Source organism: Gambusia affinis, linkage group LG15, assembly GCF_019740435.1.
Source record: "Gambusia affinis linkage group LG15, SWU_Gaff_1.0, whole genome shotgun sequence".
In the NCBI taxonomy this organism is placed as follows: Eukaryota; Metazoa; Chordata; class Actinopteri; order Cyprinodontiformes; family Poeciliidae; genus Gambusia; species Gambusia affinis.
In genome coordinates, this window is record NC_057882.1 from 1,559,597 (window position 1) to 1,847,954 (window position 288,358).

The window sequence follows — 288,358 nt, forward strand, 5'->3', positions numbered from 1 at the left end:
GTGTGAAAATATCAATTCAGTTAGGTAAAATCCAGCTTTCTGTGATCCATTTAAACACTAAGGTGTGACTCTGCCATAAAGTATGTTCAGGCATACTGAGCTAAACAGTAGTCCAGTATGCCTGAGTAATACTGTAATATGTAATATGTCTGACATTTAGGTCAGTCCTTAGCCTAAATTTTATTCTATGTGTTTTTCTGCTAATTTGATTATACTGTTTATAGTCCAGACTTATTTCCAATCAAGCCAAACATGTTGTGTGTGATTGTTATGAATTTTATCAACACTTTGGTAATACCTTAGTAACATAAATCGTCGTTCAGTACTTGGCTTAATATATACTAAGCTAAGTACGTATTAATATAAATTTCTTCTAAAAAATCTATTCACAAAGCTAATCAAGAAAATTGTTATTCTATTTTTTAAGAAAACCACTAGTTTTGACGAACTTCCTTTTGCCTTCAGTTGGAATAACATACAGCACAGCAGCAGCCTTGTACCGTAATTTCCGGACTATAAGCCGCGACTTTTGTCTCACGCTTTCGACCCTGCGGCTTATTTATGAATTTTTTCTAACGGCCAGTAGGGGCGCTGGAGCAGAAAAGGTAAGCGTGAGACAGCTGGAATATATCTGTAGAGGAAGACTAATGTAACATCGTGCTTTGTGCATGAATAAAATTAGCTTGAACAGACCCTCATGGAGAATACAAGAAGAAATGCATATGATGCAGTTTTCAAGTTAAAAGCAATCGAGCTGGCCGATAAAGAAGGAAACAGAGCTGCTGCACGTAAACTGAAGACTTCCATGGTTTCAGTGCAAGGGAGGAAGAGGATGACGGCTTTCCGTGACTTTTAACCGTATGTTAATTAAACCAGCCCTGTTAGTTTTGTTTTGCTATATTGCTGCTGTTCAGAAAGAAAAGCTACAGCATATTATTATCCGTTTGTTATTTAAACCAACCCTGTTAGTGTTGTTTTGCTATATTGCTGCTGTTCAGAAAGAAAAGCTATGGCATATTATTAAAACTTTAAAAACACTTTCTGTGTACCGACTTTCTTTGTGAATATCTCATGTTTCAATGTAGGCAAATGCGGCTTATACACCGGTGCGGCTTATGTATGTACAAAAATGTGTTTCCTTTAAAAATGTAGGGGGTGCGGCTTATAATCAGGTGCGCTCTATAGTCCGGAAATTACGGTAATTGTTGTTTCTGGTGTATCACATGGCTTAGTCCTCAGTCTTTGGTTGAGTCCCACACTTAATTTTTAAAATCGTTTCCCTCAAGAGGAGGAAAATGTAGATAAACTAGAGAAATTTAGTAAATGAGCACCATGTTTGTGTAAAAATAAATTCTGACATTTCCCTGACATCTGGTACTCAAAGCAGCTTAAAGAATATAAATAAAAGAAAAAAAAATCATTGTTGCCCCACACCTGCTAATATTGTTTTGTGCCAAGACAAAGGAACCACTTCAGTATTTTGTTATGTTTGGTTGCTAAGCAATGACTAGTTTGGTTGCTGTGGAAACTGGGTTTAAGGCGGGGCTTGCGGAAGCTGTATGTGTTTTTAATAACCTGTCAATATGTGTGATAGAATCGATTTTCAGGTCCCCTTTTTGGATTTTGGCACAACAGTGTTGATCTGTTTGCTGTACATCCCTGTAGACAATAAAAAAGCAATAAGAGCAGCTTTGTGTGAGTCTGTGATTGTCTGTGGAAGTCCATGGCACGTTGCAGCCTAATCTTAAAGTGATAAAAATGCTGGTTAAAGCAGCACTTGTTGAACTTTTATCTATTATATTTTATAAGCAGCTAAAGTGTCTTTTGACAACTGACAAATCACAGTCACCATTTTACAGTCATTACAATATTGTTGAACATTTATTAAATAAATCTTTATTAACCAAAAGTGTATAAAACAAACAGGTTTTGCATTAAAGCACACATCAAAAGCAAAGACAAGATATGATGTATAAAGAACTCTTTGTGAGACATTCCAATGATAAATGTAAGCAAAATAAAGTGAGATGCACAATTTAATGAATGGAAATACAAAAATACTGAATCTTAAAGAAAAGAGAGAAGTAAAATCACGGACAAAAAAACTTAATAAAAAGCAAAAAATAAATTAATAAAAACATCAGATTTCGGGAAAATATTTTTTTACAATTGGAAACAAACTGCTCTTTTTATTATTAATCAATGACATGAACACAAATAAAATAACACAATTATTATGTCACGTGTTAAAAAACTTAATCCCTTCTCAATTTTCTCCAATCTGTAATTCTGTTAGCTCAGGTTTGCAGAACAGAGTTTCGTTCCCCATGTGAAAAATGTATTTTCCGCTCATGTCGCAAACTACAGAGAAAATGAGTCTGATTAGTTTATTCATAATTTCCATCAAAGCCACTCAACTTCCTTCAAATCTTTTAAATGCTCCTCTTCATCAACACTTCTTGGATTTTTTTTTTAAATGTCGGTAGATTTTAAACTTCTCTTATACCGCAGTTTTAAACTTTGTTTCCCCTAAACGGCTTCTTTTCGCAACATTTTTTAACTGAAGCAGTCGCTACAAGTCCCGGCTCTGCCACCAGGTGTCGCCTTTGTCTGTACTTTAGAACAAACAAGCCAAATTGGGAAAATTTAAAACTTCACCAAACACCATGCCTCCAGCAAGCAATAGTTTTTCAATAACCGAGGGTCCATAGAACAAAGGCGCTGAACAAGCTACGTTACAATCTGCAAAGAACTTCAAACTGGGGAGGAGATTCACCTTCCAGTAGGATAAGAACAACCAGAGTGACGGAATGCATTAAATCGGCGGTTTTCAAAGTGTGAGGCGCGCCTCCCCTAGGGGGCGCCAGAGCACTTTTGGGGAGGCGCGGTGCGAGGGAAAAAATAAACCGGAAAAGAAGCTATCTGCTTGCTGTTTTGATTCTTGTTACCTGTAAAGGTAACAAGTATGATTGTTACCTGTTAAAGTATGATTCTTCCTTAATTTTGAGTAAGAGTCTGTATAAATGCTCTCTTATACAAAATTTTTTTTAAAGTGAGCAAAATAACAACAAATAACATAAAAAACAGATTTAAAGAGGTTAAATCTCTGCACATTGTTAAAAATATAATTCAATTGTAATAAGTTGAAATTCTAACCTTATTTTTTAAGATGAGACTGAATAATATTAAATGAAGGCATTTCCTCCAAAAAATACATTAATGTAAAAGCAGAAAAATTAGATTCCTGTTATTTTAATAATAACAGAGTGCTTCTGTTCGCCCTACTACTACGATGTGAGATCATCGACATCCACCATGATGTGCTCTTCACTGCTTGGTAAAACCTAGCACAAATAGTGCAGTATGAAAGAGTAAACAGTTTTGGAATTGCTCTACTAACTCCAACATCTTTCATGTAGGACACAAATTTGTTTCAATGTCTAAATCAAATGGGTATGAAATGATATCAACTGATTTGTTGGCTTAGGACAAAAGTTGGATTCATCCTCAACAACATAATGTTACATCAAAGTTAGATTAAATTTTATTCAGATTAAGTGTCATTTTAAAAGATGAGATGGTTCTAAAATAAAAGCAATTAGAAGGTGTTTTGTAGTGGCATTTGTTTGTGTGTGGGTTGATTATTGGGGGGGAGGAGGGGAGCGCAGCAGGCATTGTGCTCCTTGGAGGGGGGCTCACCCTTTCATACTTTGAAAACCCCTGCCGTAAACGATAAATATTGCTGTCCCCTTTGCTCCTACAGTGCCAATGTCGTACAAGGTACAGAACCATATAGCACAAACTGCTATGGTTCAACATAACTGTGATGGAACTACCAGGATTAAGATTGTTAGATACTTTGGTCTGATTATACTCCTGTGTGTTGGAGGCTATTTTGGTTGTATGTTCTGAAGGTAAACGAAATATAACAATTCGCCATTGGTGGCGCCCACTCTCTGTATACAAGAGAGTGGGCTGGACCTGTGCAGAAGAAGAGAGAAGGTTCCCGGTTAGAGAATAAACGTTGCCATGTGCTGTTCCAGTTATCTGCTTGGACATTATTTATTTTAACCTACTGTACACAACAACGGTATGTAAAACTACACTTGAAAAATATGAATTTTTTTTTTACATACTTACCAGTTTTCTAATATTTTTCTTTTATTTTTAAAGGTTAATCTTTTTTTAAATATGTTTTGTACACCAATGTTAAATTTCTGGAAAGTCTAATATTTTTTATAAACTAACAGCTGCCATCATAGGTGGGTGTAGTACCCAGATGTGATACTCTGATGACGAGTCGCACTACTTCAACATATTTTAAGTAAGTAACTGTGCAATAAACGACACAAGTAAGAGTAACAAAGTATTTGGTGAAATGGCTATTAATAAGTACTGTTTTACTGATCATAATGTGCAATGTAATATTACCCATTTATTTCAGCAGACATGAATAAAACGGTGCACATAAAAAGTTATATGCACTGTTAGGTATTTTAAAACCAAAAATGAAAAATATTAATACAAGACAACAAATTAAGGTTAGAAAAAAAACAAATATAAACAACATTTATCTGCATTCAATTTGATAAAGACATATGAAATATGAAACAATAGAACATGTTATATTACAATGTCATAAATATGAAAAAGAGAGAAGATAAATAAGGAGAGAGTTTGAATGTATTAGGAAAAGGTTAATTTATTAGATATTTTGGGGAAGAATTTGGGGAGTAAACATATACAAATAGTTATTCGATTAAAAAAACAAACAAATTATTTCATTGAATTTGATTATAGTAGGTGTGTTTGTGAATGTGTGTATGATATAGATGGGTAGAATACAAAGTTATGTATAAGTATGTATATTTGTGTAGAGAAGTGGAAAACGGTCCAAAGACCATCTGCATCCCCCTCGCCATAAGCTATAGGGGGCGCAATGCACAGGCCATACTGTCCCGAGGACCTCCAACGCCACCGCGCTCACCTCTCGTTCAGACCCAAGGGTGAGTAGGTGTCCAATTTGGCGGCCCAAATCAAGGCCGCTTTGTTCCTCTGGCCTAAAGTCCAGTTCGGATCATGTTCCAAGATCATGATCCTCACGGAGCTCCACCCATGCTGCATAAAATGTGCATTAAGCAGGGCAAATGGCTTCCTCCTCAGCCGTCGGGCTACATCTCGTCCATGTAAAACCAGTCGGGCCAGCATTGTATTTGCCGTATGACCCACAAACCTGGTTCTGCAAACCCGGCATCTTATTAAATAAACACAATTTTGTGTTTGTGGGCCCCCGCTGGGCGGGATAAAATAAACTTTGTGGGTATGGTGGTTCAGCAACCATTTCTGGTGTCTGAAACACCATCCCTGTCCAATTGTGCTCGGCTCAGTCTGTGATCTGAGTTTGGCATGAACGAGATGGTCCTTCAGGTTTCTGTTTCGTCGGAAAGCAGGTATGACCCTCCTGTCGGTCAGCCTTCCACTAACAGATTGGAACCCTACAAAATTTCGTCTCAAACCACAGGCCAGATTGACATTAGTGGGTGAGTAGGTGCTGATGAAAGGAAGTGTCATGGTCTCATCCGGCTGCTTGGATTCAGAAAAGGCCTTCAAACACCTCCGTAAAAAGGACCTTTGGTACCCCCTGCTGGACAAAGCCGAAAACAGCACCCTAACTGCCTCATAAAAATCAGATTCTTGTGTGCAAATCCTATGAAATCGAATTAATTGTGATTTAACTAATCCCGCAAACTTGTGCTTTGGATGAAAACTGGATTTAAATAACAATGCATGCGTATCAGTGGGTTTGAAGTAGACTTTGATGTCTAATTGGCCGGTGTTGTTAAAATTTCTCCCTTTAAAGGTGGTGGTATCCAAGAAGTCCACTGCATTAAGGCTGGTGGACGACTTTAATTTAATCGAGGCATTATGATTGTTTAGGGTGTGTAGAAAGTGGTTAAACTCCTCCTCTGAATGAGTCCAAACACCCCAGATGTCATCCAAATACTTGTAATAATGCAGCGGTTTCTTATTGCAGGCATTTAGGGCCGACTCCTCCCACTCGGCCATGAAGATGTTCGCGTAGGCCGGCGCGAACCTCTTTCCCATGGCAGTTCCCTTCACCTGCAAGAACCACTCACCGTTGAACTGGAAATCATTCCTGAGCAAGTTGATCTCCAAAAGTTGAATGATTTCCTGGTCTGGCCTCCCTCCATCAGGATTCTTACGAAAGACATTTTGGACGGCGTTTATACCCTCTGCAGTGACAATATTTGTGTATAAGCTGTCTAAGTCAATGGTAAAGAGCAAGGAATGTACAGGAATTTTGATGTTTTTCACTTGATGTAACTTTTTTGCAATTTAGATAGGGATTGAAATAAAAATCAATAAATTCAGCCGTCCCATACGTCTCGCTGCTGCAATCCGAGACGATGGGCTTGATTTCACTAGATCAAGAAAAGGCATTCGACCGCGTCGAACACGGCTTCCTCTGGGAAACCATGAGGAGGTTTGGGTTCGGCGAGGGTCTTATCGCCAAGATCCAGGTTTTGTACAGTGACATTGAGAGTGTGCTGAAGATCAACGGCAGCCTGTGTGCTCCTTTTAGGGTGTGTAGAGGCGTTCGACAGGGCTGCACGCTCTCGGGGATGCTCTACGCACTCTCCCTGGAACCTCTCCTCCAGAAAATACGCTCGACTGTCCATGGTCTGGTTTTACCCGGTTTTAAGAACAATATGGTTTTATCTGCCTATGCTGATGATGTCGTTGTTTTTATTAAAGATCAGCGGGATGTCACTGTTTTAACCGAGATCACAAAAAAGTTTTCAACTCTGTCCGCTGCGAGGGTGAACTGGGGAAAGAGCGAAGCCCTGGCAGTCGGCGAGTGGTCCGACGGGCTCCCAGTTCTCCCTCAGGGTCTTTTATGGAAAAAGGATGGTTTTAAGTATCTCGGTGTGTTTTTAGGAGATAAACATGTTGTGAAAAAGAACTGGGAAAATATTGAAGAAAAAATTAAAAACAAGTTATCAAAGTGGAAATGGCTACATTCACAAATGTCCTACCGAGGCAGAGTGCTGGTTTTAAACAATCTAGTCGCTTCACAGCTGTGGCACAAACTTGCAGTGTTAGACCCACCATCTGGGCTACTTGTAAAAATCCAATCGGAGATGGTTAACTTCTTTTGGAACGGTCTACACTGGGTGCCACAGTCTGTTTTGTTTTTACCGAGAGAGGAGGGGGGCCAGGGCCTCGTCCACCTGGCCAGTAGAACGGCTACTTTTAGATTACAGTTCATCCAGAAGTATTTGACAGGTTCCCCTGTATGGAGAGACGTGGCCAGTTGCATTCTCAGACGTGTTAATTTTCTGGGGCTGGATGCTGCTCTGTTTTTAACTGATTTTAGTTTTTTAAAGTTAAAGGGGTTGCCTCAATTTTATCAGGGTGTTTTTAAATCCTGTGGCCTTTTTAAACTATGTCGTTCGCAGGCACAGAGCTCTCTGCATTGGCTTTTAAACGAGCCTTTAGTCTGTGGGTCCAGACTGGATGTATGTCGTGGCACAATACCTGGACTGTCAGAGGCGCTGTGCAAGTCCAAGACGACAACACTGAATCACCTGGTGGAGACGGCTGGACCGGACTTTGCCAACGCCCAGGCCGTTGCTCCTCTGCTTGGAGTCCGATCTGCTAGACTGGTGCAGCGCTTCTTGAGTCTGGTGAAAGAAAGACTGACAGCTGGGGAGAGGCGTCTCCTGCAGCTGCTCAAAGAGAGAGAAGCTTCACCGGACCCGACAGACCCGATCCCTGAGGTGACCTTGAATACCGGCTTCACAAAAGATAGCGGTCCTCTCCTAGCCACAGAAAGTTCACAGATGAGCCTTCAGAGTACAGGCCCAAAAGTACTCTATAAAAACTGCGTTAAAGTCCTGAATGAAAGAACTCTGCGAAATCGAGCCATGAGCGTGTGGGTGGACCGACTGGAAGGGCAAACCCCTCAGTGGAGGACCCTTTATAAACCTCCTATAAGAAAACGAACTGGTGATCTCCAATGGAGAATTTTACATGGTGCCATCGCTACGAACTCGTATTTGTCAATTATTAGTCCAGGGGTTTTAAACAAGTGTCCTTTCTGTGGTCTGTCTGAGAGTGTTTTTCATGTTTTTATTGATTGTAGGAGACTGACGACATTTTTTAGTTTATTGATGACTGTTTTTAGACACTTTGGCATTGTTTTTACCAGTTCTATTTTTATTAATGGACTGCGTTTTAACAAAGCCAATAAGTCAAAAGGTCAGATTTTAAACTATTTAATTGCTGAAGCAAAAATGGCTATTTATTTATCTCGTAGAGACAGACTCCAGGCTGGACCTCAACTCGATGCCGTGTGGAAGGTTAATAAAAAGGCCAGATTGAGACTAGAGTTTTGTTTCCACAGAGCCACTGGGAATATGCAAAATTTTATACAGTTATGGGGTTTTAATGGGATATTGTGCAATATATCAACTCAAGGAAAATTTGAATTTAACCAGCACCTTATTTAATTATTTTTTTAAAAAACTTGTCCTGATGTGATACCTTGTGTTTTTTAATTGTATTTTGTGCATTTCATGAATTGTAAATAAATGTATTGTTAAAAATCAAAAATCTTCTTCTTCTTCTTGATTTTATTGGCGGTTGGCCACAAACTTTAAGCAGCATTACCGCCACCTACTGGTATGGAGTGTGGTTCGAAATGGACTATCAACTTATATAAGTATTTGTCTCTTCCTACTCCTACCTTTAATATAATTTAACTAAATGAATTTCCTATTTATATATACCTACATACTCTCATCCATTTATATATATCTTTATAATCCACCCCCCTAGATCATGCACCCATTCACACACACACACCTATTTTAATCGTTTTCTTTAAATATCTAATAATTATATGTATATGTTTACACCCCGAATTCTTCCTCAAAATATCTATCAAATTAATCTTTTCCTTAATACATTCAAACTCTCCTTTCATACACCTTCTTTCTCTTTCATACTTATGGCATTCTAACATAACATGTTCTATCGTTTCATATCTGTCACAATAATCACATTTTCCATTATTATGCTTTTGTATTTTAAAAAGTGTATAATTAAGACCTGTATGCCCTAATCTTAATCTTGTTATCACCCTTCCCTCTTTTCTATTTCTTCTTTCATTTCTTTTCTCTCCTACTATCTTCTGTATTTTATAAAACCATCTTCCTGTTTTTTCTTCATCCCACCTTTTTTGCCATTTTTCCATCAGTTTTTCTTTAACCATACTCTTTCCCTCAGATTTACTTGTTTTAACTTTAAAAGTAATATTATTATGAATTGCCATTTTTGCTATTTTATCTGCCCTCTCGTTTCCTTCTACCCCTATATGCGCTGGAATCCATACAAATACAACTACCAGCCCCATATTCTGTATTCTATACAAGGTATAAAATATTTCTAATAATATATCCATCCTACTATCTGATTGAAAATTTTTTAAACTTAATAATGCTGAGCTTGAATCTGAACATATCACTGTTTTTAATGGTTTTATTTCTTCCACCCATTGCAAGGCTAACAATATTGCCAACATTTCTCCCGTGTATACTGATAACCCATCTGTACTCCGTTTTCCTATTTTTACGTCGAATTCTGGCACCACAAAAGCTACTCCTATCTTCCCATTTATTTTTGACGCATCTGTATAAATTTGAATATATGTATAATAATTGTTTAAATGTATCTGTACTGAATATCTATATACCGTGTATGATTTATCTTGTTTCTTTTCTATTATTGACATGTCTACATTTGCTTCTGGTAAAATCCATGGCGGTATTATTGACATTGGTGTTTGACTTATTTCTAAACTATCAATCTTGAATTCTTTTATTTTATTTCCAATATTCCATCCAAAACTCCTCATTTCTTTCCTTTCTTTTTCCCAATAATGGACCTAAAATTTCCCGAGTTGGATGATTAATTTTATTAGTTTTTAAATTTAACCAGTAATTTATTTCTAGTTTTGTTCTTCTTAAGTTTAATGGCATTTCTCCCATTTCTACTTCTATTGCAGCTGTTGGTGTGGTTTTAAATGCTCCAGTACATACTCTTAATGCCTGATGTTGAATTATGTCTAATTTATTCAGATGTGTTTTAGCTGCTGAACCATAAGCTATGCACCCAAAGTCTATGTTAGATCTTATCATTCCATTATAAATCTGCTTCATTGATTTTCTATCTGCTCCCCAATCACTGCCAGCCAAGCATCTTAAAATATTTAAGATTTTCTTACACTTATCAACCACTTTTTGAATATGTATATTCCATTTTAGTTTTTCATCAAACCATATTCCTAAAAATTTTATACATTTTACTTGTTCTAGTTTTTGATTATATAATTTTAATTTTATTTCCTTGTTTATTTTTTTTTGTGAATATCATTACTTTTGTTTTTTCAACTGAAAACTTGAATCCCCATTGCAACGCCCATTTTTCTATTTCAATGATAACCTTTTGTACTTTCTTTACAATATGATCTACATTTTCCTTCTTTTCCAGACCGCTCCATCATCTGCAAATAGTGAACATCCTATTTCTTTTCCAATACCATTAAACACGTCATTTATCATAATTAAGAACAGTAAAGGACTTATAATGCTTCCTTGCGGAGTTCCATTTTCTACCTTATATTTTTCTGAATACACTTCCCCTATTCTCACTTGTATTTTTCTATTTGTTAAAAAGTCTTTAATCCATTTAAATAATTTTCCTTTAATATCCAACATATATAGTTTAATCAATAATCCCTCCACCCACATCATATCGTATGCTTTTTCTATATCAAAAAATACTGCCACCACACTTTCTTTATTTACTTGTGCTCTTCTAATCTCATGTTCTAAACATAACGTTGGATCATTAGTGCTCCTCCCTTTTCGAAACCCACTTTGATACTTTGATATATATCCTTTACTATTTAAATAATAAACCATCCTATTGTTAATCATTCTTTCCATTATTTTACATAAATTGGATGTTAAAGCTATTGGTCTGTAATTTCCTGGGTTTGAATTATCTTTTCCTGGTTTTGCTATTGCTATTATAACTGATTCCTTCCAATTCATTGGTAATTTTCCTTCCTCCCAAATTTTATTATATACTTGTAATATTACATCTTTTGATTTCTCACTAAGTTGTCTTATCATTCTATAACAAATCTTATCTTTACCTGGTGCATGTTTCTATGCGACATTATATCGGTGAGGAATTACCTAATTGCTTACAGGAGATTTTTATCTGAACTTCTGGCTTTCCTAGTAAGTCCTGAAGCAATTCAGTTTGCAAGAGACACAATAGATGAGATAGACGACGAGCTACTTTTTCTAAACCGACTTATTGAAAATTACGGGAATCGTTGAGATTTTTTCATAGTTCAAGTGCCAGGACTATTCCACAGAGTAACTCAAATGGGTGCAGCCTATCACGGAATACTACACCTCGAAGGGGTTTACAGAGAACAAGAAAATCTGTAGGAGAGGAATCCAAGAAATTGGGTAAATAATTGGATTTTTCTAGGAATCGCTATTGTTTTGACTTTGCTAATTTATTTTTCTAGTTCAACAATTAATAAAATACTGAGAGATTATTTAATATTTAGAAATATAATTTATAAGGTTTTCTTGTGGTTGGACTGGAAAAATATGACCCTATGAGTGAGAGCAGCGCCAGTTGGTGTTTGTGGCTGACAACTGGTCATAACGCTAACTGCGTCTTTTGTTTTTTTCAGCTGTGGACCAGTTGTGTGGAGTCACATTATTTCTGTGACTCCACACAACTGGAGTCACAGAAATGACTCCAGTTGTCATTTTTCAAATTTTGTCAAATTTTCCTAAAATAAATTTAAGAAAATTTATTTTCCTAAATAAATTTAGGAAAATAAATGAATAAATAAATAAATAAATCATTTTGTGAATGTAACTGACAACTGTCAACTGCTATAGCAGTTGCTTTACTGCTATTATCAGTTACATGGAATTGTAAGTCATTTTAACAATAGGTTTTCTCTGGGTGCTCCAGCTTTCCTACAAAAGCGAACGAACGACAGATAAATAGATTTTTTACATGAAAATAGAACAATAGAAGCAACACCACAATTACATATGAACGTAACACTTCTTTAGGGTGACCAGACGTCCTCTTTTTCCCGGACATGTCCTACTTTTCAGACCTAAAAAAATGTCCGGGGGGAATTTAAAAATCGTCCGGGATTTTGGTCAACTGCCTCAAAACACATTACATAGCTTACAGTGCATTGTGATTACATTGCCACTCCGTTCCACTACTCCATTCCAGGTTTCTTTGTATGGCAAAGAAATCGGTAGCACATGTGTGTCCGCTGGTTCTTTCTCTCCCCCGCCAACAAAAAAAGAAGTGTCCTCCTTTTCAGAAACCCAAATCTGGTGACCCTACACTTCTTCATCACGGCTGCTTCTCCTACAGTTTACAGCTGTCCCACCTATGGCAGTCTCATCATAAGCCTTCTATAACAGTACAGAGGCTTTTTTAAGCCACCAACATCTTTATCCTTATCCGCTTTCCTTTTTTTGTTTTGCACCCCGGACAGCTTTTTTGCTCTGCCGCTCCATCTTGTTGCCACTACATAAACATGATATTTTCGACTAACGTTAGTCCCAGGCATCGCTAAATCATTACACATAAAGTTAACCTCAAAACCTGGACTTACAGATGAATTATATGGCCGAGATAACGAATATAAGTTTGCTAAAAAACAGTGGGATTACCGTTACAAAACTTAGCTGCAGCAACCGCCGTATTGTTGACAGTTTGGCGCTTCTTTCAAACACGTCGTCACTCGTCAGTGTCCAATGCGCATGTGCGTTCAACGAGAGCTGCCGAATGATGCCGAGTTTTCTGCTGGTTATGCAGATGCGTTTGGCTCACTCATAACTCCAAGTTCGGGTTACTTGCTGCTGATGAGTTTGATTACTTGCCTCAGTAGAAAGTTGTCTTTGCTAAGTTTAAGTTAGTATAGTCAACAGAGTAAGCTGGAATGAGTTCAGGTCACTTTTCTTTTTGAGTAAGATATACTTTTACATTTTACAGTGTGGTTGATCCGTTTATTGACCAAATATTGGGAGATTTTATGAGTTTGCAAGCATTGGATATGAAAAAAATAATGTTTTCATACTTGGGTAGTCAATCATTGATTAGAGTCAATCAAGGAAAAACTTGTTGATTTGGATAGCTAGCTGATTGATTTATGCTTTTTTGCATTTAGTTCTATTAAAGGAGGTGTATATAGTCACTTTTCCCTTTGTTGCTCCCTAGACAAAGGGAAGAAACCTTGTTGATGAGAATGTTTTATTACACAAGAAAAAGGGCATTCTGACAATGTTTCAAAAATTGTCTTTCATGGCTGTACATGAAAAAGGTCCTTTTTATATCAGAGATCCAGCTGACGTCATGTAATTTAAAAAACAAATCTTTACTAACAGTTAAGACAGCACTGAAAATGACAAAGCAGTTACAAAGCAACAATCAAACTTCACTTGATTCTGATCAGTTCTCCGTTCTTAGAAGAAGCTCAGCCTTCTGTTTGGTGTCACACGATGTCTGGGTCCCACCGAAGGTCACCGTGTGCTCTTCACCTGCGCCTTAATTCTCACAATACTTGAGAGGATGCAAGCTGTGAGCCGAGTGATACAAAGAAAATCAGAGCAGATAAAGGAAACAGGCAGTTCTCTGGAGCCATGGCAACAGCAGGCCGGTACAATGGGTGGCTCTGAGACAGAAGCAGAGATCAGGGATGAATGAGAGAGGAGGTGGAGATGGAAATAAAGACCAGGGGAGGTTGGATTTGCAGCTCGTTTGTTGCACATCTTTACCTCATTATGGCTTCTTCTTCTCTCCTCCTCTGCACCTCCAAAGTTCTTCAACTCTGTCAGCCACAAAAGTGATGGCAGAGCACCGCTGTAGCTCTACAGCAGTAACTGTGTTTCAATTGTAAAGTGTGCAAAACTGTCAATATTCTGCTAATGTCGAAAAAACACAATTTTGCAATTGTGTTGTTTCCATTAAATAAGAAGCACAATTCAAATCACATGTGAGTAAGTTTGTTCACTCGATAAGTTATTAAAAACATGTTAGTATCTTCTTGTGATTAGCACTAGTGGCAACATCCAGTTGTTGATTGTGACTCATGCGATGCCAAACCAGTTTCCATTGCAGTTCTGCTAAATAAACCAATTTTGATATGGCCAAAAAACCACTTCATCCTAACGGCAAAACTTTTTATTGAAAACAAGTTTTTTTTTTTTTTTTAATTGGTGAATTTCCCTATAGCAAATGTCAAATTTCAACAGAAGCACAACTACTGGTACAAACTTGTTTGTGTTCTCCTGTACTCACACATCAGCTCTGCAAACTAAGTAAGTTCACTCCTGAGTTCATTTGTAGCTCCTCTTACTGGCTGATATGATGCTCCCAGTAGGGATCCAGGCTCAGACTGCAGTGCTGCGACCCAGCAAAGGGAAGGCGGTTGGCATACCGCAGCTAGGCTCCAGACTTCTCAGTCTATGAACCCCCTGAATACCTTGAAATCCTCCCTGAAATCCCCGCATGCTCCCCTGAAGTCCCTGTATTTCACTTTGCATACTCTCATAATGAGTCCTAGACTCCCTGCGTGGCATGGTCGCCATGGCGGCGGCGGTGGCCGCCTGAAGCGAGCGAGCCTCAGGTGGGGTCAGGCTGTTGTTCAGGTCCATGTTGGACAGGAGATGACCCAACGAGTCCCAGCGCTGGGATGAAGGCAGGCGGATTAGCGAGGAGTAACCCCTGTCAGGGAACACGGTGGCCACTGGGGGCTTACTGGTCTCGGATGTGACGACTGGAGGCAGGTGGGGGTTTTCCCTGGAAGGCAGCGGCGCTCTACGGAGTGGGCCGGGCTTCAGGTACGTCCCCCCTCGAGGGTCAGCCAAGACCTCGCTGTAGGGTGGAGGGGGATCCTCCATCAGGACTGCATCCTCATAGCAAGGCGGCTTCCCAAATACATCTGTGTCTGGAAGAGAGAAAAAACTGGCTTAGAGACGGATCAGGCATAAAATTCCTCAATATGGCTACTACTGACAACTATTTTAGCCAAATACTCTGAAAGATTAATCAAATATAAAAATTTGGCACAGTCTGCAGTTGTTTCATTTTGCCACTTAAACTTATTTTGTACAATATTAGAAAAACATTAAAAGATACCAAGAAGTTAATTCAGATCCTTTAAACATTTTATTGACTGAAATGGCAAACCCTAACCCATATACAACAAAATAAATACTTCTAACATTAATATGTGAAAAGCAAAACTCTTTCTGCTTGATTCAACATCAACAATGTAGGGTTGATGGTGATTCTTTTTAATAATTGGATAGTAAAAGGTGCTTAATAAGAGATAAAATATATATGTATTTTTACCAAATTATAAGTAAAAAAAAAACTCGCTGATAATTCAGTTTTTTTTACGGAATTATTTGGATAATGGAAAAATAAAAATGTTTTACCAGTTTCATTTTTCTGGCCAATCATCCATTCTTAAGAAGCACCAATTTGTTTCTGTGTTAAATAGAGCAGAAAAGTTGCCAAGTTGGCAACAGTAGGCTGAGTATTGTGAAACATAGCCCTCTCTCAAACCCTTGTGGCTGAAGAAAACATCAGTGGATTAGTTTGGGTTCACATGTAAGTATCGATCAATCATCAATCACCCAAAATTAAAGAAATGGGGGCGAGCAATGTGGACATCCCTAAAAGTCCCTCCCACCCTCCACTCCAAGGCCAAGTCCCTAGAGGAAACTGAAGAGCACATGGATCACTCTTCTGAAGTGTTTGGAATATTTGGTCAGGTTTAATGAATATGTGCTTTTGAGTAAAAATCACTGAATGGTCGAGATGAAAGCATAAAACTTAACGATGTTTGATAAATGATGAATACTTTTGTTGTACCAAACATAAAACAGCAAAAAAGTTCTGCTGGACCAAATTCAGAGGACTGCAAATGGCGCCCCAATGTTGCTATTTGAAGATCCATTTGCCTTATTACAAGACATTTTAAATGTATTTTTTCTGCTTTAAATTTTCCAAATACAAAACTCCATGATTGCAAAGTGAAACAAGTTTTCCTGAGGTGATAGAAAATGAAGAATTGCGTGTACCGAGAATGAGGCTGCAGTGACATCCATGTGCAAACATGCTGTGTTTTTGGGACACCGATCATAAACCTGTTGCCTGCTGGGTTACACATGACAACATGTTTATTTGCTGCTCTGATCTCAAGCTCTCCCTGCAACTTTCCTAAGCCTCCAGATTTGTTCTTTGTCTCATCACTGTAACTGCACCTCAGCTCTTCATATTCCTTTGGTCTGACTGTTTGTTTAGCAGTTTGTCATCCAGTATTTTTCTGTGGCGCACACTCAGATATTCCCACGGCGGGAGCAAAATGCCAAACAAAACCCACACGATATGGAGGTGAGAATGCGAAGTTACGAAACGGCTCGGTGCTGATGATGGCTGAGATCTCCACTTATTGCTCATGACTGACTAATACTGTTTATTATACACAATGGAGTGTAGTGAATGAGTGACAGAGGCTGTGATTTCACGTGATTTTTTTTCTGCGCTCTGACAAGATCAAGAAAACAGTGTTCACAGATTCTTTTTATTTTTTGCAGAGCTCTGTCGGGGTTTTGTGTCATCCTTTTCACAGGTTAATGAAGTTTTTTTATTCTGTCCATGTCTTTGGGATATGACTCGCTTTATACTGATCTTAATTTATTTTTGTTTGCTTGAGCCAAGTTGGATCTTTTCTTCCTGCTTCCACACTGTAAGTCCTGGCAAGGAGTGGCAATGTGCAACATGGAGTTCATAAACTCTCATGTGTTTAACAAATTCTGCTGTGCCACACTCATCACCACCCCTGCTGGTAAGTCTTTGTACAGCCCCAGTAGGACAGCACTTAGTCTGGTCCTGGAGCATTTCACATGGTGAGAACACACAAAGAGATGAATCCATGGCTAGTTCACTTCTCACAATGTTTCTAAACTGTAGAGTCCTGGTCCTTTCTTAGGTGCTATTCTTTTCAGCTCAGCTCAAGGGCTTTCTGCAGGATTTTAGTGTGTGGAGTCAGATGAACATAGAATAAGGTTGATTATTGTGCCTGAGCTGTGGTTGAAGATTCGATGAAGTCATTTGCAAAGGTGGCTTCAACTGTGTACTAACACTGTCTAAAATTTAAATGAAGGTCTGGAACCCATGCAATATTATTTTTCCTTTATTTTATTTAGACATATGTCAGTTAAGATTGGAGCCTAAAATGATGCTGCAACTCATCATCCATCTGGATGTTGTAATGGTTGACTTCAACAAACCCATTTAAAGGGGCGGTATTACATATTTCTCCAGGCACATGGTGCCATTTTACAGCACCATAAAGTATCTGTGTTACCTTATAAAAATTATGTCCATATTTATTTTGACTTAAAAGAAATTTGAGTTCATAATTTAACACCTTGAATTTGGGTTCTCCTATAAAGAGCTACTTCTCATTAAAGAAGTAGCTATAAACATATGCTAATTAGCAAACACTGGTAGCACGTGTTTGCTAATTGCTGCTGGCTAGTCTGAATGAGCTGAGTGGGGTTTTGAGGGAATCAACAATTTAGTCCACGTCAGTCTAAATTTTCAACTTTATCTACAATCAGAAAACAACACATGGAACAAAGAACACATTTTAAAGGGAGATATTCTTTTGAATAAGTCTAATTTTTGTAAAATGTTTGGAAACCAAACATGAGGATAAATCGCAGCAGCTTCAACCTACATGAGTTCTCTCAGGACCTGTGCACAGTTACTGTACACCCAGGCATCACTGTTGGAAACTAACAGCTGTTTGCTGAACTGTTGCCATGGAGCTGGGTGTATTTATGGATGCAAATGTGTTTTGTGTGTGTATGTGTACCTGGCTGCAGTCCATCACCTCCCCCGTCAGGGCTGACAGACACCTACAGGAAACCAGCCTCATTGTTTCTCATGTCAAACGTGCCGCAGCGAACAATATGAGCAGCTTGAAATAAACATTAGCATGGAGACATCAGCAGCGCCGCCATCAAGGTGGACGTTTGTGTCCACAGGGACAATCACAGATTTACTCTGATGGACAGATGATGGCAATTCTAGGAGCTACTGTTAATGCAACCTCGCCTTGTTGTTTGTGTCTCTCTGAAGTAGAGCTGCAACTAATGATTATTTTAGTAATTGATTGTTCTCCTGGCTAATCAATTAAACAGACAAAAAACTGGCACATTCTGCAGATTTTTCATTTAACCAATTAAGTCTTTTTTATACACTGTTAGAAATACATTAAATAATTGTTTTTCACATAAGGAAATATTATGTGGCCTGAAATGCTATAATGTAGCATTCCTGTAGTGTACACTTAACCAGATACAAAGTTGAAAAGCTCAACTTTGCTTGATTTAATATCAGTACAGGTGGGGCTGAGCTGCTGACTGTTTTTTGGATTAGTAAACAAATAATGGGAGAGCAAAAGGTACTTAATAGATTGTTTTTTTGTTTGTTATTTTTTACATATTTTGAGCCTAGTGGAGCTAAAACTGTCACTTGATGAGTTCTTTTTTAGAACATATTTACAGATTATTTAGATTTTTATCTTAACAGCACGTGTATCAATATTTTTTAAAAAGTTTAGGTTTAATTACTGCTCTTACTGTCCTTTCCGCAAATGACCTTGGTGAGTCTATACTACACCCATCCATCCATTATCTGAACACCCTTCTTCCCTAAATGGGGTCGGGAGGGTTGCTGGTGCCTATCTCCAGCTGCGTCCCGGGCGAGAGGCGGGGTTCACCCTGGACAGGTCGCCAGTCTGTCGCAGGGCGTCTATACTACACTTAACAATTAATTGATAATGGCATTGAACATGACATCATATACCAATTCAACAAACCCACTGTCATCTGGACAAAGCAGGCAGCCCAGAGGATCATGTCCGTTGATTTCTCCAGAACATTTAATATAATTCCTCCTGATTTACTTTGTCAGAAATTCCAGAAGACACAGGTGGAGGCCTCAACAATCACCTGGATGAACAGACCAAAACTTTGGGTGTGTAACCAGGTGGTCAGGAGCCCCACAGGGAGCTGTTCCTGCCTCATTTCTTTTCACTCTGTACTCCTCAGACTTCCATTACAAAACAGACTGCTTTCATCTGCAGATATACTAAAGGCACCCAGGAGGATTCTTTATAAAATCAAGGAAATTACGAATGACGCTGACCATTCTAGTGTAATTTACAACAGACATTCTTCAGTTAAAGGCTTTTTCAGAGCCACTGTAATACAGACTGCTACAAGAGATCCTTCCTGCCCACAACCATGAGTATCTATGAAGAAGAACCTTGGACAGTTTGAGTTGCATTTCAATCCCCTTTTGGATTAATAAGTGTTTTCTGAAATTGTTTTGAAAAGGATGAAATCACCATAGCAACCAATGTTTTAGCCACACTCTTCCATTACTAAGCAGCTTCTTCTTTCTTACATTCTTCCATCATGAATTCACTTCCACAACCAGGCAGCAGGAAGTTAGTTTGTTCACTGTTTTCAGGCAGCAGCAGCTGCATGCTTTTAAATTTAGATTTTTTTTCATCTTTTTCTTCTTTTTTTAATGTTTTTTCCTTATTTCCATTTCTTTTGCATTTTGAATGACTTTACAGTCCAATAACTTCTGTTGTCTTAATCTCTGCAAGGAAAATCACAACTTCCTTCCCTTCTTCCTTCCCCTGCTGGCCGATTAACTATGAAGTGTTAGATATTAAGCTGTGGGGGCATTAATGTATTTCTTTGCTGATTTAAACCAGCTCACTGGAGCCTTGAACATCAGCGCTGAAATAATATACAGAGGAACAAGATGCCTGATTTCCTCAGAGGTGCAGATTTCCCTCTTCCCCCCTAAACATTTGAGATCAGAGCATCTCCACAGCTCTCTTTTTTTCCCGTTATCTACGACTGAATTGTGCAGCTTTATTCCTGCTGCTGCCTGGTTACTGAAGCTCTTCATCAGTCTGCCTTGTGAGCAAGACTCCAGCCTTTTGTTTTATCCTCTTTGTGATTCTCTGCTCATTACACGCCTCTGACAGGAGTGTCTTTAAGTGTTGCATTTCCTTTTTTTCTTCTTGTTTTGTTAGTATCACCCAGAGTTCTAAAAGGATTAGCAAGTCTTCCTTTATCAGCCTGTTTATTTCTGTTTTACTCTTTAGATGACCGTAAATTCATCAGCATTTAACATATATTTTGTCCGGTGATGAAGAATGCTGAATGATTAATTATAAATGTATAAGCTGCTTTGTAGTTATTGCTGCACACCAGCTATTTAATTACTTTTGCTACATCTCTGCGTTTTTATTTTCTGGGTTCTTTGCACGCCAGACTGCTTGGGATTGTGTTTTTTTTTAAGGTTGAATTCCTTCTGAGAAACAGAGTTTTTACCTTTGTGAGGAAGGGGAAGGTAAAGCAGCACCTAAATCTCATGAATAAATTTAGATTAAAAAGCTGCACAGTTCTGCTTTAGGCTGTCAGGGAAAAGGAACATCTCAGGATTTAAGTTTTCTAGGAGATTGGCTACTTACTGCTCATGATTCTGGTGTGTGAAGGAGGAAAAATGTTCTTATGAATTGAATTGTTTGTCTCAAAGTACCTTAAAATGACATTTGTTTTCAATTGGTTAAAACAATTGAAACAACAATCTCAGCAGCCGAGAAGGTTCTCATTGAGAGAATAATAAAATGCTTGAGAGGTTTCAGTGGTGGCACTGGTGCAAATCTGCTCTGCTGACTCCCTGATACTTCCTACATCAAATTGGGGTTCAGACCATGCTGTCACTCACTCTGTCAACGGTCAGCATCCACAGCCGACACCCACACCTCGGTGGCAGCTCTCATCATGACAGGGGGCCTGAGACACCCAAAGAAACCAGAATCTGATTGTGCGTGATGGGGCTTTATTACATGTTTAAAGTTTAATCTTAAAGAGGCTAACATGAACTGACGGTAAACTGGAAATGTAAGGTTTGTGGGTGAAATTCTGATCTTGTCCTCAGATAAATACACCTAGCAAAAGTTTTCAAACTGCTCAATTTTAGGACATTTTGTCTTGTTACAAACACAACTTTGAATGTATTTTATTTACACTTTTATGTGATAGTTTTATAACATTTTCACAAATAAAAATGTTAGGAACATAGCCTCAATTTGCTGAATTCCTTTCTTTTAAAGGGACACTATTATGTATATTCCAGGAACATAGTGCCATTTTATAGCATGATCAAGTAACTATGTTACCTTCAGTTGAAATAAAAATGCTTTAAAGATCAAAATAACGTAAAATAAATCTGCAATTTAATGACTTAAATGTGGCCGGCTCTTTCCAACCCCTCGTTTTCTGAACATCATCACAACATTCCTCTATTAACCCTTTAACTATTTTTTTTACCAGTGTTTACTGAGAATTAAATTGTATGATGAGCTCCGCAGATGTGCAGTTCCACCAGCTGTTTTCTAATTCCTGCCACTAGTCTAGAGGAGCTGATTGGGAAAGTTGTGGGAGAGGAATGACCTGGCAGAGGACTGCAGCTCCAAGATGGAGCTTTAGATAAGTAGACGGTGGAAGCATTAAGGCCCCTCCAACTGGTTGTAAGTCACCAGACATTATTTCTCAAGCATGCATGAAAGAATCAAAGCAACACTCTATATGTATGTTTGATGAGGGAATAAAATTATGATATGACATATAGTTCAAAAAAGTTGATTTTACACAATAGTGAACTATTAAAGTGGTTGGGGACCAAATTTGCAACAATTGTTAAATTATCAGCTACTGCGCTCCGCTTTCACACAGCACTATGTCCAATGAACCAAACACTTTGAAAAGCCTGTTCCCCTCCTTGCCTGTGGGGGCGCTACATCAAGACGCCACAACATAAAAACCTCTAGAGAGGACACTGCGCACAATTTCCTTTATCTCTAAATGTAAACAAAAACGGAGTAGTGTCCGATTTTAGCAGGCGTAGGATTTCTCTAGTCATTGGCAAAACGCCACAAGCCATTTGTCCCACTAGCTCTAGACTTGCATGTTTGCTTTGGTTGTATCTACCCAGAATGCCCTGCTATTTAATTCGCCTCCTGCGTTTGTAGCGGTCTCCGTTTTGCTTGACGTTCACATATGCATTCGAACCACACCAGAATTCACTTCAACCAAACCAAGACCCAAGCTTTTTGCCAGACCAGAGTTCACTCTTTTTGCATTTACACCTCCTGAAACAAACCAGACTTTCCAGACAAATGAACTAGAGTTCAAGTAATGTGGATAAACAAGGCTGGTGTGAATCCAGCCTAAGAGAGCTGTGTTGAAACAAATTTATGGACATAAAACATTGTTTTTAAGTTCTCACTCATGCCACTCCTTGAAACATTACCTGGCATGCTGACCCAGTTGGCTTGTGGCATCGGATGAGGAACCGGCAGAGCGACGGGTGCCGCCAGCATCTGGGAAGAGCAGATCTGTGGTGGCGGCTCCCTCTGCACCTGCGGAGGCTGCGCCGGTGGCGGCACCGTTGGGTATCCGGCAGGATGAGCAGAAAGCGGCTCCATCTCCACGGCCCGCAAACATTGTTCTCTGAGTCTGTCCTCTCTGTGCCGCTTCAGCCGGCGCTGTAAAAAGCTGCAGAAGCAGCACAGCATGACGATGAGGGCCCAGACCAACCAGAAGCCGGCGAAACAGGCCAGGAAGGTGTAGGTGCCCTGGGACATCACCATGGCGGTGACAAGAAGAGTAGTGACTTCTCCACCCAAGGAGATAAAAAATGTTCTTCACAACAATGAAAGGGAGAACAGATCATCCAAGTTCATAAAGCTTGAGACAGATTGAAAAATACCCAAAATGTCACATGTTTGAAGACTGATATAAGTCAAAGTATCAAATTAAGAATAAGGACGAATGTTTGTGATGGACATTATCATAACAACTAAAAACAATCCATGTTATAGTTTTAAATGTGTTAACAGCTGATCAAATTCTTCAAAGCAGTCGAGGTACAAATGCAAATGTACATATTTTGTACAGTTTTGGCTTAATTACTGAAATTGCTATTTCAGCAAATAGCCTTTTTCTATACTTCAGTCAATGATTAATCAATTACTACATGAGTTGCTCAGTTAATCATGATTAAAATGATTAATTGTTTCAGTTGGACTATTTCTAAAGAATCAAAGACAAAATCTGTCTTTTCCTCCTCGTTTCCGCAGCAAACATCCACTCAAAGCCCCCACGGCGCTCTGCAGGATCCACACGACTGAAAACATTTTCCTGTCAGGGAAAAAAACAAATGGTCTTCTTCCAGGTTGTGAGTTTTGGAGGAAAGAGTGGAGGCGACATCCAATCAGAAGCGCCAAAACCCACAGAGGTGATGCCTTCATCGGCACGGAGCCCAACAGCTGGTCCCTTCAGGGAGTCGGGGGTCCCCCCCCCGCACCGTCGGAAAGCCGAATTCCTCCCTCCTAGATCCCTGCGGGACTCTTCATTCTCCTGCCGCTCTGCGAACAGAAACAGACATTTCTGATATAGCGAGGAATAGAGGCAAACCGTTTAGCTGCTAGGATGAGATTCATGCCCACAGAGCAGCTTTGAGATAAAATAACCAAAGTGAAGGAGGGAATTTGAAGCTTACCTCTCAAACTTATGATGTTCAGGTATTACTTTTAGGTTAAAAACAAATCTGGGTTTTCTCTGGTTACCTCAACTTCCTCCCAGAGTTCAAAAACACAACTGTTGACTGACTGATTGTTGCTCATCTTGCGTATTTCTGTGTAGCATATTAAACTGGTCATAACATTAAAACATGATGTAAAGCTCAAAAAAGTCAACTTTACACAATACTGCCCCTTTAAGGGGAATGGAGATCAAAATTGCAACATTTGCTGCGGTTCGCTTTCCCACTATCTAACTATTTGAAAAACCTGTTCCCCACCCTCACCTGTACCAAGAACCACTGAAGGAAACAACATGAAAACCTCTGAAGTAGACACTGAGCTCAACATCCCTTAACATGAAATATAAACAAAAATGGAATGGCGTCAGACTTTAGCACCTGTAGGGCTTCTCTTTTGCATTTGGCAAAAGACCATGAGCCATTTCTCCCAGTAGTGCTAGACTCTTGCGCTTGTTTTTGTTTTATTTAATTTTATTTTATTTCAGAATGCCCTGCGCTGTAGTCCATGTCCTGCTTTTGGAACGTGTTCCAGTCTGTTTGATTAATGGATTAATCCTTATGAGTGTTGCTTGTCTTGTGTGTTTCTGTGTTGCTATGGATTGAACTGGCAATCTGTTTGGCTGTACCCCGCCTCCAGCAGGAAATGGGCACCAGCAACCACGCAAGGAGAAGCAGATATTGACAACAAATGGATAAACGTTTTTTTAAGTCATAAAAGCACATAACTAAATGTAATGAGCAACAGCAAATCCTGAGATTTCTGTCCTGTTTCTCCACAGTGATTCACAGACTCTTCTGTTCGGTTTAAGGATTAATTCTGAACACGGAAGTTTCCGCAGGGCTCCACGTCAACAACCCCAAACAGACAGACGGTAATTAGGCCGTAGACCTCCATCTGTCCAGTTCTGACTTTCTGTGGAGGCGGTGGTGTTAACATTTGTTTCAGATATTTTTACACCAAACTCTTTGTGTGTGTGTCTGGTTTCTGGGAAAGGTTTAACATAGGTTAGTCACTCTAGCAACAACCTATTGAGTAACTTGTGCAGTAGCAGCTTTGCCACTGTGTCTCGTAACTGCTTAAATATAAAAACGGAGTGAAAGGGGAAAATAAGTACAACATCTCAAGAGGAAACTGGATAAAACAGTTTATCTGAGTAAACAGTTTAACAAAAAAACTATCAATAGTTATTGATATCAACTGATATGAAAGGCTTATCAGTCAAATCATTTTCTTAATAAGTTAAATGTTTTTCTGCTATATTGTCCAAAGCTAGTTAGAAATGTATATACATGGGGTGTTGCGGTGGTGCAGGGGCACAGCACGACCCATGTACTGATGCCTTAGTCCTTGTGGCGGTGGTCGCAGGTTTGATTCCCGGCCTGGCAACATTTCCTGCATCTCTTCACCCTCTTTCTTGTCAAATTACTTTCAAATAAAGGCCACAAGAGCCAACAAACGCTTAAAAAAAGAAATGCATATGTATTTTTTTATCAGGATCTATCTGTTCCACAAATTTGTATCTTTTGAGCCTTTGTCATAAGATAGTTTTCTGTGAACCTTGACCTGAAGTGGAATTAAACCATGTCAAAATACAAAAAAAAGAACAATAAACATCTACATGTTAGATAATGTTTTCTTTCAGTCCGAAGAAAGCCTGATGTGCCAGTGGCATTATATTTATTGTAATTATGTTCTTAAAACAATAAAAGTTCTCAAACTCATTTTGTTAGAATCTAAAAAGTATTTTTGCAGACATAAGTGCCTCTGATCAAATAAGTATACCTGGCATTGTTTTTTTTCCCACCAGTATTTAGTGAATGTTGCTGATGCTAATGAGCCATGTGCTTACTTGTAACTTGTAACTTATTGCCTGAAAGCCAAACAAAACTATGCGATACATACAGTAAATGGTAGAAACTATAGAAAATTGGCATACGATAGAGATCTGCAGTCTATCAGCTAACAGTGGTAATGCTTGTTGATGACTTAAGTGGCCGACATCAAAACAGAGAAAGCAGGAAGCAGTGTGGCTGAGAGTGCAAGGGAAGAGCTTGTTTAAAAGGCAGGTACAAAAACATCAATTATCTGGACCTGGTTCAAGTTTAACCTCTTGGAGCAATGCACAGGAGGAGCATGACATCACAGTCATGCTCCTCCTGTGAGGGGAGAAAGCGCACGTGAGGTTGGTACAACCCCCGTCAGAATTTGAAGAAGGTAAAGCTCGCTGAGTCCAATGGACTCTGTGTCTTAACACTCCTGCTGTCTTACCACGATTCTCAGGAGGACTGCAGCAGATATCACGGTTAGACAGCGGGACAGCTCTGTGGGGAGGGTGATGGCCTGACGGTCTTTCTGAAACCAAACGCACAAAAGAAACTCGTAAAAGAATGCAGTGTGACAGTTCACAGAGTAAAAAACTCATGAGAACCTAATAATTAAAGCATGGATTGATTTTTTTTTTAACTTCAAATAATGCATTTTGCAAAAAATAAAACAGAAATTGCTACTTTCTCAGAAATTTGAAGATTTTATCTTTTTTTTTTCTCAGTTTCTAATGTGGCAACTTGTTCCTGGTTTTGCCACCACATTTTGGCTGATCTCAGAAGATATCTGCTTAAATTTACCTATAAAAATAATCTGCTTGACTTTTTTGAAGAATTAAAAAGACACGGCAGGGTTACAAGAAGCAGCAGAGACAATCAGTGTATGTGTTGAACTGTTGCTAGTGAATTATTCCACATCCTGAGTGCAGGTTAAGCTGAAAATATGACATTTCATCAATCTGAAGCACATTCATCTAACTGAAGTGTTTTCTCCTCTGGACTGGACTCTTCCACTGTATTACAGATACACTTATAGCAGGAGTGGAAGTGTTGGTGTCATTGCCCATCCCTGCAGCATCCCTAAGGACTCGTATGGCGGTGCCCGTTGTACTTTACAAAAATTGTGACTCATCCTGTGAGGTCGAACAGCCGCTGGTATTTCAATCTGTAGGTGCTAATGTGGAACGGAGCTTCTGTTTATTTCCTCTATAACCCTCAGCGTTCTACACTCGTAAACCTACATGTGCAGCAAAACTGCAGCTAAGCCACATGTTGAGGCTATTTATATCAGCCTTGTGTCCCCCCTTTACCTGATGTGTCTCAAGTGAACTGATAGAGACTTGAGTTTTCAGAGATGTGAGGAGTTAAATGGGGTAACAAAAGTGTTTTGGTGGCTCCTCCATATATGTGCTTGAAATGACAGGACCAGTTTGTATCAAATCCTTTCAACAAATTGGTTGAATTAAATATACAATTGGTTTTAAGAAGTAGAATTTTGAGTATTACATGTACTACAAACTATTTGTTTATTTGCATTTTTAATGTATTTCTAATATTGTATAACATTTGCTGAACAGGTCAAATGAAAAATCTGTTACATTTCACCATTTTTTATCCGATTGTTCAAATAGTTGTCAGAATAATAATAATAATAATAATTATTACTCAAATAATTTTTAGATGCAGCCCATCTGAGATATTTTTTTGTCTTCCGCGAAACTTATTTGACCTGATCCCCGCTCCCCTTTTTAAAAACAAATGTTTAAAAAGACAGGCAAATTTATTACTCTGTTGAATTGCTAATATCAGTATAACTGCCCCCTGCTGGTCAGGGAAGGGTATTTCTGGATGTTTTCTTTGAGCTCACGTTGCTCATGAAACAGACAGACATACCAATTAAAAAGCAATTCTACATCTGTTTTAGAAGGATTTTGACAGGGTGTGCTTTAATTTCACATTGATTGCTTGGGATGTAACCAGGTTTTAACACAAACCATAGATCTCAAATATTTTGTTTATAAATAAGGTTTGTGGAATCCCTGAAAAGGCTTGAATTTGAATGAAGTGTTTTCAAGGTTTAATTTCTGTATAAAGTAGGGCTGCAACTAACAGTTATTTTAGTAATCGATTATTATATTGATCATTTTAAAGATTAATACGAAAAAATTGGCACAATCAGCAAATATTTCAGTTAACCTTTTAAGATTTTTTAGACAATATTAGAAAAACATTAAGAAAATGCAAATTAACCATTTAATTCCTTTTTTAAAAAACAAAATAAACACTTTGTTGCCTTAAGTACAGTAACATGGCATTCCTTTAGTGTGTGTTTAATCATTTGTGAGGTTTTTGTGTTTGTTTGTTTGTTTCTTTTTACCTAAAATGCTAAATGTATATGTTTTTGCACAGCTTTGGCCTAATCACTGTTCTGAGTGTGCTCTTTAAGCAAATTGCCTTTTTTAGTCTGTATGCTCTAGTTAACAATGAACTACATTAACTAAATTAGTTGACGATTATTTCATGAATAGATTAATCATGATTAATTGTCCTTGAAAGTGCTTGATATTCTATCTGCAGTTTTCTAATAAAGTTGTAATATTTATTTTAGGAGAAAGAACTCCTTACAGAAAGTCAAGTGATTATTAATATTGCATCTAAGTATTTAGTTTGAGCAGGAAGGTAATTTACCTGAACACAAACTGATTTGTTCAGTCTAATGAACATTTATTATACTCAGTGAGTTATTGATTTGTGTAAATGAAAATAGGTGGTATTATGTTTTATATATTAAAGTGATTGAAAATGGGATTTTTTTTTTTTTTTTTTTGTTAAATTTGTTTTGTTCTCAGGCAAAACAAATGTGGTGTGTGAGAGAAAATTTTCCAAATTTTGTTATATATTAGCTTATTTTATCCCTGCTATGTATGTGATATCACAAGACATTATTAATAACAGTAATAAATTATATCAAATAAGTGAATTGAAACTGGTGAATAAAAAAGATACAAATAAACTAAAGAAGACAAAGTGTGGTGCTGTAAAAGTTTGAAAACTAACTTTGGAAATGCTTGAATGGTGCTTGAATTTTAATGTGGGGAAATGTACGAACCCTGTTAAGAGTAAGAATGCTATCAAAAAAAACTCTGCATAGATTAATTTAAATATTTTTGAATTGTTTAGAAAATAATAACAACTTCTAAATAATTGTATTTAATTGTATTCATATAAAAACACAGTCAGTGGTGGTTATAAACAGGAAGTGGGCCCCAAATCAGATTCTGCCTAAGGCTCCATACAACCTCAGATCAGCCCTGCCTATAAGTCATATAATAATATGACTATGGAATATGGCATAAATTCATCCTTCAGTCAGCCTGGTTGAGTTTTTTACATTATGTAACGCTCTGAGACGCCTTTCAGCGTCTCTTCTTCACCTGCCATCCTGACACTGAGAGCAAACATGATGATGAGACGGTCTGATAATGAGGCAGCTCAGGTAATAAACCTCCTGTTACTGTGGAGAAACTCACCTTGAATCCCCCCGCTGCTCTCGACGGAGTAAACCTCTCAACTCATTCCATGGCGGCGAACTTTATGCCCCAAAATTTCCACAAACACGCGGGGAAAAAATTGAAATAAAAATCATGCGTCCTTCCAGCGAAGACGGCTCCGTGTCTGTGAGGTTATTCCAGCGACTGCACTCTGACCGTCACCCCGGGGACAGGCGCGCGATCAGCGGCTCCGCTTCTGTTCTGCACGTCCGTATAAACACGCAGCTTTAAGGGTTCACCTTGGCAGCAGGACTCCTCCCCTGCCTCTGCTTCATCCAGTCTGTCCGCTCCTCTCTCATCAGTGTTTCGTGACTCTGACTTTCCGCCTGCCTGCCTGCTGGATGGGAATACAAATCAAACCGCCAGCAGGGGGTTTTCCAAGGACGCACGAACTGACTGAGCAGCACCAGAGGTGCAGACTGGTTTAAGTTCACATATGAGCTGATTGGTCTCTTGGTATGTGTCTCCCATCATATATAAGTTATATATACTGCATATATAAGTTATATATACTATATATATATTTTTTTAGAGAATACAATTACGGAAACTACTGTATAATGAAATCAAAATATTAATAAATTCGAAATTAATATGATCTATTTTAGTATTAATAAAGGCAAATAATTACAAAAATAATTACTGATTTATGAAAAATTATTTTGTATTTCTAAAATAGGTTTAGTCCATATTGTGATCTAGTCAAATGACGTTTTTATTATGATATTAATAATAATACGGATAAAATAAGAAATAGAAAGAAATAATCAATTATTATTAATGATAATTCTAAGGAAAAAATTAAAAAGCAAGAAATTATAAATAATAAGCTAAAAAATAAGTTTAAAACAAAGGGAAAAAACAATAATCTGATAAGTGCTAAAATAGTTTTGACAACTAAACAGTCTTTTTTAGATTAAATTTTATAATTTTATTTTTTTAGGGAAAAACTATTGTAAAATATTTGAAAAAGTTAGAAATATTACTTATTATTATTGTTTGTTATTTACTAATAACAAAGTAGTTCTTATTAATAGTAGTTTCTATATAAATAAAGTAATAAATAACAAGGTTGTTTTATTTAAAAGCCAATTATTCTGGCTTTTTACTGATGGAGTTGTAGACTCGCTGTTTTTAGTAGAAAGAAAATAACTTATGGATTCACTAAATCGCAAAAAGGCAAAGAAGGTAAATCAACACATTATTGGCATTTCTTACAAATATCAATCAACATTAAGAAAACAAAATATTAGCTGCAGTCAGTATCAGGTAGATGCTAATAGTAAGTAATTGTTTCCAGTGTCCTGGTTTTTAAAGTCCAAACAACATGCTGGATCATCCAGGCTGATCAAGGTTGGTATTAGAACCCAGAACTCAAAATAATTTCTTCAAAATAGAAAATAGACAGCAACAAAAAAAAAAAAAAAAAAAAAAAAATCATGCATGACTAGGTCCATTCTGCAAATTTGATCTGTCAGCTGCTATTTAATGAAACTAGGGTCATGCTGGAGGAGGAATATTTCTCATTGGTAAATTAAATTCCTAAAATAACTTCAGCTTCCTGATAAGCAATTGGATAAGTAAAGTACTGACTGTGATGTTTCTTTTACTTTTTCTGAACTCTGTTTCCATAAATGTTTTCTTTGACTTGATCTGTAATCAAAACATCCCACTCATAACAATAATGTTCTTTCATTTATTAAGTATCTCAAACTGAGACTGTTTACCGTAAGATAAGTAATGTTATACCTCTCTTAAACTCTTATCCATGCTTTTTGTAAAATACTTTAACATCTATAACCTACAACCTTCATGGGTTCCTTAAAGTAAAGAATTATGAATAACTTCAAGCTTCTTAGTGATGATGAATAAAATCTTTACATACATGTGAGTCTCTGGTCAGTCCAGCAGTTAATGTCCAAACTGGTCCAGTGCAAGTGACTGAAGTTGGTTTCATCACCTGATCTCAGTTTACCTGCAGCTAATTTGACTTTTAAACATCTCCAGTATGCAGCATTCAAATTGTGATAAAGTGGGTTGTATCTGCAATCAGTTCTCTTGGTACAGCATGTTGAATAAAATGTTGCTTTTTGATGTATTTATAGGCTAGTGGTTTCTATTTTCTTTTGCAACAATTGTGTGAAGTAGGTAGGGCTAGTCAATATGTTACCTTTAGTAGAAAGCAGTCAGAGATGTGAGGGAGAAATTATCACTGAGGACACAAGCTGGCAGCTATTAAAATTTAACCTAACAACTACTCACCAGAAAGATGAAAACTATTAATTTAACCCAGAACACAGTTCTGCATAGGAGACAGAGGTGGAATCTCTTTCAACATTAGACGCATTTCCATTACAAATGTGTGCAAAGCTTAGTCAATATTCCGCTGATGTCAAAAAAAACTATTTTGCAATTGTGGTGTTTCCATTGAATAAGAAGTGCAATTAAAATCACACACAAATAAGTTTGTTCCCATGATAAGTTATTAAAAATCCCTCAAACTATTTCATCTTCTCCTTTGTGGTTTTGTCTAGTGGAAACATCAGAGCTAACATGATCAGCTGTTGACCATGTTACTCATGTAATGCGAATAAAGTGTTTCCAGTGCAAATTTGAGAAATAAACCAATTTTTTTTTTTTTTTATTTGCTGTGTACATTTGGTCCATTAAGCAAAGGTATTTTCCAAATCTCAAATTGTGCAATTATATTTTTAATGAAAGGAGCACTAGATTTGGCTCATTTTTATTTAGCTGATTATGCTTATGGTACATTTGACTTGAAATTTGGATGACAAGAGCTGTTGCCTTGCAGCAAGAAGGTCCTGGGTTCGATTCCCGGCCCGGGGTCTTTCTGCATGGAGTTTGCATGTTTGCATTAAGTTAACTCCAACAGTCTTCAAACTATTTTCCTTTTATAACTGTTGTCACTGCTTGTTATGGCGAAAAAGGTTCTAATATTTATTTTTTACATTTTATTTTATATCTAGAAACATTGTCATGGCTCTCTACTCTGTGTTTAATGATACTGAGCTGTGACTTTAACTTTGGCTCTCATTTGCAGTATTAGTTTCTATAATGTGAACATGTATACACTGTGGTGTCTTTGCAGCAGCGCCAGCTTCTGAGAAATTATTTACATAGTCACTGCAGGAATTCATTAGCTCCAAATTACTGTCAAGTTGGACTGAGCCTTCTGGATACTTAACTGTTGAAAGGAAAAGACTTTCTGACACCAAAATATGTTGGATAAATTTAACTGAGTTTGATATGAAGAGATTGTTGCTCTCGGGAAAAGACACGTCACTGTTACCACATGTTTGAAACAGACTACAGATTATTAATAAGCAGCAATTTTCTTGCTGTAGAGCTTCAGTAGTTCTTCTGATGAATGACCATGCCTATCATGTTTATTTCCCAGGAGGCTTTGCAGCAGCTCCTGAGCAGGATGTAGGTGGTGGATATTATAACTGGCATTCGGAGACAGGAGGTAATTAACTATTCTTTTGGTAATACACATTAAACATGACTATCATTAGCATTGTTGAGCTGGCTAGCTATTATTTTTTGCTGCGGTTGTTTGTTTTTTACTATATTTAAGTAAAATGTTTATCCTGGTAATAAAAACTCTAACCAATAAATCTAAGCATACAAATGGTTTGATCAGCAATCATTGCAGTTTCTCAGTCAGTAATGCCTCTTCTCAGGTTTGTGTTGAGTCTCCATAGCAAACAATTGTCCTAGAGGCCAATGGGCGTCAACTTCTTCATTAATGCAGTCACATTCCAGAGAAGCCAGATGAAGGTTTTGTTGGATTTCCATTTAGTTGTTTTTAATTGTTAAAATTTTGCAGATTAAAATTCTTTTGCTGATATTTACATTGTTGAAATTATGTGAAAAACATCTCATTTGTATAGAAGAAAGCTCTACAATGTGTTTCTTTAGAGAACATTTATGACCCATTTCTTTCCCCTTTAAGCTTGACTTTTTTTTCTAGATTTATAAGATATTTATAAGATATTGGAAAAAAAAAGTGCTGATGTAAAGCCTGTTTGATGTCCAAAACATGGACTTCACTGGTGGGAAGTTTTAAGGATTTTGTTTTCATTTGATTCAAAATTCATTTAAACATTTGTGACTATAATTGTGGTAATTTTAGTCAATTTAAGAGAATTAATGTGTAAATGGAGACACTGGTCTAAGTGCTGTTTCTTGTCTTTATTGGACATTATGTCTAACAGAATTCTAATCTGACTGGTTTTGAGTTTCAATTGGAGATCTCTAATAAATGTCAACAGGATTCTGAGGGTGATCTAGTACTAAAGCTTCCTATTTTGCAAGAAACAGAAAGGAAACTATAATTTTCTTTAATGTAACAAAATTCTTTTTTAATCAGTATAAATTAGATTTTTCTGTAAGTTAGAGCTTCCAGTTGTAGCCACGTCAGCTGTAAACTGAATGACACTTCAGGCTCACTGCAAACATCAGCCGTTTTATGACCATTCCTGGGAATCATTTAGGATTCTTTCTAACATCAGAGTTTTTTTCTCTGTTTTATTTGCAGTCATTTCTCCTCCAGCTGAGACGAGAAGCAGCGTAGTAGCAGTTCATTTTCAGGCTGACAGCGTTTCTAAAAATGTTCTGAGCCATATTTGGTTCCCAGCAGGTGGAGCGAAGCTCCGAGTGGAAACTGCTCTGAAGTGGTTTTACAGCTGACGTGGCCCCACTGATAGGAGTCCACCTACACAGAGGAGTTTATGTGGAGCTGCAGGAATCAGATTGCAAACTGGTTTTAATCCTAAAGACATGAGCTTAGAGACCGCTCCGACACTTTGGTCCAGACTGAAATACCTCAACATGACAGCTGTTTATGAAGAACATGAATATGATTAAAACCTTAAAAGTATAAAACATAAATTTTGAGCTGCAAATAATGACAGTTCAATTAATTGATTATTCAGTTGAGTGTTCTGATAAGTAACCTAGTATTCAAATGTTCAAATTCACATTTTGCAGGTTTTTCATTTAACTACTAATTATTTAATCTTGTAAATAATTATTTAATTTTTAACAATATTAGAAATACACAAAAAAGGAAACAAAATAAATATGTTATTGCCTAAAGTGTAAGAATATAGCATTCTGTACACTTGATCATTTGTAGCAAAGTATTCATCTGCAGCTAAAAATAATGCTTCATGTTAAAGTTCAACCTAACAACACACATACGGCTGATCTGATGACTATTTCTTTAAAATTCAAAACTGAATTGGTCCAGTTTACTAGCTGTCTGTTTTTTTTAGTGTGAATGAGATCTGTGGGGAATAATACCATTTTGTAGAAAGAGTTAGAAACTCGGCTCACAGGCTCACAGCAAATAACAGTTATAATGATCCCAGAAGATGACGGCATAATTAGCAAAGTAATAAAGAAGGGATTATATGGGTACTGACAGGATATTTAGAAAATAAGATCGTAGTTCTTGATTTAACAGAGCAAGCCGTACTGATTCAAACTAAATGGCTCTGTTGGGCTGCAGTTATTTCTGTATCTATTCATTTTTAGAAGTAGTGTTTACTCTTTACTGTCCTTAAAAAAACAAGAAGAAATAATAATTAAAATTTGGACCAGGTAAGTATATAAAGATAATTTGAGAGACATACATGATCATCCTGGTTCTGTTTAAATCATTCTGCTTTTACCAGCTTTCCAACTTTCCTGTTGTAGTTTAGATTCTGACTTTAGAGCACATTTTCTTTTCACATTAGTAGGACTGAAACGATTAATCAGATTAATTGTGATGAATTAATGAGGATTAATGAGGATGAGTATTATTGAAATAATAGTCAACTGATTTAATAATGGAGTAATCATTAACTGGAGTATACAGACTCAAAAAGGCAACACACTCAGAGCAGTCACAAATAATAGTATATTCATTCTACATTAAAAATAAAGAAAAAACTGTGTTTGTATGTTCTACCCAGAACTCCTCTGGTTTTATCTTCACCAGGTTAAAATAATTTTTTTAATTATTATTAATTTTGAGCATTTGTCCTATCCAATCAATAATCAACAGGTTAGCCCTACTCTAAGTCGAAGAAACATGGCAGAGGTTTTTATATAATGATGTTAGAGGTCATTTTGTTTTAGCTACAGATCATCCTTTGCTTCGAATGATCAAGCATAAACTAAAGGAACATTAAGTCATTGCATTTTAGGCAATAAAATGTTTATTTCTCATTTTAAAAAGCCACTGAATTGTTTATTTGGATCATTTAATGTATTTCAAGTATTGTATAAAAAGTTTTAAGTGGTTAAATAAAAAATCAGCGGAATGTGCCAATTTGGTTTTATTTGATTACTCCATTAGAATGATCAATCGATTACTAAAATAATCTTTAGTTGCAAACCATAAATGTATTGTGATAATAATAAATTAATTACTGTAAGCCTCCAACATCTCCACATGTTGGCACAGTTACTTTATTAAATCTCTAAAAGTAAATGGTTTTTGAAACATTTCTTGGTGGTGGTGCTGATGGTAAAGTCTTTACCTTCCATCTTTGTTGTTGTTGTTGTTTATTTGTTCATTTCTGCTTGCATTTGTCAGTATCCGAGAAGGTCGGTTCTTCTTGTCGAGGCTATTCTGACGCAGAGAAACCTGACCAGTGAGCAACACCGGAGAGTGGCGTGGGTTCTGACCCAGCAGGTGGGACAAAATGTCAGAAAGGACAATGAAGGAGGAAAGGAGCGAGCAGCGGCCGGAGGGGTCAAAGGTGACGTAGTTGCTCTGAGGTTACGGGACGAAGTGACTTTATACTGACAGCAGCAGACTACTCAATGCTGAGAAATGTGTGTGTGGGTGGGAGTGTGAGAGCATGACGTCCGATCCAAAAATGACACAGCGACACACAGTGGAGGTCTTTGTGCGGGATGTTCAATAAAATCTGTCTCATACACAAAGTTCAGCCTTGATTCAGTCGGTAAATGAGCTGATTCATCGTAGATATGAAGCATTAAGCTACATATTTACTAGATTCTTCTCATTTACACAACCTGATATTAAAGTTTCAGTAAATGTTTATGTATATTATGAAAAAAACCCTTACAGTTTATGCCTCTTTCATTTCTCCTCACATCTAAATGTTTCATATCATTAAAGAAATGATAGGATTAGACAAAAGAAACCTCAGTACATGCAGTGTTCATACAGGAGCTTGAAAACCTTGAAAGGCTTGAATTTTAATTTGTTGGTTTCAAGGTTTGAAAAGTGACAGATTTCTGTATAAAGTCCTTGGAAGTGCTTGATATTCAAACTGCACCGTTTGGTAATAAAATGAAATAAAACATTTGATTAAAAGCATAAATGTGAAAATTGTTATTCACAGTTGAAACCAGATGTTTTCATACACCTAATTAAAAAAAAAACACAGAGACATTTTATTCTCTCTGTCAGAAGTTAAGTAAGCCAAAACTTTTCTTGATTTAGGAAAGTTTTTAAAAAAATGTTTCTCCTTGTTGAATGCTTTAAAATGTAGCAAGAACATTTTTTTAGAGATTTTTTTATTTTTCCTAATATTTGAAATAGATGTTGGCTTATATTTGTTATGTTAGACAACGTTATTGAAATTGTCTTTTTAATATTATTTTTTAATCGTTCTCAGAACATTGAGGTGTATGAGGTGTGTGAGAGAGAGGCATTTGGAAACATTACATTTTGCTATATTCTGGTTTACCTTGCCCCTGCAGTAGAATACCATCAGAAGACAGTAATGAATGATATCATATAATAGTTAGTTGAAAGTGTCTTTTTAGTTGTATCTTTATCTTTGTTTTTATCTTGAAAGTGTGGTGCTGGAAAAGTTTGAATCTTACCTTGAAAATGCTTGAAAAGTGATTGAATTTCACTGTGGGAAAAGGCGTTTTTGTAACAATTATTTGCATTCTAGGATTCAGAGTTTTCACCAACCTCCTATTTAGTCTCTGTATGTAGTTCAGTAGTTCTTACAGAGGCCTTGTTGTCTATAGCTAGGCTCAAATTATGACTTAAATATCTGGTTTCATTCATGTGTTAAAACCAGGCTTTTCTTTCCAACTTTAAATGGGCAAAAAATATCTTACTTGGTTGGAAAATTGCATGTTCTCTCCACAAAACTGACGGGATACTTTAGATGGTTTGTGTTACTGACAGTGAGAAGTCTCCTCCCTGCTGGTTGAATTCCTCAAAGCTCCCGTCCTGACAGGTGGAGGTGTTGGCCTCCTCTCGACCTCCGCCGCCTCGCTTCATTTTGATCTTCTTCATGATGGAAGAGTCCGTCATCAGGAAAAACAACCTGCAATCAGCACCATTGTTGCCGTCATGATTCATGATGATGATTCAGATTCTGAGTGTAGCACAACAGCAGAGAGATAAAGACAAATACAGTAAAAGGTGATGAATGACAGCTTTATTATGGATTTTAAGGTGTTTGTGTAGGAGTGACCATCAGTGGGCGTCTGCTTTTATACTTTTGTCTTCCTTTTGTGTTGAATTGAACTATTGGAACTAATAGTTTGCTTCAGTCTAACAATAACTGACTTAAAATGTATTCTAAATTGTTAGCTAACTCATTCTCTCCAAATCATCTACACTAGATGCATATTTTTGTTATGTTTCCATGTTTGTATAACATTATAATGCATCTTGGCGCCAACACACTTCAATCAATAAATAGTAAACAACCAGGCCTCTACAACATGCAACAATATCACAGTTGAAACCACTTTAGATACGCCAAACACAAACAAGCACCTTTTCTTCTTAATGTCTGAAGTGAAATCAACCAGCTGTCTTTAAATATTTTTTGAAGTAAAAACTATTTTTAAAGTCGACAGAAAATTTTTAAATATCACTATGTAATTATGTGTTATTGGAAGACATTATTAACAATGCCCAACACCAAGTATAAAGTTTTTAAAAAGGAAAACATAGAAAAATACAATTAAATTAAATCTGAAGTTTTTGCAATCCTTCCAATTAAAGTGGCCAAAACGTTTTGGTCCTGTATCTTTGACATGCCACTTTATTCACAGAAGTTGTTAGCATGAAACAGGCAGTAGCTATGGAGTTACAGTGAATAAAAACACAACTGATGTCAGTCTTCCTAAGTGTTCACATATTGACCATACTATGATGCCATTGTTCTTTCAAACGTTTGACAAAAGAGACTCTAATCTGTTTAATCTATAAAAAAAAAAAAGCATATAATAAATCAACAAACAATGCTTAGCCTGGTGGCCTGCCAGGCTTATGATACACTGGAGTAAAATCTAATCTTCATCCCGGCCGCTTCACACTCAAACTGCTCCAGTTAAGATCTGGTGTGAGCAATAGGGCCATATCATCTGAAAAAACCCAGAGATTTGATCTCAGTGATGTAGCAAGCTTTTAAAAAGTGCAGGTAATGGGTGTTTACTGGAAAGGGATTGTGGCAGAGGATCATGAAGTGTTCAAACTCAAAAAAAATGGAGCAACAATAACTGAAATGCACAGAAAATTTTTTTTTTTATGTTCAACTACACATTATTAGTCTACAAAATTCAAGCATAGTTTTGTTTTGTAAATTCTGTCAAGTCCTGGAATATTTTTAGCTGTTAGTTAGGATTGGCTCTTCTTCACCCAAGAAATACACTAATTGGATGAAAACAATTTATCCTTTGATGACGGTGTGGTTCGTTTTATGCTGGTTGGTTGCTTGCGTGTTAACAACGTACTTTGCAATGAAAGACACATGAAATTTCACATCCTTTTGGCCTTCTTGGTGTTCCATACATGAGGAGCAGGAACGTCAGATAAAAATTTCGCAATATAGCGTGACATATAAACGCTTAAGACCACAAAATGTTGTTTGCTTACAAAGATAGAAGCAGTCACATCAGTTTCATTGCACACTCGCCACAGAAATTCAGTGTCTGTGTCCCTGCTACAGAAAGAGGAAAAAAGCCAACCACACAAACAGTCAGAGGTATCTCATTTTAATAGCTTACAAACAGACACCATATTCTTTGAGGGTTTTCTAGCAGAGGAATATAAATGTCTGTTCAGACCCACCGCAGTTTGAGGATTACACCAGGATGTCTCAGTCATTATTCCAGCTTCAGGGTGACTTGTGATTGGATGGGGATGATGTGGAGGAGTTTCTTTACGGAGGCACAACAAGAGGTTAAATGTCTGTCGAATAATATTGGTGCTATTTGTTTAAGACAGAGGAAAATAACAGCAAATCCATCTGAAATTGTTAGAAGGAATTCCAGATACAGACTGGTTTATAGTGGTTAAGCGGAAATAAACAATAGGTTAAAGAAAAGAAAAAGTTTTATGACTAATGGATCAGTGAAGGCACATTTGATTCAAACATTTCCTAAGTTTTCCAGCCAGAAAGTGACCAGAAAAATGCACATTTATTCAACTTAAACTACAATAATATAAAACCATATCTACATGGTAGGAATAGACAGCAAATTAAAAGGTATGAATTTAATCCAAACAGTAACAATAAAAAAATCAGGAATTTCGAACAATAATTTTCTGGTAAAGCCAACTCATTTGGTTTAGATCAGCATTTTTTTTTTACTTATTCTGGTTTTTTGTTTAATAAATAATGACAGCATGGAATATGTTGTTTTCTGAACTTGAGATCAGACTTAAATAAGGTTGAAGAGGAATGAAAAGGCTACATTTATACAGTTTATATGTATACAGCCCCCTTAACTCATAAAGTCCAACAAAATCAACTTATTTAAGAAACACCAAATTAGTAAACAGTCCACCTGTGTGCAATTTAATCAAGTGACAATCATTAAGAACAACATATATTTTGCAAGAAAAGAAAAATTTGTTCTTTTCAAAGTGAAGAGAACCATGTGTCATTTTCCTCCCTCCAATCAAAGTTTGCATTACTGTGTGTCGGCTTATCACAAAATCCCAATAAAATACTCTCCAGTTTGTAGCTGTAACATATGGAATTGTGAGGAAGTTCAAAAGGTGTCAATATTTTGTTTGCAGAGAACTGTATCATGTTTTTTTAAAAAAAAAAACAACAACATTTTGAAATATCATTGAATGTCTTAGAAAGGATCTCGCTCCTTCTGGTGTTTTAAGATGAATTCAAGTTGTCTACTAACAAACTGCAAGGAATAATCCGTTACTGTGGTTGTTTCTTATAAAACCACTTTGAGTTACAAGAAAAGGCACAAGTCTGAATGCACCTCTGTAAAACAATGAGTTTATCTGAAGCTGCTCCGAAACGAGGAGCCGATTGTCTCAACAAGGAAGAAAAAATAAAATATGCAGAAGCAGATTTGTACATGACAAAAACAGTAAAAAAACAAACAAAAAAACAAAACAAAGCAGGGATGTGGAGGGCACGTGTGGTCACAGTTCATGGGCTTAAAGTCACTGGCTTCCCCCTCAGCGTGGGAACGAGAGAGGAACGTCCAGTCCTCCCTGAGTAATCACTGCCACTGTGTCCTAAAGCAAGGCACTTCTACAGCAGGAGCTGCTCGGCAGCAGCGGATGAAAGCAAACTTCCCCTGGACAATAAAGGTCGAAACCATAATAGTTTTCTGTCCATCTGTGTTCCCAGTTGGAAACGTGTCCACAGCAGAGTTTTCACACTTTTAAATAAATTCAAACATTATGACTATGTTGAAAATATACATTCTGGGAAACGTTGTGCAAAAGTTGTAAACAAAACATATTTCATTTGGGTGGGTGGGGGGTGTTCACAGCCTGGTGGGCTCCTCATCGCTGTCGCTGCAGTTACCACAGCAGTCCTGCAGGGGGAGGCAGAGAGAGTACAGAAACTGAGAACTCATTTGATTTATTCAAGCACCATATATATGCCTGCCTCAATATGCATTAATACATGCAGTGGGAAATGTCTTAGCACTGCAACAGAGGCTGAATCTCTGCTCTTTCAGGATTCAGCCAATCAGAGGCAAGGAGAATGAATACCTCTCCTGGATTGGCTGCTTTGCAAGTGCCAGCCACAAGAGTATCAAGCTTCACAAGCTGGATTTTCACTCTAGACAAGCTCTACAAAAAAAGTCTTTGAATAAGTGGATTTTCTGTGAATTACTTTGAGTTTTGTTCCACTGAAAAATTCATAAATAACTGAATAATGAACAGGCAGGGGTTCACTGCACATATTCAATTGGGAAATCTTTTCCATCTAATGTATGGTTCACATTTTAAAATTGCCAGACAATTTTTTTTTAAACCTGAGAAAGTCCATAAATAATTATAAAATATCTTAGCTTTTGTATTTTTGATGGTGCGTGGTATCGAGCCAGACACGAACCATTTTCACTCAACAACATTCAGATGTCAAATGGGAAATAAATAAAAATTAAACCAAACGTGAGTTCAGAGTAAACAAACATGGTGAACAGGGAAGAAACAATGACTGTAGTTGGTTGACTATATTTTAACCGCATAGAGTTGAAAGCAAGCAAGTAGTAACAGTGGAAAGGAACCACTCCCTTTTAACATAAAGAAACCTCAAGAAGCAAGACCGGCCATTTAGGTTTTGCAGACTAGACTAGAAGAAGGTGTAAACGCTAAAAAATTCTAAATTTTTGAATGAATGTGTCGTCATTCAGGAAATGAAAACCAAAAAACTGATGGCTAAAATGTTAAAATCAATGTCTATTGTGGTAAATATGAGATTAAGCATATCAATTTAATCAAAATCAATGTAAACACATTGTCCTTGTTCACTTTTCCATACTTATCCAAGCCTGAATAATGATAAAAGCAATCTCCTTATTTACTTTTCCAAACTTTTAAGACTTCTCACCTGCCGTCCGAAGAGCCGCTGCAGCAGTCCCTGTTTGGGTGTCGGAGTCGGCTGTCCTCTCCAGTCCAGGTCTGGAGGAATGGCGCCGTCCTCATAAAACACATTCAGCTCAGAGAAACACTCCGTCTCAATCATCTGTACAAAACAAAGCACAAAAACATCAGAAAATACGATTTTAGATAAATATTTTGCTAACTGTAGCAAACAAGCATATGAAACTGAGCCGGTCCTTTCATTAGATCCACCTGCTGTCATCCGTTAAAATTATGTTTATTTGTTTTAAGGGGTTTTTATATGTACAAAGATCACTTAAAACATGAAGCTTAATGTCAAAACCTTTGCCTTACATATTGAGGAGAGTGGGTGGAAGTATAACTTTATCATTAATAATAAAACACACACAATAAAGTAAAAATATTACATATCATATCCAGCAATAATAATATGTTTATGTTCTAGTTTGAACGTTTTTATGTTTAGATGTTGTCTAAGTTCAATATTCAAATTATTCCACTGTTTCACTCCACTTACTGATACTCAAAAGTTTTTTCTAGTAGTTCTGAATCTCAATAGGTTCAACTCTGATTCCTTCTATTTCTTAGAAATTTGCTCCTGTAGGTTTTAACAGTTTTTGAGTCTTTTCTACTAATTGTTTCTTTTTAGCTTTGTAAAGAATTGGAACAGTCTGTAATTTTACTATGTCAATTAATTTTAATACTTTAGATTTTACAAATACCATGCTGGTGTTTTCTAACACACTGTTTTTAATGTATTATTCTTATTGAATAATGTTAGTGGTTGATAGTGGAGCCACACAAAGAGTCAGCTGCCTGAGCATCTGTCTTCTGGCAACCCAGATGGGTACATGCTGCCGTTCATAGTAATTTTGGCCAATATTTAACACTTTATAAATGCTTCGGAAATAAATTCACTACTTGTAGTATTTTGTTGTTTATTTCTGTCCAAACTAACAAGCAAGAAAAGAAAAAGAAGAGTTTTGGTAGATGTTAATAAGAAAACTCTCACCCTCTCCTCATGTCACACTGTGCTGGTTGTTTCATTCTGCAGTGTCATTTCTCATATGCTGCAGGGAGAAGGGGATTTTTTGCATCTGACTCATAAGATGGGTAAAATATATTTTTTCCCTCTTCTCTAGCTTCATTCAAATGTATAAAAATATTGTTTTAGATTGGTTTATTTTAATTGCTTTTATTTATTTATATTTTTGTCTTGATGTGAGAATAATCTTTATTTTTTTAACCGTTTTTGTTTAAATTGGCCTCAACAACTGGTGACATAAATGGGATATTTCTCCTACATCTCCAGAAAACCACATGAGGAATATTTAGGATAGAGCCTTTGAATATAGTTCAGTTTATAACAACATCAACTATTGGTGCACTTGACCATTTTTGTCTTTTTGATCTGGACTGAGCCAATTTTGTTCCAGAATGAAAGAAAAAGTATCTCATGAAAATATTGTTTTGATGTAAACATGCTAACGAGACACAAGCTGTGGATTAGGTTCTCCAACCTTTGAAGTTTATTCATGTTAGCAAATCTGAAGGTAGTCCAAAAACAACAACTTTCTACTGAACTACGCTTGTGAAAATCAATCTTTCAACAGTTTCCTCATCATTGTGGTGAGTGCTGTTTTGACCTCATTCTGCCAGGGGATGGAGACACTTCCTGTCGACACTTTGCTGTAGAAGGATTCATCTTTCGGGTCCAGCTCCACACCCTTTACCGTAGAGAACTGCTCGATGTCCAGCACATCTTTAGCATAAATAGCCTGAGGCTGAAAGCATAAACATGGACAGAAACGGCAGCATTAACACATATGAAAGCAGAGTTTAGACACAAACAGTTTGAAGATGTGAATAACAAAAGAAAATCCCTTCGCAGATCTGAAATTTTGCTTTAGGACAACATTACGTCTCAAATTAACTTTAATTTTACATTTTAATCTCTCCTGAGCCCCTGCGACATTCTGATTCAAACAGATTAATTAACTCCACTTCCTGTGTCTATTTAAAGAGCTTCTCCTTCTGTTATATTATTAGCCTGATCTCATCTAAAATCACTGACAGTGATGATGAATGAGAAGAGTATTTCAGTAAAATAATTACTTTGCTAAACCAGAAACATGAACAAAATAAGTTAAATAAAGTTTGCAAAAACTATTTGTGCAATTTGAAATTTTGAAATGAAAGCAAACACTGAAGCAAACCAATCAACATAACTCAACGTGTTGTGCAGTTTCTCTCCAAAAAATCAGAGGAAAGTTCCTGTTTCAGTATTGAAGGCTACGTTCACAAAGAAAGTCTTAATGTTCAATTCCGATTTTTTTACTTTTTTTTTTTTTTTGCATGACTGTTTAATTTGTTATTAAACCCAACTTTTGTGCAAGTGGTTTACGACCCCAAACGACCCACATTCGCAGAAGAAAACTGTTGTCACAGAGCAGCACACTGACTAGTAATAATGGATGGAGCCACCTATGGATCAATTTTTTACATTTATTCAGCAATACCAGCCTACAGTTTTGTCACTAAATCATAACAAAACATAGGAAGCCAAGAAAAAGAAAGCACAACTAGAGTAAAGTCGCTTTGTGAAGCATTGACTGCGCAGTCAGAGCCACAAATGGAGGGGTAGTGATGTGATGCGCTTCACTGACTCACACTTCATTCATGATTTCCTAATTACAAGTTTTACACATTGTTGACATTCAGGTTTATCGTGTCTGGGTTCTTCTGGTGCAGAATTATTACACATGTCTCATAACAATGACAAAAAAAATCTGATAAAATAACTGTTCAGATTGCAGACACTTTTAACGTTATTGGAAATGTGTCTGATTTTATGCCATATGTGATGACTCAAATCAGTATTTTGGGGTTGAAGTTTGAAATTAGGCTGTTCAGACTGCAGTGAAATAGTCGCATAGGGATCTCATATCAGCAAAAATAGCGGATTTATCTGCTGTGTGAACATAACCTTATATTCCTCATTAAGAGCTGGAAAGTGTCACTTTAGGAAATTTTAAGCTTCAACGCTATTAAATGTCTGAGAAAAATGATCTTTACTTATAAAAAGAAATCTTCAAAATATTACAGAAATCCTGGAGAAAATGGTCCAAAGTGAAATTAAGAAAAAGTCAAATAGACTCAAAACAGTACAGCTCTGTGAAAAGAAAGATGCCAGAGGAGAATTATTTACTATCATTTACTTTATATTTTGCTGCTGCAAATATTTGCAGTAATTCTGACGGACTTACGTCAGGGATGAAGGGTGGTTGTAGCATGCCGGCCTCCAGCCGTTTGAAGTTGATGGGGCGGAAGATTGGGTGACCTTTGACCTCAGAAGCCCCACCCCCGAGGGAGCCCAGCCTCTTTGTGGGATCTTTGGTCAGCAGCTGAGGAGTTTACAATATCAAGCATTTCAAAAAGTCTGCACATGTAAACATAAAAAAACTCTTTTCAAAATAAAAGCCTGAAATCTTAGCTACATAAACACTACAATTAAAGGATCATTACGTAGTAGAGTCCCAAATAGAAGTAATGAAATGAAATGAAGGGAAAATGGAAATCTTACCATTTTACAGATGGACTTGGCTTCTTCAGAGAACTTACTGGAGTATTCCTCCTGCACCTCCTTCACCAGTCGCTCCACTTCCTCCCTTTTGATCTTCTTCTTCCTCTGCTGAAATGGTGACTGGCCCTCGATCATCTCATACAGCAGGCAGCCCAGCGCCCACCAGTCGGGGCTGAAGGTGTACCGCTCGTTCCTCACCACCTCCGGAGCTGAACGACACGAGGAGGAAAACTGCTAAAGCTGTGGCGACGCGAGAAACTTGAGAAGAGCTTTTTTATGTATTTATCTTTTTTACTTTGGCTGTGAACATTTGGTCAAAACAACATGGGAATGGTTCAGCAGAAACAAAATAAATAAACAAAACAACAGACAAATAAAATGGATACTTCTGTCATTCAGTCCTTGGTAGAAAGAGAGAGACTTGAGAAACACAATGATGCAAACGGAAGTTATTGAGCTTATTTTAATTTATCATGCAATTAATTAATTTACTGCTTATTGTGACAGGTGTTTTAAACATTTTTTGGTATTGGTACAGTAACTGAACAGACACTTTTCGAATTGATGATTGGAAGTATTGAGGTTGCAATATCTTGGATAAATGTCAATAAATAAATAATTTTGCTTTCTGAATATGAAAATTTGGAAAAATCAATAGGTTTTCACAAAGAGACATAATTAAAAATGTGTTGCATACTCAACAAATAAGATTAAACAGAAAGTACACTAGTAGACATACTCACCCATGTATCCAACTGTCCCCACCCGGCCCTTGATGGCTTCTCCGTCTGGCACATGAACGGCCAGACCCAGGTCTGATATTCTGATATGACCTAAAGACAAAACCAAGGAAACATACAGGACAGAGACATTGACTTAAGCATGTGTTCTCAAAATAATAATTGCTTTAAGTAACACCTTTTTTTCCTTTTTAAGCTTGGGTTTATTATCTGAACTATAACTTCGGCCTCTCTGGAGTAATTTGTTCTCATGTCTGTGGTATAATTTATATAATTTAATATTTAAATGAAAGCAGCACTTATTTTAATCACATGAACTAATGTCTGACCCAGAGGGAAATATATTTCTTGTTTTTATGCATGTCAAAACAGACATTTAATTTTTAATATCAGCTCTCACATCAGTGCTGATAGAATCAGATCACCCTCTGGTGTTCAACAGCAGAAAATGTATTTCACAGTCATCTAGCATCAAAAATAATGTGGAAGACAAATATTCCAGGAAATGTTACCATGTAAGAAATTTGTTTTATTAAAAGTGAAATAGACTTGTTTATATTCAAAAAACGGCAAATGCAAAAGAGGATAGAGACATTTTGTCTTAAATTAATTTGAACCATTTTTGTTCAAATAAGAAATTGGTCTAAGAATGAATATATTAAAACTCTTACAAATTTTTTAAGATTTTTTTAATGTAGATAACTATTGCAAAATAAAAGTTTGTATTTGTTGTTAAAACCTCAAGCCTAATAATACCTTTTAGGACTTAGTTTTGCCCATTAAAACCCATTAAAATTATCTGAAAAAAGGTGAAGTCTCCATTTTAAGAACTATAAAAAGAACTTTCAGCCTCTTTATCAGTGGATTACAGCTTGATTTACAGGATGTGTATGCTCTCTGTTCGTCTATCACAGTATATAAGAGAACCTGTTGAGTAGACTCACCATGGTCATCTAGCAGGATGTTTTCTGGCTTCAGATCCCTGAGTGACGGAATGAAACATTGCATCCAGAGTCAGCAAGAGGCTGAATGAATAAAATGAAGTTGGTTTTAGTTTTTAAAGGAGCTCACCTGTAGACGATCCGCTCTCGGTGCAGGTCCTCCAGACCGCAGCAGATCTCTGCAGCATAAAACACGGCTCTCTTCTCATCAAAGCCTGCATCTCCCATGTGGTAGATGTGAAACTTGAGGTCTCCGCCGTTCATCAAGGTCAGCACGAGACACAGCGCATCCTTCGTTTCGTAGGCATACGCTAAACTCACCTGGACAGAAACCAACTCTGATTTAGAGGTTATGTCATGTGGAGACTTTGATAGTTTAGTGGGCCATAGAGGACGACCGAAACTTAACCATCAATTAAATTTTTAAAAATCATATCTTCTGACCACGACTGACAAAAGAACAAAGAAAATTGAAGTTATAAAGTACACAATTAAAAAACAAAAACTAAACGGCTTAAGTGCTAGCAAAACATCTAGTGATAATACTAATGATGTATATAAACACAAACAGTGGTTTTGTTACGGGGTTGAACGCTGGACTGTTGTTAAACCAGCCAATGTGTTCAAACCCTTTGCGGTCTGGTCAATTTTTAAACTGGGTTCAACCCCATTACTTGATTCATTGTTCTTTTTACATTTTTTTAAATGTAAAAAATGTACTTTCAGATTTTGTAGCTTTTGTACATTTAAACAAAATTCAACTCAGCAAGTTGTGATCTTTTCTAGTGTTAGTTTTTTATAGTTGTTTAAAACAACAGTATTTCAATCCACGATATAGAAAGAATAGAGAAAAGATAGTAAGAAAACTTTTAAGGCCATGTTTTATTGATTTTTACAGTTCAAAGCTCTCTTTGTCTATGAACATAATTGTTCCTGTGGTAACTTCATTTTGCCTCGGTGTGGCAGTATTTCACTGCATAAATAACGCGGTTGTTCAGAGACACTTACAACAAATCTGCTGTTGACTTTCTCCAGAATCTGCTTCTCGTTGAGCGCCATCGACTCTCCTTTTCTCTTCTTTATCCTTTTCTTTTCCAGCTTTTTGCAGGCATACATTTTGCCAGTGGCCCGTACCTGACACGCACACACCTGTGAGCAACGGAGAGAAAAGCAAGAAATCTATTAGACTAAGCAGAATCAAAAGCATTAATTAAAAAGCAGAGGTTTGATTAGTTGCTTTGGGGCTGACAGGTATTTGTGTTACCACAACAACGCCACACAGGAAAAACAACAGCTATTCCCATCATCTAACAGCTTTAGCTTGACCCAAACTCAGTAATGAAACTGGCCAATGATTCACCACAATCCTAAATATTTGCAACCATTTGCAGCGCAGAAGCCAACACAGAAGCTTAACCCTGAACCCCTGTGTCTTTTCATGTCCCTCATTATCTCAAGACCCAATGCTGTTACATTTAATCTGCTATCGCCCTGGGACCAGCATGGAATCAAAAAGACCTCTGCTTATTACACAAATATGCTATACAGAGATGCCATTCATCAGAGTCTAATGAGATTCAGACGTCAGTGGTGGAGTTCCTCTTTTCAGATGCCAATGACAAGATTTGGTTAGAAGTGCTGCACCTCCCTGCACATTTATCGAGACAAGAAAACATTCTGGAACCAGCAAGAGAGAAAATTTTGGTTGCTTTGCTTTTAATTTAAAATATAAAACAAACTCATACTGAATATAAATATATAAACTGGGGACGTAAAAAACCAGCATTTCCCTGTTCTGTATAACTCAACACACAAGGACGAAATGTGGTGCTAAATTTTGTGTTTGACCCAAATCTAATAGAAAACAATCAGTACTCACCTCCCCGAAACCTCCTTTTCCTAAAACTCTGTACTGTCTGAATGTGTTTTTAGTCACCGGCTGCCTGTTGGACAAAAATAGACAATTACTTATATTACACAAGTAGTACACAGCAGTGAATCCCAGGTATTTGTGGAGTTAGAGACCACAGGTACCTACAAATTGGCACTTGAAACCCCCTCTAAGAACAGAACAGCCTATTTTAATAGTTAAAACAATAAATATACCATTCTATGCATTAAAATGGCATTACAGCAGAAGCTAACATCCACAGTCTACCTTATCTCTGCTCTTGGGTGTTTAGCCAATCAATGTCAGGAAAAATAAATGGCACTTTGATGGGCTGGTTTGCAAATACCAGCCAATCAAGTAGCATTGTCTGAGTATCTCAACTCGCCAAGCTGCATTTTCTTGTAAAACCTTCAGATTTGCTTTACGAAAAGAAAGCTGCAATTAGGCAAGTTTTCCAGAAATACTTGAAGTCACGCATCACAGAAGATACCATGAATAGGCGGTGGTACCACTGTGTAGTGTTTTCACTTTGCTTGAGATGGTCAAAAAAACTTTAGGGTTGTTGCTGCCAAAGGTTGGCAAAAACTGTTTCTTGTACTTACGTATGTTATCTTTGTGTGCTAATAAATTTCCTTTGATGATCTGAAACATTTAGGTGTGACCAAATAAGTAAAAACAGGAGAAATCTGTGGGGGGGTTCAGATACTTTTTCCTGGACAATATGTTCTGATTATCCAGAGCAAAGGTCACCTTCATGACAAAATCTGAAGTCACAACTGGAAACTCAAAGGGCGAGGTTTAGACTTTCATACTGTTTTATCATCTTTATCAGCCTTAGAAGATTTTAGTTGCTCTACAACCAGTTTTTTTTTTATTATTATTTCTGGCAGAAATCCTCACAGGTAAATGTCTCTCTGCTTAGCTGTGATTTCCCTTCAGTGATGATGAAGTATTTCTGAAAACATGCTGATACATGAGTCAGCGTAATTGTGGGTAATTGTTTGTGGAGCCAGGCAGCTTTAGTGTGTGCACATCAAACATTCAGCTTTTGAGCTACAACAAGTGATTCTGTGGAAGGTTTTATGAACCGCATCAGTCAGCAAAAGCTTTAATTATGAGTGTTTTCTAATAAAGCACAATGACCAAACAAGCAATTTAATGTTGCAATTTTTTTTCTGATTTTTTTTTTCTTTGATTTTGTCATGTAATCTGTTTTTACTAGCTTTGACTTTTTTTTTATTATCTGAATTTGTACACAACTTTTTTTAGATGACCTAATTTTCACAAAACTCCTAATTCTTAGTATTACCATTTGTTTTTGTTGAAAGCTGATGTAATTCTGGTGTTTTATATATGGCCCTACCTTTGTAACCCTTGCATACAAAGGGTAAGCTTGTGTTTGTTGATGCTAACAGGCTACCCTTCCAACTCTTATTGGAAGCTAAGTTTAACCTAGCCTCTATCCTAGATCTATTCCTCCTTTGAATTCATATTGTTTTATTTTAGTTGCCAGACAGAATCAAACTAAAAGAAAGAAACAGTCAGAAAACAGGCAGCCCATGTTAATGTTCAGGCTTAGAACAGACTGTTGAGACAGACTGCACTGTATTGGACAAACTGTAAAGAATTTGGACCATGCTTCAGTATGAATGTCGAGGAAGTTATCCTCTTGTGTCTGGCCTCGCTCTATAATCAGAATTTCTTTGTGGATGAGACGCTGCAGAGCCCTACCTTTCTGCAATACCTAAACTTGTAAATGTTTATTACTGTAAATGCAACTGTCAAAAACCCAGATACAGGTACTTGAGAGATTCATCATCTATTGCTCTTTGGGAATCACCTTGTTATAGTTATAATGAGAAAGTGTAAAAAACTCTGTCCTCTGTGGGATATTTTACTCCACTAACTCTGAGGACATGGATCTCAGTAGGAAAAGAGTGAGATTCTCTCTCCACTTCAAGGTTCAGTTTTTTCTTGTTCAAGAGACAAGCAGATGATAAAGTGATTGGGGTTTGGCTTGAGTAGAGAGAGCCTTACTCTGTGGTAAAGAATTAGCAGAGCTGAATGGTGAAATTCTTGATTTATTGGTCTGTTTATGTCCCAACCTTCACCTATGGTCATGGGATATGAATCATGACTAAAAAACAAGATCCTTGATGCAAGCAGCTAAAAAGAGTGGCTTGGCTCACAATTAGAGACCAAGTAGAGTTGCTGTTCCTCTGCATCAGAAGCAATCAGTACTGGAGGTCAGGGATGCATGCAGGTGAACTCCCTTTGAAGGTTTTCCAGATCTCTCTGAAGTGACTAGATATCACTTATGGGAAGCTGGGGAGTGTTGCTGAGAAGAAGGATGTCTGCTACATGTAGACTGGCCATTGCCTTTTTATGCAATTCTGCTCGATTCCTCAGGATGGAGCTCATGCAGGCCAACCAGCATAGAAGAAGTTGTGAACAATGTTGAGTAAATAAATATAGTCATTCCGTGTTGGCCATGCTTCCAAATACTGAGCAATTAATGCGGGAGTGAGAGGAATGTTTAAGCCATTTTACTACTGGCACAGTTGGTCCTACTCCTCATGAGATGCTACAATGCTCAGAACTCTCTGGAGGAACCACATGGACCTCCTCAAAAGGAAACAATTTTGGATCAATCAGAAGGAGCTGAATAGTGACCCTCAGTATAGAAATTATGATGTTTACTTTTTGGACATAATAATTATATGATTCAACTTCCAAAACACAGAAGTGTTTCATAGTCATCTGAAGCAGGTTGTCCATTACAGTGGAAATCTTCACATCTCTATGGTTCTTGTTGTAAGACGTTTGAAAGCTTCTGATGTAAAGAAACAAAACTTGTCTTTGTTAGAGGCCGCTGAAAACAAGGAGTCAAAGGAGCAAATTTCAACTCGTTTTTCTGGTAAGTTGTCTTTGGTTGAGATCTTTGGTGAAAGATGAAACATTCCAATGAGCATGTTCAGGCACTGGTCTAAAACTGAGCAAATAAAAACTTGTGGATAGCTGTTGATCAAAACCAATTGCTGGACATCTTGAAGCACCAACAACTCTTTTGGTCCGTATGTTTTCAAATTTAAATTTCATGCTTGGTTTGAAACTTGATTGGATTCATGAAGACCAATGATTCCCTTAATCAACATCAGCCACCAATCTGGTTCCTCCTGGGATCATGCCTCCCACTTCATCCCCCTCTGGACCAGTTTGATCATTCAAGCAGGTGAATGAACAGGTCTCTGGGGTTTACGCTCATTAACACCATGACTCATTTACTGATAAAGCAAGCCTGGGACTGGGAAACTGCTGCTTGTTACCAAGTATTTTTTCTGTTTGTTTTGTTTTCTATCCTGATGCCTGCGAAGCTCTTCACGTTTAAACTGCAGCATTAAAGCTTTCTGTTGCCAACCAGAATCAGCTTTTAGTCCAGAAACATGTTTGGTCTTGTTGGAGATGCTTGGTAAAACCAACACAACAATGAGGTCAGGCACAACTCTAATCCAGTATTCCTGGATTTTTGTCATTACAGAAAATCCCATAGCTTCCATCCAGACTGTTAGCTTCCAGGTGTCACTGGATATCTGAAGTCACCCGTTTTCATATGATGTTCTAGTTTTTTAAGATTACTTACAACTCTTGTTCTCAACACCTGAAACTCCAAAAATTATTTTGTTTGTCCTTCAACCCACAAGTCATTACTGCACAGTTGGAGACCCCAAAAGAATAACACAAGGAAAGACAGTCTTTGTGTTGTATTTGGCTTCAGACCAACAGACTGCAGAATAAGCAGGTGCCTGGTTGGATCATGACCAACAGACGACCTGAGACTTAAGTCACTGAACAAGCTTCCTTTGTAGAAAATGGTGAGGAGATTGGAGTAGAACCTCGGCTCAGGATCAATTTGAGGCTGTGAATTAGGGGATTCAAAGTATATTTTCCAGGTTCATCCAACTACAAGGAGAACCTCAAAGAGAACTAGGACTTACTGGAGGAACTGTACAGTCACTAACCACTTTATTGGGTACACCTGTTAACATAGCCTCCAAATCAGCCAATCACGTGGCAGCAACACTTTGGCATTTAGATTCAACATAGACATCATGCAAATCAGCCTCAGAGTGAAAGGAAATTTAAAGCCCCTTCTCCATTGTCAAGTCTTGCTCTAGCCAGTTAATGTCTGGTTCGGTTCTAGCCAAGTTGGGTGTATCTGCGTTTGCAGTGTGTTCCTCACTATGTGGGCGTGAATTTGGCCAGGAACGTGTGCCGTGGTTTCACGTGTGCTCTTGGGCAACCGGAGTATCCAAAATATCTTGGTATTAATAATTTTGCCCCTATTTTATATTTTATATAAACCAAAAGCCCCTGCAAAACTGAGTAGTAATTTTTGCTGTTTCAGTGCAGAGCCTTCTGCAGGCAGGGAATGAGACCATTAGTAGAACAGCAGTCTTAATGAACTGCAGTTTTTATCAAAATCTCACTTATTTTCCAATATAGCAATTAAATTAGGCAACAAATTCACAATTTATCCAGGTAAGCAAAGAGATCTGAAGAAATTAATCAGATCTGTTAATAAGGGGATTAGTATTAAAATGCAAAACATCGGCATCATCCTGCCAATTGATGCATTAAATATTGAGCTATTTATTATTAACAAAATGATTTAGTGACAATAAAGTTATTCATGGCTTGTAGATCGATTTAATTCAGAATGTGCATTTGGTGAACCTGAATAAATTCACTTGTAATGGACTAGTTATTTAGCTATTATATATTTACCTCTGTCTGTATTGATGGATGTTGGATAGCAAATAAAGTTTGGAAAAACTCATTTTCCTAAAGTTTTCTTTTCACATACTTTTCCATATGTGGAAAGTACTGAAAAGTAAATTCAGAAATCTTTTCTCCGTTTTCCTTAAAGGTCATTGCAGCTGGTGGTTTTAAACTTGCTTTTTTAATGTTTTCAATTACAAATCAAATGAAGTAGGATTACTTTAGGTATCTCTCATAGACACATAGAATTGAATAATAACCCAACCTGCTGGATCACTTTCTTATTGGTAAAAGTAAAGGAAATCCATCAGTTGTTGTTCTATTACCTTCAGACTGCTGCAGCAGTAGGAGGAACTCTTACTGCCGAAGTTTAACAGAAAAGTGAATGCTTTCCATTAGGCAATTTCCAACTTGTCTTTTGAAATGTGTCATGGTGGTGTTGTTGTAACCCGGAGGAGAACAGGAAGCTGTGAGGCAACTTTCTCTGAGCGTGTTGCTACGCGTACCATGTTTGGGAAAGAAAAAAACAGTTAGAAAGCCTTACCTCTCCAGCCACTTCCACTGCAGGAACCTGTTGTAGTACATGCTGTCAAGATAGTCAGCGAAAGGCGCCACGCTCAGGTAGTCATGTATCAATCTGAAAGAAAAACGAAAAACCAAAAAACAAAATGAGAATTAGTGAATTCAACTTTTCTTACAAAAAGGCCGGGCCCCTTCAGGTGTTTAACCCGGTTGTTTCTGTGGAACAACCAAAGAAATGGTGATTGTCTTAACAAAAACATTGAAAGCAAGCAGACATAAATTGCTGTAGTTTTCATTCTCATAAATGCAACATAGACTACATTTAGAAATTTTGAGGAAACTGTTTATAGTTTCCTTTATTGAAAAACATTCCATACACTTTGTGGCTTTTGTAAAATTCTCAATTTATTAAATTTTTTTTTTTATCGTTTACCAAATCCGGTTGCAAATTATTGTTTTTTCCTTTTGTGTCTCTACTGGTTTCAGTAAATTCTCATATTTTCCTCTACCCAGTCATCAACTTGTAACCAACCATTTTTCATTCTCTGCTAATCCCTTAACTTTAACTTTTGCCAGTCCTCTTCATTCCAGCTGATTCTGGTTGGACTTTTTTTTTTTTTTTTTTTTTTTTACAGCAGAAAAACATTGTAACCATCTAAACAAGATGTAATTCCAGGAACTGAGATCAAATTATGAACATTGTTAATACATTTCATGTGAGACAGCTTCATTCAGCATGACTAATTAATGGCCTGAGAGTAATGAAAAAATGTGATTCTCACTTGGCATTTGGAGTCATGAGATCCCCAGATGTAATAAAATGTAAAGACCACACACACAGTGAAAGGAGTTTGGGTGACTCTTTAGAAACAGGAAGTTTTTCTTATTTTGGTCTTTGTGGACAGTGGCTGTTTATCTGGTTGCTGATATAAATGCTCTAAATTGATTTCTGCAAGGCCGTGTGTTGATGTAAAAGAAATAAGAAGATAGGTTTGAAGTTAAGCCTGTTGCAATAAACAATCAATTAATCGCATAATGAGATAAGATTAGTTTGATCATTTCCATTCTGACAAATATTTTTTTAAGGGCAATTTTATTTATAGAGACTTTATAATCCATTTCATTTATGGTTTTGGTCATTTGTGGTTTTAATTAACTTTTTTGTTGTTTTTGGTTGGTGTGTTTTATTATGGATATTTAAAATATCTTCCAGTTCCAGTGTTAAGTGTTCTTTAAAAAATTTAAGTTTATTAATCTTTGAAAAGGTGAATTTGTCTTATTATGCCATTATCAAAATATTACATGAAAAACATCTCAAAACAATATTATTATTTACAGCAATTATTTTGGGGACAAAAATTGTGAGCTTTGTTTGAAGTTAAACTGAATATTATTTTTCTCTGTTGCATTTTTTAAGGAATTAGGACCAATTTTAAACATTTTAGAACAGGTTTTAATTTGAACATTGTGCATCATTTAATCTGTGAATACTTCTGCCAGAAGAAGAATTTCAGAAGTATCCACAAGTCAAAGTTTAACTTCTTGTTAAAGACTATAAAAAATCTATGTGCATTTATCTTTATTCAAATGTTTTTGTTCTTAAAGGTCAAACTGCTTGCTACACACTGATTTTCAAGTCAAATTACAGTTTTGTCATTTTTTCAATAAACAATCAGGAAAAGTGATATTCTGCATTTTTCCTGAATATTGACATAAAGTTAATATTCAAGTCTCTAAAACTGTTGTTCATGTTTTTAGGTTTTAGATACAGAAAGAACTGTTTCAAAAGATTTAGAAAATTATTTTCAAAAAGTTCTTTGAGTCTGTACTGACACAGCTGATAACAGCCTTTGCATAAACAAATAATTTCCTCTGACATCACTCATGAGCAAATACTGTTGGAGTTGAACCTCTCAAACAAATGTTTTCAAAAGTATTTACAAGATATTTGTACATTTTGCTCATTAAACACTGGAGCAGGCCAGAGATCAGTGATAAATCATTGTAAATTAGTCTAATTTTGTCTAATTCTCAAAAGCAAGAACTATTTGTGACTTAAAGTTAGAGTCTTCATGCGCCAGCAGCACCTTCCCATCCAACTGCACATTTCCATGTTTACTCTTTAACTGATTGTCAATAAATTGGTTTTCATTGAGCTAAGAATAAATTATACATTTCCTATAATTTGCTTGTACTTGTGTGGTTTGTAATCGAAAGGAAAAAAAAAACAGTGGCTGGTGAAACGTCTGAGAGGCCGGTAAAAAATTTTCTCTACCAGCCACAGCGGCTGATAGAGAAAATCTTTAATTTCCACCCCTGGCTGTATATCAAAGGAAGACTACAGATGTTAGCTTCTGCAGTAGTGCTAAGACGATTTCACTGAGCATATTAATGCATATCAAAGAATATTTTATGTTTGTACTATTAAATTTGGCAGTTCTAAGCATTTTAAGATTTTGTCTCAAGTATTTGCAGATTTCAACTATTCACTGGCTCTGTGACCTCTCGTCATTGACCGCTGGAGCTGGGCACCAGCACCTTCCTGATCTCACTAGGGACAAGGATGTATGATAATGGATGGATGGAACTAATCACTGGTGGTCCCTCATATCCACAAATGTTCATAAAAAATAATAATATGTAGGGAAAGGCAACAGTCTAAGGACATATCTCTGGGGGACACCAATAACTACAGTAGTTCATCTGAAAGCAAAACCTTCTGCCCGTATACAGTGTTCTCTTTAACAAGCTAGCAAAGAGTCTGATCAGATGTCAGTAATAGTTTTAGGGTTTCTCAGATACATTTTCCAGACGAATTTTAAATATTTCTAATATCTCACAAACCAAATGGTTACCTGATTTTGTTTTGTATCGAAAGTGGATGCAGAAAATATCTTCAGACATGATTATTTTCTAGGAAATAAGCAAATAATTCCCGGTTGCTTCAACATTCACTGTGACCTTACTTGGTGCAGTCCTTGAAAAGCTCTTTGCAGGCTTCCTGCTGCAGCCTCTCTGTACACTGAGTCATCATGGCTGCCTCCACCTCAGAAAGATGGCTCCCTGACTGCAGAAAAATACAAACAAGTGAGATTTACAACAAAATAATTGCTGTGAAACAGCTGCAGGAGATTCTCAGTGACACTGAAAACATCTCCGAATACAAAAACAGAAACAAATCATAGTCAGCAGAGAAATGTCACTCTGTTTAAGACAACAGACAAGTTATTTAGATGACTTTTTTATTCATAACCATAATTCTGTTGTTAGACTAGAACTATTTGTGGTGGCAAAAAAAGAGGATGTGATTGTTTAGTTATTTTTATTTCAACCCATTTCAGATTTTGTTTCTGCTTTTAGGCAATTAAAAAAAAAAATTGGGACAAACATTTAATCTACAAACTAAACACCAATAATTAGCAATACTATTTATAAATCACATTACCTTTTCATTTAAGCTTACCGTTTCTAAAATCATCTTATTTAATAATTATTTTGAGCTAATAGTAGACTTTTCCATTTATATTTTTAGACTTTCCTGAATTTGTCCATTTGAGTATTAATTAATACAATTAAAGTTATTAAAGAACAGAATGTTTGTTATTTGGTCAGCCTATATAAAACAATATAATTAATAACAATATTACACATGCTAAAAGTTAGCATTTATCAATAAAAACTACTTCTGAAGAGTAAAATTTATTTAATTGATAAATTATGCAGATAATAAGAATTATTCATTCAGTTTTGGTTAAAAAAGTTCAAAGCCGGGGCGTGCTCCGGTGGCGTAGAGGCTAGTGGGCCCCACGTTTGGAGGCCCTCAGTCCTCGACGCGGCCATCGCGGGTTCGACTCCCGGACCTGACGACATTTGCCGCATGCCTTCCCCCCTCTCCCTCCCCCCCTCCTGTCAGCCTACTATGAACAAAGGGACACTAGAGCCCACAAAAAGGACCCCCTGGTGGGGAAAAAAAAAAAAAGAAAAAAAAAGTTCAAAGTCAATTATAAATGAGTGGTATGACACTTTAACTAGTGAAAAACAGTCAAAATTATTTTTCCAAAAATCTGTTTAAAAAATCATTAATTTAAAACATTCCTGAATCTCATGCAAATCAACAGCAAATACATGCAGTCAAGTTGAGTAAGATTATCATTTCTACTAAATTGATCAATTTCCAGTTTTTAGATCCATCTAAAATCAAGCATTGAATGTTGGTTTGTTTTAAGTTAACAGATTTTTGTTATACTGTTACAAATATTAAATTTTGATTTATAGAATCAAAAGCTGAAGGGCATACTTTCGGGTTGAAGTATTTGTCGATGAGTTCCTGTCCGCACTCCTTCCTCTTTTCGTCTGGAGTCACCTCGTACTCCGCCTGTAAACGTTTGCAATGAGTTTGACATTTAGTGGTGTTGGAATAAAAGATGAGGATTAGAGCTTCAAGGGTTGACATTTTTGCAGGATTAAAAGAGTTTTTCAGGAACCCTTTGCTCAAAAACAGCACTAAATGCAGTCTGCAGAGCTCAGGATGTCCGATTATGTTCATGTGGTTTGTGTAATTGTGGTTCAGTCACAAACAAACCGAAAATTAGCCCAGTCCTCCTTATATGCAACTTTGGCATACAATTACATTTGGAAACACGCAAATGCAAAGGTTATGGCCAGAACATTTATTTGTTTAAAAGAAGAAGAAAAAGAAGTAAATAATTGCATAAAAATTGTTATGCATAAAATTTACATAACTAATTAATAAAAAATGAACCCGTTAAAATCCCAGCCCAGTGGAAGTTGGCGGGTGACCCATTTTCAGGCAGCACTTTACATCTTTAAATCTTAAATTTTTCCTAATTTCACTTTGCACAATTTACATTTCTGGAATGATGAGAGTAATATTTTGATCCACCTAAAGAACTACTTAGTTTTATGAAAATGTCTCCAAGAAATCAACCCGTCATATTTATGGAGAAGGGTCCAAACCTTTTGTCACATGGACCAAAATCATTGAGTGAAAAGACAGAGATCAAGAAAATAAACATAAAAAATAAATAATCAAGCAAATAAAGTAGGTTTTTGTAGGAAGGGGATACTATTCATTTTAGGTCTAAAACTTAAAACAAATTTTGTACATTTGCTGTATTGGAAGAAAGACATCAAGTTTTTAAATTCTTTTAAGCTTGATTGAACAAATGTACTTACAGGATTTTGTTATATTTTAGCAAAGTTGCTAGGTAACCAAAGAGTGGGTGAGTTAGTTCAGGACACCATGCTTGTTTAGCAGTCTGTGAAAGGTTGATCTGATACAGCCTTTCCTCTACCTAATTCCCCCAGAATGCAGTGCAGTTCTGAATTGGAGCTCAGAGAAATTGTTGAATAGTCTATTGATATGAATTACATGTCTATTACGATATATATTATTATGGATTTATTGTCCAGCCCTAGGTTGCACTTATTATAAAAGCTTGGTTATAAAAAGCCTCATAGTTTGTGTTGTATCTAACATGCTCCATTGTGAGAAAATTATGCCGGTAATTTTACCCCGATTGCAAACAAAAAGTCTCTATGTGCATGAAGCACCTGTGTTGGACGGGCCAAATTTGCATCATTCCTGGTTTGACACAACCATACTGCCAGTTTTGTTCATCTTGATCGGTTTCAAATATTTAGGATAAAATTTCTACGGTGCTGTGAATGTCGACGCCACAACCTTTTGATTTTCCTCCTCCACACATAAACGGATCATATCTCCTCTGTCGACCTGCAGTAAGATGAGCCTGAATGGAAACATTCAAAGTGCTTCCTCTCACTGGGAGTGCTGGTAAATGCATGCTAAGTGACAGCAGAGCCTGTTCAGATCCAACTCTGCCTCTCCATCTCGCCGTTCTCCAAGAGAAGAGCCTGGAAGCGGTTGGATGGGTAGAAATAATTGCCGGCTGGAAAGCTGCAAAGCCATTTGGACGAGTCAGTGAGTCAGAATGGAGCCGGCTGAAAGGGGGACCGATAAGGTCTTCATTAGCTGTTGCATGTTGTCAGATTGGACCATGGTTCTGAAAAAAGCCCAGCTTCCTCTCATTTTTCTGTGACGTCAACAAAACCCCAAAGTAGCAGTGAAAACAATACTCTTCCATGAGAACGAGAACAAAAACCATCAAAGCAAAGACGTCAAAGTCCGTCCGAGTTAGAGTTGGGAATTAGAGGGAAAACTAAATGCATAGTTTGTTTCTGCAACATGGGAGGTATGGAACGCTGACTCACAGACAGTGTTTGCTCCAAGAAGTGAAGAGTTCCTGTATTTCATTAAACACACATTAAACTCCACTTCCTGAGGCTCTCAGCAAGCTTTGAGTGCTTCATTCAGGCATTTCAGGATAATTAAAGCTTCCTGCATTGAGGCAAACATGAGAACCAGGTTTTATTTTCAGCTGCGTACTGTTATATGTCCTTTAATAAAGTATAAAACAAGCACATTTTCTCAGAGTCACAATTCTGATGCTGGGTTCAACTTGTCTTTATGTATTACAATGACATATGTGTCATCTATTCATGCAGTGATACCTGTCTATGGCACTCATTGGGATATTTAGTGAGCAAAAACTTAGTGGTAAACAAAAACTTTTACAAATCAATCATTTTAAGACCTTTCTTTATGCCATTACAAATGAAAATCTGCAAAGTTTGCCATTCTCCTCAGCCCCCTTCACTCAAGTACCCCTAAATAACATCAAGCGCAACAACTGCCTTAATCTGCAACCTATTTAGCATCTAAGAGTCCAGCTGTGTTAATACAATTTCAGTGTAAATAAAGTTGAATGTGACCAAGTCCCAAAACTGGGAAATAATTTTTAATATTGTGTTATTGTATTATTTGTAGAACTTGTCATGTTGCACATGACATTGTTGGACATGTTATTGCATGTCTAATAATGTAATAAATAATCTTTTCTCAGGAAAAGATTATTCTATTAATTTGGACCAAAGGAACATAAGCTGGGAATACCAGGATACTTATTTCCTCCTCTTTTTAAATTCAGTAACAAGAACAGAGGATTTCTCCAAAGAAACATTGAACTCTGTAAAACCTTTTCATAGCGTGTTACCTTAACGTAAATCCCTAATACCTTAAAAAATACCATTCTTTGTTTTGCAGATAACCTCCAAATGTATTGTCTCTTCCAGCTGATAATGAGATTGTCAAGGATTGTCTCGAAATTATAACAAGATTATGTAACTGCGTCTTGTGAAACATTGACTTCAACTTCTGTTGAGAAGTCTGGCAGGGTGTCTAGTGAATTGGTGTTTCAAGGACTCATAATCATCATTGTTTACATCTGGATTTACTGTGTCTGACTTATTCTGGTGCAGAATTATGATGTAATGTCTCACAGAAATGACCTAAAATCAGGCAAAAAAGGGATAAAACTGATCTGACTCCAAATGCTTTGAAAACAACCCAAAAACATCCAATTCAATACCATATATGGGAGTGGCTCAAATCTGATATTTTTGGGGGGTGAAAAGATTGGAATTGGTTTGTTCAGACTGTGGTAAAAAAAAAGTATCATATCGGTCACATATGGGCAAAAACAAAAAAAAAAAGAAAAGTCAGATTTGGGTTGCATTCACCTCCTGGGTGAACATAGCCTTTGAGACCCACAGATCCAAACTAACCCCAAAAGATAACCGAGTCTTTTCTGTGGTGGCTCCTAGCTTTGGAACTTCCCGCCTTTGGAAGTCAGAGCTAACAAAAAAGCAGACTATTTAAAATATCTGCTAAAATCAAATACATTTTATTTAGCTTCCAGTTGAGTATGACATCAGTGTTTGTATTTAGCTAGTGTGTTGATCTTTTATCACATAATGGGCTTTGGTTAACCGTAGTTGTTTTTAGATCAGTTATAGTAGTAAAGCCAACTTGACCTCAGCTGAAATACCAGTTAAACCTTAAGGTATGAATCTTCTAAGGAACAGGACAAACACAAACCAATCATAAAAATGTCTCACCACAGCATCCAGGAACTTGACGCAGCGTCTCAGCTCCGGTCGGGTATCGCAGAACTGTCTGAACAGTAACCGTCCGATGGGCTGCCGCTCACACAAGCTGCTGTAGTCTTTCTCTGCACAAACACCAAAGGGATGAAGGTTACAAACAACTCGGGACACATCATACACACTAAACATCAGAGTTTTTCACCAATATCTTGTTGAAAACATCAGATGACTGGGATTTCTTGCTGTACCAAAAATCCAACATAATCAATACAAAAATATATGGAAAGCATTGTTGACACTCTCTAAGAGAAATTTTACGTTTCAGAATTTTTCTAGAAATTTTCTTATGGTTGATAGTAGTTGCAGGTGGTATGAACCGGTTGTTGGTGAGTCTGTCATAACGAGTGATATCAGTTCTTTGACTCAAACCCCAACAGTCAGTTCATGGTGATTTTAAAATATAAACATACTTAGTCAGCAAAATGGTGATTCTGGCTCACTTTGTGTGTGACTCTGTAAAAGTTTCTATTCAAACTATGTTTTCTCAACTGGACTGTCTCTCATGGTGTTGATCAACAGTTTTCTTGGCTTTCTGAAGTTTCTTTAGATTTTTATTTTGTTTTTGTATACCTTGAGTGATTTTAAGTCGTCTGTCCAGTTCTAGTACATTTCAGACATGTTTTTCTATGATTTTTGGACAAACTAGACTGCTGTGTGACATAAGAAGTAAATGTTTTCGGCCTAAACATGTAGGGTGCTGTGTTTCTTTAATCCAAAAATACCACATATTGGTTAGAACAGGAAATTATTTTGAGTCAGGGCTATTTTTAGATTCAAAGGTTCAAATGTACTCAAACAGAGATGTGAATACCATATCTTAGTTTAACCCATATGTTAGTTCATTTGTCCATTAATTTTTTTTCTGTGTCTGACATGTTTTCCCATTTCCTTCTCAACACAAATCACCACTGAAGCCTAAAAACAAAAAATTATAAAAAGTTTCCATGACATTCATTCGAGTCTTACTTTTTCCTCTTATGTCTTTTTTTTCAAATCATCCGATAATCCACCATTTATTAAACTTAGTAAGCATCCAATGTTCCTGTATGAGACTGAAGGTGTATGCAAACATCATCACAGATCTATGCAAATATATCATATCTGTTATACAGCAGATCCTATCTGTGTCCCGTTTCACCACAATGCTGATAACTGTACATATTGCAAGTTTGGTGGCTTGGATTATGCTAGTTTTCTTTTGCTCATTTGGGTGTCAAATAACAAGCATATGAACCTCTGTTAAGGAACTTAATACTACCAAAAATACCAGATATTGATTTTGTAAAACCAATCAATTGGTTTTACAGTTTTTCCATTTGTTTTGCTATTTTTTAATTTGGAATAAACATTTTCTTGTGCTGCAATAACCTCAAAACAGTATGTTGGTTGATGTGCTGCAAAAGTGAACTAGCTATTATTTCCTGTTTCAACCCAGAAAGGTGACCGTCTTCCAACTTAAACACAAACTGGATGTCGACAGCTAAGCACACTGCAAATCTTATTGACGACTCCTGATGACTCCTGTTCGATGAATGATAATATGCCCCCTCATGAACTAAAATGCTGTCCTTTATTGGGTTTCAATTGTGTTTTTCTGATAAATTCCAGATTTTTTAAGTCTTTCTAGATTTCAAATGAATGAAATTCTTCAGGGTTTTGTATTTGGACCAGCATGTTTTGCTCTTATTATTTACCTATGTGGAATGCACTATGTAGATTATACTTATCTAAGCTAATCCATAAAATAAACAAAGCTAAACACCAGATAAATTACAACAAATCTTGACTGTCTTTTAGTCATTGGAGAACTTGGAATCCATTTGTCTCATAGATTTCTGTTTCTTTTCTAAACCCCTGGTTTCCGATTCCCGTCCTTTATGGCCAGAGTCCTGGGTCTTTTAGATGAACCAAAACTGGTGCAGTTGTTCTAAACGGAGAGTTATCGTTCATGCCTTTGGAAATCACATTAATGATCCATTAGATATGTGGACGTGCAGCAATAAGATCCTTTTTTTTCCTTAATGCACATATGATACTCAACACTTATTAATAAAGTAAAGAGATAATCTGGAATACTAAATTGCTTAGCTATATTACCACTCCATCATAGCACAAATCTAAACTGGAAGTTTTGTTTCAGGTCTTTGGAGCTGGTTATTGGGTTCCACTAGGTTTTGTACTTTGCCACTACTTCACAAAATATCTAAAGTCTTTGAATCTCATAACATTGTAGATATTCCTTCCTTGCTATCAGTTTTCAATAGAGGAACTAGTCAACTAGTCTAGAGGAAATACAACTAGTCTGTTAGGAACATCATCAACATCCTGTCTTGTCCGTTGGAGCACAAAACCTCCTCTAAACCACCTTTACAGAGAATCTTGATAGGATCTGATAAGTCTTCTCAAGTCTTTTTAAATTTAGAGGACAAGCAAGGAGCAAAACATTTGAAAACGCAGGAAGAACTGCAACCAGTCTCTAAGGCAGACACAATGATTCACCTATATCTCACGCATCGTTTCATAGGAACTTTTTTTTGTTGTTGTTGGAAGTCAGGTTGTTTGGGTTCATGTGTGTTGAACTAAACATCAAGGAGAAAAAGATTTGCATTTGAGATGCAGACAGATGCAAAGCAGCAAAATATATTTTACTCACAAATAAATGTTTCAGTGAGAACCATCCCTTCCCACAAAGCAGCTTAAACATATCTCTGCAATCCATATCTCACAGCTCTAAGGAAAACCCAACAATGCAATACTTTTTCCATACAATAAAATAAAGAAAACACTCAATTATGTCGGGTTTATTTCATCTTTTAAACAAAAACACATGCACCTGAATACAGGGTCTTTAAAATCCATCTATAATTTACAAATCAATGGGGAATCAATAATCTCAAATGCAATCTTAAAATGAAGCCCCATTATAAACATTCTAAACAAAAAAATGTACGTAATTAGTCTCACTGTTATGGGTTGAGTGCGTGAGTTCTTTGGTGTTCTGTTTTTCATAACTTTGCATTTCTGGACCAGAGATGAGATTTCTTCTGTTCGTGTTCTTGTTATTTGTTGTGTTGGTTTCCTTTTATGCAGTTCTCTTGTATCATATCTGTTCCATGAGTTGTTTTTGTTGGTTTTGATTTGTCGCTTCTGAACATAATGAGTTAATCATCACACCTGCTTCATATCTAGTCAGTGAGAACCTTTTGCTCTTCTTTGGTCATAGACTCGGTTTTGCAAATAAGTTTAGATGAATCTAGTAAAATCCTTCTTGATAACCACTCATATAAATCCTGAATAATTGCATCGAGGAACTCGGCTGTTTTATTAAGGGTTCTAATGTAACAGAATTAAGAAACGCACAGACGTTTAGGATCATTTTTATCTGATCATTAATATTTGGCTAAACCTTTCCCATCATTTTAGTTTTTTCTTTTTTATTTGTAAAACAAATACAGAAACAAGCGTCACCACTGCTGTCCATCTGAGCTCAGATGAGGGTTTAAACAGGCCCCAGAAGGCTGGACTTCTGAACTGGCATTTTGATACATTTGCCAGTTTTTCACACAATTGAAAGTTTCAGTTTTTTCAATTTTTATATTTCACATTTACATCTTAAAGTGTAAATCTAGAGTTAAACTCAAAGAAACATTTTAAGTCATCCTATCCTAAGATTTTTTGCCAGAGATTTTAGTTCTTGTAAAATTTCAGCAACTCATAGTGAATTAAGTTATGAATAAATTAAGAATGTCAGTTTTATTAAATACATCCACACACTAAGTGAAACATTTTGTGATTAAATACACACAGACTGATGTTACTTATAATGATCTTCTGCTTGCAGCTAATAAAAAACTGAAAAAAGATTACATCAAATTGCACTAATTAAAACAGAAATATCTGAATGTAAAGTATGTTCAATACCTGCTTATACATCCTTTTTAAAAATATATATTTTTATTTAGTTTATTAGTTAAGTTTGATCATGTGAAATGTTACCTACCCCTGAAAATCACTATAGCAATCAGCCACTCAGAAAGTTTACTAGGTCTTCTTCTTTCTTATAAAAAATCCATCCCAGTTTCTAGAAAACCTTCAGACATGCTCATTCCAAACTTCAATCATTAAAGTTCATTAAACCTTTAAAGACATACTTGCTGGGAAATGATTTTGGAACTGTTTGAACTTTTTATCATGTTAAACTTTATGAAAGCAGTTCAGAATTTGTAATTCTTGTTTTTTAATGAATTGTGCTGGGTTCAAACTGGAACAATTTAACTTTCTTGTCGATGATATTAAAATAACCTTAGATGCCACTGAAAATGCTTGATGGTGGGTAAATGTTAGGCGTCTGCAACATCATTTCTCCATCTCTCCCTGATGCAGTCATTAAATAAAACTCAGCTGCAGCATCACTTTCATTTCTGTCCTAAAGCATCTAGTGAGTCATTTCCCCTCAATGATCTTATAACTTGTGTTTATCCAGATAAAGTCTTGTTTTCTCTCTCTGCTAACTGTTTTCTACTCTAGTTGTCTTCATCCTCTTTGTTCTCCTCTCTTTACTCTAATTATCGCTCATTCCTTCCACCTACATCCTGTTGCAAAGTGAGCTGAAAGGTCAACTCGAAAGGAAGCAAAGGCTGGAGAAACAATGACAGTCTGAGAAGAATCAGAAAAAATAAACAGAAAGCCAAAAGCAGCTGAATACATGGATGGTTAATCAAAAAAATCTGTGCAACTCTAACATTTCTAGTCAATAGTCCACTTCGCTCTAGATAATTCCATAAACTATGGGTGTTTTTCCTTATAATTAGCTTCATTATACATCATAAAGCTGCTCAGTCTGTCCCACATTAATTACTCATGCATGAAATATGACATTGATTGGTTCTGGAATCTGTTCGTGGTTTCTCAAAAGATCAGTGGAGGTGTGATGTTCACAAAAAGAAGCTCCAGAATTGGAAGAACCAACACAGAATTCAAACAAAGAGGCTGCTGCCCAGCACCTGTTGGCTCTGAGGGCCTCATGGTCGCCACGGTGAATGATATGATGCCAGTTGTTTGAAATCAGATCAAGGCTTTTTGCAGTTCCTCTCTTATGTAAATCAATTTAGAGAATCTGCTGGGCACATAAAAGCTTTCTGCAGCTCAAATGGACCAAAGGACTGAACCTAACAGCTCTTAGGGGTGGAGTAGATTTGATTTTATTCACCTCGATGATCAAATGACCTGCAAATGCTGACACAATGTTCATGTTTGAGTTTTCTCATTAAAAAGCTTAAATTTTGAAATTAAGGGAAATTTACTTATTTAATTAATTAATTAATTAATTAATTAACTAATGCCTAGTTCACACCAGTCAGCTGATTTTCAAAATGTGAGAGATGACAAAATATCTTTGCTATAACAGGTTTGATCTTGTGGTGTGTGGTGTCAAGCCACCTGGCAATTACAACACACCACACACAATCCAGTTTCACTGAAAAATGTTCAGCTGTTACAGAGGAAATGTCTCAAAAGAGACCAAACGTGAGTTCAGGCCAAACAAAATAAGCAATGGTGATGGTTTGCGATAAATATTTAGCAAAAAATCTCCGACGTCCATCAGACTTTCTGGTGCACCAGGGCAGTTGTTTTGTGTTCTGTATTTTGGATTCCCCTCCATGTCTCCGGATGGCTACACATTATATTCGACAGGCTGCGTTCTCATTGGTCCTCAGAATAACACACAATACTGCAATATCACCCAAGACAGTCCAACATGTTTAAATGCTGTTTAAGAAGAGAACATAATACAATACAGAGCAGACCAGGCTTTTTGTAGTGGTATTTGAAAATTGAACTGTACTTTGTTTTAATCCACTACACCATATAGTTCACTAGAAATGGTTCCAGTCAAACAGTAAAATCTGTAATAGGGAAGTTGGTTAAAATGGAAGTAGTGCACAACGGCTGTGTACACTACCTCACAACCTCAGAGTGCTCAGAGGTTGTACTATGCATTAGTCAGACTTGCTAGTGTTAATATTGGTAATCTGAAACTTAGTCCTCAACTAATGTCATTTTGAGTCTTGTTAAACTGGTACAACTGTTCTACATGTAGAGTGATTGTTCATGCTGTCCTGCTAAAACTATTGCCCTCAACAAATCAGGTGATTCTCAGCCTATTTTATGGACTAGGATTAGTAGATTTAGTGAGTTTGGTCTTTTGTGATTGATGTCTAACGGTGGAATAATTGTGTTTTTTTCCAGTTAATTTTGATTAATAAAGTGCTATCCATGTATATCTATGTTAATAATGTTATTGCTTGAGATAACTTATTAACCATGTTAATGGTTAATGAATCAGTCAAATTCTGATTCAGAGCCACCACTGACATCCACTTAGTTCTAATTCCCAAAAGCAAATAAAGATCCGTTCTTTCCTTCAAGACAAAAGACAATTTTCAACTTGAGAAGAAAAAGAAAGCTACTAAGGGCAAATGTCACAAGACTTCTGCATGAAATCTTAACCAATTGCATTTTAATTTGCACCCAAAACAGACTCAAAGGCACCAAGGAGAAAGATTCCACTTTTACAAGAATGCATTTGTTCAATTTTGTGGTAAATGACTGTGTAAAGGCTTCAGGACATGCTGCAGACCTTTCACGGGGTTAAGGATGTTTAATTTTCATTAGGCAATAACAAAACGGCAAGCTTATCACACGCAAATTGAGTTAAAGTGCCCCACTTAATTTGATTTATGAATGAATGAATAAATAAGAAAATCCACAATAGCAGATTTTCTTTTCTTGGCCTAAACTCTCATCATTTATAAAATAAAGGGTAAATAATAACCTACTACTGTTTCCTTTTCCATTGTTTTGCTTTGCTTCTTTAATAAAAACATTTGACAATTTAACAGAAATTTCAGTCTGAAAAAGATAAATTCATATAAAATTTGGTTTTGACTAAATAATGAAATTTATGTAAGTAAATTTATAAACATGGTTAGAAAAATCTTGCATAACCCAGCTCAGGAAGTAGCAAGACCATCAAATCTTTGATCAAACTTAAACCTTTAACATTTTTCATAACCCTCTTTCTCTTAGTTTCAGTAGTAGAATTATTGTTTGTTTTATTGTCTTCATGCACGTCTGACTTATTAAATCAGAAGAAACTGGATCTTACTATGAAACAGGCTCAATATTTCCTCCTTGGTAGTTTCACATGTGCGGTCAATTTCCTGCACGGGTTTTGAATCTCAGAGCAAAATCTGGCATTCTCTCATTTTCTGTCACTATAAACAACCCCATGTTTTGACACAGGATAACCAAATTACATTTTGAAGCAACTAAAGATCTGTTTTCATAAAGTTACAGTCTTGAGTTTTATTTTTTTAGAAATGTGGCTGAAGTTCCCAGTTTAAACTTAGTTTAAAGTGAGGATGAGGAGCCTCAGGATGTTTCTTAACAAAGGAAGAAAATGTGTGGCACAGCAGGAACAAGACATCATTGTGCAACAAACAGAAGTAGGCTATTTCTTTTAGGCCGATATGTTTTAATCTGTGTTTGCAAGATTGATGGCGGAAAATAACAAATTGTTTGATTAACAAAGAAGTCATCTTTCTGCAAATCTATCTGGTTCTTGTTGCATTTCAAATATTGACAGCTTCTGGTAATTCGTGCATAACCTTTTCATGTGAAAGATTGGTTTCTATCTCCAAGACAAGTCATTCGAAAACACGTTTTTCTTTCGGGATTTTTTTCTTTCACAGCTACAACTTCCTGCCTCTGTGGGAACGAGTTCAAGTTAACTCATTCAAATTAGAGCTTGCAGCATATTAATAGAAACCTTCTGGGGGGGGAAGCTGCAAAGAGATCTTTTCAGCTTATTTGTTTTTTACATTAATATTTTGTTTTCCTCAACTAAATAGAAAACAAGTTCTAAAACTTGACCGTTTCTCAGTGATTTTGACTATGGTCATGTCAGAATGAAGCTAAGACCCTCTTTACTGTATGTAGGGGTATCTAATATGTAACGAAAGCTCCTGCTTTTTGGTTACAAACCTTAAGACCTTTATTGAAGTTCTTTATTAAGGTAATTACATCAATGAGCCTTGAAAAAAAGACTTTACATCTCATTTGTGTAGAAGTTTAACAAGTACAGTACAGAAAATAATCTTTTTCCCAGATTTAATTGAATTATTGTCTATCTGTCGCCACAGTACTCCTCGAGGCAAACCAGTTTTATCACAGGTCATAATCTTCTTCTTCCCAACAATAAGGCCTGTGTGTTTGCTCTGTTGCTATGTATGGATATATACGGCAAACCAAATGAAACCCTAAAGCTAGGAAAACAAATGAAGGGAAATTGTCCTGTGATGGGCGTCAAGGTTCACACCATGCTAACATCACATGTCCTTTAGGAGAGGTAGCAACACAACATGGGGCAAATATTACCATACATACTGTTTGGATTAACAGGTTAGAGATAAACCTCATTGAACAAGAACATAATCTAACAAGGTAGAAGTAAATCTAAGAATGCTGGTTAATAATTTTGTGAACACTGACTAAATAATCTAAATGAAAATGATTGTAAAGACTCTGTTTCCACCTCATTTTTACGGCTAACACAGTTCAAGCATAATTAAGAGCAATAAATCTCTTCAGAACGAGGTTAAAAATAAAAACAGAGGAACAAGGCCATCAGTATGTGGTACACAGGTTTATCACTGGAACTGTTAAAATAAATGTGAACCGGAGACAGAAATAGAGAAACAAGTGACCCTGGTGATGTTTGTTTCTTCAAAAAACAGCCCAAGGAGCCCAAACCAACAGCTTCCTCAGAAGAAACTCAATCCTCTCTTTGTTTTGCCAACAACAAACCTCCTGTACATAAAGACCGAATTCCAGAGAACAGGGGTAACAACAGCTTCTAATGCTGGTGACTTACCATATACACAAACCAAGTGAGGCTTTTCAGCTTTGGAACACAGAAAACACTGAATTTTCTTTTTCTTATTTTTCTCACTCCCAGTTTTCATGGGGTTTTGTAGGTGGCAGAATTTAAGTGCTTAGTGTGATTTACTCCGAACTTTAACAGAGGACCCACGCCCACTCACAGATTTATCTTTTAGTGAATTTTTCTGTGGAATGTGATTCCAAATTATTTACGGAAAATTAAGATATCTCACAATGTTTTTGTAGATGATAACTAAAATATTTTAAAGAAAATGCAGCTTGAGAAGCTGAAGTACCAACTGGACATGGGTTTGAGTGTCCAAGGCTGTTCCTCCTGTTTTTCGGTATTCCACATTGCAGAAATTCACTCAAAATCAACAAATGCCTGCATTTTTCCCACGCTATTTCTTTCTTCTGCTACACTGCTGCTGCTTGATGTCAACTCATAGTGTGTGATCAAGATGGTGAAGAACGAAAAGGTTCTTGTTAACTTGAGGAGCTATTAGCTTGAGACAGAGTAGCTGTTAGCTTCAGTGAAGCCTTTAGTTTTAGGAGTCATAAGTTGGATGCTGGGTAGCAGTTAGTTTAAAAGCCATTAGCTGGACAGTAAAAAGCAGCTATCCTGAATAGCTAAGATGGTTAGTCGGTTACATGCAGTAACTGGCTTTTTTGTATGTTATAAAGAAAGCAACTTTGCAAAGGCAGCAGTCAGCTTCCTCTTTCTACTGTGCCCACAGTTTCCTCTGTGGTATCTTTTAAAGACGTTTTTCTTGCCTTAACGTATGAATTCAGTGTTGTTATGCAGATAAACACTGAATGGGGCAAAAGTTGGTGCAGAAGCAGATTGTTGAGGGCCAGTTTTTAGCTGAAACCTCTATAGCAAAGCTAAAATCCTAATTTTTGTCTGTCAAAGTTTGGCTTTGATAACTGATGACTCAGTTCCTCTAAGACTGCACTGCTTTCAAGCTTGATTTGAGTTTAACACTGACAAACTCTTAAAGCAGAGTTGCCTGTAAAGTAGTAACACCTCAAGAATGTTGTTCCCATTTTGTCACATTACAACCACAAACTTTAACCTAATTCACTGAGATTTTGTGTGATTGACAGGGAAGTCAATAACTTTTAAGGAGTAGGACAACAATGCATATTTTTTAGTTGTCCTATTTAACTCAGCATACGGACGAGTCATAAATCTGTTTTTTACTGAGGATGAAAATATCTGAATATCTGTTCAGACTGCCATGAAAAAGTCAGATATAGGTTGCATATGGGCAAAAAATCTGATTGATCACATTTGTGATCATAGCTTAACACAAAAGACTTTTTACAAAGAAGGAATTTGGATGTAACTACATAGAATTTGGAGAATCTAGAACCATCCCATGTTGTAGAAATGTGGAGAAATTTAGTTTTCTGGCAGTAACCAAAGCAACCAAATGTCAACAAAAACAATGTGGAACACCACAACCTGGTAATGCTTTCTAATTTGTTGGCAAGCAATTTTCTCTACTGAGACTTCACTGACTGTTTTAACTGACTGTTGAATGTTTTGGTACAGTAGACCTGTCTTGGATCTGATAAAAGGTCACTTTCAGGCCAGCCATCTTCAGGTTGGCCTGGAAATGGTTTCAGAGGCATTTGACTCAACTGGCACATAAAGAGGACAGAGATGAAGAGCCCTGCAGCGTAAGATGCAGACAGGAAGACCAGGCCAGCTTTACCTGTGGTCTGTCGCAACTCCTCGCACAAACTTATGTGGGGGAACTGCAGCATCTGCTTCCATTTCTTGCTTTTTCCTTTTCTGTTGCCGCCACCTCCTGAGAAAAAATAAACAAAACATAAAAATGGTTACTTTTTAACTGAACACAATGAAAATGATGAAAATGGAGACAAAAAGCACACTTTCACTTTTAAGCTTCCCACCAAGCACTAATATTTAAAGTTAAAGTGAAGCATCCTTGTAGCTCAGGCATTGAATCTAATTTTCAAAGCACAACACTGTGATAAAGATATAAATTTGTAGCTTTTATTTTAAATCTCAATCTCTAATAAATGTTAGCTTGACAGAAAAAGGTGTTTTTTTAACTATTGGTTAATAGCTTTTAGGTCACAAGATCAATTGTTACTTTCAGGCTTCCGGTGCATCTTAGCTTGTGACGAGGTTTAAACTGTGGTGGCCCTCCAAGCGATGAATAGCCTGAAACACGGTGGGAACCAGAGAAGACAGAGGAAGTTCTTGTCCTTTCTGCGTTGATGTTCTGCCTGTGACTCGTTAAACAGCGTTTCTGGTGCAAGTTCACTCACCACAAAGCAAGAAGCGGGACATGAGCTGACACGATGCTCGTTCTGCTACTTCAGTTTTGAGAGGGTTTCAAGTCTCTGCAGGCTCATTTTGTTTTGGTGAGATTAAAAGGAAGCAGCCAGGATTTTACATTTTAAGGCTCTTTTAGCTTTATTCTTTCTCTGTCTTTCAACTAAAATGACAACTTTTCTTAAGGAATAGAAAGACAATAATCATCCACGTTCACAATTGTTTTGTTAACAGTATTGCATATCAACCCTGTTCTAATAGAGAAATATTACAATTAAGTTGCAATATGTACATGGGGCTACACAGTAGATCTATAAATTATCAACATGTTTTCAACTTGATGGAAAGAACATAAGAAACTTGGGGGTGTAAAACTTTCATTTGAAGTGTCTTTCTTTTTTCTAAAGCTTACAATGACCTATAAATACCCCGTCTGACATTAAAATTGAAGAAACATTTTGATGAAACTAAAAATCCAAACTGCCATCCATGCAAGGACAGTTGATTAATGTCTGCAGGGTTCAAGACTTCACATGAAGATGTTTTCTCACATTATTGTCCCTCCAGTCTACTTATACCTTCAATTCTAACCACAACCCACAAAAATAACAGAAAATTTTTCCACTGTCTGGAGTGAATTTGAAGGTTTTTCTGTTTCTACTAGAAGTTAGCTCACTGATTTCATTAGCTGCATTTCCATTGACCATAAGATGATATTATTAGATAATAGTAAAACAAATACTTATTCATAGTACATGTCTTCTTTTCTACTGTCGTTTACAAATCTTTCTTCTTGATCACACTTACTTTGGACCAAAACGTCATGGTCCAGAACCAAGTGTGCAAAGTATGTGTTGATAGCATAAAGTTGTTTTGTACTTCAATGCGTGTTTATTTCATCACTTCTCTGATGGGGAAAGAAATCAACACAACGCTCCAGTATTTGGGTGTTCAATACTACAAAGCAGCTGCTGTGCTTACAAAAATCAATTATTGTCATAGATACACTGCAAACAAGATGCTTGGTGCATGTGTCCAGGAAACAGAAGATAACATCAGTCACAGACAGGCTGATTGATGATCATGCCTGCTGTGTACTCAAGTGACAATGTAAATGAAGAGAAACGGGGGGGCAAAGCCAGCCTGGCATGAAGACTGAGATCAGCCACAAACACAAAGAATCACATAAGTTTCAAAAATAATTAGAGGTGTAGCTGTCTGTTTGGTCAGTATTATATCAATATTATTAACTACAGGGATGATATGGCTAAACAATTACAAAACAAATGGTTTGGAAAACCCCAACTCTCTGCAGGTTTAAGTTAACTCATGCAGTCACTGCCTTTCGTGCTTTTGTGATGTTTCCCTGCTGCCACACTTTAATAGATGGGTGACCAACAGACTTCTCATTTTCATGCTAAGAAGGCATTGAAAACATAAAGACACACTTCATTTCAAACACTTCTAACACTCATAATAATAGATTCCTTCAATCGGAATTTGATTTATTAAGGTCAAGGTTATTTAATATAACATTTGCTGTGAAATAGCACTGTATAAATAAACTGAAATCAATCTAATTTAATAGATTTGTCCTTTTTAAATACTACTGGGTAGCAGAACACTTGTTTAACATCACAGTCATATTGGTTTGATCTAAAATATATTATTTGTAGAAATTGCATACAAATAATATGCAATAATAGCCTTCAAACTTTCCAGCTGAAGACCACGAATGATAAAACACAAAGAAGGAAATCAGATGTTTCAAATAATTACTATTTTTGCCAGGGACGCGACACACAGATACAAAATCTTTGTATCAATGTTCGATATATTGCCATTATGTCAGATATTTACCAATATTACATATATTTTCATACACAAACAGCAACATGATTGAAATAAACATTGATTGTTAATATCAACCCAGCTTTACTTATCAGACCAATACTGATAAATTAGGAAATGACTGATGCTGATGTTGATGGCGATATATTGTCTTCTTGTCCCACAGTGTTAAAAATAACCAAAAAGATTGTATTGGCTGTCAAGATGGACATCTATGATCATAAAGGAATAGAAAATACTGACATTTTGGCTCTAATCTCCCCCTAACATGTTTTGTTTTTCTCTTTGCTTGAAAAAAGTAAGATGTAATGAAATGTTAGTTTGAATAGGTTACCATGGCACAGCATTTAGTTAGTTAACCATGTAGGACTATACACAGTGATCACCCAATGAAAATAAAAGTCTTTTCTGATTGTCCATCAAAAACAAAAAGCAGAAACTATCAAACAGCAACAAGTGTTGCCAATAGCTTTAGTTTGGACCCTTAATCTGCACAAAGGAGGTTCTTTTCATTTGTCCTTTATTTTGTTGTCTTGTTGAGATTCAAGACCTCATTTACAAGAGACCTGTTTTCATAAAATAAAAATAAATTAACAAAAATAAAATCAAATGTACAAATTACTAAAAAAAAAAAAAAGAGAGAAAAAAAAACAATGTAAGAAAATGTGTTAACTTTTCTTAACACATTTAAGAAAAACTGTTACAAAAACTGCTGTTTTGTAACAGATTATTTTAAGACCTAATATAGTTCTAATCTTAAATTTCCTACAGCAGACAAAAAGGCATAACCTTTTCTCTATTATATGGTTATGTAGGAAATTATATTTAGCTGTACCAATGGCCAAACATCCTTTTTGAATTGAAAGTTATTGACTCATGGTCTTTGCGGAAAATGTTTGCATATTTTTGAGTCCTATGGTTGATTTTGTAAACAACCTTAGGGGTTATCTACATTTTTCTTTACATTGTTTGTTCAATTATGGTTGCACCCTATAAATGTAAGGAAAAACAGTTTCGTATCCCATCCAGATACAAACCCAACTGATTCTTATACAAGATCTTTATTACATATTCCCATTTCTAACATGTGACTGTACTTATATATTATACAAAAATGGCCCCCTTTTATTTACCAAAATTAAAATACTTGAGGATTGTGCTTAACTGTCAAACATCTGCAGCCATTATCTAATGCTTTTAAGTGTTTTCTTGGCCTGATATTGAAAGCTTTCACAGCCAGAGAGCAGAAATGTGAGTAACCAGAAATCATGAAGCGTGATACGCTCCCTGAAGGCGTTGATGTTTTCAGTTGTGGCTTCATGTGTGTCTTCCTGTGAGCAGTTGCAACAGAGGTTTTCTTTGTGTCTGTGGTCTCAGCTCAACGTGATACATTATCTAAAAAATTGCCAGCAGTAGGAAGCTTTTTTTTTTTTTTTTATTCAATCTCATTTAAGAGGATGTGGTCGGCAGCATGGTAGACAATAGAAAGTACAACACTGTAAAGACTTCTCCAGTCCATAACTTTTCGAGTCCAACAAATACAAATGTGTAATAATAAGTTTCCTTTGAAATGGGAAATGGGAACGCCGTAACTTTCTCTGTAAACATGTCCTCCAACTGTTTGTTTAGGCAAAAGCCTCCAGGAAATTAATATTATTTTATGCAAAGATAGCAAAAATACAATGATCATAACTCCCTTGTACAATTTCACAATGAATAAAGATGGTGAGTGTTCAAAAGCTGTTAACGAGAAGGTGCCTCATTTGGAAATAGTAGGAAACAGGACTCAATTCGCACACATTTTAGAAAAATCTAAACGTTTCGAAAGTTTGTGGTTGTTCTGGGTCAAATCAGTTACTAATAGCCCCATTTCGTACCCACGCATTACCATTTTGTTCCTTCTTACTTCCATTTTATACCTAAATAAATTTATATCGTTATCGGTATATTTTGGAAATAAACAGAATATTTTTCACCTATAGTTTACGCACTGTACCCTATTATTTTCTCCCCAGATACAACCAAAATTGCTCTAAGTGGCCTCTTCCTGCTAACTTTTATTTATTTAACCAAATTTTCTTGCAGTAAAATATGAGTAGAAAGTACAATGTCACTTAAATCACAATTTGCCAGGTACAAAATGTTGAAATTGCCACCAAGCGTCATGTCTGTATGGTATATAAAAACAACTTTTCATGCATCTTTGAGCAGTTGTTCAGGTGTAGTCTATCCATTCTTATCAAACTGAATAAAAAGGCATGCAAATGATGTGTCTAAGACATAAAAAGTCAAAGGTTTTTGGTCCTCCTTGCTTTCCATAGACTCTGTAGTCGGTTTGAATTGATGCATAGTCAGTTCGAAACTTCCGGTAGCAGAATGCTACATTTCATATCAGCAAAGTTAGATGCAGAACTGTCATTTCATACCCTTGTTGTTTTGGCAAAGTAGTGAAATGACAAACAATTGCTACAAAGAGTCTATGTGAGCAAGACATTGAAGACATGAAAAGACAAGTTTTGAATTGACCTCCACTTGGGTACAAATTGATGCCAGTAGGAAACATCCTGAGACAAATAGCTATTCAACTTACTTGGTTGAATACCAAAAGAGTCAGGCATCTTTGAGTCTGTGGAGATGAAAAACTCTGAACAAACATAATGATCAGCAACCTTTAGGCAAGTGAAAGAAATTGGTATCTGAACTGTCAATATTTCCAGTTCTATAGTGATGAATGATGTTTTTACAAACCCTGAAGCTAATATTTTTGCGCTTACAGCTGTGCAGACTGACCAGATGGCAGGCTAATTCATTAGAAAGAGTTTTAGAAACCTGAAGAGTTTACTGTATGACAAAAAAATACTTTCACTGTTTATCCAAATGGCTTTGCTAATTTTATGTCAATGGAGTGACACCATCAGTCCGGCAGAAATCAGTTATGTATGAATTGCTGACGGGTGATTATAAAATAGGGACAGATGTCCATACTGCGGATACCATTATGGTTTTTTTCCTGCACAAAATACATGCAAATTATTTACAGAAAATTTGTCTATTTTGGATCTTTTTTAAGTAGAGAACATCTAAAATAATCAAAAGAAAACATTATCAGATTTTTGTGGTTGGAGAATATGTCTTTTGACTTTGGTAAAAGACTACGAGCCATATGTTTTGTTTGTAGTTACCCAGAATGTAGTAAACTTCCTGCTTTTGCAGCAGCCTCCAGTCTGCTTGGCATCCACACATGCAGTCAAACTGCACCCGAGTTCACTTCAACTCAGACCTAGGTTTTTTTATTCGGACCAAAATTCACTTTTTTGGTTTGTGTCAGACTTTGATTGCGCATTCACACCTCTCCAAATGAACTGGACTTTCTAGGCAAACAAACAGGAGTTTGATTAAAATTAACTAAACAGGGTTGATGTGAATGCAACTGAAACCTATAGCTGAAAGAACAGTTTAACTGAATCATCAAGATGTCCAACATCATCATGTCTAACAGTATCCAGTAAACTGCAGAATTGTCTTCTACCCAATCAGGCTGCCACCACTGCAAACATCAGTGGTGCATCTGTAAACAAACTGAGACAACATCTTCAGGATTAAAAAAAATGGAGCTCAGAACAAAGGTGAAAAGTCATTGTCTCTGATGAATCCTCCTTGACGACTCAGCTGTGGAGCTGCCTTAGCTTCCTGCCCAAAAACACAGCTACGAATAAAGATTTAGATTAAATCATCCTCCAGGGACGATTTGGTAAAAATTGCAATATTTTTAGCATAATTGAGCACAAGGTGAAGCTCTTAACAAAGTGGCACAAAGATCAGAACCATGTCTGGGAGAAAGGAAACAAAAGGCACTGGGTAGTTTTCAGGCCAGACAAACTCTGACTTTCAGTCTCATTAAAAAGGACAGAAGCTCTGTTTTTGCCTCCCGTTTTGCCCTTCATGTTTGCGTGCTTCATCAGACCGCTGAGCCCATTTCCCTTTTTCCATGTCACAAAAGAAACATTCCCACATTTGCAATCTGCTGCTGTAAAGAGCCAAATCTTTGCAATGGTTTTCTTCCTGTCACTGTACTTCCTGTGTGGTTTCTGCATTATCAAAAAAAAGGTCAATGGTGCCTCTTTAGAGACAAAAAACCAACAAAACCAACAGCTGATTAACCGAGCAGTGTTAAATTTCACAAGTAAGGATGAATGGAGTCATTTTGAAACTAGATTAAGTAAAAGTTATTGCCTTTTGCCCTCGACAATGGCCGCACAGAACCCTAAAAAGAAGCATTTGCATTTTATTTGCATTTAATGTTTGTTTGGTTCCTTGTTCTGAGGTCTATAATATTTAACACCTTATAAAAACACAATATTCATAAGGTGTTTTTATAAGTCGGTCCTATAGTGGAGGAAAGGAGGTAACTGACAGTATAGTACATTTTAGGAGACCAATCCACTGAGTCTTTTGTCATACATTTTAGTGAACTATATATATGCACTTGAGTCAGCTGGTGCTGAGCATCCATTACTGGGAAAAATTGAGAAAAGGAAATGCATCAAGAGGAAATTACACGCTAACAGAATTACAGAAAAGTATTTAAAGGTCACAAACAATGTTTTCTTCATTATGGTTCTTCACATTATTATTAAATTTTCTTAACTCAAGTAGCTATAAAATAAATCACTCTATGAGGAGACAAGGATAACAGAAGTATCCAAACCACAAAAATACTCCAGAGTTAGAAAAACCAGATTTGAGATTGCTGAGCAGTTGTTGGTCCAGTGAAACTACACCAGGATCAACCTGAAGTGCAACTGAATAATGTCTTTAAGGAAAAGGAATCAAAGCTGATAGATCCATGGAAATCACCCTGCTAGAGCTGAAATACTATTTGTCTGGAAAACTTGTTCAGGTTCTGACCAAAACAGTGACAATGAAAAACAATGCAGCTGAAGCGCTTATTTCCCAGAACAGTCTGATTCTGCTTTAGAGATCAGCTGTTTTGGTTTCTGAAACTGTTCTGGTTTCTGAAACTGAAGTGTTCATGACAACAACGACTTCATTGAGCTTCAAAACCAGAGGGTTTCACCCTTTAATAGACTAAAGCATGCCATGGTAATATATGGGAGTAGATTGTACAAGCTGAACAACTTGCCTTCACATGACAAACTGCACTCACACTCAAGAGGTCTGGTGAAACTCAGGGATGCTTAAATGAGGTCAGAGGTCACAGGGACCAATATTCTGTCTGTTTAAAGAACTAAACAGACATAAATTGCGTTGCTCATTTTCCCCTATCCAACCTAGAAACTGCATCGCAATAAATTAGGAAATCACTAAAAAGTTTATTTAACTAATATAAATTCTTCAGACACATCATAATGTTTTGAGTGTTTATTTCTATTAATTGTGAAGCACTGCTAACGAAAACCTGAAATTAGGCTTCTCAGAAAACTGAGAATATTACATAAAACCAGTAAAAAAATTGATTAATATGCATTTGTCCAGACAACAAACATTGACACCCTCACCACAGAAGTTCAGCAACATAATTGCTGAAGAAACCCACTGTTCACAGTGCTGTTTATAAGCATATTGAAAGTTAAGTGGAAGGAAAAATTCATAGATGCGTATGTGCTGACTGGAAAAGTAATATCTATATTTAGTCTAATTACCATTTAATAGTCAACAACAACAAAGCCATTTTCTCCTTAGCCCAGACAGGTCATCTCTCATGTGTTCTGTCCAGGAGTTGTTTAACACATGGGCTGCAACAGCTGTGTCCCATGTAATGGATTTATCTGTGTGGTAGCTCTCTGAGCATTGACTGTAACCACAGTCCAAACCTTGTAAAATCTTATTAATTTAGCATGAAAACCTTTTGCTATCCACTCAACTTTTTATTAATGTATCTATTAGAGCAATAAGCTTCTGTGGGTTACTCTTCTTCTGTAGGTTCTCACTGAACTTTTCCTTTTTCCCCAAAACTGAATAATGTCTTTATTATTTAGTTTTCTTGTCAAATTCTCTCTAGTCAACAAGCTGGTCAGACACTATGACCAGCTACAGAATTCACTTATACTTCAGTCCAACCCTGATCTCCAACAAAAATACAATAAATTGCACCGCTCACGGTGACAGGATGTTGAAGGAGCTCTGTTACATTAGCTCCGATTTCCTCTGGTTCAGGATGATGTGCCCCTAGAAGGATACATGCTTCTTTTCACTTTTGGACAGTTGAAATATTGTGTAAACATGGCAACAAGGAGTTGTTTTCACAACAGGGAGAAGCCAATTAACATCTCAAAAGCTCAAATACCTGAACTGAGAAGCAGCAAAAGCAGATCAGATGGATAAGCGACACTGGCAGCTGACGGTGTCATTCACGACATGTTAATATGAAATTTTGTCTCTTCTGCACGAAAATAGAGCTGTTAGCATGTCATTACAGTCATAAAACTGTCATACAGCAACAGTCTTCGATCAGAGGCCTCTACAGATTTGTTGCAAGACTGACTGCTACTGGAAATCCATTCTGTCCACAGTACTACCATCCACAATGACTCTATGAGATACTTGTTATAATTTTTTGAGATGAAAATATTTTTTTCTGTTTCTAAGTTAAAGAAATCCACCAGGATCTATCAAATATGTGAGTTTAACTTTTTGAATTGAATCACTGACCTTTTACAGGTGGTTTTTAAATCCACCTGTAAAAACGGTCGCGTTGCGTTTAAACCAAATGTGCGCACAAAGCGAAAAGGCGCAGCTCCACACTCTCTGCCTCAACATCCTGTTTCGCAAACTACAGAGACGATGCTGCAACGTAAGAAAAAAAAAAGAAAATATGCACCGCTGCAGATTCACTCCACAGCTGCAACGTCTTCCGGACTTATCCACAGCATTATTATTGCAACTACTCTATGTTTAGTACTCGGTTATTGACAGTTTCCTGAAGCACAACCCCCTCAGAGTTTATCTGGCAGTAAAAACAAGTCATATCCTCCTCATATTTAGAGCAGCTTTGACAGCAAGGCGATAAGGAAGTGCACCAACTCCTCCTCTAACCTTCTAGTCTGGGGCATCAACCCGGCTGTACGACCGCGGCTGACTCCAAACGACACCCGGAGAAAGTTGTAGTCAACCCGGCCACTAACATCCTTACCTTCTCGTGCTTTGAGCAACACGGTGTTGGCGACAATGTTCTCCAGCTCCATGTTGATGCTGAGCCGGCTCCAGCAGCAGCAGCAGCTCCTGGTGATCCACCCCCCAACCGGTAGGTTGTAGTTCCTGTACACCGTCCGCCACCTCCGCCCACCGCCCAGTCAACGAGGAAAACCCGAAACCTGTCTTTGCTTTCCTACAGCCCCCGTGAAGCGCCCCTCCTCTCCTTTTCCTCCTCCCGTTTCTCCTCCTCCTCTCCGCCCTGCTGCTGATGTCATAGAGGTGCAAAAATACAGAGCTCTCACTCTTTTCTCTATTTTTACCACTTGACTAAAACATAGATGTCACGACAGACCTCTTACTCTGACCAATTTTCCTTTTCTGTTTCAAAATCATCTTCAAAACCCAATTTAAAAGTTGTCTAACGCTCCGTTCCAGTTTCCTGGGAAATGGGAACTCGGGGTTTCACGTAACACCCGACGTAACAGCGTTCTAGTTAAAAAGTCGGAATTTCAACACGGCCACTCTTTTAGGCCAGAGGTGGGTAGAATACACAAAAAATTATAATAACTAACAGTAAGAGACAATATTTGCAAACCACCTTCTACATTTTAGGGATAATATTTTTGGTGATATTTGTTTGAAAACTATTGTATTTTACCAAAAAAAAAAAAAAAAAAATACTTCATGAGATTCGAGAAGTGTCTAAAGATTTTGTATGTTAGCCTAGTTTTCGCATGTTAATTCTGCCGTAACTCTGAGGAACCCCCCGCCCCCCTCTCTTGTGGGGCTGCTCTTACATTCAAATGCTTTGTGTAAGCATTGCACAAAGCTTCTTTGACTATGCATCTTCATATTTGTCTTATTTTAAGTATTTTGTCATTTTTGTTCTCCTTCCTGCCTTAGGCCTCAACATACATTCATGTGTTAATCTTTGTAATTTGTTGTATATATTTTGTATAAATTAAAATAAAGAATTAAGAAAAAAGGAAAGAAAGACAGAAAATATACTTTAATTAAAAAACTACCACCTTCATGAATTTCATTGACACACATTTGAATAATCAGGTATATTTAATCATCAACTAGATTTGTTTGTGGACCTGAATCTGTTTGAGGTTGATCGCTCATTCTGCAGGAAATGGATTTTCCTGCCCCGGTTAATAAAGCCAGGACCATAGTGCATTAAAGGTGCATTAGAATGACATTCATTGTTTTGTCATTCATTTTGATAATAGAACAGATTGGGCAGAGAGTTGAAAGTTATTGATCGGCTCCTATAATTATCCCCCCTGGCTCGTTAAAGGGGTTGAACTAAGCAGAAAATACAAAAAAATAATTTAATATATCTGAAAATCTGTTAGGCTTGGTTTTAGACCACGCAGAATTAGTTGTTTAAAAAATATCTATTTTAAGTATTTTGTCATTTTTGTTCTCCTTCCTGCCTTAGGCCTCAACATACATTCATGTGTTAATCTTTGTAATTTGTTGTATATATTAGAAATTAAAATAAATAAAGAAATGAGGAAAAAAGGAAAGAAAGAAAAAAGAAAGAAAGAAAGACAGAAAATATCCTTTAATTAAAAAACTATCACCTTCATGAATTTCATTGACACAAGTTTGAATAATCAGGTATATTTAATCATCAAATAGATTTGTTTGTGGACCTGAATCTGTTTGAGGTTGATCGCTCATTCTACAACGCTGCAGTTTCTAAAACAAGTTTTAACTCAGTCTGACATCTAGTGGATAAAATTAGCTGCTGCTAATGTCACGTTGCATAAAATAACTCTAATGACCAGTTTATTTTTTATTTATCCCATAGGACTAAAAGCTTTCCCGGGAAGTGCATCATGAGTGACGATTTGTGACAGGATCTTGTGGATTTTTTTGCGATGTGTTCCGGTAACTCTGATAAAGTAGACACAAAGAATGTATAATTGTCTAACTTTTCAGAAAATAAAAAGCATATAATGTAAACTTAGCATGAAAAATGTCAACAAAATATTAGCAATGTGCTGTTTTTGTCATGAAAATCAGACATGAAAAACAAATTTTAATTACTAATTTGCTTTTGGAAAATATGCTTTTTGTCCTTATTCGCGTACAATTACATAAAAATTAATCACTAGTCACTTGAGTAAAATACTTTCCAGGAACAATCAAAATTTTTTTTGAATTCCGAGTAACTACATATGAAGTAAGATTAACTTCAGCTGTACCAAATGTCAGCCTTGTTTTGTATTAATAACTTTTTGATTTTTTTTTAAATGTATTGCTTTGCTTTTTTAGGTAGTTTTTATAGTAAAAATATGTATTAATGTTTATTTTATGCGCTTTGTTTCATATTTTACTTTTTTTATATTACATTTTCTTATTAAAAAGTGTAGGTAAAATGTGAGAAGGCGTGGCTTCGAGTCACATGACCGGGGCGACGCAAGCACGTGCTTCCTGTTTCCAGCTGCACGTTCTGTGTGTACCTCGCTAGCCCAGTGCTGCCCCGTCTCAATTCTGAAGCAATTTTTACATTTTAAAAATGCCGAAAACCAAACAGTCAAAGAGAAGAAAGCAGTTCGACTACAACACTGACCGGAAGAAGCTGAAAAAGAAGTTTCTAAAGAAGGCCAACCCGAGGATTAATCAGTGAGTTCCGAACCATCCGGCTGTTAGCTAGCAGCATCGTCCGTAACAGGTTGTTAAAATGTGTTGTTACTGTTTTATTCTCAACACTCGTGGTTTAATCACCTGTTGGGACCTTTAGAAACATGTGAAATTTGAGATTAGCCCCCCCCCCCCCCCCCCCCTAGATGTCGCAGTAGGTAAAATATCCGGTTATTTCACCGTTTTTACGGACTATATCGGACCGGTGTTATAGATTAGCTGGTGGCTAAATTAACTGGGGGCGGTATCTGGGAGACAGATGTTTCTGTGGCGTGGCTTTTTAGGACTCCTTTACCGAACCAGAAAATAATCAATGTGATAAGCTTAAAGATCTACAAATCTTTGCAAAAACGCTATCCGATTCCGTAAAACAACCATTAAGATCTCGGGAATAACTAATTAGAAAGACTTTTGTTGGTCTCTCATAGTATGTTGCCTTTAAAAAAAATATATATTAATCTGCAAAATCACCAAAACATATAAATTACGCAGAACTTGTCCTGATTTCTGTGTTGCTTCAGAGGTTGAAACTCGTCAAAGGAAGATCGAAATAGCTCTCAAGATGCCATAAGCAGATCTCAAAGCAAAGATTAATCCCTGAAAGCCGACATAAATGTTGAAGAGCCATGAGATTTAAAATAAAATGTTTAAAAAGATCGACTGGCTATGTTGTTTTCCACATTTCCCTCATTGTATGATATTTCAATTAGAGATCCACAAAAACAATAGCGAAATCTTTTTAAACATTGTTTTTGTAAGATGCTATAATTTATTTCCTAGTTCATTTACAGAAGACATGGTTACCACAGATCTATGTGGCAGTGTCATTTCTTCTTTATTGTTGATATTTTTCCTCATAATTTAACTAAACATTCGTATTCTTTGTATCAAGTGACCCTAATACTCAACCATAAGAGACAACGCTGAAAAAACAATTGTCTTCTGTACTTTTACATCAGAAACGGGTTAAAATCTTCATTCAACCTGAGATTCTGAAAGTGTCACCAGTTAATCCAGGTTTGGTTTTCTTCTTAAAGCGCGAGGCGTCCGTTAGATCAGAATCAGTAACAGGTAGGATTATTGGAGTTCCATCGGCTCATATAGTTCAGTGGATAAAACATCGCTCTCTGAACTCAATGATCACTGGTACAAGTTCAGTTGACACTGTCGTCTAATTCAAGCTTTGGACCACTTTATTTTACTGTCCAAAAAATAATATTCACTTGCTGGCAACGTTTTGCAGGTAATATCGTTTAGCAGGTTTGCCAGGCAAACTTTTAACTGTAGGGATATTGTGAAATTACTAAACTGCACATCTTTGTGTCTGCAGCCCAGTTAAGCACCTACAATTTAGAACCATCTGCAGTGCCTATAGGTCTCAACCAGTTCATTTAGCCACCAGTTAATCTGTAACACCTGCTCTGGTTTTAAACCTGAAACCTAGAGGTCAAATCTGGACCGATGTTTCTTGTATTATTTCCACTTTATTCTGGTAATATTTTCATATTATTTTTGACTTAATCCTGTTTCTTCTTGTATTATTTCTATTTTCATATTTTTTTTCTTAGCCTGTCCCTAATTCTCTGTTATAAATAACTCTTTCATTTATAGAACAAAAGTCGATCTGACCCGTTTTTTGCCAAACTAATTTAATTCAGAAGAGCAGAAATCTTGGAAAATATTTTATTGGCGCATGATTTATCTGCTGCTTTATGTTGCCTTTTGTTTGTTTTGTAAATAAATTTGGGTATGTGTGGGAAGGATTTTGTTGTTCCTGTGTCTGTGTGTCTTCAATATTTCCTCTCTCTTTCAGTGCTCAGATCAGGAATGCCTGGGACAACAACAAATCCATGGCCAGGAACCTGCAGGAGATGGGTCTGTCGTTTGATCCCAACCGGACTCTGCCCATAAAGAAACAGACAGTAAGGAGAACAGCTGGGCTTAAATGAGACACAAGGGTTTTGTTTTCAAGAGTGTAAACAGAAACTTGAGTGATTAAAAGGTAAACACAATGTTTTTGGTTTCCTAAGTGAAGAGCCTCCAGTTAATATCCAGTTATTCCAGAAGTGTGATGCTGCAGTTCACATTTAGGCCAGGAGGGGGCGGCAAAGTGTCGCTTCTGAAGCTCAAATCAAACATTTGTAAAATTCAGCTTGATTTAAAGCAGAACTCCCAATATACTCAAGGGGATCTGCCACAGGAATCGGGTAAAATAAGTTACACCATTTAATTTGATAAGAAAATAAATATCCAACTACTCAATATGAAATTTTTGATTTTTAGCAACAATGATTTATAAAAAAAAAAAAAAAAAAAACAATACTAAGAAATTATAATAGTTATTCTGATACATAGATCAGTAACCAAAAATCCCTCAAAAATAATTATAGGTTGGATTTAAATAATTCAGTTTATGTCAGCAAAAACAAAAAAAAATCCTAAGTAATTAAATATCCAAAAATTTCCGTTCTTTTTTAATGAGAATAATGTCTGCAATCGAGTTCCATATCCTCAAAAACAAAACAAAGTCTTGGAAGTATTTCTCCACTTTAATCCAAAGTTTCAATCCAAAATGACAAATCCAAAACGTCAGAAGATAAGAAAAAAGAGTGGCACTACCAAAAATCTCATTGGGAGCGTCTTCCTTTCCCCTCGGTGGCGTCCTCCTGGGTGCAAGCTCTGATCCAGTTTCTAAAACGCACATTCAGTGGCGCTGAGGCAAACTTTGATTGCTGTTTTATGTCTTTTCTTTGATTTTTTAAAACTTGTTTTAAACATTCAATCAACTCAAGTCTCTTGCTGCACAGATCTGACGGTGTGCGTCTCCCTCTCCAGTTGTGCCAACGCACACAGCCCTTTTTATTTACTCATTTCAACCACACCTAAAACCAGCATGATGCTGCGAAAAAATCAGTTTTAAACAGTGGAAATATGAAATAACAGCAACTGTTCTACAAAACTGATTGATACATTTACTCTTTAATGTATTAATTCAGTAAAAAACATAGTGGTTATGTTACACATTTGAACTTCTGAGATCTTAAACTGCCCATATTTGCTTTGCTTCCGAGAAGGAATATTTTCAAGATGACATTTTTGAACTCTTTTTTTTTTTTTTTTTTTTTTTTTTTAACCCTTCTGAAGATATGTTCAGACTTTTTAAAAATGCTTTTTCATTCCTCAGAGTTCAAATAGCTTAGCAATTCTCTCTGCTGCTACTTGGTAATCTGAGCTGCAGCTTGTTAGAGCGATTATTATTTTTGTTTTTTTTAATAGATTTTTTTACTGACAGTTTTTATATTCTTTTATGTTTGTGTCTTTGTGGAGCACTATATGATTTTAAAGCCTGTGATAAGGTGCTTTCCAAATACATTTGACTTACTTCCTGTTTGTGTTTGTTACTGCAGCTCCTGGGAGGAGACACCGATGACAGGCGACCTGCCCACATCGTCACCAAACCTTACATCCTCACCAGTGAGTTTCTGAATCTTCATCATGGACGTTTCTAGGGCTGAAAAAATGAAACCTGATGAATCAGTTATTGAAATAATCGTCAACTAATTCGGTAATCGATTGTTAACTGGAATATACAGACCTTTTAAAAAAGCAGTTTGCTGAGAAAAAAAAAACATTCAGAGAAGTAATTAAGCCAAAACTTAATATATTTAATATAAAACACCCTTGTCTGTAAAAATGTTTTCCCAGAACTCCTCAAGTGGCATTGTCTTAGCTCGACTGAGTTCAAATTCACTACCAGAATGTTATATTGTTGCATCTTAGGCAATAAAATGTTTATTTTCTTGTTTGAAAAAGGAACTTTATTGTTTATTTGCATCATTTAATGTATTTATAGAAAAAAAATGTCAAATGTGCCAAATTTTTTTTATCCAATTAATTGTCAGAATAATAATTTAATAAAATAATCATTAGTCGCAGCCCTACTTTTGTGAATTAACTCAAGAATTGTAATGAAAAATTACAATAAAATGAACCATTAAAGCCATTAACTAAACACTGGAAACTAGAAGTAGACGGATAAACCTGTGTGAGGTTTAAATAAATGTTCTGAGGCAGATTTACATTACATTTGACCATAAATTAATATTTCTGCTCCGAAGGCTCAAATGACTGAAATGTTTAGTGATTCTTTAAAGATTGATGTTTGGTTTGTTGGTCACCATCAGAGCTGCAGGAGGAGGCCAGCCTTCAGGAGAAGGACTCCAAGACGTTGTCGTCCGACCTGATCGAGTACGTCCAGCACATGATCCGAGAACATAAGGACAACTACAAGGTGACGCTTCAAACACAAACGATGGCTGGAAAGGATCAATTCAGCTTTTACTCTGAGCTTTTAAACTTTGGAACTCCATAAAAACAAAGGAGTGTGACAGTATGTTTTACAACTCGGCTTTATTTCCTGTTGTTGCTTCTACCTAAAGGAGTCGTGTCCAAGTTTTATGCCACTTGGGGCCAAACCAGAGGGCCACAAGTTGACTTCATAGTTAAATCTAAAATAATTATTTCTTAAGACATTTGTAGTTTGTATCTCTTCAGTTATATAGTAAATAGACAATATTTTTAATAAAGCAGTCTTAATTTTTCTAGAAAAGGATTCTGTTAGCCATTGTTGATTGTCTTGCATTCTTGCTGTGTTGGAAGACAGGCATATATTTTCCACAATGTTTTTGTCTTCATTTTTCTTTTATTTTTATCCTGTCCAGTTCTGTCTGTTTTTATCAAAGTGTATTTTATGAAAACAGAGGCATAGTCAATACTTAAAAATATGTTTACGATTATCTTTGTCTGTAAAAATCTCTTGCTATCCTTGCATACTGAGGGACCAAACAAAATCCTGCAGAGGGCCAAAAATGGCCCCTGGTCCACCATTTTGACATCCAGTGGCCCAAAGGCTTGTCTTCACTCCATCCTTTTCTGTTCTTTTCCGTAAATATGACACATAAACAACATCCACAAACAGTGATAAACGACAGTCATATTTTGTTGTTTCATATTTTTGCCATTAAAAATTTTTATTGAGTGCAACTGCTCATAAACTTTAGGCTTTTATCTATTGTGTGGAGCCATTGCCTTGTGGGACTAAAGATGTTTCATAAAGTCAGTCATGCAGCTTTCAAATGGATTTTCATCAGTGGTTCTGCATCTGCCTTCTCTGGAAGCATCAGCATTTCTTTGTATTGAAGTCATTTCACAGAAAGACTTTCATCCTTGACTCTGAACCCTGGTGAGTTGTGGCTGATTGCGCCTTGCAACAAAAAGTGTCCCTGATCAAACAGGCTGAAAAACACACTTTTATATTTGAGGCTTTAAACGGTGCCACAAGATGTAGTGCTTGTTTCTATGATAAGAACTCAGATCAGAGCCGAGTTTAAGAACGCCATTCGGGTTTATCTGACCTTGGTTGTTTGTTGTTCTTCAAAATGAGACTAAACTCCCTATGAAAGCTAAACCCTTCCCCAGAAAAATGTGAAAAAAATTCCACCAAACTGGGCGGATCTAAGAGACCCAGAGGGGCGTGGCCAAGCAGTTGATGGGTGGGGCTGTGGTCAGGAATAAAGAGCCACTGTTGCCAACTTTTCCACTTGGTCATTTTATTTGACTTTTCAGACCCCTTCAGCAACATTTTATGTAAAAAAAGCAACTAATGACGAATACATTTTTGTGTAACTGGAGACTTATAATGTCGAACTGAACAAACTGACACAAAAATTTCTAAATTTGAACAGAAACATAGAACCCTACACGACCCTTTGAGACAGTTAATTGGCAAAAACAAGTTAATTTTGGAGGATTTATTTACACTTTAAGATCTGAACGTTATCACCTCTTGGAGTCCTTTAGGGTTTGTTGAAGGCAGACTGACCGTCTGACTCTAATCTGGGCAGAAACAAAATGTTTTATAGTTCAAGGACGAGAGATAATTCAGCTCTCAATAATGAGCAAAAGAGAACAATCTTGTAGTTTATTGATAATTTATTGTATTTCAGAGTAAAATAAATCCTCCTCCAGACTTGGGACTGTCTAATGTATATTATTCGTGTATTCTAGAAATTTTTTTCTCTATAATTTTTAGAGAAAAATAAGAAACTTACTGGTGCAGATTTTTAAATTTTAATGCATAGTAACACTTACATATTGTCAGTATTTTTTTTTCTGTGTATTCTGGTATCCAACCAACAACATCTCATTGACAAATTGACTGTCATGTTTTTGTGTGATGATAATAAAGTAAGTCTAAACATCAGTTTGAGTTAAGAACTGGTAATGAGGAGGAAACTCTTGCACTGCTCTGTGGAAACCATTTGACCCCTTAATGATTTGTTTTTTCTGTCACATTTAAATGTTTAAAGTAGACAACAATTGTCCCCTAATACTACGTGATGCTTTCACTTTTGTACAGACCTTACTACTACCATCACCTTGCTCTATGTTGTCTGTCAGGTTCTATTTATCCGGTCTTGGTTTGGAACTGAACTAGAATATAGAACCGGGTTGATCTGGGGTATAATTTTACCTCTGTTCAATCAAATTGTCATTTCAAACCTCCGTTTTGTGTTTGTCCAGGTTGTTTCTGAGTGTGTAAACGTTCTTCTTCATCGTCCCTCTTTGTGTCGCTCCTGCAGGCGATGGCTCGAGATGAGAAGAACTATTACCAGGACACACCCAAACAGATCAAGAGAAAAATCAACGAGTACAAGCGCTGCCACCCGCAGCACTATGAAGCCTTTGTCAGCTCGCTTGCTGCTCTGGAGCCCATGGATCAGTAGACTGAACACCAGAGCCACACAGCTCACTGTTTGTTGGAAAATCTGATGAACAAGCAGATACTCTGTGTTTGTGCTTTCTCTGTTTGTATTTTTTCTATTTCTTAAAAACTGCTTTGTAATTTATCATAAACGGCTCAAAACCTGTTGGCTCTAGCAGTGTTACAGCATCAGTTCAGTGAAATCACAACAGCGCTGCTGTGAATGCAGCCTAAAACTCATGACTATAGGTTGATGAAAAGCTAAGAATAGATACTCTGGATCTCTGTTTCCTCACTTCCTAACTCCCAGCCACCAGCGAAGGACCTCATACCCTCATTGGTTTTGGATTCAGAAAAATTTCACGCAAAGAGGAAGAAAAGTTGTTTATTGACTCAGGTCCAGATGTTGGACCCGAGTCTCTTTTCTTAAGCAGAACACAGAAGATGGGTTTTTAGCATGGCGGCAACCCAAAACATATCGCCAAGGCAACAAAGGCAGAAGCTGATGGAGCGACCATTTCCTCAGTCGAGACTTGAGCTTTAAGAGAAACCTAAAGGATTACCAACATTTCTATAGATGGAAGAGTTTAAAGTTCCTCCAGAGATCCAAGTCTTGTTTTGATACAAGGTCAATTTAATTAATGTTGTGAATAAATTTTTAACTTTTATCTAACATGTCTTTAAGATTTTTTTCTGTTCAGATCAGTTTGAGAGTAAGTATTTAATCTCCCTGTTCTCTATGGCTGAAAATATTTAAACATAATCAGTTATTGAAATAATAAATTAATCATTAACTGGAATATATAGACTAAAAAAAAGCCATTTGCCAAATGAATGGTATATTCTGAGCTGCAATGAAGCCAAAACTGTACAAAACAATACATTTTGAGTCTTTATCTGTAAATATGATCTACCCAGGATTCCTCAAGTGCCATAATTTAGCTTCACTTTGTTCAACTTCTGTAAAAATCTTTAAAGCATTTTCTGCTATCCTATTATTAAAGACCAGCCCAACACTGCACTATTGTTAAATCCAACAGAAATGGCTGAGATGTTTAAAAGTATTTCTTGGCTGCAGATTCATCCTTTGTTACAAATGAAGCATTCACTAAAGGAGTGCTACACTATTGCATTTTAGGAAATGGAAGTTTATCATTTGAAAAGGCAATTTGTTTGTATTTTTATGTATTTGTAATGTTTTAAACATTCCTTAAGTGGTTAAATGACAAATACGCAAAGTGAAAATTTAGTATCTGATCAGTTATCAGAATGATTGATTCCTAAGATAATCGTTAGTTGGAGCCCTAAGTTAGGCAGATTTTCAGAAACTAAGATTTTAAACTTGTTTGTTCAAAAGTCTGAAATTAAGTTTTTAAAGCTTTGACGCTTTAAGATGTTAAATGCTCCCATGATGAACAGTCAGTGACATAATTCATATAGAGGTGAAAATATCAAGAAATTTCCAGTTCTGATCATGCGGGAAAATATTTTGTGATTATCTTCCGAACTCTAGAGCCCTCTGACTGGCTGAAATATCACAAATCACCCACAGAAATCCCTCTGATATAACAGCTGTACAAGCTGGAGGGTTCTGTTTGTTTATGGGCTCTCGTCCCGACTGCGTCACCTCTTTCCCTCTCACCAGTAAAAACACTGACATTTGTCTAACAGAGCACTTCCTGCTCGACCGGTTGGTGAACTTTGCCCCAGGCCAGGTATGTTGGCCTATAGGTTTATCGACTCGGGTTTGCATTGATCTGGTCTGTCAGCAGACGGAAGAAAAGTTGTTTTCCAGCTGCTTCACAAGATAACGTGCCACTTGCTGGGGCTTGTAGATCGTTATGCAACCAAACCTTCTGAGTTGTTCTCTGGTCTCTCATGCTCAGATGTTTACTTGGCTGGATAATTTCATGTTGTACTGACGGGAAACAGAACTATTGCAGATGTTGCCGTTCCTATTTTAAGAATAGAGAACCCTGAAATTTAAATAATTACCCCCTTAATTCAGTCTCTGTGTTGGCTGAAGTAGGTACATTTTGTTTGTAATCATTTAATTGAAATACATTTTACCGATTTATACCACGTCAACTCTTTAATCAGGCTTTGTTATTGTGGAGTAGCTTGATTTGGTTCTATTGTTCCTCAGACACCAAGTAACAATCAATGAGTACCAGGCACCAAATATTTAACCAGAGTTTTAAAGAGGTAAAGCCATTCAGCAGTCATGAATGAATAAAATTAGTATAAAAAGTAGTTTTGTTTATGCTGTTAGCTAAGTGTTGCATAAGCAATGCTAGTGGGTCGGACGTTTACACCACTGATAAAACTCATTAACATTTAAAATCAATCATTTAAGCTAAATAAACAATGTTCCACATGGACCTAATCTCCAGCCTTTTATATTTTTTTTGCTTTTATAAATATTTTACAGCAACAAAACTGAAGGGAAATGGATGGTTTGTATTATGTATCCAGTTTTCTGTATAGAAATTTAAATTCTTTGTACACACATTTAGGAATGTGTGTACATGGATTGATTTTCTTGTCACTAAGATATCTTTGATTGCTTCCTGTTAGAACACAGGATGATCAGAGTAGAACCTCTGATCATGTGGGAAGTAATGGAATCATTGTTAAATTATCCGATGTGTTCCTCGTTATCTTTCAAGGACAATTTAATAGCAACTCATTTCATCTAATCCTGCCTTGGTCCTTTTTTGAGACTTTCTTTTTGACAGTTTCCTAAGAATTAAAATGATTTTAAGTCATTCAAACTATTTTATTTACATAGCAGCAGTCAACAGAAAATATAAGATTCACACAAGTTTATTTAAGTTCAATTTTAAACTAGTATACAATCAAATTCCTTTCAGACTAAAACATGTAATCAGCACAACATATAGGAAAAGAAATACAAGGAAAAAAACACAAAATATAAAATCCTTTTTTAGCTACAAATTACATTTTAGATGTCAGATTAAAGTTACAGCAATGCTTTACCTAATATATCAATTCAACCTCAATTGTGTGAAAGAGAAGGTCTCTTTGCTGCAGAAAAGACTGGAAATTGTACAATTTATTACTGATTGTCTTCATTAAAAACATTTTTTATATTCATTATTATTTTAAGCATGACTGGGTAAAAACATAAAAGTCTAATTTACTTTCCAGCGAACATTAATTGTAAAAAAAAAACAAAAAAAACACATAAGTGGTGTCAAAACTTCAGTAAAATGATAAAACATAATTTTGAGTTTTAAAAAGTGTTTAAAGATGATTGTTTTCTCTGGAGTGTGTAATAATATTCCATAATAAATCAAAGTGGGTATCTGGTTCATTTTCAAAAGCTCTCAGGTAAAAGGCAAACGTATGCTAAAATGAGTATTCAGGAACTTTTTATCAAACACCTCTTGACCTTCTACTACATTTGTGATTTAGCTCTGTTCATAATATCTTTGCATATTTACCAGGCTAACTAATGCTGGGAAAATACAAAGTCAAGAATATTATGTAATACAAACACTTAAAGTCACTGGAAATACATTTAGTTTCCCCTTAAATATAATCGCCTACAGCAAACTGTCTTTATACAGCTGCAGCAAGGCTGTTGTATAAAGTGTTATAGGCCTCCATTTTTAATCTCCAATAAAATATCAACACAGGAGTCAGTAATTATTCCCTTAGGAAATCATTTCATAGAGTTTGTGTCATTTGTTAATCTATAGGAGAATGAACACTTCAATCTCTTATCTGTGCATAAAAACATCTACAAGAAACCAAGAAAAAATATGTGCGCAGCTTCAGATAAAATGTTACAATGTCTTGGTTAAAAATGACTTAGCTTTAGTAGACCTGGGACAGTTTGACCTGATTTCATCAAAACTTCATCCTCCTATTCCACATTTTGGGTTCCTCCTCTTCTTCTCCTGTTTGTATGAAAGCTCCATGGTGGTGGAGGATTTTCCGTCTATCACCTCCTCGTCTGGCGCAGACCTCTCACCAAACAGGAAAAGGGATGAACCATGTTCTTACAGGCTCTATTTCTGGCTCAGTTAGCCCATGTCCATGTGAGATCAGACGAGCTGTAGGATGAGGTCCTGGACGGTGTCCAGACCTTGGCAGGCCTTCCTCTTGGCTTCCTCGGAGTCCAGCTGGGCAGCAAGGAGGAACAGCTTCCTGTCATCAGTCACGACATCCAGAGACAAGGCTTCGTGGAGTTCTGCCACACTCAATGCGTTCAGTTTATCCTGTGGCAACGGAACATGAAAAGTGCATTTTTAAAACAAGGTGTCCACGCATCCTTAAAAAGTAGTAATTTTATCTCTTTAAAATTAAGGCTTAAATTAATTTTTTAAAAAGGTAAGTGGACCTTAAATATGGTAATCACAGATCTTACATTTTTTGGTGGCCTGACTATCTCCTTGTATTTTCTGCATTGTTTTTTTTTCTCACTGAACTTTTCTGTCAGGCAAATTTTTGATTTTTTTTCATTTTTGATTTTTGGTTCAGTGTGTTCTGTAACGCAGCCGGTTGAGGCTACGTTTAATAGCTGCTAAAATACCTAGCTAGCTAGCTAACATGGCTATGTTACCCGGAACCATTGGTTACTAAAATATTTGATCATTTTCAACTTGCATCTTAAAATAAGTTTTAAAATGAGACAGTCCAGGACTAACATTTGTTTTACAAATATTGACTTTTTGTTGTTTTGCTAACGTTTAGCTTAACGCATTATGGCTATCAAGTAAATTTAGCCAATTTTGAGTTATATTAGCCTGAGCATCAACATTATCATATCACTCTGTCTTTCATCAACAAAAACTCTACATATGATTACAAACAGAAGTTTCATAGTTAGCCATTCTTGAAACACTGTGGCAATTTGCCCAAAAATTCATGCTAACTATATATTCATATGATGCCGTTGTTGCTATTTCTCTAGCATGCAGCTAACTTAGGTGAGCAACTTCAATGTTTTTAAAAAAATATTCCTTTAATATTAATTAACTGATTTTGAATCTTCTAGCTTTGAAACTATGAATTTGAATACAATTTGAGACTTTAGTTTTACCAACTTGCTTGAAAAACAAGGACATTAGCCTACCATTTAAAGTATTTTTACAGAGACCATTAAAGCCGTAGTTAACCACATCCTACTCAACACACAGGTTCTTATTGTAATTTGACTGAATGTGATAAAAGGCAGGGAAGAATGTTCTGGATGAAGCGACGGCCTGTATAACAGTCTTTTGAATGCTTTATTTAGCTGTTTTTGGCTTAAATGATTCAACAGTTCCATTGTATATTTTAATGTGCAATTCCCTACTTTACCATAATGCTCTTACTAAAAAAACAATCTTATACAGATTTCATAAGTCTTGAGGAAATATTGTGTTTGATTTGATTCACCTCATTAATTTTCCAGATGAAAACAGAAAAGGAACAGTGTGTTAAACTCACCTATAGAACTTTAGAAAATGTTAAACACCACATTCTGCCTGAGCTTCAGCTACTGTGCATCATTACAGATCATTGTGCATTTTGAGTTGAATTCATTTTAAGCTCATTATACTGTCGGTCCACAGCAGCGAGAGGATGAAAGCTACGCTGCTCTGATGTTAGATGTGATAAATATTCCTTCCTGTCTCCAGGAGTCATGCATAATTCCAGAAGTGGAGCACAGAGTGAAGAAATATGAGCGGAGGAGGAAGTGTAGGCATGTTTATTTCAGGAGTTGAGTTATTTCTGCAGGAAAGCTAAAGAGGAAATTACTTTCACCTGCTTTATTAGTTTTATATACATTTTTTTAGATTCTTGTGTTATTAATTGCCGTCCTTTTATTAGTAGAAATATGACAAAATTTACTCTGTCTAGTCCTAATTTCTACACTTTTTTTTTAAACATGACCGTGTGCCAAAGAGAAGCCCAACAGATTCATTTTGGGTCGTTTTCAGTGTTTCAGTGTGGATTGAAACATTTTTGGAAATGGTCAAGTGTGAACGCAGATGTCTCTAAAACTGACAACCTATTTTAGAAAGAATGTTCCCACATAGACAAGGCCCAAGGCCATGTACATATAGAGACGAACACAGTATACTTTTGTAAACGAATAAGAAAAAACTGAGCATCAACATGACGGGATGTACCGCCACAGAAATTGTTGTAGTATGTATGCCAGGCCATGTGGTGGCGCTGTAACACTGCTAGAGAACAGCACAAAAACCACAGAACAAATGGTTTGTTTGTTTGTGAGTGAGGCGCATATAGGATTAAGAGGGATTGATGGAGCTACAACGTCATCGATTAAAAAAAGACGGGCCGTCACACAAAGCATGAGACCAGTGTTCTGAAATGTATCCACTATGGAACCTGGTTTCAAAAATGATCGTTTCTGGTCTCCCAAGATAACAAATCCATGTGAATGCACAAAAGAACTTTTGCAGATATACCTAAAACCTTCTCTATGTGGACTGGGTTCACCACCAACACTGTTATTCCACTTGAAAACAACACTCTGTCTTGTAGTTTACCTGCTTGTTTCCCAAGACAACAACAGGCAGCTGTGGCTCCACCCTCAGGAGGCGGTGCAGTTCAGCCTTAGCCAATGGAAGGCGGCTCCTGTCTGATGAGTCCACCACATAGACTAGAATGTGGGTCCGTCTCAAGTAGTCCCCCCAGTACCGCCGCAGGTCCTCTCCACCACCAACTGCAGAGAAGAAAACTTTTCAACGTTATGCTGATGACTCAGTTGTACAAGTCTGATGAATCCAGGCAGTTAATCAGACTCCAAGACATCTTTGTCTCATGAAAATAAAGAAAAGGAAGGTTTCAGTGGCATAGTCAAAGTATGGACTTAAATATGATTGATGAATGCCATTGATTCTCAAAATTCTGGCTAACAACCTGGGCCAGAATACCTGTACAGTAATTAAAATGCTAATGCTAATAGCTGTTGCTGTTAAACGTGTTTCAACCATTAGTTTTAGGGGATAATTACTTTTCACTTAGATTGTAATATTTTTTTTTTGTCTCTAACAAATTTAAACCATGATTTAAAACCTACTTTTTCTATTTACTCTGTTTATCTTTGTCAAAAATGAATTAGTCTGATAATCTGAAAGATTTAAGTGACAAAAAAAAAAGCCCCATTGAGAGAGAATGATATCTCTGCTGCATGTTTCATCCTGCTCCTCTAGGGCTTTTCCTCTGCCGTTTCTGTCAACATCCTTTACCGCTTCGGGTCCCACTTTAATAAATACACGGACAGTTTGACAAGCAGAATTTGATAAGCTCCTACAAACAAATTGGCCACAGATTTATTCCATTTACCTTGCAAGAAGAATGAGATCCGATTTTCCATAAAGGAGGAAGCGAGCTGAGGCAGCATCCTCATGGGAAATTGGTTCGTAGATGAAGATTTGGAGGGAAGTCTAACAGCTAAGTTCCTCTGTCTTTATGTAATATGTTGTTTTCCTATAAACGATTGGCCTTAAGACTTCAGTGTTCCACACTTGATTGACTTTTTGTCTTCTCCTTTCCAGAAGAAACTGTGTGGGTTTAATTGGGTACACCTGTCATTTATTCCTGTGCAGCTTTGTTGAATATGTTTACAGGAATAGAGCGCAGTCATTCATCATTTTTTAAACATCACATCCTTAAAGTCTTAAATTCATTTAAAAACACACCCCAACTGTGCTCCTCTATTAACCCTTTAACAAAGTTTTTACCAGCATTTCACTGATAACGTTGAGCTCAGCAGATGTTCAGTTCCACCAAGTGTTTGCTAATTTCTGCCAGCTAGTCTGAAGGGGCCTGAGAGTCGAAGGGGAGGGAAATTCTGTGATGCAGAAGCTTGGAAGCTTAGAAATTGTAACTCTGATGAGGAGCTGCACCTTGAAAGTGGAGCTAGGTCCACTCAGGCATTTTACACAGCTGAATAGTTGCCATGGAGATTAAAGTATTTCTCAAACATGCGTGAAAGAATTAAAGCAACACTCTAGGTATGGTCTTGATGAAGGAATAACTTGATAGAATGATGTAAATCTCTGAAAAGTCAATTTTACATAATACTTCTTTTATGTTTAAAACAAGAATCTTTGTTTTTGCAGATAATGTTTGGATTTTTGAAAAGAAATGATGGGGAAACACTAACATCTTGTAAAACCAATGTTTTGTTGAGCCACAGACGTCTGTATACTTAAAAGAGAGTAACAGTAAATGCTGACATCTAGCTATTGCTTTATAATTTTGTTTTTTGTTTCATTTGCGCCATATTAGTATTCGTTTTCGGTTAATATGATTAAAATAGAATTTAGAAAAATAAAAAAGGAAAAAGTTGAATTAGGAAAATAATAAAAGAGATGTCATAGGGCCCTACAAAAGACATATTCATTAAAAAAAGAAAGAAAAGAACAATCTTTGGGGTCCTCAAACAAGCTTAGGCCTGGACCCCTGTCCTTGTAGGTTCTTTCTAAAGTCTGGCCTTGTTAGTTTTGGTATGAACTGACTCCAGGAGGTCAAACTGCTGCCGCATGCTGCAGCACTCCGCACACATCCCAACGTCACAGACTCAGATTCAGATTCAAGCGAATCAAAGTTTCACATCAACTGGAAGCTCTGATGTCTGCAGGCGCTCTGCGGTCAAACCGATCTCTCTTCACATGCTGCCAGCCATGACTTTTGGTCCCCACCGGTGAGCATCAATTAGAGGAGGTTGCTAGGAGACTGGGGCAGTGATGTACCTCAGGCTGATGTGATTTTGCAGCTGTAAATACCTGCTAACCAGAGGCGATGTGGAGTCTGGACGCGCCGCTCAGCTGGGCGCTCTCATTAGGATGCACACCCACACGTGCAACATGCAGCATATGACTGTGAAGGAGGTGGGAGTGCTTGTGATGATGAAGGTCTCTGCAGCAGCTTGCCAAGCCTTGTAATCACCCTGGGAGGTGGTTAGCATCCGCCTCGGCTGCAGAAGTTCAGCTTGTTCCTGCTGGTTGTTTGTTGTGTGGGCTTTGGCAGCCTGTGCTTCACTGCAGAACAAGCACTAGGTGGAAAATGCACAGATTTTTGCGAGTCTGTTTGGATGTTTATAGGATCTCCCAGCTCTGACTTTATGCCTGGAATTGGTTCTAAAGTTCAGCTAATCTGAACTTTGACACATTCCTTGTATCTGAGTTTGCTTCCTCTCAGGTGTTTCCAGTCTGTTGCATATTGTAAGCTGTTATCTGGGCGCGGTTTGCACGTTTGACTCATTGAAGGACCCCAACTCTCATTCATTATTCTCCACGTTTCATGAGTTTTAAATCTGAACTCGTCCTTTAAGAATCAGAAAACCTAAATCAAAAACGCTGAGTAAAGATTTTAGCCAAAATAGTGATTGAACTAGGGCTGAAATGACTAATTGTGTTTTTTAAAGTAATAAATAAGTAATGTAGTAATTGATTAATCATTAACTGGAGTATGCATAGAAAAAAAGGCAATTTGATAAGAAAAACAAAACATATTCAGAGCAGTAATTACGCCAAAACTGTAGAAATATATACATTTTGCATATAAGATGAAAAATATTTTCTGTCATTTGTATTTTCTACTCATGACTCCTGAAGGGGCATAGTTTTAGTTTTACTCAGTTCAAATTCTGTAAAAAAAAGGCTCCTATTTAGCAACGTTTGCTACCAAATTATTAATTGGTTAATCCATTAGCCCTACACTGTTTTAGCTGCACATTCTGTGCTGTAAATGACTAATGTCACTAACGTATTGCTGTTTCTTCAGTTTAGGTAATAAGATGCTTATTTTCTTATTTAAAAAAAAGGAATTATATTATTTGTTGCATCTACAACAGATTAGGCCAGGCCTCCCGGCTAGACAAAACATGTTCATAAATTTTTTTTGCACACATAATTTTTACATAATGAGATTTTAATCTGATCAGTTTTGCCTATTTTGTGCTCCTTTCAGAATGAGCTGAGAGGAGCATTCTTTTAGCTCATTTTAAATCCAAATAACCTGCTGCTGGCCACGCCCACAACTCAATGTTTATTATACTCGCAAATGAAAATGGCTGAATACAGATGCCTAATTATACATCTGTACAACTTTGAAAAGCATTAGCAGAGCCTCCTGCACAACCAACAAGAATTCAGCAAGTGGCTTCTGGAAGGAAAGTCAACAACATAACACTTGTCTTTTCCAGGAGCCATTGTGCAGCGCATACAGTCGTAAAGCCAGCCAACCAAATGTGCTGCCGTTCCACTTGGGTTGCTAGGTAACAGGGCAGGGTTTTGTTGGAGTTGGTAGGCAATGGCAAGGTGTCAGGTGATTTCTGACTTTATATTATGGACATTTTTTAAAAGCCAAATTTTCCAGATACCAAAACAAATAAAGTAATTGTCAAAAGGCTGGGTGGTTTTTAAAGAGAGTGTTTTAAAGAGAGTGACTGTCCAGTTCTTCCTCTATTGGTTTAATTAAATAAATTCATATTTAGGTTTTTGTTGGGTTGGTATAGCAAGGATTCTGGTGATTTTTGTTTTTAAAAATGTTATTTTTTGGCCCGCAAGTACTTTTGAGATGATAATTTTGACCCACATCATCAAAGGTTTGGACAGCCCTGCTTTAATGCATCATTTGAAGATGATAACTTCCATTCAAGTTGCAGGATTCCCTCTGAGATGAACCACCTCCCAATTGCCTCTGTATCGGCGTCACAGACACAATGCTCTGACATCTGCCGCTCAGTCTCTGAAGCGCTCTGAGTGGGTGGCGGCGTGAGCTTCTCTCACTGAGATGAGAAACTGATTAGATGTTCAGATCATGAATAAATCAGTCGCAGAGCATGACCCACTCCTCAAACTCAATCTCAGGCCTCAGGATTTCATACTCCCATCATTACTGAATGGAGTCATTATTTTATTTCTGCTGCCTTTCAGTATGGCTGCATTTTTCAGGCTTTAAAATGCTGTTTGAGAATCAGACGCAGCCTAACTGGATCTGTTTTAGTCGTTGATCAAATAAAGACCCCTGCTGTTCAGAACGGAGGGGTAATTTCTGCTTTTCATGCTCTTAAAACAGAAATCCACATAGAATGGGATGAAAGGAGACCTACTCTCCAGAAAGTCGAGTTGACAGCTGGGGGCATTCAGGCTCATGAAGTTGAACCCGCGGGTGGGCCGGCATCGGCCCCTTTTGGCCGCCGACTCCCCAGGGGTCAAACCCTGCAGCATGCTGCTCTTCCCGGCTCCATCCAGGCCCAGAACCAGAACCTGCCGCTTCTCCCGCTCCTCTTCCTCCTGCGGGCGGAGTCAGAGAAATCCCATTAAACACGTTCATTAGTAAACCCCCGAGCCGGGGGATTTATGATGGGGAAAGATGAGATTAACATTTTATTGTTTGAATATGAACGTCAGGCTTTTCAAGTCATGGCAGAGGGGAAGATGGATGGATGGCTGGCTGGATAGATGGATGGATGGATGGATGGATGGATGGATGGATAGATGGATGGATGGATGGATAGATGGATGGATGGATGGATGGGTCATTGGCACATCAACTTAGAATAATTGACACAAATTCTCAGTTTTTCTGGACTTTGGGTCGTTCCAACACCTGGATTTGCTTTGATCTAAATTCTTTACAACAACAATAATAATAATACTAATAATAATAGTTATTCTTCTTATTATTATTATTATTATAGGCAGGTCTAAGCCTTTAGAGGGGAACTCAAGTATTCACTGATTTTTTCATCATGATTTTTGTGGTCCGGGTTTCCATCCCCTGTAAATACCACACAGTCACAGTATTTATGGGTGTGAATAATTTTACAAAACCAATGTTCTTTCCACTATGGACACAAAACATCAACTGTCCAATCATAACCTCTATTTTAGGCAAGTAAAAGTTTGCTTTTTCTGGGTATATAATTAGCAATAACAACATTAATAACAGCTTCCATGTTCATTTTTATATTGTCAACTGCTGAGTTTGTTCACAACCTGCATTAGTTTTCTCCACAGTCCTGACAAAGATAACTGAATCAGACAGTATCATTGTTTATGCATCAATATGCATCTATTACACACTCTAACATTTTATTTCACATTATAGATCTTGGTTTGAATCAGCGGAGAGCAGACTCATATTTTACCAGCACTGCACTGATAAATCTGCTGACTGAACACCAAGAGTCCTCTCCTTTTTAGGAACCCAAACAAGCTTTAGTTTAATTCCAGCTGTCAGTTAAAGTTAATTAATAATTCATATCAGCTCTTTTAGAGCCAAAACTCATCAGCTCTCTAACTAGAAACATTTTCTCGCTTCGTTGCTGCATGATTAATCTGGATAACTTTAAAATTTGTAGCTACATGTTTTTAATAAATTCACAATGATATGGCTGCAGCTGCTGCAGAATGAAGCGTTCTAAGATCCATGGATGGTAGTTTGCATGTTTAATGTCTGCCCAGTGCTGCGGGGGAACAACAGGTTCTTAAACGTTTGATGCTTGGCTCTGTTTATTCCTGGTTGAGTTGGAGATAAATTCCAAACCCTGACTGTGCAGAAATCTCGCCAACGCTGCTCAGGCTGCAGCGATGTTTCCCTGTGTCTTACTATTCCAGCTCGATTTTTAATCTCAGATTAAATAGCTTTAGCTAAAACGTAATATTTGTATAATTGTATTAAACTTTTTTCACCTCTCTGTCAGAGATTAAGTCGGACTAAACTTTTGTTTGCTTTATGTCAGTCTGAATGACCTAAATTATTTATATTTGCTACATGAAAGAATAATCAGAGAAACATTGGTTAATTTACAAGTTTACACAATTTTATCTGGATGAATTATAGAATTTCCAATAAAACTAAGACCAGTGCTTTGTGATGGCTGTGTGTCCTTAAAGGTGATTTATTATGCTTCCTTTAACAGGTTAGGTTAGATCTCTGGTCTATACTAAACATGTTCATTACCTTTTGTACAAAATGATTCTTATACAATGAGATTTCTGGACAGTTCTGCCTATTTAGAGTCTCTTTCAGAATGAGCTGAAATAAGGTCCAAATAAGGTCCTGCTCAGAAATACAGCCACACCCCACCCGCAACTTAACATGTGACTACATGTGAAAATGGCTGCAAGGAGATGCACTTTTTTAGAGTTTTGTGCCTCTGGTACAGCACATACCCGCCAGTGAATGGGAGCGTTCAAGATGTCAGAACTTACTCTGCAAATGTGTTTCCATCTCCACTTTCTCACATGAACTATTTTTTGTAAAAGCCAAAAGTCACCTTAAGCAAATGTAATAGTTCTTATTTATATCAGATGTTGATATAAGCCCAAATTTTTATATCCACACCTAATTTCCACATTTCGTACCAAAACACTTTTCTCCTTTCTGAACGCTTTGATGTTTGGACATTTTTATGGCTTTTATGTCCTTTTCTTGAATTGTTTGAACAAATGACTCTTCAGGTAACTGGAAATTGTAACCCAAAGATGAACCATACTTATTGAGTTGTGGATTTCCAAAATATGTCACACAAGGTAGCGGTATGTTAGAGGTGTTGCCTTCAAAATACATCTAAATACATCAATCTCTCATCTTTCTGGCATTCAGCAAATAGAAATCATTTTGATAATCCTGAATGAAGAAATAATAAACATTTAAACTGCCTGCATGGGTTCTGCCACATCATGTATTATAAAATCCCAGTTTGCAGACTTCTGCAAAAGAAAAAGAACATGCTGATGAGGCAGTTTTATTTTTAAGTTTGGCTTCAGCTGAACAAACCTTTCCATTGGAAGATAGCAGCTAAGATTATAATCTGAAGCTTTTTCAGCACAAAATCCATTGATTGGCTCAGAGTTTATTCTGAGTGGAGCATGTTGTTTGGAAGTAGAGGGCTGATGAAACATGAAAATCATTACAGCAGAGCGCTGATCTGAAGGACGGACTCCAACCACCTTGGTTCTTTGCAGATATTTGAACTGGTGGTTAGTAGATTTTCTTTCTCTAAAAAAATCCAATATTTTTCCATTTTTCCAAGCTCATTTTTATTTTTCAACACTGATGCAAACCTGGAAACAGCTAAATTTGCTGGAAAAAGCAAATTCCAGACTTTTGATTTTACTTAGGGGGATCAGAGTACAGAGGAATTAGTATGAACATACAATATATTTTAAGGCTGATCTGTTGGTTATTTTTTGGATTGACCGATTGGAGAGCAAAAGCTGCTTCATAGAATTTTCTTTCTCTCTCTTTTACAGAATTTGAACCAGATGAAGTTGAAACTATGCTACTTGAGTAGAACATATTCAGAGACAAAGAAGGGTTTCTTCATCTTAAATAAAATATGTAGATTTTTTTTTTCTTTTACAGTTTTGGCTTAATTGCTGCTTTCTGAGCATGTTGTTCTTTTAGGAATAAGGCCATATCATGAGTCTGTATATTCCAGTTAACCTAAGTAAGTTAAGCCCTAAGTACACCTTGGACTTATAAGAATCTTTTATTGTGTTATAACATCAACCTGTAACGTATTTGAAGAGGACTTAATGTGGTAAACATGGTACATAATTATGAAGTGGTAGAGCATACAAGACAGGTCATTTTTTTGTGAGTTTGTGAAGGTGTTTGTGATGGCTTATGATGAAGTTTGTGGCTGCAGTTGATAAAAGACTCGCCTAAGATGGACAGAAGTCAAGAATGTGAAAAATGCAGTCCAGTCAGATGGGTCAACATGTCCTCTTTCAACAGTCCAAGCTGTTATCTTGCGTATTCACGTTTTTTTTAAAGTTACTTTTTCCATTTTAATATCTAAGTTAAGGTCATGATGGGTGTGTAGTCTACAGATCCTTCTAGCAAATTCCACAGCGCCATCTTTAACCCTGCGAGTCTGTTCGTCCTCCATCTCCTTGGAACATTTGTCTCCAGGAACAAAAACACAACCCCATGTGGAGTCTCTGACAGCCAGCTTTATCCTCTGAAAATGGACTGATACATTCAGAGATGAAAAAACAAGATTAGAGATTTTACTGGGAGATTGACGCCAAAGTTCATTAAGGAAGTCTGACATTTCTCTGCTCCCAGGGAAAAACGAGATAAACTCAGTTAAATTTGGCCTGAAAAAAACTGGCACAATGTTTGTTTTACGGCTGAAGCGATTAATCATGATGAATTGATTATTGAAATAATTCTCAACTACTTTAGTAATCAATTAATTGTTAACTGGAGCATACAGACTGAAAAAAGGCCATTTGTTGGAAGAATGGCATGTTCACAGCTATAACTTAGCCAAAACCGTACAAAAAATATACACATTTTGTATTTGAGATTAGAAGAAAAAAACAACAACCTTCTTTGTCTACAAATATGTTCTACTCAGAAGTGGCAGTTTTAGCTTTTTATTTGGTTCAAATTATGTAATAAAAACCCTCAAAGTCTTCTATTAAACACCTTTTGCTCTCCAACTATTAATCCGTCAAATAAAAAGAAAAAGAAAATAGAAATCAATTAACGGACCAATAATCAAGCATACACTACAGAATGCTATGTTATCACATTTTAGGCAATAAAATGCTTATTCTTTTATTTAAAGGAATTGAATTGTTTTATGGCATCTTTTAATATATTTCTAATTTTGTATTTCACAATGAACAAATAACATGTTAATTTTCTTATTTAAAAGAAGGAATTTGTTTGCATCTTGCAATATATTGTGTTTATGAAAAACTTAAGAGGTCACATAAGCTTTGTGTCAAATATTATATCTGATTAATTAATTAATTGTCCAAATAATCAATCAAATACTTGATTAATCAACTACTAAAGTTCTAACTAGTTTTTTATTTTTTCACAATTTATTAAAAGAGAATAAATGGAGGAATATCGTCCCTAAAGTTGTTGTCCAATATGTGTCCCATGTTCAGAAGACAGGGAGACATGTGTCATCTGTCATTCCAATCCTGGAACTGTTCATTTGGGAAAACTGTAGGAACTGTAGGAACATGTGAATGTTCATCTGGAATACATCCAACCATGCCATCCATCCCTTTGTCTATTCCAACTGACTTTCTAACTGTCCAAACAGATTAGACTACCCATCTATGCATTTGTCCATCCAATGGCCCCTTCATCCAGCCATCCATTTGTCTATGTATCCATCTGTACTTCCATCCATCCTTCAATCCATTTTGTCCTTTCATCAGTGTGTTTGTCCATAAAACTCTGTCCCTTTATCCTTCCTTTAATATCTATCTAGTCACCCCTCTATCATATTCAACTTTCCACCTGTCTGTGTATTTCTCTTCCCAATCCATCATCCGTTCACCCAACTTTCCATCAATTTGACTCCCTGTCGCTGTCCTCTACTCATCATTTCCCTCCATTTCATTAATATTATCATCATAATCGTCACTGTTTTACGTGTCTTCCTCCTTCATTAAAGTTGTCTTCATCATCACTTATCATATTTAAATTATCTTCACAATCACCGTCATAGGTATTTATCATCATCTTCCTCACAGCATGCCACTTTGTAATTGCCAGAAGCCTTCTCCTCATCATCATCATTCTTACCATTCTTGTTGTTTCCTGTCGTAACCTTCATTATTCAGGGATCGGGATTCTGCGGCGTTTTTTTTTTCTTTTTAATAAAAATATCGCTGGAAATAACTTGAACAGCTCTCTTTTAATTTAATTACTAAATTACATCAGAACCTCTCACCTCTGTGATGGTGCAGTACGCCGCCTGCGGGGACCATACGCGCCGCTTGTAGAAGTAGTTAAGGGCGATGAAGAGAGCGGAGCCCAGGGCGGCCACGGCGGCGGTCAAGGCGATGGAGATATGCCGGAGGAGAACCATGTGTGAGGTGGGCACAACCGGAACCAAAGACCGGTGGACGGGAGTCTGCTCGTGGAGCTTCCTGCTCCTTCAGGTTTCGCTGCCTTACTGACTACATGGGACCGCTCTCTCTCTCTCTCTCTCTCTCCCCCTCTCTCTCTCTCTCTCTCCCCCCCTGTTTTTGTTTTCGAGAAGCGCGTGAAAGAATATGGAAATTTGGTGCGTTCGAGTGTGGCTCGGAAACTGCGAGCGTCTTCTGGTTAAAGCGGAATTAAAGCAGTTAGACCTTCTTTCCGTTGAATTATAATTAATTTAATCGTTTTATTCATTGGATTTGTTAAAATTTTATTTATTTGTATTTTAACTTTGGCTGATATTTTCTATGTAGTTTAAATCCCACTCATTTTTACTTACCAATATAATTAAAATTCTTGATAGAATTATTTTCATGAATGAAATCAATTTGGTGTTCCTGTTCTTGACTGACCACCAAACTGACCTGACCACTAAGGAAGACGGAACTTGAAGGCATCCTAACCACCACGATGTCAGTAAAAGTATGTGAATGTTTACAAATTTGACTTCAAGAGCTGTCTTAAATTAAATAGGATATCAGTTTTGATTTGAAACTGAGGTTCGATTGATTATGGTTTTTCCACCTGCATGGGGTAAAACCGGAGTTAGCGCGCCATCTAAAGGCAGTTTCGTGCTTCACACGGAACTGGATTCAATCAGTCTTTAAAAATCTGACTTTTAAAGACTGACAAATTTAAGAGAAATTCATGTAAGGACATTTATTTTTCATATTTTATTCAGAAAACCTATTGGAGTATCAATAAAATCCAATGTTTTTAGCGTATGACCTTAAAGAATACGAGGAATGTTAAACACTTGAACCTATGGTTTTAAATATCAAATCTGAATTAGTATTGCTCAGGGTAAATCATTTGTGCTTTTATAAGACTTAAAAATGAGGCAAAAGAAGAAGAAGAAAAGAGCTAATTTTAATGATAGTTTCTTCTCATGTAAATGTTTATGTGGAGAAAATCCTCAGGGAATGTGGGGTTTAAATACCGCCCCCTGCTGATTTGCTCAGCAGGGGGCGCTGCTGGCCAGATGCAGACGTGACTATCAGTGGACTGAGGTAAAAAAAAAAAAAAAAAAAACTCCTCCCCAGAGTGACCAGGTCTAATATTATTAGGATTGTTCAATCTTCCTGCTGCATAAGTTAAGAAGAACTGAAGCAACTTCTGAAGCAAATGTGTAAAAGACATTTTAAGGAAAATTTCAGAATTATTTATTTAGCTGTTCAGAAATCATATATAAAATTAATTAAAAAAAAAAGAATGATAATAACAATAAAATCTCTGAAATGTTTCACATGTATTTTTGTGCTTTGAAGTCATTGTGTGTTTAAATATGCATGTGTTTGTAAGTTTTGTGTAAATCTACACAAGTAAAATTACACAAATTTTAAAGAATATTTTTAAAATGACTTAAATTTTTAAAATTTTTTTAAAGATTTTAAATATATAGTTATATAACTTGAAAACACCAAAACATGTTATTTGGAAAATATGTTTTGGATACATATTAAAATATAGATATCATAGTATAATAAATTCTAACAACATTTTTAGCAAATTGAAACATTTGCTCAAATTAAAGAGATAATCAAACAATATACAGGCATTTGTTCCTTCAAAAAATAGTTTAATTTAAATAACTTGGATATATTATCATTTACTTATTATTTTAGTAACAATACAAAAATGGGACTTTAAAAATAGAAGAAGAAACAACAATGCCCCTGTCTGTTTTTTAAAGCTGATAAATCGAAATAATAAATAAAATATTCAAAAACTACAACAAAAAATTAATAAATAAAAGTCAAATTTAAAATGTACATTTTCCCCATTGAACAAAATTCTACTATTTCGTCAATACTTTGAAAAAAAAACTCTTTATACTTTGTGTTGCTAATTTAAAAATCATTGAATGTATTAAGATTAGGTTCAATAATAATGAATTGCCCAGGGGAGCATTTTTACAGGATGTTTTATTTTTACGGGCTGTATTAATCAACAGGTGTTTTATTTTGAAACCGGAAGCAGTGGGTAGAGAACACAGCTAGCTTTATGGCGGTGCACCGAAGAAGTGATCGGGACTGAGGGAAAGACTTTACCGCCGCAGCTCTCATCCGTTTCCCCCCCCCCCCCCCCCACTTCGAGCAGAGACTTTAACTGGACAAGCGGAAAGTTTGCGCTGGATTTACGGGATTTAAGCCGCCGTGGAGATTCTCGGTACTTCTTTGTGACACGCTCGGGGCGGCTCGGAGTATCTGTACCCCCACCCCTCCTCCTCCACTGGCTGGCTGCTAGCCTCGGTTACCGCTGATCAACATGGTGGCCTGCTGGTGAGGAGAACCCCGAAGCTCCGTGAGGGGGAATTTTCAGTAACTCCATCCGCAGCCCGAACCGTTTGCGGCGGCAGACACCAAAGCTCCGGAGACGTCACCTTCCCCGTGGTGGTTTTATCCGCGTGTTTGTTTGGTTTTTGTGGCTCAAACGGCGGTTTTGTGGCCGTTAAAAGAGCGTGTTCTGTGGACCGTGGGTAATTGGAGTTAACCTGAAAAAAGTTCCCCCCAGACCGCCTGAAAGTTTCCCCGACACGTTTGAAACCACACCGGACAACTGTGAAGGATTAATTTAAGGATTATTTTTATTTTTATTTTCTTTAAAGACGGATGCTGATAATTTGGTGAGCAAGTGCAGCCTCCTGGACCATTTCCATCCTCTGAAATCCTTCTCATTTTTAAGGTTCTCTTTCTGTGGATTATTATTCTGGATTATGGCATAATCCGAACCGCAGCAGGCCTGCTGATTTGGAAGTAAAGATCTGCTTTTTTGTTGTTGATTATGATGATGATGATGGTGGTGATGACAGAGAAAAGCGATGGTGTCCCTTCGTTATGATTCTGCCTAGAGAAGAGTTCATTACATGGAGACTCGCCTGACATGCCGAGGAAGGAGTTGCCACTACCACACGGTTGGGAGGAAGCCAAAGACTTTGATGGGAAAATTTACTACATCAACCACATTGAACAGTCCACCAGCTGGATCGACCCTAGAGACAGGTAGGACAGGTGTTTCTGAGCTTTGACCTCTGACAGATGGTCCTCAGCCCCTGAGAAGGTCACAGAAAACGACCTAATTCTGTCAATCCCAAACCTTATTTCTCCTATGATGCACTCCTAATCTCCCGAAGCGGTCCTATTCAGTAGTTCTCAGACTTTATGGAGAGATTTTAAGTTTGTCACCCATTTCCAGTTCAGTTTTCTATTAAACACGTTGCAGCCACAAATTTCAGTATATTTAATTGAAATTTTATGAGATTGTGATACGTATGATTATATGGCCTAATCAAAGTTCATGAGATTCTGTGCCTCTCCAGCCAAGCTGAACACAAAGAACAACTTTGTTTTGATCTGTTGCATAAAATACTAACAGATGACAATGAGTAACGTATTGAACGTGACAATATGTGAAGAAAGCTCAAAGAATGTGAATATTTGTACCGGCAGCCTGACACAAGGTCAATTTATTCTTTTTTTTTTTTTTTTTGGAATTGATGAAGAGTTGTATTTAGCGCCTTAGCAATAAAAATTGGAACAAAATAAAGTGGAAGGGATCGTAAATAAACCAAAAAAAATACAACAGCCTGAATTACAGGTTTAAAATAGATGTGAAATTAGAATAACTTTAATTCAGTTGAGGCAGAGATGGAAAACAGTTTAAATGAAGCCTTAAAAAGTTTACATTTTAAATTTACTGCAACTGCAAACATAGGGATAGAAATGACAGAAAATGGGGATAACAAATGCTGATGATGGAGACGCAAAGTGGCGAAAAAGAATACAAACAGTTTCTAACCCAAATAGTTAAAGTTGACACTTTATGAGCTGGATGTTTTTTTTATAACTTCCTTATGATGATGCTAAGAAATTCAAGGTTTTATTTACTCTTTAAAAATTACAATATTTTTCAAGGACAAATGCAAATTTTTTTTTTCCTTCCCACAAATTTTAAACAAGAAGGGGGAGACTTATGTTATTCTTAAAGAACATAATTCACACTTTGAATTAAAGTTAAAAGTGCAACCAGTTAGTAGAAAATTACATTTTTCTTTTGTGTTTTCTCGCCTCTATTTCCCAGCTTCTGCAACATATTTTCTCCTTGGGTCTGGATACCAAGACATTCCGTTTGGTACGAGTTTGAATTGAAAATGTTAAAAAACAAAATGTAAATATCAGGCAACAAAAGTTTGTCAGGAACTTATTTTATAGGGTTTTTTTTTATTATTGATTTGATGTGGACTTTTGTCCTTCAATTCCTGCAGTTTGAGCTTTAACAGAAATGTTTGACATCTACCTTTCTTGCTAAAGTCTCATCATTTGTTTCCTGCTAAGCTCGACCCATTTGTTGGTTTTTATCGAGTCACATTTCTGCACTCCACATTTCATTTCATTGAGGGGTGCATATTCAAAGAACTGAACGCTGATAGGGACATCTTCTGTCTCAATCAGGATGCAAACATAATGCCACCGGGACAAAGTATTCAGAGGATGGTTGTGAAATCAGAGGCTGTTTGGACATGCTAAATAAAAACAGTTTGTCCTGGAGAGGAACTAATATTTCTTGGTGTTGTTAAAGTACAGATAATTGTTTTGGTCAGATCAGACTAAATGTAAAAGAAATGATCAAGACCTATAGGGAAAGTTGAAAGCTGCTTCTAAAAATACATATTGGATTTATGAAAGTTTAATTGCATCTTCTTCCATAATTATCAGCACTAGGGATTTATTTGTGTTGTATGATATATATATACATATATATATATATATATATATATATATATATATATATATATATATATATATATATAAAGATCGATATTTTTAGCCTATGTTTCTTATCTTCCTTAACATATCATTATGTTTACTTGTTTATTTCCATCTTGTTGCTGCGATTGACACTTATCAAAATGGGAAAGACAGGAGAACATCCTGTTTAAATAAGATGCGTGTTGGTTTTTGTAAGTCGGGAAATGGCCTACAAGAAAATATCTGCCTGGTAAGAGAGTAGCACTGTAGCTTAGGGTCTCTAGGAAAATGTTCTAGTACCACAAATAGTCATGTGGAGTTATGCTAAACATTACTGCCAGTTTAAATGGATCCTTGTGTTGTGGCACAGGAGAGTCAGAGAGTGTCAAAAACTGAGGACTGCCTTTATGTCTTGCTTTCTGGATAGTTAACAGAAAATCATATTACTGGTTTTGGTGCAACATAATGTTTTATTTGTTGTTTTGCTAGTCATATTACAGATGTGTCAAACTTACTGAAAACTCATCAGATGTTTTCATGAATGAGTTTTATTAGAGCTGGAGGCTGAACAACAGAGATCTTTGTCCTTCCTGTTGAGGTTGAGACACATTTTCTTCCTACTGGTTTTGCTTTAACCACAATTTCTTCTTCCCCCTCAACTTGACCGGTTACTTAACACCCCTCAGACTTTGGCACCAAATCCCTTTAATGGCTTACATCTGGAATTTTGAAGAACCGTAAGCTGATTTCTGCCTTCATCATGTAATGATTTATTCAAAGATGAGACTTTATTCCTCTGTCACTGCAGGCGTTTCGCCTTGTTGGCTGTTAAATCTGCTGTGGAGATTTAATCAGGATTCCATCTTCCTTTACAGAGAAATGGTTTTTGCTTGTTCCGGGTTTGTTTAGTTTGTGTTGTCTATATTTTGTTGTTTCATTATATATATATATACACACAGTACACAGTTTATACCGTGTGGTGATTTGGACTAATGAACCTAACAGTCATATTTTTTGCACTTGGGAAGACGTCCTAATATCCAGAGAGAACCCATGAATGCTCTGGCAGAATGTGCAAACTGCATATAGACTGACCCCAGGCTGGGGTTCAAACCCAGGACCTTCCAGCTGCAAGGCAGTAAGTTGTAATACCACATCAACAACCCAATGAACTTCAAATTAAGAGCTTCCAAATATGTCGATATCTTTGAAGACGAACAGCTGAGGTTGGAGGGGAAGATGACAACAGATTGATGGATTATATTCAGCTTGTTTCTAGTTTTAGAAAGTTTAGTAAAATTAAGTAAGACTCTCAAATTTATATTTAAAAATTATTTATAATATGGAAACAGACTTAAACAAGTGAAACCAGTGACCTCACTCGGTTTTATTAATACAAATATTTGTTTTGGAGAACCAAAGCTTTACATCAGTTAGAAACTTTTCATTTTTAAATGGGGGCATAAAGAACACAGCCATAAAGAGTGGCTTTGCAGCTGCTGTTCAAAAATCCACCAGAAACAAACAACATTCTTTAAGTCGTGTTATAAGTTTTAGAATAGAGCTGCATCTGATTGATGCAGGGTTGATCAGTTAGGGACACATGCTTCTGATGGAACTTGGATATATTCTTTTGACTTTTTTTTTTTTTTTCTGTTGGTTCCAAACCTTGATCAATGAAGCACACAGTCCTTCAGTGATTGTTTGTAGCAAGATCTTCCATAAGTCTGATTTGGAGAGGACACTTCCATTATCGCAGCAGACCTAAAAATGCTCAACAATCTGAAAAGAAGTCCGCTTCTGGTTTTGTTCTGGGGATGACTGGAACCTCTGGAGAAGTGGACTCTTCATAAAGTGTCATTTAAAACAGTTTCTTCAGTTAGAGACTTCTTCACAACCGCTGTAATACAGACGTCTACAGGAGTTCTGTAAATAACTTCTTGAACTCTGACAATATGAATTACGATATTTATTTTCCTAGTGAGGTTACTAAGTTCCCTTCTGCGTTTTATAATCCTGGCGGGCCACCAGGCTTTACCTTCCCCTCCACCAGGCTGGGCATTGATTGCTTTTTTGAAGTTTTTTAAAATCCTTTATAGTTGGTATTTATGTATTGCTAATAATGTTTTCCAATATCACATAATTACCTAGAGACATTTTCAAATTTTCTGTCAACTTTAAAACATTTTTAATTTTAAAAATGTTGAGCTGAATTGAATTTCAACTAATGTTGCACATAATACGCTAGTCAAATCTTTACGATTTTTATCTCTATAAGTTTTAGAAGCAGGTAAACTGAGCAACTGTTGTGTGATGCCAGAGTTTCTGTTGCTTGTTTGTCATTTTAAACCATCACTCTCTCTCTGTCTGTGTTTAGTTTCTGTCTAAAAGCGACATTGGGTCGAATTCAGCTTTTTCCTCATTCAGCTCCACGTTTCCAGCTCAGACGCAGCAGAGGGTAAAAACCTCCGGCAGAGAAACAAACACACATTCCTGAAACACACAACACCAAGGAGCGAGCAGTGTGCTGCCTCGCCGACCAGAAAGCTCGATTCATGTGAAATCCCTTTCACTGCCTGCCAAGGTGCACGGGGTCAAAGTGCAGCATGAGGCCCTGCAAACTGTTAGCTGTTGCTGCGGCAGGCCGATTTATTATTTTTGCTGATTTATTCTAATTTATTACTTGAATATTAATTTCTGATTGATCCTGTTTGCATATATTCTCTGCAGTTGTCTGCGCTGCAGACGCCCGTATCAGATTTATCTCGTCCTGCACTGAGTGCTACAGCAGCTCAGATGCGTGTTGTGAAAACACTTACTGGACGGATGGAAGCAGATTCTAGAAAATATGACCATGTCTGTGTTTACTCCTGTTTAGTGTAAACAGAGGATGCAGGTTAAATCTACAGTGTGCAAAATCAAAGCAAGAATTGCAACAAGGTGAAAATCACAGCTTAGAATGTGAAAATATTTTCAGCATTAAATGTCTGAAACCTTGCAGAAGATTTCTCCAACAATGTACAGGAAATAAAATATGCAACTGGAACACCAATGAGGTGGAGATAAAGGAAATCACAATGTCGCCCAGCTCAACAATGCCTGGGTGATAAATTGATTTTCTTGATTGATTGAATTTTCTGTATAATTTAATTTTTGAAACATCTGTACTTTGTTTTGTTTTTTTTAGTGCACTTCTTTGGTTTCCATAATTTAGTGGAGCCGCCATCTTGTTTCAGAATGAAGTTTTGCAGCTTGTATTTAGTTAGACTTTGAATTCAGGGCAATGCTATGATGGAATATCGGGGCCAGTCCAAGATTTATTTATTTAAATTACGAGAACAAAGTCATAATATCATAAGAATACAGTGGTGTGACAATCATCAAAATATGGGAATAAAATCACATTACCAGAAAAGAGTTGTAATTTTATGAGAATAAAGTAATAATTTAATGAGAGCTGCTGAATGAAAAATAGACATTTAAAATGAGCACCTTGTTGATATATACTTTGATATTACTTTTACAGATAATCCTTAATGCCTAATAGAAATACTTAGTCATATTGTTATCAGTTGCAGGAATCTGAAACGATCTAAAAATGAACTACATGGACTGAAACGATCATGTCAGATCTCTCCTATCAAAGCTTTTTCTCATTAAAATAACTTTTTCTTCATAATTTTAATCTTTTTTGTGGCAAAATTGCATCTTTAGTCTACTAATATGGCTATATTCTCATAATTAAACAAATATTCTTGTAGAGTGGCCCAAATACTTTGTCATAGAACTCACAGACAGGATGACTGAAATAAAAGCCATTTCATTTAGAACTTCTTTTTTAGAAAAAAGCAAAGAAAAAAATGGATCTTGTACAACAAATATCTTTTGTTTTATTTTTTTCCTGATCGCCCAGCTCTGCCTTCAGGTATTTCCCACTCTGACATTATGATATCAGTAATAATCTGTGGTCCAGACTAGAGATCCAGAGTTTTCTGTAAGATCATGACTTAGTTTTTCACACGGCTTTAATGTGATATTTGGAGTCACAGTTTCGGTGTCTTGAAATGAAGAGGAAGCAACATGAGCTCAGATTGCTGGAATATTTTCCTCTGGTAGACTTCGCTATGCTTACTGGAAAAATGCAACATGTTGGACCAGTTTTTTGTTCACTTGTGGAGGGAGAGAAAATCCCCCGCCGTTGTTGGTAAAGACACATTTGGAAATGTTAGGAACCCCCTTTCTCTGTTGGCCCTGGCTTCTACCTCAGCTGCCTGCTGAACCTTCCATATTTCTGGAGGGAATGAAGACCTGAAGAGTTGAGAAGAGGGAGCCAGCTGAATGACGGGATGGTTTGAATTCCCTGGGGCAGTCGGCTGAAAACCCTCCCATCACTGTCCGCTCACAGGAATGAAGACGGACCGCCCGCCTTTTGTCACAGACGTGGCTTTGAAAAGAGGAGGAACACGCTGCAGATATCTGATGGCCTTCATTTGAATACCTGCAGCTCTCTAAACTCAGTTAGCTTTTCTTCCTTTTTTTTATTATTCTCCCCATCAAACATCTGAAAACAAATCTGCCTTTCATTAATGATTGAAACCCTTTCTGCAGCTCACTGCATACTGAGAACTCCGCTGAACATTACAGAGACGAATGAAACCTGGTTATAAATTCCTGTGTGCGGCATCATGCGCTGCAGGGCTGTCGTCAGGCGACAGGAATGCCGTCGGTCAGATAAGACTCAGCAGAAAGGCTGCGGCAGGTCGTTGCTTTCACCATCCCAATGCCAGCTATTCATGCCGGATTGTCCCGTGTTTGTTTGTTTGTTTGTGTGAATGTTTTACAGTTGGACCTTGAGCTGCTGTGAAATGCGGTTTGAAGCAACTGCGACTCCGAGGTATTTGGGCTGAGTCACTGCTCAGCTATGCGGCTCACCTCCCTGGGTCTTTTTACTGGAGCGGTTTGCATCGTGGAGTTGAGGAACACCTGGGAGGCGGAGGTTTATTTATAGAAAGAAATAAAACCCCTCCAGGTTTCCTGCAAGTTGATTTTTTTTTTTCTTTTTGCTGACAAAATGTCACAGAAGTTGTTAGTTAATCAACTTTTCCTCTTGGTATTCAGTGTCCACAAATGCTAAAACCAGTTTAGCTTCAGAAAAATGGCCAGTTTGAAGCAAAAAAGTTGAAAATATAAGTGGAAATCTACTCAGCAGTTTAAGAAAAGTTCTTTGCAAATTAATTCATCTTTGTATTTTTTTGTTCTTGTGCAAACTTTAATGTATTTCATTGAGATTTTTACATGGCAAACCAGAAAAGAGAAATGTGTTATGTCTAAGAGGAAGTGAAAGTATAAATGACTGGAGAAATTACAATCTGAAAAGTGTGGTGTGCATTTGTTTTTAAGCCCTTGGAGTCATTTCCTCTCTACCAGCGTTGCACATCTGAACCTGAACTTCTTTACTATTCTTTAAATTTGTGAACAGATTCTTGACTGGATTAAGGTCTGGACTTTGTCTAGGCCATTCTAGTACATGGATATACTTGCATCCATTTTTGCATTTTAGCTCCGCTCCAGTCTCAAACATCATCCTCTATTTATCGTCTGATCAGCTGCCTTGTCTCTTTTGTTGAAAAGCTTGGCCAACAGCATGATGCTGCCACCACCACGTTTTATGTTTCATAACTTTCTCCTTGTCCTTCCTTTGTTTGTTCCGTGTTTAACTGTTGAAAAATCAGTTGTAAATTCATATTGAACTTTTGTTTTTCTACTTTAAAATGAACCAGAAAGGACTGAAAACTGTGGAAGCAGGAAGTGTTTCATAATATATACTGCAAATTTCTCTGTACGCAACATGTGTAGCGAAAAAACTGGACTACAATAAGTGTGTAGTAATTATTTATGATATGATATTTATGGATGGCATAATGCATTCAGGATTTCTAGGCTTGAGGTAAAGAGGTAGTTTGGTGGTAATTTTGTCAAGAAGTTGCTTATGTTCATAAAATAGTAATTTTTTTCAAAAGGTGAGTTTTTAGTCTTGATTTAAAGGAACTCTGTGTTTCGGCATCTTTGCAGTTCTCTGGAAGTTCCTCCCAGATTAGAGCAGCATAGAAACTGAATGCTGCTTCCACATGTCTGGTCCTGGAGACGCTTAGTGGCAAAAAACTCTTTGAAAAGGAAGAAACACACCCATTTAAAAGGTTTTGTTTAACTTTTTTTAGATTCAGATAGAACTTACATAACAAAAGTCAAAAATCACAGAAAGTAAATCCGGGATTAGAAAAGTGCATTTTCTAATTGTTTTGCAATGTTAAGAAATGTTTCCCAGAAACATGTCCAGGATGACACCAAGCTCTGCTAATCTGACTCAACCAGGGATCTTCTATAGACTGACATATTTGTAAGGACTTGTACTGTTGATTAGCGCTGCAGTGATTAATCAAATTAACCGTGATTAATTATTGAAATAGTTGTCAGCGAATTTAGTAATCAATTCATTGTTAACTGGCCTATTCTGACTCAAAAAAAGACAATTTCCTTAAAAAAACCCAAGTATTATTTATTTATTATTAAGTATTTAAGCCAGAACTATACAAAATATTATGCATCTTGCTTTTAATATAAAAATATGGCCTGGTTTAGCTTCCCTTGGTTCAAATTAACTGAAGGAATGTTATATTATTGCATTTTAGTCTATTAAAAAAATAATGTATTTAAATTATTTGCTTATTAAAGCAGGCTTGAGTGGTTGAATAATAAAATCCACAGAATGTGTCTATTTTTAAAAATCCAATTAGGCGATTTAATATTCAGAATAATTTCAAAAATAATCAATTACTAAAAGGACTGTTAGCTCCAGCTGTATATTATTAATATAGAGTGGTGATTTGGGTTTTAACTTGATGCTTTTGCTTTTCATCTCTATCAGTTCTGGTGAATTTCAGCACCGCGGTGCAGTAGTATCAGGGGTTGCCATGGAAACCCCCAGGCCATACGTCAGCATCACTTGTGGAATTCCAGGGGCCAGTTTTCTCCTATTGTGTCCCGTCAGATGGGTCCCCCCACTTTTGCCTCAGCCGCTTTTTCTCCTTCCACCTCCCCCCTCAGAGGAGAATGGAGGACTCAGAGGAACAACAGACGGTCGGATCCCCCTGCCCCCAGAACCCTCTCCTCACAGACACAGTTAGCCTGAGACACGGGTTTCATTTGACTCAGACTTTTAGAACAACACCACTGCTGCTTCTGTTGTTTTCATATGTCTCAGATTTCTGTTAATTAACCAGAAAAGATCGATTGATACCAGATCTGAACAATTTGTGATGGTTTGGGGAATAAAAGAGATGGAAACATGGAGGGAATGTGTCTGAGGCTTTGTACACATGTAGTCAAGGCTTTATAAAAATAAACTAGAAAAGATTTTATTCACATGAACCCACACAAATATGCCTGAGCGTTTTTTTAAACAAGCTGAAACATGTCAGCCAATCAGAATGCTTCAAAAAATCCACAAATCTTGTTATGAACTAAACCTGGTGCCAATCATTATTTTTATTAATTTGTGTTGACAGATTGGTTGCATTACTTTTAAATAGCATATTAGAATCAGGGTTGCAGCTAATGATTGCTTTAGTTATTGATTGTTTTTGATAATTAATCTATTTATAGGATAAAAAACTCCCCACATTCTGCAGATTTTTTACTTAGGCCATTTTACGCAATATTAGAAATACATTAATAATGCAAATAAGAACATAAATCATTTCCTCTTTGTAATCAGATTATAAAAATGCTCTTTCCTTGAAACTTAGCGTTTCTTTTAGATTACACTTGATTACTTGTAGCAAACGATGCATCTGCAGATGAAAAATACTTCTAAGATCAGCATGTGAAGTTCTCAAGCCTTTCTGCTCGACTGAACATCAACCCAGTGTAGGGCTGATCTGGGGATTCTTTTTTTGATTAACGATTAATAACTGGATTGCAAAAGGTGCTTGATATGAGATTGCTTCTAAAGAATTTGAACTAGTTAAAGCCTTGCCACTTGAGAAATGTTGTGTAGAAAATATTTATAGACAAATGTTTAGTTTTTTCAAAATCTTGATTAATGCGGTCAATCATTGCAGGGCTAAAAAGTCAAACATTTTTGTACCATTTTGGCTTAATTACTTCTCCGAGTGTGTTGTATATTTTTTTTAGAAAATGCACTATTTAAGAGACCTGACACCCCACTTAATGATTAATTGATTTCTAAATTAATTGACAATTCAGCATGTTTAATCCAATCTTGGATCCATCCCAAACAGTTTGGGATGGATTGGGCAATAAAAGAGACGGGAAGCACAGAGAGAGTGTGTCCGAGTTTGGCTGTCATGTCACTAAAGTTCTGAATCTGTTCGTTTTCAGGCAGACAAAGCCTCTGACGTTCGCTGACTGCATCGGAGATGAGCTGCCGGTGGGCTGGGAGGAAGCTTACGACCCCGTCGTCGGAGCGTACTATGTCGACCACAACACCAGTGAGTCGACGTTCTGGCACCTTGAGCACCCGTTTCACCTGAACCAGACAGGTGTGAACCGTTTTACTTGATTTGCCTTCAGAGCGGACCCAGCTGGAGGACCCGCGGGCCCAGTGGCAGCGGGAGCAGGAGGCCATGCTCCGAGACTACCTGGCTGTGGCCCGGGATGCGCTCAGCGCGCAGAAGGAGATCTACCAGGTGAAGGAGCAGCGGCTGCAGCTGGCGCAGCAGGAGTACCGGACGCTCAACGACGCCTGGAGGGACAAGTCCACGTCACAGACGAGCCGTGAGTCAGAGTCCAACATCAGCTTAGCTTCAGGTGTCTCCTGTGAGGAGGAGGAGGAGGAGAGGTGGAAGAAGAATCAGACGGTTTGGTTTTCAGTAGGGCTGAAACAATTAATCGTAGTTAATTGTGATTAATTGATTATTGAAGTAAATGTCAGTTGGAGCAAAAGTTAACAGTTTGTGGGCCAGTTGCTCTGTTGAAATTAACATCAGGACAGGAACTGATGTTTTATTTGAAAATAAGTTAGCCTTAGAATTAACATTTACTTGATCAGAACTTATTGTTTTCGTTTCTTAATAATAGAATAATATAAAGGTTTTAAAAAATGTGTACATTTTTTTAAAGTTTTTGTACTATTAAAATAATAATTGAGCAATAATTTATTTGCTTTCATTTTCTAATTTTTAGACTTGTCCATGTAGGATTTATTTGGCTACTTTTGTATAAAATGTTTGTGTTTTGTCACTTATTTTGTTCCTTATAATTTTTGAACATTATTTACATTATATTTCAAATTATTTCCTTTGTTCTTTCCCCTATTTTTACTTTTTATTTCCTTATTTATCATGTCTATTAGCCATTTATTTGTATTTATTTATGTAGTTTGTACGTTTAAATTTTTTCTTTACTGTTAAATGTTTTTGTCATTGTAAATAATTCATTCGTGCTATTTATTTAGTAACATAAGCAGTAAGTCTGGTATAACTTTTGAACTTGTTTCTTTTCCTCTTTCAGTAAATTCCAGGTCGTCCTCATCCAGCAAATACGACCCAGATATCCTCAAAGCGGAAATTGCCACAGCCAAAAGTCGAGTAAGAAACACCGCGTCGTGTTCTTGAACTCACATTCCCATTTGGACAACTTGTGTCTGCATAGATTGATCATCAAATCCTGATGTTGGAGAATCTGGAAATAGATCATTGTTGGTTTGGGAACAGTTTAAATCGGCCACATGAGGAACAAATGACTTTGATAGAAAGGCTGATGCGAGCAGGAATTGCTGTGACTAAAGTAGAAAGTGTTTCCATCTCTGACGGGTTTGTTCTGTGTCAGGTGAACAAGCTGAAGCGGGACCTGGCCTGTATGAAGCAGGAGCTGCAGTACAAAGAGCAAGGCTTCGAGACGCTCAGAGAGTAAGTGTTGTTACGGCTCTACAGTTGACAAATGTGTTTGAAGCAAGATATGTAAAACTGGAAAATAATTCAAGTATTTTACAATCTTGAATGGTTTTTATAAACATGTCAAATTTTTCAAAACTTTTGTGAGGCTAACACAGTTAATCAGATTTCTCCTGATTAATTAATTATGGAAATCAGTAATACATTAATCGTTAACTGGAGTGTACAGACACGAAAAAAGGCCATCAGACATTTTGAAACGACTGTTCATCCTGTAGGCCTTCAAGGATTTAAAATAGGAATAAAATCCCTATATTAAAGTTTTTGTTTTTTTTTACAAATTATAGAATAAATTAATGTTCTGTAATTTGCATAAATAAGAGACTTTTTTTTTCTGGGATAGGCAAGTCTGTCACAATAAGCAATAAATCAATTATTTGCTTGGGAAATTAAAATGAGCATGATAATTTTCAAAACAAAGAGATACTCCCCTTCAATATAATTGAAAATCCAGCATTTTGACCCTTTGAGACACACAGTATGAAGTCGTTAGTTTGCACTACCTGCCACTTTTGCCTGTTTTCCATGTCGAAGGTGATACTTTTTTTAAATGCGCTTTAGTTTTCTGAGCCTTCTTAATCCATTTTAATTATTTTTGTTTCAATTTTGACATTTCAAATGAAATGTTTTACAGTTCCAATAATAATTTCTTTAGAAATGAAAGTCTTTTTGATCTTTGAGTGGGCATATTTGCATTAACAAGCCGTTATTACTATTTTTATAGGAGTTGAAAATAGTCTCAAAATGATTGTTTCTAGGGGAATTTATTGTCCAGCAAAATGTGTTACTATGACAGGCCCAGTGATAAGGCACCAAACTGACTCCAGCCCAGGGGCCCTAAGTCTTCTAGATCCGATGCTGGTGGGGAATACTTTCACTACTGTGAAGTTTGCTCTCTGAGTCTTTTTCTTTGCAAGGAAAGAGTGTATTACAAACATCCTTAGTCTAAAACAAGGGAAAATAGGACACAGCACAGCATGAATGGGACTGAAGAGACAAAATGGAAAAACTTTCACTTGTTGGAGTTTGAACCGGCACGTGTTGACCGACCTTAAAATAGGTGTGAAAATGTCGATGAGCCAATTCAGGTGAACTGCTGCTTATCTCCTCAGTTATTGCTCCTGGATTATCTCACATTCCATCCGACCATTAAACATTGTAATGCCTCCATAAACACCTGAGAGGAGTGCGGTTTGGAGACAAAACGCCTCGGCTTTACGGTCTCTGACTGCAGCAGCTCTGAAAGCAGTGGAGCCTTTCCGCTCTCTCTCTTTTTTTTTTTTTTTTTTTTGGGTGCTGCTTGGACGCTGAATTGAGAAGGAATGCTGCGCTATTTGCCTTGCCTCCTGCAGCATAGTGAGTGTGTGAGGAGGATTAAAGAGCAGCGGTTGGACGGCATTCCTACACGGCTTTCCTCTCCCATTGCTGCGTCGGATGGCATTCGGTGACCAATCGCCATTTGAAGAAGTGGAACGTCAACAGAGAGCGAGAGACGTGACGTCTGGGGAAAAATAGGGAATAAAATCCCTATATTAATACTAATACTTCCAATTAAAGGAGAAGTTGGAATGTGTTTTTAAAAACTGTAAATATGTGGTGAAAGACAAAAAAAAAATGAGCCATGTAAATGAAAATGTGTCTCGTGCAGCTTTCAGTCCATGTTTGAGGACAACTTTAAGGGGATTAGTTGTTCCCTGTTACAGACCAGTACCTCCCTCCTTCACTTCCTCATTCTTTCTTTTTTTTTTTGTTTCTCCCTGGCTGTGTCTCATTCAGCCCAAAACTCCCTCCCCTCGTCCTTCCCGGGAAGAATGTGGAAGGGCCGGTTGTTCAGATGAACGCATGACTTGTTCATGTTGAGCTTTACGTAGCAGCTGCTGCTCCTGCAGTTTTCTTAGATGATTGTTTATTAGAACATAAACAATAAAACAAATAAAAAGCTGAAGCAAAAAAAAAAAAAGTCACAAGCTATGGCTAATAACGTTCTATATTTATATGTCATAAAGTGTACTGTTCTCTGTCTTTCTGAGCTGACTGAGTACAGTTTGGAGATTGTTTTACAACATAATCACTTTTTTGTTTTGTTTCCTAAACTTTATTTTTAGTGATGTTCCCCAGAGTACAGTCAAGATAAAAGACAAAACTACACACAAGAGCAACAAAAAACCCAAACTGGACAGTAGGGAGAGATTCTTGATTAATTAAATAATAAATAGCACAAAGTGACCCTTTATATTCATATTTGGATTTGTATCGTTGATGTGAATGTAGACGGTTTTGTTTAATGTTCTTCTTCTTCCTGTCCTCCAGGATTAACCAGAAAGTATCCAACAGCCCATCCGGCTACAAGCTGCAGGACGCGCAGGCCATCCTCACTGAGGTTCGCTCCATTCGAGACGCCATCAGCTCCGGAGAGAAGGAGAAGCAGGAGCTCATGCAGGTAAGATCGACTTGAAGCCTGAGTGAACACAAATACAGAAACAGCAGGATGGCACCTTTTTGTTTGCATTAGAGCCGGTTTAACACAGAGTTAGCTTTACCTCTTCCTGCTGGAGCCAGATAAGGAAGGTGTGCTGTGTCCTATTTTCCCTTGTAAAGCCATTGTTTATTTTTGTGAGCTCAAATATTGTGTTCCCAAACACAGAGGTTCTCTAATTATGAACACACATATGGAAACCTGTTTCTTTTTGTCCTCCTTTCTGAAGCATCAGTCCAGAATGGAGGAAAAAAGGAAACAATTTAAAGTTAAAATTGTCTCAGATTCACATGTTGATTTACACAAATCCCAAAAACAAGCCATGCTACTTTTGGGTTTTGTGCTTTTACAATACTTGAGACCTTAATATATTATAGATCTGGTGAATATCTGGAATCCAAGACTAGCTTTTTTCTACAGCTCACCTCTATAGACTGTGCTAGAAAACATTAGGTTTTATCTCTGATGGATGATTTGGAAGGGAGGACAACAACTTAATTATTGTAACAGAGTCTGAAACAAAAAATGTTTTTACTATGTTTTTTTTCTCTGAGTAGTCAGTAACTGTATAACCTGTAAGTCTGGTAAAAAATAATCTTGTTTATTAACTAGTGGTTTGTTTACACCCAGTCATTGATGGACTCACTTCTCCAATACACTAGTAGTGGAGCAAAGTTTTCATTTAACCCTGTAGCATTTTGCAAACTTGGAAAATGTTTAGCAGGCTTAGCTTCCCCTAAATACTTTATTTTCCAGATTAAATTCTAAAGCGTTTATTTACTTGTTTGTTTATCCATCGGATACATTTCAGCATCTGTGTTGAAGTTTTGGTTGTCGACTGTTAAGAAGTCTTCAAGTAATTAGATGTTTATATTTATGCTTTTATTTTGAAGTGGATGAAGTCTGAGTAAGAGGTTCTTCTTTCTCTCCTCATGTTCTCCACCTGCGATGTGCAGCAGCAAATAATGTTCTGTATCCAGAACCCATCGATCCATGTAGTTTTAACAGAAAGCGGTGTAAGCGCTTTAGCATTAGTGTTAGCATTAGCATTAGTGTAACTAATATTTCTGATCAGTGCTTTAGAGTTAACGTAACTAACTTTTTAATTAGTGGTGCCATCCACTGCACTCACTATTATATCCATCCATCCATCCATTTTCTTCCGCTTTATTGGGGTCGAGTCGTGGTCAGCAGCTTCAGAAGAGAGGCTCAGACTTTCCTCTCCCCAGCCACTTCTTCCAGCTCCTCCGGAGGAATCCCAAAGCGTTCCCAGGCCAGTCGAGAGACATAGTCCCTCCAGCGTGTCCTGGGTCTTCCCTGGGGCCTCCTCCCGGTGGGACGTGCCCAGAACACCTCACCAGGGAGGCGTCCAGGAGGCATCCTGACCAGATGCTCAAGCCACCTCAACTGGCTCCTCTCGATGTGAAGGAGCAGCAGCTCTACTCTGAGTCCCTCCTGGATATCCAAGCTTCTCACCCTCTGAGGGAGACCCCACACACCCTGTGTAGAAAACCCATTTTGGCCGCTTGTGTTCGCAATCATGACCCAAAGCTCATGACCATAGATGAGGGTGGGAACGTAGATCGACCAGTAAATCGAGAGCTTCGCTTTTTGGCTCAGCTCTCTCTTCACCACGTCAGAACGGTACAGCGCCCGCTTGACGGCAGACGTTGCGCCAATCCGCCTGTCGATCTCCCACTTCCTTCTTCCCTCATTCGTGAACAAGATCCTGAGATACTTGAACTCCTCCACTTGGGTCAGGACACCCAGAAGTGTAAATAAGTGTGGAGGGCTCTTTAAAGTGATTTCCAGCTGCTGATTCTAGGTTTTAAGCCTTTAGCTGTTCCCACTTCATCACAGGTCCTCCGTCGTGATTAACAGTGGGTATGAGATGCTTTTTCACTTTTTTTATCCTCTGCAACAAAGGTTGACGCCAAATCTCCATGACAACAGTACTTCTTTCTTCTCCCCCATCAGTTTAACTCAGATGTGTTCAGGCCTTGCTGTGGTGCTCATGTGAACGCTGATATACTGGAGATTTCAGCATGGCCAGGTCAGGCTGATGAGAACTGTTCATCAGAAAAAAATTGAGAAATAAAAGATTTAAAGCATCTGTGTCACACTGCAGGTGTGTGTGACGTAGATGCTCCCATAGTTTTAAGACGGAGGGATTTATCGCTGGAAACATCTCAGACGGAGCAACTGCTCCCAGATGAGGGGGTGTGAAGCTGCCTCTGTGTGTTTTTATGAACAGCACTAAAGCAGATTTAGTAACTTATTAGCTGAGGCTGCAGAGAGGCAGTTGGTGCTCTAATGCCTTTCATCTGCCCTTCTGTTGACCGCCCGTTGAGTTCATAAAAGAGAAAGTGGGAGAAGCTCAGATTGGCTGACGACTGGAACGACCTCAGGAATGGTTTCTAGCATCAAGCCGATAGTGATAAACTGAAGTATTTGGCTTTTTGTGACCTGAAATTCCAACAAGTTTTAAATATTTCAGGCGTCATCCTGCAGGGACCTCCTCCAGTCTGCAGCAAGCTGAACATAGATCTCATCTTTCTGCCTGTGCTGTGCTGCATTGAGGTTCATCGTGGTCAGAAGGAGATGCAGTTACTTCTGGAGGAGTTTTAAGTGTTCCTCTGAGTCTCAGTAGCTCATATTCATTCTGCTGCTGCTATCTGCAGTGGAGGCTGAAAACACTCATCTTTAGTATGTTTTAGATGTGAACCCAGACTGAAAACGGTAGAATCCAGACCAGCTTCACACACCTGGGGAACTGAATAAACATGAATCGCTGGACACCTGCTTGAACACGTTATGCTGTGTGTTAACTTTGACTTGAAATTGAGTTGTGGAGTTTGAAAAGCTGCAGCACTATATTCAAAAGCGCAGACAGAATAATTGTCGATTACACTGACGATTAATCAGATTTTTTAAAAACATTTTGCAGATTTTAATTTAACATCTTAGCCTCTTTTATACAATATTAGAAATACATTCAAAGACTAAGAAAATTCTGTTTCTTTTTTAAAATAAGAAATAACAATTTTAGCGCATAAAATGCAGCAAAATGTGTAAACACACAAAACATGTTCATGAAAATTACACATTTTTAGTCCAGTTGCTAAAAAGAAATAGGATATTAAATCAGTAAAAATTTTACTGTGTAAGATTTTATGTAAATATGGAACTATTTCAGTTAGCTAGAGATGAATGGATCAGTTTTGTGACTAATTTCCAGTCCGTGTTTAGTTGATCTCTGACCTGCATAGTGTAACAGTAAACATCGGGTTTTACTACGAAAAGACAAAATGGTTCCAATGCAGCAGAATGATGCCTGGTTTCAGCTTCACTCTGAAGGTTTTGATGGATTTTCGAGCAGAAGGACTTGGAAGCTGCCTTTGCATTTATTTTATTTTCCTTTCTCTATTTTGATGTCATCCATAGTTCGCATCTCTCAGCTCTCCTTCATGCACGTGGAAGCACTGCAGTGTTAACCTGTCATTTCTGCATGGCTACAGATCAGATTAAAGTTGCATGATGGAACTTGACGTCAGCTGATGGGTTTACATGAAGCTAAATTTACACATTTTCAAGGAAACTGAGACAATGGCCAACTTTCTGTGATCCGTTGATGATGATCAAAGGCTCCTCCGTTTCAAAGATGTGACGTGCTTCTCCTTCCTCGCAGCCATTTAGGCTGAAAGCATCAGAATGAGGAGAGAAGAGCCGCTCAATAATGCATGATCTGCCGTCTGCAGCTGGCAACTCGGTCTGCAGGTCTGCCTCTGTGTTTCTGTAGCATGTTTGTGGCAGTCATTGTGAAACATTTCAATTTGCTTCATTTAATGTCAGAAGCAGCCGCAGAAAAACAGCAAAGTAAAAAAGAAAGACCAGTGTGAGCTAGAAAACTGTCTTTGGCGCTGCTTTAGTTTGTCTTAGTAGTTTGTTTTGACTATTTGTTTGTATAATTATTGATCCTTATTCTAATAAACATGACAGATTTTAACAGGCTGCAATCACTTAGATAATCCCAATTTTTATGACAGATATGCATATGTAACAGTGCTTTACTAAGAGTTTGAAAGAAACATATTCAGTTCACTTTATCTATATAGTTCCAATTAAAAGCAGGTCATGTTAAGACATTTAATCATGTATGCATTCCATTTGATCCTAGTTATCAAACACTTGATTAAGCAGTTTATTATTCAAATTAGTTTAAAAAGTTTCCATCTAAAATAACCCGGTAGATTACATTGTGTCATTGACTTCCAGCATTCAATCACTTTACTTTACAGCAATTCCTCATTCTGAGCATGCATGTAGTGACAATGGAGAGGAAAAACTCTCTGTCAGCAGGAAGGGAAACCGCCAGCTGAGACAGAATCTGGCTCAGTACAAGCAGCCATACCACGACCGACTGGGCGTTTGAGAAGACAGAGCAGGGACACAAAAAAGAAACAGATGAACTGATGTAGGAGTAATTTAAATGTTAATGAAAAGTAAAAACTGCCTTTAGTTTCTTGCATTGGTTTGGTGTGGAGGGCTTTGGTGCACGTATAAAATTTCATAAATGAAGTTACTTTTCAAATACCGCTCACCACTACTACCATAGATTACCAAAAACTTTAAAATGTTTCAGTTTTCCTGAATAAAGATAAGCCAGAGTCTTTAAGCTCTTGCAGCTCGTCGTTAGCAGCTCGTCGTTAGCAGCTGTCCTTACAGGGTTTGGGAAAGTAACTTCATTTATTCCTTATTAGACATGTCCAGGACTTTGAACATTTTTATCTTTAACAGCCCCAACCTGTCAGTGAACCATCTTTATTGATCATTGGGCTCATCAGTAACAACTCTCACAGAAACACCCTTCTTTATGGAAGTAGTTACTGAGAGAATTAGAGTTGAATCTTGTCTCAGTGAGGTCTACACCTGTTGCAGCTGGTTAAAAGGAGGCATGTCTGCTGTTCAAAATGTTCTTTTGCATCTGTAAGGTTTAAAACAAGAATAAAAACTAAACAGGTATTTTACAGAGTTTGTTTCAGTGCTTGAAATCCTTGAAAGTGCTTGGATTTCAGTCTGGCATTTTCAAAGCTTGGAAAGATCTGTGCTTCTTTACAAAGCTCTTAAAATGCTTGATATTCAAACTGCACAGATTTATTATAAACTACAATCTAACACTCAATTAAAAGCCTACATTTGGAAAACATTATTTACAGTTGAAACCAGATATTTTCATATCTCATTAAAAAAACTGACAATTTTTTTCTCACCGTCTGATGTCAAATCAGGCTAAACTTTTTTTGTTTTAGGTCAGTTAGAATGACAAAATTTATGTCTATTTGCTAAATGCCAGAAAACTTTGCAAGAACATTATTTTTTATTTTTTGTAACTTTCTTAATGTTTATTATTCCAAATTTTTCTCAGTGACCTGATTTGTGTAAATGAAGATCATATATATCATTTTTCTTTTATTTTATGCAGTTGAAATTGGGAGAGACATTTCATAAATAAATTTTAGCTTACCTTTTTAGTTTAACTTGAATGTAAAATGTCATCACAAGACATTAATTGCAGTAATAAATATTATATAATACTAAATTGAAACTGTTCTTTTTCTTTTAGTTAATTTATTGTTTTTATCTTAAAAAGTGTGTTGCTGGAAAAGTTAAAAACCTACCTGGAAAATGCTTGAAAAGTGCTTGAATTTGCCTGGGGGAAATGTATACGAAGCCTCTTTTTAAGACCAGGACTGTGAGGTGATTTCTTCACCTTTCACTCTTTCATGTGTTTCGTGTTTCCCTCCCTCCCGGCTGCAGCCGCTGCTGCTGTCCCACCCTGACTCGTCTTCGTGTGTCTCCCCTGTTTTCCTCAGAAACTGGCCGTGTTGAAGGACGGCTTCCGACTGGATTCTGGCTCCCAACAGGAGCTGTGGGGCAGCAGTCCTTCGCTCGCCAACTCTGAGACGTCCATCCCTCGCCTCTACTCCGATGTCGGATCCCAAACCGACCTCCCAGCTGAGGTTAGTGCCGGAACAAAATGTTAGCCCCACTTCCTGCTCTAATTGTAGTTCTATTTACCTATGTATTTGTATTTCTTAAACTTCTCATTTTATCAAATTACCAGGATTCATTTAGTTGATTTAAACCTTGATGAAAGCATTTCTTGTTTTGCATCCAAAATCTAAATAAAAGGTAAATTGGAGTGATAACAACTGAAACAAAAACTATTGAAACAAAGCTATCAACGCAGGTTTGTGCTTCTTTGGCTTTTGTTTCTGGCTTTTTAACATTTTTTCTTTTTTTGTCACGTAGTCAAAGTTTGAGTTGTGGCTCTGCCCCTCCAACATGCAAGAAAAATCTGGATTTTGATCATTTTAAAACCCTCATTTGCAGAGTTTATTAATTTTAGTTCAGCTATGATGCTGAAAGAAACTTTTATTCCTTTTTTCACTTTTGTAAAGTTAAGTTGCATGTAAATGAATCTTTTGGCCTGTGTTTGAAACACTGTGTGGAGGAAAACCCACTTTGCACCACATCTCCCTGAAGACATCTGGCGGTGGCAGGATCATGCTGGGTGTGGATGTTTTTTAAATGCAGAAAAAGGCTTGTGTCTGGGGTCTCAATAGAATTGTTCAGACTAAAAATAAGTTGGAAATATGAGTTTTAGCTACTTTGTTGGGAAGAATATGCTGAAATGTGGAGCTCTGGCTATTTCCAGAGTTTTATTTGTTAAGTAAAGTATCATTTTCCCCCCAAAATACTTCAAATGTTTGTTGTTGCAATGTGGCAAAACGTGAAAAAGTATGAACACAGTTGCAGAACCTTGTATGAAGAAAAATCTGAGCACTCATTATGTTTCTTTCTTTGATTTTTCAAACCAGTTTACGACCAGCAGCAACAAACTGGCAGAGAAAGTTCGTCTGAGCCTGAAATACGATGAGGCAAAGAGAAGGTAATGGATCTGATCTCAAAGCTGCTTTAAAATCTGAAACTTCAAACTTGCATTTAAATACAGCTAAAAGATTACGAATGTAATGAATTTCACAATAAAAGCCTTTTTAATGTTTGATAAAAACATAAATATCCATATCAGTAAATGCTGTCCTGTCAGGGATTTTCTCCAAGTCGACTATCCTGTCATTTTTCTGAAGGATCGCCAGCATCGAGGTGCAGATCGCCAAACTGGACAGCGAGGCGTGGCCGGGCCTGCTGGACCCGGAGCAGGACCGCCTCATCCTCATCAACGAGAAGGAGGAGCTGCTGAAGGAGCTGCAGTACATCAGCCCACGGACGCGGCTAGAGCCCAACGATGCTGAGAAGCTGGAGACGGAGAAGAAACGCCTGGAGAGAGACCTGCAGGCTGCCAGAGACAACCAGAGCAAGGCGCTGTCCGAGAGGCGAGTGGACCACTGGGAAATATCAATAATCTGGTCCGATTAGATGCATTAGCCCATCATTTTAGATTTTTCAGAATCTTCTGCTGTATTTTACAGACCTCATAGTCCGGTAGAATTGGTTTGATTGGAACCAGAGTTGGAACATTTGTTACATTTTCAGGTTGTGCACTTTGTCAAACAAACCAAACCCTTTGAAAAACCTTTTCCTCTCCTCCCCTGTGGTGGAGCTGCAGCAAGAACCACTGAAAGAAACATAAAATTCTCTGAAGAAGAAACCGAGCGCAACTTTCTTCTTCACAAAATGTGAATAAAAATGAAGTAGTGTCAGATTTGATTGGTTCTAGGATTTTTCTTTTCTTTAGTTAAAAAAGCCCCTCACAAGCCATTCGTCCTGCTAGTGTTTAGCCTCGCTCATTTGATTTGATTGTATTTACCCAGAATGCCCTGTGTTTTAGTCCACATCCTGCTCTGGGAGTGATCTCCAGCCTGCTTGACATTCACATATGCATTCCAAACGCAGCAGAGTTCACTTCAACCAAACCCAGACGGAGGTTTCAGACAGACAGAGTTCTATTACACATCCACACCTCCACAAACAAACCTGACTTAAACAAAGTTAAACCTGGCTGGTGTGACCACACCCTTAATCTGTGGCTCTAACCTCACTTGTATGAACTTTGATTTAAGTTGACTTAAAGGCCATTTTTCACAGAGCAGAAAACAAGATTATTTTAGAATGAAAAAGAAAGGTTTCATAGTTGTTACATCTTTGGTTTGACCAGAAAGTCTTAGATGTCTGTTTCTCAACTTACAAAGGCAAAAAAACATGGAGGATGACATAAAAATATGTTGAATCTAATATTTTTCATATAAGAACAAATAAATCCCATCCTGCAGGAATTACAAATAGTGCCTGTCTGCACTGTAAAAACACCAACTCCTCCAGGCTATGCTAATCTAGTTTCCAGTGCTAATCTCTTAATACACTTGAAACAGGAGCTCGTTTTAAGTAAAAGTGACCTAAGTATTGATGAGAAAGTAGAATAATTTACTTCTAGCAAGAGATGAAGTGAAAGTGGTACTCGTACTAGTATTTATTTTGATAAATATTAAGGAAATGTTGACTTAAAACAAGCTGACAAGTTACTTAAATTCTTGTCGTATTTCAAGTGTAAACTTACCTGCACTAGAAACTAAACCAAAACAACTTAGTAAATTGTTGCCTTTTTGCGGTGTGGTCCAGCTTTTCTGGAGAGCCAAATACAGTATGTACGCTTCTTGTACTGTAGTGAAGGGCCAGTCAAAGTTATTCCAAGGACCACAAATTACCCCTGGACACCCCTGTCTAATGCATAGTTGGAAACATTAATAACATTTCTGTTCTGAATGTGAGGAATCATGAGGCTGTGTGGCTTCAATGTCTTCAAAGCCTCTGACCTCCTTTCAGTTTATCTCACTCCATCGCTCCTCCATCTTCCTCCCTGCCTTTGTGCCTGAACACCAGCAGGTCCCTTCACCCCTCCTCCTTCTCCCTGACAGGACCGCCGTTGTTCGCGCTCCAGGTCAGACTCTACCTGAGCTCCCCGTCTCTTTGTGTTCCTGAAACTTGAGAGGCGGCTGGGCAGAAAGGACCCCTTGTTAGTTGTCGTACAAACGCGCCTGTTCAGACGGGCAGCCATAGGGTTCTCAAGACGCGGCACTGCTGGGCTTCATGAACGTCAGGTTCTCTGAGCAGGGTCCTTCGGTGTCTGGGAAACACAGGGAAAACGGCTGGCATTTCTTTTCAGGATAGAAAGATTAAAAATAAAAAAATATCTGTTTCCTGACTACAATCTTTATCCTGGGTTTGCATTTTACCCTCCTTCACTTCTTCCTCTGTTTTCCTTCTTATCTCTTACTTCCTTTCCTTTCTTGTGGAACTTTTCTTCATTCCTTGCCTTCCTTTCATTCTTTCTTTTTCCTTGTGTCCTGCCTCTCTTCTTTTGTGTCATTCTTTGTACCCCTCCCTGCCTTCCTTACTTTCTTCTTTGTTTGTTTCTTTCTTCCTTCCATCATCCACTGTTTCCTTCCTTCCTTAATTTTTGCTCCTCTGTCTTTTCCTTGTCTTTCCTTTTGCTCTTTACACACAAATCCTTCCTATCCTTCCTCTTCACTTCCTCCCTTCTTTAAGTCTGGCTTGTGTTTATCCTTTTTCTTTCTTGTTCTCGTTCTTTCTTTCTTTCTAGTCATCTCTTCTTTCCTCCTCTTTCTGTCTTCCCTTTTTCATTTCCTGTATCTTCCCTCTTCCCTTCTTTCCTACATCTTCCTTTCCATTCCTTCCCATTTAACCTTCCTTGTGTCTTTTTTTTTCTTTCTTTCATCTTTTCTTTTTCTTTCCTTCTCTTCATTTATCCTGATAACGTGAATGTCTGGAATAATTCACAGGATTAATAAATAATATTAAACTCAAAATATTACGATGTCCTGTATTACATTTGATCTAAAAAGTAAATAGATGTTTTTTCTTTAGAGATGAACATCATGCTTAACACTAAATATGCTGAACTTTTTATTTGTAAAATTAAATAACCAAATCTTAATTTTGTTTACTTTTGTGCTGCTGAACTTTGCTCTTTAGACTTGTATCTAATATCTGTTTGGCACAGGGTGCCAAGATAACCTCTCCACTTAAAATTGGAGATTTGGAGAAAAGACGCCCGGATTTTAAATATTTTAAGAACTGAGCAGTTAAACTCTTATTTCATTTCCAGTGTGTTTCAATCAATGCCAGATTAAAGGGAAACATCTTAGACTATTATTATGTGGGGTTTTATAAATTGCTGCCTTAAATCTGTAGCAGTCTTGTGTTTCCGATGCGAAACTTTTAATCCAGAAGTTGCTGAAACCTTGATGATGTTTAAGTTTTTTTCCAAACATGTCTGTTGTTTCAGGCTGCGACTCCACTGCAAGAGGAGCGAGTTGGTGAGGGAGCTGGAGGAGACGGTTCGACTGGCCACGTCTCTGCAGACGCAGCTGAGGAGGTTGGTTCTTCTCCTCTACCAAAATGTTCAGCCTGAGCTCAGGAAGCGAAGCTCAGTAAAAACATTAACACACCTGATGCTGGTGGCCAAAGGAGAACCCTACATGATGATGAAGGAGTCAAAAACATTTTGGGTTTTAACCTGGACCAAACTTTATTTTTCTTCCTTCTAAGCAATCTGAAGATCTATAAAAGTAGCTTTCTTTTTTTTCCCTTTTTTTTGTTCTTTTTCGCTTAAAAGTTATTTTCAGTCATTAGCTGCATTTCCATCACAAATGTGTGCAAAACGTTTTAAAATATTGTGCGAATGTCAAAAAACATTTGCAAACATGGACATTTATTGCACTCTGTATTATTTATTGTGAAAAATATCTTGTGATAAAAATTTCAGTAAAAAAAACGGACAAAAATGTTTACTATTCTCTTCTGTTTATTTTCAAGAGAGCATCAAAAAATTCTTAATTTAATTTTTATTTTTATGAGAATAGTCGTAGCATTACTTGAATAAAGTTGTAAAGTCATATTACACTTTCTCGCAATTCTTATTCTCGAAATTAAATTTTTTTTACATTTTTTTTTTAGGAACTAATACTCCGTCATACAATAGAAAACAAAACAATGTGATAATGTTTTGTTTTTCAGTTCACTTCCTTCAAACGAAGTGAACTGAAACCTTTCATTAATAGTCATCATCTTCAGAAATATTTAATAGTTTTATTGTGTTTTTCCCTCAGCCTGTCGGCCAGCACTCTGTCCTGTTCGTCTGGCAGCAGCCGTGGGTCACTGGCATCCAGCCGCGGCTCGCTGGCCACCACATCCAGCCTTGGCTCCGCCTCCTCCCTCAGCTTCACCGACCTCTACCTGGAGCAGCCTGAGCTGGCTGACCCGGACCTGCGCAGCAAGCTGGACAGCCTCCTGCAGGACGGCGGCCCGGTCGGCTATCGGCCATCCAGCTCCATCACCACCATCCACGAGCATGAGGTGGTGACGGGCTGCGGCCGGCGCGGCGCTGAGCGGTCCGACGATGCCGGGCCGGGCGGTGCCGAGTCTTCCCGGGTCCAGGCCCTCAGGCTGTCCGAAACGCCACGCTCCATGAACTCGTTGTCTCCCCGCTCATCTCTGTCGTCGCTGTCGCCGCCGTGCTCACCGCTGGTTTCGGACACCACTTTCCTGTCGGGGGAGACGGGGCCCGGCGGGGTTGGACTGGACCTGGAGCTGCGCAGCAGGCTGGCAGAGCTGGAGCTGGATCCCGAGGAGCAGCGGAGAGAGCAGCTGGAGGACAAGCAGAACCTCAACAATGTCCTTGGAGATGAGGGCAAAGGTCAGCCATTAACCCAGAACACTGTACCTCTTCCTAGTATCAGTCATGGTTCAGTAGAAAGTCAGCCTGTCAACATTAAAGCTAATGTTTAAAAATTGTAATGCATTAATATTATAATATAACATAGTGCACCTTATTACCATTTTTGACCTAAAAGCCTGTCTCCTGCAGAGGGTTATCTACTTTAGGGGTCCCCAAACCTTTCCCTGCCCTGTCCCATCAGAGCAGGATTACATCTGAATAATGAATAATGAAAAGAAGGAAGGAACTGCACAACTCTGAGATTTCAGGGCCAATCTTCACCTCCTGTGTTACAAAGATGTCAGACAAAATGCTTCAGCTTCACTGGAAAGCGGAATACCAGGAATTCTGAGTCAAGTAGTGATAAGAAATCTAAACCATGAGTGAGATGGAGCTCTAATAGAGCTACAACCTTTTCCTCCTGCTGCTTCCTATTGTGGACACGTTGCACTGCTGGACATTCCTCAGTTTACTTTCTCCTTCCTCCATTTATGACCATAAAGTAGGTTTATTAGCAGTTTTATCATTGCGAAAAATTAGACGCTCTCTGTGGGGGACAAAAACATTTTGGTTTTGTTTTGTTAAATTTTAAAAAATAGATAGAATATCACATTTGTTGTTTGATCTGTAAGCATCAGAGTGGGTCAGATGGAGCTGGAAGCAGCCAATGAGAGGCAGAACGTGACTCCTGTCAGAGCCGCAGGTGAAAGGTGGACCTGGTGTCTGGTTACTGGTTCAGTTTCCGTTGCTGCTTCCAGAGCTCAGCTCTTTGCTCATTATACATGCAGGACTTTCTCACTGACCTCCTGTTGTTCAACTTGCACAAATAAAACAAGTCGATGCAACGTTTCGCTTTCAGGGATGCTGCAATTTGAATATTTTACTCTCTCTTAATGCATCTTCAATTATAATAATGACAAACACAGTAGTAGTGGTAATAATGTTAATAGCAATAATAGTATTAATGTAATAGTAGTACCGGTAGTAAAAATGATGGTAGTAATCGTAATAATACCAATAGTAGTAGTAATAGTAATAGCAGTAATAGTGATAGTTGTAATATTAATAACAATATAGCAGTAATAGTAGTAACAATAGTAATAATGGAAATGATAATAATAGTGGTAGTAATTACAGCAGAAGTAATGGTAATAACTGGAATAGTAATTGCTAATAATTATCATATGATAGTAGAAGTAGTAATAATAATTGTAATAGTAATAACAGTAATAGTTGTAATGATAACAATACTGTTAGCGGTAAGAGTTAGAATAGTAATAATATAGATGGATTTATTACTATATTTATGTTTAAAACCATTAGTTGGTGTTTTATCATTTTTAGCCAAAGTGTTGGAGATCCAAAGAGCCGCTAGTGGCTCCAGACTGCAGACCCCGTGTCTAAACAATCAACATTTAACTTCATGACCTTTTTCTTCATGAAAAGTTTAAATCAAACTTGACAATAATAAAATTCTTCATATTTAAAATAGTTTCTGCTGCTTAAATACAATCTGTGGTGTTGATCCGTTTTATGAGCTCTAACTTTAGTAAAACCTGTTAGCAAGTGAGTTAAAATGCAGCACAAAACTAATGAAAAAGACATTCAGGAAGCCTGGAGATTTACTGCCTGGTCGCATCGTACACGGTTTTATTTTTCTTTGTCATAACTGTGGAATGTAGGTGCTCAGATTCGAGGGGCGGGGCCAAAGAAGATTGGTGTGACCTCAGCTGTATCCGATGAGTCAGTGGCCGGTGATAGTGGAGTTTACGAGCCATCAGAACGCAAGTATGTTTCATTTTCATTTTTCTTTCTTCGTCGTTTCTTCTTTATTTTTATTTGCATTGAAAGTGCAGTATGTAACTTTTATTTAAAAAAATCTTCTTTACATATTTGTTAAAACTGTCACCAAGTCATGACCGTTTGTTATGAGACTGATAATCTGTGAAAAGATTGACCTCCTCCATCTCCCCTCTGAGCTGCTATTGCTGTCTAAAGAAATGCAACACTCACAAACAAAAACAACCAATCAGAGCCAGGAGGAGGGTCTTAGCACTGTCAGTCATCCTCATGTACTCCCTGCTCAGTTTGCTAACGGTGGAGAAATATCATCGGTGGCAATGTTAACTAGCATTGCCACACGGAAGGGTGATTGACAGCTCTAAGACCTAAGTCCCCCCTCTTGGCCCTGATTGGTTGTTTCTAGTTAGCATTGGGAGAATAGGAGCTTGTGCTTTTTTTCCCCAACAAATATGTAAAAGTATATATTTTTAATATGTTATATACTGTAGCTTTAAAGCCAGTTTTTTGTAAAGAAAAGTGTGTACATTTCCCCTCTTGCTGTCTCTTCTCCAGGCCAGGCCTCCCTACAGAACTCCTCCAGAGCTCCTATGAGGATCGGTCTGCTTCCGGCTGCTCCCAGGTCCAGCTCGGCTTCCGCTACGAATCCAGAGACCAGCGCTTCATCATCTCTATCATACAGCTGTCCAACTGCAATGCCCTCTTTATGCCGGCTGATCAGAAAATGTACGAATTAATTTCTGCCATCATGAATCCTGTGTTGAATGACAGAACAAACGGTGACCCAACATGTTTCCTGCAGGCACATCCGCGTGGCAGTGCTGCCACCCATTCAGGCCACCTGCTGCCTCTTCCGAACACGAGGCCTGCTCCCTCAGGACATGGTGGCCATCAATGAGGTGTTCGGCATGCAGACGTCACACAACGGATTGCGGCAGAAGACTCTCAGGGTTGACATCTGTAACACCAGCAAGTCGGGCCATGAGCAGTGTCTGGTGGGTTCAGCTCTTAGTTATGGGATTTTTAAAGATTGAAATATGTTTCTCAGCATGAGAGCTGAAGGACCTGAGCAGGAAGTCTTCCGATTGTTTTTCCTCTCCTTCAGGCCGGAGCCCAGATCAGCCTGGCTGATGTCAGCTGTTCAGAGGAGCGATGCACCAAGTGGTTTAACCTGCTGAGTTGCCTGCACATGTCTGAGATTAACAACAAGGACAAGGAAACAAGAGCAGAGGGCAGCTCTGGCAGGGTAACTACAGAGGAACTAACACCTAGCGCAGATTCTTAGAATTAACAGCTTGTCCAGCCAGATTTATCAACAGTAACTCGCTATGATTGGTTTTTCTGCCCACTTTATTGGTGTTTTTGAGTCAATAATTTGAGATTTTTTTGTTTCAGACACACGAAAGAGTTCAGCCTCCTGAGACTGATGAGTGGTACGTTTTCCAACCTTTCCTTACATGTGTCTTGCTCCACTCTGTTTGTGTTGAACCACACAGAATGATGTAATAGAAAGAATTATAGGTAACCTACCATCCAAAACAGTTTTCTGTTGCTGGATTCATTGTGTATTTCTGTAGAGGTATTAACAGACTACAGAACTACCCAGTGGTGACAAACCATAAATCAGCATTATTTCTTTGAGACTACTTTAATAAGTGAACCTATGAAACAGTTAGACTTTAAATGTGAAAAGTCTTTATTTGTGTTCTTTGTTTGAAAAAGACAAACATAAACTCCTTTAATCACTGGTTTGGTTTTACTTGTTTTATAGAACATGCTTTTAAATGACAAAACAGGAGTCTTATTTTGAAAGCTCTACTTTGAAAATATAAATCATTCCCTTCTTGAGCAGTGTTTGATGCCCATTTATTATTTAAACCTGTTCTTGTAGTAATCCAACATATGTAAACCCACATCTCTTATGCTTACAAAAGAGGAATAGGGTCACTGGAAAAGAAAAAAGAAACTTTAATCTCAAAATCATGTCTTTAATCTGAAAACCGCTGGTTGTGTTAAAGTTTTCACACATAAGCAACTCCCAAAGTTCATGTCGGTTTTCAAACTTCCATTTCTGTAGATGTGAAAATGCAAAAATACTTTTCTGGTCTAATTTTTGCCAAGCAATCCTAGATTCTACCAGACTAGGACGGAATAAAAATGTTTCTGTTGATCATCAGGCAAGGCGATCCTCTTGATGTAGACATGTCTGATGAAGAAGAAAATGATGAGGAGGGTGTGGATACTCAGGATGAAGAGGAAGCGTTTTACCCTGACCACAGTCAATGGGTTGGAGAGAAAGAGGAGAATGAAGAGGAGCAGAAGGTGGCCAAATCCACTCCGACGGCACCCATCACTGAGAAGGTAACTGCTTTTATTTCTATCTTTTGATCAAGAAGACAAGTTGGTAAATGAGTCCTGGTCATATCTGACTTGTTATCGATGTATCACTATCTTCCAGGTCAACAAAGAGACAAGCATTGACAATTTGTCAGCATGTCATCAGTGGTCGGTGGTTCGACCCAAGGAGCGCCGTCCTGACTTCCACCAGCAGAACCCCTTTATGAGGGGCAACACCATCATCCGCTCCAAGACTTTCTCCCCTGGACCTCAGAGCCAGTACATTTGCAGGGTAACTGACAGCCTTCACCATCAGCTGAAAGAAAAAAAACTTTGCTACAGTTGTGTCTTTAATGTAATGGTTTCATTCTGCAGATTAATCGCAGCGACAGCGACAGCTCCACTCTCTCCAAGAAGTCTCCGTTTGTCAGAAATGCCTCAGAAAGACGCAGCATGCGCATGAAAAGGGTAGGTAGAGGGAATCCTTTTCATTCATGCAATCATCTCTGTTTAAACTCTGGTTTACTAAGCATATTGTGATGCCAGTCCAGGAATATTTGGGCTGTGTTTGGAGTTTTTCTGTTTGACTGATATTGACCAGTCTGACATAAAACATATAGAATAACTGCAAAACATCTCAGATAAGCATTTAGAAGTATCTTAGAAACATAAATAGGTGAATATTTAACTGCAGTTTACATCCTTTAAAATGCACCTTATGTTTAGGAAAGAAATAAATCATCCTTCTTATTACTGGCATCATTTCCGCTATGTCTTTGGGGGCTCGTCCGGGATGATGAAAGCATTTTTATTAAAAAAATGTACTTGTCATTGAAAATTTGAATTTCTGGCTTCATGTCTTTGGTGCTGCAGTTTCCAAAATTCCACCTCACAGAGCACCCCTTCCCTGTGACTCCACCACTCAGCTCCTTCAGACTAAACAGCAGCAATTAGCCAACACGTGGTGAAACTGTGCATCAGCTGAGCTCTTTGTATGAGCTACTTCTCAGTGCAACGCTGGTAAAAGCATTGTTAAAGGGTTAAAAGAGGAGCCATGTTGTAATGACCTCCTGAAGAGGGAGTGTTGTAAAGAGCAGGAGTTTCAAGGTGTTAAATTAGAAAGTCAAATTTCTTTTGCGTCATATTTCACATGTATCATTTTTATGACAACAGAAGCTGTAAAATGTCACTATATGCCTGAACCTTAAGGGTTGCTGTCTGTCCTCTCGGCAGCCTGCAGTGCAGGTGAAAGGTCTGGACGGCCTCCTCCGCACTTCCCTGGACCTGGAGCTGGACCTGCAGGTGTCCCGGACACGGCAGGTCCGGCTGACCCAGGAGCTGCGGGTTCTGCGGGAGCTGAAGATGCAGCTGGAGAAGGCAAGGCAGCAGGGACAGAGGGAGCTGCCTGCATGGGTCCAAGAGGACGAGCGCTTCCGTCTGCTTCTCAAACAGGCTGAGAAACAGGTTAGAAAACCCACCAGACAGGAGAACGATCCCACTAAGGGAACAGCAGTTTCAACGTCTTCTCTGTTTCAGACTCAAGAGGAGCAGTTGCAGGAGAAACGGGTAGAGAAGATGATGAAGGCAGCAGCCAAGGATGTCCACAAGATCAGAGGACAGAGTCGAAAGGAGCTCTCTGAGGTCCAGAACTTTAGGTAGGTCCCAGTTATTTCCCAAATTTTTTGTATGATAAGTCAGAGTTTCTTCATAGGTCCTGGGACAGGACCATGACACATTTTCTTCATGACACATTTTTTTGACTTTTCAGACTTATTTTCCAAAGCGATTTAGTCCGGAAAATGCAGTAATTGAATATAATAATATAATTCACAGTACTTGGTTGGTATTTTAATTGGTTATTTATTGAAATTCTTGATTTATTTAGATTTATTTATTTATTTGTTTTGTTTGGTTGTACTTATTTGTTTATTTTACTTTTTTATTCAGATTTTTGTACATTTATTTAGATATTTTATTTTTATTTAGGTTCTTTATTTCTTTTGTTTTTGTTTATTTTGATTACTTATTTATTTATATTGCTCTTGTATTTGTTTGTTTATTCTTTTAACATTTTTTATTAAGCTAGGTTTTTATTTATTTTCTTCAGATTTTTACTAGATTGTTATAAAATTATCTTTATTTAGAATTTTTTGTTATTTAGCTTATCTAATTATGTATTTAAATTTACTCTTTTCATTCATCAACGGATTATGAATGTAATCAAAAATCTAAAATATGTTACAATCTGCTTTTTCAACATATTATATTTTCTGTTTATTTTCCAGAGAGAAGATTGCATTTTTGACGCGTGCAAAGACCAGCATCCCAGACCTGCCGGCCGACGACGTGTAGAGAAGCATTTCAAAGTATCTTTCTCCTCTGAACCTGTTGCTCCCTCGCTGCAGGGCAAACCCTCGCTGCTGTCGTGAAGAGTTAAAATCATATTGGACACAAAAAAAGACCACTCAAAACGGTGAAGAAACACATTTTAAAGCAGCTCAGCACTTCTCATGTGGATAGTCTGTACATGTAAGATGGCTCTGGAGCTCCTCCATCTTTATTCGCTGTATTGTTTCTGTTACTAACCAGCTGGTTTTAGTTGTTTGAAGTCATTCCAGCAAAGAAATCTCAGACCTTTAAACTAAACTCACACAAATAATGTACATAAGTAGCACAAAATTAAATCAACAATGGTACTAGAGTTCAGTTTACGCTGATGACGAATCAAAACAAATCTGAAAAATATTTAATATTCACACTGTATTTTTAGAGCATTTAGAAAATTGTATATGCAAACACACAAGCACAGTGTTTCTTTTTTTGTTTTTATTATGTTTTTGCTGCAGATGTGAAGAAATCATCTCTGTGTATGACTTTAAAGGCCTTCTATTTGGTGCATCTTGTTTATGCTAAGTGAGAGTTTCAATCCTTTTCCCCCAAAACTACAACTCTCAAGGTGCATTTCAGCAAGAAACATCCAGGTGCAAGATCTAAAGTTTCTCTTAAGTAGCATAAAGCTAACAACATTTTAACTGTTTGGTCTTTGTGAGCTCCTGACAGTTTGTTCTAAGAGTTGTTGCTAAGAGGGATTCGATTTTAGGTATCAGAAGAGGTTTTTTCACCTTCAATTCAGTTAAGGCATGAATATTGTTTTTGTTTTTCTATAATAACATGCAATTTTTCAAAAAGAAACGGCTCCTAACACGTATTTTAGAAATGGGACAACTTTTACAGTTAAAACAATTAAATCAAAATTTGAACATGGGTACTGTAAAATATTCAGTGAAAACAGCAGGTTTCTAAATTCCTAATTTGGAAATCCCAGTGGGCCTGAAATAGACTTGATGAATCCTCAAACACCTGCAATTAGCACATTTGTCCACAGGTGTCACCAAATTATATGGATCAAAACTCTCATTTCTTCAGTAGAATCTATTTTAACTTAAAACAAGCAGCATTTAAAATGATTGTAGAACATTACGCACCAACTCAGAGAGGAAAACTATAGGTTATTTGGGCTTTACAGACACACTCTTGGAAAAACAAGCATTTTGTCAATTCAATTATCTAACCAGCTCAGCAAAATGTAGAAACAACACTAACTCACTAACACTCAGGTAGTTTATTGGATAGTCTGCACTTTATAAAACTTTAGGAGAAAAAACACAAAAGGAACCTTGATCTGAGGTTTTCTAGAAGCCTTTTCTTCATGCTGGATGATTATTGATTGTTGAAACATGCAGGAAATGAAGATCAAAATGTATTTTTGATGACTGTGAATTGTATGTTTGTTCACAAGAGAAAAAAATCTTCCAGTCAGCCCATGGGGACATAAAGGTTTCTCTTTAGAGACTCTTTGTTTCTTTCTGACTGATTGTTGTTTTGGTCCCGTTTTATCAGTCTTAACTTCCGGCTTCATCCTGCCATGTTTCCCTACTATAACTGGAGTATTCATGTACATATCACTTTGAAGTGTTTTATAACTGGAAGTAAAAATGTTTTGCACCAATATAATAAACATATCACCCTTTTATTTTTTCTGGCCCTAACAGAGTTTTACGTGAACCATTAAACGCCTCTTTACTGCAGCTCTTTCAGCTTGTTTAGGTTTTATAGCCCATGCCTTTACGGTTTTTCATCTCTTCATTGGTTGCCTGTTTTACTGTTTACACAAAAAATTAAAAGCATAGTTAAGGATGGTTTTTGTTGTCGTGGGGTTCTTCAGAGTAGTTATCGGTAATGACTGATGGCTTTTTTTTCTGCAGAAGACAAAAACTTCGCTGAAGTGTTTGAGGAAAGATTCTTATGCTTCATCCAATTTAATGGATGGATTAATGGATGGCAGAATGACTGATTTACTTAGATTTATTTATTTGAAAGAGACATGCACATTAATTAACATTTGCAAAAGGTACAGATGCTAATATGCCAGATTTAGTAGAATTTTCAAAATTTTCATCCATTGTCCCCAAGTAGGGAACATTTTACAAATTGAGTTAAAACATTAATTCATGTAAACATACATGAAGAGTCAAATGATGCAGCAGCATAAAGTAAATGGTGCTGAGTGCATTTTGCAATTTGATTGGATGGATGGTAAATTGGATGGATGGCAACTTTCTTGCGATATTGAGTAACATATAAGGCAAAACAAAGTGGGATGGGCCAAAATCAGAATCTGCAAGTTAGGCTCTTTAAAAGATCAGTAATTGGTGATCAGTCAGAAAACTGCAATATGTATACTCCTATTAATTTTGTAGATGGATGGATGCTAAATTGGATGGATGAATGGTCGGTTGAATGGATGATAAATTGGATGGTTGAATTATAAATTGTTTGATTGGATTGGTGGGTGGTGAATTCAGTTAACGTCCTATCTTGAATAGACGTGATGTTGAGAAATTTTCTCAGTTTTCTAGAAACTCACTTCAGTTAAGTCGTTCTGCAGGTCCTGAGCCTATAGCTGCTCTACACATCCTTCCTTTAACCAACCACAGCTTTCTCTCCAGCAGAGGAACAGCCTAAAAAATGACCACCGAGGAGACACGAACAGCCTAGAATCTACTGCTAGTGGACCTGAATACTGTCTGCTACCCCATAGTGGTGAACAGAGCCTGGTCTGTTTTAAAACTTGATGCTTAGCTGTAAAAGTCATTCCAGATGTTTTCCTCTGGTCCCTGCTTTTAGATTAACTGCATTGAAGAATTGAAAAGATTAGATCTTGTAAATGTTTTCAGTTCATATTAGAACTAAAATATCTACACTTCGTTGTGATGAAATTTAGAGGTGTTAAATGTCTTTATTCGGTAGAAAAATCCTATTCCTCCTCACAGGAAAATAAGACCTTGTCCTTGTCTTCCTCACTGAAAACCATGGCGTGAACTTTAACCTCTTTTTTTTCTTTTTAACCACAAAGAGGTTTGTTTTCTGAATGTGATCAGTCATGTATAGCACATAAATGAACCAATGAACCATAAATAGACTTATAACTGAACCAGGATGAAGGAATGTCGGCTTTCCCAAGGAATCACAGTAAATCATGTAGCTTTTGTATAATTGCAGCTTTTTCAGTCTCTCATTTGATTATGATGTTGTTTTCTAATAGTCCGTATTATGACTGCTGATGAACCAGGTGACGTGTTTGCTGACGACTATGACAACCATATGGCGTGTATTTATTGCACTTTTGTGATTTGGGTGTGCTTTTTTTTCCCTCCAGTTTTGTTCTTTTTATCAAAAGTCCTGAAAAAGCTGTGAATTTTATTCTCAGACACTGTAACTGTTGATAAGAGTTGTAAATATTTCACCAGCACAAAAACAAAAACCGAAGATGGCAGACAAAACACAAACACTATGTTTTGTAGTTTCACAATAAAAATAAAAAATTCTCTTATACTTGAAATAGTTGTGTTTTTAATTATTGACTGCTTATCAAGAGCAGGTACTGACTTAAAAAGAGTCTGTTTTTTTCTGTTTTGTTTCAAGAATGACAAAGTAGAATACCAACGTTCCAATGGTATTCCATATGTACAGAGAGAAGGAATTTAGAGTTGTGAATGTACAAATGTTTTGTCTTGCATGGTTGCGGACATTAATTCTTGATATGAAAGAAAATGTTTATTTTTTAAGGAAATATAAGAGAACATAAAGAAAATAAAAAATCTGTACATATAGGGCCTAACTATAAAGGAGGTGAAAGAAGCTAATATTTGAGAAAACAAATCAATGTAATTAAAAAAAAACTAAATGAAAAAAATATAGAATTTGAAAATGCAAAAAAATAATCAAGCAAAATTTGACAGTAACAAAATACAGAATATGGAAAATGTGAAGCAAATGGAAATTAATAAAATTAAGATTGAAAGTTAAATGGAAAATATATTATTAATGACATTCAATTAATACTGTGAAAATGTGTAGGTCTTTTTCTTTGCATGCAATATTTGGCACAGTTATTACTTCATCAAGTTATCTATTTCTGTTTATTGACAATTTAGTCTTCCATATAGTTAGGCAGCGTAGACGCCAATGAAATTCTAAAATCCCTGATGACTTGAGACCTCCTTTTAAGCAAGCATACAACCGCCCACAATATGCGTTAATGCGCTCATAGGGGTACAGCCAATCAGCGCCAATGAAAAATAAACTGCTTCTGGACAAATGCCAGCCAGTAAGTAGCATTACGCCAATATATTTCAGCTTCTAGGTGTTATGCCGAGAAACGCATGACACCGGAAGTCAAGGACTTAAAAACATAAAAAATAACCTGCAAAGTAAAACACATTTAAATTTAAGGTCATAATAATAAAACACACTTATGGTTATTTACAGTACCCTTTTCCAGACTGATACTGTGCATGCTTTTTGGAACCCAAGATTCATATTTAAGTTATGTCTTAGTTCAGGTTGTGAATGTTTCTGATGTTTGTTTTTTTTTTGCTTTGTGTTATTTTTTTTCTTTTCAGTTTTATATCTGTTGCAGAGACATTAACCAAGCTTTCCTGACGGAGGTTCTCATTCCGGTCCTGCAGGTGGCGCTGCACAAATGTAACAAACCTCTATCAAAGATAACGAATGTAAGTCCTGAACTTCCTCATCCTGCAGTTTGTTTCATCAGACACGAGATTGTGCTTCCTATCGGCTGCATATTATTCCCCCAGCTTTTCAGAGAGATGGGAGACCCAGTGACCGAGTACACAGCCCGGCTTCAGCACCAGGTGAGCCAGTGTACCATTGCAGCCATAGACATAATAAAGAGGTGCTAAGGTTTTTAATAGCGAGGCTAAACGCTGTAGAAGAACGTAAAACTGTCCAAGACACTCCACACTTTCTACAAAAAAACATTAAATTTAACGATATCCTGTGGATATGCAGAAAGTGCCGTTTAATAAAAGTTTGCTTTCACAATTTACAAGTAAACAGACTTGAGTTTTGAATTCGGTTTATACCCTAAACATAAATATCCTTTTTATGGTGAAAAATGTTATTTTATTTTCTCTTTATTCGCCCTTGTTCTGCTGTCGAAGTAGTGAAAAAATGAATTGTTCTGCAATATGATGACGCTTAATCTTACATTATTTATTTGCCGAATTTATCACAATGTAATTTTATCTTATCTGAATGTGGGCCAAAGTCAATGTACGCGTCATTTTAATTGCTTTAAGCACTGGAGTTATTGTTACTTTCATTTTGAAGTTAAAATCAAAAGGAGGCCTACACCTTTTGAACGGATGCAGAGTGTTACTCTGTACCCCCAAACTTCTGCAGAATAATAAAAAGCTTTTATAACGGCACCACAAGTTCAGTCGCACTGCCACACGGTACGTCTCCACGTTTCACCATTTATAGGGGAGTAAAACAGGGCTGCAATGTTTCCCCCTTTCTCTTCATCTTGGCTGTTGAAATGATGAGTATTTTCATAAAACACTCAAATATACCTAAATTGAATCTTTTAGATGACGAAATTCTAATCAGCCAACTAGCTGATGACACCACAATTTTTTTTGAAGAGTCTAGACCAAACCCCTAAAGTACTTTTAAAGTATTCTTTCTCCAAAGAGTCAGGATTAACATTAAATCTGCAGAAGTGTGAACTGATGGCGATTCATGGCTCTGATCTGACGGAAGCTTACAATATCCCCATTAAATATCTTGGAATTTTAATAACTAAAGATGCTAAACTCAGTGAAACTGTTAACATAGAGCATAAAATACAGAACTGCAAATCTCAGTTAAATAGATGGCTCCAAAGAGATCTGACCCTGTTTGGGAGAACCTATTTTACCAAAATGGAGTCGCTGTCCTATTGCATATTCTTATTCTATGGCCATACCTAACAAATATATTAAAGCTATAAATCAGCTAAACTTTAATTTTATCTGGAAAAATTGAGTCCACTACTTAAAAAAAGCAAATATGGTTAAAGACTTTAAAGATGGAGGTTTACAAGCTATTGACTTTGAGTGTTTAAATGCGGTTTCAAAGGTAAACTGGTTGAAATCTTTTCTAATGAATGGAAATAGTATCTGGTATTGTCTCCCCAAAGGTTTGTTTAAAAAGATTGGATGCATGGATTTTGTTCTTAGATGTGACTTTGATGTCAACAGACTTCCTGTTAAGTTATCTGCCTTTCACAAGCAGGTTTTGTTGTGTTGCAAACTAATGTACAAACACAACTTTACTCCTCACCAAACTCCCATCTGGAATAACAGATATGTGTTACACAGGAATAAGTCTCTGTATTTGGATCACTGGATGGAAAAAGTATTTGGTCCATAAGACATTTACTAATTTTATATTTCCTGTCAGACCAAATAATAACTCCTTTTTAAATCTGTTTTCTGATTCAGAGGTTAATAAGTGGAGAACTGTTTACCTTAAATACCCTCTAAGTCCTAAAGCTAAAGAAGTTAATTTTAAAATTCTCAATAACATTTTTCCATCTAGGGAACTATTAAGACAAAGATTCAACTTTGATACCAACAGTTGTGCCTTTTGTGACGATGACATTGAAACTACAGATCATCTCTTTTTCTATTGTGTGCAAACTGGAACATTTTGGAGAAACTTTCAGGACTGGATCTCATCAAAAGTTTCCCTACATCATCCCTTAAAAAGAGAGGATGTAAAATGTGGAACCACCCACAGAGACAGAAGAATTGACCTCATTCTTAACAACCTGCTGATCCTCGCCAAATTCTTCATCCACTCCTGTAAATGGGGAAATAGAAATCCGGACTTTTCAGCCTTTTGAAAACCTCCTAATGGTCAACCACTTCAGAACCTTAAAACTGTTGAAAAACAAGCAGGGAATACAACCTTTGAACGCCTATCATGATCTAAATTTATTTGAGAATTAATGCCCCTTTGTCTTTTTATTTTGTCATTCTGCTATCCCTCTGTTTGATGTCTGATTAATTTGAATTTATATTTTTATTTTACTTTTTTATTTTTATTTCTTAAAATTTTTTATTGTCTTATAATTATGTGTGCCATAAGCCTGTAAGACTTGTTTTCTTCTTGTATGTACATGCCACGTGTTATTGTAAACTTGTTCAAATTGTTTAATTAAAAAAAAATTAAAAATTAAAAAAAAGAAAAGTGTTACTCTGTACCCGTGAAGTAGCTTCCAGTCTCTAAAAGGTTGGTGACCCTGGTTTAAATCAGAAGGCCCTTGGCGCCATCTGCTGGAGGTAATAGAATTGTAACATTTTTATGTGAAGTAAAACCTGAATTTTTAAGTTCGATAATCAAAAACAGAAAAACAAATGAGATTCTAAATTGTTTTTTTTTTGTTTTTTTTTACCAACTCCAAAGATTTTTTTGTTCTAACTCTGACCTGAAAATGTTCTAAATTTTGTAACAATATTTTTAGTGAACTTCATTCTTACTGAGTTTAACTCCTTTGAGTAAATTTGAACATGTATTAATTACAGCATGCTTAAAACAAAATCAAACATAAGGCAAAAAAGATAATGTTACCAACTTAAGTCGATGAATTTTTATCTAATTGTTTGTTCCAATAACTGACAGAGAGAAAATAACTTTTGGTTTCACTCTGACCAAGTTTATGTTTATTCAGTGGTGGAGCTGACTGGGAATTTTTGTTGCACTATAGGTATGTCACAGACCTGGTTTGTGCCAAAGGTTTTGCTCTGTCTTGCAAAAGTATTGATACCTTCCTAATTATTTTTGCCTGTTTACAGCTTATATTTATTTAAACTTTGACTTCCTGTTAATTCGGCGAATGATTACTAGGGCCAGGTTAAGATTTGTTATTTATTTTTTTAAATTACAAAAATAAAGCCATAATATTACAAAAATTCATTCATACGACAATAAAGGGAAATAATACAGAAATAAGATTTTATTGCCAGAATATTTGGTATCTGTTTTACAGATAAGGAAGCATTTTTAACACATCAGCATCACATTATTATCAACAGCAAAACTTTGAAACAATCATGTAAGCAAAATCTAATTTGAAGAAAGATCCGCAAACTAAACTGGTTACATCAGATCTTGATAATTGTCTCATTAAAGCAAAGTTTTCTTGGAATTTTAAGAATTTCTCCTTGTAAAATTTATTAAAACTATATGTTTTAAATAATAAAATGTTACCTGGCTCTCATAGTTCCATCGTACAACTCAGTACAAGTGTTTTGTTTCATTTTAAGTTTTCTTCTTTTCTTTTTTTTCCCCAAAAGGAGCACGAGATTGAAAGTTTGTCTGCAGAGATTGAGAGTCTTAAAAAGTCTCAGCGCTTTGAGCCATCGCAGCGCCTGGAGGATCTGAGGGAGGAAAACGTCAGACTGAAGTACCGTCTCAACGTCATGAAGAGGGTGGGTGGCGGCTGGCGTTCCAGTCTGGCTTCAGCAGTGCAGGATGATAAACCAACTTTATAGATTAATCAGATTTAGGATTTTTTAATATTTAATGTTTGGAAAATGTGTTGTTTTTAATGTTATTTTATTCATTTATGTATTTTCACCAAAGCTCTCCTTGGCTTTTCATAGCTCAGAATGATGTCGTCTTGGTAGACAAATGTGCTATACAGCTTCTAATTTACAGCTTCTAATTTGTCACAAAATTCTCACAGAATTTACTTAACACTCCATCGTACAACTCACAGAAGGAATGGCTGAAATATCTACTTTTTGGAAACACTTTCAGTCATTTCTAATTTATGTTTTAGAAAAGAAAGGAAAAACGTATCTATTAAAATCAGAAATTGTATCTGGTATAAAAAAATTTGATTTTAGATTAGATTTTATTACCATATTGTCATATTGGTAATGGTGGCGTTGTTGTTTTCCTCAGAGTCTTCAAGAGGAGACGCCACACTGCGGTAAATCCATGCTGAACATCAACCAGCGGCTGCAGGATGTTTTCGGCGAGGCCATCAGGGCTTCCTTCCCTGACCTTGACAACCCGCCACTCGTCGTCACGCCCAACCAACAGGCCAAGTTCGGAGATTACCAGTGCAACAGCGCTATGGGCATGGCTCAGGTGATGTATTAAGATGCATTAAATACTGGCTGAATAATCCGGTAGTTCTCACATTATTAAGCAAAACAGGAACCTCTTAGGTTATATGAATAAAAGAATAATGTGTAATTTATTTAATTCCTTGTGAAAAGAGATTCTCACAGGAGTGAGCTGTGTGATTTCTCTTGAAGGAGTATTAAAACTCACTACAGTCCTCAAAGTCAACATTGCGTATTTGGCATCATGTTTTCACCATCATGTTACAAATTTTCTGCGTCATTTCTACCATTTTCTGTTATCACATCCTCACCTTCATAGCACTTGGTCATTTTTGGGTGAAAAGTTGACGCTCCTTCGTCATGTTGCACAGCTGAATGAACGCTATTATTCTTAATATTTTTAAGAATAATAAGGCTATTATTCTTAAGTATAAGAATAATATCCTTGTTGAAGTTTATATTTCAAAACAGAAAAAAGTGCATTTTCCATCCCACACCTTTGTTGGAACCATTTCTCTTTTCCGTTGTGATGTGGCTCTGCTGTTTTGGTTTCTATATGACCAGTGGCGCCCTCTGTTTATACTGGCCAAATCTACATCACTAAGAGAAGGTCCAAACCAGGGGTGGGCACCCCTGGTCCTGGGGGGCCGGTCTCCTGCAACTTTTAGATGCATCTTTACTTCAACACACCTGAGTCAATTAATGAGGTCATTAGCAGGACTCTGGAGAACTTGACTGCACTTAGGAGGTGATTCAGCTGTTGGATTTAAGTGTGTTGGACCAGGGAGTCTCTAAGAGTTGCAGGACACCGGCCCTTCCAGGACCAGGGTTGGCCACCCCTGGTCTAAACGCACATTATTAGCTAATTGATTGGAACTAATCTCGATGGAATAAAGCACTAATTGGCATTTTTAGTGCCGATGTTTAGAATCTTTTAAATACAGATCTTTTCTGACTGTTTTCTGTCAGATGCTGAAAACAAAGGGGACAAAGTTGAACCCGAGGGAAATCGCTGAGAAGATTGTCCAGAATCTGCCAGATAACGAACTCATCCAGAGGACTGAGATCGCCGGACCGGGTAGGAGCTCGATCTGAGATCAGAACCTCTCTGAGTTTAATGCTTTCAGACACACTTCTTTTTATTTAAGATTTAAAACTCCTCAACAAATCACCTGTTGCACTTTTCCAATTATTCCAATTATTCCGTTTTTTGGATAAGGGATTTCTTGTTTTTGTTTAATATTTGTTCTTAATAATTTAAATGCCACAGCAAATATTTAAAACTTTTTGATGATATATTAATATATCATTAAGTACTATTGATACATTAGTACTTATTAATAATTAGTGCTTCATTAAGTACTAATTAATGAAATAAATTAGTACTTTCACTTAACTATTAACATTTTGATTATTAAAAATAAATAAAATTTAAAAGAAAATTTGAAATAAAGCAATTTTTAATCAAATTTGCTATATTATTATTTTATCATATCTTGCATTTTTTTCTTACAAACCTTGAATTATTTGGCACTGTAAACTAAAATTTGTAATTATAAATTCACCATAAAAAGAAGTAGTCCATAAAAATGTATATAATATTGTGTTTTGTTAATGTAAATGTCAGTGGATTTAATAAAAAAAAATTAGTTTTGAAAATTAAACAAGAAACTAAATAAAATGCTAGAAAAAAAAATCTGTTAATGGTTGTATAATCATTTCAGTACTTTTACATTTTTTTAAGTTGCTCAATTTTAACATTCCTTAAATTAAAGAATTGCAAAAATAAATATTAAAGAATAATTTGTCTGGTTGTTCTCCAAATTTTCAGTTTGAAAAAATATTTTTAAAAGCAGATCTTTGAGTAGCTGAACATTCAGCTTTTCTTTAAAACCAGCAACTTTTTGTTCACCAGTCTGTTTTCGCTGTAGCTGCGTCGCCTCATTCCTCTGCTTTACTGTCCAGGATTCATCAACATCCATCTGAAGAAAACATTTGTGTCCAAACTGCTGACCAGCCTGTTGCTCAATGGCGTCCAGCCGCCGCCGCTAGCCACCAGGAAGAGGGTTTGTCTACAGATAATATTTTACTGTCCTCTTGCTTTTTTTTTTTTTTTTTTTTTTTTCAAATTTTAGTTTTATGCTTTACAATGTTCCCAGGCTTTTATTCAAGAAAATTTTAGTTTGTTTATCACTCATATTTATTCCCTAAAACACAATGATAAAAACTCATTTATTCATATAGCATCTGCAGCTAACATCAACACAGCTGATTTGATTTTGTTTTTGGAAGGAGCTTAATAAAATGTTCTATGAACCAGGTTAAGATAAAACTGACACTTGAGGAGTTCTGGGTAGAACATATCTCCAGACAGACTTTTGCTTTTAATTTACTTAAGAATGTTTTATGTTTTTTTGCACAGTTTTAGATTAGTTACTGTTCTGAGTGTGTTGTTCTTCCAGCAGTTGGCAGTTTTTTGTGTTTTTATATTTCAGTTAACGACTAATTGATTAATAAATTAGACGATTAATTCAGGTATCACTTAATCATGATTAAACCGATTAATTATTTCAGTCTTATTCCAAAGTGTAAATACTTCCATCTACACAGCATTCAAAACCAGAGGGAATAATTGCCCAAACTAAATGACTCAACTAAAACAAGAACAGAATAAAAGACTAAAAACAGAACAAATGAGAACTAACAAAGGTGATATCAATTAGTCATTTTTGTAGTCTTGTTGCCTAGGTGATCGTGGATTTCTCCTCGCCCAACATCGCCAAGGAGATGCATGTGGGTCATCTTCGCTCCACCATCATTGGCGACAGCATGTGTCGGCTGTTTGAGTTTCTGGGCTATGACGTCCTCAGGTAAGAGTTAAACTCCTCCAGCCTCTGCAGTCCGGATCATAGCAATTCCTGGAAATGCCTTTGTTGTTGTTGTTGTTGTTTGTCACACTGTTTGTTGACGTCGGCAGGCTGAACCACGTTGGCGACTGGGGGACCCAGTTTGGGATGCTCATAGCTCACCTGCAGGATAAATTTCCAGATTACCTGACAGTGTCTCCTCCCATTGGTGACCTGCAGATGTTTTACAAGGTCAGTTAATAAGGTCAGGGTTATTTCAACTCATTAAAATATTTAGGGGTGTACCAATTGCAGTTTTTTTGCCGGTCACTGATCTTTTAAAGCCCACCATTTTGTTTCTGGTTTTGGCTGATACCAAATCTTTTTTTGTCCATCATGCTATTATCCTTGGATAGGTTAAAATAGGTCTAAACAAAACATGTTTATTAAAATCTTTGCACAAAATCATTCTTCATTTTAGTTTTCTCAGTTCTGCCTATTTGGAGTTCCTTTCAGAATCAGAAATTTATGGCTTTTGTCACCTTAGATCCAAATAAGCTGCATCTGGCTACACCCCCCATTCTTAACATTTACACTGTCATGTTCAAATTGCTACATCACTTGGGAGTTCATGAAGACTTGGAGTTTGCCCTAGATGGACACTTATTGTAATTTTCTAGAATGTGATTTTCAAACTTTTATCTTTAACAGAAAGTTCATGTTGTTGGGAATAAACTAAAAACTTTGGGTAATATTTTATTTGACGGGGTGTGCAGAAGACTGACATGACACTGTCATAAACATAACATGTTGGGTCTATTTTAGTTCCTAACCTGCAAGGAATCACAAGTTGCTTTTCTGCTGAAAAGGGAAGCTTTCAGGAACACAAAGGAGTCTTTATGAATGTCTGACTGTTGTCATAAAGTGTTTTTTGGTAAATAATGACACTTTTAATGTAAAGTTGCTCTAAAAGTTACTTTGAAATTCCATTAAAACTGCCAACTTTGCATTAAAGTGTCATTATTTATCAAATGACACTTCATAACAGTCAGATATTCATAAAGACTCCTTCATGTTCTTGACAGATGTTATGTTTATGACAGTGTCATGTCAGCCTTATGTATACCCTGTCAAATAGTGTTACCAAAACTTTTTCTAAACCATGAATCTGCAATCTTTACAATGCAAAGACGAGGTTTTTGCCCTCAGTATCTCTTAATAAAACTTTAGAGCTGCAAATGTTACATAACTTTTTGAAAAAACATAACTAATATCTGCTTCAGGAAATGTTATCATTCTTAAATAACCACAATTTAATTTATATTTTTTAGTTTAAAATAAAAAAAAAGACATTTTCTTCTACAAGATGTTTATTTTTATGGAAAATAATTTAAACATACAGTTTTCAACATAATAACTAAATAAAAAAAAATTTTTAAATATGTTGCTGGTACCTTTGGTGACAACCGATGCAAAAAACTATCAAAAGCTTTTTGTTATCAAATCTATATTTAAGAAGTAAGATGTTGTTTTTAAAAAAAAAAAAATTTATCCATGTTATTAAGGCTCCGGAGCCGCAGGTTACGGACAGCTGGTTTAGAATAATAGGAAAAAAAAGAAAAACAATTGAAAAAGTAAGGGAAATCTGAAGGTAAAAATAAATAAATTAAAAAAATATTTTCTTTCTTCTCCTTTTTGTCCACCAGGAGTCAAAGAAGCGCTTTGACGAGGACGAGGAGTTCAAGAAACGGGCTCACCAGTGTGTTGTCAGGCTGCAGAGCAAAGAACCCGACTTCATCAAAGCCTGGGAGATGATCTGTGACGTTTCCAGGAGAGGTGGGAAACGTCACCATACTTATGTTTTAGTCATAAGATTAGGAGAATAAAGTCAGGTTAGCAAAATAAAGATGCAATATTACCTTAAGAAAGCTGCAAAATTATGAGAAATAAGTTGTTTTAAAGGGAAAAAAGCTTCAATAGTTATCAATTTCTGACATAATCAACTCAGTAAGTCCGACAGTCATTTCAAAGTCTTGCTGTTAATATTTTGATGCTGATGTTCTTTGTAAAACTGATACCAAACTGTGATGTCACCAGATTTTCAACACTCCTTGACATACGTTTTACAACTTTACTCTGGCAATATTAGTCTCACATTTTTACGACTTAATTCTCACATTTTTATGACTTTCTTCTCTTAATATTAGAACTTTATACTCATATTTTAACAACCTTATTCTCATAGTTTTATAACTTTATTCTCAACATTTTACCCCTTTACTCTTGTATTTTTACAAATGTATCCTGGTAATATTATGACTATTCTCTTTTTCTTCTACTTTATTCTCTTATTATTGTTACTTCATTCTTGTAATGTCAGAAAACAAAATTCTCCTAGTCTGGCCCTAATATCCAATCATATATTTTAACCTGTAAACTTCTTTTAGTGTTTTGCTATAATAAAAAAAGACATTGACTTAGCTTTTTCTTACATTTCAATTTAGTCATTGAAATGACTAAATTTCAATGACTAATTTAGTCTTTGATGTTCCACCAACATTTTCCTTTTTAAAGATGTTGGTGGAAAAAAGACGACACAATAAGATGTTCGAAGTAAATGAAATAATAAACTGAGGTTATAAATAATTGTAAAGTAGAATAAACCTGTTGGGATTAATTGATGTGATGATTCCAGAGTTTCAGAAGGTCTACAACTGTTTGGACATCCAGATCATTGAGAGAGGAGAGTCGTTCTACCAGAACCGGATGATCCAGGTGGTGAAGGAGTTCGAGGACAAAGGTGAGACTCAAAGCATGACTTTATTCTGGTTATATTATGACTGTATTCTGCTGATATTATGACTTTATTCTGCTGATATTATGATTTTATTCTGGTTATACCCATCTTTGATCTTTCTGCAGTTTATTTTGTAATCTGTCACAGAGTTCCTGTTTTTAAGCAGCTGGTATGGATCAACTGATTGGATGGATGGTTGATATGTAGATATAGTTTATATTTTACTATTTTTTTATAGCCTGTTTGTTCATCTTGCTACGATTGTTCACAAATAGAATAAAACAGGAGAAAATCAGTAAATAAATTGAACAATAGATGAATAATGTTGCTTTGACAACATGACAACATGCCAACTCTTCAAGCCACCACCAGGAGGTGCTGTTATCATAAATATCTGGTCTTGGGTATTTTTACACTGTTATTATAGACTAACTTCCTCTTTACAGTCTTAATGTCTAACCTCATCCCTCTACCTTCCTGCTGCCGTTATTTCCTGCTCAGGTCTGGTCGAGCTGGACGAAGGCCGGAAGATCGTCTTTGTTCCAGGTCAGTCCATCCCGCTCACCATCGTCAAATCGGACGGCGGCTACACCTATGACACGTCAGATCTGGCAGCGCTGCGTCAGCGACTTTTCGAGGAGAAGGCTGACATAATCATCTACGTTGTGGACAGCGGCCAGGTGAGGATTTTTATGACTTCTGACCTCCTCCAGCCATCAAACTGCCAAGTTTCTGCCATTTTGTCTCAAGCTGCAGTGACTTCAGATTATCTTCTGTTGTCTCTGCGTGGTTTCCTCCCCCAGGGGACACACTTTCAGGTGATTTTCGCTGCAGGACAGATGATCGGCTGGTACGACCCCCAAGTGACCCGGGTAGAGCACGCCGGCTTTGGAGTGGTGCTGGGAGAGGACAAGTGAGTCTTAACCCAATTCAGTTCATGAATGGATCATTTACAGGAACATGGAAGAGTTTATGTTTTTTTTAAGCTAAACCTGCTGAGTGGTGAAGAACTACTGGTTCCCCTCAGTTAAGATGCACTGGTCACAACCAGTGCATCTGTGACTAATAAACATAACAATCTGAGAAGGTCATAAATTAATAAACGTAACAATCCGGTACAACTGAAACCAAAAGTACACCTTTTCTTTCAGGGTAGCTACGTGTCCATTACAAATGTGCACAAAACTTTGATGATGTTCCACTGTTGAAAACACAAATTTGCAATAGCTGTGTTTTCATGAAATAAGAAAGTTCAAGTTTAAATCTTCAAAAACCATCACCCACCTACTGTTTCCTCTCGTCTTCTTCATCTTCTTCGCCAGTAGTAGCGTCCAGTTGTTGATCACATGACTCATGATGCGAAAAAAGCATTTCCATTGCAGTTGTGTGAAATCCCCTCATTTTGTTACAGATAAAACTCAACCTCATCTTGGCGGCAAAACGTTGTAGCAAAAGACTTATTTTTTTCTAAATGAATGTGTTTCCCTTACTTTCCAATTTGTGCAATTATCATGTCATTAATTTCATACAAAATTAAAGTTTATTATTTGAGAGGGCAAACTTGGAGTATTATGCCTTTACCAATATGTTTCTTGAAAATTGTGTCAAAACAACAACAACTGCAGTTGATCCAGATCGCTGCTGCTCAGATTCTCACTAAATCCAGGATAATAGAGCGCATCACTTCATTTTTAAAGTCCCTACACTGGCTTCCTGTAGCTCAGAGAATTGACTTTAAATTGAAATGCTGCTGTTAGTTTATAAATCACTGAATGGTTTAGCACCACAATGCATTAAAGATCTGCTGTTGTTATATCCACCTATCAGACCTCTCAGGTCTTCTGGTTCTGATTCTGCTCTTCCTCCCCAGAACCAGAACCAAACATGGAGAAGCAGCATTCACCTTCTCTGCACCTTAAATCTAGAACAGACTTCCCAAAAACTGCAAAACTGCTGAAACACTGAGTGCCTTTAAATCTAGTCTACAAGCCAGCCTGTTTAAAGTTGCTTTTAAAACACAATCAGTGAAACATTAATCATCAATCTGATATGTAGCCATGGCACTTGAGAAAATGTAACGTTTCAGTTGTTGACTATGTGTTCTCTGACTTTGTATTTTTGTGTTTTTATGATGTAAGGCACTTTGAAATGCCTTGTTGCTGAAATGTGCTATACCAGGGGTTTTCAAAGTATGAAAGGGTGAGCCCCCCTCCAAGGAACACAATGCCTGCTGCGCCACCCCCCCCCCCCACTTTCAGCCCCGCTCTGGCCAAAACCAGTGATGGCATAGTTACTTTGAAAAAGTAACTTTAATCGGACTACTGATTACTCCTTGAAAAAGTAACTTAGTTATATTACTGACTACTTGACTCGGAAAGTAACTAAGTTACATTAAAAGTAACTTTTTAGTTACTTTCAGCAGCTGCTAACAACAACGCTCCGCCTCCTGTGAAAATCACATTGAGCTTTGCCAAAACTTAATTGTAAGTTATTTTATAATGGTAACATCAACAATGTGTCTCCACTGATAAGGTTGAACTGAAGAGACAGTACAAAAAATAAAAAACATGAGTAATTTGTGTGGTCCACTGTTGTCTGGAAAACTCTAAGAAGGATTTTAAAGCCCCCCTCACCCCAGCCTCCAGATTCTGCGTTACGCCCCTGAGTTTGATGTCGCAGCGCACAGAGCTCCTCCTGCAGCTCCACAGCTCAGATGGCTGCGACACTTACCGTAATATTAATAATTATAACGGTAACTTGCCATTATAACTATTGCCAACTACGGACACGTTTATTCGTGGCTGTTTTCACGTTTATTGCGCTGTTCGTATTGGTCTCGATGTTTGCAGTTTTCTGGAGCGCAACGCGAAGCTCGATGTCATTGAGAGGTAATAAATTAAGTTGACATTAACAAAGACACAGCGGGACGGATCATCGGGGAAATGATGGACAGGGAGAGAGTGACTAAAACTACCTTAATGACGGACAAATTCTGGGATTTATTGAGTCTCTGCTTATTTCCAAGCCCAAATGAGCAACTTCATGTTCAAAAACGAGCCCAAAAAGGCGCAGCCCGCCACTCATTAAATTTGCAAGCGACTTTTAAAAGATGAAGCCCAAAGCCGCTTATAATAATCGGACTTGGCGACAGAAACTGAAAATAGTTCCAGTTTTTCCACCAACAAAATGCGCATCTTCCCCCATTTTTAACATTTCTGTTGCATAGAGACCTCGGTCACTCGACAAGACGAGTAGAGGAAATACGATTAAATAACAAAAGAAGATAGTAACGCAGTAACGCAAAAATGATTTTGATAAGTAACTGTAGTCTGACTGCTGGATTTGAAATAGCAACGCGTTAGATTACTCGTTACGGAAAAAAGTGGTCCGACGTCAGTAACGTTACTGACATCACTGGCCAAAACATCCTCTAAGGGGGGAAACATTTCCACTGATCCCCACTCCACACGCGCACCCCACAGTACCAACTTTTTCCTAAATCCACAGAGTTGATCGTGTGCGTAAAAGACGTTTCTCTCACATCAGTAGACAGCAAGTAGATGGCTTTTCCGGTTTACTTTTTCCCTCGCACCGCGCCTCCCCTAAAGTGCTCTGGCGCCCCCCAGGGGAGGCGCGCCTCACACTTTGAAAACCGCCGTGCTATACAAATAAAATTGGATTTGATTATTTGTGGGACAATTAATCATCCAGTAAAACTTGTTACCTTAACAAGCTCGGTCCCATCTCTCTGTCTTTTTTATCCCTTCCATCCTTCTGTCTGTTTTGTTTTTTTGTTTTTCTTGTGCAGGGTGTTTATTTTTTTTGTTGTTTTGCCCCCAGGAAGAAATTTAAGACCCGATCTGGAGACACAGTGAGGCTGGTGGACCTGTTGGAGGAGGGACTGAAGAGATCTATGGACAAACTGAAAGAGAAGGAGCGAGACAAGGTGAGACAACCGGCATCGAGATCTGATTTCCACACTGCTGCAAGCTGGGAATCTGAGTTTTTTTATTGTGGAATTTTATAATCATATGCATTTGGCCCATTTGTTTGAATAATTTCCTTCATTTTCATTTTTTTATTTTATTCTTTATTGTTCTTCCAGCTGTTCTTTTTCTTCACATCATTTATTGGAGGTTTCTCCTTTAGAGTAATAACTCAAACCTCTCTGCTCTGCAGTAACGACGCTGTTATTTCAGCTCGTATTGTAACAGTTTTTTTTATCAATATTTAGTGTCAGATGTTAAATCTTTGATAAGCGGTCATTAAGCGAGCACCGGGACACCGTCCAGCTCGTTATTTCTGCCTCCGGATCGCTCCGAGGCAGGTTTTCCCGGTAATGACCCGCTCACTCTGCAGCAACCGTTAATTCTTTGCGCTGAGCCAAACCACAGGACTCAAACCGAACCAGAACTTTAGGTTTTATCCGCTGAGGTCGGCCCGACTTCAACATGCTTTGGGTTCTTTATCTGCCTGCTTTTTTCTTCCTCAGCTCACAGCTGTACAGATGCTGCTTTCTGCATCAACTTGTCTCTTCATTAAACTTCTGTGGTGGGAGTTGCAGATTTTGCCCAGCATCCGGTTAAGAAGCTGGAAACTTTAGTTGTGAAATGACGCCTAAGCTTTTACCTTTTTCAACCTGCAATTTTAAACCATGTTGCTTAATCTCATTTATGTAAGATTTTTACTCTTGTGTTACTTTTCTCTCAGAAAAAAGTGTGACTCAGGCGGTTGAGGCTACTACTAACTAGCCCATGCTAGATGGTTAGCTTTTTTGCATCTATCACGGTTGAGTGCAAATTTATTGGCAGTTGGCTGGATGATGATGTTTTTTGCGATGTAAAGCTAGCATGGCGTTTACCTGTCAGAGCTTGGAAATAAATTCAAACTGGAAAAAGTTCTCGTTTTACTGAGATATAAAATTTATCTCATTAAGTAGAAAATATCTACTAGATTAAGTAAGGAGGTCATAACAGTAAAATATGTTTTACTCAATATGATTTAGTCGACTTTATCTAAAATGCCTGGGTGTTTTCGGGAGTTGTGTATGCATAGTCAAACTCAAGTCTGCCTACAAACCTCGTTTCGGTTTGGTTGAAGTGAATTGTGGTGCAGGTCAAAAACACCAAGCGGACCCAACAACGCTCGGAAAGCCGGACATAAACTAAAGCGGGTAAATACAACCTAAACAAACATGTGAGTCTAATGCTAGCTGGAGAGGAGACTCGTCATCTTCTGCCAAAAACAAAAGGGAAATACTACAAACACCTAAATCTGATATGTCATTTATGTTTACATTTTGTTAAGAAGGGAGTTTGTTGTCTTTTTCAGAATTTCTGTGTTGAGGGAGTTAACAAGTTTCTCAATTAGTTTGGTTTGTTTGACACTGTAATTGGAAGGCAAACTGCACCTGCTGAAAATGTAACAAATGTTGTAATTTTTTTATCCCAACTGGAGTCTACTGGACTAACATGTTGACAAGGAGAGTCAGAGAGAACCCTTCAGGCCTTTTAGAGAAGTTGCAATCTGTAAAACTTCAGTTTTTGCTGTCCTGGATGAAAGCAGCAGGATTCCCTCAACAGTTCCCCATGTTTCTAGATTGTTTTTTTTCCATCTTAAGTATCATTCAAGGTGACATCAAAAATGTCTCAAAAAAAAAAAAAAAATCTTTACTTGCTGTAACATGCAGTTTCCCTGAGACCAGACTGGATGCTGCAACAAGGAAATCAGTGGAGCTGACTTTCTTGTTTTACCTGAATCTGGCATACAAACTTAATATAAACTAAATCAGTCGTATTTATTGTATCAATTAAATGTAGACTGCTGCAGGTTTCTTAGGAAAAGATTAAATGGAAAGAAAAACTCCTGGATTTGAGTTTAAACCCACCTCATGTTCCTATTTTTTTTTTCCATGTGAGAAGCTGTGTCGTCTTATAGTGGATATGAAAACCCATGAATGTGTCGCTGTGCCTCTAAAGCACAATAAATCACATCTCCCAGGATGCTGTGACCTGCTGACTGAAGGACAAACCTTTAGTGGTTTATAAAATCTGAGTCTGCTTATTGAATTCCTCTGAAGAGAGAACTCTCTGGACTCAAATCCCTGGAAAAACTTTGATTAAAGTTTCTTTTACAAAAAAAGAGAGAAGCTCCGACAAAGATGACCCGGTGTTTGTATATTTTTATAAATAAACTAACTTTCTCTGCGATGGACTGGCGACCTGAGGAGGATGTACCCCGCCTCTTGCCTGTTGACATCTGTAGATTAACACCAGCACCCCCACCTCCCCCGACAATGGATACAACCTTAGACTTTCTGGAAGTGTTTCTATTGGTTTAAGTGAATGAAAAAAATATTTACATTTTTATCATTAGAAAAAGCTTTTTTTATTTTTGTTTCTTCCTCATATGCTGGTTTGTGGGCTGTACTTTAAAATATATTAATATACATTTTAAGTGTTGTAATGTATCAGAAATAACTTCTGGAGGATTATGCTTTTTCCTTCCCATAACTAAAGATTATGTATCTGCAAAGCATTTGTTGTGAATTTGTTTATTTATACTTCAAAAAGACAGAAGATAAAGAGATTGTAGGAACCCGGAGAAACTCAAGGAAGAAGGTTGACATAAATCGAGCTGCAGCAATGTCAACGGTGCAGACGTAGGTTCTCTGTGTATGCAGTCTTTTTTAATGAGCTTCAGTTAGCAGATGGTAGACGTGGGCACTGACCCAGGCAGCGAGCAGACTGCCGGGCGAGGTGGGCCTGCAGGGAGACCGTGCTGGCATCAGTCTCCATGCAAGTTTCTTCCCAACATCAGAATCTGTTCAGCTGAACATTGCTAAGTGTTGATGTCGCTGCACACAGAGCTCCAGGTAGCACCCAACCAGGTCAGCGTCTCTTGTTTTTTCCACCCCTGTTAGGTTTAGTTTAGATTAAAACACCTGAACATCAGACGGAAACATTTGATTGGAAATAATCTCATCCAGAGAACTGCAGGAATGAAAATGAAACTTGGAGCTGTGTTGGTTCGCAACCTTGGTGAGACCTTGATAGAAATATTAGCCTTGGATCCCTGGATGTGAGCAGACCTCATTATGAGACACACCTTTGGGCTTCTTTTGATTGATTTATGAAAGGCAGCGGCAGCTTAAGACCGGGTCATCTGTCCATCTGTGTTCTGAAAAGAGCTTTAACACAGAAGAGATAAAGATGTTGAGTTTGCACCAAGATTTAAATCCACTAAGGGAAAAAAACTAGTGTCATAAAATAAAATCGTTCTAGACTTTAAGGTATTTGTGCCATCTTGAACACTTTTTGGCTCTTATGGAATCTGTGTATCTATCCAGTTCACCTTCAATCTGTCAAATTTACTTACACTCTGTCCTCCATCCATTTTTTTTGTCAAATCATAGAAATCCTATTTATTTTCTTCACTTGTTCTTTTTCTGGTGGACGTTTTTCAGAAGGGCCACCATGGTTGTAATGGAGATTACATGTTTGGACAAAAATCGACAGTCATTATTGCTAATGGTGGGAACAGCTTACCTAAAAGTTAGGTTTGTTAACCACTAATTCACTAAAGAATGTTAGCTCTGCTAATGATAAATTGCTAAACACACTATAAAAATGAATCTGTCTGCCTGTTCATCCAGTCTGTCTTCAATCTATTTGTCCATTGGTCCAATTTACCTCCTGTCCGTCCATCTAATTTCACTTTTGTATGCCCACGACTGTCCAATTTATCTTGAGTCTGTCCTATCAGTCTGTCCTTTACATCACATTCTTCTTTGTCCATTTTAACTTCCATCTGTTTGTCCATCGTACCCTGTTAACAACTCTGTTTTTGTAGCCCTAGGTACTTGACCTTCTATCCAACCATCCAGTTTTCATTTTGTCTGTCCGATTTATATTTTTTCAATTTGTATACATCAGTGACTATTTTCTGAGTCTCTGTTCCTTTCATGTTTAATTTGATGACCTGTCTCTATTACCTTGTCCTGATTCGTCCTGTTAATTCTTGTCTTGTCGAGTCACATGGTCTCTTCAGTCTATGTTCTGCTCGACTGCAGGTTTTTATTTCCAGCTGCTCTCATTTTAATCCCCCTCTTTCCTCCCTGCGGAGTCAGAACCAGATTAGTTGTTTTAATCTCTGCCTCAGGTTCAGTAAACTAATGATGAAAGTTAAACTCAGCTCACTGCTTTGACTCTTAGAGGGTGAAACAGTCTTCTGTTATTACATTCTGATGAAGGCCGTCCATTTATTGTTGATTGTGGACTTAATTTTGTCGTCTCTGCAGGTGCTGACTCCAGAAGAGCTCGTTAAAGCCCAGAGAGCCGTTGCTTTTGGCTGCATCAAATACGCTGACCTGTCTCACAACCGCATCAACGACTACGTCTTTTCCTTCGACAAGATGCTGGACGACCGGGGCAACACGGCGGCCTACCTGCTCTACGCCTTCACCCGCATCAGGTACAATTCCACCACTTCTTACAGCATCTGTAACTTACAGCAAAAAAAAAAAAAAAAGCGAAGAGGAGGAGAGACATTGAAAACTGGTGAAATACAGATCATTTAAGGTGCTGTACCGTTTGTACAATGTGCAATGTAGAGCATAGTAGCTCTACATTGCAAATAGTAGTTCATTATTGGGAATTTTGTCAACTGTATACAGGGTTTTATTATCATTTTAGTAACTATTAGCTTGTTGTTGAGCTTAACTGGTAAGGATGCAAACAATTACTTACAATTAATTGTTGAGTAATGATTTATTAGATTAACATTTGTTCCAATTGATTCACTAATAACAATTGACCTTAGACCTTCTCTTAGTGTTGTAGTTTGGCCCCCCATCCAGCAGAGGGTGCCCATAGTTATCCTTAAGTTGAACCAGACCATTGATACAGAAACAGAGATGGCGGCCATACCATAACGGGATAGAGAAACAGTCCAAACAGAGTCTGCTGTGGAATGGAAAAAAACACTTTATGTTTCGAAACATAAACAGTTGACAAGCTTTTTACTGTAAGTTTCACGTTAATGGCTCTCATTCAGCCAAGCTGCATGACGGAGCACCGTCAACGTCTCAACCAAAGATGACTAGGAAGGCGAGAATGTTATGACAAAAAAACACAGGGAATAACAGAGAAAAGTTGTAACATTATTGAAAATAATATGATGCCAATAAGGAAGGTTGAGTTTGAGGGCTGTGGTGAGTTAATACATTCATGGAGCAAAGTTTTAGCATTTAGTAACCACAGACGGCACTGTATGAACATCTCTTTGTTCCTGGGGAATTATGTGTTTCACATATTTAATTATTTTCAATTCAGCAACATAAGACAATCCTGTTTTGTTATGTATTATAAAAGTCTAAGTTCAATAATGTGAGACGATGACAATGAGATGGTCGATTCTTGTATTAAGAGGTTTTTAGCAAAATAGCTGACTGTCAGTTAATTGTTAGTTGATCAATAAGATAAATAAACTTTAAATTAACTCATTAATTGCTAACTTGCATCACTAACTGGTTGGACAAAAAGGATGAAACATAACTCATTGGTTTGACTGATAAACAACATAATTTTAAAATTCAAGCCACTCTGTGGAAATCTAAAATGGAGAATTACATACATATACACATTTCTAAAAACTTTTGTAGCCTTTTTTCTAATTAATTGCAGATTTGAGGCCATCAGTTCCAGCTATTGTTTGTAACTCTGTGGTTCTCAATCCAAGTGTCTCTTTCATGTCCTTAACCAGATATCAGTGGGATGTTTGTACAATTTTGACCCTAAAATCCATAAATGTCATTCCTGGTCACATAACTCTCGATGATCAAATGAAACCGTTGCGCTTTAATCCTGTACTACTGATTTATTTGTTACCGCTCTACGCAAATAAAACATCTCAAGTTGGGAAGTATTGTAGGATCCCCGCTGCTGGTACTTCCTGCTTGGGATTTGCCAATCCCAATTTGTCAATCCCTCTCCTTAGTGGCAGCCAACCTGCACTTCTCTTCCAGGAATCTTGGCATTTCCTGGTTGAGTTTCACACCTGGAAGGACTCAATTCTCCTGTAGCATTTCGGTAAACCCCATACCGACATACCTTCTTGTTTTATCAAGAAATCCAAAAGTTTAGAAAGTAAAAATTTTACTTTCCCCTCTCTGTCCGGTTGGAAAACCTCCCAGATCTACCTTCATTACCCATAATCCTGTGCCAGAGGATTAGTCTTTGGGGCGTTCCTTATCCCCGCCGTATCGAGCGTCGCCTCTTCTTCCTCTCCACCCTCCCTGGAGGAGTTGGGATCTGGATGGCAGCGTGCCCGGCAGAGATTGATTATCTAGTTTTTTTTATTTTTTCCTGCAAGGAGTCTCACTTCAGAGGATTTGTCAATCAATAGCTGACCAACTGTGGGTGGCTGACCCCCTCATGAGTCACAGGAAGTGAGACAAGAAGGTTGAAGTCCTTTAACCTGATCAGAAGTTGCACTTTTATTGTTTTAAACCAGATAAGAAAGAGGAAACCTCTTTAAAGATCTGGCTTTTAAATGTTTTTAAACAGTGAATCAGTGTGATAACTATAAGTTTTTCATTATAGTTTAATTTTATTTTGTTGTGACAAAGGATGCACAATATGCCCGCCGATATTGATATCCAATATTAATATTGCTATTATTGCCAATAACTAATATTATATGTTTCATATGTGTTTCCCTGCCCTTTCCTTTTGACACTCTAAAAAAAAAATGACTGTACTTAGGAAAATATTGGTTGTTAATATCGGCCCCAGTTTTATTTATTGGACCGATATGTTAAAAAATGACTATCGGCTGATGCCCATTCTAGTGCCAATATTGTGCATCCGTAGTTTGACTTTTTATCTAATTCAGTTAGTTTTAGTTAGTTTTTAGTATGATTGCTCATTTTTATTAGTTATTATTAGTTAAATGTATGTAATAAATAACCATCTGACTCGGGTGTTTTCTCTCAACTTTTTCTGTCACCATTTTGTGAATTAAAAGCCAGCAGGAGTACGGAGTACCATAATTTACAGACAGCTGATGTAAACAGTGCGTGGGGAAAAACAATTAAGTTCACAGTTTGAAAGGCTAAAATATCATAAACACGAAGCAAGCGATAAGAATGTGTTAGCTTTACAAACACACCATATAGTTCCAGTTAGTTATAGTGTTTTCACCGTTGATTAATGTTTTATTTATTTCAACTTAGCTAAATGTTTTCTCAACTTCATTATGTTATTAGTTTGAATTAAGTGTAATAACCTTGCAGTGAATGGATGTATATGTATTTATCTTTTGATGTCCTGCCAGGTCCATCGCCCGTCTGGCCAACCTGGACGAGGCTACGCTCAGGAAGGCTGCAGAGACCACGGAGATCCTGCTGGACCACGACAAGGAGTGGAAACTGGGGAAGTGCATCCTGCGCTTCCCGGAGATCCTGCAGAAGATCCTGGATGACCTGCTGCTGCACACACTGTGCGACTACCTGTATGAGCTCGCCACCACCTTCACTGAGTTCTACGACAGCTGCTACTGCGTGGAGAAGGACCGGCAGACAGGTGAGCCTCCAAACGGAAACAGGGGCTTGAAATCCTTGAAAATTCTTGGATTTTTTTTTTGGTAGTTTTAATACTAAAGTACAGAAAAGCAATTCCAGCTCTAGGGATCTCTGTCCTCTTCCTCTCAGCTGTTTAGTTTTAAAAATAGATGTTTTAGTGTTCTGGAAGTGAGTCTGCAGATTAGCGGGATGTCTCACTCTGATGGGGTTTTGACTAAAAGCAGCGCGCCGTATGTTATTCCTCCTTCTTGGAAGTGTTTTATCCCTGCCGTGCTGGAGTGTGAGCACTTCAGGCTTAGAGTTGATTTATTATGCTAATTCTCCACACACAAGCTGTAACTCCAGTTGGAGTTCATTGTGAAATTTTTCTCTATTTGAAAGCAATTATTATGCTCTTACATTAAAGATGAACATAAAGTACGCCACATTTCAGTTTTGCTTTATGTCAGGGCAGAAGTATGACTTTTAAATCAAGTTGCAAAACATCAATGAACAAAACACAAAATACTGAACTGCCTAAAAAAATTGAACAAAAATTTTACAATAACAAATTTTGCTGGATGATAAATTGTCCCAGAAGTTATTGTGATAAATTATAATTTTGTTGTTCTGAGACCATTTTCAAGCAACACATAGGAAATAATGTAAGTCCCCCATTTCACAGATCGATAAAGTTTAATTCATAATGAACATTTAATACTGGTACTGGAAGGTATTTTAAATATGCAAAATGAATAAACAAAACATGCAAAGCGACAAATAAGATTCTCTAAACAAAATGATCTTTTATAAAAATGGAGTAGTTTGGACCAGCGCGTCAGACTGAAGCCTTCTGTCATCCAGACTTTGATGCAAGAATAACAATCAGTCATCCAAATGGAAATGATCAATCTTGTTTTAATTTTTCGTACTACTAATTGATTTATTGGTTTAAACTTGAAGTGTGACAGTTATGAATTTTTTTTTTCCCTCTCTGCATATACAAACTGTTTGTATTCAATCTGGTAACTCCTGGAAGCATCAATGTGTGTAAAATCTAAACTTTTTCCTCACTGCTGTTATTTTTCCACATCCAGCGCCGTCTTTCCTCCGTTCATATTAATGCGTCGTCTTGTTTGTGTAAATTACAGACAGAGCTTGCTGTCTGCCGCTGTCCACGCCTCTTTAATGAGCGCTCTGCCTAATGCAGCCTGGGCTGCTCGTTACGGACCGCCGGTTTCTGCTCCGTCACGTGGTTCCGACCCGACGGGCTGGACGCTCGTTGTGCTCTGGATGTTTGGGTCATTGATTTTTATTTGCTGTTGACTAAAGAGAACATCGTTAAATCTGACTTCTGACCTCCGATCGTTTGTTGGTGCCTCAACATTGGTCTCATTTAATATCTACCAAACATTTGGCTTCATTTCTACTCTCCATCTCTGATCATGTCTTGTGGTTTCAGAGAACATTCATGCATTAGCCCCAAGATAATCTGTTGGGTTTTTTTCCATGACTCATTTTACTGACTGTCTTAGGAAAAGGGAAACGTGCACGCAAACAGATGAAGTTTGTTTAAAATTAAAAGCTGAAAGTTTTTAGCCAAAAATGCAACTGAAGTAATCTTCTTGCACAAGCCTCATAATTATATTACAGTATGTGTAATCAGAAACCAGAACCTACAAATCTTAAGTAAACGCAGTAATAAAAAGAAATCATCTTTCAGTTTTTTTTTTTTTTTTTTGTTTTTTTTTTAAGTTTCCATCCACAATGCTAACATATATTTCCAGTCAACCGGCATTCGGACCACGTTTATTTTGAGCTCATATTTAATTCAGGGGTCTCAAACTCCAGTCCTCGAGGGCCGCAGTCCTGCAGTTTTTAGATGTGCCTCTGCTGCAGCACACCTGAATAGAATAATTAAGGCTCTGGAGAACTGATGAACACAAGGTGGAGGTAATTAAGCCATTTCATTCCAGCGTTTTGTACCTGTGGCACATCTAAAAACTGCAGGACTGCGGCCCTCGAGGACTGGAGTTTGAGACCCCTGCTTTAATTGTTCCATATCTGAACAACATACAAATTTCAGTTATTTTAGTTCTGATTTATTATTTTTCTTGACTTGTTTGTTTTTTTGGTTTTTTTCTTTTTGGCTACTCAAACAAAAAAGCAATAATTGTTTGGACAATTATTCCCTCTGGTTTTGGAGGCTGTGCAGTGCGACAGATTTTTGGTCTTACTATTTTTTACCTTGGGAGAGCGATGATGCATAACCGTGGCAACGAGATAGTGTTTTTACAACCTGGAGCAGCTGATTAACATCTCAAAAGCTGAAATAATACCTGAACTACAACCTTAAATCCAAGATGAGTTTAATTGGAGGGTTTATGGATGCAGAGAGGAGGAGGAAGTTTAAACCATTCCCTCCATCGATCATTGATCATATCCTTTACTCCGTCTCTCCGCTCGACTTTCTAGACATTTCAAGAGTATCAGCAAAAGCAAATGTGGTGGATTAGCTGGAGTGTCAGCCGGGATGTTATTGAAGTATTGACTCTTCTGCCCTGACATGGAGCTGTTAGCATGTCATAATAGTCATGAGATCATGATACAGCAACACTCTTCAGTCAGAGACGTCTGCAGATTCACTGCTACTGGATCCTTCCTGGCCACAGCAATCTTCATCAGATTTAACCATTCATCTTTTTTAAAACAAACCTTTTAAGGAAAACTTTTTTTCTTTAGGTTGAAGGTAAAACTCTTAGCTCTGAATTTTTGTTTTATTTTCAACTGTTTAGACCCAAAATTATGGAAAAGTTAGAAAGTATGATTAAAAATCTGACTTCGTTTAACCTAATATCAATACAAATTATAACTGTTATGAGTTATAATTTTTAACCCGTCAGATGGGTTAAAGTTTAAACTCTAAATAAAACAGAGTTCTGCAGTGGTTCAAACTGAGTCAAAACTAGTTTTCCCCTCTTTCTTTAATGGGTCAAGTTGTGAAAAATCAGATAACTTGATGTCAGATGGAATGAAAAGCCGAATAATGAATTTGTTTCTTTGTCTGTAGGTGAGGTGAATAAGATCAACATGTGGAGGATGCTGCTGTGTGAAGCCACCGCCTCCATCATGGCCAAATGCTTCGACATCCTGGGCCTCAACCCGGTCCAGAGGATGTGATCCCGTCTTCCTCCCACTTCAGCTGAAACTACAGGAGCTCTCAGTCAGTACTCACAGGACTGCCATTTCTGACTAAATCTGTCAAATCAGAGGGAAAATGTTAAGTTTGGTTCATTAAATATCATCTCATGTGAAGGATATTTTTTTAAAATAAAGAGCCATTCTGAAACTGAATCTCTCCTTTTGCTGTTTATCTGAAACTTTCTGTAGAAGGAAAAAAACAAATCTGAACTCGCAATTTTAGAAGTGTCTCAGTCTTCCTTTCATATCGGGTGTGAAGAGGAGGGAAATTGCAGACTGCGGTTCATTCAGTACCAATTTGCCCCAGGAGTTAACATCTGGATAATTACGTCCAGCCCAGAAGGAAATGGCCAACTGAAGGGTCACCAACACCTGCCCACATTAAGCTAAACAAACAGAGCTGCCATGTTTTATTTTTAGTTTCAACCCCAGGAGTAACTGCAGAGGCACCATTACCTTCATGGGTCAGAAAGTAATTTACACCTCTGCTCTGAAGTCAGCTTCCAGTTGGGTTCCACAGTAAAGGGTTATTGACAATATTTGATCAACTCTAGTCTGACGTCGGGCTGCAGTTGGTAGAGCTGTTGCCTTGCAGCAAAAAGGTCCTGGGTTCGATTCCCGGCCCGGGGTCTTTCTGCAAGGAGTTTGCATGATGGGTTCTCTCAGGGTTCTCCGGCTTCCTCCCACAGTCCAAAAACACGACTGTCAGGTTAATTTGTCTCTCCTAGGTGTGAGTGTGTCTGCATGGTTGTTTGTCATGTCTGTCTCTGGTGACCTGTCCAGAGTGACCCCACCTCTCACCCGGAACGTTAGTTGGAGATGGACACCAGCAACCCTCCTGACCCCTCTAAGGGATAAGGGTGTTAGAAAATGGATGGATGGATAGATAGTTTGACATCTAATTTGGTTCAAACCTGATTTATTCTGTGCTGATTTAAAGAAGATAAATTTAAGACCACCTTTAAAGTAGGTACGGTGTAATATCCACCATAACAATGTTCCAAACCTTTCCTGGTTTTACTTGTCAGATATTGTCAGATATGAATTCTGAATCATCTGGAACCCAACTTCTAGAAAGAGATGCTATTAAGGGCAATTTTCTCATAATTTGGACTTCAATATCAGAATACTAACTTATACTATACAGTAATGCAAAAGGGAGGAGTAACCTACTACACTGATCAAGATGTGAGTTGTGCAGGTGGAAGACTAACTTCCTGAAGGAGCAGGTAAAATTCATGTCTTTTTCTTCGTTCTTACTGATTAAACTATGTGACCAATTCTTATAATTTGTTTTCCTAATCCTCTCAGTGTCCTCTTCCATACTTCTCAGCCTCAAATTCAGACAGATACAATTAAAAATGGGTGTTTGACCCTCATGTAGTTTTTCTTGATAAAAAAACTTGTACTATCAAAAGCAGTACAATCTTTTCCCAGTAGGATCTCACCCACAACCACTGCAACTTCTTCCAAATGATCTAAATTATGTTTTACTGTTTAGTGAACTGTATTCCAGTCAGATGATTATTTGTTTTGCACAACACTCTCATTTCCCTCAATAAAATGTTGATAAAAGCTAAGTGCTATTAGCAGCAATGTGGGAAGAAGACAAACAGAAGAGCGGCCAATAAAGAAATAAAAATTGTTGAGCAATTGGATAGAAAAGATAACTACTCCATGCATAAGGCCAGGTCCTCAACTCTCCATCCTCAAAGTCAAAACCTCCACTACATGTGTGGAGCTAGTTCATGGCCGCCATGTTTACATTACAAAATGCTTTCTGTTCTCGCAATCACAGATACAATTAGATAATTGTTAGAACGGAATCTGGACTGTTAAATATGTACAAGAAAATACAATTTGTCTAACACATGTACTTTCTGATCAAAATGAGTGACAAGAAAAAATAATTAGAAATATTTATAATAAAGTGTTCCATTCTTCAAACTTGAGACTGAAAGTGATGCTTGAATTGCTTTGTATTGTAAACTCACGTCTTATTGACAATGATCTGAATTGTTCTTTATTAGCATTCTGTCTTTCATACATTTCTTTCACCAGCTTAAATATCTACTACCGAACAGGACACTTTTTAAAAAATTTGATAACTTGAATAATCATCATCAAATTGCTGGATTATTAAAATAATCATTGACAACAGCCCTAATCTCGATTATAGAGGGCCCATAATTTGTTGATCACATTCTTTTGTTTGGAAATCTGTTTAGAATAGTTGCTACTTTGTCTTCTTTTCTTTACTTTATTTCCAAAACTTACTTTTTCCATCATCTACAAACTTTAGCATTAGAAAATGTTTGTGTGTAAACGGTCTGCACAGAGGGGCCTAAATGAATTACTATGAATTGTTTGCATCCATTTAAGCTAATTGCTTTTTCCAGTACCGTTCTCCCAGCCCTCTCTGCATCCCCGTCTCTGATGTACAGAAACTCATGTTTGACTTGGGATGTTTTTCAGATTTGAAAAAGAGAGAAAAATCAGTTTTCCTCCTTCAGGACTTTTGTGAGTACCAAGGCTTTGTTAGCAGAACTTCATAATGTGAAGCAGACAATCCCACTGCAAATCAATTATAAATCACAGGCACTCTGAGGCCCCCTGGAAGACACTAAATGTTCAGTCTACTTCTGCCACCTGACAGTGTTACACTTCCACTCATATTAAAGTTGCATGAAGCCATGATTCAGAAGTCACACCCATGTTGTTTAGAGTTCTTCAGGCTCATGAAATATCCACACCACCATATGTCCCAGGACCCTGTAGCTCAACTCAGGACCTTTAGCAGCTTCATGAAACTTTCACTGGGCTTTCAAAGAGCTATGTTGGCTTTTAATTAGTTTTTTCTTGTCCCTGTGTTTGATGACATCTGCTTAAATACACACTGTAGAAGAACCACACTGCTGGTACTGTTGGACCCCTGCACAGCATTCAACACTAGCTGTTTCTATTGGCCATATAAATGCACAAATAAATGTTCTTAATGGAAACTGCAATTTTGAAACTCAAGGGTTTCTTCTTATACATTTTTGCACTAGGATGAGGTGGTTTTTTGGCTTTATTGAAATTTCTTTCAATAAAGCCATTCCAGTTCTGTATGGAATGCCTTATGAAAGGTGACGTACCTTTCTTGCATCACCTGAGTCATGTGATCAACAACCAGATGTCACAACTGGTGGAAAAGACGAAGAAGACGACAGAAAGTGGTAGGAGGATCGTGGTGCCACATGTGATTTAAACTTCTTATTTAGTGGAAACACTGCATTTGGGCAACTTTTTTTTTTTTTTTTTTTACTTTTACCACACACAGAAACGCTACTGATATGCAATTATATGTTCAGTGGAAATGCAGCAGTGTCTTCACAAGTCTGCCTAAACCCAGAACGCTGCTGCTCGGGTTCTCACTAAAACCAGGATGATGCAGCACATCACCTTCCACTGGCTGACCACAAATCTGGAACAAACTTCCAGAAAACAGCTGAAACATTGATTTCCCTTAAACCATGACTTAAAACTACCTGTTTAGAGCTGCTTTGGATTAATAACTGGAACATTCTAGTCTGGATTCCAAATTTTCATTACTTCTCTTCATTTTCCCATTGTGATGTAATGTTTTTCTTAAATGTTCTATACAAATAAACTTTACTTTTCTGTGCTGCAGTTTGATGTTTCAGGAGGAAGATGACAGTGCCTCTTTGTTCCCACAGAACAGAAATTGAGTGGTTGTTGGCTGAGATGAGGAGGATGCAACTTTCTGGGACCTCCTGGTGGCATGTGTGAGAGCAGTGGGTAAACACAAATATTCACTCATAAATGGATTCACTTTATATGAACAAGTTTTCTTAAAGGTCAAACAGCTTGTGGAAATATCAAAGCAGCTTTCTGTTTAGCCTTCAGGCAACATTTTATCTGATGGCCAGAAGGGGGCGACATCATGTAGAGTGTAATTTTTAATGTAGAGTCTGCATTTCACAACAGACCTAAACATTTTACACATTTTGTAGTAATTACAGGTTCACTGAAGATATTTATACTTCTGTCAAGTTACAACCAACACAAAGGAGGGCAGAATTATAAAGTGTAAAGTTGACCATATATATTATTTGAAAATTTTAGAAATATGAAAAATGATGCAAACACTTTGTCACCTCCCTAAAAATAATGGCCTAAGTAATGTTTGCCAAACGTGATTTTGTTCTCAATTTAAAAGATAAAATGATTTTATCCAACAAAAACCATGCTGTTTTATTAGCAAAAGATGTTTTGGGGAAGGAGGAGAAAGAAAACACCTTTGACAAAAAAAACCAAAAAAACACATTTTTATTTTGCCAAAAGTGGCCGTTATTTTAGGAATGTGATAAATTTTGTATTCAGACCCCTTTATTCTGATATCCCTCAATAAAATTCATCGCAACCTGTCAGCGCCATGCTTCGTTAAAAAAGCCTTGAGGTGTCTTAAATTCACTTATCATAGGTCTTAAGTTTATCTGCTAGCATTTGTGGTTATGCTAACTGGCTTTAGCACTGGTGACAGGCTATGTTGTGGTGAACCAGCTGTAACATAGCAGAGAGCAAAGGGGAGATGGGTAGCATGAATGATTGACAACACTAAGTCCCTCCTCCTGGCTCTGATTGATTGAGGAGCTCAATTTTCTTTCTTTTTTTTTCATAAAATATACATACCCACCATCAAGAATTGTTCATATGTATGTATATTGTCTGTTTAATGATCTTTGATAAAGTTAAAAGAGACAAAAATGGGGTACATAGTTTGAATTTATTAATAGCAAAGTATGAAACAGAGTGCATAAAAGATTAAAGGGGTAAACATTTATGCAAATATTTAGTTAACTAATGTTCAACACTACAGTTGTAGAGCAGTTAGCTCTATATATTTTTTTATCCAACTTTTTCAACTAGTTATTTTGTAATGAAGAATAGGCAAGTGTTGTAGTCTCCAGATCTGCATTGATGTTGAAACCATAAGGTAAAACACTAGCAGCAAAATAATTTGACGGCTTATTGATCCAAGTGCACAGTACACAAATGGAGAACTCCCTGATGTCCCATTATAACTCCTCCCAATTGTCCCATATGAAATCCTATTTCTGAGGAAACATTTCAGACAAATGTTGGGATTTATTTTATATCAACTGAAATAGTTCAACACTGTGTTTGTATTCAGCTTTCATATGTTTTTGTCCTAAAAAGATTTATTCAGTTAATTTCTTCTAAAGTGTAACTGTCGCTCCATCCTATCTCAGTGGGGACTTGTGTCGTTTTGCACCAGCTAACAGTGGACCCCTGTCATTCTATACAAACGAAGTGGGGACCTTTATTTCATAATGCAAATCAAGGTCCCCTCTTTGTCTGCTAAGAACGACATGGCAGCACCATTTTGAATAGTTAAAGACAGAGGAGCAACTTACCACATTAGGAGACAAAAATGTTTATTAATAATATATAATTATTCATGCCATCATTAAATGGCATTCAAAATATTATTCAAATGTATGTGGCCATAATTTCACTTTTTGGGCAATATTTGTATTGTAAAGAGTTAATTAAATAATATCACTCAAGTTAATCATCAATTTCCTAAAAGAGTTAAAGTAATTCATTGTAGTAATCAAATACCCTTTAGGTCAAAAAATGTGTACAGACAGTTCTATTGCAGTAGGTTAAGGTCCCCACTTGAATATGTAAACGTCACTCAGAGATCCAGGTTCCCTCTTGGCAATTTCTTCAAAAATGATTAAAAGTCAAATAGAGCTTTAATGTAAATTCTATTTTTGGTTTTTGCTTTTTCAACAAACTAGAAACAGAAGTCCCCTCTTGTCAGGAGAGGACACGTGTGTTGTGATGGAAGGGTGGGTGTGTATTGGTGTGTGTGCTCTTCCAAGCCGATTTTATTTCATTCAAGTGGTCGGTTTTTAGCCAAGAATGGCTGAAGGCTAGATTCATAGCTTCATTTGGACATTATCTGTTTAAAGTATTCAAAATGTTCTGTAATTTTCTCACAGCTGAAACAAAAACTTCTTTCTACTCTTCTTTGGTCTCCTGCAGCCGATGCTTCACCTTCGAGTTCAGCCTCGGTTCTCCTGGTTCTTAACTCCAGATGCAGCAGCAACATTTCAGAAATTAAACACCCGCAATCTTTTACTGGAATTAGCATGAATTACCTCCCCTCCTTACTGTTTGGAGCAGTCATCACCACCAGGACCTTTCCACTGTCTTCTTCCCTGGCATCTCACTCTAAGTAATTATGGTTTCTCTCACAGATAAATGAAAAATGTAAATATGTTTTATGTAAAAGACAGAAGTGGGTGTAGAGCAGGAGCAACGTAAAGAAGTCTGCACTCTGCCAGACGTATTAATCTCTTTCTCTTCAGCGACGCAGCGTGGCAGCTCGTCTTCACTCCTCCTGCTGTTTTCCTCCAGCTTCCTCTGAAATTACCGTCAGTAATCTGTTTGGCACCACATCCGGTCTCAGAGGGAAGAGAAAAAAAAACCTAAAACAAGATGCAGGTCTTAGACAGAAATAAACATTTTAATTAGCAGTTTGGCACTGATGAAGTTAGACCTCTTATTTTTCTGCAGGTTTAAACAAAAACATCTGGATTTAAGTTAAATAATCAGAGATAGAGTAAAATGCTTCAGGCACAACTTGGCAAGTAGAAAATAATGCAGAAACTCTCCGTCGTTCACAAAGAGCAACAAAATGTTTGGAGATATTTCGCTTTTCCTGTACATAAAAATCTATAATCAATACATCAACTCCCAGACACCATAACACATCCCAGTCTGGTCCAAACATCCAGTTTTAAACTAAAGCTGCGTTCACACAGCAGGGCTTCATGCTTCATTTAGATCTTTTACAATCTCAATCAGACTTCTAGGTGAACGATTTTTTGTTCCCAAAGCAACCCAGGTGTGTAGGATGTGACACTGTTTATTGAAGAAATAATAGATCATTTGTTGATTGATTTTGGGTGAAAACGTTGGATATGGGTTGCATCACCTGCTATGTGAACGCAGCCTTAGCTGAGCGTTAAGGTCCAGGAGGGAAACCCAATCCAGGATCTTTGGTTTAGTCCTGAATCACCAGCGCAGACGCTCCAGTACGCCACAGAGGGATTCTTTTATTTCCCTTCTCCATCCCAGCATTACTCACAAACAAAATTTTAAATAATTAGTCTGCCTTGTTCTAATTTGTTTCACACCAGGAACACCAGGTCTTTTTCTTCACTGTCACCTTTCTTTTGAGTCTCTTAGCTCTGTTGTTTGTTGTGGTTGTTGGTTCGATTCCCTTGAAGCCAAACATCTGGGGGATTAAATGTCTGTTTCCTGCAGTTATTTGTCCTCATTTCCTGTCTTTGTCCAGGCAGCTGAGGTATTTCCCCTGCTTCTTCCTTTACCTCCAGGAAGTGGTTTCAGCAACCAGGGGAACTTTGTTACTCCATGTTCTGAAACTGGAGGCAGTTGGATGTGTAGAAGGGGAAAATGCGACAGACTCATATTTTAGTTTCCTTGTAGTCGGTTCTGAAGGAGTCTCTGATCGCCAACAAACCCGAGACCAGGAGGCGTCCGCTGACCTTCTTGTGCCAGTCTGGAGACCGTCCTCTGAAACAAAAGACGAGTTATGAAGTGGATTCCCTCTGGTGTCTTTCACAGCAACAACACAGACGTTCTATAGTTCTAGCAGTTCTAGTGCTCAGAAGTGTAGCACCTAAAAATAAAACCTTTCACAAAGAAAATTCTCCAAAAAAAGCCCCAACATGATCTGGGAGATCCATTATGGGAAGCTTGATTCCTTTTTTCTCAGTTCAATTGGGAACCAAAGTTGCAACATTTGTTGCAGACTATAATGCATCACAATAACATAATCAGGCCTGTCATAATAACAAATTTTATGTCACATAAAATCCAGCAACTATTTTCCCACCATTACTGCTGGCCTCCAGTGACTGCCTGCAGTTACCTGGTGTCAGTGCGACAGAGGTGAGTCAGTCGGGTCCTGATGGCCCCTGTGGACTCCAGCAGGTAAAGGCAGCAGTGGACCTGGACCCTGACTCCGTCCGCTTGGACCTCAGGGACCTCAGTCGACATGGAGGACAGGTACACTGGCCCACAGGATGGATCTGCTTGCCAGGTTCTGATCGGAAGAAGAATATGATTCAGAATGTTCAATCTAGAGTTCAATAACTGGTATATATATCACTATATATGTATAATGTGATAAATAACTATATTGGGATAAGTCTTTCAGTTGTGTTGTCCAACTGTAGGTCACATAAATAGAGCTTTCAGGATAAGTTGTTTAAATATGATTTTATCAATCCAATTGAATTACATCAGTGTGACAAGATGTTCAAAATTAATTAACTGTAAGATGTACTAATCAAATGAAGATAAAGCTTTTTATTAAGTTTGTTAACGGGTAGTTTTATCAATACCAAAATGAAAATGAGTGACACCTCTGTCCAAGGGGATCCTTTAAATATCAAATGTCAAATATGAAGATCTGTGTTATTTTTTATTTTACACAAGACTTTGTGAACTTGAAGACTGCTTTGGAAATCCGCAAAGAACTTCACATTTATTTTTTTCCTGACAAACATGAAAATGACTTTGAAAAATAAATTCTCAAACATTTTGGTATTTTTTTCTTTATTTGTTATTGAAATTTCAGTATTTCGAAATTTCACAGCAATACTACGAAAATCATATAAGGTTACGAGGATGGTCATATTAAGAATGAAGTGGTATTATGACTTTATTATTGTGACTAGCTATACAGCGGATCTTGTGTTAAAAGGTCCTGCAATAGAACGTTAAGTGTTTGTTTTTTCCCAATGAGATTTGCTCAACACGACTGTTGTGATTTTCCATTTTCCTCTGGTGGAGTAATTTAAAGTTTATGTAAGCTGTCAAGAAGATGGGAAACAGGAAGCGGCGTTCAGCGATGTTGTCCGACTACAAACGCTTTCATGTCTCCTCTGACTCCAGGCTGTGTTTAAACTTTCATCAACCCTCTAAAAGAAAAACGCTCTGTTTCATTTCACTCAAACTGACGCTTCGAGGGTGGGGTGACTCGTCCGTCCTAGCCGCTCCGCGGAGCCGGTTTGCCTCATTACCTGAGCACCAGGGTCTCCTGCGAGGGCTGTGAGCCCAGTGCGTGGCCCCGCCCCTGCAGCGTGTAGCGGTACACCTCGGCGTCCTTGGAAAGAGCGCGGACGACGGCGGCCCGGCGCAGGTTTGCCTCCCACAGCGGCTGCTCCCGCAGCAGCCGCTGCAGCAGCTCCTGCTGCGGAGCGGCCACTTCCACGCAGCCTCGCCACGTCCACAGCGGGCAGCCGTCACTCATCTGAGGACCAACACAGAGCAGGAGTCATCGCCATGTCAACAGATTATCATTTGATCAATATATATATACATACAAAAAAACCCAGCTACATTTATGGTGTTTGGAAATAAAAAACAATTTATTAGAGACATTATATCAAAAATATATGATGCTACAATTGAATGAGTGATGGGAAGATTTTTAGGGAATTTATTTATTTATTTATTGACCATAAATCAACGTTTAGACAACATATTAAAGAGGCAGTGTCATACATTTTTCAGGCACATAGTGCCATTTTATAGTACAATCAAGTAATAGCCTTCAGTTACAAAATTGCTGTATATATTAAATATGACTTAAAAGGAATGTGACTTTGTAATTTAACGCCACATAGTCATGAAATTGGGTCTCTGTGTCTTTAAAATACAATTGGAACTTACGGGAAACATGACCTAAATAAACTGTCTCTAAACTATTTTTTCAAATTTGAATATTCTCCATAATATTTGATTTATGTGTTTCTTTTTGTTTGTTGGCTTATGTTGTTTTGATCTTCTTTGTACCAATTCGAATGTTCTGTAAGACGCTGTAAATAAAATGTATTACTCAGGGATGAAATGATTAATCAGATTAACCATAACTAATGGATTAATCAAATAATTGTCAACTAATTTACTAATTGTAATCGTTAGCTGGAGTATAGAAACTTTAAAAAAGCTTGATCTCTTCACAGATTATTCATTGCACATTACTCTCATGACATGATGACAGTTTTAACAAATATGTAAAAGCATATTTGAAAAATATAAAGAAAAAATGATTTCCAACAGTCTCTCCTCAGGATAGTGTTGTCGACTCGAAGCTTCACAATGTGTTTGATAATTGCTGCTACCTCTAGTCTGGAGGAGCCTTTGCCCTTGTATTGTTATGGCCTCCTGCTGTCTGCTCACCTTCTTGTAGGCCAGCTCCACGTCCTGCGGGGCCGGATGGTTCTCCCAGCCTCCGCTCTTGTCCTGAGCATCGCTCAGCAGCTGCTGCGTTCTCTGCTGCAGACGGTTTCTTCTCTCCTCCAGATCCTCATCGCCTCCTTCAGACCAATCCTCTATTAAACTCTGTCCAGGCCAAAACTCTGGAAGCTGCAGAATGCATTTAGTTTATTTAGAAACAGTTCTGTTGTAAAATAAAGTTGAAATTTAATTTCTTTGGTTGCGGCTGAGGAGTACCTGGAAAAGTCTGTGTGCCTCTGTGATCATGATGGATAGTCCCTGAGTGGCAGCGAGGTTCTCACTGAGGTCGCGCTGGTCTGGTCGACCCAGACTGTACTTTCTGTGACCCGATCTACAGCAACAACACAGAACCTCAGTTCAATGTGGTTCTGGATTAAAGTTTGAAAACTTACATTGAAAATGCTTGGAAAGTGCTCAAATTTTACTGTGAGAAACGTGTATGAACCTTAGCACTTCAATCAGAACCAGGATTTTAATTTGTACTTTGGAAAACATTCATGTTGAATCTTATTTAGGTGAAGACATTTCTGTTTAGGTTTTGCTGGTTTATCAGAGTTTCATCATGACAAACAGCAGCTACATTAAACCAGCTGGGAGGCAGCTGCTGGTTACATTAGTGAGACACAAAATGGAAAGAGAGGAAAAGGTGGAGTTGAAAAACCAGGAAGGAAAACTCCAGAGCTGGAAAAGGGAGGTGATTAACGGGTGAAGAGGAAGTCAGATATGCGGAGGAGGGAAACAAATTGTGTTTGTTATATTTATTCTGCAGTGCTTATATAATACAAAATATTACATAAAAAGTGCAGAAAGAAAATTTAACAAGCCTTTTAATTTCAAAAGAACACATTAGGTTGCAATATATTTTCAATGTTCAAGTTTAAAAGCACTAATTTTATTGATGAAGAAATTAACCAACTCCAACCTGAAGCTGTTGAAACTAATAAAGGAGATTCAACAACTCCTTTATTGCTTTAACCCTTTAAGGCATCAAAGGGTTTTAAATTTAAACCTAATGACCCCTAATGAGTTGTACAAAATTACTTGCTTGTTTTGTAAATCAGATATATCCAGGACCGACTTTGGGGACCCCTGGACAAGGGTGTAAGAAAATGGATGGATTTTTAGGGAGATAATGAGATAACCTCTAACTTACGAGCAATCGTTTTCATCCAACACATTTTTCTTATTATCTTTTGTTCAGTGAGAAAAAAAGGTGCCGATTCATGTATTAGAGCAGTGTTTCTCAACCTTTTTGGGCCAGCACCTCCTATCCATTACCCAGGTCCTTCACTGCCCCCCATTAAAGAAGATGTAGGACACTTGCACAGAATATTATCTTATTATTAATATTACTATCATTATTGTTGATGTTTTGATTTGTATGGTTGTCTCTATATTTATCATAAAAAATTATTTCCCAGAGAACAAAAAAGCCAGGAGAATAGAGATTATTTTTACAGGCGTCAACAACAAATGCAATGGACATTCAGGTTAAAATTGGTAGGCCTAACAGCAGCCAATCAGAGTGGAAAACGTATTCTGGTTCTGTGCCATTTTAGGTTTTGAATCTTGCATAAAATGACCAGATAAAAGATGTACAACAATGCCAGTTTAAACTTTGAGCAATATGCAAAAGGCACAGCTCTGCAACATATTGTTGCTCTGCAATTATGTCAATCATAACTATTCTTCTCTTCAGTGTTTCTGTGGTACAGCTGCCTTCCATTTGTTCCATGCTTCCATGGTGCCTTCAGGAGAATGGGACATCATAGTATCAGCTATTAAATTTCACCCACATGAGAGCAAACCAGTGCATTCAGTGGAAAGACAAAACTTCCAGATTCTTTTAATGTCATACAAATATGGGACAGGAACATGGATTTTATCTTTATATTGATCTGATTATTGATTTATAGATTAATAGTTTGGCAGAAATTACAAAGAACAAATCTGGTTCTTAGTCAAATCCTAATGAGTCAAACTGAAAGTGTTATGGAGTCACACATGACATTAAGGCTGACACTGTCATAAAAAATAATACAGAAGAAATAAATATATCAAATCTAATCAAACACATAAATAAGTGATAACAGTTTCTTATTGTTAAATATATTTCTTCTTAGTACTAGATGTGGTCTCAACAAACCCATGGCATTTTAACAATATTTTACCCTTTATCTGAAAACAATGATTGTTTATTCTTGCCATACAGTCCTCTGTATTAATTATTGCTCAAAAGGCAGGCAGATGCTTTTACACACGCACAGATATTTTGAGACTATTTTCACTCCATAGAGCCGTGCCAAAAAGCTAACAGAAACACTGAAGAGAAGAGCTGCCATTGATACAGTTGCAGCCAAGCATGTTTTAATGTTACACAATACAGTTTTTAGCAAGTTGCTCAAAGTCTAAACTTGTATTGTTGGGCATGTAAGGTGTAAAGTTTACCTTTCAAGCAAACGACCCCCAAAGGACGTCCTTTTGTAAACATTTCCACCAGTGGAAATTAGGAAGCTGCTAACCTAATCACCACTATGTTGAGTCCAGTAAGTCTAACTGAATATCTGCATTTCCTCTGCCGTTACCTCTCTCTGTTTTCTATCATTCCCACTGTTGCTCAAAGACGACGACTGGCACATATTTCCTCTCAGGGGGTGAAATTGAGGCCAGATGGAAATTTGTGAAGATTATATAATTTTCTCTCTCGGTGTGATCTGAGCCAACAACTTTGTATTTGAAGCACTGACATCAGTGTTAGAGCTGGATCTGGTCCAGATTTGATACTGTCCGTGGGAGTGGAACCGCTCGGAAACAGAACCTCCTTTCTGACGCAAGAGAAGCAGAAAAAAAAATCTGGTTTGTGTCGCTAAATAAGAGCTAAAGGTTAATATAAGCACTTCATATAAAGAAAAAAGCAAAGATCCAAACAGGATGTGAGGCCTCAAGAACAAAAATACTTTTTTGCACTGGGTAATTAGTAACGTACCGATTTGTAATTTAACATTTGTTTCAGATTCATATCACAGGTGGATAATAATGAACTTAAGGTGAAAAATAAACATTTTGCTGACCCGAGTCATTACAAAAGGTCAGAGGAAAAACTCTGAGTTCCTCTCATCTTCTGTTTAATTTTAAGACAAAACTGAAGCAACAGCAAACAGCAGAGCAACTATATAACTGTAGGGACTTATGTAACAGGACAATGTGAGTCAGACCCCCCACACCCAAGAGGGGGCTCTCTGTAGACTCAAAATTTCTAAAGAGTAAGCACTCATTGGCTAGTCCCAGGAGCAGAAATATTTCAGAAATTTACAAAAATCCCCTGCGATGACTGTTAAAAAGTTGGAAAAACACGTACAATTTCTTTATCTCTAGGCATGTTTAAACAACATTATTTTATGAATTGTGTAGTTTTTAAAATCTTTAAATTATTATATTAGGACAACATTAACAAAAAAATGTATAAAAATAAAATTATGAGAATAAAGTCATAAAATTACTAGAATAAGTCATAATATTACAAGAACAAAATAGTAATATAATAACTATTCTCGTAATTGTGTTTATTTTTTTGTTTTCTTAGCATGTCCCTAATACTCCATAATAGTTTTTTTTTTTTTTTTCCCACCAGGGGGTGTTTTTGTGGGCTCTAGTGTCCCTTATGACAGTAGGCTGACAGGAAAGGGGGAGTAAGAGGGGGAAAGACATGCGGCAAATGTCACCGGGTCCGGGAATCGAACCCGCGACTGAAGGCCTCCAAATGTGGGTCGCGCTATCCCCTACACCACCACAGCACGCCCACATAATAGTTTTTAATTACTTATGTCAGTTTCACATCATTTCAGTAACCAAAATAATTTAGTTTTTTAATGTAATAGCAAAATATAAACAAAAAAAAAAAAAGTTTCAATTGTGTACCAGGTTAAACGGTAGAACTGGTGTTCTGTTCTTTAAACCCAGCAGCTGTGGTCTTTGCTCACCTGGCTGCTTTGGACTCCCTCTTTATGGTGTTGAGGTGAAAGAGAGACGGCGCCAGGCAGACGGCCACGTTGGTGGGGGTCATCTGATTCTCATCTACACAGGCAGCGACGTCTCGCAGGAAGAACAGCAGCGTCCGCAGAGCCTCCCTGTTCTCATCAGGAAGGAGCAATATGGCCGCCTGAGCCGCAACCAGTTGCTGGTCCTTCGGAAAGTCTGGAAGTAAAACAGCTTCGAATTTTATGTGTACAAAGTTACTTTGTAAATTTGTTTGTCACATGGGCCAAATCATATATCGTATTTTGATTTTTATTAATCTAACAGTAAACTAGGCATACAAATATAATAACCAAATAGTTAATAGATTTTTGCAGGAAAGGCATGTAGGGCTGCACAGTGGCACAGTTGGTAGAGCTGTTGCCTTGCAGCAAGAAGGTCCTTTATATAAACAAATTGGGTCTATCAAGAGCAGGATTTGGGAAAACACTTCAATAGTTTAGTAAATTTAATAAAGTAAGCAGATTTGGTTGCACCAAAATCTGCTTTTCATTAAAGATCACTGGATAAAAGATCCTATTTACTATGAAACTAAAGAAAATTAACTCTTCATCAACCTATTAGATGTGCTGCAACTTCATAGTTTTCAAAGAAAAATCAAGCTGGTTCAACAAAACCTTTCTGAAAAGCAGTTTTCTATTGGATGTAAGACAAAACATAAGATCAATCCAGTTTCAATATAATCCAATACTGCCATCCTTCTTGGATGGATTTTGGACCAAAACTACCACCGTAGGATGTCGATGGACGCCTTATTCCGTCAATAACTTTACTCGAGAAATTTCTAATATATTTTTTTAGAGTTAGCAGATTAAAGCAAATGTAAGAGCAGAGCTTGTTATAGAAGCCGGCTGCTATAAAACAAGTTGTTTGCTGCTCAGCGTCACCTTTTTGGAGGAAGCAAAAAATATTTGGAAATATCTTGACAACCCCTTGGCTGCTGCAGCTACCCTTATAGAGACTGATGCAAACAGTTCACATATCATACTGAAAGCACCAATGTTGCCCTCTGTGGTCAGAGTTATGCCAAATAATGGCTAAGTTAGCTAATTTGCATGCTAGTATAGTATAGTTAACCAGAAAGTCCCATTGAAATCAGAAATCTCTTTTACAAGGGAGACCTGACCAAGACAAAAGCCACAGAAATAACACACCTAAGTTGGGATCTAATGTTTATAATATACTGAAATCAACAATCCATACTTATTTTACAAACACAGACCATAATCTCTACATTTAATCCTGCTTCACTGTTTCTCAAAACCTGGACCTTATTCTCTTGTGATCTAGATAAGTAAAATATTTGGTTCTCAAGCTAAAGAATATCCAAAATAATCAAAAAGTCAAGTTAAAAATGTTTCTGCTCACATTGGTAAATGTGAAGGAAGGTTTCACAGAGTTTGCTGGTGAATATGGGTTCAGGTAGGTCTCTGAAGTACTGCTTCACCATGTCGGCAACGTCGAAGGCTGACTGACCCTCAAACGAAAATCCGTCTGGATCCGACTCAATCATTTCACGCAGGTACTGAATACGAGACTTCACCCCAGGCTTCCGGAAAAGACCCAACTGACAGAAACAAAACATTGGGAAAACAACAAGAATGTTACTGTTTTAATTGGCACCCTTCCATGAAATCACAAATTTTTCATTTTGTGCTTTTGATAACGTTGAACACATTTAGTGTACTTAGCTTCCACTAAATTAATTATTCCAAATAAATTCTAAAGTGTTAATTACTTGGCTGTTCTGCAAATTTTCATTGAATAAATAAAGACATCTGTGTTGAAGTTTCGGTTATCTAATGTTAATTCAAATTGCTAGATGTTGCTCTCTTATTTTGCTCTTATTTTGAAGACTCTGCTCCCAGGGCTTCAACTAATGATTACTTTTGTCATTGATTAATCTATCAATTATTCTGACGACTAATTGGATAAAAAATTAGCACAGTTGTCACGTAACCCTTTTTTATACATTAGAAATATATTGCAATATGCAAATAAATCTATTTCCCTTTGTAAAATAAGAAAATAAACATTTCATGGTCTTAAAAGCAATAACAGTATTTCCTTCAGTGAATTCTTGATCAAAGTGAATGCTTGCTTCTATAGCTAAAAAATGCTTCTAAAAATACTTTTAAGTTCAGCCCTTTCGAAATGACTTATCAGTACATATTAGTGCTAATCTGCTGATCATTTTTGGATTAATCAATTAATAATTGGAAAGCAAAATGTACTTAATTGGAACATTTTTTGATGTTTGTGTTTTTTTGCAGAATTTGAACCAGGTGAAGCTGAAACTAGGCCACTTGAGTTTTGGATGAAACACATTTACAGACAAAGGTTTTATTTTATCCTAAATGAATAATGTCAATATTTTTTGTACATTTTTGGCTTAATTACTGGGCTAGTAATTGGCTTTTTTTTTTAGGTAATTAACTGATTACTAAATTAGTTGATTATTTCAAGAAACATACAGGAACAAATAAATAGACAGTGGAGAACAAGTTATACACATAAATACAATATCTAAAAATTATGAAACGTGTATATTATGTCACAATTGAACTGATGCTCAAGGGTTGTAGTCTTCCATTAGTTGTAATTTGAATTGAATTGCTTTCACACCAGCTGTTTGTGTTGGTGTGTTGCTTCAGCCAAACTGAGTTTTATGATTTGTGCTTTGAGATTAGCGGTGCCCACCATTGGATTTGGCCCAGTTCTCCATTCTTTGTTCTGACCAAGCAGTGGGAAAATAATTGAAGATGTTTTTGCTAATACAATATAACTCAAAGCCTTGTTGAAACTGTTTACTGGTGACCTAAACTCGTCTTCGGCGTTTACCTGGTCCAAACACTCGGCCCTCAGGTAGACCAGTGCTCTGAGGATGCAGGGAGGAAGTGGTTCTCCTGTCTGCTGAACACTGACGAGCAGAGGAACCCCGAACACCTGACGACCTTTCACCTCTGCTATTGCCTTGGTCTTTGTCATAGTTTTGGGAACAGTCCTGCAAAATCCGGAGTCCCCATTAGACCCTTTAATCCTCCGATGTGAAAGAAGAAGCAGTCCAACAATGTGTACATGTGCACAGGGAAAAGTTATGGAAATGAATGTGGACTGAGAAGCTGTTTGGAAAATGATCTGGGAATTTGTAATCTCTTTAAGTCAAGTGTAAAAAAAACCCTGAGCTTGGCAGCCTGTTGGATCCATTTCTTTTTGAAGGAAAAGCCAAAATAAACATTTTTTTGGTTACATAACTCCCCACTGATCGCTGACATGTGTGCCTCGCTCTAATCAGCACTGGAGGAAAAACATGGACATTTATCAAAGAGACTAGGATTTTTGAACGACTTCATGGATTTGGGCAGATCCGGTCCACGTTTTCGCTGGTGAGCATTCCCCAAGGCTTCCTAAATTATTAATCAAAAACACACCATTATGATTTGTTAAAACAGCCCAAAAGAAACGAAAGATTTCTTCTGTTGTCAGCTCTTTCTCCGAAGAACCGTTTCCCTTCTACTCCCTCCGGTTCTTCTATGACATCCAAGAGTGGCTCTCGGAAACAAATGAGCTATTCCGAGGAAAAGTGCCTTAGAGTGCCAGACTTTGTCCCAATCAGCAGTTAATTGCTGAATTTTTAATCATTAAGTTCTCACTTTGGCATCGGTGATTACGCTAAAATGATAACATTTGAATAGATGGTTCAACCATTGAGATTATCCCCTCCCCCCTTCATTTTCTGCAGGAACATTAAGCTAAAGAGTGCTGAAGGGACACTTTTTATTATTAATGTTTTCATTTTCCATTTTAATTACCTTTAGATTCAACTGTCATTTAATTTAAGTCCAAAATTTAGAAGTACGCCCATACATTTTCTGCTTGTTGATATAAAAAATGCAATTAACTTAACTTCCTGTCTTTAAGTAAACAAAGGGAGAATGCTTGTTTACTAAATATCTCCCATGTCTTTTGGTTATTTTTCTACAGACTCAAATAGATAAGAGTTCTAGAAATCACCAAAAATGTCAATATTGCTTTGTGAGATAATGAAAAGCCTTTTTATTTTTGCAGACTTGGTAAAGATCAAAATAATGTAAATATTATAAATTAAAACTGAAACCTGTTAGGTCAGTTAGCAGTTTCCAGCTATTTGTGGCACAGCTGTGGTCACTTGTGAATATGAGGAGTCTGCTGTAGTTTTATAACTTAGTCTATATGTTCTTTCTGTATCTACATGGTGGAAAAAATGGATTAAATGAAATTGACAATGGGAAACTGTTTAATTACTTATTTTTTTTTTTCAAAAGATTCAAAATGCTTAAATTTTCTTTGAAGCTTGTAAGCTGTAAAACATGAACAAAATCTGGCTTTGTCTCTGTTTTCAGTCTGTGCTTAGCTTATATAAACAGCAGCTGGGGTTTGAAATTATGTGTGAGTGTACTGAATGTGATCATAGAGTTTATTTTCCAAAATAAATAAATAATTGGCCATAAACTGCCAAGACTTTGTTAGGTCATAGAGAGCATGCTAACTAGCAAGAAATTAGCTTATCTTGGCTAAAATTTCTTAAAGCATCATATTCTAATTGCTTAAATTTGTCCTCTATCCCATTTTTTGTTTCAGCGTAAATATGCAGAATTATAATAGCTGATGGTTGTAAATTTAAAATTTTTTAGATAGCTTATCTGCAATTTCCAATCCCCATGCTAACTAATAGGCTAATGTCTATAAAAAAAGCATTTTAAGCATTATATTTACCTTAGTTTCATAAAAATTCTCTATGTTTTTTTCCACACATAATTCACATTTAAATTTAGACTTTTTGGCTGGTGAATTTGTTAAGAAAAATCTTTTGCTACATGTAATGATTTTTTTTTAAATCATAATTTTGGTTTCTCACACTATAAGGATGGAGATGTTGGAACATTTTTATGTAATCCATTTTGAGACAGAGGAATAAAGTGTTCAAATTTTATGTGAGGAAAAATAGGTGTTACTTTGTTGTACCTGTAAAACCTGCTGTTTTGCTTAATAAATTGTTCCTTAATGTCTTTTTTAAAGGACATGATTTCTCTAAAGGCCTTATTGTCCATTAAAGTTGACAATATAAAGTAGTAGTGATGTAAAGGAGCCAAATCCTTTTTATTTTCCTGCATTTTCCCCTCCATCTCCTTCCAAACACACGTCTGATCCTGAAAATTAAAGACGAATATCTATGAGGAGTAATTTCAGGAGAAGATTCTGCTTAAATGCTCTTTCCCACATTGAGCTTTATCTCATTGAGCGTAACACTCTGTGCAAAAATCTAATTGGTTTTCTTCTAAAGCATAAAGCAGGCAGGTTCTGTGTTTACTCAAGTGTTCTGCAAAGCGAATATTTCTGGAAGTTTATTTAATATTAATAAGAATGAATTTGTCTTTATTGTGTAGGAGGCAAAACACAAATCTCATTAAATCCACAAATTGGCACTTTAGTGCAGAATAAACAGTGAGAAGTGATGTGCGGTCTGGTAGCTCTTTCTTAAAATAAACATGAATTTCTCTCCCTAATGTTTTATTCTTTATCACTTTTGCAAAGGGTCAGTTTTTTGGGGCATGAGGATCGTATCCATAGAAACGAGCAGAAACAAGACATTTGCTTTGATGAAGATGGCATTTCAAGACAGAGGCCACGTAGAGGGCTCTTTCCTGACCCCGGTCCTAGGGAACAATTTCTCCAATCTTCCCTCAGAGAAGGAGACAGTTGAGTCTGGAAACTCAAGTTTTGCTTTGACAAAGTCAGAACTAGCAGATTGGTCCCAGTTCGCAATTGATTGCTGGATCCAAGAACCGAGCGTTTTCCAGACCACAGTCCGAGGGAACAATTTCTCCAATTTTCCCTCAGAGAATGAGACAGTTGAGTCTGGAAAGTCAAGTTTCTCTTTGATGAATGCACCACTAGAAGCCTGGACTCATGAAGAGAGCATTTTCCAGACCATAGGGGAACAACTTTTGTTACTGTTGTTTTTTGTTTTCAGTTTCTCGTGCTTTTTATTTTTATTACGGTTTTGCCTTTACTTTAGTGTTTTTTCCTGGAGTTTATTTTTTCTATATATTGTCTATAAAATAAAAAAGTAAATTGAAAATGTTAAGTTGTGGCCTGCATTATTGTAGAAAAGACTCCAGACTTGACATTGTACTGTGCCACAAAATATTACTTTTTGCTCTTTTGACACACTTAGATGTACAATATTAAACAAAGAAAGCAGTTTTCAAATGTTGGTTTTATGGTTTTACAAAGAGGAAAAAAAATGATCAAAATCAACCTGGAATTATGTGCAAAAATCATGACTCAAACTGTGATTTAACACCTTTGTGGAGCCAAATTCAATTTCACTCACCACTACTAGACTGATTCCTGAAGAATCTGTACCGCCAAAAAATACCCTTAAACATAACATGTCTGACAGCAGGAAGTAGACTAAAGATCTCCAAAGGTAACACGTCATGACTCAAAACTCAGGTTAGGTTTCTAGACTTGAACGTGAGAAAGGCCTGGATTGCAAATGTGAAACAATGAGATGGTAAAAAATAAAGAAACCATAAAGTTGTGGAGTGAAAGCAGCAGCAGTTGGAGGTAAAGAGCAACACAAAGGCTGTCAGGCTTCAACCGTCCTGCTTTTCATTCGCTTTGAGCCGCATGCCGTGTAGTTCCGCACGAGGAAGAGAGTCTTTTGCATGGATTTGTGGGTGGTACCGACTGTGGAAAGTTGAGTAAAGTTTTTACTTCTCTAGCATTGGCACAGTTGCTGTCAAAGCAAGACTGACTGACGGACGGACAGACAGCAGCTGCCGCTCAAAACACCACCCACATCTCACTCTGACAACATGACGGTAAAATACAGAACACCGCTGGGCAGAGAGTAATTCAGTGCTGCTGTTTCATACAACAACAGCATCCACACAATAATGTGAAAATGCTACACAGCTGAACATCAGTGGCTTTAGTTCTCCACAGACACACAACGTTGAGATTTTAACATCTACTGTAACATTTCCAGTGGCTTCCTGTAGCATCAATTCTCAAATATTTCATAATATTTAAAGGCATTTATTCAAAACAGAAAAGCAACAACTATTCCTATCGCTGCTAAACCACACTAGCAGGCAGAGTTATTACAATAAAAACAAAACTTACAATAGTGAACAGTAAGATAATTGCCCATACCAAGTTTGAGAGATTCTTGGCCCAATAATGTGTCTATGAAAAGCAGCTTAATTTTAGGAGTCAGTAAATCTCTATGGACAGACACGATTCTACTTATTATAAATGCTTGGTTATAAAAAGACCAAGCTTTGTGTCGTATTTAACTTTTTCCATTGTGAGAAAATTATGCCAATAATAATTTTACCCTATTTACAACTAGAAAGTCCATCTGAATCCACCACCTGTGTTGGACAGGGATAAGTTGTATCAGTCTTGAGCTGCAGTTGAGAGCCACAAGAAAATAAAAAAAAATAGTTGACATGCTTTAAAGGGGCAGTATTATGTAAAATGGACTATTTTTTAATGTTACATCATGATATAATGTTATTCCCTCATCACAAACATGCATGTAGTGTTGCTTTGATTCTTTCATGCATGTTTGAGAAACCCTGTAATCTCCATGGCAACCATTCAGCTGGACAAGACTCCTAGGAGGACCTGTCCTCTCCTCATCCCCCTTCAAGACGCAGCTCATTTTTTGGAGCAGCAGTTCCTAAGCTTCCAAGATTCTGCTTCACAGAACAGCCCTCCCCTGCTCCTTCAGACTAGCCACAAGTAATTAGCAAACACTCAATGGAACAGCACATCCGCTGAGCTCATTGAAGGAGCTACTTCACAGTGAAATGCTCGTAAAAACATTGTTAAAGGCTTAATAGAGGAGCCATGTTGTGACGAGTTCCTGATGGTGGAGTTTCACAAAGAAAGACAAAGGCCCAATTTCAAGACATTACATCAGGAAATAAATGTATTTTAAGTCATATTTGATATATAAAGCATTTGTAAAACAACTGATGGTAACATAATTACATAACATAATTATTGTTTTCCAGGCAATTAACATAATTAATTGCCTGGAAAACACATAATACTCCCCCTTTAGCTAAAAGTGTAAAATTGGACAAACCAACATCTCCAGGTTTGTTCTTCAACACTAAAATTGGTTCCAATTCTGGATCCTGTACTGGTTGTGTTCCTCATTGAACTCTTTGTCATTTGTTTGACTCTTGTCGATATTTTTCTCTCCCCTGAGTGGCACTCGCCTCAGAATTTCAATCAGCTGCCCCCTCCACCTGCCAGGTGTGAAATAAAACATTTCTCACAGCTGCCACTTGCAAAATTTCATGAATCAGAACAGCTCCAGCTCAGGCACATGGAAAGCAGTTTCTTCTTATTATTGATGTTCTGGGTTTTTTTCCAACCCCGGCACCTGAGTTATGAATAATGAATGACTGTCTGCCTGAAATATTTACCCTCCACCCGCCCACCTGCCCTCCTTCAGACAGTTGTTTGCTTGAAGAAGTTTCTCCACACAGCTGTGGGTCTCAAACACCAACCTGCCAACTCCACCCCCCTACCCATTTGTTTTTCCATGCATGAAATTCCCCACCCCGCCTTATCGGGCCTTACCAGCTCCATCCCTGCTTGCTGGACGGGGAATATTTGTCCATCAGTGCAGTCAGTTTGAGCAGAGACAGCTTCTGGAGCTGGAGGATCTGGGAGGCGGACCGGATCTCCAGACCCAGTCCGGAGGTCAGGGAGGCTCGGTTCTGCTGCCTGGACCAGCTCACCCTGTGGGACACACAGCATGGCTCTTAAAATGAGTCCACAAACTAGCACTACTGCTTCTACATTGTCATCCGTGTTTGATTATTCTAAATTCACGTATGGTATGTTGGGGTTTTACTGGATTTTCTTCTGGAACCGGGATGTTTGTGAGTGGAATCGGTTCTTGTGTGGTGTGTTGCTCCTGCCACACATGTTGGACTTGTGTGTGGTCACAATCGTGCCCTGTGAACCAGACCTAAAACTCACAAGCTCCTTTCCATTCATCTCGTCTCAACCACTGCACTAACGCTCTCTGACTCTGGTCGCTATGGTAACGTTTATACATCCCTTCAAAATAAGATACAGATGCGTCACAAAAACGAACCCAAGGGTCCGCGGCCCAGGAGTTGGGGACGACTGCTGTATATGACCAAATTTGTCTAAAATATGTTAAAATATAATCCTGGTAAAGAAACCACCATGCTGAGTCCAGGGTTACAGAAGGCAACAGAAAAAAGGGGAGGCGCTGACAGTTATTGGTTGCTATGGTAATCACCAACTGTCAAAACCAGCATAACATAATTTATGCTGTTTATAAATTATGAGAAAATACATTTTTGACTAAACCAAATGAATTTGAGGAATAAATATTTCTGACAAACGTCATGTTTATAATTATAGATGTTAAGTTTATTTTATTTACATTTTATTTTATTAATATAGGTATTAATAAAAATAGCAAGATTTCTTAGAACTTAAAATAAAAACAAAGGTGTGTTTCTCAAGGCTGCATAAAACAGTTCAGTTTTGTAGTTTTCTGGTGCCTTTCTGTTCATTAGGAACCAGTTAATTTAGATTCTTCAAATTTAATTAATGAGATTTTAAGAATCTCATTAAATCTTCAATAATTGAAGAATTCATTGAAAAATTTATAAAGCAAATAAGTTTTTTTTTAGAGTCTGTGTACTCCAGTTAGCGATTAATCGATTACTAAATGAGTTGACAATTATTTGAATAACAGATTAATTATGATTCTACAGATACTAAAGTATCCTGGAAGTGATTTTTCAGTAAATCTAGATGGATTTTTTCAGATTATACTTACCTCCTCTTGGATTGTGGTGATCCACTCATTTCTGACACATCAGTTACTTTCTCAGTGCAGTCCTCTTCCTCTTCGTCTTCCTCCTCTGGATGCTGCACCTCCAGGTGGATGTGGCTGGGGGAGGCGGGGCAGGGGGATCCGTGGACCGGTGAGTCATGTGAGGAAGAGGAGGAACCTCTCTGACAATCGTCCTCCGAGATGTTTTCCGACCAGGAGACGACAAGCTGTTGGAGGTCGCTGATTCGCTCCAGAACGCCGTCAAGAGCGGAGAAAACATCTTCATCTGCCAGCAGCGGACTCACCTGTGAGAGAAAGCAGGTTTGAATTTTTTCTCATCAATGTGCTTGGGGGAAATAAAAGGAATATCCTGATAACCTCAGTAATATTCCATAACCGCTCTCTCCTCCCACTGCTGCCAAATTTTTATCAAGCATCCTTCCAACCGGCCTCTTTCATAATTCAGAAACCCATTTGAAGAGATTGATGAAAGTTGTCAGGAAAAAAAGCTCCCAACTCTGTAAGGAGTCAAATTTAGCTGAGTCAATATCCATGATTGAATTACTGCAGTTAGTGTAGAGTTTCATTTAAGTTTTTTTTTTTTTTTTTTTTTTTTTTTTATGCAGCAGGAGAGCCAAAGGGTGGAAAAGTATCTTCTCGTTTCACTTCATTCGTTCCAGATCCGGATGGAGAGCAGATCTCATATTTATCAGCTGCATGGAAAATGTAGCCCAGATCTCCAACTGAGAGGAAGCTCAGCTTTTAAAGTTTATGACAAAGACCTAACAGAGTCTTTTGGGTAATTAGTTTGTGGGTATGGTCCAAAAAAGGTTAAATATCATGTGTTTATAAAAAAATAACTCACCTAGACTGAAAGTCCTTGTTATTAGAAATGGGGAAGTAATCTAATAAAGTCTTTTTTTTTTTTAACAATACTTTATTTTTTCTAAAAAAATCACTCAAATCTGCTGCTTCTTGTTGGATTTGTTGCTCTGAATATATATATTTTTTGTCAAAAGTACCTAGTTTAACACGACCATAACATGTTAAATATCAGCAACCTTACTGTAACTGTACAACTTAGCTTTTGGTAGCAACGCATCAGAATTGATTTGTGTGGCCCAATCCGACAGCTGGGAATTCTTTCAGGAAATGGTTCTCCCTCATTTTAATTCACGGGTGCTCAAGGTGGGGTCCCAGGGCCCATTTGTGGCTCCTGGACTGATTCTGTGTGCCTGTGCCCCGCCCACAGTTCAAGAATAAATTAAATAAACTTGGACAAAATTGCAACTTTTAAATTAAAATCTATTCATGTGCACTCAATCCGCTTTTAAGTGCTGTATTAAAACTTGACTAAAAACATAATATCTTTTCATTTTTCTTCAATCAACTTCAAAAGGAAAAGCAAACTTGTTTCTGTTCATTTAATAAGGAAAACATGTGAAAATCATTTGTACTTGTTCTGTGTGTTCCCTGCCTCTGCCCTCAAGAAAAGGCAGGAGTAACCAGAGCAACCAATGAATCTGGCATTCCAGAGTCTCTAGTTCTTTCATGACTGAGCAGATTTTTTGTTCTGATGGTGCGTTCACATCAAATGTATTACATGCGTCAAAAATGCTTCAATTTCAATGCATGTGCACTTTGAATGCAGATGCTTGACATTTTGCTCTAGACCTAGCGTTTTGCACATCTGGTTTACATTCAAAGCCTATGTGGAGGCGCGTCAAACGGGTCAGCTCTAGTTGTAGTTTTCTGTTGAACGCTCAAAACTGTGTGTTCCCTGCAAACGGTTCAAATCACGCCGCACTAGATGGTCAAAATGTGCCTCCATGGCCCTTGATACGCCTCCACACAGACTTTGGATGTAAACTATATGTGCGAAAAGCTCAAAACACCTTTAGACTAATCCATCATGGCTGACAAAATCCCTCAAAATGTCTCATAATTCTAAGTTATTCAAAAGTATTTGTTGAATTTCTACTCTTGAAACCCACCTCTGATTCCTCACTGATTCTTTCCGCATCACTTTCGCTTCCACCACCTTCCCCCTCAGACAGCTGTGTGTCATGAGGCACGTTGTCATAGACACTGAGCCGGTGATCCAGCGCGCCGGTACGTCCCGAGGACGTCGACAAAGACGCTGGACTTTGGTCTCCACCAACTAGAGAAGATGGGCCCCGTCTGCTCCCATGCCGCGCCCTGTAGCCATGGAAACTGCCGGTCCGCCAGTTGACAGAGTTGCTGTCGATGATTGGGGAGAGGATGTGTTTGTGGGCGAGGGAGGTGGGGAAAGTCCCTGGTTTGTGTCCATGGGGGACCTGGAAGATCAGTCTCTCATGGCTGCTGTTGTTATTGTTGTTGACCTGATTCTTGAAGACCTGAGAGGGTCCAAAAGAGAATTCAGAAGGGTTGTTAATCAAATGAATCTCCTAGTGCCATGGTTAATTCTTAACAGGAAGTTGTGGTTGTTTTAAAGAATTGTGGGCTGGAAGACAGAAACTGCAGGCTGGTTTTAGATGTAAAATTTCTTTAGACATACAGTAGTTCACACAAGTCTGAACTGGGAGGGACCTACACCAGTAAACTGCCCTTTTGGTAAGCAGGCGCAATCCCAAAGCATAGATTAATCATGGCTTCCAGACCAACAAATAGAAAGTACACTGACACTCTTGACCAATGTGAAATTCATGGACATATGCAATCAATGTTTCAACAGATTTGTACTGGACCTACAAACTCTCCATGTGAATAAAGTTCTGGCAGAGTAAGTACATGTAGCAAAATACACATTGGCTACATGTCAGTTTTAGCTTACAGATAAAACCTTTTGTAGCTAAGCTAATTTTGATAGATTAGCTATAAATACTACAGTAAATACCACTGATATTTGTCCTACAATTCAACAGATGCAGTTAGAGTGCTCATAAGTTAACATCAAGATGGATGTCAACAAAGTTTCCAGACGTGTGACTCTCAAAGGCAATGCAAATATTTATTTATTTATTTATTTTTAATAAATAATAAATATTTATAAATAAATAAATAAATAAATAAATAAATAAATAAATAAATAAATAAATAAATAAATAAATAAATAAATAGGTAGTATTTATTTACTATTAAATAAATACCACCTACCATGTTGGCTGTAGGTGGTCCTAAACATTTTACTAAAAAAATAAAACCATAATGGATCCGACCTCGGTATCCATCTGGTTCTGGTCACTTTGCATCCCAACTCCGCTGTTGGAGCGTTTGCAATTGGCTCTGACCCGGGTGACAGGGCTGGGCGTGCTGACGGTGCTGCTGTTTTCTGATTGGCTGGTGCTGCTGCTCCCGCTGCTTATGGTGTGAGAAGATGAGGGCGATGAAGATGAGTGGCTGCTGGACTGGACCTGCAGACTGAAGACAAAGAGGAAGGACAAGTCTTTCAGCAACAGTTCTGACTCCAGTTCAGGTTGTCTTCAGAAATTATTGTCTCACTTTGACGTGCGAAGCTGCCTGTACACCCTCTCTCTCTGTCGGACCAGAACTGTCCCACTGACGTCACGGCGGGTCCCAAGATGGCCGCCTGCTGCACCCCTCAGCCTCAGCTTCTCCATCTTCCTCAGGAGAGTAGTGCACTTCTTCCTCGGTGGTTTTTCTCTGAAGCACACCTCTGCTTCCAGACTTACAGTGGACGACCCTCCGTTGGGGGACGGAGGTCCGCTGTAGGACGTGTCCAGCGACGGCGTTCTGTTGGCAGAGGAGCTGCGGGAGGAGCTCCGGCTTGTTGAGACCAGTTCCCTGTGAGCGTTGTGGCGCTCGCTGTCTGTGAGGCTGGAGCTGTGGACAGAGCAGACGTCCTGATGGTCATCGGGCGTCTCCTCGGAGGAGTTCATGCGCCGCCACTGTTGGGTTCTCCTGTCATAGGTCCAGTTCGGGCTGATGGCACAATAGTCCTCCTCTTCCCAGTCTTCTCCCTGTAGAAAGACAAACGGTTCATTCTTTGCTTCTAGCATCCAAAACAGATTTTAGCTGCTTTCTTCCTCTAAGTTTCAGTTTTGCTTCCAACACTCACCCTGTGTTTAGATCTCCAAAGTTCCAGCTTGATTTCCATGCACTTATTTAAAGTCATCAGCCGCCTGCAAGCAACAGAAGAATAATAGCTTACTGGATGAGCTGCACAAAGTATTCAGTCCATTCAGTCCATAGTTGTCGCCGACAGACTGCAGTTTGATCAAATCGGAATAAAAATGGCTGGTGTGGATACACTCTTAAATTGTCAGACCAATAAAAACAGGAATTCTTATAAAATAAAAGGATGATTTTTTTACCTGCATAGTGAATCGAGAGAATCTTTATCCAGGAAGCTGTGATCCTCTTTTGCAGCCTCAGTATCGATGGGGAACCTGCAGTCTGACATACAAACAACAACAAAATGTCATCTGAGTGGAAAACTGAATATTACCCTCACGTTAATGCACAGGTCCAGATTTACCTTTAAATAACTGAACATACTGAGGGAAGCCAGCGGCTCGCAGCCAATCACAGGCCTCTTTGGCTTCAATCTCTGCAAACACAAAGCAAATAGATTAATTAGAAGCTAAACTAAATAGTTGCTCTCAGTCTGCTGGAGTGGATGTTTGTTGTTGGTATTTAGAATGGAGACAAAGTAACTTAATTTTTCTCTACCCTTAAAAAAGACTCTGTGATACCTGCTGAGAGGTAAACAGAGTCTCCTCTTTACCTGAGACTGATTATGTGGTTATTAGGGCTGAAAATTTTATTTTAATAAAAATTCTATCAATTATTAGGATGATTAATCAGTTATTTGGGAAAAAAACTGTAGTCTGTAGATTTTTCATTTAACAGTTAAGTCTTTTTAATACGATATTAGAAATACATTAAAATGAATAATTAAATTACCTTTTTAAATTAGAAAATAAAGATTTTATTGCCTAAAATGTAACAACATAGCAATCCTGTAGTGAATCATTGATCATTTGTAGATTACTTGAATAATTTTTGCTCTAACCAATTAATAATTAAACAGCAAAAGGTGCGTAATAGACTTTATTTATTGCAGAATTTGAACCATGTGAAGCTAAAACTTTCTAGTTTATTATTCTCATGACTATGAGTTTAGTAAACTAATAGAATATTTCACTTTTTCATTAATATTCAGGTCAGTTTTAGTTAAAACCTGAAAATTAGCATTTCTTCCTTTTTCACAACACTACATTTAATTCTAAGATATCAAATATTTTGTGAACACATCATAAATAAGTTGACTCAAAGTTAGATGTTTTCTGAATGAGAAGAACAACCAAAACCAATTCTACTTTCCTTCACACAAAACAAATGCACCACATGGAAATTCAACTAACAACCATCCTCGAAAAGGTCGACACCTGAAGAACGGAAAAGTTTAAAAGACATTCCCTGTTAGCTTTAAGCACTAACGAGGTTTTTTCCAGGTCTTTTAACCTATTTGTTGCTCTCCCTGAAATATTAAACATGCTGTTCAAAGAGAGGAAAAAGCCAAGGGCAGTTCTTGTTTTTCATATTCAGAAAGCCTTAGCAGAGAAAACCAGCATTTTCCGTGTTACAAATTTGTTCCTAAAACTCTTGAGTTTGGCTTGGCAATATGACTAAAAAATATAATCTCAGATTTTTCAAATATCAGAACCCATTTTAATTGATTTTTTTACACCTTATTTCTTTTTTAAAAACAGAAATGACAAAAAACAGAAAATACTTTTAAAAATGGCTTCTTTCATGCCTTCTGTGAGCCATGTATTATAATATCAGGCCCATTCCAGGCTGCAAAAATGATGTGAATATATAGAAATACAGTCCTATTGTAACACAATTTTACAGGAATTTAAAATAATTACAATAAAGTTATTTTAATGGTAAAAAAGCCTCCAATTATCAAGATCTGACGTAAACAGCTCAGTTTGTGGTTCTGTCTTTAAAACAGACTCAGTTGTTTACACCATCTTTTCAAAGTCTTGCTGCTGATTATAATTTGATGCTGATGTGGTAAAGATTTTTATTTTTCCTTATCCTAAAACTGACACCAAAATATAACTTCACAAAGATGCTCAGCAATTCTCATTTTAATAGTTTATGTTTGTTTTTATTTTCTGTAGTAGTTTTAGAGTTATTACGTTACTAGTTAAATTTCCTAATATTACGATTTTATTCTGGTAGCAGTTAAATTTTATTCTCGTATTATTTCAGCTTCACTGCCATGCGACTGTATTCTTGTGATATTAGAACTTTATTCTTGCAATTTAAAAATAAAAGTGTACTCGTAGAATTGACCTTAATTAAAAGTCCAAATAAATAGGAGCTGTAAAACTTGTCACTCCATATTTAAAGTCCAGGCTGGTGATTTCATTTTCCAGCAGGATTTGTAACCTGACCACCCTAAACAACTGCAGTATCTCTGGGATTGATCAGTATTGTGACAAGGAAGATGAAAGACACCCAAGTCAATTATACAGATGAGCCAATAGAAAAACACCACTTCACCAGTTCACTATCACATGACGTCATATATTAGTCTTAACAATGCCCTGTGAGCACGGACAACATGAGCTAACATGTTATGTTTTGAGATGTTTCACACACAACCTTTATATACCTGAGAACAAAACACTAATTTAACAAAAAAATTCCCCAATTTCAGTAACCTTAACATATAAAATACAATTATTATTTCAATTACACAAATCAATAAGTCAATTGAGCCATTAGGAATAATAAATATTCATTGCATTGAAACAATATTCAACCAAATCAGGATAAGGTTAAATAAGACATAGCATCTTCACAAACTTTGGAATTTGAAAAATTTACAAAGTTTGTAAATTCGTCACTAATTCGTCACTAACACTAAAACATTTTCTCACTTCTGGCATTTAGCAAATAGACATAAATTTGGTGATTCTAACTACTCTAAAGCAAGAGAAATTTGGCCTGATTTAAAAGCCAGTGAGAAAAACAAATGCCTGTCTTTTTATTATCTTTAAATATCTGGTTTAAACTGTAAGTTATATTTTCCAAATTTAGACTTTTAATCAAACATTAGATTTCACTGTATTACAAAACTGTGCTGTTTCAATATCAAGCACTTTTAAGGACTTTGGAAGTGACTGATTTCTTTGCACACTGTACAAAACCTGAGATGATCTTCTATTTACTTCCACATTTTCTAGGTTAGCAAATTAAACTTTTGAACACTTAGTCCCAAGTCTGTTTATCCCCGAAGATTTAAAAGACTTATAATTATACTGTTAAAATTTTAATTAAATCAGCCCATTTAAAATCCGTGTGTTGGCTAACCAGGTCTTAGCCACAACATCAGAGCAGCCAGACGAGTCTCCTGTGATTTATTAGAATTTAAGCCCTAGGAAAGAAACAACTTTGAATAATAAAACAAGTCTCTGTAGGTAGAAACTCATTTCAGTGAAATAATTAACAAACAATGGATTAAAAAGGACACAAATATTCCCTGAGAACCAAGCAGGTGATGAGGAGCAAGTTTCTGGATTTAGGAATAAACCTAATCCACGTCTGACCCAATTAGTGACGAACACAACATTCCAGACCGTCAGAAACAACAATGGCCTTTTCTCCTCAGTTTGGCGAAACCCCCCAACCTTCTCTCTGCTCCGTGTTTACGTAAGCGATGGTATCTAGCAAGCCTCTTCCCCCTTTCAAACAACTTTGTCTCTGAGGAAGTTGTGATTCGGTCCCTCTGGATCCCAGATAAGAGATATGGCTGCCCGATAAGGACGGCTCCGCTTGGCCGCAGCAGGAAGCTGAACGCCATGTGTGTGGAAACAGACAGAAATGGCGAGTGGCGGGGTTACGTGCGCAATGGGCCGTTTGTGTCTGGGTGTTTATTCAACTCACACTGCAAAAACACAAAATCCTACAAAGTATTTTTGATCTACTTCCTAGTTGTAGTATCTGAGTACAAGATGTAGGAGTGTGTTTTAAGTAAATAATTTCTCAATATTATTAGTGAAATAATCTGCCAATCAACATTGGCAGATTATTTCATTAACAAGACATTTTTCCCATTTTATAAGAGAAATAATCTCTTATAAAGATTATAAAGATAAAGGTAAGGGTAAAGGTAATTTTATAGCACATTTTCAGTAACAAGACAGTAAAAAGTGCTTAACTTAAAACAGGCTCCTATCTTGCTGAAAAGCTCTTGGTAAATTAGTTTTGTCTTATTTCAAGTGCACTAAGATATTTGCACAGGAAACTAAAAAACATACCTGGTAATATTTGTGTTTTTGCAGTGCAGCCTCACGGGGAGTAAACCAAGATAATTTAAAAAGCAGCTTGTAAATAAAAGAAAATGACAACTTAATCAATATGACTTATACTATAATATCATGGCCACTGTTACAGGATTAAGATGTGTTGTGTTTAAGCTAGAAATTCTTATTTTTTAATGATTGACCCCAATTTATGCACTTTATTGTAGGAGAACCAAGTTTTTCTGATTATATATAAAATCTAAAATGTGTTCAACACTTTCCACAACTTAAAATGTTTCTTGTCTTAAACAGAGACGTGAATGTACTGAATTGCAAATTTATTTGATAATGCCTCAGCAGTACAACACCACTAGCTTCACAAGCTTGGTCAAATATATAAAAACAACACAACTTTAACTTGGCAACAAAGTAGATTTACTACCTTGGTCAAACATGTAAAAATAAACGGCAATAAACCTTCTTTCACATGGTTCAGAAAATACAATTAGGAACCCTAAATATAATGTAAAATAATAAACTATGACATCGCTCAGAGCACGAAGCAAAGAATTAGACTGAACAGATCCGCCCCTACGGATCTGAACAGTCACAGACACCCAATCTAGAATTTCGATATTCAATATTCAGACAGATAAAGATATTAATATCGGATCGTTGCAACTCTATATTAAATTTAAAGTCTTAAAAACAATTCAAGTTTACAAATCGTAAAACTATGTGGAAGGTATTTAGACCTGTTTCCATTTCCTCTCTTCCTGCTTTTATTTTGCACCTGCAAACAAACCATTTTGTATCCTCATGCAAAATGGTTTGTACTTGAAAAAAGTGCTTTATTTTATAGGAATGCAAACAGATTGATGTTTTTGTAATAATATCCATAGCAATAGCTAATAATAGAACATTTAAAATGTAAACACCTGACCATGTTGTGTTTAGTTTAAAACATTCAAACACAATCTTATATTGTAGCATCACAGTCATCAAAAATACTACACACAATGTGTAAATAATAAGATAAAGAAACAGTTTTCTGTCTTGTGCTCTCTGTAGTGCTTAGCTTTTGGTGATGTTTTGCTGTTAGGGAGAAAATTAATAAATCTGGCATATTTAACAACAGTCTGAGGTGCAACGACTGCATGTCCCAAACTGGACATGTTCTGAGCTCCATAGGCCCAATCCCAGAGATGTTTCATTCCTGAAGCACCAAACAAGGTTTTCCTCCTCCTTTTTAATGGTTTCTATGAATGTACTATTTTAGTCCAGTCAGTCTGGAACTGAAGTTGTTATAATGAGTCACGACAGATGAGAGGGTGAGGTACTGAACTCTGTGAGTCACTAAGACAGGATGAGAATAAAAATTATACACTGGCTACAGATAAAACTTTAATGCTTTCAAACAAGCTTAAGAGGATCTTAAATAACTGAGAATAGATCAGAAAGGATGCTGTGTTCATTACATAGAGAAAATAAACAAGGATTTTAAAAAAATCCCCATCTGGGTCAACTTTTACGGAAGGTTAATGAAAGCTTCTTTGAAAGAAAAGAGGAGATTCAGGAGGTTATGCAAAATATTGACTGTTATTTAAATGATGTGCCAAATGGTCGCATCCCTTGCTGTAATTAATTACCTCTGAGTGAAACAATTAAACTCTAACCTAAAGAAAAACATGACTACAAAAGACTGGAAACCTATGAACACCAGCTCTGACATTCTTCACTGTAAACTTCAACCTCAATAAATAAAGCTGGAGTATAGGAAAGTGTAAAGAAAACTTCACAGAAAAACACAGCAACAATGTTTTCTGTTCATTCAAAACCTATGAACTCGATCACAGCAGGGCTTTATTAGCTGTATTAAAGTCATTAAAATAATGGGAATGCAAGGTTACCACTCATTTCTACAACGGAACCAACAAAGTAACTTTTTCTAAATCTAAAGTTCAACCAAATCGGAAGACACTTCTAAATATTTGTTAAACTTTTGCTTTCGTATTTTCTGTTGAAAAGGTTTCATACATCAATACATGTGTGAGTGTAAATCCCGAAACTTTAATAAAACAAACGTTATGGATTAAAAAATTTGTTTTAAAAGCAGAAAAGGGATAGCTGCCACTGCTAGGAGTTTTCCTATATTTGTCGTACAGTTGTGTCTCAGTTACTGCTCTTTGTTTGTTGTTTTTTCAGCAATTGGCATGTTTTAGAGTTTGTATAATTTAGTTAACGATTATTCAATTACTAAATCAGTTGACGATTATTTCAATAACCGATTAATTGTTTCAGGCCTAATTTTGATTTTGTTTCATTACAGAACCCACACACGTTCTCCTCGCCTCTCCCTCAGCTGGCGGGTTTCACCAGATTAGCTCATAGTCATTCCTGAACACTGTTGCCCTGTGTTGCTAACAACACCATCAGTCCTGAACCTCTGCACCAGAAGAAAGACAACTTTCCTTAGTTTGGATAAATGTACTCCAGTTACTGAGAAACTATTTGGAGGGATAGCAGTGGCTTTTTATAGAAACATATCAGACAAGCTAGAAAGCAGCTACTGAATAAAGGTATCAGAAGTCAAAGCAAAGCTAAAATATATCAAGATTATTTTTTCTCAACTTTATTGTTAATAATTTTAACTGTTTTTTTGTTTTGAGGTGTTAAATGACTCTTTCTCTCACCTGGTGATATTAAAAGCCGAGTTTGGTGTAACATCTGGATCACCTGAATGAATGAACCTCTGCCTCCACAATTATTGCAGCCAAGTCTAAACATCTTACACTTCCCTTTGATAAGGGCAGTCAATGCTCAATCTGCAAAATTAACTCTTCATTTGGCTAAAATTAGCAAAGAAGCTGGAAAGCCCTCAGAGAGTTTGGTCATTATTATTATTTCAAGTGTACTAAAATGTTTGCGCTAGAAACTAAAAAATACTTTTGGTGATTTGGTATTTTTGCAATAATTAGGCAAAAGCGACCTTCATGATGCTGCCACCCCCAGACATCACAGTCAGGATGGTACAAGCCAGATGATTATTATGGCCAAAAACTTCCACTCTAGTTTCATCAAACCACAGGACAAAATGAAGATTTTTATCCCGCTGTGCATTTGTAAACTGCAATCTGACTTTTCATATTTCTTTTGGAGTTGTGTCTTCTTCCTTTCTGAGCGGCCATGCAGCCCAAGTCAGTTGCGGAGACATTTGACTGTGGAAAGTGACTCTGTTTTACCAGCTTCAGCCAGAATTTAGTTAGCAACACCTATTAGGACATCACTACTGCTGTTTTTCTTCCATCATATGGCAGAAAAACAGCCCACAGTAACATGGATCAACCACCGTACTAAGTGTGTGCTTCCATCTTGAAACCTGTCCATTCCTAACGTTTGTTTTTACAATAAGAACATAAAGATTACAACACCAATGTCTCTGTATGTGATACAAATGAAGACTTGGAACATTTTGACCTTTGTATATAATAGTTTCCATTATGTAAGCAATAAAAAACTAAACTATGCAGAAAATGGAGAGTTATTAATTTTCCAAGCCATTGTATGCTAATGGTTTGTCATTTACACAAGTGATTATTCCGTCCATATTGGACCTCAGTCTTTCTCACCAATTAGTTTCATTTTCTTTGAATAGCAGAAAATTATAAAGCCTAGCTTCTGCTAAACTGGATAACCAATAAATATTTGTTTTCCTTTAGCAGTGATAAAACCCGAAACATCCAGGGATGCCTCTTCATAGTGACAAAACATATTATGGTTGGCAGGGTTTACGCCAGGATTTATTAGGCTGTATTTTCCTCTCAGATACTTCCTAGTAATAACTACTTTCTTTGGACCATCTGTTATGCTGATAATGAACCTAAAACTTCAGTTCTTCATCTCGGTGTTTAATGAACTGCATGTGCTTTTTAATAGAATAGCTTGTTGCTCATTAACTATTAAGGTGAAAAAAAATAAAAATGTCCTCTGTCGGTCTGACAATACTTTTAAATGAATTATGATTAATTTAACTTTGAAGATGGATGAGGCAATATTTTTTCTGAGACGACTTGCTGGAGCTTGTTTTAGGAAACTTTATAAATCCACTGGGTCATTTTGATTTTAATGTACATAGAATTTTACTGTTACAGCTCTCTATAAAAGGTCCTAATATGTTTTCACAGAAAAGCTTTCATCCAGTCTTTATTGTTCATGACTGATTTAAAGGTGACCTATTCTACTTTCTTGACCAGGTTAGGATAGGCTATACAAAACACGTTTATGACATTTTCTGCACAAAATCATTCCTAGAAAAGGAATGACTTTCTGGCTGGTCAGTTTTGACTTTTAGAGCTCCTTTCAGAGTGAACTGTTTTACCATTCTCCCTAACTTTCACATTACAGCCACACATGACAACAGTTTCAAACAGATGTGCAATTATACAACCGTACCTCTTTGAAAAGCAAAAGTGAAGTTTTTTAAGAAACTTCACTTTTGCAAAACCAACAGGGATGGAGTAAGTGGTTTCTGGATAGAAAGCAAACAAGAAAAAACTTGTATCTTCCAGCAGCCATTGTACAGCGCATACAGCAGTAAAAGTAGCTATGTTGGAGCTCAGCTTGGGTTGCTGGGTAATGGGCTGAGCTTGTTTCATGTTGCAAGGCAACAGCGCAGTGGCCATTGATCATTAGGTTTTTCTGACACAAAAAAATAAATTTTTGCCAAATAAACAGTGCTTGAACTATTTTTAGAAGCAGTGAACCCAAATGGAAGTACAAAAATTCGTAAAAAGTGACTTTTGTAACAAACCTCCTTTCAAACAAAAAGCCCTGCCGCTATTCCTAAAATAAACAACTAGTTTGACAAATAAAATTTTATTGCTTGTCTTATCCAGACAGTAGCAAAATTATACATTAAGATTTACGCATTCATTCATAGTGCCAAAGGTTTTAGAGCATCCTACGTTCACAAAAACTATAAACTGACACTTCTCTGCCGTTTGTCACTTCCCATATGCGGAGGAGTAACTTCATGACTTTTTGTTATCCAGTTTCTTTGGTAGAAAGAAAAAGACAAAAACAAACAAGCATGAAACTGGAAATGATTTTGAAAAGCATATTTGAATTTATCATGCGACTAAATGATTCATTATTTATCACGACAGTTCTAGCTGAGATTGGTCATTTCTGTGAATACTGGAGGTTCACTGTACCAGTTTTTTATGGAAGGTGAACCCCAACACGTTGGTCATCATAATAAACATTCCATGTTAAAACGCCAATGTGCTCCAGAGGCTGCATTTCCAATGACCATACAATTGCAAAATTTGACATTTCAAAAATAAATTTGCTTAATGGAAACACAGCGAAACTGCCAAATAAACCACGAGTCACAAGGTCGACAACCGGATGCTGCCACTAACTACGAAGAAGACGATGACAACAGGAAGTAGTTGGAGGTTCAAGGCGCATCATGTTCTTTAATGACTTATCACATGAACAAACGTATTCACATGTGATTTTAATTGCGCTCCATATTTAATGACAACACCTCAATTGCATAATTGTGATTGTTTTGACTGGAATATTGACAAAATTTTGCACAGATTTGTAACAGAAGAGCAACTAGCATCATTTCAATCAGTTCAAATATTTACAGCAACTCATGAAGCAAAAAGCTGACCTAGAGATTCCCCCAATGAAAAAGATTCCAACCACTGGATTTAAAATCATCCATACATACAAAACAAAGTCTTCTTAAAATTTACATTTTAAAGAGACCCACACACATTCAGCCTGAATCCTACACTCTGACTGCCCGTGAAAAATCTTGTATTCCAGCAGAGTTCAAAGCTGCAGCCTTCGTATTTCTAGGCCTACAACCTTCAAACAATAACGTTCCTCACATTCTTGTGTCTCATGAATCAAAAGCCATGTTATGCCACAAATACTAATTCAAGAGTCTTAATTTTATCATAAGATTTTTTTTGATCTAAATCATCCCTTTAAAGCTCAATCAGCTACTCATTACAGCCAATCGTCTCCTTAATGAGGAGCGTCAAGCAGTAATTAATTGTTAATTGCCATCAATGAAGCAACATAATGAAGGATTTTATGTCCTTGCATCATTCACATACTCACTTTTGATCAACATTGTCTTTTCTGAAGGAAATTCAACAGGTTTCCATGTCCAATACGAACAAAAGTCAAAGTTTATAAGACGTTAAATCCGAATGGGAAAATAAATCCAGAAATGTCAGAGAAGGTAAATTCCAGTTGTGCCGCTCATGTTGGGCATCATGTTAATGAAATCATTGTTGAAGATTTTTCCCTTTTCCCTACCACTCCCCTTCCTCTGGCCTGGACTGGACCATCTGAGCCCTGGGAGAGGGTTGGGAGGGGGAACTTCCTAAAAATAACCAAATAGAGCGCTTCAGTGGACATGTGAGAGGTTGCCTGAGGAGACTGGGAATACTTTCAAACAGAGATATGGAGAACAAGTGACTGGTAGGAAGGGTGAATTTGGGAGATAAAATCTGTGAAATGTTGTCTTAGAGCAATTAATGAATCCCAGAGTGACCGGGACTTGGTACAAGAATGACCTCTGGTTGGGCAGAAGCTGGACGTTTTTATGTTGTCTCTTCAAAATAAACTGTCAGGGTCCATACACAATTCCCACAGTAAAACTTACGCACTTTTCATGCATTGTCCCCTATTTTTACTTCTATCATCAGTACAGATCAGGAGAGGGCAATAAATAAAAAACAGTATATATCCCAACAGACGTGTAATCAGTATCAACAGATAATACTTTGACAGTATATTAAATGTAGAATTTTCACTAAATTTTGATCCAGAACCGCAGAGCATTCTGGGGGATTTAGGCAGAGGAAAGGTTTTAGCCACTCAATGTCTAACAGCTAACTAAGCAAGGTTGGTGGCATCAACTAACTCACGCACTCTTTGGTTACTTAGCAACATTCTGCTGAGAAACAAGCAGTTCCAAGTTCCCTTCAACTTTGGTAACCAAGCAACTAACTGTTAAGTAGCTTGTGCAGCAGCAGTTTAAGGTTTCACAACAAAGTCTCATAACTGTTTAAACATGAAAAACGCAGTGAAGTGAAAATTGTGGATAAAAGAGTTTGGCAGTAGTTCAGATACTTGAAACAAAAAACTAATTAATAATTCTCAACATTCACAATTAGCAATGTCAGCTACTATGAAGTGATATCTCGATATGTTTTTCAGCGTAAACACACAGATATCTGAGGTCTAGTATGAGTCAACATCAATCTGATAAAACTGAGTTGACTTGAAACATTTCTTTTTTTTTTAAACAAACATACATGTACTGAATTACAGATTTTTTTTGATAAGCAAAAGCTTCACAAGCTTTGTGACAACACAACTTTAATTTGTACAGTCAGTGAGTGTGATCAGAAATATAACAACCATTGTACAATAAATAATAAAGAAAATGAAAAGGACAAAAACGTAGGTTGACTACATTGATAAAGATTTAAAAATAAACTGCAACAAAGCTTCTTTAAAATGGTACAGAAAGTAGAATTAGGAATGATACAAAAAATGTAAAATAAATAAAGCATGACGTCGCTCAGAGTGCAAACCATAGAATTGGACTGAGTAGATCTGTCCCTACGTATCAGGCATATCAGGCAAATTGTTGCAATATGCAATCTAAAATTTTGATCAATGTCAAGATGGATACCAATATTAATATCGGATTGCTGCATCTTTAATATCAAGTTAAGTTTTGAAAGTTTTCTAGCACTTTGGAGATAAAAACAAAACAACTGAAATGGAAATGACCAAACTCCTTTTAGTTTATCATGTGACTTATTGTTGATGATTATTGTCTGGTGACAGTATTTTATATTCTACAACAGGAACAAGGTAAAGGTTTTGAAAAGTCTCTGACACACACACACACACACACACACACACACACACACACACACACACACACTACACACCAGATTGGTTCAAGAGATCACTAAGAAAAATATCTTCCATTTTGATAATGTTAGTTAGCAAAATACAAGCCAATATTTATTTAAATCACACAGATCAATAACTTATACACCATCCGGCATAATAAAGATTCACTACATTAAAACAATTAAAACAAGTTGTGTTATGATAAATTGTCTTTGGGCCCAAATTAATTGAATAAACACAATATACGAAGAAAGTTGTAAAAAAAAAAAAAAATCGTCTTTTTTTTTTTATTTTTATTTTTTTACCAGAAACATTCCGTCTAAGTTCTTTGGTATTTAGCAAACAGAAATTGCTTTTGTAATTCTACCTGACCTAAAGAAGATAAGTTGAAGTCCTGATTTAACTTCAGACAGAAAAAAAAAATCTCTTTTTATTAGATGTGTAAAAATATGTGATTCAACTGTAAATGTTTTCCAAATTTGGACTTTAAATCAAATGTTGCACTTTATTACTAAATTATGCTGTTTGAATATCAAGAACTTTCAAACACTTTAAAAACCTTGAAGACACCCAATAGAAATTTAAGCATGTTGAAAGATTTTTAAACATTGGTGCAAAAAACTGCAAGTGTTCAACGCAACGTAAGAACTTTAAACGGACAAAATAATCAGACTTTCTGCATCTGAATGAGAGGAATGAGGTCTTCCCATTTCCTAATACAGCATTAATCCTCAAGGTTTCACCTCAACTCAGTCCCAGGAACACTTTCTTCAGTAACGTCCTTTCATATGACTCGTTGGTGTCTGATTATGGGATTTTAAATGGACATACCTCCCCCTGCGAGGAGTGGAGAGCAGTCTGTGGGATGCGCCACATTAACTCACAAGTGGAGGAGCAAAAAGAGGGAGTATGTAAACAAATAATGGATTTCTCTCAGCCTGCAGCATCATGGAGAGGAAAAGAGCAACAGAAAAAGAGGTTAAAACTTTCCGTCTCCTCCCTGATGGGAGCTCAGAAACCTCACAAAGTTGGCTGTTTTACAAAAAAAAACATGTTTAAGGAGTCATATTTCACAAGAAATATACAAACTCGAACAGCAGGGTGTCTCTGAATATGTTTATCCAAATGTTTACTCTCAGATTTTACATTTATAAGTTATGAAAACATCTGGGATCTTCGACAGAACTAGCAGTTCAAAGAAACATCAGTGTGAACATACAGATCTGAGAGAAAGATTTTCATGAAACAAACAGTCTTTCGCAAATGTTGGGATCACAAAGTAGTGCTTAAGTGTGACCCAGTTTTAAAAAATCAAATATTAAATTGTGTCCACCTGAGTGTAAATTTACCTCTGAAGGCATCCAAGGTTAGGCAGAGAATAAAATTAAACAAACAGCATCGTGAAAACCAAAAGAAACAGCAGATGGGTCAGGGAGGAAGTTCTGGAGAAGATTAGACCAGACATATGGTTCACAAATGATATGCTTAGCTTTAAACATCTCACACAGAATCCATGTGAGGACAGATGGACAGCTCAACCTGACAGACCTGGGAAAGAGCTGGTTGGTCAAATTTGTACCATCATGGGTTATATTTAAGTGACTTACTCTGGAAAATTAACTTTTTGTTTGCTTTTATTCTTCCATCTCAATTGCTTCTAAAACTTGCTGCATTCTTGTTGGTTTTGCTGCAGGTTCTACTTCTGCGTTTCAAAAAATGTATGGCTGTGTCACTGCACATCTGTTTGCAGCCAGTTTCACATGTGAGTGTAAAGTTGAGTTGGGCCTGGCCGGCAGCAGCTTATCTGGATTCAAAGTGACAAGAGGCCTTAAATCAGCTCTATCTGAAAGAAGCTCAAAATAGGCTGAACCAAGCAGACTATAATCTCATTATTTAGATTGATCCTAAGGTTTCATTATTTAGGAAAGATCCTATCCCATCCTGTTAGAGGAAACAAAATAGATCACCTATAAATAAGAATCAGGTACTGGACTTTCAGAAATCCTGTGGGGCTCAAGCCCATTTTAGTAAAATAATAAACCAGAGGTCTGGATTGGATATTTTGCAGCTGGTCAAAGACAATAGTTAAAAATAAGGACCAATGTTGCATTCCAGAGGCCGACCTGTTGTTCTGCCAACACAAAGGCTCTTCTGTCTCTCTCGGAACACTACAGAAAAGTGCATTTCCTCTTCCCAAGCCACAGCCTGTCGGGCAGCAGCAGAGGAAGAGTCCAACAATACTCCCAGCGGATGGGAGTCGTGTATGTGTGTGTGTTGTGGTGTTTGTGGGCGAGGCAGCTTCAGCAGGAGAGGATTTGTTTACGCTCACAAGCTTCGGCCCGCTGCACGTTCACAGCTGCCTGTATGTATGCTGCCTGTGTGTTTGGGCTCCAATTTGGCGTTTGTGAACGTGTCAGAGTGTGTGTGTGTCATCTGAATCAAGCTTCAGAGGCTCTGGTCCTGGTATTTCCGATGCAGCAGGAAAGGAAACACTCCTAAGCTGTGCTTCTCTGAATGCTAAAATCTAAAAGACCTGATACAGAATTATTTTATGTCATGAAACATTAATGTAGAGTTCATCACCAACTGTATTTTGGTATTAACAAATGGAAATCATGAATTCAACTCACTGACTCTTCTGTAACTTCATACATCAAGAACTCAGCATGGAGAACAGATAATTCTCCACAAACCACATAGAGAATCTATGGACTGTTGTCAAGAGGAAGATGAAAGAAGTAACGCTGAAGATGACCTGAAGGTCGCTCTCAAAGCAACGTTGGCTACCTGAACACCTCAGCAGAACCACAGACTCACATTTCTATTAAAATGTATTTTTATTCATCAAAATTAAAGGAAATAAACCCTTCAGATATATCAATCTGTGTGTAGTGAAGCACTTATTGTTGACATTCTTATTTACTAAGATGTACCTGTTTATAGGCACATCCCCACTAACATCTTCAGCAGTCTCCACACTGAGATTTTAGTCAGAGGATGAGGACAAACGCTGCAACCAGAGCCAACAGTCCCAGTTGGTGTTTAACGGAACTGGTACTGAAAACCCGGTAATAGTCTCTTTCAGCGGAGTGCCAGGAGCTCGGCTGACCATGGCACCGTCCCCGGCTTTTCATTTGCTGGCCAAAACAAAGCACCTCACAAAAAAACACTACTTTATTTGCAGCAGAATGTCAGCGAGTACAGTTCTGCTGCTCAGCTGGAATAAAATGTCTGCTAAATGGTGTCAGCACATCTGCCAGGATATCTAGCAAGATATCTATTTACTTGTAGCAATTACAGCCAAAGTTTCAGTCGTCTAGTCTTGCATATTTGCTGTCCAAGCCGATGCACAGCATTAACTTCCTTAATAAAGGCAACTGTTTTCCTTCTTTAATCCCAGTTTCACTAACAAACACATCCAGACGTTCACATTTGCCCCGATCTCATACTTTCGTCTCTGACTTATAGGCTGGTAATTCATCAAAAAGGAACCACGGCTGACAATATGGTAATGTTTGGGTCTTAGCATGGAGATGGGGATGAACTCCAGAAGAAGATAACTACCTGGTAAGAAGAAAGCAATCCATCATATAAATCCCCAACCAGCCGTTTCTGCTTGTTATGTCAACAACAGCGGAGATGGAGTGGAATACTGCAACAAACATTCAGTTAACTGGCTTCAAACTTTATATTGTTTTTAGTTTGTGTTTTTCTGTTAACTCTTAAGTTAATAGTCAACCTGATATAATAAATGAACATCTGTTGATTGTTTATTTTTTTCATTTATCTGATTAATTATTGCATCGTAAAAGGTGCTTAAAGCGAAGCTCAGACTATGCACATGAAAAGTTTGGGGTAAAATATGTTTACAGACAAAGGTTTTCTTTTATCTTGCATACAAAACGTATAAATTTTTTTTATTCAGTTTTGGCTTAATTACTGCTCTGGCTGTGATGTTCTGTCAGGAAAATTACCTTTATTTACAGTCTGTATATTAATGATTAATTGATTATGAAATTAGCTGACAATTGTTTCAATAATTGATTAATCAGTCCATCGTTTCAGCCCTAGTGTACTGCCTTAAAACATGCGGTACTCAAATTGTGATTTTATTTATTAATGGAAGAAAAATAAATATGTTTGTGAAAACATATTTATATGCTTACAGAAATAACAAATAAATGGTGATTATCCACATTTCTACTTCAGTTTCATTAGCCAGAGCTGAGCATAGTTAATGGGCCCGTCTGACAACACGAAGCAGACTAAAAGATTAGAAAAAGCAAAATATCGGAAAATTAATTGTCCTATATTTCCAATTAAATGCAGATTACAATGAATTTAAGAAATGAATGGCCTTCATTTTAGATGCAAAAACTTAAGAATGCACAGAGATCCTGACCTAATTATGTGTTGACAGAGAAATACATTTAAAAATTGCAGGACAGCGGCCCTCAAGGGCTGTGGTTCCTAAATGTAAAAGCATGTAAAGCTACTGCTAAATCCTTATAGACTTTTGCCAGTTTCTGTGGAGGGTGTTGCATTAAAAACAGGAGTAAAAACACTTCAGTAGAGATTAAAAAACAAATGCTTTATTTCATCCACTTTTAATTCATCATCTTCAATATTATTATTTACTATTATTTATGTTAGAAATATTATATCCCAGGTTATGTAATATGTAAAATCCCAAGTTAAACTCCATCTTGTTGCTCAATCAAGACTGGGTTCGTTTCCCAGTGTCAACGATGAGTGTGTGCTACTGTTGCAGGATCAGACGTTCCTGTCGGGAAATCCCACCGCAACACACATCCAATCAAGTCCGTCCAACTATTTTACTGAAAATGGAACAATGTGCCCCTTAACAAACCTCACCTTGAACAGTGGTCGAGTCTAATTCTGGCTCCAGCACAAAGAGTTCCCTCCAAAACAGCTGAGCTATAGGGTCAAACCCAACCAATGGTGATCAAAATACTGAGTTAATAAAGGATATTAAAGCTTGTATGTATAATTTTGAAATTATTTAGATAATAGAAAACTCTCACCTTCAGTTATTTTCAAAATCATTACAATCGTTGGTAAAAAAAATTAATAACCAAAGATAATTTAAAATTCAAACTTAATATTAACTTAAATTAGCAGCTGCAAATAATTTATGGGTAGGAGAGAAAAACTGTGCTGTTTGGATGTAAAACAAGTAGGGAAGGTGAGGCTTTAACTAATGATTATTTTAGTAATCTAATATTCTATCAGTTACTGTCATGACTGATTGATTAAATTAAATTATAATTTAATCACAAGTATTTAATACAATGTAAGAAATATATTTAAAATGCAGATAAATAAATTTATTACCTAAAATCCAACAACATAGCTTTCCTTTGGTAAAACTAAGCTAGTTGAGTTCTGGGTAAAATGTTTTGACAGAAACAATGGGGGAAGTTGTCAGACTGTGTGTTCACGCCACAGCAGGAGCATCAGTGATAATGTAAATGGAATCATAAACAAAAACGTACCGAATGCTAAATCACAATGCCTCATTACCCAGCAACCCAAACAGAGCTCTAGCATGTCTGGTCAGCTGGTTTTACCACTGTATGCACCGTGCTATTACTGTCATAAAAAAACTGTTTTATTGTTGACCTATTATTCAGAAAACTCTTGCTACATTCTTGTTGATTGTGCAGGAGGCTCAACGTCTGGTTTTCAAAGACAGACAATTGTACAGCTATGCATCTGTTTGCAGGTACAGTAAGTTATATTAGTGCTTATAAAATATTAGTTCTTTAGAAACACTGCTTATATGCTTAGAATACAAATTTAGAGTTGGTAAACTTTGAAAAACTAAAATATGTAATGCTTACATTGTGGCCCTTGGTTACCAGAAAACGTTGTCATCTCTTAGCAAAAGCTTAACAACAAGTATTGTTATTGTTCAAAGAACATAAGATTTCCTCTGCTCTTTTGAAATACTACGTATCATATAATACTTAAGAATCATCACTTTGGTGAATTTTACAGAAAAGTTAGTTAGTTTTTTTTAATCATTGATGGTAGATATACTATAAAACAGAAATTGAACATAAAAGTAAAAATCTGATTTGTGCTTCGTGACAGTTTATTACCAGAAAAAGAAAAAACGCCAATTTCTTAGCACCAAATTAATAAGTAATATTATTGTTTTTAAAAATATAAGTTCTTTTGAAATACTGCTTATATGCTTAGACAACAAATTTAGAGTTGGTAAACTTTGAAAAACTAAAATATCTAATGTTTACATTGTGGCCCTTGGTTACCAGAAAACGCTGTCATCTCTTAGCAACTGCTGAACAACAAATATTGTTATTGTTCAAAAAACATAAGATTTTCTCTGCTCTTTTCAAACACTACGTATATTTTAATACTTAAAAATCGTCACTTTGGTGAATTTGGGAGAAAAGTGAAAAAGTTTTTTTTGCCATTAATGGTACACAGACATTGAACACAAAAGTAACAACCTGATTTATACTTTGTGGCAGTTTGTAACCAGAAAAAGAAAAACCGCTTATCTCTTAACAGCAAATTAATAAGTAATATTATTGTTTTTTAAAATATAAGTTCTTTTGAAATACTGCTTATATGTGTTAAGAAAGAGTATTTTAAGTTAGCTTAATTTTGGAAAAAAGCTTGGCTCTCTCTTTCTTCCTGTTTCCCGGGTCCTCTCAACGGGCGGCGTAAGTCGACAAGGAACAACAATACGTGATGACGTCACAGAGTTTAATTCTCAAAACAAGCAACGTATGAATTAACAAGAAAACTGTAGAGTTACAGAGATATACATTCTTTACCTGAGACAAAAGAAATAGAAAAGGAAAGATAGTGAAAGAGGCAAAGACATGTCCTTGGAGAAAGCTGATGCCAAAAAGGCAGAATAGGGCATCTATCTGAATTATTATTCCTGGGCACGGACTTTTATTCTGGAGGTGTGTCTTAACTTTTTAATGTATTCAGAAAGGCGTACCTCTGTTTCGACCAACCAGGAGCTCCTCTGGACACTCAGAAAAACTTAGACCTTCCCTTAATTTCACGCCAAGATCAAAGGCCACTTTTGTCTCCAGTAGGACAAAAGAGCAAGAAGCTAGGGCCACCTGAGCAAATAGAACCTTAACATAAGACTTCACATATACCTGTGAATTTTGGAGTGTCTCCTTCACAAGTTAAACTCAGTAATTTGGTTTAAGGAAAGATTACCTTCACAAAACCTAGTCTTTGCTCATCTGCACTCAGCATCTCCAAAGATTTGAATCTTTGCCTTATCACATAAATCCTGAACAATTTTCTAATACTAAACAACACATTTTCATTCAAACAATTTCCATTTGATTCAGATATTGTCCCAGATAGTACAATTTTCAAATACATTCATCATTCACTATTCTAAACTTAGATAATACACTTTGGTTAAAAACTTGCTATTAATACTTAGAGAAATGTCTTAGAAATTAAATGTTAATGATTTCAATATTCTATGTTATATTTAGTTTAAACCATGCCAGATGTTGGTTCTGGAAGACCATTGATGTTCTGTGACCCAAACAGGGTTCCGTCCTGCAGGCAATCTAATTTTATGGCTTCCTGGGCTCTGATAACACAGCAGGAACCTCACAGAGATCCCCTTTTGATCTACATTTGGTTCTTGTTTGCGAATACTTACCGATAGAGTAGTTTAGTTTTAAATCCTTAACCCAAACCTGTTCAAAATTAAGAAATTTGTTCAAAATTAGAATGTTCATTATACATTTTACACCTGGCGTATGATTAACTGTATTAAGGACTCCAAAATAATCATTTTTCCGTCACATATGCTTAGACAACAAATTTAGAGTTGGTAAACTTTGAAAAACTAAAATATCTAATGTTCACATTGTGGCCCTTGGTTACCAGAGTACGCTGTCATCTCTTAGCAACTGCTTAACAACAAATATTGTTATTGTTCAAAAACATAAGATTTTCTCTGCTCTTTTCAAACACTATGTATATTTTAATACTTAAAAATCGTCACTTTGGTGAATTTGGGAGAAAAGTGAAAAAGTTTGTTTTGCCATTAATGGTACACAGACATTGAACACAAAAGTAAAAATCTGATTTATACTTTGTGGCAGTTTGTAACCAGAAAAAGAAAAACCGCTTATCTCTTAACAGCAAATTAATAAGTAATATTATTGTTTATAAAAATATAAGTTCTTTTGAAATACTGCTTATATGCTTAGACAACAAATTTAGAGTTGGTGAACTTTGAAAAACTAAAATATGTAATGTTAACATTGTGGCCCTTGGTTACCAGAAAATGCTGTCATCTCTTAACAAGCTTAACAACAAATATTGTTATTGTTCAAAGAACATAAGATTTCCTCTGCTCTTTTAAAATACTACTCATCTTATTCTACTTAAGAATTGTCAAGTTGGTGAAGTTTGGAGAAAATTTAGTTTCTTTATCATAATTGCGATAGATATAGCTACTATAAAACAGAAATTGAACATAAAAGTAAAAATCTGATTTATGCTTCGTGACAGTTTATTACCAGAAAAAGAAAAAACGCTCATTTCTTAGCACCAAATTAATAAGTAATATTATTGTTTTTTAAAATATAAGTTCTTTTGAAATACTGCTTATATGCTTAGACAACAAATTTAGAGTTGGTAAACTTTGAAAAACTAAAATATGTAATGTTTACATTCTGGTCTTGGTTACCAGAAAACGCTGTCATCTCTTAGCAACTGCTTAACAACAAGTATTGTTATTGTTCAAAGAACATAAGATTTCCTCTGCTCTTTTGAAATACTACGCATCTTATAATACTTCAGAATCGTAACTTTGGTGAATTTTACAGAAAAGTTATTATTTTTTTTATCATTGATGGTAGATATACTATAAAACAGAAATTGAACATAAAAGTAAAAATCTGATTTATGCTTCGTGACAGTTTTTTACCAGAAAAAGAAAAAACGCTCACTTCTTAACACCAAATTAATAAGTAATATTATTGTTTTTTAAAATATAAGTTCTTTTGAAATACTGCTGATATGCTCAGATAACAAATTTAGAGCTGGTAAACTTTGAAAAACTAAAATATGCAATGTTTACATTATGGCCCTTGGTTACCAGAAAACGCTGTCATCTCTTAGCAACAGCTTAACAACAAATATTGTTATTATTTAAAAAACATAAGGTTTCCTCTCCTCTTTTAAAATACTACTCATCTGATTCTACTTAAGAATTGTGAAGTTAGTGAATTTTGGAGAAAAGTGAAAATGTTTTTTGTTTTTTTATTACCATTAATGTTATACAGACTTTGAACACAAAAGTAAAAATCTGATTTAAACTTCATGGCAGTTTGTTACCAGAAAAACACGCTCATCTGTTAGCACCAAATTCATAAGTAATATTATTGTTTATAAAACATAAGTTCTTTTGAAATACTGCTTATATGCTTAGACAACAAATTTAGAGTTGGTGAACTTTGAAAAACTAAAATATGTAATGTTTACATTGTGGCCCTTTGTTATCAGAAAACGCTGTCATCTCTTAGCAACAGCTTAACAATAAGTATTGTTATTGTTCAAAGAACATAAGATCTCCTATGCGCTTTTAAAATACTACTCATCTTATTCTACTTAAGAATTGTCAAGTTGGTGAAGTTTGGAGAAAATTTAGTTTCTTTATCATAATTGCGATAGATATAGCTACTATAAAACAGAAATTGAACATAAAAGTAAAAATCTGATTTATGCTTTGTGATAGTTTATTACCAGAAAAAGAAAAAATGCTCATTTCTTAGCACCAAATTAATAAGTAATATTATTGTTTTTTAAAATATAAGTTCTTTTGAAATACTGCTTATATGCTTAGACAACAAATTTAGAGTTGGTAAACTTTGAAAAACTAAAATATGTAATGTTTACATTGTGGCCCTTGGTTACCAGAAAACGCTGTCATCTCTTAGCAACAGCTTAACAACAAATATTGTTATTGTTCAAAGAACATAAGATTTCCTCTGCTCTTTTGAAATACCTGAAAATACTTAAGTATCGTCACATTGGTGAATTTTACAGAAAAGTTATTATTTTTTTTTTATCATTTATGGTAGATATACTATAAAACAGAAATTGAACATAAAAGTAAGAATCTGATTTATGCTTCGTGAGAGTTTACTACCAGAAAAAGAAAAAAAATGCTCACTTCTTAACACCAAATTAATAAGTAATATTATTGTTTTTTAAAATATAAGTTCTTTTGAAATACTGCTGATATGCTCAGATAACAAATTTAGAGCTGGTAAACTTTGAAAAACTAAAATATGCAATGTTTACATTGTGGCCCTTGGTTACCAGACAACGCTGTCATCTCTTAGCAACAGCTTAACAACAAATATTGTTATTGTTCAAAAAACATGAGATTTCCTCTGCTCTTTTAAAATACTACTCATTTTATTCTACTTAAGAATTGTAAAGTTTGTGAATTTTGGAGAAAAATGATAATGTTATTTTTTCACCATTAATGGTACACAGACATTGAACACAAAAGTAAAAATCTGATTTAAACTTCATAACAGTTTGTTACCAGAACAAACGCTCATCTATTAACACCAAATCAATAAGTAATATTATTGTTTATAAAACATAAGTTCTTGTGAAATACTGCTTATATGCTTAGACAACAAATTTAGAGTTGGCAAACTTTGCAAAACTAAAATATGTAATGTTTACATTGTGGCCCTTGGTTACCAGAAAATGCTGTCATCTCTTAGCAACAGCTTAACAACAAATATTGTTATTGTTCAAAAAACATAAGATTTCCTATGCTCTTTTAAAATACTACTCATCTTATTCTACTTAAGAATTGTCAAGTTGGTGAAGTTTGGAGAAAATTTTGTTTCTTTATCATAATTGCGATAGATATAGCTACTATAAAACAGAAATTGAACATAAAAGTAAAAATCTGATTTATGCTTCGTGACAGTTTATTACCAGAAAAAGAAAAAATGCTCATTTCTTAGCACCAAATTAATAAGTAATATTATTGTTTATAAAATATAAGTTCTTTTTAAATACTGCTTATATGCTTAGACAACAAATTTAGAGTTGGTAAACTTTGAAAAACTAAAATATGTAATGTTTACATTGTGGCCCTTGGTTACCAGAAAACGCTGTCATCTCTTAGCAACAGCTTAACAACAAATATTGTTATTGTTCAAAGAACATAAGATTTCCTCTGCTCTTTTGAAATACCTGAAAATACTTAAGTATCGTCACATTGGTGAATTTTACAGAAAAGTTATTATTTTTTTTTTTTTATCATTTATGGTAGATATACTATAAAACAGAAATTGAACATAAAAGTAAGAATCTGATTTATGCTTCGTGAGAGTTTACTACCAGAAAAAGAAAAAAAACGCTCACTTCTTAACACCAAATTAATAAATAATTTTATTGTTTTTTAAAATATAAGTTCTTTTGAAATACTGTTTATATGCTTAGACAACAAATTTAGAGTTGGTGAACTTTGAAAAACTAAAATATGTAATTTTTACATTGTGGCCCTTGGTTACCAGAAAACGCTGTCATCGCTTAGCAACAGCTTAACAATAAATATTGTTATTGTTCAAAAAACACAAGGTTTTCTCTGCTCTTTTGAAACACTACGTATCTTATAATACTTAAAAATCGTCACTTTGGTGAATTTGGGAGAAAAGTGAGAATGTTTTTTTTTGCCATTAATGGTACACAGACATTGAACACAAAAGTAAAAACCTGATTTATACTTCATGGCAGTTTGTAACCCGAAAAAGAAAAAACGCTTATCTCTTTACAGCAAATTAATAAGTAATATTAATGTTTATAAAATATAAGTTCTTTTGAAATACTGCTTATATGCTTAGACAACAAATTTAGAGTTGGTAAATTTTGAAAAACTAAAATATGTAATGTTTATATTGTGGCCCTGGGTTACCAGAAAAGCTGTCATCTCTTAGCAACAGCTTAACAACAAGTATTGTTATTGTTCAAAGAACATAAGATTTCCTCTGCTCTTTTGAAATACTACGTATCTTATAATACTTAAGAATTGTCAAGATATGAATTTTACAGAAAAATTAGTTGTTTTTTTTTTAATCATTGATGGTAGATATACTGTAAAACAGAAATTGAACATAAAAGTAAAAATCTGATTTATGCTTCGTGACAGTTTTTTACCAGAAAAAGAAAAAACGCTCACTTCTTAACACCAAATTAATAAGTAATATTATTGTTTTTTAAAATATAAGTTCTTTTGAAATACTGCTGATATGCTCAGATAACAAATTTAGAGCTGGTAAACTTTGAAAAACTAAAATATGCAATGTTTACATTATGGCCCTTGGTTACCAGAAAACGCTGTCATCTCTTAGCAACAGCTTAACAACAAATATTGTTATTATTTAAAAAACATAAGGTTTCCTCTCCTCTTTTAAAATACTACTCATCTGATTCTACTTAAGAATTGTGAAGTTAGTGAATTTTGGAGAAAAGTGAAAATGTTTTTTGTTTTTTTTTACCATTAATGTTACACAGACTTTGAACACAAAAGTAAAAATCTGATTTAAACTTCATGGCAGTTTGTTACCAGAAAAACACGCTCATCTGTTAGCACCAAATTCATAAGTAATATTATTTTTTATAAAACATAAGTTCTTTTGAAATACTGCTTATATGCTTAGACAACAAATTTAGAGTTGGTAAACTTTGAAAAACTAAAATATGTAATGTTTACATTGTGGCCCTTGGTTACCAGAAAACGCTGTCATCTCTTAGCAACAGCTTAACAACAAATATTGTTATTGTTCAAAGAACATAAGATTTCCTCTGCTCTTTTGAAATACCTGAAAATACTTAAGTATCGTCACATTGGTGAATTTTACAGAAAAGTTATTATTTTTTTTTTATCATTTATGGTAGATATACTATAAAACAGAAATTGAACATAAAAGTAAAAATCTGATTTATGCTTCGTGACAGTTTTTTACCAGAAAAAGAAAAAAAACGCTCACTTCTTAACACCAAATTAATAAATAATATTATTGTTTTTTAAAATATAAGTTCTTTTGAAATACTGTTTATATGCTTAGACAACAAATTTAGAGTTGGTGAACTTTGAAAAACTAAAATATGTAATTTTTACATTGTGGCCCTTGGTTACCAGAAAACGCTGTCATCGCTTAGCAACAGCTTAACAATAAATATTGTTATTGTTCAAAAAACACAAGGTTTTCTCTGCTCTTTTGAAACACTACGTATCTTATAATACTTAAAAATCGTCACTTTGGTGAATTTGGGAGAAAAGTGAGAATGTTTTTTTTTTGCCATTAATGGTACACAGACATTGAACACAAAAGTAAAAACCTGATTTATACTTCATGGCAGTTTGTAACCCGAAAAAGAAAAAACGCTTATCTCTTTACAGCAAATTAATAAGTAATATTAATGTTTATAAAATATAAGTTCTTTTGAAATACTGCTTATATGCTTAGACAACAAATTTAGAGTTGGTAAATTTTGAAAAACTAAAATATGTAATGTTTATATTGTGGCCCTGGGTTACCAGAAAATGCTGTCATCTCTTAGCAACAGCTTAACAACAAGTATTGTTATTGTTCAAAGAACATAAGATTTCCTCTGCTCTTTTGAAATACTACGTATCTTATAATACTTAAGAATTGTCAAGATATGAATTTTACAGAAAAATTAGTTGTTTTTTTTTTAATCATTGATGGTAGATATACTGTAAAACAGAAATTGAACATAAAAGTAAAAATCTGATTTATGCTTCGTGACAGTTTTTTACCAGAAAAAGAAAAAACGCTCACTTCTTAACACCAAATTAATAAGTAATATTATTGTTTTTTAAAATATAAGTTCTTTTGAAATACTGCTGATATGCTCAGATAACAAATTTAGAGCTGGTAAACTTTGAAAAACTAAAATATGCAATGTTTACATTATGGCCCTTGGTTACCAGAAAACGCTGTCATCTCTTAGCAACAGCTTAACAACAAATATTGTTATTATTTAAAAAACATAAGGTTTCCTCTCCTCTTTTAAAATACTACTCATCTGATTCTACTTAAGAATTGTGAAGTTAGTGAATTTTGGAGAAAAGTGAAAATGTTTTTTGTTTTTTTTTACCATTAATGTTATACAGACTTTGAACACAAAAGTAAAAATCTGATTTAAACTTCATGGCAGTTTGTTACCAGAAAAACACGCTCATCTGTTAGCACCAAATTCATAAGTAATATTATTTTTTATAAAACATAAGTTCTTTTGAAATACTGCTTATATGCTTAGACAACAAATTTAGAGTTGGTAAACTTTGAAAAACTAAAATATGTAATGTTTACATTGTGGCCCTTTGTTATCAGAAAACGCTGTCATCTCTTAGCAACAGCTTAACAACAAGTCTTGTTATTGTTCAAAGAACATAAGATCTCCTATGCTCTTTTAAAATACTACTCATCTTATTCTACTTAAGAATTGTCAAGTTGGTGAAGTTTGGAGAAAATTTAATTTCTTTATCATAATTGCGATAGATATAGCTACTATAAAACAGAAATTGAACATAAAAGTAAAAATCTGATTTATGCTTTGTGATAGTTTATTACCAGAAAAAGAAAAAATGCTCATTTCTTAGCACCAAATTAATAAGTAATATTATTGTTTTTTAAAATATAAGTTCTTTTGAAATACTGCTTATATGCTTAGACAACAAATTTAGAGTTGGTAAACTTTGAAAAACTAAAATATGTAATGTTTACATTGTGGCCCTTGGTTACCAGAAAACGCTGTCATCTCTTAGCAACAGCTTAACAACAAATATTGTTATTGTTCAAAGAACATAAGATTTCCTCTGCTCTTTTGAAATACCTGAAAATACTTAAGTATCGTCACATTGGTGAATTTTACAGAAAAGTTATTTTTTTTTTTTTTTATCATTTATGGTAGATATACTATAAAACAGAAATTGAACATAAAAGTAAGAATCTGATTTATGCTTCGTGAGAGTTTACTACCAGAAAAAGAAAAAAAATGCTCACTTCTTAACACCAAATTAATAAATAATATTATTGTTTTTTAAAATATAAGTTCTTTTGAAATACTGTTTATATGCTTAGACAACAAATTTAGAGTTGGTGAACTTTGAAAAACTAAAATATGTAATTTTTACATTGTGGCCCTTGGTTACCAGAAAACGCTGTCATCGCTTAGCAACAGCTTAACAATAAATATTGTTATTGTTCAAAAAACACAAGGTTTTCTCTGCTCTTTTGAAACACTACGTATCTTATAATACTTAAAAATCGTCACTTTGGTGAATTTGGGAGAAAAGTGAGAATGTTTTTTTTTGCCATTAATGGTACACAGACATTGAACACAAAAGTAAAAACCTGATTTATACTTCATGGCAGTTTGTAACCCGAAAAAGAAAAAACGCTTATCTCTTTACAGCAAATTAATAAGTAATATTAATGTTTATAAAATATAAGTTCTTTTGAAATACTGCTTATATGCTTAGACAACAAATTTAGAGTTGGTAAATTTTGAAAAACTAAAATATGTAATGTTTATATTGTGGCCCTGGGTTACCAGAAAATGCTGTCATCTCTTAGCAACAGCTTAACAACAAGTATTGTTATTGTTCAAAGAACATAAGATTTCCTCTGCTCTTTTGAAATACTACGTATCTTATAATACTTAAGAATTGTCAAGATATGAATTTTACAGAAAAATTAGTTGTTTTTTTTTTAATCATTGATGGTAGATATACTGTAAAACAGAAATTGAACATAAAAGTAAAAATCTGATTTATGCTTCGTGACAGTTTATTACCAGAAAAAGAAAAAAACGCTCATTTCATAGCACCACATTAATAAGTAATATTATTGTTTATACCATATAAGTTCTTTTGAAATACTGCTACTGCTTATATGCTTAGGCCAAAAATTTTGAGTTGGTAAAGTTTGCAAAATTAAAATATCTAATGTTTACATTGTGGCCCTTGGTTACCAGAAAACGCTGCCATCTCTTAGCAACAGCTTAACAACAAATATTGTTATTTTTCAAAAAACATAAGATTTCCTCTGCTCTTTTGAAACACTACGTATCTTATAATACTTAAAAATTCTCACTTTGGTGAATTTTGGAGATAAGTGAAAATGTTTTTTTTTTTTTTGCCATTAATGGTACACAGACATTGAACACAAAAGTAAAAACCTGATTTATTCTTCGAGACAGTTTGCTACCAGAAAAAGAAAAAACACTCATCTCTTAACACCAAATTAATACTGTATTTTCAGGGAGTGTATAGTTTGATTTCGGGGGGCGTGGTCATCAGCAGCCTATTTAGCTTTAAAATGACAAGAGGCCCTAAAACATCTCATTCTGAATGGAGCTCAAAATCGACAGACCTGAACAGACTTGAATCTCATTATCTAAGAATGATTTTGTGCAAAAAATAAGATGAACATGTTTTGTATACTTGTAATCTGTAGCCCTTTCCTAACATGTTCAAGGAAGCATAATAGGTCATCTTTAACAACCTTACTGGCATTAAGTCCAGTTATTCCCAGTTTATCCACAGACAGAAATCCCCCTCTCCTCCCTGCATGATCTCATGAGTGTCTGAGGGATTTCCTCTGTTTTTCTGTTCCCGTTCCGTCTCCTGCGAAGGTGTGTTGTGTTTGTGTGTCACACCGACACTCATTCTTCTGGAAGTTATTTTCTGAGCAGAAAATTACCGTCAAAATGACATTAAAAGCCTGCCTGCGAGAGCCGTTACCCCCTTCCCTCCTACTCCATTTATGGAAACTCAATGTTTCTGCACTGCGACGTGATTAGTGAATGACATGAATTGTGAAGAGACGCAGAAAAGAAAGAGAAAAAAAAGACACCAAGCGTGTCCTTTGCAGGCACACACAAGGAGATGTATGTGAGGGTTTATTTTTAGCCAGGGAAGGATTTAATACAAACAGAACAGCAGCTGGGTAGCATTTCCTCCAGTGTACCAGAGTTAGTGACTAGAAGAAATGAAAAATGTAGATGTTTTAAGAAAGGGATGAATAAAAGCTGTTGACACAAAATACTTTTGTTTTGTTTTTTACAAACGTAGAGAATGTGATCTCCAACTCCATATTTCTGTAACTCCAAAACAACGCCAAGCAGAGGGCGTCACTGATCATCCTGCAGGCTGTTATAAGTTAATACACTTCATGGATCCAAATTTAAGCATTCCTTCAAGAGCAACTGCAATACAGTATGAATATCTATCATCCTTAGAAATATTCATACAGTATTTATGGATATCTTACAAATGCAAGAAATACATACTGTATTTTATTGTATTTAAAGAAATACATTCTGTAGTACATTATGAATTAAGTACTTCACTTATTTTATGTTTTTTCATTTAATTTTTTATTCCGCAACCTCAGAGGTTTCTGTGTTGTTATAATTTATAGATACGTCTGTAATGAAGGTCTGAAAACTACATTTTTTTGTTTATTCAGTCAGTACTCAGAACTGCTGACACAAAATAATGTAAAAATGTAATGGTTTTTAAACATTGTTATGGAACGATTGTTGACCTTCTTTATGCAAGAGAAAGCTCATCAATTATTCATTGGAAATTGATAAGATCAATCAACTTTAGATTAGATGGACCTAGGGGAACCAATCAACTTTTTTACATTGAGGATGCCAGAAAGCCTGACTTTTGCCGCAGCTCTGAATCCAACCGGTTCCAATAAATCCGGTGTAAAGGCCTGATTAACCAAGCTAAACAAGACACAAACAACTATATTCATGTGTAAAAAGTGAAATTCACTCCCATTTGCTCCTATTTTGTATCCATCGATAACTGAAAAGCAAAATCAGCGCCTCCTTAAAGCTGCCACAACCTGGAGGTGCAGGTCAGGTAACATAATGGGTTCTTCGCCTCTTTGCTAGAAAGAGCTGACTCGTGCTGGAAAGAACACGACCGGCTCGGCTGAACCATAAATTTGCAGTAAAACAAAAGTAATGAGATAAAAAGCACTAAAATGCTCCTGAGAGTCGAGGAAAAGGGCAGAGTAATGAGAGGGCTCTCCGTTCATTAGTTACCTTTCATATAAAACTATCTAACAAAGCTTCCTGCGTCTCGTTGTGCCACCAAGAGTGGTGGCTTTGTGATTAAAGCTGGAATGTTTCTTGGCCTGCATTCCTCACAGCCTCCTGTGGAAATGCGGTCTTCCTCATCTCAGAGGCTTTGTCACTGCAGCGTGACGGCAGGAAGTCACCGCCCAGAACGCTACGATCCACCGGATGATTCTGGACACGCCGTTCTGACCGCAGCGTCCACTTCAGGAAGTCCCTGTGTGATTAGGAGGTCCTTCCTCAGGGGGGCAGCGTTTTAGCCTGTCAGCTCAACCAGGGTTATAGTAGCATTGGATGTTTCATTATAGCTTACGGTAATTTGATATCATTGTGACTTTTTGTTTGTCTAATTAAACTAGTTGTAGTTAGTTTTTAGAGTGGGTTTGCTTATTAGTATTATAAAATTTTAGTTTAGTCTTATTAGTTATAGAAGTAGTTTTAATTTTTTCATTCATTGGATCATGTTTAGGTGCAGAATTCAAAAAGGTATTTTGTGATTATGCACACATCAACTCAGTATTGAATACTCAACAGAAGATACCTTTTTGAAATTTTACTCAACTATTGTTGAAGAACCAACTAACTGGTTTTTCTCCCATGTTTTACTGTTACAATTTTGTGGAATAGTGCAAATGCCGACAGTAAGAGTATGGAGACGACGACAAACTGCTTGTGTGGAAAAAATATACATTAATAGACTCACAAAACACAAAAATAATTTATATTGCCTCTATAATTTTAGTGTGTTTTAGCTTGTTTTTGTAAACTGACTGTATAGTTCCAGTTAGTTATGGTAACTCATATTCCCATTTAGTTACCATTTTTATTTCTTTTGGTTAACAAAAATGTTTTCTCATTTTCAGTTTTTTTTGGGTTAGATAACTATAACCACCTTGATCTGAACTGGATAACATTGAGTCTGATCACCTGCTTCTTTATGAAAATAAAGCCTGTGGAGGACTGATATGGTTTCCTCATCAATACCAGTAACTGAACGACTATTTCTTCAGCTCCTGAGTTTTTTGGCTGAGATCTTTATCCAATGAAACATTCCCTATGTGGACACTACTTTAGTTAAGATTCAGTGCAACCTACTGGTCTTACTGAGGCAGGAAACATTCATAATCTGCTGAATTTCTCAGCCGGACTGAAGCATTTATTTAACGGTGTTTTATTGAGATTTTATGTAACTCACTAACAGAATGTAGTACATACGTGTGAAGAGGAAGGAAAAGAAGACTTCTACAAGAACTAACTGACTGGAATGAAAATCTGAAGTGTGGTGTACATTGTCTTAATAGGTGTGGATGAATGGATGAATGGATAGATAGATGGACAAATCGTTGGACGGCTGAATGGATGAACGAATGAGCTATAATCCTTGATGGATGACTCTGGACAGAGAGTTTCATCCAATAATACTCCACAAAAGATGAGAGTTTTCTTCACTCAGTGAAACCATCAAAATCAAACTGGAGTTTTTGCCAAATCAAACTGGACCTGTGGTGCATTTACTGAATAAAAAGTTATGGAATTCCTAAGTTTCAAGTCAAACTGGTAAACCAGACAACTCTTTGGTTCTTCACAAACCTGAACTATATGTGCCTGTTTGTCAGAATCCATCAAAAATCAAACTGATCTCTGTTAAAGCAGACATATCTTTAATCAAAATCCATATGATTAGTAGGAGAACATTTCAAAAAAAATGAAACTCAACTTATATCTGGAGGCACAAAGGTGAAAATTGAACTCCTTCATTCCTCAAACTTGGCTGTCCTTCTGACAGGGGACCAGCCAGCCTCTCCTGAGGCCCATAAACTTCTGATGGGAACAATGAGTGATGCCTCAGGAACAAAATTAAATTAGACTGCTGTGTTCCTGGTGATTCACAGTCCACTCCTGAAGAGTTAACGGCCCGTTGTATTTAAGCCGCCAATGTTTAAGATACAGTTTCTAAAGCAGCTCTGAACCTGCTGCGGTTTTGTAAATTTTAGGGCTATAGGAGGGCTGGTGATGGGAGTCTGGCCTTCTGCCCAGAACGGGATTTTGTAGCACTTTCAGGTGAGCTGGATCTACAGATGGTCGTTGATTCCTTCAATCCCAATGTCACTTTTAATATTTTCTCATGTGGTTTTAAACCCGTCTTTACTCAGCATCCCTGCTGATTCTTTCATCTTTAGTTGGGTCCCAATTGAACCAAATCTACAGAATTACCAGGTGTGGAAACCACCTTAAAGTCCCAGTCTGTTAAATATTCACAATGCTGATCTTACACAACCTGTCCCTAGAATTCCTGGACAAATTGCCATATAAATCTTTACTTCATGAACCTAACGTAGAGCTGTAGAGTAAGGTGGCCATTGTTTGTTTATTAGAATCCCAATTAGTTACTGCCTTGACAATGATTACTCTTCCTGGAGTCGACATCATAAAAACGCAATTATTACAAAAATAACTACATACAGGTATTGTGCTGTGTGTCGGAATATAATAATGATGCGTTGGCAACTTTTTGGCTTACATACTTCTCAACCTTTAGCATAATAAATGCAGAAAAAACAAGATTGAACACTAATGAATTATGGCCTGTTAGGTGAGTTTTCTTTTATTGTTGCCTTATGTTTAGATAGTAAACACATTATGAAGTCTCCAGTTCACGCCATGCTCTATTAAAACTGCAGTTTGTAAATGGCTTGCGATTTTCACAAACTGTTTTCCAAGTTTTCAGACACAAGGTCAGTATTTGTGACCCAAGATAATTTCCAGTAGGTTTAGGGATCCACTCTAAATGAAGACAGCCTACTACTAAGTGCTTGGTCATATTTCTGACTAATTTCTTACAGCTTATGTCAGGCAACGCCTGGAGCTTTTTCCATTTTATATAGAGAAATCCCTGCATGCTACTGTCAATCTGCACGGATCACAGTGAACATAATGAGGCACAGAGAGACTAATGAAAGCAGGGGAACTGAAATTTCCAGATCGCTGGAACAGTAAGTCCATTAATTGCCATCTTAATTGCCTCTGTGAGTCAGCACCTGAGCTTTGGGGCTAAAATCCCTCTGACATTTGCCTTTAATGCCAGACTTAATAATAAGAAATCTCACATACTGATGATGAATCAATAATGTTTGCAAATGTGAGACCTTTAAAAAAGTTCAAAACTCCTGAGCAGATGTAAAAAAATTCCTTCTAAATTAAACGCATTGCAATATAATAAAAAGATCAATGCTCATATTTTCACTGTAAACAGCTTTAGTCTTATACTTTCCAGTGGGCTTTGGCTCACCGGGGGTCCACAAAGAGTTAAAACATCTATTCCAACTGGTGTCAATGGCTGCGGAGCTGAATGGTTTTGCACAAACCCAGGAGGAGAGAGCTGCAATGAACAATTGCTTAATTAAATCAATAATTCTGACAATTAATCAATTAAAAACAAAAAAAGGCTTTTTATTTCACCGCTTGTTTATTTTATGTAATATTAGACATACCCAAAAGAGGCCAAAATTACTTAATTCCTTTTTCAAATGACAAAATAAACATTTTATTGCCAAAAATGAAATAACATAGAGATCCATTAGTGAATGCTTGATGTAACAAAGGATGCATCTGCAGCTAAAAATACTGTCAACATGTGAAAAGCTCTTTCTTTTCTGTTTGACTTAGCATCAATACAGTGTAGGCCCGAACTGTTGATTTTTAAAATGTTTTTATTAAATGATTAATAATTGGATTGCAAAAGGTGCATAGTAAACGGTTTTATACAGAACTGGGTGAAGAAAAAAAAAATGCTCAGGTTTTCCACATTTTGGTTTACATTTCACAAAGAAGGAAGTAGCACTCATCTTCAGATGTTTTTGTATCGTTTCCTTCATTTGTTCTTGTTGCAGCGCCACCACAGGCAAGGGGGGGGAAACGATTTTCAAAGTGTTTGGTCGGTTTAACACAGTGCAGGATGAAAGCAAACCACAACAGCTGGAAATGTAACAATGTAACAATGGTTGCAGAGTTGGTCCACAAACCATATCTACTGAACCAGCAGGTGTGAAAACACCCTACAACTTTGTATATAGCTAAAAATAGTGCTTAGCAATTTAGCATACATGCATAAAAAGCATTAGCATTGGTGTTGTTGTGCAAAACAAATAATAGATACACCAAGGTTTCCTAAAGCGTTTAACAGAATTTATTGTGAAAGTACATTTAACAAGCTTTGAGGAGGTGTAGAGAATCAAGGTACCTGAATTATTCAGTAATTGTTCAGCCCTAAACAAGACATCTAATAAGGCATCAAAACTTAATGCAGCAGGAATGCAGCACCAAGTGAAAAATGTTATAAACACATGAAAAGAATCCAGATTTTAAAGTTGTCACTCGGTTTCTGGCTAAGACAGGAAACACATAAGAACATGATGGAAGTAAAACGTGTGACAGAGGGGCACAATTGATGGGGTTAGGGTTCAAACAATGTGAGGAAGCTTTTGTTAAGCAGCCTTTTATCCTCCATGTCCTGGGTGGAAAAGTTTTCTTCTGCAGTTGTTTCAAGTTTAATCACTCATGTCTCCATGAGAACAAGCAGAAACACTGACATTCTCCCAGCTATTCAGAAGTGTACTAAACTTTTATAACATCCTGTAAAATTGAAGTCAACAGCCAAATTCATTCAGAAAAGACTAGAAGGATGAACTTTTGCACTAATCTCCCAATAGATGATATAAATTATTCAATTATAATTTGTTCTTCATGCTTCTTGAGCCACTGCTTGCACAATCCTTTGCAGATGCAGTCAATATGGTTTTCTCCTCACACTGCAGTGCTCATCTGCTTAGTTACAGGGAGCAGAGACAAGGGTTCAAGCCCTGGTCATCTATGTATTCATGCTGGCAGCTGATGTTACATGCACTGAAACTAAGAAAAAATTCATGAATGTCTAACATGTAAAAGAAACTGGATCCTTTTGCAAGTCAGGGCAATTATTGATTTGCAACACCAGGGAATATTTTTAAAAGAAAAAAAATATGCTTTCTTTGAAATAAGATGTGTTGTACTGGAAATAAAGGTTAGCTTGTGAGAATTTAACACTATTGCATGTGTTTTTATAGAATTAAACCAGCTTATTTTAAAAAACATTTCACTACTAATTATGAATTTGTCATTAGCTCCTTGTTCTGGTGTAATTCTCAAGCTTTTATACAGGCACACCAGCGTTATCAGTGATGAGAATAAGTCAAAGTACCATTCATTTAGCATTTTTATGCTTGAAAGTACTTTGTCTTTCTATGGATGCACAATATATAATATCTGTTATTGGCCAACATCAATATAAAATATTGATATTGGACCAAATGTTTATATCAGCGCATCTCTAAGACCTGAATAATAATGATAAAACATTTTTCTTTTAGAAATTGAGATTGTCTATTATACCTAGACAATATCAAACAAGTGGTTTAAGGTGAAATACTATTAATTGTTCCTTTATTATGTTATTATTTCACCATACAGTTCTTCTACCAGTGCTCTGATTAAATGTTATTGACTATTAAACTGAAAATGAATAATTTGAAGTGTGGCTGGAACAAATTATTTTAATTTTTATTATTTTGCATGAGAAAACGTTTTTTTCCAATACAAATTCTTAAGCTACAACCCTGGTGGAACAGACTGCATTTGTGGTGGGAGGTTCTACTGTAAATATTTAGATTTTTTTTTATTGAAGTGTAGTTTGAAGGTTAAATAAAACTGCCATATTGTTATGGTCTTGTTTGTTAAAGAACGTTTCAGTCTCTGTGATAACTTGCCACTTTGCTAATTTGTACCCCATATTTTACATGTGAATTGCCATTTTCACCATACTTACTTCCATTTCACATGCATAAACACAAGTCTTAATAATAACAATGTATTTTTTATGAACCTGATGGGTAAATAATCATAAAAATGCTAAAATCTCAGGAAGCTTAATTAAAGTACGCATTATTTCCATTTTTTTCATTCACACAGTAATAAATATGAATAGTTTATGAAACTAGTAATACAAACCATGAAAAGGAGCAAAAAGTATTCATTTATGTCTGTAAAACAATGGCTGCCTTAGTACCAATAGTTTGCTCTGTCACAGTCAAAGCTGAAATCTCAAAACAACTTCAAACTCTTCCTTTCCAAATCTTAAAGATAAGCGGCTTCAACTTTCTTTTGCACCTTGTTATAGTTCCCTTCATAAACTCTGCCAATTTCCAGATATTTAGCATAAACTCAGAATCCAGGTACCACCAGAGACTGAAGCCAGGGGCCAATTCTCAGAAGTTGCCTTCACTTCAGAACGAAGGCTTTGACAGAAAGGTCAGGCCACCTTCAGCTATTGAAAATCATTTGTTGCAAAAGATCATGACATTAAAGTTATGAGCTGAGAGGCCATAGGAAAGCAACGGCACCGAAGACGAGAAAAAGCTGTGGTGGCAAAGATGAACGAATGGTGGGAGGAGAGATTGACACCTGATGAGTGAGAACAATGGATGGGCGTCACCTGACGATACATCAGTCAGAGACTGAATATGGAGATGATATTGCTGCTGTTACATATTTATCCATGATTCTGTTGCCAAACATTATGACTACTACCTTATATATATCATATAGCACACTGAAAAAACTGTGATCAGGATTAATTAATATTTACTAAATAAATAAGAGCAAACTATACATAATAAAAAAGACTTTGTGCAGTTTGGAATCTCACTGAGCTGAATTAACCAAATTTGCTTACTTTTTTAATTGCATTTTACTCTGTATTATTTTAAATAAAATCAGCAGAAAAACAATAAGTAGAATTTATTTATTTTCATTGGTAAAGTCAAAAGTGCAGAAAATTGATAAATTTTACTCATTGGGAGCCCTTAATTTTTCCCGCCCAAGGCATTTTCATCACAGGAACATCGAGTCTGCTTGGCATTTCATGGACTACCGTTTGCTTAAAGGTAAGACATGTTTTAATTGTTCTTAGTTAAACAATTCAAGTGTCTGTAGCAGTTAAACATTGTCTTCAGTTACTGCAAATTACCAAACATGGCAACTTTACTGTACAGCAAGTCAATTAAGTTATAGTGTGAAGGATTCGAATTCAGTCTACGTCATCTTTGATTTGACTAAATGCATTGCAATGATTGAAAAAGTAGTCTCAATGTCACAATTTAATGTGACTAACGTAATACCGTTATATAGTGGCCGTAGAATACAAGCTACTCTTTTATTTAATTTAGTTTTTTGGCCTCAGCCCAAACCCCCCTCCCCCACCTTAACAAGCTAGCTAGCATGTTTGGGCACCATAATGGCGGAACAGACGTTGTTTTCAACGGTGAGAAGGCTAATCAACTTAGGAGTTTCGTTTAAAGTTACTGCATTTAGTTTTTACAATTAAAATGTACTCAAGTTAAAAGCAGATTTCTAATCAGTTTTTATAACGTTACACATTTCGGAAGAAAAATCTGCCGTTTTGCATTGAGACAAAGTGGCTGTTTCTTTTTTCTTCTTTTAATTTGGCGTTATTTTCATCGAACGTCTATTATTGTGTTTTGAGCACAATGGCTGATGTTTTGCTAAACCCAAGTTCACCGGCTCTCACTGAGGCTCTCCATTAACGTTACGTTAGTTACATCCAGATGGCACAAACGGCTTCCTCGTTTTTCTTGTTTTCTCGGAAAACGTTATGCTTTCAAACTGTGGTTGCAGCTCACACTGACAGATAAACAGTTACAGTGAGATGCGTCTGTGAATGTTGGGTTGAAATCAGTACGTAGAGCTGCGTGTACTGACTGATCTGCCACAGAGCGAGTGAGAGAAATGTTTCGTTAGTCCGTTTTGGGCATCTTTGATTTTAATATTTATTGTTTGGCATTTGTTGATGTGCACATTACCTTAAAATCTGTTTCATATTTTTGTCTAACATCTTAAAACGATAGTTCATTTTTTGAAGTGGGATTGGATGAGATATTCATCCATAGTTGGTATATTAAAGAGCTGGATGATTTTGAAAAAAATACTTAATTGTGATGATCTTTTCAGTGACATTACAGATGCAATTTCTGAGGGAAATATATTTTTGTATAATTGTTTTCTTATTTTCATTGAAAAAATTAAGATGATTATGGCGCGATTCTTGCAGGGATGTGTAACGGATGTTTTTTTTTTAAGTCTATAGATTATGATATGTAGGCCAGGACATCTTTGCAGCAGAACATTTCATTTAAAATAATTTTTTAAGATTTAAGAAATATTGTACCTCCTCGGTTTACTTCTGCTGAAGCTAGAAAGTGTCTATAATGCCTCAGTGAAGTGCATTGATGCCCTAGTTGAAGACCTTCAGTTCATTTCATCTTCAGCATCTGTTGAAGTTGTTAGAGATATACTTGATTCAACATTGAAGTTAAATAAGAGCATTGTTGACCATGCCATCATGAGAGACTTGGCAGACCTATTTGATACAAAATGTGTTACGTTACTGTCATCTATTTTATAGATCAAATTTGATCCATCGTCTTGCTTTTGAAAAATGTCATAAGAACAGTATGTATGTTTGTAATATTTGAGGCTTTAAAACTGGTTTCATGATTTGTCTTTCAGATCCAGGATGAGTTTCACAGAATCACAATGGTGCATCTTGAATCAAAGTTCATGTCCAAACTGGATGAATATACTCCTCGACTTCTGAACCTCTTCCACTCCAAGGGCGGAAGCATGGGATTGAGACTGCAGGCTATCCTACTCAAGGTATCCTTCATTGAGCATTATGGTTGCTAACATTTTATTCTCAAAATTTTGTGTTTAAACTTCTGGAATATCATTACTTAAATTTACTGGAGGTTAGCCTGTGATTCTCTTTTTAAATGGAATATGAAATAATCGCATGAGAATTTGTTTCAGTAGTGTTTTATTACACTGGTCCCCAAGACGGCACAGGAAGGATCCTTGAGTTTATTAACAGTAATATAAACCACCTGGTGTTTATTTTTTTCGTTTCAGACTCCAAGCAATCCTGACATCAACATGACCAGAGATGTTATCATTCGATGTTTGATGCTGTACCTTGGGGAATCTACAGATCAACTCTTAAAAGAGTACGATGTAAGTTGAAGTAGATGTTAAAATATAAAGTAGCTGATTTCTCTCATCTCTTCTACTTGGTATTCGTTGGAAAGTCTAATCACAAAATAGTCATAACTGTATTTCTCCCAGTAGTTCTTGGCAAGCTATATCATTGTCCTCTGTTAAGTGTGTTTAAATTTTTATTTTCCATTAAGGAATTTTTAAGTGCTAGTGCAGAATGCTATCTCAATTTGATTTCACCAACTGACATAATTTAAAACTTGACAGTAATTTATGTAATTTTTTTCCTAAGAATTCTTTACCTAACCATAACTTGATTTTTTTTTAAGTCTTTGCAATAAAGACCTTTTTACAGAAAGACTGAGGCAATGCAGAATAAGATATTCATCAAGACAGTGCCAGGAAGAAATAATAGCGTAATGGATTGATTTAATTTCAGAAACTTCTTTTAGAAATATTTGTAACTGTTCAGCTCATCATTGTATAATTGATTATATTATAATAATATAACATATTATTATGATTGATTTATATATATATATATATATATATATATATATATATATATATATTTTCATTTTTAAATTATGTGCGTTTTTTTTTTTTTTTTTTTTTTTTTTTTTTTTTTTTGTGTTATCTCAGATTTGTATAAAACACTGACATAAATAGAGTGCATTACAAGCAACGGCTGACAAACTCCAGATTTTCTTGTCCAAACAGTTGTAAGCAATTTTGGAAATGGAACCTTCTCCTTTGGTTATACTGTCTGATATGCACAATGTTCTTGCTATTACAGGATGCTGATGAAGACAGTGTGTCACAGGACCTTGCTGTTGAAAACCTGAAGATCTACAACATCAAAGCTAACACGTCAGAGGATCCAGACATCGGTATCGTGGTGGACGGCGTGAAAATTCTAACTGCTCTGGGTAACTTTCCAAGGACTTACTCCCTGCTTGTTGGGTTGGCGAATGCTGTGAATCTTGCCTATCCAAAGGAGCTCAGATACACATTTGAAGTGTTTCAGAAACTCTCTCACATCTTGTCATGTTTTCCCCAGGTAAGTTTTATGTGCATACTTGTTTTGTGCTCTGCATGCCTCTTAAACATAAAGGGAACTCTTATGTGATTGATAAATTGTTGAAGCAAGCTTAACTGAGTCCAAGTTGATTGTTGTTGATGTGATGGTTCTAAAAAATCATGTTAACTATACTTTGAGCAGAGTGGCACTATGTTTTTGACTTGATGCTGATAAATATTGCCCCTTCTCTGTTTTATTGTTGTATTTTGGAATTTTGCACTTGTTGGGTGCTGGATAAACACGTTTTATAAAGTTGCACAAATAAATGCTGCTGCTGTTTTATGTATTGTAATTTGTTGTTTTTTGATGCCACTCAAGTTTGGTCAGGATATTGTGTAAATTAGACACAGAAAAATTATGGCAACAAAGTGACATTCAATATTATTGAATAGATTTTTAAACTTTTAAATTTAAAAATTTAAAAGTTTTTAAATTTAAAGTTTAAAAACTTTAAATTTATCAATTATTTTAGCTACAGATAAATAAGAACAACAGCGTTAATGTGTTGAATTAAGCAATAATGTGCTACAATATGAGTTGATATCACTTATATTATTTACTTAATCCAAATAATTTTTATGCTGATGTTTAGTAAATCTAAATCAATTTCACCCATTTAATTAATAAATATAAGTTAATTTCACCTAGATTATCAGTAAATAGGAATCAATTTCCCCCAGATATTTAGTAAATCTAAATCATTTTTGCTCAGATACTTAGTAAATAAAAATAGGTTTTCCTTGTAAAATTGACTTGGATTTACTAAATATTTCTGGGCAATATAACTTATCATTTGGCTTGATATTACTAAATCCAACACATTTCAGCTGTTGCTTTTATTAAGATGTACTTAATTTTTTAAAGTTAAGTTAAGTTAACATATTCAATACTTTTTAATCAAAATTGTATAACCTAAAATCTATTCAATTATATTACGTGTAACTTTGTTGCCACAATTTTTTTAAGTAACCATTGGTCAAATTTTTCTCAGTGTGTTACAGTGATACCTTCACACTACTTATTAAGTTGATCCAACTCATGAAAACTAAGTTGGCTCAACAAACATCCCTTACAAAAAAATCCCATGAAAATCACATGTGATTCACACATTTCCACATGTGATTCACACATTTCCACATGTAATTCACATGTGGAAATGTGTGAATCACATGTGATTTTACCACGAAACGTTCCAAAATCACACGTATTCATGTGCTGTCACATGTGATTCACATCATTCACATGTAAAATTTGTGTGAATCACATGTGCATCACATGTGATTCACATGTGATTTTCATGGGATTTTTTGTAAGGGATGCTTCATGCTGAAAGAAAGCTATTTAATCGTGTGGAAATCCTTTTCATGATTTAATTACGTTAATTCAAAGACATTTTTTTAAGTCAAAGACTTTTTTTGACTTTAAAAAAAAAATGTCTTTGAGAACTTTTTTTTACAGTTCTTAAATGGACTGATACAGAACAGTGCAGATATTTGTTTTCTCTGCCCTGCAGATGAAAACAAATATCTATAGTTTAATGTGTAACTAAAACCACTTTGAAGTTTTCCCAGGCACAAAACACTTATGTCGTATAATCTCTCGTGATCCCCTGATCTCGCTAGACCCTCTTCGGAGGGAAATGAATCTGACTAAATTGAATCACATTCAATCAGACGAGTGAGTTCACGTGAGACAATCGTTTTTGTCTCAACTTAAATAACATGATTCAAGTTGAGACAAAAACGATTGTCTCGCGTGAACTCACTCGTCTTCAGCACTATATCAGTCTGACTATAATGAATCATGTTATCTCAACATGATTACATTTCATAAACGTGAAGTTGTTGAATTTCTTGTTTATCCAACATGATTGTGTCACGATTTTGTTTGAAACATGAAATGCTTTAGTTAAAAGTACATGATATTCTTTTGTTAATCTGATAACCCCCTAAGTTCGTTTTTTACAGTGTAAAAGCGGATGTTATTAGTAAATACAAGAGGCGTATAGGAACTGTCCGTCCATCCATCCATCCATCCATCCATCCATCCATCCATCCATCCATCCATCCATCCATCTTCTTTTGCTTCACATCGCATAAGTTAAAAGTTCATATTCTTTGCATCTCTAACAGTTAATGAGCGAGAAACTAAGATAAATTTAAAAGAAACCAATTAGCCTAATCACTTTTTTCCCGACGGTAGGAAAAACCGGAGCACCCGGAGAAAACCTATGTATTGAGTTTAATAAGTGTTTTGTAGAAAAAACACAATGTCCAGGAGAGGGAGGAACGCAAGTTATTAATTAATGAGTTAATCTAAAGTTGATTAGATTAACGCAGAAAATTATGGCTATGGCCAAACAGCGAGAATAAATAAAAGTCTAAACGTTATTAGTTAATACAAGAGGCGTATACGAACTGTCCATCCATCCATCCATCCATCCATCCATCCATCCAACCACCCACCCACCCACCCACCCACTCACTCACTTCAGGTCACAGGGGTACAGCCACTTGGTCCAGGAGTTCCCAGGTCAGCTGTCCTGGGTCTTCCCCTTGGCCTTCTCCCGGTGGGATGTGCCTGAAACACCTCACCAGGGAGGCGTCCAGGAGGCACCCTGACCAGATGGTCTCCAAATCCGAAACCATGGCCTCGGATTTGGAGGCACTGATCCTCATCCCAGCCGCTTCACACTCGGCTGCGAATCGCTCCAGTGAAAGCTGCAGATCACGACCTGATGAAGGCAGTAGGACCACATCTTCTGCAAAAAGCAGAGATGCGATCCTAAGGCCACCAAATCGGATCCCCTCAACGCCTTGGCTGTGCCTACAAATTCTGTCAATAAAAGTATTGAATAGAATTAGTGACAAACAGCCTTGGCGGATCCAGCTCTCACTGGAAACGAGCCCGAGTTGCTGCCTGCAATGAGGACCAGACTCTGGAAGTACAGGGAGCATCTGTAGCCCAGGATCAGATCACCAAGGTCCCCACCTTCTGCTAGGGAATCCTGTCTCCTCTTCGGCTGTGCCCTGCTGGGCTCCATGGGTTAAAGCCCAGCCCCAAGGTGTATACGCCTCTTGTATGCGACGTTCACAAACGCATCTCACGATATTTTGTTGCCTTCAACCTCTAATGAGGGAACTTTAACGTTCTCCTCTCCCACCAGGTTGACCGCTATTTTCTTTCCAGTTAGATTTTCCACCCCGTCCTGCCTCCCGCTATAAATGGAGGTCTTCCAGGCTTTCCTTGGCTAGGGGGTTGTGGCTTACGCTGTGTAGTTAAATTGTCTTTAAAATCTGGCAATAACTTGCCTTCACCCAAACGCAAAGTTCTTCGATTGGAAGATAACTTTGGTTTGGGTGGCTCGAGGTTGGAAACAACTGGTGGTAAATATCTAATTTCACTATTTTCAATTGGTGCCTTTATGTTATTTTCAACATCTGGTCTCACCACAGCAATGTCTTCTTTTTTCTTATTTATGGATTTCTTCAAATCCTCTTGTTCAATTCTCTTGAACAGCATCTCTCTTTTGACGTCTGACAATTGCTCGGTTAGTTGTTTTATTTGATGTTGATCTTTCTGTCTGTTCTCCATATGGACTTTTATCTCGGCATTTAAAGCCACGTTGTCTCTTTTAACCTGTCTCCAATCCGCCGCAGTTGGTTCAAACCTTTTTTTTTCTATTTCAGCCTCTGTCTTTACCTTGGAGGGCGAGGGTCGTCTCTTTGCCTGCTCCTCCAAGAGCTCATTGAGCTGCCGATCTTTTTTTGTGAGCGATTCCTGTAACATCCTGCTTCGCTGCTTTTCCTTAGCGAAGGCGTCAAAATCAAGTCTTGCTTCAAACGCGATCCTTGTCCTTTCAATGGCTTCCTCCCTTGGAGTTTTTGCCAGTTTCTTCGTCAGATTTTTGTTTTCATTTTCTTGCTCTATCAATTTCTTTTCTAGTTCTCTGATAGTGGTCTCAAGAAGTTTGGTCTTTTCTTTCTCTTTCTGAATTTCGTTGTTCTTCAAGCCAATGTCGTTGACCTTCTTGGACAATTCGATCTCAAGTTTTTTAATTTCATGTTCATTCTTTTCGGTCTTACATCTATATGCCGCGAATTGTGACGTCACTTGCCTTTTTTCTTCTAGGATCTTTTCAATCTGAAGGTTTGATTCCCTCTCCTGGTTTTTCAAAGAGTTCTGCAAATCTTTTACTTTACTTTGATAGGACTTCACCTCAGCTAACAATTGATTTCTGTGAGAACTCCAGGTCTCTATCTCTAGTTTTAATTTAGGTATTTTTTCATTATTCAAATATTTGTTGTGCCTGTGAGAAATCTGTAACTCTTTCGTCAACGAATCAACTTTCTCATTTAAAAGGTCAATTTGCTCTTGTGCTTTTTCCAGGTCCTGCTCCAGTATGTCTTCCTTGATCAAGATTGCAGATTTCTCTTTTAAACGTTGTAGAAAATCTACAAGCAATGTAACCAATTCATCTCTTGACATCAGTCTAATTTGAGACAGTGTCAATGAATCTGTACCAAATGACGACATTTTTATTATCCAACTAACGTATCCAAAAACTACGAGAAAATGTAACGCTAAATCCAATATGCAAAACTACCGTCCGTGCTGCTGCTCTTCGCGATCTGCCAGTTTGATTCAGATGCAGGATATTCAAGGCTTCTGTCTCTTATGACATCATAACACTATGACATCATCAGATTCCATCAGTGGAAAAAAATCTAATGTATGCAATGTTGCTAGGCAACAGCAAAGCCAGCTCACTTTCCAGCCTCCTTGGAGGCTTATATATATATTAGGGTGACCAAATGTCCGTGTTTCACGTCCTGTCCCGGATGTCCCGGGTTTTTTTTTAGAAAGTGAGGAAATGTCCTGTTTTTTAAATTACTTTAATTGGACCATTAAATTTATATATAGTGTTTTGTGGTCAATATTATTTTACCATTTTATTAATGTGTGTTGCCAGTTTGGATCAGGCTTCCTATCAAGCTATAAGAATGATAGAAAACATGCTAACAAAAAGCCTCAGACCTGCAGCTCATAGGAGGTTCTAGACACAGGCTAACAGGCTCTTTGGCTCACTTCTACAAGTTTATGTCCTGGGAGGGTGGGGGGCCCCGGTAAGATGTTCGCATCCACCTAAAAAATATGTAGTTGCGCCCCTGGCTGTGGTAACAGAAGAAAGCTATAAATATATGGCTACACTTAACTTTACTGAATGGCTAGCTCGCTGTTACTGTCTCTTACTCTGCGCCCCCTAGAGACCTTTGTTGGAAATGTTGGTTTTTGGAAGGCTGCGACAAAACTTATGCATCCCATTTAAAGAGTGTATCGTAGAAAGAAACACAATGTTCAGTACAGGTAAGGATGCAAATGATTAATTAATGAGTTAATCTAAAGTTGATTAGATTAAAACAGAAAATTATGGCTATGGTCAAAGTGCAAGAATAAATACACTGAAAAAAATACCTCTTTGGACGAGCGTAAAAAAAATCATGGAAAGGTTTTCCACCTGATTACTTTGCTTTATTTCAGCACCATGTAATTCTGTTACTCCTATTTAAAGCAAATGTGTTAGGTCAATTTAATTTATTAAGGTTAATCTAATTTAAATCAAATGAGTTGGCTCAACTTATTTTATTATGGTCATTCCAATTTAAAGCAAATGTGTTGGTTCAATTTAATTTATTAAGGTTGATTCAACTCATTTACTATAGTTGAACCCAATGTAATTTAAAAGAGCCAACCCAAATAAGTTCCAACGCTTTGGACCAAATAATTTACTTGACCAAGATTAACGACAATTTAGTTGAGACCAACTTTTTTTTTTCTCCGAAGACTTTTTGCGGCGCTAGTGGCTCGTATTTTTTTGAGACAGTAGGCAGACAGGGTGAGGACATGGCAAAGGTCGCCATGTCCTCCAACATTCTTGGCAAGCTATATCATTGTCCTCTGTTAAGTGTGTTTAAATTTTTATTTTCCATTAAGGAATTTTTAAGTGCTAGTGCAGAATGCTATCTCAATTTGATTTCACCAACTGGCATAATTTAAAACTTGTCAGTAATTTATGTAATTTTTTTCCTAAGAATGCTTTACCTAACCATAACTTGATTTTTTTTTAAGTCTTTGGATGGCCTTTTTTCTGTAAAAAGACCTTTTTACAGAAAAACTGAGGCAATGCAGAATAAGATATTCATCAAGACAGTGCCAGGAAGAAATAATAGCGTAATGGATTGATTTAATTTCAGAAACTTCTTTTAGAAATATTTGTAACTGTTCAGCTCATCATTGTATAATTGATTATATTATAATAATATAATATATTATGATTGATTTATATATATATATATTTTTTTTCATTTTTAAATTATGTGCGTGTTTTTTTTTTAGTGTTATCTCAGATTTGTCTAAAACACTGACATAAATAGAGTGCATTACAAGCAACGGCTGACAAACTCCAGATTTTCTTGTCCAAACAGTTGTAAGCAATTTTGGAAATGGAACCTTCTCCTTTGGCTATACTGTCTGATATGCACAATGTTCTTGCTATTACAGGATGCTGATGAAGACAGTGTGTCACAGGACCTTGCTGTTCAAAGCCTGAAGATCTACAACATCAAAGCTAACACGTCAGAGGAGCCAGACATCGGTATCGTGGTGGACGGCGTGAAAATTCTAACTGCTCTGGGTAACTTTCCAAGGGCTTGTTCCCTGCTTGTTGGGTTGGCGTATGCTGTGAATCTTGCCTATCCAAAGGAGCTCAGATACACATTTGAAGTGTTTCAGAAACTTCTCCTCGGGCTGGATAGTTCAAAGCTCTCCCCAAAAGTGAACAGCCTCAGGAATAAACTACTGGCTTAAGAAAACGGACCCTTGCTAAACAATAGGGAATAGACAAGTCACTGTGAAAACCAACATGCAAAACTTTGTGAAATGCTCTGTGAAGTTAGTTAAAATTAGGGTAATTTTCAGTTCAGTGGATTTCTGCATGTGTATTTTTTCTTGCAGTACATTACAGTTAACCACCCTTTCTAAGGACTGACCCCTTGTTCTCATATGTGGTAGTACGGCCTGTTATATGGCTTTGGATCTGTTCAGGTCTGTCACATGAACCCTTGTCCCTTTTATACAGCATAGAGCATCCACTATTGCCTTTTTGGAGAGTCCATGCAGGCTTCACCACTGAAGGGTGATGATCTGCAGACTGCAAAACTTTGTTGTGTTTCATTTGCACTTTATATAATATGTTTTCGTTCAGTTCTGTCTTTCAACTTATTTTTCGAAAAGGAAAGTAAGTGTCACGGAGCTAAGGGCCCCAACACAGTGACAAGATGTAGCATAAACATACAAAAAAAGAAAATTGAAGTTTTTGTGCCTCAAAGGTCTCACCCATCTCTCACATCTTGTCATGTTTTCCCCAGGTAAGTTTTATGTGCATACTTGTTTTGTGCTCTGCATGCCTCTTAAACATAAAGGGAACTCTTATGTGATTGATAAATTGTTGAAGCAAGCTTAACTGAGTCCAAGTTGATTGTTGTTGATGTGACGGTTCTAAAAAATCATGTTAACTATACTTTGAGCAGAGTGGCACTATGTTTTTGACTTGATGCTGATAAATATTGCCCCTTCTCTGTTTTATTGTTGTATTTTGGAATTTTGCACTTGTTGGGTGCTGGATAAACACGTTTTATAAAGTTGCACAAATAAATGCTGCTGCTGTTTTATGCATTGTAATTTGTTGTTTTTTGATGCCACTCAAGTTTGGTCAGGATATTGTGTAAATTAGACACAGAAAAATTATGGCAACAAAGTGACATTCAATATTATTGAATAGATTTAAAGTCCTATGATAGAAATAAAAACTTAAATTTTATCAATTATTTTAGCTACAGATAAATAAGAACAACAGTGTTAATGTGTTGAATTAAGCAATAATGTGCTACAATATGAGTTGATATCATTTATATTATTTACTTAATCCAAATAATTTTTATGCTGATGTTTAGTAAATCTAAATCAATTTCACCCATTTAATTAATAAATATAAGTAAATTTCACCTAGATTATCAGTAAATAGGAATCAATTTCCCCCAGATATTTAGTAAATCTAAATCATTTTTGCTCAGATACTTAGTAAATGAAAATAAGGTTTCCTTGTAAAATTGACTTGGATTTACTAAATATTTCTGGGCAATATAACTTATCATTTGGCTTGATATTACAAAATCCAACACATTTCAGCTGTTGCTTCTATTAAGATGTACTTAATTTTTAAAAGTTAAGTTAAGTTAACATATTCAATACTTTTTAATCAAAATTGTATAACCTAAAATCTATTCAATTATATTACGTGTCACTTTGTTGCCACAATTTTTTTAAGTAACCATTGGTCCTGGAGGGCCGGTGTCCTGCAACTCTTAGAGTCTCCCTGGTCCAACACACCTGAATCCAACAGCTGAATCACCTCCTAAGTGCAGTCAAGTTCTCCAGAGTCCTGCCAATGACCTCATTATTTGACTCAGGTGTGTTGAAGTAGAGATACATCTAAAAGTTACAGGAGACCGGCCCTCCAGGACCAGGAGTGGCCACCCCGTTATATGGGGTTGGGCTACATTTATTTGGTCAATTAATTGAATTTTTACTTTTTTATTTGGACTTTGATTTCAAGCCAACTCTACAATGGGATGTTGTATAGAACATTTTTTACATTTATTTTAAAAATTAATAATTTTATAAGAATACAGCCATGCTACAAAGTCAAAATAGTACAAATCTAAAGTCTTAATATTAAAGTAGGAAAGTCGTAATATTAGGGAAACGTGGTAATTTTATGAAAACTTTAACCCAAAATAATAAATTTAAAATGTCAAATTTTTGAGGATCTTGTGAAACAATACTTTGATATCAGTTTTATAGATGAGGAAATATTTTGTTTAGCATAAAGCTAAACATTATGGCTCAAAAACACATCATGAGAAAAGCATCTCCTATCAGTTGACATCAACAATTATTATGTTTTGTTTTAAATATCTGAAATACGACCAAACTGTTGCTGTGATCTTTCCTGTCTTATTAATATTTTTCACTCCATGGCAGTTGCAAAACCTTAAACTGCTGATGTGCAGGTTACCCAGCAGGTTGTTGCTATGTAGATGAAGTTGGGGGGAACTCGAATCTGCTTGCTACTCATGAGGTTATTGCTAGACAACCAGATCGTGAGTTAGTTAGCGGATGCCACCACCCTTACTTTGCTAGTTGTGGGAGGTTGAGCAGCTAAAGCCTTTCCTCTGCCTACATCCCCCTGAATGCTGTGCCGTTCTGGATCAGAATTCAGTGAATATTCTACATAATGAATATCTATTAATATAGTATCTACGGTATTGAAATTGATCATATGTTTCACAATATAGATTGTTGGTTTATAGTCCAGCCCTACATCAACATCAATTTTCACTAGCAGGATTTTGAAAAGATTGTGCAAACAGTTTTTCTATTGCGAAGAAAGAATCACATGGACTGAGGTGGTCACATCAGATCTTTATCACTGTGGAAGCTGCTTTCTCATTAAAAGGACTTTTCTCTCATAATTTTGAGACATATTTTTCTGTGAAAGAAAAGACCTAGAGGTGGATGGTAGCTCTGGAGGATATGTTAACAGAACTATTTTCTGTGTACTCTACCAAAAAACCAGATTCTATGGAAAAAAGTCAAGAAGAAAGAGAATGCTGATAAAACATTTTATCACAAGAAGAGACAGCAAAATGGTTTGATTACAATAAAATTCAGCTGCATGGTGTTGGGGGGATCAGTGTGTGAGAAAAATGACTGCCATCACAGCGAAACACTGTGGGCGCTTGCTGAAATGGTTCAGATGAAAACATTTTATGCATTAGAATGGCCTAATCCAGAGGTGCCCAAAGTCATCCTGCAAGATTTGTATTCTCTCCCTGGTGGCAGTAACAACCTTTTCAGCATGTCAATGTTCTTCTTAGACCTTCTGATGAGCCATCATTTGATTCAGGTGTAATAAACCTGGGAGAGAACTACAACATGCAGGATGCCGGCCCTTTGGGCCCACTTTGGGCACCACTGACCTAGTCAAAGCCCAGACCTCAATTTATTTGGTCTGACGTTCGCAGATGCTGTCCATCAAATCTGACTGAGCTTGAGCTAATGGCAAAGAAGAACAAGCAAAAATATGAGCAAATGTGAAAAACTTTAAGTGTTATGAATACTTTTGCGAGAAACTGTACAAAACAAAATTTGGGAAATTTAAACTAAAATATTAAGAAAAAAACGCCAAAAATGACGGTAGCAAAAGCAGAAAAGGGTTCTTCTAACTGAAAGGCCTCTTAAAGGGATTTTTTTGTTCATGTGATAATGTTTTAGTTTTCTTTGTGGCATTCTCATTTGTGCATGTATTCAACCTGACCTGCTTCCTAATAATGTGCCTTTTTTCATTATAGAAGATCCTGATCTTGTAGAGAAAGGAAGGAGGAAATGTTAATTGTTTACGCGCCTCTAGCAGCACTACAGCCAACAGTTTGGCCATAAAATCCATTATCAGTACAGACTGAAATGGGGCCAACAGTTAGACACAGTGGATGACGGCTAATGGAGACTAAAAGTGCAACCAAGGACTATTTGAACTCTGCAGGTGAAAACGTGAAGAAACTTTGTATCTAACCTGACCTACCTTGTGCCAGCATTTAGATTTTTTGAAATTTCTTTTAATCTTTCATCAGAATGATAGATGAGCTCTTTTATTTTCACACAATGAAGCATATTGATTCCTAGTAGGACCACAACTCAGTGACCAAACAATGCCTGCAGTCATGGCCAAAAGATTTTGCCATCGGCTAAATATCTTTTTATGATCTCAGAAATCTGACTTTTTTGCCAACATTTCACATTCTGACAGCAGTCTTGCACCAGGTCTTCATCAAGATTTTACCTTGACATGAAATTATATTTTATTCAGCAGATGATGCGCCTGAGATTGTTGAACATACATTGTTGACCCTGAATCTGCCATAAAAATCTGTTATTTAGATGCATGTCAATATATGTCAGATAAAGCTCTTGAAAGTCAATGATTTTTTTCCTGGTAGTTTAAAATACATTACAATTTGTGAAACCATTCATAAATAGTAATGGTAGTTATATTGTTATGTACAGATTAAATACTTTGAATGCATTCTTGCCCTTTCCAGAAACTTAAGACAATTTACAGGCCCAGTTTAATATACAACAACGTAAAACTTTTTAAGAATGTGTGGATACTCTGGCAAACTTCTGACTTTATTACAGAAAGTCATTAAAAACAGTCATTACTAGGTATTCAGGCACTTAGCTAAAATAAATGATTTTGGAAATCTTAAATGACCTAAAACAGAAAATCTTTAGTCTGATTTAAACTACGAATGGGATGAGAAAAGTCTCACAAGCTGTAAATAACTGGCTTTAATTAGCATATAGGTTCTTAAAGCAAAAGCTGCAGCATATAGAATGTTTATTGAGAGAGTAACAAAGATGTATTACTGCCAACATGAAAAAACACAAGAGCAGCAGTCTGCAGCATAGTTGGCTTTTATTCTCTAAGCTTGAGGCAACAAGATGAGTGACATGTGTCTAGTTGTCTCTGTGGACTGTTTTCAGAGTGCAGTAATGGACATCTCTTCTACTACAATGAAAAAAAATCTAAAATGATAAAAAATCAATTTCTTAAAGAGGAAAGACAACACAGGTACTGACTCTGGCATGAACCTTCAACAGAAGTGTTATGCTGGCATCACATGGGGAAAATAAACTTGTTCCCATTCGCTAATGACAATATAGATGAATCTCACTTTTACAGCGAGTTGTTTGTGCAGCAAGTTGCTATAAAAAACAAACTGTTGTTGCAAATCATCACTCTTCACGCTCAGCACTCAGTAGGAAAATTTGGTTCTGTTTTCTGAATGTCAACAACTCAGATTGAACATTGATTGAAAGCACACAGCCGCCATGATTTTTAAGATGCCAAACATTTTGAAGAGCACTTCTACAGCAGGAGTTTCTTAAAATGTAATTGCCCAAAACATATAAGGAGTTTCATTTTTTCTTTGTACTGCCTGAGGAAGATTTATTTCATCCCATTTAAATCACAAGATGTCACACCGAACAACCATAAATAGCTCAAAATATTTGGATAATAGAAAAACAACTCATGTTTTACACTCGTGAAAATGGCTGTAAACAGATGCACAGTTATACAAGCGTACATCTGTGAAAAGCAGAAGTGGAACCTCCTGTGCAGCCAACAAGTGGTTTCTGAATGATGAGTCAGTGTCTAGCATGGTGCATACAGTCATTGTATGGCTGTATGACATACAGCCAAATGTAACTGGAGCTCCGCTTGTAACAGTGCAGTGCCTGTTGAATGTGACTCAACAATTGGGAGGTTTTTGATTCTGCTTGTTTTCCAGACAAAAAAACATTAACAAATGACAAAAAAGCCTTGAGTGTTTCTTCTAGTGCTCGGATTGTTTTTAGAAGCATAAAGAAAACCAAATGGAAGTGTAAAAATGTGCAAAATGTGAACTATGGATAATAGTGCCTTTTATCAAACTCTCCCACCTCGGTTTCTGCTGTGACCCCAACCAACATTGGTATTTATCAGGGAAGGTTATTTTGGGACCATGTACTCAAGTGAATAAATCCCAGCTCATTATTGGGGGGGACCATAAACAGGGAAATTTCTTACGAGCAATTTTGGGGGGGTCGGCGAGGTTCTATTGAAATGTAACGTAAAACTTTAAAAACTTTTTAAACCACATTCAAGCTGCAGGCCAAAAATGACTAGTAACGCACATCAAACATGTTTTATTCTCAGTAAGCAGCCTGCAGAGAAGTAAAACTAAAGTGGTAATGTTGCTTAGATATGAGTTTTGTTCAGTCTGACTCATCTAATCTCTTCTACACCTTTACAAAAATTTAAGGTTCTAAATACAAAAGTTTTAATGAGTAACTCCTCTTAATAAAATTCCTCATAAACATTAATTTATTGAAAAGGCTCCCAATACAAGATATGGCCTATTTAAATTATAACTTAAGTTAATAATTTAAAGGTAACACTTAAAGCACGAGAACATATTCAGATTTTATTTTGTGGTTTTAAAGGCTCTACGTTGAAGACAGTGAGAAATAAAGGCCTAACTTTTTATCAATTTCTTTCTGTTCTCTCTTCTGTTCTCGGCTCCCACACAGAACTGGGTCCACTTGCTCAACCTCTCCTGTTTCAAACTCTTCTAATTAAGTAAAACTTAAAGAGTTAAATATGAATACGATGTTTGCTACCTTTAACAAAAAAGCTTAAGTCTATGAAAGCAGTGTAGAAGTTTTGCTATTAAGGGAACTTATCATGATTCAGTCAAAGTAATGAAATAACAAACTGCTGTCTGATTTTTATTGTTAATGTGTTTCTTCCCACTGAGCAGTGAAAGTAAATAAAATGTTTTCATGTCTTTTGCTGTAAGAATTTATTTACTGGAGGGGTTTTTATTTGTGATGCAGAGCCACAGCTAACAGTTAGCTCCTCACATCAGCAGCTCTAACTGTTGCTCCTCCTACACTTTGGACAGAACCATTCTATTAATAATGGTAATAATAATGGTAAGGGGGGACCTAAAAATGAATTATTATTTTTTTAGGATTTATTAAGTTTTTACTTTTGCATTTTCATATTGATATTATTTAAATCCAAATAGTTCTTCAATGATTTCTTTTTTTGAGGGGGTGAGGGAGCAATTCTAGACTTTTCCAAGATTGGGGGGTCCCGAACCCCAACACCCCATCCCCCAAACCTCCTGGGATTTACGCCTATGCATGTACTTATATACCCTCCTTTTAATAAATGAGAAAAATCCCGTTATGTGCATTATTTTCTGTGCAGGGAAATAGTCTAGAACTGTGGTGTGCATTCAGATTTTTTTTAGCTGCACTGAAGAGTAAATAAAAGCTCATGAAATGTTAAACTTCAGCCAAAAATAGACACCTGTATGTCTGTAGTAAAGTTTCATATTTCACACCATGAATCATAACTCTGAAATCGTCATTAGAAATAAAATCATAAAGCTTACATTGACTTAAGCATAGAAAATCTGTTGCCTGAAGATCTGAACATCTTGGCCAGTATTCCTGTTCAACATAAACTTGTCTCTGTGGCTCTGAGCAAATGTCACAACACATTTGGTCTCAGTAGATTCCAAATCCAACATCCTCGTGAAAAGCCTCTCAGACTCAGATCGCGAGCTCGGTGAACAGCACGGTGGGATTTGACCCTGATGCTCTGTTTAGCCTCTAATGCTTCTTGTCCCAGGTAGGAAACCTTTGCAATGGTAAGACGAGCGACATGCGGCGAGGCCTGAGCATTCTCAGTGCTGAGCTGAGCTGCAGATCATCTGTGTCATCACACTCAGCTGAGTCGGAAATCTGATCAGGGCTGCTGGGACCTTTAATGATTTTCAGAGAGGAAAACCGTGTATCTGTGTGTGTTTGAGTGTCGGCACATTAAGACATCTGAAAATAGGCCTGTTAAATTCAGTCAAGAATTATTTGGCAGTCTGATAATATTTGACTAGATTACTCCTTTATCACCAAAATTTTAAAGTTTGATCAATGAAACCTTATTTTTATCACAGTAAAATTGCATTGGGTTTGTTTACATTCAGCAGACTCTAATCCTTCTCTTCTTAAATCTTCTTTTCAGTGCTACAAAATGCATTAAAAACATTCAACTTTATATGTTTCTCCCTTTTATTCAGTATCCAATAATTATTACATTTGTTTAGCATCAATGCTGCCTCATATCTTCTGATTTTAGTTGGTTTAGAGTTCTTAAGGTTTTTTTTTGAGGATGGTTCCTTTGGTATTTTTATTGATAGAAAATTTTTGCACCTTGAGAAGTAAAACAGCTTAATAAATTTCACTCTTGCCAATCAGAAAGATGAGATGGCAAGTAACATTTCTTTAAGTCATTAGTAATGTTTGAAAAATATACTTTATGGTAAAAAACAAAACAAAAAACAGCCAATCAGACTGATTAGCATGACTTATTTTAACTCACTAATTTTTAAGTCACAGATTGGATTTTGATTAAAAAATATAAAAATAAAAAAGTTAAACTTCCTTATTTTTGCATTTTTCTGGTGTCATCCAAGGGGGTTGTGGCCCAGTTTTAAAAAACACTGCACCTAATCTAGAAGATTTTTACACAAAAAAAAAAACAAAACAAAAGATGACACAGCTCTGGTACAGTTGTTAAAGGAGCATTGTTGTGATCATGTACTAAAGACAGAATTTCAGAAAGAACAGGAGCTTCTTAAAGAGGTGGAGGCCCAATTTAAAGGCAAGTCCTGTTTGATATACAGAGAATTTTTGGAACAATTGAAAGTAGTCATACCTGCCAAGTCTCCCATTTTGGCCGGGAAACCACAGTTTTTTACCCGTCTGTTCTGGCTTACTCTCATATTGGCATTTTCCAGGAAATTTCCAGTATTAGAATAATTCTGTCGCAAACCCCCCACTTCCTCTAACGATAGCAGAAAAATATTTCTCAAGTACAAAACATGAAAGGAATGAAGTAACAGTTACTTGACTGTGCTATAATGTGGCACTATTTGTATGAAATTATATAATACTGCCTGATAGGTATTTTCTAAACCTACATAAAAAGAGAACCACAGACAACGTTTATGAGTTTTCAACCAAGCTTCTGCAGAAGGAGAAAACATAGCAAACCACTTCTCCAAGGTGTTCACCATGCGTTCTGACTCTCTGCATCAGAACAAGTCTTTTTATTACAGAACAGAGCAAGAAAGGAATGTAAAGGTAATAACTCAAAGAAGATAGAGAAAGATAACACAGGAACTAACACACAGGCCCTTTAAGGAGTATCCCTAGATTTATAGAGCAGCTGCAGCTTCAAGGTCTAAGGAAAAAGCAAGTTCTGTCTTTCACACAATTTAACAGACTCTTCCTTTCTGGGGTGTGAATATTAAACCTATGAATGAAAAACAAACTAGTAAACCAACTAATGTAAGAATGATAACAATACATAATTATCCTAACACTGCCCTTTTAGTAAGCCACAACTCAACAAATGTAACCAAACAAACCAAACTGTTTTACCAAAACAGGACTCCATGTTGAGTGCGGTTGGACTGGGCCGTTCATTACAGACACTGGATCAAACTCTTCCACGTCCTCCTCACTTTTATTTATTCGTGCCACTGCAAGCTCAGCCTGGAACAGTGTCTCCCTCCCAGCGGCATGCTGTTTTTTTCTCTGCGAAAATGCTTTCCTTTCCCTTTCTGTGTGCGTTTAGATATTTAAAGCGTGCTTCCTTCATGCTTGTGCTGTCAGCCTTGCATTTGCTCGGCCCTCAGGGGGCCCTCGTACTGTACAAATACTGCAGATGCAGCGAGAGGAAGCAGAGCAGAGCAAAACAAAAACTTCCTGAGGGATGAAATCAAAAAGTGTAAAATAGTGCAACAAGTACATTTATAGGAACCTAACATATTGCAACAATACAGAGGTTATTTTATATTGGTGCAAACCCTGCTGCTTATTAGTCTGAGAAGGATTATAACACACACCACTAAAATCTATTTGAAGTCCATAATTACACAGAAGTATTATTTCACCAATACAAACACACATCCAAATGGTATGTTAGATGTAGCATGATGTACTATGTAGCATGTTAGATGTTAAGGATCTGCAACATCAAGCAGATGTGAAAACTTCAAGCTTGGTGGTGGAAGAGTGACACAGTGTTTGGTTTGCTGCTGCATACACCAGGCATTACAAACTTCCAGTTACTCATGATTTCTGTGAGGGACCATTAAGGACAAAAACTATGTTTTGCCTCACACACTATTAAAGACTCATACACACTCACACAATATTAAAATTGCACATATATATTATTAAAATGTCAAACACGCATACAATTTTTGAAAAAATAAGATTGCACATATAAACTAGTAAAATAATGCACGTGCATGCATACAAAAAAAATTGTATTTCACACAGACAAATACAAGTCTCATCCAAATTCATTCATTCATTCAGCCTAGTGTTAGTTCACACACATACATTTTCGACCTATAATTCAGAATACTATGTCTGTATGCTTTGTGTGTATTATATTTTATTAGTGTATATGTGCAATTTTAGTCTTGTGTGTACGAGAGAAAAAAAACTTATGCGTATGCAATATTTTATTAGTTTATATGTGCAATCTTAGTGTTTTTTATTTGTGTGTGAGAGAAGATTTAATGTGTGTGTGATACTTTAGTAGTGTATATGTACAATTTTAATATTTTGTGAGTGTGTATGAGTCTTTAGTAGTGCGTGAGAGATAAAACATAGATTTTGTCCTAAACGGTCCATCATAGATTTCACTCAAACGTTCAGATGTCAGACAGGAAATCTTGATATATTAGGTGAAGATCCACTGTATTCTGGAGTTAAATGTGAAGCTCCCAGTTCACCAGCCAGTCAATCACAAAAAGATCTTTAACTAGAGAGCTGAAACTTTTATATATATTGCCTTTTTCACAATGTAAGTGTATATATATTGTCACAAATATCTTCCAGTCATGTTTTCAAATTTCCAATTAACTCGTAATGTTTAACAAAAGCGTCTCGGGTTTAGTAAGTTTTCTACACCCTGCAGTACGTTAGATGGTTGGTTGTGTGAAAATACTCATTGCCAAGAATGCTTTGTCTCTGGCTTCAGTTCTCCTGTGTGAATGCACCACATAGAAAGCAGACATTGGGGAGTAATTTATCATGGGATCCCTAGATTCATGATTATCCTGTGTGAACAACACTTTATACTCCCAAAATTACTGTACCTCATCAATTAATAAGATATCTTGGTTTACCAATATTTCTCTTATTCTGAGCTCTACATTTTGCCTGGTTGGCAGAATCTGGCCAGTTTTAAAACTTGGTCTGTTTATTGGCCCTGCAGCTCTTCTTGACTTATCATCCACTTATCTTCTCGTCTTCTCAGACTGCAGCTTCCCCGCCTTATCCGACCCGTCACCGGCCCACCATCCCTCCCTCCCTTTATTCCACATCTTCTCTCCACTCTTATCTCCTCCTCCTTGGTGATCTGCCCCTCTTCGATTCCCTGTTTATCTCTCCTTCCCGTTGTGCCTGTGTTATGACCACCCTGATTTCTCCCTCCCTCCCCCTGCCACCCACCACCACCTCCTCTCTGATAACGGACCCAGGCGGCGTGATGGATTTCTGGACGGCCGGGAACTGTTTGCTCCGGGGGCCGCTGCGGCTCCGGATAATGCTGGATAAGCAGGTCGGCTGGAGTTGGTGTATGAGGAGAAAACAGCTGACAGAAGCAACGAGCAATGGAGGGGAGACTAGGCTTGGCCAACCAGCAATAAATGCATCTCTTATTTTTTACGCTTGCAGGACGATTGGGGAGATGAAGAATAAGCCATTTTCATGTAAAAAAGCTTAGAATAAAGGAAAAGGTTTGATCTAAGGGCTAACTTAATCTGACAAGTATGATGAATGAGTTCCTGGAGGAACTGTTGCAAAGAGAGTTTCCTCACATGAAATATAAAGAAATGTGATCCATGAAAATCGACGACGTAGCTTTACGGGACGAAAAGCAATAAAAAGTCAAAGTACCAAATTGGTAAAAGAAGATTTGATTTTCTAACAGTGCACTTTAGGCCATTCTGGAAGTTGTCTACAAAGAGTCTTCTTTAAAAATCACCCACAGTACTCCTGTTGCTGCAGGCCGTGGATATCCAAAATCCACCCTCTCATGCCGTCTCTCGATCTCCTATGTCATCTCTCCGTTTTCGCTTCCAAAGACAAAAACATCTGCAGGCGGCAAACTGTCCACTGACGTCTGAAATTATGTGTCACATCTGAGGACTTCTCTCCAAAGACTCCAAAATGTGTTTTCAGACAGTTTGACACTTTCACAGCACTCCTCCGCCACAGAGGTAAAATACTGGATTCATAAGAGACGAAATCAAAATTAAGCAATAAAACAAGAGACTAAAAGAAATTTGGTGTCTAAATCAAAGCAGAGGTTTTAAACTTGTTCTGGTGTTAGTTGACAACGTGGAGCAGAGCCTCTCTGGTGCTCTGGTCTGTTCTGCAGCCACAGAACCTGGAACAAACTTCCTTTAAATCGAGGCCAAAAATCCACCTGCTTGCCTTTGATTATTAATAAGTGGAACATTGTTAATAATAGAGTTGATTAATTCAACTCTAGATTACAAGAGAAAAGTCATAATATTATGCATATAAAGTTATATTATAAGAATAAACTCAAGAATTATTGCAATATAACTATTCTCATATAATTTTATTCATTTCAAATTTATTCTTGTATGAATATTTTCATAATATTATGACTTTATTCTCAGAATTTCAGAATTTTCTTCTAATTCTATTTTTTCTTAGTAAGGCCTTAATAGTTGTAATGTTGTCACTGTAATGTTTTTTTTTTTTTTTTTTTTTTTTTTTTTTTTTTACCATGTAAAGCACTATGAACTGCCTTGTTGCTGAAATGTGCTTCACAATAACTGGGCAAATAAAATATTGTCTAAAGATGTGAAGAGAAAACTTATTGTTATTAAAACCAGTACTAATTAATAAAATTCAATAATATTTGTCTGTGGCAGCCATGATTTTACATTCTGCATTAAAACTGATTTTAAGCAGCAATGTTTCCTGATTACAGGCATAAAAATGTCTTTTCATTTGTTACTAAGTTTCTTTTTATAAATGAATAAACTTTACTACAAGCCTGTGTTTTTTTGTTGTCAGAGGTGAAGAGTTGGTTTTTAAAGTTTTTACCCTAAATAGCTATGGTGATTTTTATATTTTTTAAGCCCAGTGAGCTGCTTACCATCTTGTGAAGAGGGGGAAAAAGTGATTGTGTCATGGCTGCGAGGCACACGCTGTCAGAGCTGCAGAGCTCTTAATTTCGTCTGACTAGCCTGTCAACTCCTGCGGCTCAGTCCGATTTCCGGTTCCAGCTGATTCTGCAAGCATTTACAGCCCTGGACCCCCCAGAAAAAATGACAAAAAAAAAATGAAATAAGTGCCTCAGATTGTGAGCGTTTTAGCCTCAAACCAGTCAAATGTTGTGTTCCTGAGGGGCGGGAGAAGAGTTAGAGCATATTTTAACTTTCAGCCAGCGGCGGCTGGAGATGCTCGTTTTGGGTCAGTCAATCTGTCACAGCTCACATGTCACTAATTAAAAATAAATACATAAAAAAATAAAAACTTTCAGGCATTTTGCATCTCTCTCAATTAAACTCTACAGCCAATGCGCGCATGGACAAGCGTTGGAAGATTTAGGTTTTTTACTTGTGTGCTGTCAAACAACATTCCCTTCATTTTATTAATGAAAGATCTGGAATACATTTTATGACATGTTTACGAAGACAATAGAATGAAAAAAAGGAGCCTGCAAGGGTTTCTCTAGACATGAAGCTTATCTGCTCTTTGAATTCACCACCAGGTCAGAGAGAATCCACACTGCAAAATGTAAAACTTCATTTCATTTATTTTTTTAATCTTTTATGTCCGGTTCTCATGAAACTATACCTCATATCTCCTAATAATGACTTTATTGTCACAATGTTACAGCTTAATTCTGGAATTTTGACTTTCTTGCAATTTTAATATGATAGCAGTACAATTTCATTCTAGCAATATTACGATTTTGTGTGTTTTGAATCTCGTATATTACGACTTTATTCCTGTAGTATTCCAACTTTAGTCCCCTAATATTACAACTTTATTCTCATAACATTACAACTTGATTCACGTGGTATTAGTCCTTTATTCTCACAATAAAAAAACAAAATAACTCTTAGCCTGGCCCTAATTCATCATCATATGGTTTCCACCCTGTTTTAGATAAAGTTATATAACTGATTTGAAATGCTGGAACATTTCTTGTTAGAGAAATTTAACTGTGGGGGTTTAACTGGGATTTATTTTCCTGGAGGTTCTGTTTTAGGGCAGTGATGTGTCTGTGAACCACAAAATGGGACTGACACCGTGTGACAAACTGCAAATAAAACAAAGCGACAGACGCCTCAGGCTTGCTCACCAATCAGTTGTTTTGGATGCAGCGGCCTGCACAGCGATCGCTACATCTAACGCTGGGCTTTTACCACCAAAGGAGAAAATAAAACAAAACTTTGAAGTAAAATGTTTTGCTTTTCAAGTTGAATAAATTTAAAACTCAAACAGATTGGTTTCTTCTCTCCTCCTCTGTCCGTATCTGCAGGGACGTATGTGGGATTTAAGGGGCCACATCACAGGGTAATGAGATCCCTGTTGGAAAACGGCGTTCGCAAACACGGACACACCTCGATGATCCCCATCCTCCCCGAGCCAGAGATGCCGTGTCCGTCATTTGTGAGGTTCAGACTAGGTGAGTCAATGTTCTCTCTTCTCGGTCAGAAAGTGGAAATGAGCCATGAGATCAGGGCTTCACATCGCATCAAGCTCACCTGAATGTTTAATTCTCCGCTCGGCCTGCGGGATGACGGCAAGGTGAGTGTTGGGACGGCTCGGGGTCGCCTGAGGCGGAAATCCACACCGCGGAGCCGTGACTCACAGAGGAGGTTTGGCAGACGAGAGCCCAGTAATTGGACGGCCAGGTTCGTGTTGCGTAACAGATTAATCGTGGAGATGCAGCGATGCAGAATGGAGATGTTCGCACCGCAGCAGCTAATAGGCTGATCCTCATACCCTATAGCAGGGTGTCCACATGTTTTGTCACATGGGCCAAAATAGTCAAATTAGAAGTACCATTTTAAAATTTAGAATCAGTAAATTACATAGATTTTTTTTACAGTAAACTTAGCATGTAATATTTTAATTGAGCATATAAAGTTGTTATAAAGTTTTTTATAGGGAGGGGATGTGTAAATCATGGTACATCCTAAGCTTAAGAATTTTGCATGTTTACCTTATAAAAAATAGGAAATGACTTGAAAACACTACAAAAAAGTGTAGTGTATTACCTGCAATTACAGCAGGATTTATTTTTCAGTGCATACATAATACACATATTGTGGTGCAGTCACTTCACCGGCTTGGTCTAGAAACAGCTACTATTCAGCAACACATGGATGCATTCACACCAGTTGTTTAGTCTGCTTTAGTTTGTTTGTCTATAACCTTCAGTTTATTTGGAGATGTGTAAACGCACAATTAATGCGAACCAAAAAAGTAAACTCTGATCCATCAAACAAAACTCGTTCTGGGTTCGGTTGAAGTGAATTGGTGCAGTTTGAATGCATTTGCAGATGCCAAGCGGACCTGAGGCCGCTCAAAAATCAGGAAGCAGATTATAGCACAAAGCATTCTGGGTAAATGCTTGTGGTTTTTGCAAAAAAAAAAAAAAAAAAAAAAAAAAGATCCTATAACCATCAAAATCTGACGCCACTCCATTTTTGTTTACATTTTGAGAAGAAGGGAGATGCACTCATTACCTTTAGAGATTTTTGTGTTGTTTCCTTCAAAGGTACTTGATGCAGCGCCACCACAGGCCACAGGAGGAACAAGTTTTTTGACACTGCAGTGTCAAAGTGAAATACATCAGCAGAAAATGCAACAAATGTTGCAATTTTGGTCCTCAATCAAACCGAGTCTACCCTTGGACACACCTCTTCTCCAACATACACACACAACAAGAGAATGTTTCGCGTCGAATGGACGACAGTAACTGTTCTTCGTTTTGGTTTGCAGGCCTGTCGGTCCCAAACACTTACAAATGAAAACTCAACGCAGCTGAACGAAGGCCCAAGCCGTCCGTTTGCCGTCAATTACTCACTAATGGTTATGATGAAAATTTGGCTCAGACAGATCCCAGCTGGGCCGCATTCAGAGTCATTTTCTCCTGAATCCCGTCCATCTATTACAGCACAAAGCTGCAGACGTTTCAGACAATGATCACAGAGATGATTTCAGCATATATTTTTCAAGACGGCTGCTTCCCTTCAAGATGGAGTAAAAATTCCCATGAATGTCTGACAACTGGATATTTAAAAGCCGTTAAGTTGTCCAGAAACTGAACTGTCAGTTTTATTCTTAACTGGAAGAAACCATCAGAGAATCAATCAGTTGATAAAGATTTCTAAAAGAAGTTCTGATATCATAAAAGTCTTTAGTTTCTATCGGATTTTTGTACATAATGATTATAATATGTACATAAAATGGCTGCAATATAAAGAACAAAAAATTATCTAGAAAAGTCCAACATTTTACTTTTTAAATCATGTATTTGGGCAGTTGCATCATTCTATGATTTGTGTTGAATATTGCAGGACTTAAATTAAATTAAACTGGAAATAAATGTCAGTCTTTGCAAAAAGTTCCAATATTTATTATTACTTTATATTATTGTATTAAATCTTTAAAAGTAAATAAAAGGATTTAAATCAGTTGAGATAAACACAATTTTTAACATGTAGGCAGTTGGTTTTTCTGTCCTTTGGCTTGATGTAATCTGTTGTTCTTTCTTTGTTTTTAAATCATAAAAGGGGGAATATAGCAGCCTTCCAATATCATTCTAAAGGTGGCTTCAGTGTCTTTTCAGTAACCAGAAGTTTTTAAAAATAAGATGTTTTTTCCAATTTTAAACTAATAATTATTTTACAAATTATTCCAACAATTACTTAATTGGATAATAAAATTGGCACATTCAGCAGATTTGTTTAATTTAATCACTTGAGCCTGTTTATACAATATTAGAAAAACAGTAAAAAATGTAAATAAACAATTTTATTTCCATTTTTAAATAAACATTTTAGTGCCTACAACGCAGCGTTATTTTAACTCAGTGGTTCCCAAAGATTTTCTGGGCCCCCCTATGGATTACAATGTGCCCCCCCCCTCCCCCCAAATAAAAGAAAAAGAAAATAAATCTCAACTGGGCACACACATCGCTCAACCAGACATTAACGTACACACATATTTTGTTTTCAAACTCCACTGAAGTTTATTTCACACTTCAGGTTACAACAAAACAAACTACAAACCATCTTTACAGTGAAACACATTTGAATAACTGTTTTTTTTTTTGTTTTTTTTTTTTTATCCAAACCGCTTCCCGTGCCACCCCTGCAATGGCACGGCGTCCCCCCTAGGGGGAGCACCACACACTTCGGGAACGTATGCTTGAACATTTGTAAAGGATGCATCTGCTTAAGCAGGTCTCACTGGTTCTTGTGTTTTATGTTATTCCCTCTCCAGAAGATAAAAGCAAATAAGGAATTCATACTTGAAATGTTAAAGCCAAAGGTTGTGACTTATTCCTGAAGGAGCTAACCGTTTTGCAGTTTTTTCAGATGCTTTTTTGTAACATATGGTTGATAACTGATGTACTGACAGAACTGATGTAGCTCAGATGTAGGTAGGCAGATGTATGGAGTTACAAAGGCTTCCAGCTCTGAACCAGGTGCCAAAAACACCAAGTAGCAAAAACAAAAAGCTGCAATCTGGAAACACAGGGCTACATATGTTTTCTGTACAAAGCTGCAAGTCAATTTCCTCACCTTACAAAATGGCATGAGGTTGTTTCTGGGCAAATTTAACCCAGAAACATAACATCGTCACTTCTGCATATTCTTGTCAGTCCCACTCATTTTAAGAGATGTTTAAAAGAGCAGAAGTTCCTCAAATTTATCTTCTTCACATAGCTCCACACTTTCACTGAATTTTAAGCTCCCAAGGGCAAACAAGTGAGGTAATGAAGCACGACAACGATGGCTCAGCTTCCCTCGACTCCCAACATCCCTGGAGCCTCACATTTAGCCAGCTAACTGCAAATGGAAAGTGGGCTAACTGCAAATTGAATGTCGCCTGGCAGAGGCGGCCGATGTGAGAGACCGAAGCAGATACTTCCAAGAAAGAGGAAAAAAAGAAAGAAAAAGATGACGGGCAATGTGTTTTTTTTAAGTCCAAGATGTCTTTGGAAGTTTATGTGTCTGACATATTCAGATTTTCACTAATAACGATCAGAAGAGGCTTAGATTCTCTTTGCCGAGCACAAAAATGATCCAAAACTCACCTATAAAAACATGTTAGCTCACTAGCAGACAATAAAAGAAACAGCTGAAGCATGTTTTGCTGGGAAGTTTCAAACTATTAGGAATTCAGCAAATGTTTGTGGCTACAGAATATCTAAATCAGCAGAAAAAGTCATAAAAACAAACAAAAAGTTGTTTGTTTTTACAACTTTTTAAATTAACTTTCCTTTCATAAAGTGAATGTGTTTACACTAAACCCAACAGTTACCACAACCAGTATAATCCCAGCCTCCCAAGTGGAAATTTATGGAATACTTCATAAACCTTGTTAGTTAATTTGTCTTGTTTATTTTTTATCTATCAATTTGATTTCTCTTTTATATTTTTACACATATTCTAAAAAACAAACTAAATGATGAAAAATGGTTTTAAAATGGAAATAATGCTTAAAGGTAAAAAGGAAAAACAATTTAATATAACTTGAGATTTAAAGGATAAATTATTAAGTGCCTGCTAACAGAATAAAATCATGACTTATCGATTTAAATAGAACATTTAATAGACCATTAACTGGCCAAATTGTCTTTATGATTCCTGTAATTTATTCATGAAATAGAATACTTACACAAGCAGTTTATCTTAATTTTGAGAGATGTAGAACTTTTTACTATAAAATTGATATGCACTGTAAAAAACAAACAAAAAAACGGTGACCTTTCATTCTTGTTATATTTGTTATTACATAAAAAATTGTGATTTATGAAGATAAAAAGAAATAAATAATAATAAAAAACAATTAGTTCCTCCCTTAACTTTAAATATTGCTGCACTAATGTGCAATGCAGCAACATTAAGGACTAGTCAAATATTGTGAAGGTAGACAATGGGCATCTTAAGGTTTTTATTATGAATGCCCTTTTGTTTCTGTCAACAACCTCCCAACAAGCAGAATGAAAAACACTGGGACTGAATCTCCGGTTTATCAACAACCAGCACATTTAAACCTCGTGAAGGTATAAAAGAAAAGCAAAACGCATCGGAGATACACAGAGGAAGCAGCAAGAGACGAGTAATCCTCAGCCTACAGTGTGACAGCACTCTGAAAGAGACCGCTGATCTGGATTAATTCTGGATTCGCAGTGTCACGTTTACAGCTGTGCAGATAAACACCATCTCCACCTTTTCTCTGCCTGTTTTGATGTGCCATAATCCTGCTATCCTCTCAGGAGACATCCCATAAAACCCACTCCTTGGTTTCATTTTGCCAGCCTAAGGAAAAATGACTTTACTGCTGACTGATAAGACGCTGAAATTTCTACAGCAATTAAAAAAGAACTGGATTATAAAAGTAGATTAGGAAGCGATTCAACTCACAAGCCCAGGACCAATAGTTAAAGGACATCTTTTACATTTTTTCCACACCGTAAGACCAAATGAAACCTAAGATCACATAACACCTAAAATACACAGTGGAGTCAAAAACTATTCATACCCCTGACAAAATTAGGTTTAAATCATTTTACCAACATGTAACTCTTTTAATCAGAGTTTGAGCAGCCCAGCCAGAGCACAAACAGTCATGGTCTAACTAGTGACTTAATTTATTAGTTTATGACAAAACTCCATGGTTTAACTTGTTCACTTAGGAAAATCAGTTTTTTAATTCCAATCATTTCTCCCCCCCCAAAAAACTCGATTTGATTAACTTCCCTATGTGGAACTAATTGTTTTTGAAGTGTCTGCAGTCTGAGCGGTCATGTCACATCTGACTTTTATGTCATTGACATGAGTCGTGTCATAATTCTGCACCAGAATCTCAGTGAATCTCGATGTAAACAATCGATTGTTCATTACAGATAAGCTTTCCAACATTTTGTGCAAAGAACAGATGTCTGCAAAGTAAAAATCAAGGTTGTTGGTTTTAAATGGAATAATGGTGCCAAAAAGAGATGAACGAATGCTATTTGCAACAAAAAACTTGTAATTAAACAATGACCTTGTGGCAGGAATAATAATAAAGAAAAAGAGAAGCTGCTGTGTGCTCTCTTCAAATCACAATGACAGATGAAGAGGTAATATAGAAAAGTTAAGTTTTTCCTAGCAGTCGACAGGAGCTGCTTTGTGATGGAATTCAGCTGAAGTTGTGAGGCGCTTGGGGATCACAGCCGAGGGCTTTCCCTCAGACTCTGAGCTGTTTTTATTTCTTTCTCCCACTCTATCCTCCAGGTGAATAAGAATCTCAGGATCCCAACAGACGTACCACCTGTGGCCAACAACCTCAACTCATTCTGTAGACTGAGGAAACTGAGCAGGAAAACCACAGGAAATAGTATTTCTTTAGAGTCTAATTGGTGTTAAAACTGCAGGATTAAAATGAAGTAGCAGCATTGCAGTAGTAGTCTACCGTATTTACAGTAGGGTGTTGGAAAAGGGACATACTATATATGAATAAAATTGTCAATTTATAAGAATTTCAAATGATTATCTGATAATAAAACCAACCAAATAAGGTAAATTAAGATCAAATAAGGTACGTTTAGAAACTGTTGAACCCCAACGCTGTAAAACTGTCAGCAACTTAATTTTTCTTGGGGATCAATAAAGCATTTTTTAATTTGAACTTCAATTGAACTGGGGCAGTAAACTTCAGTGGGCGACTGCAGCTTGAAATTTACTAGATGTCAGATTTAGTAGCTGCAACAGACTGAGTAACACTGAACTTAGGTAGCTGTTAGCTTGACACTTAGCATGTACCTATAAATCTGATTAAATAGATATATGCTTCAATTACTGCTAACTTGACTCTTGAGAAGTGTTTACACTAAGATTTATAAGCTTATCTGTACAAGCTTATAAGCTTTTATATAACAAACAATAAATTTGACTTATTAACAGTTGCCAACAGCAAATTTGACTTTGAGTGTTTGACTTGAGTAGTTAGTGGCTAAAGTAAATGTTAGCTTGACTCATAGTAGCTAGCGGAAACGTACATAAGATAATTTTATTAGTTTCCAATAGGAGAAATTTCTTTTGGAAGCAGGGGCAAAACTTCAATACAACATGCACAAATGATCATGTACACCTCACCCCTCCTGTTCTCCATGCAGCTGTAGAGATGAGCGCTCCCAAGGACATCATGCCTCGATAACAACATCTTACAGGATTTCTGCTGGGAGGCTGAGCAACGTGGTTTCATGGCCCTGTGATGTCACCGCCTTTGCTCATGTCTTTGTTTTGTCTTTTGTTTTGTCTCAATGTTGGTATGTGCCCTGATGTGTCCTTCCATCTAATTATTTCATTCTCCTTTTATTATTTAGAAACTGTATAGTACTCACTTTTAACCCAAAAAAGGAATTAGATTAGTCACTCTTAAGCTTATTTCTTTAGAAACTGTAGAGTACTTACTATTCAGATCAACATTAGATTAATTTATAGATTATTATGCAGAGTGACTGCTATTATTGCAACCTAGAAAAATAATTAGAACGAGCTTAGAATACAGGAAAAAAAAAATCTTCCAGAACAGGAACATTTAGTTTTTATTATTACTTAGAAACAGTGGAGTACTCATTACTTTTACAAATTTAGAGTACACTTAGAAAGTCCAGAGAATACTTACCTACAGTTATTTAGCAACCCAGAACAGGGATTAGAACTTGGAACCCAGAAAAAACTACCTTAGCAACTACTTTTTAGACTCCTATTCGTCCAAACCAGACAAGGAATTAGACAAGAGGATACTTACTGATACTTATCTACCAACCCTGAATAGGAGCATCTAGTTTATTTACTTTGGATCAACATTATAACTCTGAGCAGGTTGACTAAATATCAACCTTACAGTTGAGAGTTTGAGAGTTTTCTCTGTATGTTCTCTCAAACTCTCAACTTCTTTAAGCAATTTATTTTCTTAAACTTTGATAAAACTTAAAAAATATAAATAAAACAACCTTGCACATAACTTTGTAAGTCACAAGAGAAGCAAATGACACTGACAACACCTCAACGCATTTGAAAAATAACTGCTTACAGAGCTAGTGACCCTCCAGCTGAGAAATGAAGCTGGGAGCCACTTTTGTTTTGAAGTTGCCACGCTGAGTCGCAGCGGCTTTATAAACACAGACTGAACCACAAACGTTCATCTTTCTCTGACGGGTCTATTCCTTTTAAGGTCACGACGCTTCCAGCTGTTTAAAGAGGGAGTCTGAGGTTCCTAAAATCTAAAACAACCTTTTCCCTAACAGTGATGTGGCAAGAAAATAGAGATACAGAAAATATCATCTTTAATAAGGCAAAACAAAGACCTACTTGTTAACCATCAATGTTTAATATTATTTAAGATATCCGCCAAGGTAATGAGTTACTTTCAGTTGTAAATTACTTAGATACTTGTAGATGCATGTCTAACAGATGTTTAAAGTATTTTTAAATCTGCAAATAAAGAATTAAAGGTCCAGAAGTAATCATAACTATGATGTAAATATTGTTCTCTTCTTAGACTTTTACATGTTGTAGAAAAGGCAGAATAATTCAAACAAAATTGTGATGACAATGAAGAATGCCTGCCAAAGGAACTGAAGCAGACTTTTCTCTACTGGGTGCACCTCTTCTGCATCCATTGGGATTTTTAGTGCACTACCTGTTCCACTACAAATACTATAGAAATATACACGAAAATGCTGAGCTTTACTAAAATGAATGAACTATAGCTTTGAAAAGAAATACATTGTGCAATGTTTATAAAATTACCCAGAATGCCCCACTTTCTGCTTTTAGAACAGTCTCTGGTCTGCTTGGCATTGATGTAAACGTTCAAAACGCACCAGAGTTCACGTCTATCAAGCAGAGACAAAGGTTCATAGGTAGACCAGAATTTGCTGTTTTTGGTTTGCTTGCACATTCACACTGCCACAAATGAACTAGAGTTTGATCTTAGAAAGAGTTTATAAGTCATGCTTTGATTTAATATTTAAAAATTCAGAGTCAATTTTATTCCCTCCAGTTATCTTTGTTAAACTGCTTTCAAGCATATTTCAATTTTAATTTGGCTGTAAACCTTGTTTTGTGTTTAACTTCTTTCTGCTTTGCCATTCTTCAAGTTTGTTGTGTTTCTTGTCTGTGTTAATTTGGTTTGCAAAGCATCATGGCTTTAGTGTTACAGTGGAAAAAAATGGAAATTTAGTTTGCATCTTTGTTACACTTCTCCAGAGCATGACCTCTCTGAAAGTGTAAGATATTAAACAGACCATTTTTTAAAAAGCTGTTTAATGGGAGAAAATGTATTTTCCATGACTGGCGCTTCCTCCCTCAGCAGCAAAGTAAACATGCAAACAGAAGAGAAAATGAGGTCTGTTCAGGGGGCAGCCGCATGCAAGGGGACCTGCTTCCGTCTGCCTCAACAACACAATGCTGCCGTGCTGAATTATCACAGCCAATTTACTGCCTGCACTGTTATCATGCATCCAACATGACTTTAAAAGAAGTGAGATACAACAGACTTTTCCCACCTAAGCAGTGAAATGGAAAGTTATTCAGACACTGATGCACAAATGATGACTCCATCAAGGGAGTTTTCATAGAGATGAAAATAAACTGAACCTCACATTCATGTAGGTTCTGATGCTGAAGGAGGCAAACTCAGCATAAAGCAACAAAAAGCATAGATCCAGACTATCTGTAGGCATGGAAACGACGACACAAGCATGGATTTGGTTTAAACTCTGGCTTCAGCAGGAAGCACAACGATACATCCAGAAGGGATTCATTAAAACCAAACATCAGTATCTGCTGAGGACAATAGGATTTACTTTCACTGATGGAATAATTTTATTCACTTCCCTGCAGCTGAATGTTTAAATATTTGGTCTCTACCTCAAGATCAAGTATTCCTGCATTAAAACTTGTGGTGTGCCAATCGATCGGCCACTGATCATAATTGGACCATTTCCATAAAAAAGCCTATGATCAGTGATCACCAATCACTGGCTCTTGTTGCCAATCACAAGAAAAAAGACAATCACCTGCATCTTATACTATGTAACCTGCAGAAGCCAGTGTGCACCGTATCTACTCCTTTACTGCACACTGCAGGTGGTTGCGGCAGTAAAACAATGTCATGTGGAACTTTAACTGAGAGTGAATGGGGAAGTTTGCGTATTATAATGAAATAATATGTTGGGGGTGAAGCACGTCAAAATGCATCAACACAACAAATTTAATGACATTTAGAAAACAAGCATTTGACATAGTATTGGTCTATCGAAGCTTACTGCAGGAACAGATAAAAAACATCCAGAGTGGTCAGACAGCAGGTAAAGCAGCACTCAACTACCAACACTCATCTGGATGACCATGATAGTCAGAAAGCAAATAACCCACGAAAATAATTCAAGTCTTGGAGCTAGCGATGAAACTTACTGGGTTCTGATTTTGCTGTTGGACCGCCGCTACGCGCTACTGAGACCAAATATTTCACAGACGTAGCGGAATGGGAGCTCCAGCAGACTGGATCCTCTCACACTGAACATCTCCTTAAAGCTGGAGCATGCAACTTAAAAAAAAAAAAAAAGTTTTAACATGTACAGTACACACACTTTCTCATTAAATTCAATGAGAAGGTGTGTCCAAACATTTGGTCTGTACTGTATATTAAACTGTACTGTATATTAAAACTTTCACTGTCCTAACATGAGATAGATATTGTGTGAATAAAAAAAGAAAAAAAGCTCCTCTGCCTCCTCCTCCAGCCATGCTCACATGCAGTTTTGATTTAGTAACATAGGATTGTTTATTTATGCAACCTGCATTTGGTTTTGAAGGAATGTTTTATGTTTTTACTTGATATAGGCAGGGTTGTGAGATTTATTTGACTATGTATATTGTCAGGCTGTTGAATATTGACAGTTAAATATTGTATAATTGATGGCAGGTTTTTCACTTGCCTTCTTAACTGAATATTTGCTGCATTGTGTCTGCAAGTATTTTACATTTATATCTAGAGAGAAAAATTAACAGCCAATGCATGTGATCGGTATCGGTGATCGGCAGTGATCGGCCCTCATGGGTGATCGGTATTAGAACCTGATCAGAGTAACCCTATTTAAAACAAAGTTTAAAGGCATAATTGCCATAATAAAAATTACAATTATAAGAATAAAAGCTGACTACAAGTTAAAAGTCAAACTTGAGTTTTTGTCAATGATAAATTTGAAAGTTGTAATTACAAGATAAAGTTATAAATTTGACTTAAAGTCATGATGACTTGTTTCAAAGCAAATTCCAAGTTTTAAAGTTGTAAGTAAAAGATTTAAAGTCATAATTTAGAATCTTAAAAGTTGCAATTACAAGAATATAAGTTGAGATTTATAAAGTCTGCGAGACAACACAAAAAGACAAAATTTGAATATTTTACAGCATTTATGTTCTCAGATGCAGATTACAGAAGACAGCTGAAGTCGGTGCTTTTGTTAATGAAACATTTCCATTGAGATTGGCTGATTTTATCAGTGTATCTGAATGATGACGCTGTGAATAAACAGAGAGCTGCTGTTGTGTAATTTAAATAAAGAAGAAGATATGAATTGCAGAGGAGTTAAAACTGGGAGATAACTGAAACAAAATGCTGGTAATATTCAACCAGTGAGAAAAGTTCTGAACTCTTCCACCAAAACTCCAATGTTGTTCAGGGTCACAGAGCTGAGACTAAACAAAACTAGAGAAGGAGATGGGAGAAAACGACATCATGCAACATCAATTGACCATCACTGGAGGACAGTAGGAGTTCAATACAGTAATCTTCAGAGGCAGCATGGCATGGATCACACTGCCAGACATCCAAGAGAGTGAAGAGCATCAGTTTCTGACCTGATAAGATCCAAAGACCCAAGGTTGGACTGTCCTGATCATGAAGCACAAAGTTGTATAATATTAAGAAAACAGATGAGACCTTATGAAAGCAGTTGTATCTTTTCCCCAAATTCCACTTTGTCCCTTCTAACAATATTTACTAAAATATTGTAAATTCTTCAAAATTGAAAGCAATCAGAAAGTTTACTTTGTGAAAGTGCTAAGAATAATCTTTGTGTTCGAGTTTGCTTTGTTCACAAATACATTTGTTCATGCTTTTAAACTCAGCCAGTTAAACTCCACTACCTGTCCCCTCGTCAGACATCACAAAATCTGCAATGAAACTCTGTTAGTGAGTTTGATATGTCTAAGAGGAAGAGAAGCCACAAATCAGATTCTACTTAAAGCTGCAGAATGAAGCATGGATGGAACCAACAGCTCGTTGGTGCATTTGACCAGGTTAGTAAACTGCTGACTGAGTCACAGTGAAACACAATGAAAGGCACCTCCAGCACATTGGATCGGCATTGAAAAGGAAGCGGAGTGAAAGGAGGAAAAATATATACTTTCTGCTGAAGCCAGGGTCCCATATTCCATAGACTTTATTGAATTGCTTTTATTATGTTGGAGGAAATGTGTTTTAGCTGCTTCCAAAGAGAACAGAGGAGGCGGCCACCTGAGATTCACAAAAAATACACAAAATGAGTGCTTTTCTCATCTCCTCAAAGCAGATTTTTATGAAAGAACAAGGTGGTAGAAAACCAGGACAGCAGCGGAAAACTTTTACTGTTCTCTTGTAGCAAAGTCTAATAGTTTAGGAAATTAAATCTCAGATTTCCAGAGTAAACGACTTTTGTTACTGAAGTGCTGACAACATCCTTTGGCTGTTTATTTTTCTCTGGAAACAGTCTGTCCAGTGACTACTATTAAATATCTGTTGATAATGTCATATGACACAAGAATCCATATGCTTTTAGAGCAAAAGCTCAGAAATGCTTTTCTTAGTCTGAAAAGGGAGTTTAAAGATGATCTACTTGAAACACAATTCAAGGTGAAAACTGATTTATTCATGTTTCATATGTTAAAGAATTTTAGTTGTTTCTTTGCAGAATCATTATGATGAGGATGCTGATATGTCGACTTAACTTGACAATCACACAAATTTGAGTTTAGGATCTTTGAAGATCCTCCAACTTACTAAGTTTAATAGCTGATTTTCAAAAAACATTCCAGTGCAGGGATGTCCAAACTTGCATCCCAAACTTTTTGGATGTCCAAAAATGTTTGGGCCAAAATTGTCACTTGAAGGCCAAAAACATGTAAGTTTTAATAACTTATAGAGATGTTTTTTCGTTGTTTTTTTAAACAACTTGATAATGTTTAAACAAATAAAGTAGTCACATTTTTTTTGTTGAAAAGAGATATTACTCAGCGTGCTGTGGTGGATAGCGCCATACACGTTTGGAGGCCTTGAATCCTTGACGTGGCCGTCGCGGGTTCGATTTCCGGACCCGGTGACATTTGCCGTATGCCTTCCCCCCTCTCCCTCCTTTTTTCCTGTCAGCCTACTGTCATATAAGGGACACTAGAGCCCACAAAAAGACCCCTTAGTGGGGAGAAAAAAAAAAAAAAAAAGAAAAGAGATATTACTCTTAAGGTTTTGTAGGTTTGCCTTATGAAAAAATATATTTGTCAGGTGTTTTTTGAAAAAAATAGCTAAAATTTAGTCAGTTCAAACCAATAAAAGCAGGATTTAGGTCACTCTGTGTTTGGAACAATTGCTAAAGTGTCAAAAACCAAGCTTGGACCAATTGTCAAAGCTTATATATTACATATGAATCAGTTGAATAGTTTTTTTTTATTTTCAACATAGCAGCATAATAGTTGAAAAATACTCGATATGCAAGAAGGTTTAAGGGTGGATTTCCACTTAGTTATTCAATTTTCACACCCAAAGACATTAAAACACCTGTTTTTCTAGGTAAAGTGTTTTCCTTCCCATCTTAAGTACTGTAATTGTGTAAAGAAACAAGCAGCCTTGATAAAAGAAATCATTAGGATTACGATGTGATCAATGGTGAAACGAACGGCCACTCTGCAAAGCAAAACAGTTTAACTGCCCTGCAGCAGCACCAGAGTCACATTTCCTCCATTTCTCATTCAGAACAGAAAAAAAGACTTTTTATTCTCAACATCTGTTACCTGCAGACGGGATGTTTCTAAACCAAACTTGTGACGCACAAGATATTTGGGTCCAAAACCTTAAAATATTCATGATCTTAGAAAGAAATGTGCAGATTTGGAAAAAACAAAAAACAAAAACATTTTTAAATATTCTCTCTCAATGTTTGGGTGCAGGAACCTGGAATCAGAATCTATTTTTAAAGTAGCAGGATTTATTTATTTATTTTTTTCATTTCACATCTGCTGATTTTTTTCTCCCCATTTTAAATCACAGCGCAGCCTGGATGTGAAAAAAAACAAAAAAAACAAAAAGAAAAACTCACGCACACAGAAATTCCCTGAGTACGACGCATGAATGTTGTGAGAGGAATGACGAACAGAAAGCAGAGAAGCAAACAAGAGATGCAGCAAGCTGGGATGAAAGGAGAAAAAAACCCGCTAAAGTGAGAGGATAGGAATGGAGAAAAAATACAGCGAAGAGGAAAGGAGGGACAGCATGTAGTCGAAGCCATCAGGATGAGGTAATACTGCTGATGAAATCCAGACAACGATGAAGACAGTCCTCCAGCCAATGAGCAGGAGCCAAGGGAAAAAATTATGAAATGTAAAATAAAAGCAGCAAAAGGAAAAAGCAAATGCACATTTTTATCATCTACTTGTATACTGTCAGTATTCTTTTGAAAAAATAAAATCAATAAGATTTTGTATTCAAGTCAAACCTTAAGAGTCCACAGGATGTGTTCTGAAATTGCCATAATCAAGACAAAAACAACTCGCCAATAACTAATTTTCACCAACTAACATACGTAATAAAACTGAGATGATGGAGACCCTTGATCACAGTACAGTGGGGAGTGACATCACATTGTGCTGGTGATGTCAGGCTGGCTTCAATATCAGGCTGCAGCAAAACCAACATCAGGTTCTGAGCAGCTAATCAGCTGCAGGTTTCATCAGCTCAAATTCAACAAATTAAATTCTTCTAATGGTCATTATGAATGAAATGTAACACCTGAATCGCAACATATGTAGAAAATAAAATCATACATCCACACACACACACACACACACACACACACACGCCCCTGCGCACGCACCCACACAGACAGAGAATCTGCAGATCTGAAAACAGCTGTTCACAAACAATCTCCTTTCAATCTGACTGAGCTGTTTTCCAAAGAAGAATGGGGAAAACTTTCAGTCACTGGTTGTACAAAACTAGTAGAGACAAACACTAAAACACTTGCAGCTAGAATTACAGCTAATGGTGGTTTCACAGACTATTGACTCTGGGGGAGCTGAATACTTTTGCACACCACACTTTTCAGTTTTTTGTCAAAAATGTTTGTGTTAGTGTTTTATATTAAATTTCAACAAAATATATTTATGTTTGTGGTTGTAATGTGACAAAATAAAACAAATAAAAACTTTGGTGAGCTGTTATAGATAGAATGTTTGTGAAAAGTGGTTTATTAAACACATTTTGTTTGCTCAACAAAACAAACAAAATGTTCAAGAGCCTCTTCAGTAGCACACTACTGCACAAATAAGAATAATCTCACTGAAGTAGCACAGGTATTCAACAAAAAGGTAACCAGATGTAACCTGAGGAAGAAATAATCTTTATTGTTCTGGCATGTCCTACCTCAACATCCTCCACAGCAGAGTGTCTGACTCCTATTTGTCCGCCTGAAGACAAAAAGTGTGACACCAAGACGTTGAGCTGTGGGTCAGTGAGGGAAACATCTTCCTTAGGGAGGATACAAAGTCTGAACCCTTGGGAGGGTAAAGGCTCCTTGTTTTCTTCCATCAAGTTTGGACACTTTGGTTCATTCCCTCACACTGCAGAGAACACAAACTAAACCCTTCACTTCTTCCTGATTATTCCTCAGTACAGCAAATTAATTTACACTCCTCTTTATTTTCAGAAATTCTGTGTTTTTTGTCAGATAGTCTGGTAGACTCTGTTTGATTGGGGACTACAATTGCAACAATTGTTACATTTTCAGCAGGTGTGGTTCGCTTTCACACTGCACCATCACATAAGAGCAAATTCCTTCTTCACAAAATGTAAGCAAACATGGAGTGGCATCAGATTTTCACAGTTGTAGGATTTCTCTTGTCTAGCTAGTGCTAGAATTGCATGTTTATTCTGGTTGTATTTACCCAGAATGCCCTGCTCGACAGTTTGCTTCCTGCTTTTAGAGCGGTCTCTGGTCTGCTTGGCATTCACATTTGTATTCCAGCCACACCAGAGTTCACTTCAAGTGAACAGAGGCCGAGGTCAGTAGAAGGACCAGAGTTCTCTTCCTTCAGACTGCCCAGGGCAGCTGTGGCTACTATCAGGTAGCTTCCCACCATCAGCATGTGAGTGCATATGTAAATGACTGACCGGCGTGTGAAACGCTTTGGGGTCCTCTGGACCTGACAAAGCGCTATACAAGAATACAAACCATTTACCATTTCGGTCTGCATCACTTTAATTGCACATTCACACTTCCCCAAGAAAACCAGATTTTCCAGGCACATGAAGTACAGCTCAGTTAGAACTGGTATGTAACTTTCTATACTTATCCCAGTTCATCTGCTGATTGGTTCTTAACATTTGCATAAAAGTGACTGTTAAAGGAGAAAACTTTACAAAGAAATCAGCATCAGTAAGTACAGAATGAAAATCTCCTTGTGGATGTTTCCAGTCTGCTCAGCCTGTAAAGAAATCTTCCTGTCTGGGTTTAATTTCAGTTTGCACCTGGCAGCCAGTTTCTGCAAACTTTCACTCTGTTCTGATGGTGATCTTTCTCTCAGGCATGAGGAAAAAAATGTTTACAGAGTCCGTCTGGCACATGGCGTGTTTGGAAGAACGCTGCATGCGTGATTCAAATAGAGGGCCTTATTTGGATTGTTAGTTATGAAATCATTTTAAAGTAGCAATTATTAGTAGAGGCCACTGAAGAGGAACAACTTTAGATGTTTTTGTGGCACAGAAACACTGACGGTTGAGGAAAAGTGGCCTAAATACATTCAGGCCTCATCAAGACTGTTTATTTGTTTCAGCATGAATTAGAATTTGCAGATTTGGTTGCTGTCTGTAAAAATATGAACCAAATATTTTCCACCTTTGAAAGTCCAGACCTCTACCAGACTAATCCGTACACTCAAAGAAAATTCAAAAATAACTTTGCAGATGATGCACAGCTCTACATTACAATGTCACCAGGTGAGTCTGAAGCCATGCTAAGAACAAATCAATATGTGGGGGGGCCATAACGTTCGATAGCTGAACAGAAACAAACTACAGTTATGACTTTTGGGGTCAGCACACAGCTTCCATTATTACAGCTAGAAACTAGTGATCAGGCCCAAAATCTGTAGGTAGTGATGGACTCAAACATGAATCTTCAGAGAGAGATACAATGTCAGTCCTCTATTACCTGAAGAACATTTCTAGGATTAAAGGGCTAATTTCTCAGCAAGATCTACAGAAAAGCATTCATGTGTTTATCTTTAGTCTCATCGATTACTGCAACAGTGTCCTCACAGGTCAGCCTAAAAATGTAATTCTCCAGCTAGAACCGATCCAGAATGTTGCTGCTCACAGTCTCACTAAAATCAGAAAGACAGATCACATCAACCTGCTAGCTCAGAGACTTTAATAGACTTTAAAATACTGTTGATAGATCACTGAATGGTTTAGCACCACAATACATTAAAGATCTGCTGCTGTTGTATCAAGAACCTTTCTGGTCTTCTGGTTCTAGTCTGCTCTTCATCCCTAGAACTAGAACCAAACATGGAGAAGCAGCATTCAGCTTCTATGCACCACAAATCTGGAACAAACTTCCTGAAAACTACAAAACAGCTGAAAATCTTAAAATTTAAACTTACTCTAAACTTGCATGTTTAGAGCTACCTTTGATTACTAATAACTCGAACATTGATCAACATATTTAATGTGGATTTGTTTGATGATGACATTTGACAAAATGTAATGTTTTTTGCTGTTTCATAATTGATAACTATATTGTGTTTTATGATATAAAGCACTTTGAACTGCCTTGTTGCTGAAATGTGGTGCACAAATAAACTTGACCTATTTGTCCAGGTTAACCATCGGCCCTGATGGGGAGCACCAGAGAAGACAGAAGGTCTTCCTTTCATTTTACAAGTCAGTTAGGCAAGTTAACCTTTCAATCTCTTAACAGATTTGTGGATTTTTCAGAAAAAAACAAATAAACAATAAAATCAGCCTCAGAAAGGCTCCCTGCAGTTTCCTCACCATAAATTTGAAAAACCAGCAAGTGTTTCCCTCGGAGCTCCATTAAAGCCCACTGTCCAGGAGTAACCTAGAGCCCCTGAGACGACCTGAGCTCCCAGATGAGAGCAACATCTCCAGCGTTCATGGTGTGAAAAACATGCTGGCACTCCATGAAGTGAAAGCCTGCAGACTACCATTCCTCAGGTTACCCTCAGAAACCACATTAGGAGAAAACATTGTGATTCAGTGAGACATGAAACCAAAATCCGTCACAGATACAGCTCAGAGGTTTGTGGTTCTTCTGAAACTGTTTCACCACAGTTTGATGGACAGCAGCTGACTATAATCATGAAAAACTCTATAAAAACTCTTTAGTAACCATCTTTGAATGAGGATTCAAAGATATTTTACTAATTCAATAAATAAAATAACTACTAAATACCTGCATTTAAACCTGCAAGTCAGAAACTTGTTAACTGGAGTACACAGACTCAGGAAAAGACAATTTTCTAACAGAACAATACATTCAGAGAAGTAACTTAGCTGTTCAAACGAATATACATTTTGCATTCGACATAAAAAAAACACATCTGTAAATATATTCTACCGAGAACTCCTTAAATGACAGCTTAAGCTTTACTTACTGTAAAAAAAGGATTAGTTGCTTTTTCTATCCAATTAATTGGATAATAGAAAAAATAATCAACAGATGAGCCACACACTGTAACAAGTTGAGCAGAAAGCTCTGAGCTTTTCACATATTGATGTTCTGTGAATTCCTAAGCTGCTAATTCATTGTTTGCTACAAATAATCAAGTGTTCACTAAAGGAATGTTGTGCTACTGCATTGTAGGCAATTAAACATCAAATTTTATTGCAAACAAGTAATTAAATTACTTGTTTATTTACATCTTTTAAAGTATCTCTAATAATGCATAAAATGGTTTTTAAAAAATTTGCAGAATGAGCAAAATTTTTCATCCGATCAATCAATAATCAATCAATCAGTAGAATAATCAAAAATTAAGTGATAGAATAATCAATTACTTAAATAACTCTTAATTGCAGCTCTGTTATTTGAATTGCATAAAAAAGCATCAGTGGTACAATGAAAATTTGCAGAATATGCAAGTTTTGTATCCGATTAATCCATTAATCACTCAGTACCGACACAGAATGACACAGTTGCTTTAACATGAAAGAAACTTGGTGAAAGTTGTTCAAGTCTTTGTATAAACTGAGATTTCGCAACTCCAGCAGCAACCCAACATGCATATTTTGGTTAAAAGGTCGTAGAAAAAAAAAAAAAATTCTTATCAACTATTAACATCAAGAGTTTCTCAAAAGTCTCTGGAAACACATAGGAGACACAAAGTAGACATTCTCAGTGGATGTCCTCTTCCTTCATTGCAAAAAACCCCCAAAAAACAACAAACTTTCCAGACTCACCCCACAGCCGCCTCTCCCTCACACTCCTCCAGAAACCATCCCAAGCCTTGTTGGTGGAGTCCTTCACATGATCGCTGAGGGATCTCCTCAGTCGGGTTTTCACAACCGAGGTCTGAGCCGTATTCCACATGTTGAAGCATCACATGACAACCGCAGAGAAAAACTTCCAACAGTTTCTAATCCATACGGGAAGCGTCGGGCAGAGGGCTGTGCTGGAATCCAGTGCTGGACTTTAGCGCTGAAACAAACCGGAGGGGGAAGACGAGCAGGCAGAGGGGCTGACACTTGATGCAAAAAGCCTGCATGTAATTTGTGAAAGAGCACTTTTCCTTCCCTCCCTCCCTTCCTCCTTACAGCTGCCGACTGAGGCGGTTGAGTGTGAGTGTTCGTCTGACTTTATGAGAACTAGTTTGGCATTTTTTCTTGAAGATGGAATAAAAATTTATCTCTATCCACCGTTTTAACACGCAAACATCTGCACACAAATTAAAAGTACATAAAGTGCCACCTTTAGGTGAACGTAATTGAATCTCACAGACATTTCGGATATCAGTCTTTTACACTGATCTGTCACAATTATCAGACAGGAAGGTGGGTTACGAGAGAGGGCGAAGACTTGTGGCAAAGGTCTTTGGACCGGGACTCGAACCTTCACAGCTGTGTCAAGGTCTAAGACCTCCAAACGTGGGTCGCGTTTTACCCCTCCACTGTCAGCACGCCCACACTGCAAGTCTTGATGCCTTGATTCCAATTTTTGGCTGAAATTGTACGTTTATTGTTTGATTGATCATACTACCAACTGAACCCGACCACAATCAGACTTCTGTCCAAACGGTTTATGCCCCCAAAGTGACCCACAGAAGAGTAATGCTGATGTCACACAACAATGTATTGTTTTACAGAAGTAACAATGGATGGAGCCTTTTATGAGTCATTTTTTAAAGTTTATTCAGCAATGCAGCTAACAGTGTCGTCACAGGATCATAAGATGAAGAAAGAAAGAAAAAGCACAACTAGTAGCAGTCGCCCTTTGAGGAAGGTCTCTCTGGATGTGTAGTCAGAGTCAGGAGTGGAGGGATTCTGATGTGATGCCCTTCAATGATACAAACTTCTTCTCAGAATTTTCACAATTATGATTTGTTTGTTTATGTCCTGATTTTCCGCATCTGGCTTCTTCTGATGAAGAATTATGACCCATATCTCATGTCTATGACATAAAAGCCAGATAAAATGCGACATGACCATTGAGGTTGCAGTTGAAGCTTGAGGTCACAGAGAAACCAGTCTTAGATGAGCTGAACGTTGTGGTATCCTTCAGGAAGATGACAAGGGATAGTTAACACCATTACTCAGGTAGGCTGAGGCACTAGAAACCGTCAGATTCAAAGCAGAGAGAGTGTGTGAGAAGCTCTGATAAGCACATATTTGTTCTGTTTGTGTGTTTGTGTGGGAAGTTATAGGATTTGGCCAGCCTCAAGAAAGGAAATGACATCTACTCTGGGTTAAGAGACTCCAGCAGAACACACACACACAAAACAAATGCACACGCGCAGTATAAACAAGAGCTCAAACAAACGTTCATACAGAGGAACAGCCGCTCACATGACATGTTTCAGGCCCCTCTCTGTGGAAACAAAACCTTGCCCTGAGCTAAATTAAAGCTCTATAAGCCTTGCGATGAGAAACTGCTGGTTCCAGATGACTTTAAGAGACAGAAGAACTTCAGAGTTGACTTTACTGATCTTAACTGAAGACCCTGACCAGGACTAAGCTGGTAAATGGACCCCCTGCACCACCACAGCACCCCGATAAAGTTTTCTTTCTTTCTTTTTCTCTGTCTTGCTGGCTGACAGGTCAAAAAGCCTGATTTAAACAACAGAGCAAATCTGTAAAACCATCCTTTTTTTTCTCAGACTCACTCAGAACCAGTGTGAAGAGTTCAGCCACATTTAAACCAAAGTCCCCAGATATTAACATTGAGGAATATTTCCATTTCCATTATAGACATGAACACGGAGATGTGGCTGTTGATTCCTTACTGCTCAGATTTCGCCATCATCTTAACACACTTATCATCATCATCATCATCATCATCATTTAGCCTCTAACACACTTCCTCTCCAGGGAAAAACTTTAAATAAACACTGCGGATCACAACTGTCGGGAAAAAGGTGAAGGACAAGGAACACAGAGAAATCGGGACGGGATTTATGACTTAGGGTCGTCACATCAACACAACTTACAGGTAATAAAATAAGAAATTTAAAACAAAATTACTGAAAACCAAAACAATAACCCCTCTCAGCTGATATTTTACCATTGGGTGGAGCAGCAGCTCTACTGCTATGGGCAACATGGAGGCTTTCATACATTCCTTTTGTCCATTTATTTCGTAATAAAACCAAAGATACATCAAGTGCTAATTTCTTTAGCAGGAGTTTGAAGTAGTGTCGTCGGCAGTATGGGTCACACCACTAACAAAAGAGATTTACTTTCTGTTTTATTGCTTAATCTTTAATAATAAACACAGAACCCTCTCACATCCTATGAGAAAACCTTCAGATATTTAAATGCATGATGTGTTGAAAGAGAAAACAATAGTTGATAAACAAATGCAATATTTGCATAAGATTTTAAGATTTTTTCCAACTGATTGCTTTTATTTTTTCCTATAACGCAAGCCCTGCTTCCGTCCCTCCACTCTCCACTTCATTTGACTCTGCTCTCCCGTAAGTCAGTTTAATGATCACAGAGCAGCTGTTATCTCCATCGTCATGCAGCACGTCAGCAGCTAAAAAACGCTTTGAATTTTGCTCTCTTGGTCTCCTGGGAAATAATTTTGTCCAGATTTGTTTTCAGTAGACTCCCTTGCTGTGCCGGCATTCTAGTTTCCACTTTGAGGACAGCAAAGATTTTCAGTCTGTGTTGATCTAGTCGGGTTGATCTTGGCGAAACCTTTAGCTAAATTTGAGAAAAGCTGCATTACAAATAAAAATATTTAAAAAAGGTTTTCTTTTTTTCCATGTTTGTGTTGCAATCAACTGCAGCAAACCACCAGCTATCACAAAGAATTTAACAGAGCTTAACTATGTTGCAATATTATGAGACAGATAATCTGAAAAAAAAAAAAAAAAAAAAAAGCCTCCCTGCCTTCTCCTCATGAAACAACCTTGAAAGTAAAAACATCCAATCAGTCTTAGTGCTGCCAATCACCCTCACTTATCATCCCTCTTCCTCCTGTTCTGCTGCTATGTTTCTGCCTAAATGCTGGGCTAGCTAGCATAAGCACCGATGTGGAACAACAGTTTTGCCGTAGCGTTGAGTTGCTCAGGGAGCAAGTGGAGGAGATAACTACATGCTGACAGTTTTAATAAATAGGTAAAAAATGTTTTTGTTTTTTTTAATTAAAGTTATATACTGCAGGGTTAAGGAATTGCTAAATTAGTGCCAAAGCGCTAGATTCTTTGTTAACAAGTTGAGCCGGTAATTCCAGGTGACATCACTTCTGCTGTGTGACGGTCAGTATTGTCTCTTAATATAGGAAGACAAAGGCTACGTTCACACAGTGACCATATCCTGCTTCTTCACATTCTGCAGATTTTTCATTTAACCACTTTATTTTTTTTTATTTTTTTACAAAACATTACAAATGTATTAAAAGATGCAAATAATTGAAATACATTTAAAAAATTGTATTAAAATGTTATTACCTGGATTACAATAACATTCCTTTAGTGAACACTTGATCATTTGTAGCAAAGGATGCATCTGCAGCTAAAAAAATTGTCTACTAATTTGTTCATTATTTTTTTGATTAATAATTGAGTAGTAAACAGGTGCTTAATGGATTTTTTATTTTTTTTACATAATTTGAACCAGGTGACTATATGTTTTGTACAGCTTTGGCTTAATTACTGCTCAGATTGTTTTTCTTTCAGCAAATGGCCATTTTTAGAGACATTAAACTCCAGTTAATTAATCAGTTACTAAATTAGTTGGAGATTAAATAAGTGATTAATCAGGATTAATTCAAATAATTCAAGTAATTGTTTTAAGTTTGAATACCATGTACTAAAAATACCTAACATATGATCCACAGTCTGCAAACTATAAAACCACAGTCAAGTTACAGACTTACAGGTTTGATCTACTCGGAAATGCTAAAGTGAACCACAGCAACAATTTCATAGAAATTCAGAGTGTCGTCTAATTCGACTGTAATTCAACTGCCCACATTAATACAATACACACTCCTGCACCTCTATAATTAGACATCAACCACCTGATGAGTGTAAGTCACTCAGCAACCAGAACATGTCAGCATGAGGCCAAGACCGCCAAGCTCTTCAACACCTGCAGGTTTGCTCTTAAAGCAAAGCTCTTTCCCCTCATTAGCCTCCTGCTTCTATTTTCA

At 36.8% G+C, this 288,358-nt stretch overlaps 8 protein-coding genes across 14 annotated transcripts; 4 read left to right on the forward strand and 4 right to left on the reverse strand.

Annotated features, from left to right (window-relative positions):
* Positions 1-13,384: 13,384 nt before the first annotated feature.
* Positions 13,385-35,815, reverse strand: LOC122845372 (proline-rich protein 7). Its single transcript, XM_044141613.1, has 6 exons — positions 35,789-35,815; positions 29,214-29,568; positions 26,129-26,212; positions 23,550-23,683; positions 22,567-23,456; positions 13,385-15,094 (listed from the first exon to the last, which is right to left on the reverse strand). Exons 5-6 carry the CDS (start codon positions 22,904-22,906, stop codon positions 14,538-14,540), a joined length of 897 nt encoding a protein of 298 aa, XP_043997548.1. The 5' UTR covers positions 22,907-23,456; positions 23,550-23,683; positions 26,129-26,212; positions 29,214-29,568; positions 35,789-35,815; the 3' UTR covers positions 13,385-14,537.
* Positions 35,816-39,232: 3,417 nt separating this feature from the next.
* On the reverse strand, positions 39,233-83,275 carry grk6 (G protein-coupled receptor kinase 6). Its single transcript, XM_044141615.1, has 16 exons — positions 82,848-83,275; positions 73,254-73,349; positions 62,542-62,654; positions 58,841-58,918; positions 57,510-57,610; positions 54,566-54,658; positions 49,231-49,294; positions 48,360-48,500; positions 47,482-47,672; positions 47,355-47,392; positions 46,414-46,503; positions 45,671-45,879; positions 45,354-45,491; positions 43,734-43,871; positions 42,074-42,208; positions 39,233-41,048 (listed from the first exon to the last, which is right to left on the reverse strand). Exons 1-16 carry the CDS (start codon positions 82,897-82,899, stop codon positions 40,998-41,000), a joined length of 1,728 nt encoding a protein of 575 aa, XP_043997550.1. The 5' UTR covers positions 82,900-83,275; the 3' UTR covers positions 39,233-40,997.
* Positions 83,276-85,248: 1,973 nt separating this feature from the next.
* nop16 (NOP16 nucleolar protein homolog (yeast)) lies at positions 85,249-92,943 on the forward strand. The gene is made up of 5 exons (XM_044141616.1): positions 85,249-85,489; positions 87,321-87,429; positions 88,915-88,981; positions 89,692-89,798; positions 92,149-92,943. The coding sequence occupies exons 1-5, from the start codon at positions 85,383-85,385 to the stop codon at positions 92,290-92,292; spliced, it is 534 nt and encodes a 177-aa protein (XP_043997551.1). The 5' UTR covers positions 85,249-85,382; the 3' UTR covers positions 92,293-92,943.
* Positions 92,944-95,117: 2,174 nt separating this feature from the next.
* On the reverse strand, positions 95,118-109,282 carry arl10 (ADP-ribosylation factor-like 10). Its single transcript, XM_044141617.1, has 4 exons — positions 108,982-109,282; positions 103,375-103,558; positions 98,801-98,976; positions 95,118-96,517 (listed from the first exon to the last, which is right to left on the reverse strand). The coding sequence occupies exons 1-4, from the start codon at positions 109,117-109,119 to the stop codon at positions 96,344-96,346; spliced, it is 672 nt and encodes a 223-aa protein (XP_043997552.1). The 5' UTR covers positions 109,120-109,282; the 3' UTR covers positions 95,118-96,343.
* Positions 109,283-111,266: 1,984 nt separating this feature from the next.
* On the forward strand, positions 111,267-146,522 carry wwc1 (WW and C2 domain containing 1). 3 transcript variants are annotated; one of them, XM_044141620.1, is made up of 22 exons: positions 111,267-112,234; positions 122,381-122,490; positions 122,573-122,776; positions 123,512-123,588; positions 123,830-123,909; positions 126,265-126,394; positions 132,304-132,450; positions 133,312-133,382; positions 133,582-133,827; positions 136,758-136,847; positions 137,581-138,167; positions 139,871-139,976; positions 140,544-140,714; positions 140,791-140,983; positions 141,094-141,234; positions 141,384-141,421; positions 142,166-142,349; positions 142,447-142,617; positions 142,701-142,793; positions 143,559-143,789; positions 143,862-143,980; positions 144,611-146,522. In XM_044141620.1, the coding sequence occupies exons 1-22, from the start codon at positions 112,116-112,118 to the stop codon at positions 144,675-144,677; spliced, it is 3,375 nt and encodes a 1,124-aa protein (XP_043997555.1). In that variant the 5' UTR covers positions 111,267-112,115; the 3' UTR covers positions 144,678-146,522. The 3 variants fall into 3 exon arrangements, with proteins under 3 accessions (XP_043997555.1, XP_043997554.1, XP_043997553.1); XM_044141619.1 differs by having other exon boundaries at positions 111,272-111,858; positions 112,084-112,234; positions 143,559-143,980; XM_044141618.1 differs by having other exon boundaries at positions 111,273-111,988; positions 112,084-112,234; positions 143,559-143,980.
* A 2,868-nt stretch (positions 146,523-149,390) lies between these two features.
* rars1 (arginyl-tRNA synthetase 1) lies at positions 149,391-174,368 on the forward strand. Its single transcript, XM_044141621.1, has 15 exons — positions 149,391-149,542; positions 153,032-153,166; positions 153,645-153,833; positions 154,781-154,889; positions 155,777-155,877; positions 156,560-156,681; positions 156,789-156,909; positions 158,364-158,493; positions 159,353-159,457; positions 159,956-160,134; positions 160,258-160,367; positions 163,295-163,400; positions 167,754-167,926; positions 170,789-171,036; positions 174,085-174,368. Exons 1-15 carry the CDS (start codon positions 149,498-149,500, stop codon positions 174,192-174,194), a joined length of 1,983 nt encoding a protein of 660 aa, XP_043997556.1. The 5' UTR covers positions 149,391-149,497; the 3' UTR covers positions 174,195-174,368.
* A 4,612-nt stretch (positions 174,369-178,980) lies between these two features.
* On the reverse strand, positions 178,981-284,203 carry si:dkeyp-23e4.3 (rho GTPase-activating protein 7). 3 transcript variants are annotated; one of them, XM_044141624.1, is made up of 17 exons: positions 283,945-284,203; positions 202,988-203,059; positions 202,824-202,905; positions 202,568-202,631; positions 201,991-202,469; positions 201,780-201,909; positions 200,502-200,885; positions 198,511-198,812; positions 197,268-197,429; positions 191,460-191,622; positions 189,987-190,185; positions 188,564-188,777; positions 184,800-184,914; positions 184,527-184,712; positions 183,365-183,594; positions 182,209-182,382; positions 178,981-181,850 (listed from the first exon to the last, which is right to left on the reverse strand). In XM_044141624.1, exons 1-17 carry the CDS (start codon positions 284,072-284,074, stop codon positions 181,742-181,744), a joined length of 3,195 nt encoding a protein of 1,064 aa, XP_043997559.1. In that variant the 5' UTR covers positions 284,075-284,203; the 3' UTR covers positions 178,981-181,741. The 3 variants fall into 3 exon arrangements, with proteins under 3 accessions (XP_043997559.1, XP_043997558.1, XP_043997560.1); XM_044141623.1 differs by having other exon boundaries at positions 201,708-201,909; XM_044141625.1 differs by lacking the exon at positions 283,945-284,203 and adding an exon at positions 212,916-213,090 and having other exon boundaries at positions 178,982-181,850; positions 201,708-201,909.
* LOC122845379 lies at positions 238,440-251,165 on the forward strand. Of its 3 annotated transcripts, none has more exons than XM_044141627.1 (4): positions 238,440-240,288; positions 241,554-241,700; positions 241,953-242,054; positions 249,679-251,165. In XM_044141627.1, exons 1-4 carry the CDS (start codon positions 240,262-240,264, stop codon positions 249,982-249,984), a joined length of 582 nt encoding a protein of 193 aa, XP_043997562.1. In that variant the 5' UTR covers positions 238,440-240,261; the 3' UTR covers positions 249,985-251,165. The 3 variants fall into 3 exon arrangements, with proteins under 3 accessions (XP_043997562.1, XP_043997561.1, XP_043997563.1); XM_044141626.1 differs by lacking the exon at positions 249,679-251,165 and adding an exon at positions 242,833-244,235; XM_044141628.1 differs by lacking the exon at positions 249,679-251,165 and adding an exon at positions 242,833-244,235 and having other exon boundaries at positions 238,440-239,911.
* Positions 284,204-288,358: the final 4,155 nt, after the last annotated feature.

Bases quoted from the DNA above. Each gene is read 5' to 3' on its own strand.
- arl10 (XM_044141617.1), bottom strand. From the start codon at position 109,119: ATGGTTCTCCTCCGGCATATCTCCATCGCCTTGACCGCCGCCGTGGCC. The intron at 103,559-108,981 runs GTGAGAGGTTCT...CTCCGCCCGCAG, and splicing joins CGTACTGCACCATCACAGAG to GAGGAAGAGGAGCGGGAGAA. The intron at 98,977-103,374 runs GTAGGTCTCCTT...TCTTCTCTGCAG, and splicing joins TCAACTCGACTTTCTGGAGA to TTGGTGGTGGAGAGGACCTG.
- rars1 (XM_044141621.1), top strand. From the start codon at position 149,498: ATGGGAGACCCAGTGACCGAGTACACAGCCCGGCTTCAGCACCAG. The intron at 160,135-160,257 runs GTGAGGATTTTT...TTCCTCCCCCAG, and splicing joins ACGTTGTGGACAGCGGCCAG to GGGACACACTTTCAGGTGAT. The intron at 171,037-174,084 runs GTGAGCCTCCAA...CTTTGTCTGTAG, and splicing joins GGAGAAGGACCGGCAGACAG to GTGAGGTGAATAAGATCAAC.
- wwc1 (XM_044141619.1), top strand. From the start codon at position 112,116: ATGCCGAGGAAGGAGTTGCCACTACCACACGGTTGGGAGGAAGCCAAA. The intron at 142,350-142,446 runs GTAACTGCTTTT...ACTATCTTCCAG, and splicing joins CGGCACCCATCACTGAGAAG to GTCAACAAAGAGACAAGCAT. The intron at 143,981-144,610 runs GTAGGTCCCAGT...TTTATTTTCCAG, and splicing joins TCTGAGGTCCAGAACTTTAG to AGAGAAGATTGCATTTTTGA.
- LOC122845379 (XM_044141626.1), top strand. From the start codon at position 240,262: ATGGCGGAACAGACGTTGTTTTCAACG. The intron at 241,701-241,952 runs GTATCCTTCATT...TTTTCGTTTCAG, and splicing joins TGCAGGCTATCCTACTCAAG to ACTCCAAGCAATCCTGACAT. The intron at 242,055-242,832 runs GTAAGTTGAAGT...TTGCTATTACAG, and splicing joins AACTCTTAAAAGAGTACGAT to GATGCTGATGAAGACAGTGT.
- si:dkeyp-23e4.3 (XM_044141623.1), bottom strand. From the start codon at position 284,074: ATGTGGAATACGGCTCAGACCTCGGTTGTGAAAACCCGACTGAGGAGA. The intron at 183,595-184,526 runs GTGAGCAGACAG...GTTGGTCCTCAG, and splicing joins TGGAGCTGGCCTACAAGAAG to ATGAGTGACGGCTGCCCGCT. The intron at 182,383-183,364 runs GTAATGAGGCAA...TCTTCCGATCAG, and splicing joins CAGGAGACCCTGGTGCTCAG to AACCTGGCAAGCAGATCCAT.
- grk6 (XM_044141615.1), bottom strand. From the start codon at position 82,899: ATGGAGCTGGAGAACATTGTCGCCAACACCGTGTTGCTCAAAGCACGA. The intron at 57,611-58,840 runs GTATGCCCTTCA...ATTTTTCTGCAG, and splicing joins ACAAATACTTCAACCCGAAA to TCAGGGAGCCATCTTTCTGA. The intron at 42,209-43,733 runs GTCAAAACAGCA...TGTTTTGTACAG, and splicing joins CCATCCCCTGGCAGAATGAG to ATGATTGAGACGGAGTGTTT.
- nop16 (XM_044141616.1), top strand. From the start codon at position 85,383: ATGCCGAAAACCAAACAGTCAAAGAGAAGAAAGCAGTTCGACTACAAC. The intron at 85,490-87,320 runs GTGAGTTCCGAA...TCTCTCTTTCAG, and splicing joins GCCAACCCGAGGATTAATCA to TGCTCAGATCAGGAATGCCT. The intron at 89,799-92,148 runs GTGACGCTTCAA...TCGCTCCTGCAG, and splicing joins AACATAAGGACAACTACAAG to GCGATGGCTCGAGATGAGAA.
- LOC122845372 (XM_044141613.1), bottom strand. From the start codon at position 22,906: ATGGTGATGTCCCAGGGCACCTACACCTTCCTGGCCTGTTTCGCCGGC. The intron at 15,095-22,566 runs GTAATGTTTCAA...TCTCTCTTCCAG, and splicing joins CAACTGGGTCAGCATGCCAG to ACACAGATGTATTTGGGAAG.